Consider the following 272976-nt stretch of genomic DNA (forward strand, 5'->3'; position numbering starts at 1 on the left):
CAATTTTTTTCTAATAATTCTTAGTGTTGTGAAAAGGAAAAAAAACCCGAACCCTATAACAACTAAAACCAGTACATGATGTTTTCAAGCAGAGCAACTTTTAGAGAGTCTTTATCAACAGCAGCTGTCACAGATGGGTTATGTTAGTTAAGAAGATTCCAAAACAGGGAGGAAAAAAAACGCTTATATAAATGAGAAGAATATAATTTTGATTATAATACTCTTTCACTAAGAGACTATATAGTGTTGGGCTCGTCTGTGTTTGCTTGGACATAAGTAAGGAAGTGTAGACCATAAAAATATTGTTCAGAGCACTTTTCCCCATCTAAAAAACTTGCACCTATTCACATGCTTGGTGATTAAACCGAACACAATGTATTATTTTGTGCATTTTGAGGACTTCGTAGGAGCCTGGATGAGACATGTGCTAAGAAGATCATGAAGCCAAAGACTGAATTCTTTGGTCAAAGGACAATACTTTATTGCCAGATTAATTTCTGAACACTATAGTTACATTTCTCTTAATGCATTACAAATTGATGTAGCTATTTATTTTTATTCAATTCTTTACAGAACTTTAATTAAACAAAACTGTTCTCCACAGAATTGGCATAGACAGTGACGACCCAAAAGGTATTAATAATCTGAAAATGAATAGAACTTAGTCTGACATGATCTCGCAATTTTTGTTTTCAGTAATGTCAATAGAATTAGCTGGAGTGTAATCAGTCAGTGATGTCTGTAATTTGCATTATAACACAGCTCTTCATGAAGTGAAAATTATGATGGTTATATTTGTCAAGTTCACTGCATAGTCAGATGGAAGAACTAATTAGCATCAGAACACTGATTTAACCAATTTTTTTAGACAAATCTATCAGTATAACCTAATAATAAACTATCAGTTTCTGTCTTTGCTATCAAGATTATGTTCTTTTTTCTGTTTATGTACTATGAAGCATACAGATGGAAAAATGCAAGCATTTACAGAGCGCTCTCAGAATCACAGAAGAGTTTGGAAGGGACCTTTAGAGATCATCTAGTCCTGCCCCCTGCTGTGGGCGGGGATACCTTTCACTAGATCAGGTTACTCAAAGCCCCATCCAACCTGATCTTGAACACTTCTGATGATGTGGCATCCACAACTTTGCTCTTTCCTCTTCCAGTGTCTCTCCACCCTTGTTGTAAGAACTAGAACTCCTTTGGTTCCACAAGTTGTGTTCTTGACAGACCAGTGGTGCATCTTCAGCAGGACAGTCAATAAAAGGTTTAATGGAAGAAGATCAGGATGCAAATCACCTGAGGTTAAGGTGGGCGGCAGAATACTATGTGAATGGTGGTCATAAGACGGACGTCACTCCTTATCTGAAGAACAATCCAACCATTTGTATGCTTTAGGTGCTGACAGTAGTTTCAGCATCTGAATTCATCTTACAGAACAGGTGAAGTATGTGACAGCCAGAGCTCTGAACTCTCTCCTTTGGCTGTGTCCCTCATACTCATGTAGGCTGATGTTATTCACACCCTCCTAAGGCAGCTCTACTGCTTTCAAACTAACTTTTTTTCTTACACATGATATTTTGATATCCTGAATACATTAGAAAGGTTTCTTTAATTATGTGCCTGACATAACCATTGACTTGCTTTGGGCAAGGAGGTGTTGGAGGAATCTTAGGAGAGTAGTTGATGACTGTAATATGTAGAATAGAATGTTTAAATTCAAGGAATCCCAGTTTTGATAACTATCTCGTAAATTGGTGTTTCCAGTGTAAGCATAAGAGCTGAAAAATGTGAAAAAAAAAAAAAAAGAATGGGTTTAGATGTGTCTCTGAATTACAAACTTTTGGAGAATATGCTTCCCTAAAATGTGTTTCTTGGCTCTTTAGGGACTAAGAACTTAATCAGTTTTCTTATTGCTGACATCCTCCTTTGTTCAAATGGTCTGAGCAATAGAATTAATTCAGAAGAGTTATAATCAGCTGCACTCAGCCTGAAGTTTGCTGCCTGCATTTCAGATCAGCCAAGTCCTGTGTTCCTAAAAACATGTTATTTCTACCACCACCTAATAATCTAATAAATACATACAGTCCCCCTAAAATCCTTGCCCTGTGTTACTGAAAAACACAGCCTGAAGGAATCTGTTGGAGATCTGTTCTTCTAAGCATGTCTGTAAGTTCTTTTTTTGGTATCTGCTATGTACAGAGAGTTTTCCAAGCTCTTTTTAAGATAAGGCATGGACAATCCTATGTGGGAACTGTCATATAACACATTGTAAAACTTTTTAAAGTTTAAAATGTTTCACTTTATCTAGAGTTTAGAAAGATAGGAGATTTGGGGAAAGGAATGTGTTAGTTTGCTTTTAATAAAGACAAAAGGAAAGACTGGCAAGTAATGCATACCAAAGCTACTAAAGGATTAAAAGGTGCAAAATGACAAATAAAATTATAATAATATATATAATTATATTCTTTGTGTGCACAATAGCAATATATTCATCACTAAAAGTAATGACATTTTGATAAAAACTATTTAACAAAATTATAATTTAAGAATCATCCAGCATTTAGAGATAATAAAAAAGATAAGTAGCAATAGAATCTGTCTTAAATTGCTCATAAAACCATCATCTAAACAAAACAACAAACTTCAGTTCAAACTGATGGTAAAATTGAATTTGTTTGAATGTGAAGTCTTCAAGTAGCCCAATGAACCAGTAAAACTGATACCAGCTATTGAATGTATGTCAAGCCATCATCAAAAGCATTTAGTAAAACTAAGAGTGGAAGAGACCATCAATGACTTCTGCTGGGGATTGAATGAAGTACATAGCGAGAATCCAAACAGAAATGTTAACTGTTTTTCTTATTCATTGTTATACAAACACAGATAAGAATTTAAGACTGCTATTTCTCAAGATATAGTCACAATGAAATATTAAGTCAACCCATCCTTCTACCCAACAACTTCTTTCCTTTTCTTTTTCTTTCCTGTTTGTACTGCAGGAGAATCTTAGCCTCGCTCTTACTAAGTACTGGGCCAGACCACAACACTCTTTTTTTTCCTTTTTTTTTTTTTTTCTTTTTTTTCTTTTATCTTAAGCTGTGATTTAAAAAGGTCTAACACTACATTTCCAATCAGGTAGCTGCAGTGGACAAGCTAACAAGAGCACATGCAAAAGGGGGCAAAGAGAGCAGCCTTCTTGTTCTCCAAGCAAATGCCATCGTTTGGTAGACCAGAGGAGGAAATTCAGATTGTGTGTAACATTTTCACCCAATCTTCTCTTCAAAAGCATTAATTTAGTTAGCATTGAGTTGAGTTGAAGTCATTCTGTGTATCTCGGGCATTCCCAGATAATCAGACACAGAATGTATTCCTATAGGCATAATTGAATTCTGAAATAAGTACTTACTGTAGTGTAAAATGCACTTGGGCAGCATTTTCATTACAGCACTTAATCCAGCTGAAATCTGTATGAGTGGCTCAGAATTCCCTCAAAGAGTATCATGTTTGCAAAAATAGATTTGACAGATGTACAATAGGTCATGAAGTATTTAACAGAGATAACACCTCCAAAACATAATTACTTCCACAATGAAATGAATAAAATAAAGGTGTAGAGGCTTCAATAAAATAAATCTGAAATGATACACATTTTGTTGAAGTATATGAGAGAGACACTGATCTTTTCCAAGAAAAGAGCTGAACCTGATTACAACGTGGAGGTAGAATATCTGCACTTAGGACATGGCTTCCAAAATACCAATTATTTTAATGTAACTGTAGGACTTTTAAGATGTAGATTGGTAGAAGAAGTATTTTAGTTGGGTTTTAAAGTGAATTCCTAAAGTCTATAAAAGTGACTCCAGTGATTTATTTCCAAAACTACCACATCTCATCACAAGACATAACAGAAAAAATCTGAATGGGTTTTCAATTGCCAGATTGGTTTAAGAACTAAGATAAATCTGGAATTTTGGAACTTGCTAGTGTCTTTCTGAAATTTCAAGATTTTGGAAAGTCATACTTAGAGACACTTATTTCCATTTGATCACTTCAGATGGTGTTTCTGTCTTCTTTGTCAAAGAGATTGTAAACTATGGAAAGCTTAATCAGGTACAAAAAATATGCTAAAAAGGCACCTGATAAGATGTCTCACTAAGTATCTATATAAATTCCCTTATGTTCAAAAAGAAATAATAATATACAAACCAGACATTTTCAGCTTGGAAAAGTGTAAAGATTTTATAAAATTACAAAAATTAAATGGTACAGTGTCCTTTTTCTGTTTACACAATATCAAAATGCTTCAGTGCTAGGTGTCTGATCTGCATAACCACTTATAGCTGTCTCTTAACTATGCAGTTTGTAAATCTGTTGGCTCTTATTGCCTAATAATAGCTGCCAGGTGATCAGAATAGATTAATTTGCATGATTATTACATATTTCTTCTTTGATGGACATCATCTGAGTAGGTAGATCTCTACTCAGTGTGATGCCTTCTGTCCTCAAGCTTTTTCAGACAAGTCAAGACTCTTGCCAGCAGTAAAGCTGCAGTTTGTCTCCTTCTCTGCTCTCATCAACACGGGCAACCACCCCTAACCCAAACCAAACTCATGGTATAATTTACATAAAAGAGAAAGAAAACCCCTTTTTCCTTCTAGGCCCAGCTCTGCAACAAGTAGAGTCAATGGAAGTTTTGCCAATGACCTCAGTAGGAGCAACACTCTCTAAACTTCCTTTCTTCTAGCAGACCAATAAACTTCTTATCTGCACAATGACTGCCACATATTTGTACCACATATTTTTGCCTACAGTTAGACTAACTTAACACTGGGAAAAGTTACATAGCTATAAATTCTGAAAGCATTTAATAGGGCTTTTAGGCATATAACCCCCTGCAAATCAGCAGAAGTTATGCAGCTGAAACCTGATGTTCGCTCTGGAAGTGCTATTGAGGTAGCATTTTCTTGTACATGGTATGACTGTTAGTAGACATATGGGTTTTTATATCAGAATAATGAATGAAATCTAGACATTGTTTATTTGTAATATATGCAACTGAGCAACTGAATTAATGACATGGAATTTGTGGATAGATGGCATGTTCAGGCAAGTAGAAAAACACTACTGCTTGTAATTCAGCCTTTGACATTTATATTTAGGGCTGAGGTGGAAGTTTTATGTTGCTGGTTTTGTTGTCTCTTACAGGTTTCAGTAATAATTCCAGGTTTGGAGGAGGGACAGCAAATATCCGTGTTATATGTATAATTACAATGTAGGCAAATTTTGGCAAAATGGCTTTCCAACCAGCAGCCTTCCTCAGTGCAGATGGGAAAAGGCATCGTAGGCTGAGATTCCAGCTGGATGCAGTATTTTCTGACCAGAGGAAGGAAAAAGAAAAAAAAAAAAAAAGGCAACCATGATGGAGAACTGGAATGATCACATCTGCCCATTAGGGGCTGGACATCTATCTCTCTTTACACAGAGCTACTGGGCAGCCATCACTTACATTAAAACTCTCAGTCCATTACTAACAGTTGACCTTGTGACCTTGGTTTAAATGCTTCACATCCCATTACTTTCCTCCTGAGTCATCTACTTTCCTAATATTTTACAAAAATTCACTTCAGCTTTGTCACACGTTTCTGGCCCCAATTCTGGAAAATGTTTCCATTCAAGAAAACACTCCACTGTGTGCTTTATTTTACTTATCTCCTGAAATTAAAATGAAGCATGCCGTTACCATTTGCTCTCCATAGAGATAGACTGAAAACACACTTATGTGCTTCTCTGTCCTGAGCCCTGAATGATGAAAGTTATTTTTTCCAGTCTGTTTCAAACAGAAGAACTAATGTAATCATAAATGCATTGAAATTAAATCCCAATAAAGGGTCTTCAGAAGAATGCATATATTCATGTTCCCACTTTAAAAAAAAAGGTTTATTATACTTGAAAAAGATATTTTAAGCATTCCAGCTTTCTAAAGCATTGCAGTATACTTTTGCAATAGCTTGTTACCCATTACTGAATAGATTTAATTATACTTCCTCTGTAGTAGAATTACAGTTACAGATGTTTTTTTGCTACTGATTGGAAAGTCAGTAATAATTTAATTAGATATTATGACAGTTTCCATGGTTTATACGTTAACACAGTTAAATTCTCTCTGTAAACTAATTTTGAGAACAAATGTTTCTGTTCAAAATCTTTTACAGTGGAAATGTTTCAAAGGTAGAAAAAGTTAATTATAAGGTTTTTTTCCTCTTCTAAATCCTCTGAAGGAGCAAGAACATTTTCCATGGAAATATGGTCAGTCACTGAAATGTCAAAGAGGCTCTAACTGTAGAACACTGAACGGTATATGGAAAGTATATGAAATTTAAACTACCTTCCAATCTGAGTTAAATGGCAGTATTTATTTATAAAACTATAGTGACCCTCAGAGTGCAGGAGATATGCTTTTTACTGTGTGATTTTCTTGTATGCAAGAACATTGAATGGCTGTATTATATTTAATTAAAAGCAATAGTGGACCTACCCAGACGTTAAAAGGGCTTGATCTGAACAGTGTGTTGACATCAGATGAATAGGAGAGGCCACCTGCTAGCTCCACTTCTGGCTTTGTTGGTGATTTGCATTCCTGTGGCCTGTTGCTCTGCATGATTGCTCTCAGCACTTCACAGCCCCATGAACTGTTTAATATCATGGATACCTTCCAGCCATGCAGGCTATCTCCTTTTGTAACATCAGTGCAAAAGAAAGAATGACCACTTGCATGATACTGATGAGTAGAGTATGATGTTTTCACTTAGCATATACCACATCAAAGAAGAGGAAATGCTTTTCTATAAACTGGATTAAGATAAAAATTAATCCATTCTTGCCTAAGAGTGCTAACAGACCTTTTTTTCTCTTTCTGAAAGATAATGCTCATCATTTGAATCTGTTCAGAGTGTAAGTGGTATCCTTGTCTTTCCACTTGAGCACAAGAAGTTTCTAGTATAAATAGATAAAATTTAAATAATTTACCAAATATATGTACTGATTGAACACTGGGAATCCCTTCAGTAGCATAAATGTATTCATGAACACAAATGTAACTATTAGACTGCATGTGCTTTATAACTGTTAGATTGCCAGTGCAGTCCTGATTTCTGTCATCTTTCTTAAAAACGATAAATATTTTGAAATGAGGCAAGAAAAATGGAATCAAAAGCAAAAACCAAATCATTATAGGATTTGCCATTAGGTAATATCAAAAGACAAAAGAAAAAATTCAGATCCCTGTTTCCATATATTGTCTACTCTTGCTACATAAGATTCAGTGAAATTTTCTTCTATGCTTCCAACTTGAAGGTTATTGTATCATGACTCAAGGAGAGGAAGGGCGACATTGTCTAAAAATAGTCATAGTTATTTTCCAAATTCATTTGTATTTGTGATCTATATTTATTTTTGCAGTGATGAGTTGACTTCATCCCAGCAAGCTCTCACTGACATTTTCTTGTAGTTTTATACTTCAGTATTAAATAATGTATTTAGCAGACACAAATATGTATCCTGTTACGGTGTGATAAAAGATACACTCATTTATTTAAGTTCTAGAAGCAAAAGCTAACAGTTACTTTAAGTTTTAGTAGACTGCTGAAAAACATGCTTGGTTTTGTGTTTGATGTATCTTTTTCATTATGCAGTACAAGACAGAAAAATAAAATATTAATGCACAGCAGATTTATGCACAATGTGTGTGATATTTCACTTCTAACTTGATGTTAAAAGATCTTTAAAATGTGGAACATTTTAAATCAACTTTTTGCTATAACCAGATAATAACATTTTTGCTAAATTATTTAGTTACTTAAGAGCTGGCATAACTGAGATTAAAGCAGAATTTATGTATCTAAATATCTCTTTAGAAGCCTAACTCTAAAGCACATATTTTCTAACTCCTTACTCAGCTTACTGCAATATATAAAATTCCTATGTATTTAATATTGTGATTTCAAAGTTGTTCATGTATCACAAATTTTATTTCTCAGCATATTCACAGACAACTCAGTCTTGATGCTTAAAAAGTGAAGAGATTTCATTTTGAATTCCAGAAGATAGAGTGCCCCCAACACCGATGAGAAATGTAGTTTCAGTTCCATCCTTTGGCTCAAATGGTCTGAATCTAACAATGTTTCTAAACTGCCAGATTTCAGAGGCTTCGGGGAATAGGAGCTGTCAGTTTCTTCTCATTAATTAAACTTTTTCATTGACTGATTAAATATTTTGTAGTTAGTGGCTGTGATCAAGTCAATAACTCCATGGCTTGCTGACTGCTACTACCCCTAGAAAAAACTATGGTGCTGGCTAGGGAACTGCAGTTAAATACAGGGCTCAGCTCTGCTCAGGCAGGATATAGGACAGTCGTGAGCAGTGGACCATTGGTACTCAGTTGGTTTGGTTTTCTTGCAAGAAAAAGTTGTCCCCCGTTTCCAGATTGTGAAACACCATCAGAGAGAAGTATCTCTTCGGTTTGTAGTTAAGCATGCTAAACCTTAAAAAGAATGAACCTGAGGATAATCCCCCACTTAGAGTGTTTTAATTTGAGGTGCTTTGTGGTATCCATGACATCTGCAACAGTTCTGATAGATATCACAGGGCCTGCAGGAGACCTTCACTCTAGACTGGCAGCCAGGGGATGATGGCATCTCAAATGGCACTGTTTTTTTGCAAGCAGGCAGTTGAATCCCAATAAGGGTGTTTAAGCTTCTGTGATAGTCATTATCTAATCAGCACAGTCTAGAGAGTGACTGAATTCACTTTGGGCTTGGAGCATGGAATGGCTTTTCCAGCTTCCTGGATTGCATTGGCTAGGTCTTCACTGGCTGCCACTGGAGCTCCTGTGTCTAGCATACACGGAGACAATTGCATGTAGACACATAAACTCAAGCGTCTTAATCACGCACCTAATCTTACAATTAACTGTGATACTTTCCTATACTTCAACTGTAATCAGTAAAACTATAAGGATTTTGAGAACATCTTGCAACAAATGCAAATGTTGTAATCCAACTCTTTGTAAGGTGACCATGGAAGCGGGTATTGTACACTTGGACTTCCAAAAAACCCGCAATTATTTATGCACATCTTCTCCATATCATTAGGGAAATGCAGAGAGAAAAGAGCAGAGATACTGATCTTATTTCCACAGTGAGCTGGTTTGCAGCACTGGTTTGACTAAGAGCTAATACAGCTTATGTCCACCACACTTCTTCTGGAGGGGCCCTGCAGTCCTGAAGAAGCTGAAGGACTTGAGACTGGCAGCAAATTAAAGTTTAATATGTACTGCAATTTGTATCTTTTAGAATCCTACAGCACTTCCCCATCATAACTGTGTGTTAACTGCCATTACATCCAAGTATATGAAGTAATAAATAGGTCCCAAGTGCCAACTAAATGTTAAAAAAAAATCTGAGACTTTTCTTCTCCATGTGGGAACCATCTCTAGTGAACTATACTTCTGTAAAAGGAAATTTATTACTGTTGTCCTACAAGTGTTTTTCTTCACTAGAAAGCTGTTATGGAAAATGGCAAAGAGTTTACTCTTTTGTTGAGTGCTCTGTAAATGCTGTATGCTTTCTCCAGATACAGCTTTGCAGATGGAAATGTTTGAGATGAGGCTGAATGCTTTACTGAATTGTGACCTGCTATAACATGAGTTTTCTTTTCAGCCCAGTTGTCTCTGCTGTGCACTACTCAGGTGCTGCAAAACAGCTGCTGGACTAGCAGATCTATGCGGATTTAAATTCTCCTGAGTGCATGAATCCCCATTTCATGGTGATGGAAAAGGACTGAAAAGCTGTGTACCAGCTGACTTTTAGCCATGAAAAAGAAGTGGGCTTTCCCTGAAGAGGTGATAGTCCAGAGCACTCCTGCACTCCACTGATCCCTGTATCTTTGGGTCTATGCACAGATTTGTGTAATTTTGAAGCAGAACTAACTTCTACCTCAGTCAAAATAGTTTCTAGTGAAGCGCAAAAACACTAAAAGTGACATAAACTCATCTTTGCCACCCGTACCTGGCAGGGGCTTATGTTTAATCAGAACTAAGGAATTTAAGTAAAAGAGTAAAATTTCACTTTTAAAATAAACTAGATTATCATCCCTTTGACCGCACCTCGGGAGACAGCTTTAGGATAATATCTCTAAATATATCCAATACACGATAAGGAATTGATAGTGGATGTTTTTGTTGTTATAGCCAATGGAGTGGTAAGGCATGATGATAACTGCTGCTATGCATTGCTATTGTATATAGAATGATGGGGTTGTGGGGCACCACACTCTTTAGGGCTTATCTTTGTCTATTTTTAAGCAAAGTGTTAATTGAGTGCAAATGTGTCTGATTCTGTGATGTAAAGAACTGTTCTTTGTTGACAGTCCTTAGTCTCTTGATTGCTTGTTTGGTATTGGCCAGCTGTTGCCTTGAGTGATGAAATACCTTAAAATGTGAACTGTGCTTTCTTCAAAGTATGCATTTTGCCTTCAGTATGGTGAAACGATCAAACAGCTTACAGGAAGAGACCAACTTTGCTATAATAAGTACTGGGGGGCCTCAGTTCAAGGACAGAGAGGATGCTGAGGAATGTTAAAAGCAGACACTGTTATCATTCCCTTGGAGTACTGGGTTTACCTTCACCTATTGTTTCTTTGGATCCTCCCTCTCTAACCTTGAAGAAAGCCTTTCATGAGTATAGTGATATAATTTAAGGAAGGTGTAGCACTGGGGAAGGAGAGAAAAAGGAATATCCTCATGTTTGCAGTATTTTTACAGAAAATAATAGGCAACCCTCTGGATTCCATGAACATTTTAAAACATCTGCCCTCTTGGTAATAATTTAAAACAAAACAAAACAAAACAATACCCACACTACCCGTCCCCTTCTAGTTACCCCTCTCCACCCCTAGGAAAATTCAGGATAGTTTCATGTATGTTCCTGTGTTTGGAAAATCAGAAAATATATTTGTAATTCTTGACTGATGTGTGTTGAATTCTCCTCCCGCTAACTTATTAGGGGATGAAACCAAGTCTCACTAATGTTCTGACATGAGATATATGCCATGGATGTATTCTTTTTGAGAAAGAGTCACATTGTATCTTTCCACAACTTAAAATCTTAAAATCTCAGGACCTGCCTGCTTACAAAACAAATAACTGTCTCCAACCTTGACAACACCTCCTCCCCCCACCCTGACCCACACTCCAGTGGTAACTGAAAGCCTACTGAAGTCTGTGGCTTCCCTGGATCTGGAATGAGGCCACTGGGACACTAAGTTCAACACAGCTACTCAAAAGGGATATGAATTCACAGGACCAAGCGCTACTGAGGTGCTTGTCTCATGCAGAAAAAAAAATCTCTCCCAGTAACAACTTCTTATTCGTATTTTCTCTGCAGTGTGTTCCCTGAAGGATCTCATAACATTTCTTCAGTGCCCTTGAAAAATAAATGTAACAATATTTGTGGCTTACGTTCACTTCAGTGGGATTTTTGCTTCCTAGCTCTTCTGAAACACTGGTGACCTGTTCCCAGCTCTCTGACCTGCTCTCTTACCTTCATTTCACACCACTGGGAGAGACTGAAGCCTTCTGTGACTCCCTCTTTCTGAGAAGGATTCAGTTCCCTTATTCTCTGACTTGTATTTCTTACCCGCTGAAGGAAAGAAATTTCTTCTCTCCTGATTTAATCATTTTACCAGCTACCCTCACTGCTGTTTTCCTTCAACAGAAGAGTTGGCCTCCTGCTCACCTGTGCTTTGCAGAAATTCACTGGTGTGGGCACAGTGCAAATCTAAACAGCTGGAAACTGATTGTTGTGGGAAGAAGTTAGGTCCAGCTCTTAACTCCCTGAGCAGTGAAAGGCGTTTAAAAATTATTAGCAGTAAGTCGGATACATTCAAGTTGGAGTCTTTCTCTTTCGCATACACAACACAGACTTATATGCATGTATGAGGCTACATTTTGCACCTGCTAAGATGGTATCAACAGTAAATCTAGAAAAAAGTAGGATTTGATATTTTTTTCTTTCCTGAAAATCTTCATTTATGACAGAAGACAGGTCAAGACATTGCTTAGGTAGCTCATTTGCGATAACTGGAACAGGTTTGTTTCTACTGTTGCTGGTGAGAGTACGAAATACAAGAATTCAACAGTAGCTTGGGTAGGCCATACCCAAGCTTCTTGCAGATGGTGACTGGAAAAGAGCAAAGAAGGCAGGAAAAGGAGAAGGTTTTAGAAATGGAGCATGCCATTCCTTTTCTTTCAAAAAGAGCTATGGAAAAACAAGACTCTGCTCTCAAGACTGCGTTCTCAACCTACAGTAAAGAGCCTGGACTGCCAAAATGATTATAATTTTCCATCTTAAAGCCTCCTGTAACTTTTTAGTGAAACAAACACAGGAGAATAAATAAAGCAACTAAATAAAGCAACTAGTACCAACTTTGGAAAAAAAAAATAAATTCTGTTATCAGAAATGAATGTTATTCCTAAACCACTTTATTGTGGTTAATTAGCCAGTTGTAATACGTTACCTTTGAACATTTGGTTTCTCCCCACCCCCTACTACTTATATGTATGTTAGCAGGTATCCTGAATCTGGAATATCTCTTCTTGAAGCATGATTATGGTTATCTACAGTCCTGAAGCACTGCACTCTTCAGAGTTAAGAAGGCAGAGCAAAGGTCAATGGAAGCTTAGCTCATGAGTTTTTACAATCCAGCACAGTCTGAGGAAGTCCAAGCTGTGGTGTTTCAGTCTCATGAATGTCTTTTGGCTTTCACTTCAGCTTGTATTTAAAGCTGGATAACTGTTTTAAAGGGCACTTGAATTCAGTGTCCTTTGTAGCATACTGTTCTGTGTCTGTTTAAGAGGTGTTCCATGTGCTTTTGGCAGATTATATTTCCAGCGATTCTGAAATGTTTAAAAAGGCCAGTTTTCTGAACTGCCTGCTGCTGTATATACTGTAGTTCAAATTAGGGCTTTTGAAGTTATGAATAAATTAGTATTTTAGATGTACTTTGTTGTGAAAATAATATTAAAAATAAAATAACCCTCAAAAATATAAATAGTGGGGTAAAAAATATAGGTTTAATATTTCTATGCCTTATCTTTTTAAATTTGGAAGACTTGATTTTGTTTCTTTTTGACACTGCTGGAAGCCAACTAAATCAGTTCCCCCTGTAGCAATATGGGAGTCTTCAGGCCCAGAGTAATTGCAAAAATAATTGCAAAAGAACATAACTAATTTTTAGCAAACAAAAACACTGGGGATGATTGTCAAAATGAGAAGATCAAATCATTATGAGCTTATAGATTTTGACTGTACCCACTGCCACATGGAAGACATGAGGTCAAGACAGAAAAGCTGTTTTGCTTTGCTGCATTATGCAAAATATATAGCTGAGTAAGTAAGAAGGGGTAGTATATATGGATGTACTTTATTTCCTTTCTGTTTTGCTCATTAGAAAATAAACACAGAAGCTGTTGTGATGGAGCATGGGACAGAGCTTAAAATTTTGAGAGCCTGGAGCTGCTTATCTTTATGTTAACCTTAAACCACTTGTTAGATTTATAGCAGATGCACAGCCATTCCAGAAAAGCACAGGTCAGAGTCCCATATGTCTGCCAATCCCATACAAAACATGTATAATCTCTTTTTTCATATCTGTTAGCCTCATACAAATGTCTCATTAACAACACTGCTTAGACATATCAGGTATCCATGTTTATGAACCTGAATCACTGCCCAGATGAACTGATTGTGAAGAAACCATAAGGGAAAGTGTTCATTCAAATATTTATAAAGGATGGTTCATTGGTTATTGCTGGTCCTGCTTTCATGAGTAAACAAGTAGTCTGCAAGTAATTTAGATGTAATAGATATAGATACATCAATATTTTAATTCTGTTAGAAATACATGTGAATTCTGTGCAAGATCATGTCTCAGTATTAATAACAAAAGGTACATCTCACCATCTGTACCTCTGTGTGAGTGCATGTGCATGTGCAGATTTTCTCACTAGAAAAGATATTCTTGGAAATCCTAATTTAGCACATTTTCACACATACCAAAAAGGAATTTTTTCTTCCAACTTAACATACAATATTAATGTGCACTAAACATCACCCTTCAAGTCATATGCTTGTAAAATCCAATTGGGATCAATAGGTATCCTTTCTACGTACAAACTGCTACATTTATTTAGGTTTCTAAATTTACATTTAACAATGTAGCTAACATTTTTTTAGTGTAACATAGCATTGTTCTATAGAGCAAAATGATAGTAACACGGAATCTGCTCAGACACTATAGGGGTTGAGGGTTCTATGGACTTGGGGCTTTTAAGTTTCAATAGTTCTCACATAAAGTTGGCACACTGGATATTGGAGTGTTCACTCGAGCACTCATTTTGGATAATCAGACCTGATGACATAATTAAATGCCTTTGGTTTTCCTTGTACAGCTCTTCATTTTAAAATATTATGTGTCCTAAGAGTGCCCAGCACTTCACAAAACAGAGTCCTTAAGCAGTGCAGTCATAGTTGCACTTCACAGAATTACAGAACCACAGAATGGTTGGGGTTGGAAGGGACCTCTGGAGATCGATCATCTACTGCAACTCACCTCTTAAACAGGTTCACCGAGAGTAGATCACACAGGATTGTGTCCAGATGGGTCTTGAATGTCTCCAGAGAAGGAGACTCCACAACCTCTCTGGGCAGCCTGTTCCAGTGCTCTGGCACCCTCCAAGAAGTTTCTCCTCATATTCAGGTGGAACCTCCTTGCTTCAGTCTGTGCCTGTTGTCCCTCATCCACTTCATTATGCTAAAACATTAAACATACACTTTTCAGACTTGGTATCTATTTTATACTGTTCACATATTACAATGGTTTGCTTTTTTCAGGTTTGTCATTTTTTCTTCACAGTAAGAAGCCAGTTTACAATATTGCACAACTGCTGGACTTTGGTAAAAATAAATATATTGCAGCCATGTGCTAAGCAACCACCCCGGTATTGCTTTCGCATTGCACTTTGATTCTGATCTGCCATACCAGGGTTATTACGGGCCTGAGCCTCTCTGGAGCGAAGCCTGACAAATGTGCTGAGCTCTGTCAAACTTGTGCGGCGAGTCTCTGAAGTACTCATCCGATGCGAGGGAGGGAGGTTTCATCCATACGGAGGCTTTTGCCTAAACAAAATGGATCAAATTGAAAGCAGTTGTAATTTGGAGCATAAATCATACATCAAATAACAGAACTGCAGTTTGCCTGTCATTTTTCACAAGGAAAATATGCATAACTGGTACTTTGCTGAGGAATACCTAAGAGGAGTTTAAATGTAAAAGACAATGCTTGCTTTAAAGGAAGGCTGGTGCTTCATTTAAGAAAATACGCTTTATCATTAAGATTAATATACGTATCCAAAACAGTATATGTCTGCAAGGTTCCAGAATGATTTAAAATAGATTCCATTTGGAGAGCAAGGCCCACCTCAACTGGTTTCCACACTCTGTGACTTTCAGATCAGGGTCTAAAAAGTTCACATCTCGGTGGGAAATGTCCTTTATCTCGTTCACAGCAGGTGAGTCTGTCAAAGGTGAGGAATGATACCAAGATGATTCCTTGCAGCCCACTTTGTCTTTCAGTCTTGTTTTGCTTTATTAAATTTTTTAAACACTTCATCAGATTAGTCACCAAGTTTTATTCTTTACTATTGCACTAATTTTAAAATGATACTATTTTGTCTGCAGGAATAATGAGAAAAAGTCATTGGGGATCAGCTGTGGATATATGGCCCCTCCTTTACTCACGGTCTCATGGGGTGGATTAGTCATGTGTTGGTTTAACACATCCCTACAGGCAACGTCTTATTGCTTAAGGTTCAGAAATATGAATAATAAAACTAGACCATAAGCTATTTAGCTTGCTAGAAATTAAATTTAACAGCTTCAGCTCATGAATCCAGCTGTAAAAGTACATACAAGGCATTAAATTAACAGGAACACATGGAAATCTACAGGATCATATTCCAGAGGATCCAAGTTTTGTGTTTGTTTTACCAGATAATATTGTAAGACTAGACAAAACAGATTTATTTTTTTTCTAACATTAAACTTCTCATTCCACTAACAAAATCATTCTTTGAAGAAACTTTACTGCTGCAGAACAATATGCATAACCTTGACTTGTCCTTCTCTCATAAAAACACCAAATCCCTCAACTAGTCATCTTCCTTGTTTCTGTAGCAAAATATTGATGCACTTAGGAAGGATTAATGTGCCCAAGGAATTTTATATATATATATATATATATGTACATATATATATTCAATATAGTGATCAATCCCACTAAAGATGTTGGATCTTCATATAAACTTCTTGTGCATATCCTTAGACCATCAGTCACAGTAGTACTTCTAGTGTTAGTATTTGAGAATATATTCCTATAAATAAAAATCAATTACTAAAATCTTGCATCTCAAGAACAGACTCCCACCCAGTTTATTTTTTTTCAAAGTTGAGACATTGCTGTTTTTACTGGTTTTACATACAAAGCATTGAAACACTTCAGCAATATGCAGCAGTGTAAAATCCCAGCGTAGATTGTGTGTGTAGGGGGGGTGTCACTGATATCATTGTAAGATATGTTTGAGCCTTCTGTGGCAGAAGTTTCATGTAGGAACTTCCTGTGTTAAATGCTATGACTGCTCTTAAGACAGTGATAAGTGAGGAAGTATGGCTGACAGGGTAGTAGGCTTCATAGAAAGGTGAGCTTTGCATCTATTACGAATATATCAGTGAGGACATATTGAATGGGTCAGGTTAAGTGCAAAAGTGAACATCTGGCAACTTGCCATTCTCCAGACCCTACATGCAACACCTGTACAAAGGCCAAGTACTTTGTCATTACACAGGATTTCAGGATTTCTTATTTTATGAGAAAAATAAAGTGCTTTTTCTCCCTTGGGGCAAATCCTAATTCTGCTTCTGAGGCCAAGATGACTCCTTCTGCACTGCAATTGTGTTTTGGCAGCACAATTCAAGGCAATAGACTTCGATGGCACATCTCTGTACAGACCAGTGCACCAGTAATGGCTAAGAATGAGAGCCAGGTCAATGACCAGCTGCTAGCCAGCTCTTTTCCTTCTGCAGAATACTGAGTGACACCAGGAATAGCATGTTCTGCTTGCTTATCCCACTGCCCCCCACAAAAGCCGAACTACCGTCAAAGTCTTGGGTCATATCTTGTATGAAGTCAACTGTCCCTTGTTGCCCAGATATTCTTTATGTAATTATTACTAGGCAGCCTTTTTGGGAGAAAGTTGCTATCATCACAGCCACATATCCATCAAATTTATTGTCTTCTGACATAACCCCTGTGACCCTGTGTTGCTTTTGCTAGGTGACATGCTACCTATTGTGAAACCACAACTAAGTGTTCATCAGGTTATCATGGTTACTGTCTTTACAGCTTTTGTATATGGCTTTATCTTTTGCAGTGGTAGAGATGGAAGGGCTTAGTTATGGCACTATGTAAGGGAGCCAGTAAGTCTTCCTTTAAAACTATGACCTGATCAATATTCATTTAGAAACATAACATCACATATTGGTTCACACAATCTGTTTTGTTCACATCAGAGGTATGCATTAAGGTACCTATTTAAGTACATATCAAGATACAAATACATTAGGTGTTGGGTCTAACTAGTAAGTAGCCTGTCTCAGGATCTGCAATCCATTGGTTATTATAAGAAATCAAGAAAACAGTGATGAACAATTGAATCTACTTCTAAGTAAAACTCTACTTCCACCTCATGTCACCTGGGTAAATAGTTGTTACATTTTTTAACCTTTCTTTTAAAGCTATCTTTTTATGCATATGGACACTAGTCCTTCTTGGAATTCTGCTAAGTTCTTAGCTTCCATGGTATCTTGTGCAAAGATAATAATCCCTACTAGTTAAGGATTGCCTAAATATATACTATAATAAGAATATTTTTATCAGTTTGAAATGTTCTGCCTATCATGAAATTAATCATTAGTCTTACGTTATAAGGCAAAATGTGACATACTCAATTTTAACTTTGGTTGAAAAGTCATACTTTTCTGATTTGTCATGATGACATGTGTTAAGAATCAAAGGAATCATTTGCTTTCTTAATGGTATGGGAATATAATTTGCAGTTTGTTTTTAAAAGCTGAATGACTTTTTTCAGATATAATTCCCCAGGAAATATGTTTTCAATTATAGCCCCCTCCCCTTTTTCTCTCAGACTAGCTGCACAATCTATGTCAGCAAGATATATTGATTTCTCTTCATAAAGATATCTATCAAACATCTTCTTTTCTAAGTCTCCATTTTTGTTGGAATTACTTACTTAATATGTAGAATAGTAGGCCACTTATTTTAATGATGCCTACTTAATCCTGAATGTGCATCTCACAGCTTGTTGACTTCATTCACTGTGACTTGTGCTTTGAAAAGTCCAGATCATTGGTGTTATTCATACAGACTGTTAAGATCCATTGGCAGTAAAAATTTTATATTACTTTCATGCTTTAATTAATTCTTGTATTCCATGTCTGTATATAGTACCAGCTGCACAATAATTCAGGACAACACATTCCAGATAAACCACATTTTATATATAATACAATAATAACCACTTGTAATGGAGCATTTATGTTTCTACAGAAGGATTCCAATTCTGCCTGGGCAGACTGGAGGATTAATAAGGATATGAATTATTCATCATGCAGTGAATCTGCCCCTTAATTTAGCTGATTGCTTCACATTTTCTAGCAGAAAATACACTATTTTTGTCTTTTCCATACAACTCTTCTCTGGGTTGGAGCCTTCATTAGTGTTAAAATTTTGTTCTTTCTGGTTAGAATTTTACCTCTTGCTTTGGAGACCCCACCTATTCCTCTGCTCCTAGAGCCTGACTTTGATCTCCCTTCCATTTAAGAAGAGAACATCTTATTCCCTTTGCACCATATCGCTGTTCAAATGCCCCAGTACTGCTTTGCTCAGATATCTAACTAGACCAAGGTCATTCTTGGTTTTCTTGAAAGGTTTTCAGCAATGTATCTGCTTCTTCATAGCTAACATGCTAATTCATAAAAATCTAGTTACAACACAGATAAACAGAGAACACCAAGAGATTCTATAGTCTGCCTACCACATTTTCCTAACTGTTTCTGTCTAAAATAAACAGGGTTGGCTATTTTGTATAATTTTTGTCAATAAATGGCTTTTAGAAGCTGATTATTTTCTGATTACCTTTCCTTCCCCATATTTCTGTTATATTTTGTAATTTTGATAAATTGGGATAAGAACTATGTTTTATTTTATGTCTAGATACAGTCAAGCTCGAGGCAAACATGCAAGTATTGTTAGATTTTCATATGTTCATAATTAGCATCTTATATGAGTTAGCAGAATGATGTCTTGTCAGAAATCTTGTTTTAGTGGAAACAAAATAGGTACAACTAAACGGGTACAACTGAATTCCTTTAGAACTATTATTCTGTGAATTAGCATTCTGTGAAATTTCTATCCATACTGTAAAAAACATATGAATCAGATGTGTAATCTGTGAAGTGCAGCATCCTGTCTGTGGTGGTAGCCAGCACCAGATGTTCTTCACAAAGGTGCAAAAACCCCTTACACTAGGCAGATGTTGGATCATTTCTTCATTAAGAAGGTCTCATCCTAAACCCTAATACTTAGAGATTGTCTGAAGCTCTAAAGGATGAAGGTTTACTTTCATTCCAGAACTCATCTTTAGTGTCTCACTAAGTTTTGTTCTTTGACGATGTTTGTCATAGAGCAGGGGCAGGAACTGAGTTATGTGCGCTCCAGATGTAGGTTCAATATTGTTTCCCATACTAGAGCAACACATGACAGCAAAATCTGTTTAGAGCAACTGGAATATTAAACCCCTTAGCTGTTATCCCCTGGCAAACATAAAGGAGGAAAACACAGCTAGAAAATTATGTTTCTCAACATTTTAGCAATTAAATCAATATTCACCGGGACAACAGAGGGCATGTTCCTGACTACAGGCTGACCTGCTGCTAAACCCCGAATTCTTGCTACAAGACATGGAGATGTTTGTGCTTTTAGAAACAGTTGGACATACTTTTGTAATGGAAAAGCTCTGGCAACCTAAATATAGTGGTCACTACTTCAGACACAGACTTACCATGGGTAAACACCACCATGTTTACAATGGGAACACAAGTTCATTGTCTCATGAACATATGTGGTGACAACTCTACAGCAAGGAGCAGGAAATGGATGTTAATGAGGCTGGAAGAGCTGAAGTCTCCTGGGACCAATTGCAAAAGCAAGTTAAAGCTTCCCTTCCTGGTTGTCATGCACTGGAGCAGTCATTCTGCCTCTGTGGCTACAATGCTGCCCCTCCTGTTCCTGTTGGGTCTTCTGGTGCCCCATGGTGACCTGTCATCCTTCTCTCCTGCCACTCAAAAGGCTCACTGAAAGAGGAGGATAAGAATTCAAACTACCTCCATCAACACTACTGTACCTCATATCTTTGGTAGCTCTCTCCTTGAGCTCTGAATTACAAATCTAATTTATAATAACTGAGGTATTGGGTCAAATTATGTTCCTTAACATAGTATTAAACACCTCAAAATTTTTAATGGAAGTTCTCTATGTGTGGGAGAGGAAAAAAACTTTTTGCAAAAATAAAACAGAATAGCTTTAAGTCCAAAAGTCTATTTATCTGTTGTTCTCAAGAGAAACTATAGATCTTTAAGCATCCTTTTGCACGAGGGCCAGCAATACTTAAAGGTCAAAGAAAAGCTGTAACTGTAACACTTATGTATTACTATAGAACTTAAAGAAGTACTCTATGCATTGTTTTTAAATCCTTATTACTCAAATTCCTGGCTGTACAGTGATCCAGTGTCAACATTTGGTTTGGCATTTAGGATTCTCTCCTAGGAAATGAGAAATGTGGGTTCAATACTCAGAAGTCTTCTCAAACTCTGAGACAGAAATTTCATGGCTGATCTGCTGTGCTTGATGTTTCCTGCTGACCAAACTTTGGGGGCTACCTGTTCAGCATGTACCCATACTGCGCTGCCTAGAAGAGACACCGAACCTTCATTCATTGCAGTGGAGATGCAAGCCTGTAGCTAAGCTGCTCCAAATAACTCCTTGAGGCTGAAGCAGACACCAAGCTCTCTCCTCTGACTCTACAGAAAAATGCAGTTTGGGCAGCCTAAATCTCTCTAAAGGCTCATAAATGCTGCAATGTCTAACTTAAATGCCTGAAGTAGGAAGTTTGACTAACGCTGCCCATACTTGTTTTAATTCTCTGCTGTCTCATCCAGATAGACTGTTGCATCTGTTCGTTGTGTGTTAACCCCAGTAGGCAGCTCAGCTCCACAGTCACTCACTTGCTCCATCCCAGTGGGATGCAACTGAGAATCACAAGGGTAAAAGTGTGAAAACTCATGTGGAGATAAAGACAGTTAACTAGGTAAAGCAAAACTGGGTGCACAAGCAAGGCCAAACAAGGAATTCCTCATGTCTTCCCATCGGCAGTCAGGAGTTCAGCCATTTCCAGGACAGCAGGGCTCCATCATGTGTAACAGTTACTTGGGAAGACAAACACCATAACCCTGAATGTCATTCCCCTTCCTCCTTCTTTCCCCCAGCTTTTATTGCTCAGCATGTCATATGGTGTAGAAGAGCCCTTTAGTCAGTTGGAGTCAGCTGCCCTGGCTGTGTCCCCTCTCGACTTCTTGCCCACCCCAAGTCTCCTTGCTGGGAGGACATGCTGAGAAACTGAGAAGGCTTTGGCACTGGTCAAATATAGCTAATACATGGGTGTGTTATCAACACTGTTTTCATCACAAATCCAAACCAGCACTATAAAAGCTGCAATGGGAAAAAAAAAATTAATCTAATCTCAGCCCAAACCAGTACCTTCTTGTACTAGGACCACACCATCACATTTCAAGGCCATGCTTTGCAACCAGAAAGATAAGAAAACTGATAATTTTCTTAATAAAATTGCTATTCCTTGTGTTGTCACATAATTCTATGAGCTGACAAATACATATTAAAACTTCCAGATCTACTACATAAACAAACTCCTTCTTGTCCTGGTCTTGTCCTTGTCTTGTCCATCTGCTTTGGAGGTGAATTGTGATTTAAATTTGGGAAAGAAATCATTCAAGGTAGCACAGAATGCTTGATACTGCAAATTATGTTCTTGTTATGAAAAAGAAAATTATTGTTCTCCATCATTGAATATGGCTTAATCAACAATGTGGGTCCCTAAATGGAACAAAAATATATGTTCTGCTTCACAATATGGCATCAGTATTTTAATTTAAAGGTATTATCAGTTTCATCCTTCTGTCCCCCTAGATGAAGCTTACAGATATATTTTTGTTTGAGATGCTGTGGACTCAATAAAAAAAGTGCTTATTTTTGTAACTGTAACATAAAGTAGTGCACATTAGTTTTTACATTATTACATCTTGTATTAGTGATGAAGACAGGAAGTAAGATGTAAAAAACCTAGAGTTTTTCCAAGTGTTTTACTTTATTGTGGTGTTGCTACCATTAATTACGTGGAAAAGGGAATCTTGGAATGTCAATACCATTCCAGTATTTCCTATGTCAGCCTTTCCTCTAGAGTTACAGTATTCATTTGCTAGGTTCAGTCTTTGCTATTGAAGCCAAAAACCACAATCCTTTGTCCTAACTTATGCATGCTACCAAGGAGGATTTTAGATCACAGGACACAGCTGAAAACTGCACTCCGAAGTTAAATACGAACAGAAATGGAGAAATAAATGATGCACACATTTATTTGATGATCTCAGATTACTTAGCATTATGGTGCATGTGATATTTGTTTTTATTCCACATTACACACTATTTCAATTTATTTTTCATTATTTAGTAGCACATTGTCCAAAAGGTTGGGTTTTTTTGTGTGTGTGTTGATAATTTAACAACTGCATTCAGTTACTGTGGATATGCATTTTAGTCATATGTTGTTTAGGCAAAATGATATGAAATAAATTGAAAAACATCAAACTGACATACTAAACATGAGCAGAGTACCTTGGCAAGCACATTCTTTATGTGCAAACATAAACTTTACTTTGTCTGTTCAGTAACATCTCTGCCTTTTTTACTCTTTGTTTGCCAAATTAGACAAGTTTATACTGCACCGGGAGACTTCTTCTCCATTTATTTTTGGTACTAGGTTAAGTAATGTTGGTGACAAAAGAAATAAAACAATTCTAGTGACAGTCAGGTCACTATACTAGAATTTAAACCATTACTATTGCTCTGCAACAATTGAATGCCAGAGGCACGGCAGCTGAGTACCCCAAGTAATTTTTAAAGGACAGTTATATGGCACAGGCCTAAAAAAAAAAACCCAACAAACAGTTATTCCTGGTATGACTTTGAAATCTTTTTTGTACATTAATTTAGTAATTAGAAGAATAAACCCATAAATAACAGAGAAATCTAACTTTTGGATTAAAAAAACATATTTGCATTTTATTAGATAATGACTGATTAATTTTCACTTTCTGGAAAAGTTTGAAAGAGAAAAATTGCATATTAGACATTAGTATATTAGACATTAGTGTACTAGAACCTATGGTTTGTAATAAAATCACCAACAAGCAAGGTAGCAACTAATCAATCTCTATTTCGCTTATGATTTCATTGCCTAAACACACAGTTCCTTGGGCCATCTGGGCTTCTCAGAAACACTCCAGTTCCACTCCATCTTCTTCCCTCCCCTTAATGCTGAAACTGTATCCTCCTCTGCCAGAGGGATGCACTCTCTAGTTATCTCTTTATCTACTTGCCTCAAAGCTGTTGCCAGGTAACCTTTAACAGATAAACATTTTCTACAGTATACAATGAGATTATATATTCTATTTGTAGATTGCATTTAATCTGGACCTTTCCTTTCAGTCCACTTCTGGCTTCTTTGGTGACTTTTTCTCTGAAGCCAGCAAGAAGTTTGCTAAGTATACCAGTTCGAGACCTTCGTTGTCAGCACATGTAGAAAACAGGTATAAAGTCGAATGCAGTGACAATGTAATGGACCTACTAATGTTAACTGGCATGGAACTCATTCGAGTAAATGTAGCTAATGCATCTATCTACATCTGAGTAGTTACCCTAGGCTCTCTATAGTCAGCAGGGAGACAGATGCATACATTAGAATATGGTCCATTTGATACTAAAATACATGTTTACAATAAATCAGAAGAATTTCTCCCTAAGAGAACACAAAAAGGTGCAGGTCTTTAACTCTTTTTTTCTGTCTGGAAAGCACTATCCCCAGAATACAGCGCAGGTACACTTGCCAGGCAGTTATTTTGTGCAGTTTTGCCGAAACTCTGATAAATGCTCTCTACTTGAGAAGAAATGGATACAGCAGAAAAGCTGTCCCAGCATGTCCCTATTCAGGAAATATTTCCTAAGGATGATTTATTGTTTCTCTTTGTACTACATGATGTAAAGGGGTCACTTGTTGGAAGAGCAAGAAAACTGTCCCCACAGACAATCAATACTGTATTGTTGGCTCTTAGTAGCACAAAGAGAGGAAGGAAATCAGAGGTTACTGCACATTATACCTTATAATCCATATAAGAGATCACATCAGTATTTATTGGCAGAAAAGACCAGGTGGAGAGGAGGGAGAGATGCTAACTGCATTTATGTGGAAAACAGGGATGGAAACCTAGTCTGTGTGACAGTAGGCAAAATACTTGCTCTGAAAAGGAAATATTTTCTTAAATATTATAATAGCACCTTGAAAATCCATTTAGAAATCGGCTCATCTTTTCTATTGATAATGCTGAACGGTAGGTCATGTCACTGAGATGAAGAAATTGCAGTCTAAAAGATGGAGTCAGACAAGGGATACATTTGGTTCATCGGCATTTTTGTCAGTTATGGAAATATCAACACTGGAAAACGTTATTCATAAATAAGCACTTTCTGCTACAATTCTCTGCTGTCTTTGATACATCTTATAACAATTATATGTAGCCATGTAGTGCTGGCACTTTGGAGGTCACTCAGGGGGCTGCTGAGTACCATTCTTACCAGTGTGAAAGGCAGTGCCCTTTAGAAATATAAAAATCATAGCTTATGATACATCCCTTTCTTTTACGACTCCGTGTGTAGGTGTATAACAGTTGTGATTATGAAACTATGTCTAAGCTCACAGAATTTCCTTCTTTTCCTATTTAATGCTGTCTAGTAGTATGAGAATAGAAGTGTTTCAGGTTTTTTGTTTGTGTGTTTTACTTTGTGAGCTAGCTGGAATAAACCTGCCATCTGACTGAATTAGTAAAAGAACAGAAAAGAACAGGACCTAACATCTGGCAAGACGTAACTTGGACTTTCTTCTTGATTGTGTCTGTTTCAAATGCCAGGTGTCTATCACCTGGGGTGTACTCTTACTTTGGCAAAGTAAATCTATTACTAACTCTCTGAAGAATGCCGTCTCTGAATGATGCTGCTGCTAATGGAACACTGATTTACTGCCACAACTGTAAAGAATCTTTTTTAACATTGTGTTACACTTCCCATCAATTTAGATCAACCAGACCTACCATATGTGAGAAGTTATCTGCATTTTTCTCCAATAAAACTGAAATGATGAAAGCTTTGCTTTCCCTGAGGTATGATTCACTGTTGGTAGCCCCATTGTTTCTTCTTTAGCCCTCATCTTCTTTGTCAGGCCTGGAGCACATTATTCCTGCAACGCTTGCCAGAATTCTATGGCTTATTTGTTGTTTGAGACTCACCATATGTGTCTTTGATCCCTGCCTGGTAGGCATCTTGGCCGCTTGCCAGTTTGGCACTCACGATTATCAGCAATATGAATAGCTCCCTTGCTTCTGATTCTGTCCTTCTCGCTGTCATCAAATCACTCTTGAAACAACTTTCTTATTTTCTTTTAGATGCTTGTAAACAATCAACCTATTTTTTACCATGCCCTTCTTGGCCAAGATTCTGTGTCACACTGCAGGAAACCCAGCAGCTTGATGTTTCCAGTCCTGATGATCTGACTGCCAACTACCTGTGTAACTGCATGGGAACAATAAGGAGAACAGAAACATCTCCCATGGTAATATTTGAAGTTTCTCTGCATATTGCATAAATCTGCCAGTTCTCCTCATCTGGTAGGCTTGGTGGCATGACTTTTATGAGAGATTATTTATTTTAGCAAAAAGCATTCCTTTTAATAAACATTTTAAAACCTTTGACCAGAATGCAGCGTGAGCCAATGACAATGATAAATTCAGAGGGGTATGAGAACGATAAGTAGTTTTAAGAGACAGATGGAAAGCCAAAAGCCAGTCATGTGCAATATCTTTTCACTATCCTGATACAGCACTAAACACATCTGAGTCCTTCCATGTGTTCTAGTAAACTGAAGTTGTTCCAAAATGCCATTGTTGAAAAAAAAAATATGCAGAATCAAAATAAGGAACAGCACAGGGCATATAAAGGTCCAGACCACAAGAGGCCCATGTGCTGTTACAGAAAGATCTGCCAGAAGTCTCCATTATTCTTTACATGATTTTGCAAACGTTTCTATCAGCAAATATACTGGTACTACCACAGAAAGCAGACAAGGTTAAACCGCATATTGTACCATATCTACCTTCACATTAACTCACAAAGGGGGGTGAAGTTTTGTAGCCCCTGCAAGCGAGGAGCAGTATCAGCATGGTTGCACCTGCCTGAGACACGCTCTTCTCGGAGCAGCTGTCACACTGTGCCCACATGAACTCTTGTTTAGGAATAACAGTTTGGTTTAGTTCTAAGACTTTTGACACATCGTGCTTTTTTGGGAGATATATTATCACATCTTTCTCCCAAGAAACATGAGAGTTTCAGCTTACTGTGTTTTATTTATATGTCTCTTGATTTTGAAACAACTGCACATATTGGAATTACTAATACAAGCACTGCTTGATAAATTCAGTGCTAAACTGGCAAGGGTGTAAAACAAATTCTGATTTCAGGGAGAATGAGAGGTACAAAAGAAAACACAATGAGAAACTGTTACAAAAGAATCCAGTTTATTTGGGATTACTTTATAATGATGTATTTTCTTTCTCTGCCCAACAACACTGGAGTTTCTCATAAAGATGCACCTTTTCAGCATATTCAGTGGCACTCTGAGACTTAAAGCAGGTTTGTGTCAGAAAATGGTCACAGTCGACTAAGGCTGGATGAACATGCTGAAGCTTCAAACCCTACAAAAATGGCATTCAATTCTGGCAGAATCCTTCGTAGTTATAACAACAGTGACAGACAAAGAAGCAATGCTGTTAGGAGGGATTGAATGTGGAGAAAGTAGCAGTTTGATGTCTAAGGTACCTAAAGAGTGTTACAATGAACCTATTTTTGGAGGTGTTTGTGAGAAAGATGACTAAAGGGAATATGAAGTTTGGTATTGGAGCAACTTGAGAACAGGTCAGGTAGTTAGGAGAAGTATACTTTATACACAGGAATACTCTAACTTCCACACTGTTGCATTTTTCAGCCTATTTCAAACTCACTATGATAAGTGCCAAACAAAATTATTTACCTCAATAAAGTGCTTTTCTCTTCACATGTACCACATCATAGATTAACTGTCTCTCACTGGAAGGCAAAAGAAAAAGGCTAAATTCTATGGCCAGCCTTTGTACTTTTCACCTCTAGCTACACAGGTTACAAGACCAAAGCAAGTACTCAAAGTCAAAATTTAATGGAAACTTAGCAGAACTTTTAGCTGTGAAAATCTAAGACTTTTGAATTCACAAACATTTTACTGGAAGAAGGAAGAAAACACACTAGCTGCCTCAGATCGCAGTCAGCAGAGAAACCCCCTTGCACCTTTCTGCGGCCAGACTGAAATTCCAGAGATGCCCACTAGCAATATTTAAAAATACATTTTAAAATTAATTGTATTTTAAATACTTTATTTCTGAAAAACTGTCATCCTTGAAAAACAAAAATTTCCCAGCCATTCAATCAGCATCCAGTTTTGGTTTACAGTGGCACTCAGAAACATGGAGGGGTTTGGATGCATGGAACAGCAAGCTTGAAATGCAAAACAGCAAAAGAAAAAGATGGTGTTTCAAGAGAATCATGTCTATCAGTGAACGACTGAAACAGAGACTTGGCTGTAAACCTGATAAATCTTTTGCAGAAAATGACCAAGGGCAAGGTTAGTGAATTTAACAAAAAAAATCACTGATACCCCGGAAAAGGAATGAGCCAGAAACAATTTCCAATGCATACTTGAGAGCAATTTGGAAAAGTAGTTTGGAAAGTTGGCTGACACACTGTATGCTGAAGGAGATGACAAAATATAACCTGTTGCTTCTGAGAGAGCTGTTAAAACCTGAAAAGTATTCCATTTGGTGTGTTCTAAGTTTCTGCTACTCAAATGAAAAGCATAAATGCAAGTGTGCACTTAAAGCCTCCTGTCAAAGATCTGCTGCCACCTGAACGGCCGAGTCAGCAGGATGGGTTTTGTTCCACACCGTTTGCACAGGCCCCGGATCCAAACAGGGCAAGCGGGCTTGGTCTCCAAGCAGCCCCGTCCCTTCTCCTCGCTCCTCTCCCTTCAAGCCTCCTGCCAAAAGCATTGAAAGCCCATGCTGGGCCCCATTTCCTCCGGGTGCGCGAGTGTCAGGAGGGCTGCAGAGCTGGTCGCCCCATGCTTGTGCCCCCACCCCGAGCCGCGGGCCCGCCGGATCCCCGAGGCTCCTCAGGGTCTCTCCCGCCGCCCGCGGTGACGGGCTGCGGTGGCGCTGGCCAAGCCCGCACCACAGTGGGCAGACACTGCCGGGGCTCCTCTGCGGGAGCCCTCAGCGCCCAGGAAAGTGAGGAGCGGGACGTGAGGAGCGGCGGCGGTTGGAGGCGGTTGGAGGCGGTTGGAGGCGCTTGTCGGCCCGGCGGGCTGTGTCGGCGGTTGCCGCAGCAGCCGCGGGCGGGGATGTGGGATGCCGGCACGCCGGGCTACGCAGCTCCGCCAATCGCAGGCGCTGTTCGGGGCCGGGCTGCAGCCAGTGGCTGCGGCGGGCGCGGGGCCCCGCGGGCCGGGAGGCTGCGGCGACCTTGCGGCTGGCTGCCGGGAGAGCGCCCCGCCGCCGCACCATGGGCACGGTGCCGTCGGCGCTGAAGCACTGCCTCAGCTACCAGCACCTCCTCAAGGAGCAGCTGTGGATCGGGGACCCAGCCGTGCCGCCGCCTGCGCCTCCGCACCCCGGGCAGGTATCGCCGGGCGGGGGTGAAGGGTTGGGATGGCCCCCGGCCTCCGAGGCGCGGCCGCCGCCAGGGGGAGGCCTGGGCCCGTCAGGCCTGGGGGACCCCGCCGCCGCCCCCCGCCCCTGACGCACTTCCCCCGCCTCCCTGCTGCCCCCTGCCTGCGCCCGGCTCGCCGCCGAGGGTAACGGGCTCTCTCATCCACACACACCGCTTGGCCTTTCGTGGGCAGTATCTGAGAAGGCGGCTAGTTTTGTTAATAAACTCTCTGACTGGTAGTGCACACAGGTGTGCATCTCCAGTGCCGCTGGAGCAGGGACGAGGCAGTGTTAAAGAAATCCACTCATCTATGTCACCCTCACCTTTTATAATCCACTATGTGAAAAGTCATAACATTGTAGGGTGACACATATTTTGGCGAGGCCAAAGTATTGCACTTGCACCCCAGAGTTTGTGTTTCTCAGGCTGCAGTGTGGTAAGCCCATCCGCTGTCGGGTGGAAGGTCATTAGAGCCCTGAGGGTGCGGAAGGAGAGCCCTCAGCTCCTCGAGAGCAGCTGCGCCCGCGTCAGGCCTGGGGTGCTCCGACGGCCAGTGAGATCCTCATGGAGGGAGGAGGGAGGGTGGTTGCTCACCCTCCCGTCTGTCAGCTACCAACAGGTCTGGAGAGTGGCTGGAGATAGTGGGGAGTTGGAGAGGACCTTAGATGAGGAGGTAGGTGGGCAGGTGGCCAGATGAAGACCGTAGGCCATGACTGGGCTAATCCTGGCTTTGGAAGGAAATAATTGAAGGAAAGTGAAGTCTACCTTTTAGGGAGAGGCTGCATACATCTGGAAGGACATTGGAGGAAGATGTCAATATGAAATACTCAAAAAAGGAAATAATTCTGAGCATGACATTACCTTTACTATAAGCACACGCTTATTGTTAGGCCATATTGTGTCTCAACTGACATTCATTCCAAGTCAAACTCCAGGAATCAATTAGTGCTTCAACAATTAAAAAACATGAGCCAAGCCTAGAACGAAACTGATTTAAAAATCATGTCTTAAAAAAATGTACTTTTTGTTCATTGCACCTTTCTTCTGTTTTCTACATCTTTCAGATATACCAGGGGTACATCGTCCATTTTTTTTCACCATCTGAAAGTGAAATTTAATTATTAGGTAGCACTGTAGCTTCAGGGCTGGGCAGATTGTGAAAAATACAATGTTCTGAGTGCCATGAGAGCTGGCAGCATTTTAATTTCGCTTCAGATGATCTGAGCTTGATATTTCAAAACCTACATATATGGAATACTCAAATACTGTTGAGAGCACAGAGCTTTGTATAGGTGAGCTCTATACAACTTCCAGCTATCACAATTCCCTGAGAATAGGGTCTATCCAATACCGAATTATGGGAAAGAAAATAGTTGTTTGCTTAAAAGTGAAAAAATGTTTTCTTACTGTAAAAATAAATGAATTAGAATAAAAGGACTTTTATGTATTAGCCATGAAGCGAAGCACTATAATCCTCTCCATGTGCTCTTGCTACATTTTGATGTGTCATTTTCTTTCAAAAGATGTGAATATTTTTCAAAAATTCCTTTGAAGTACCTTGATATTCCACTTGATTGTGTCAGTCCCTGCCCCCTGTCAGACAAGGCATCTGCAAGGTTCAAGGGCTTTTGCAACAGTAATGGTGTGAAGTCAAATACTATAATATATTGCCAGGAAATCATAGATCAAAAAATAAGGGTTTCCGTATTGTAATGAATGCCTGTAACTTTTGCTTCATTTTTGCAGTACTCTTCATTCATTTTCATCAGCACTTTTCTTCCTCCAAGAATACAGAAAGATGTCTTCCTCAGTAAACAGCAAACATGAGAATTTGCTGCTTATCCTCCCTGTGCACACTGATGTGATTGTAAGCTGCACAGTCTACTGAGCCCATTGACACGAATAAGTCCAGAATTAGTCACTGTTAATGTTTTAACATTTGTTTCTGCACTGGCTCACTGTGGTTTTTATGAGATTTTTTTAATAATTTCCTTTACTTACATGAATCTCTTCAGATTTCCATTACTCTGATGTGGATACTTAAACAACCCATAAAGGTTTTCCTTATGCTTGAGTGCATTCTGTGGGAATCCTGTTCAAGGAAAAACATGTTCCTCTTCCTGGGATCTAGAAACATACTAGCTTGAGTGGTGATTATTAAAAGTGGTTTTTGTTTGTTTGTTTTGACTAAGGTATGCAAGTCAGTTATGGGAGCACCACAGTAATCACGTTTATTTGGGTACACCGAGAAATAAAGTAGGGGGAAGGGGTTTAAGGTGAAGGAACAGTTTTCCAGAAATAATTTAGTGCTTTCATGGCTGAGGAAAATAAGGTGTTGATTTTCTTGCTGAAATCTTTTCAGGAGTTTTTCAGTATTCTTCTTTAAACACACAGTAAGAGGTAGGTGTTATTAGAGTGTTGCTACTGAGGCTCTTGTAAAACTAAAATAACTCAATTTTGTGTACAAAAGTCCCAAATATATAAAAATTTGATTATATGCTGTGCTGATTTATTTGTATAGGTCCAGGTTTAACCACTTGAAGCTGTATTAGAGGCAAAAGAATAGGTCCTTAAGTGAGTAGTGAGATGTGGTAGTCTTTATTTCCCCTTAATTTTCCTCTTTCATTTAGCCAACAATTTTGTAGCATGTTTACAGCTGCATTTGAGTTTATAACATAAGGTTGCTTGAGGAGCAAATTTATTGAAAAGGAGAGGTAAAAAGCAAAAGTAATTGTGCTAATGGCTAGACAGAAAGTAAATATAATTTTCTGCTATCTCATAGTAGAATTTACTAATATCTGCTTCACTCTTACTTAGACTAGTCTATATTATGTAAAAAAACTATTGAACACCTGAGTAGTCGATGGGACTCTGCATTACTGTTGCAGTATCTTCATTTTATTCCATTTTCTTAATTTCTTAATTTTGTTTGCTTCAGAAGTACTGTCTTATATGTTTCATACAAGGGGATGTTCCTGCTCTGTCAGGGGGATTGGACTAGGTGATCTTTCGAGGTCCCTTCCAATTCCTAACATTCTGTGATTTTGTGGATCCTCATTCTGATTAATTCTCTTAGCATTACCTCAGTGTATACTGTTTTTATTAACAGGTCTGATGAGTTTAATATTAAAGGTCTGATGAATTTTATTAAATAGGAGCTATAGCTACATGAGAAATTGCTAAGGACATGTAGTTATATCAGAAACATAATAGGATCTACCTGGAAAGGAGATGGCAGTAGATGTTGCAGTGTTAGGGAGATTTCTGCAGTGATCAGGTTTGCAGCTGATGGTGACTCATAGCACTTGTCTGGAGTTTGTAATGTACTTTATGTTCTGTTTTGTAAAAAGCTCAGGCTGAGCAACAGCAAGGGAGGCTGGTTGTTCATCCACTGCTGATGATTGTCCTCTAGCTTAGCAGGAACCTTCTGGCTGGAGGGTGAAATGGTCTGAGAGCAACTGATGTTGGTCTCATCCTACAGACTTAATGCTCTGTTTTCATCTAAGTTAAAAGGGAGTGTTAATGCATCAGTAATATGCTAAGGACAGAGCAGGGAAGAGCTGAATGGCTAAAGAAGTGGTGTAGTAGACTGGGATGAAATTCAAGGATATGGAATGATTAGGTACCTTGAGACTAATAACCCAAACTAGAAACTGTGACATTATCAGTTAGAAGCAATAGAAAAAGAGAAGAACCTTGGAATACTCACAAATCATAGGAGGACTATGAGCTGCCAATACAGTACAGCTGTTAAAAGAATCAAGTCCTCAAATATATCAGATCAAGTATTTCCAGTCAAACAGGGAAATGTAGTGCCGTTGCAAAAGACTGTATCTGAAGCTTGTTCAATTTTGGCTAGTCATGTTCAAGAAATTGAATTCCAGCTGGACAAGCTAGGTCTTGCACCACTGGAATGATCACAAAAATGGAGATGAAATGTAAAATGACTTGGATTTGTTTGATATCTGGTATTAAGATCTGGGGTATGGACAGACAGGGAGAGAAGAAAAGGAAAGAACTGCTTAAAATAAAGGAATATGTTACCACACATAAACAAGTACTTAAAATACGTCTATGTATTAAATACAGAGTAGAAATTTAAAAGCTACGTATCAAGTGGTGACATTCCTGAACACCTTTCTAATCAAAATAATGAGGATGAATAACCTATATGATTTAGGTATAGAAAAAGGATTCTCTGATGTGGTTTCCATAGTAGTGAAAAAGATTGGATTCTTAAGAGATTTTAAAGTTTATGTAACAAGAAATAGAGGACTAGCTATTTAAGTGATGTAAAATAGAGAAAATTTAAAATACATATTTAATTACATTGTCTGGCTTACAATACTTTTGAAAAATAGAATTAATTAAGGTCAGAGCCTCAGCTTCAGTGTGAATATTCATCTTCTGCCACTTCAAATCAGTGCATCCTACTCTACAAGACAACAATGGCTAAACATAGCTAAATAATAAGCATCTTTGTTTTAGACTGTTGTGTTTTAATGTACCACTAGTTAGGTGCACTAAGAGGTATAGTATCTTAGGAGTATATTAAGAGTTACATGGTTTGGTGAGGGCTGCCTACATCTACCACAAACAAAGCAAAAATAAAACTCTAAACTCTTGCGCTGCTGACTCTGGCTGTGATCCTAGGAGGCATAAATCTATCTAAATGATGCTAATGTGTGCTATGTTATCTTGTAGGATTTCTGTCACAGATTTACGCTGTCACGTGGGATGCAATATCCAGAATTATTAACAGTTGTTGAGTATATTATCATTGGAAAGCACAGCGTGCATTATTGTCAGTTTTATAACTGGAGAGGAACACAAATTCTACATGCTAAATATGTATAATAATGAAAAAAATCTTGACTTCTCTGATTTAGACAGCTAACTTCTGTTTCAGTGCCTAGGCTGCAATGTTTTATACGCTACATGCCTAAATATCCAGACCTAAAACACATAGCGTAAGATCCTCTCATCTCCTCACTGTCTCACACCCTGGGATCAAGAGATCTACACAAGTGTCTTACTTTTGCAGTTTTAATTTGCTAGTTTAGACTTTGCAATATAATATAATGATTTAAACATATGCTAGGAGAATCTCAAATGTATTTTTAACGTAACTCCAGAATAACAATGAAAACTACAGTCGATATGACAATTATGTGTATTCGTCTTAACCACTTCTTATATTCGATGGTTGATTCTTGTTTCAAATTACAGCATAAAAAATGAGGTATATAGTATTATGCTACCTGGGAGGAGAAGGCATGTCTGTTTTATATTAATTTTTTAGCTACACCTCGGAGCAACTGATTTGAAAACTCCTATATTTCATGTTCTTTTCGTCTCCATGTAATTATATATTCCAGGAACAAATTCATGTTTGCAGGCTCTCCTTAAATAATGATTTAGGTTATTTTCATTTTTTAATTTTATTTATTTATTTTAAGAAGTACTATAAAAATTTGCTATCAAGAGTATAGCAAATGTGTTTATTATGACAGCTACAATATTCAAGAAATACATAGAATCATAGAATAGTTTGGGTCTGAAGGGACCTTCAAAGCTCATCTAGTCCAATCCCCCTGCCATGAGCAGGGACATCTTCAACTAGATCAGGTTGCTTAGAGCCCTGTCCAGCCTGGCCTTGAATGTTTCCAGGGATGGGGCATCTACCACCTCTCTGGGCAACCTGTGTCAGTGTTTTACCATCCTCATTGTAAAAAATTTTTTCTTAATGTCTGGCCTGAATCTCCCCTCCTTTAGTTTAAAACCATTACCCCATGTCATATCGCAACAGGCCCTGCTTAAGAGTTTGCCCTCATCTTTCATATAGGCCCTTTTTAAGTACCGCAATAAGGTCTCCCTAGACCCTTCTCTTCTCCAGGCTGAACAACCCCAGCTCTCTCAGCCTGTCCTCACAGGAGAGGTGTCCTAGCCCTCTGATCATCTTGGTGGCCTCCTCTGACCCCTCTCCAACAAGTCCATGGCTTTCCTGTACTGAGGGTTCCAGAGCTGGATGCAGAACTGCAGGTGGGGTCTCACCAAAGCAGATCAGAGGGGCAGAATCATCTCCCTCAACCTGTTGGACACGCTTCTTTTGATGTAGCCCAGGATATGATTTGCCTTCTGGGCTGCAAGTGCACCTTGTAGGCTCATGTCCAATCTTTAATCTACCAGTACCCTCAAGTCCTTCTCCACGGGGCTGCTCTCAGTCCCTTCATCCTCCAGCCTGTATTGATACTGGAGATTACCCTGACCATGTGCAGGACATTTGGCCTTGTTGAACCTCATGAGGTTTGCATGGGTCCATTTGTCAAGCTTGTCCAGGTCCCTCTGGATGACATCTTGTCCCTCAGGTGTGTCAGCATCATACTGTACATTCAGGGTTTTTTTTTAATCTGCTGAAAATTGCTTATAAAGTATGGTTTTAATAGAGAAAAAAGAAGATAGAGGTCCCCGAGTTTATATTGCAGAGTTCTTGTTTCTTGACTTTTTAAAAGGATTACATTATTTAAAGATAATTATTAAAATCAATATAGAGAAAGTTTATTAATTGCATAGGGCCAAGGTCTGATATCTTTTTTTTATGTCTCCCTCCTTTACCTGCTGTTCTTACCTCATTCTGTGTTTTCATTCTGAGCTTCCAAGGTATTTAGATTTTACGTTGTCTTCATGTAATTTAAGACTAAGTAATTTATCACTAAGAGACTTTGAAGTTCCTGATTTCCAGCCCTTCATATTATTCTACACATAGAGGCCTTGTCAATACAGAACACAGTAGATCTTTTTCTTGGTGAATACACTGCTGGAATGGGACTTTTTTTGTTCTGTTGCATATTCACAAGCAGCGTTTATTTTCTTAATGTTCATAAGATGTAAAGCTACAAAGTTATTACAAAGATAAAATAAATAGAAGAATGAAGTAGAAAGTATTCCTTTAACTGTAATTCAGAATTAAATTATAAACTATTAAGTTCATATCAGCATGCTGTATCTTTTCTTGATGACTTTGGAAATGATAAATGACATTTTATACATACTGACACTGAATGTTAGTAAATAAAACACAAAAGTACACTCCCACCAAATTTAACCGAAGTGAGAGAGTTCAATGCTGAGCTCTTTCAAAAATCTTCTTTGAAGTCAAGAGGAGTTTCCCCTTTAGAAGATCCAGTCAGTAGACTCATGCTTTTTTTTTCAACCAAGTAGTCTTTATGCTGGCAGAATAAGAGCTCAAGAACACTGGTGGATAAAATGTTGAAGAAGTCTGAATAGGCTAAGTACTTGTTTGGGTAATGGTGCTAAACAGGGTTTTAGAAGTTAATAAAGTGTAAGTTTGACCTAAATGGAGTCACTGACTTTAGGTTCTTTTGTGCTGTTGGATTGTGAATAGTGGAAAGATAACAAGAGTTTTTTAGTTGATGCAGATTTATGTTATATTGGGATTATTATGTGGGTCTAGAACTTTATAATACAGATGGAAATACTGTAAAGGATTTTACAGATCTCACTCTGCAAATTTGGGAATTAAACGCACAGGAAATTTCTACTCAGACCCAACATCTGTTTTTTGATGAGATCCGATTTTTGACTTGTCCCACCTCCACCTCTTTCAAAGACTACATATGGGCACAGTGATGTTCATTTCCTGTCTTGCCAGCTCAAGGAAAAAGATTAATTTCAGACACCCCATGTGTCAAATCATCATTTTAAAATTCATACATCTTGCAGTCATTCTTCTTAATTAATTTGCTCATTGCCTTGGCTGAGAGCGAAGATAAGTGACTTGTCTAAGATTAACTAGATCCAAATTTAATTCCTACTGAAATAAATGGCAATATTCTTTGTCTCAGGTTTTAATAAGTATTTTATTTACAATTTATGGATATTCTAGTTTCTAGTTTGGGTAAGGAAATCTCACAAGTGCCTTATAAGACAACTGTAAGACTTGCGAGTTAGTCAGGCATGGAAGTTTTCATAGAGCAAACATTTACTGCTCCTAATTAATCAAATTTTGTATCTTTGAACTGTCTGATGAAGTGACTAATAACTAGTAGTAACAGTCATATGTAAAGTGGCTTGGTTAGCAAGTTTTGGTTTTTTTTTTCACTTAGACTTGGCTTAAAGGTGAAATGCTGGGTACCTAGGATGAAGTTACACCTATTTTCTCTCAGTTTTACTGACAGGACCTCCTGATGTTTCAGAGCAAAAAGGTATCTCCAGTTCTTGCAGCACCTGAGTTGGAAGATTCACGTGTTTGTGAAAGTGTGTGCTTGAATTTCAGTTTCTATGTGAATATCACACAATGGGAAACTGGTTCAGCACCAGTACAGTTCAGAGATAAAGCTGAAATGAGCCCTTGCCACGCTGTGCTTTTTCACAACATAAATATTTGAGGCGTTTAACCAAGGTAATGATTCTCTGAAATGTTAGGAATTGAAGGTTATTGAGATCCTTTGATGTGTCAAATGTGGAAGGAGTTATGTTTAAAGAAACTGTGGGGGACTTTAGAAAAGTAGTTATTTAGTACTTCAGGCTGTGTTGAACTCTTTTCTATTGTTTAGCTCTTTCATTCATTTAACACAGGTGAAATATTTTCTTCAGCATTCTTCTTTTCCCCCAAACATATATTTTAAAAAATAGATGAAGTATGAAAGAGATATGTGTATTAAATATGGTGTGTGGTATTGTGAATTTGCTGAGGAATGTGTACCACCTTACAATGTGTGCCAATGCACATCATAATGCATATGCAGACCTTGACATATAGTGTAATGGAGTACTATGCGGTCAGTAAGGCTCATCAATTAACTGAACCTCAGAAAAACTGAACAGATAAATGTTAATTTTAAGAATGGGAATAAAAAGCCATCAAACACAAATTTATAAGAAAAGGATCTCTTGGCTATCTAATCCATTCGTCTTCTGTCACATAGAAAAACTCATCAGGATATTGAAACTGAGAAAAGTTGCTTTATTGGCTGGTCTGGAATTTCTGAGATAAAAGAATGTAATATGAGACCTGTAACTCCATGATCAAAATCAGGCTTTCATACTGTGCTAAATACCAGTAAAATTAATTCAGCTTTTTTGCTTTTCAGCAAAAGAGAAATATTTAATTACTGCTGTATTAATGTGCACTTGTACAGACCTTTTGGAGCAGAAGTGTCAAAATGGTGCACACATGGTAAAACTAAGTAGTGCAGTGGAAGTAAAAGTGTTTTTATTTTGTGATATGTTGATAGTGACATCAATTGTAATGAATAATAGTTTATTAGATATGAGATTATGAATCAGATAGAGACTTTATTTTTTTGACTCTCTGGTCTTTTAAACAATCTCTTACTCCAAAGTAATCAGAAGACATGATTTACATTTCAGGAAGATGCTTTTGGGGATAGTTTTAAGGGTTGCTTTTCAATCTTAAAATATTAGAGTTGGAAGCAATCAGCTCATGACACTTCAGACTTTTACTGGGTTAGACATAATAGTTGATGACACAGATTTTGATAATAGTTTGGGACAAAATTTTAATGTTGAAAAAGATGAAAAAGGTGCTTCAGGTTATAAGAAGGAAATTACACTAACTCTCAGAATATTGTAGCTGATTATTTTTAGATAATTCCTTTGTTAAATGGAGATTTAATTTATAGCTTGGTGTAAAGGAATGCAAGTTACTCCAGCTGTATTAAATTTGAATTTGTTATTTGGATTAAATGTATTTGTGAGAGTGATTCTCAACAGCTCTTACGGTAAAAAACAACAACAGCAAAAAACACAACCAAACCCAGATTTATTGCATGCAAAAACTGCTAAAAGGTACATTGGTTAGAAAACTGTGCTGGGTAGACATTTCTTCTTTGTTTGGCTGTTTTTTTGTCCACAGATGTTAGCTGTTTTGTATGGGAATAGAAGTGTTAGTTTATGAGTTTCTTGGAAAAAAAAGTTTAAAGGCTTTGACTGCAAAAGATGTGTGGACTGAAGCGCCAGAGGACGTTGGTGGAATGTTAGGTGAAACCCATAGGGAAATAATTCAACAGCAGCATCTGGAAAGGAACTGTATGTGGCTTTAGGGTTTACTTTTAATGCGAGTACTTAAGATGAGATTAAATATAGGTGTTAGTATGTGAGAAATGGGAGAGCAAGGTAAGTGATGAAGGTATATCATGTGGAACACTGGGATTAGGAGAAAGATTTAACAGAATCTACAGCTGATCACAGCTGAATTTTTAAAAGCATGGAAACATAATTTGAATCAAACTATATGTTGGCTTCATATAAAGCGAAACGGCTTACATGAAGAATTTATTGGGGAAAGAGGAGAGGATAGACAAGTTCCTTGGCCCTGCCTTGTCTCACTTTTGCCTGAATAGTATGAAGAAGACAGAAAGTTAAGCTCCTAAGCCAGCTGGCTGTTGGCTATACAGAGAGGAATCAACTAGAGATGGAGAATTGTCTCTTGTCTCCTTGCTCTTTTTTTTATAATTAGAATTTGAATCAATTACCTAAGCACAATTATCTTGTGCCATGTAAGGCACCCTAAAGTAGTTGAGATGGCTTACAGGGTTGGTAGACATCAAAAAGGATTTATGGGAGACCTGTGCCCTCTGGCATGTTATCTGGAAGTCAAGTGGGATGCATCTCAAAGGCACTAGGTGTCTGTAATTAGCTGTCAGACTTGTGCTCTCAGTACTCAGCTTCTTTTGGACATTGCTGACCATGCTGTGAAATGGCTTGATTCAGCTGACCATCTTTCATTGCTGAAGCTCTTTAAGATGCCCTATAATATCCTACCTTGCCTCCAGCTGCCAAAAAAGGCACGGGTGTTTAGGGAATCTTAAGACATTGTGTGTGAATATATAAATTGAATGTACTGGGATACCTAGCACACCTGTAGACATAAATGTGTAGACACCTAAGTTCAGGTGTTTTAAAGTCCAATTCAATCCTGCCATTAAGAATATACCAGGACATTTTGAGCTTAGTGAGTGGTATGGCTAGATTGCCATTTAGTCCGCAAGTATAATTGCCTGTCATCAGAGTTTAGAACAATCCTTCATGGTGAAGAATTTCTTCCTTATATCTAATTTAAATCTACCCTCTTTCAGTTTCAAGCCATTACAAGACATTGTAAAAAGTCCCTCTCCAGCTTTCCTGTAGGCCGCTTTTGGGTACTGGAAGGCTGCTATAAGGTCTCCTCAGAGCTGTCTCTTCTCCAGGCTGAACAACCTCAGCTCTCTCAGCCTGTCTCCATAGGAAAGATTCTCCAGCCCGCTGATCATCTTTGTGGCCCTCCATTGAACTTGCTCCAACAGGTCCATGTCCTTCTTATGTTGGGGGCCCCAGAGCTGGATGCTGGTGGCACCTCTGCAGAGTGAGAGGAGAATCACCTTCCTTGACCTGCTGGTCATGGTTCTTTTGATGCAGCCCAGGACACAGTTGACTTTCTGGGTTGTTAATGCACGTTGCTGGGTCATGTTGAGCTTCTTGTCAACCAACACCCCCAAGTCCTTCTATTCAGGGCTGTTCTCAATCCATTCTACACCCATCCTTTGTTTGTGCTTGGGATCGCTTCAACCGATGTGCACAAGGCCCATGCACTTGGCCTTGTTGATTTTCATAAGGTTTGCACAGGCCCACCTCTCCAGCCTGTCAAGGTCCCTCTGGATGGCAACCCTTCCCTCCAGCATATCAACTCCACCACACAGCTTGGTGATATCAGCAAACTTGCTGAAGGTGCACTTCATCCTACTGACCATGTCACTGACACAGATGTTAAACAGTACCGGTCCCAGTAGTGATCCCTAAGGAATGCCATTCGTCACTGGTCTCCACTTGGACATGAAGCTGTTGACCGCAATTCTGTGAGTGCGACCATCCGGCCAATTCCTTATCCACTGAGTGGTAGATCCGTCAAATCCGTGTCTCTCCAATTTAGAGACCAGGATGTCGTGTGGGACACTATAAAATGCTTTGCACAAGTCCAGGTAGATGATGTCATTTGCTCTTCCCTTATCCACCAGTGCTGTTACCCCATTATAGAAGGCCACCAAATTTGTCAGGCATGATTTGCCCTTAGTGAAGCCATGTTGGCTGTCTCCAGTCATCTCCTTGTTTTCCATGTGCCTTCTCGAATTGTCTGAAGTGATATGATCCCATTTAAGTTTTGCTTTTTCCATAATTTCTCCAGTAACAGTCCATTTTCTTCTGCTTTTCCCACTCCACTGTTTTCTGGTTTGCATGATTAGAACATGTTAAAATCTTATTACATTAGCATTTAATGTAATAAATTGGAAATTCAACCATTTGAGAAGCCGTGACATATCATTATATGTTTGTATTTTTTAATAGGCTCATGAAAGCTGATAATGTTGTTAAAATGTTTATTTTAAAAATAAGGCATTGTGTTTGTCTTTTTTCTGAATTTTGTAGAAGGAAAATTTTCATTAGCCTTAATTATTATCATTTAAATGTGCAGAAAATTATATTCTTTAAATGCGCTTACATTTGACTGATTGCATTGTGAAAATGGAACATTTTTATAACATCAAGAATAGTGTAGCATTCAAGATACCATAATTTCTTTCCTACTATTGGGAAATTATTATGGTAACACTTTGCAGATGTTATTTTTCTAAAGAGCTTTATAAATTTTAAATTCTCCTGAAGGATGAGTTGCCAACAGTGGCTAAATAAATAACCATTAAACTACTGTCATTTTTATAAGTGTCTTTTGGGAAGAGCGCTATGGAAAACATAGTGCTGGGCCAGCTGTACTTGAATTAAAGATTTCCTTGATCTTTTAGGCCCTGCCTTTGGACACAGAAGGTGATTTTGATGACAATAATAATTGAGAATAGTTGATTTACTTCCAACTTAAGAACTTGCATTCTTCAAGATCTATGCATAACTCACTTTCACTGACAATGAGGTATTTAGAGACTTATCTGATAGGGTAGATGGGCTGGCTTGTCAATGTATTCGTTTTTCCCCCCATTGATATCCCAAAGCATTATAAAGCACAAATTACTTTCACATGTTGGTCTTGTAAGGATGATCATGTCTCTGCTTTTTCAATGTGTGTGGAAAAACACCACTCTCTCTGCCTTCTGGAATTTTGTCTTCAGTCTTGCCTGTAAAACACCATACACACCATAATACTATTACCATAAATAATAGCAAAGGAAAGTGTGGGAGGTTTTGGCTCCAGTGTCATCAGTATGCTGTTGATCTCAGTTCTCTGTATCCTTTTCATCCAGCCCAGATGGCAGAGTATAATTGCTTTTCCAGGCTTTGACCAAGATAAGGATATGGATGAAAGTAAGTTGGCTGCAAATCAACTTGGTTAATGGAGAAATGCTGCTTGTTAGCCAAGGGAAGCATTTAGGGAAATAGCAAAAAGTAATGCATACACCATGTCCTGAAAATACATTTTTAATTTTTGCTGAAGTGACTGGCTGTGTTGGCCTCTTACAAACAACAGAGGCCTCTAGTACCATTTATTATTAATGATTCCATTGTAACACAAATATAACTGTGGTTGTCTATGCCTCTGCTACCACCTGACTCTAGTCAAACATTCTCTTCATCATTATTTTGCAAGTCACCCAAAATTATCTGTGACTACAGCACATCTGTCTGCTTTTAGGTTGCATGAACTGTTAGCTGTAATTGACACTTGTACTCAAACCTCTGCAATTCCACATGCTTTACATTTGTTGAAAACAGCAACAAGTGTTTTTTAGAAAATGGCAAGTCATCAGTGACAATTCAGAAAGTTTGAACTCATCCAGGAGACTTATCTGACAGATTCGGTCCATTCTGTCAGGTTGTGAATGATTTTATGTAAAATACAGTAATGAATATTAAATAAGGGATTTCTTTGTTTTCAAAGATTGTGAACAGTCATCAGGCTTGATTTTATTCTTGAGTTCTCAGTATTTGTCCTGTAACACTACTATGTTTTTTCAGAGCATCCAACATAGTGGCAGAGAATTGGATATGATTTGCAGTTGCTCTTAGAACTACCTGCTCCTTCTCTCAGACATTCAGTCACCAGTTCTTGAGACTTCCTTTCTACAGGTCTGTCAGAACAGAAGTATCAGTAGCCTGCGTCTGCCTGTGGATTTTTTTGATCCACTGGAGCTTGCATTTGGCAAATTTTAAGTCATGACCACCAGAAATGTTTGTGTGACTCTCTACTGACGTAAGTTGTTATCCTTGGCAGTATCCTTAGAAAGTAGCATGAACTGTCATGATATTGATGATCACAATTTAAAATGAGTAACTTTATGCAGTCCAAGTGTTTATATTTGTTACCTGTGCTTACTAAAGGGAAAGTCTTCTGGGAGTCTGTAGCTGTCTTCACGTCATAATCATTTTTATATGTATTTTCCAGTATACTTTCACTAGCTTTGTTTAAATTGAGATATCAAAATATTTGAAGAACAATAAGATTCAAAACCAATAAAATATGTAAATTAATAATCTAGAATATTGATATTTTATGCCTATATTTCCCCTAAATATTTATTTCTAATGCTTGAAATAATACAGGTAATTGTATTTTAGGTAATAATGATATTATGTGTCTTCATGAATGTTTACATTTTGAATACATGGTCTTAATAGATTTCACTCTTTATCATTGTGTGAAGTGAGAAATATAGCTTCTATTCTTTTTCTGTCCAGCATAGCCTTTACTGTGTACATGAGATAAAACCACCAGTTAAGTTGTGTTCTGTCATTTCACTGTACTTGCACTTTGCACAGTTTTGGAAGTTGAAAGCAGTATACGAACAGTTACAAAGCAAGGACTTAATCAGAACTGAAGCTAAAGAATATAGGCTGGCAATTAATGAGTTTATGTGCTGCTGGTGGGAAAAATGTGCTCAGTGTAGTAGTTCTGTGTAGCTCTTCAGTCTTGGAAGAAATACTGTTACATTCTGTGTTCTCTTCAAATAGTGGAGAGATCAAGAAGAAAATCTAGTTTATGAATAACTGAGAAGGTCATAAAGAAATACAGGGTAGTATTGCTGCAAGATCAATATGGTAACCCATGTAATTTGTTTGACTAAGAGTGGTAGTTTCAGAATGCATTCCAAATGCACAGTATGAAAAAATAACAATGAGGAATCTTTAAGCCTGTTTCTTTCTTCTGAGCTCAGTGCTTCCTCACGAAAGGGGAAAGTGAGTAGTCCAAGAGTGAATGTCGATTTAGTCTTTGATGTGATATGAAAGGTACAACAGAAAACAACTTTAATCCTTCCATGTACTTAAAAATGTATTAATAAATTATTAGAGCTTACTCTTGTGCTTTTAAGATAGAAATGAAAGTAGGAACCTCCAAACAGTATTCAAATATATAACTACCCTCTCAATTAAACAAAATGGGAAAAGCCAGGCTTTCAGTGTATGTGTATTCATAGTTCAAGCTGAATTCACTTGAATTGGTTATACAAGGCAAATTGTATGTTGGAGGGAGCTGCAGGTTTTGTTTGCATCTCTGAGTGGCTAAGCACATCCACTGTAAGTGAAAGGGTAAACTCCACATCATAGAAAACAATATTCAGCAGGTGTTTCACACAAAGTATGTGAGCATTGACCTCTTCTGACCTAGTACAAAGGAAAATAGTCTGAGAAGTGATGAATTTCTTCTCTTATTCCCTCTGTTAACTCCTGCAGACAGAGATTATATTGATTTATTAACTCTCTAGCTCTTTTGGAAAATGTGCTGGTTTATGTTTGGCCTGAAAGAAAAGTGCTTTCATATCGAAAGGAGTTGCTTATTTCATTTGCTTATTTCACATCTTGTTACATTTTTCCAAGACCTGGGAGATCCACTACTGTGAAATTGGTTTGCACACTTAGTGCCCTCCCGTGATTCTCTGTGCAGTAAATGATTTGGCACAATTACATATCATGCCTTAGTTTTCTCTCTTATGAATGTAGTTGTATTTGCATATCAGAAAGAGCTCTTTTACTGTTAGTTGGATTTTGGTGTATTTTTTTTTTGTCAAACCCTTGCTTGTTGCTTGAGAAAGATGTTATTCTTTGGGATGACTCTCACAGCATCTGATAGCTGTAGCCTCCACTGGGTACGGAGATAGTGTAGCAGGATCAGAAAGGGTTAATGTACAAACCAGTAACTTTCAGACATAGCTTATGACTGCTGCTGCTCTAATCTGGAGCATGTGATATTGCTGGCCTCCATCAATAAAGCTTCTACTTACAGTGTTAGCCGTTAAGAACTACTACACTTTCTTTTTAGGTACAACGGGTAGACAGTGGCAAAGAGAGGGAGAAATAGGCTGCATTTTACTCCCATCATGTATGACTTGGGGTAAAGAAATGCTCAAAGGAGTTTGTAGCTGAACTGGATGTCAGGGAGAAAGGATCAGATATTGCAGTGAACCCTGTAATAAGAAATTTCTGTCTGATCAGGTGTCAGGGAGCAGTGAGGACCAGCAGCTCCCTACGGAAGGGGTACTGATGGTGGTAAGTGGGCTGGCAGGGCACAGCCAGGGCCCAGTCCCTCAGTAGCTAAGTGAGGCAAGCAGCGGAGGCCTAGAGATGGTAGCTGGCTTCAAGCAAGAGTCCAGATCATCGGGCAAGTTGGTGGTGATAAGGGACGTTCAAGGTTAGAGCGGGAGTACAGGTCAGTGAGTCAGGGTCAGGATTTGGTCCAGCGATGGTAATCAGGGTTGGCCACACAGCCCAGTGACCATCAGGCAGGTCCATGGTAATAAAAGAGATCTGAGATCAAACTGTAAAGTCAGTCAAGGTATGGATCAATGTGAATGCTCTGTTTAGAGAGGAGTTAAGGGAAAACAGGATGCAAGAATTCAGTTTATCTGAATTGCTTCTAGTGTGTAGCTTGGGCAGAGCAATAGAAATCATGCCAGTTGCTCCGAAGAGATACTCTGAAACAGGAATTAGAATCCTCTTCATTGGACTGATGCTGACTAAATACCCATGTGTTACATGTTGCCTTTGATATACCTGGAAAATTATTGATATGCAAGGTATCAGTTGCTGAGGGTATATTCTGGATTGAAATGATCTGCTACAACCGGTAACATTACTTCCTCTTTCCTATGTATTTATCTGTATTTGAGTTTTTCAGTGAGGAAGAGTTTAGAGTCAAAGATGAAACATGGCAGCCAGATCGATTGGGAATCATGTTATCAAGGAAGGGTGAAAACTTAATTTAGAATGATGAAAATAGTATATCACCTTTAGAACTCTTGGAGGAACTCAAAAGAAGTTCCTCTGATTTCTCTTGATATGTCATTAGATAACATATAGCTCATTTGAGGCAGGCCTCTGCTTGGGATTAAGACATCTGAATTAAGACGTAAGTAGGTATCTACAGCAGCTGAAGTTCCTATGATGGCCAGTGTAGACCTAGGACAGGACTCAGTTGCCTAATGCCTAGTGCCATTTGAAACAACTAGGATATATAACACATCTGTATGGGGGTAAACGTATCCTGTACATTGTAAAACGTACAAGAAACCTATTTCCTTCTGTAGTGGCATTCAGTCCCAAAGCAGTTATACAAACCTGGTGACTGAGATCAGCCACTAGGTGTGAACCTTAGGATGACCTGAATTATTCTTTATCTCCATCAACCATATTAAATACAGCTCTTTGAGCTACAACAGGTATTTAGACATCCAGTGTGTCTTTAGACACTTGCATGGGGGGCAACCATTTAGAAGCTCAGTTCAGTTGCCTAACAGATGTGGCTAGCACTGTTTAAGATGCCATGCAGTGGATCGAGATCTTGACTGTTTTGAAATGAGACATGCAATAACTGAGTGAAGTGGGACCCATGCTATTTTTGAGCAGAATTTGGAGGCCAGAACTCTTGTCATCCTGAATAACTCCAGGTCCATATGGTTAGACAGCAGGAATGAGCTGAGGTTTCTTAACCTTGAGCTGAATACCCTGCTTAAACCTCATCCTCTGTAGCTATTTTTAAAGCTATTCTAAAGAATTTCCAAAAGGAATAGTAATATATATGTGGTGGTTTACTTTTAAAAATCTCTATCTGTATGTCCACGGATAGTGTAGTTAAGAGTGTGACTTGAACTTTCTGGTTTTGTTAAGAATATTATTCTTAACACAGCAACACTATTTACAATTTCTGGAGCTTTCCCTGTTAATGTCATTTGTTACCTTTTGAACTGTCAATTCATCAGAATGTTGCTTACGAGATAAAATTATTTTTACTAAATAATTATTTCTAATTTATAAATTAAAGTTATAGTTTTTATTTGTTAGTTAATATTATTTGTACTTTATGACCTTTGTCTTTAGCATTAAAATCCTCTTTGTAAGGATTAGATCAAACAACTGACCATTCCAGCAGCATAATCATTTCTAGTTTCATTGAATTCCTCTGTTTTTAAAATCGTATATCTTCTGTTTTCATATGAATGACTTGTATTTTATTGTAAACAGCCCTGCAACAATGTAATAAGTGCACCAGCAGATTATATTAGAATTTAATAATTAGTGGAAATGACAGTAGAAATATTAGATCTATTACTTTACAATAGAAATCCCTACAGTGAATTCTCAGTCACTTCAGATAATCTCCTGACATATGTAAATCACCACTCTCTCATGAGCTCACACAAACCCTCTAATAAAAGTTGTAAGCACATTCAAATTCAATATGAAGAGGTGGACTAAAGTAATACCTGTAAGTTTAATCCCCAGAATAAAGAAACGTAGATTGGATTGGATCCAGCAAGATGCTTAGTGAATTGGAGCATCTGTCATATGAGGAGAAACTGAGAGAGCTGATAGTGTTTAACCTGGAGAAAAGAAGGCTCAGGGAGATCTTATCAGTATGTACAAATACCTAGTGGGGTGAATAAAGAAGACAAAGTCACTGACAGGACAAGAGCCAATGGACACAAATTGAAGTACAATAGATTCCATTTAAAGATGAGAAAAGTCTTTTTTTACTGTGAGGGTGGTCAACACTGGAACAGATTGCCCAGGAGTCTCCATCCTTGAAGATACTCAAAACCCAACTGAACACGGCTCTTGGCAACCTGCTTTAGTTGAGCCTGCTCTGAGCAGGGATGGTTGAACTAGATGATTTCCAGAGGTCCCTTCTGACCTCAATGATTATTTGGTTTATTCCAGATAAGTTAATTCTGCATTTGAGTGGTTTAATTCTGTAATTATTTACTTGCATTTTATATTTTGCCCTCCTATGGATGATCTCCAGTTGATTGAAATCTTTTTTGAAGTAGGAAGTCCAAAACTAGACACAGTATTTCTACTCATTAAGTGGCAAGCTACTGTTTTAGCTATGACATCCCTGTTTATAGCCTATGATTAGATTTACCTATTTTTTTCTTGAGAGCATGATGTTATTGACTCATATTCAGTTTGTTATTCATTTCATTATCCCAGTCCTTTTCTATAGAACTGTTTAATCAGATACTCTCTATCTTCTATTTTACAAAAATATTTTTTTGTGATCCAAATTATTGAAATGGAGAAATAAGCATGATTTCAGTTAGTCAGTCAGCATCAGATACAATAAGGATAGTCCTAAGTGTTGTGTTATGCATTGCTTTTATTGAAATGCATCATATTTATTTCTTTAGTATGTCAACGGAATTCTGAATTCCCGTCCTGTTGTCTAAAGCACTTGCAACTGCTTTGTTTGTGGTCTTTCTATGTTATCATTCATGTCATGAATATGCAATGATATAATAAGAACAATTTACTGAATGTAAGCTTCTCAAGGAATCGTGTTTTTTTCGCTAGTCATGGCCTGTTCCTGGCTACTGTTCTCCTTGTGGTCATGTCAGCAGCATATGGCAGAAGTTCTAGGATGAATGCTCAGTTTATCTTTACTGGGGGATATTCACCAGGTGTATCCCACTATTTTCTGAATATCTGTGTATATTATTTATATCTCACAGTTGAATCTTCTCCATTTTCCCCCTAGTTAACTTGGGAATTAATATGTTTTATATCTGCCTTCCAGTTGTGTGAACTATATAAACAGCTCTCCGCAATACCACTTCAATCATTATTTGATTATGTTCTAAGATTTTAATTTCTTTGTGTTTATTTCCTCTGTGTCTTGTAAAGTTTAGAGACATCTATGTACTCAGAAGGTTGACCACTGTTTTCTTTGTTCTCCTTCCAGCAATCATATTATTTAGCTCAGAGCCTTCTCCCAGTTTTTGGACAGTTGTCCATGTCACTGCAGATATATGTATGGAGTTATGATGCCACCTCCCTGCTGATCCTTGTTTAAAACTGCTCTCCTGAATAATTCTCCCTTGTAACAGATGCACCTACCTTTGTTCAGTTGTCCTCTGTGCCAGAACACCACCTTGTGGAAGAGGAAAGCAGAGCTTCATCTTTGCTTGGTTAAAAGGTTGAAAAGACTTGAACCTCCAGATTCTTCTTCCTTACTTTTGTGTTCTTTCAGTTGTTTTTGAGCAGCTCTGTGTAATATTTGCCAGTTCTATTAGTGCCCGTATGAAGAGGCTGCATGAACTGAAAATCAGAAGGGTGAATGAACCTCAGCACCTTTACTGAAATGAACCTCAGTAGCTTTACTGAAGTCCTGAAACAGTGACAGAGCTTTAAAAAGTGTGTTTATTTAATTTGATTACATTTATGGTTATAGTAACAAGATTATACTGCTCTAATTAAGGGTTATGAGGATTTTCTATAATAAACTTGAATTTTCAGCTATCTATAACTCAAGGAAAATGTTTCCATACAGAAATTTGGCATTGTCTCAAGCTGAATGGTATGGTTTTCCTTTCTCTATCAAAAAAAAGAAAAAAGATTTTTTGGCTGCATTCTGTTTTCAGGGAGGCATTTTTTGGTGGTTTTATGTGGTTTTTGTTCTCCCTTGGAAGGGCTTGATACATGGAAAAAACCAAATTTTCCAGGCTTTTAGTCTTTTATGTCAACTATTTCTGTTCTGATATTTCAAACATTGTACATTAGTAGTCATTACTTTTTAACAGAACCACTATATAATTTAACATGCAGTCAGTTCTAAATACATGCCATAACTATTACCTATACTTCATTACATGAAAATACCTCATACAATAAAAGTTAGTAAATATTTTTTCTGAAACAAAATGGTTTACCTGACATTTTTAGTGTTTAATATAAACACTTATGTAATGTTCATTTTTTAATTATCTTAAGATAAAAAAACCTATTTTTCGTTTTTTAATTTATTTCTATTTATCTTTCTATTTAATATTTATTGTCTGCAGGCCATTTAGTGTCATAACTGAAGGTGTCAGAATTTTCTAAATTTGTCTCATTGTTGGTCCTTCCTTTTACTGAAGGGGATGGTGCACATTTGGAACCCTCCAGTTAGAGTTTGGGGAATTGATCTCTCGGTTCAGGAAGCCCAAGTCCTGCCATCCAGGTAGTAAACAGAGAAGTGTTTCAACTCTGCATTAAGTTCTTGAAGACTTTAGTCTGTTCTGTGGGTTTAAAGCTTGCCTAATGAATGCAGATTGCATTGAGCCTGGCACAGAATGTGACTGGTAGCACAAGTGACTTGCTCAGCTCTGTTTCAAGTGATGTCCAAATATTCTGCAGGTGTGACACTGGGGTCAGAAGACTTCCCAAGAAAGCAAGGCATCTCTTTTTGCTTCCCAGGAACACTGTCAAGTACATATCTTCAATTTCCAGGAAGAATGTCCTAACAGTTAGTTACTAAGTATTCATTCGTAGGACAGGTGACCTGAAGGTGAAGAGGTACCTTTGTCCTCCTCTGCTTCAACTTGGAAGAATGCTGGAGTCTTAGCAGAAAATGGTACATGTACTCGTATAGTTTCTGATTTGTTTCTGAGTTTTACCCAGTAATTATGCTCTGTAAAATGCATAAATAGTACACAGGGACCTGAACATAAGTATTCTGCCTCCCTTTTACTGGCTTGTTATCTGAGCTTCAAGAATGCAGCACGAGAGAAATTATTAGTTAAGTTGGAGAGAAGGATGAACAGAACAGGATTTGTGAGATGAATAAGAAGCTGGCTGAGAGAAAAATAAGAGGTAATGTTGAAAGCGGATTTATTAGACCAAAGACATTACTGGGGGGAGTTCCTCAGGTCTTTTTTAGAGATATGTTTCTTCTATAGCACTAACATATTTTTTTAATCTATTGCTATTTAATAATCAATTAATATATTAATAACTAATTAATATATTAATATATTATTGTTTATTAATTAATAATTAGTATTATATTTTTGTGGTAAAATAAGGTAATCATGTTAGTCCAGATGTTTTCACCAGGAAGTATCAAGGTGGTAAGATCTGCTGATGACAGAAAGACAGGAGATGTTATCACATACCACACTGGATACCACACAGAAGGAACTGAGTGACCTTGAAGACAGGAGCAATCAGTGTACTATAGTTGAAACCAGATGAAATTCAATGCAAAGCAAGACTCTTCTGAACTAAGAACTAAGAACTAAGATGTTTACTCAAAGCTGTTAGTTCATCAGCTCGAAGAATGTAAGGATTTGTCTGCAGTACTGCCTTGAATGTCCACTGCATGGCCCTTGTGAGAATCACCCTGTACACTGTTCCCAGTGCTGTCTTCAAGAGTACTGAATTGGAGTTGGGACTGACTAGTGGACAGGAAGGCTCTAGAGAAAATCAGCGCATGAGAGACCTGGACTGTGGCTTAGAGAGATTATAGAACTCTAATAACACAGACGGAGAATGAAAATCAATACCTGAATACCTTTTGCAATGTCCATTCCAAACTTCTGTCCCCTACGAAATCCAAGGGCTGCAGACAACACCTGGATGGCTCTGTGAATGGCCACTGCATGTGCTCAAGCTGTGTGAGCTGCTCTGTAAAGACAGGTACAGCTCTTCGGTTTCAGCACAAGTTTGACCACAGTAGGAACTGAATAGGATTTACAGGCTTTGGCCTAGAAATGGAACATTTTTGCCACCAAGGTTTTATGGACATTTTTCATGCTCTAAATTAAACTTTGGTTCACATAGTCTATTTCAGCCTCTTTTTTTTTTTTTTCTTTTCCCCAGTCACAGCTTTACTCCTAGCACAGCTGTGGCATTTGTCTTGTAACAAGAAGGATCTGATAATCATGAAATAACTCAGATTTATGCCTGTAGTGCTGAAGCGATGCCATATTTGTGAAATAACTTAAAAAATAGGAAAAATATGCAGCAGATGTGAAGGTTTTACCTTCACATTTAAGTAGGTTTATACTGTCAGCGAGTGTGGGCTTAGCACAGCCTGACAGAGTTTTAACTTACCAGATGTTCCACATGATCAAATAGATACTGTACAGCTGTCTCCCATTCTTTTTACTGGGCTCAGATAAATACACAGTAAATGCTCTGAAATATTTTTTATTGTATTTTGGCTAGTATTGTGGCTGTTGCTGCAGAGAATTTACTTTAATCCACAAGCACCAAGAATGCAGGAAGAAACCAAAGGTGCTGTAGGAGTGCTCATTTTCTGTTACCGTGAGGAGAAATTAGTGGCCATTCAGTTGAAACAACCCTGATGCTGCTGGCCAGGGAGGGATGAAAAACAGGTTTTTCATCTGGTTATGGATGATGTGAAATTAGTGGCCATAGTTACACAGAGCAGAAGTGACTTCTGGCTGCCCCCCTGGGCAGAGGGTGCCATCCGTTCCTTCCCAGGGTGTTTAATTCTCCTGGGAGGTGGTGGCTGCAACTGTCCTATAGGTGACTCCCACTAATCCCAGCAAAGGCTTTCAACACTGGAACAGAGACACAGGGTTGGGTTTTCTGTTCAGTGAAATGCAGAAAATAGGGTGTCTCCAGAGCTCATGGCAAGGCTGCCTGTATCCCTCCTGTCTGCTCCTCTGGGCGTGGGCAGCATGCCCCGGGTTGGCCATTTGTTGTGCTTCTAAAGACAGATTTTGGGGGTCAGTCTCAGCAACTCCTCTGAAGTGTTTCAGGCCTTAAAGGCCCAGGCTACGTTAACTGACACACCTGTCAACTTGATTCAATAATAGAGCAGCTAAACAATAAAAAAGGAAGTTTCATTTCCCTTCACCTGCTTTTCTGCTCATATTTCTCCTTTCTCCCTCTCCAAGTCCCCATGCTCTCCTTAGCCCTTTGACCTTAGTGCTGCCTTCCTTCCCTCTTGTCACCATCAGCCTCCTGCCTTTCCAGAGCTGCTCTTAGACCTGGAAAAATCTTCTTGTCTACCAAGGGCTTTCCTTGTTCTCCTTTAAATCCTTCTTTAAAACCTTCATCTTCAGTCAGAGGAATTACTTTCATCTTTCATTAATAATGTCTTCAACATTTCTTGACTGCTCTGTTCTTTTCAGATTTACAGCCTAGTCTTGCAAACTTTTACAAAGAAGTAACTGTTCAGTTAAATTGAGAACAGTCAGAAGTTTGGAGGACTGGATTGTTCGCTGGGAAGCTTTTTGAAATGTGAATATTTCTCACTCTGTAAAACACAATGTTCATTTATGGTTTTATGTACATTTTTATAATAAACATTTGTGGCCTCAAAGGAGCAGTGGAACTTGCATCCAGATAACTTCTGCTTTTAGCTTTTATTCCCTAACTCAAGGTGTTGAACATGTTCTCACAGATTTCTGAAGGCTGTGAGCAAACTTAATGTCAACAATATGACTTTATACCCAGTACCATGATCACCTGTGATCTTGGTGACCTTCATTGTTTTGTGTTTCAGTATTGATTTTTATTTCAGGAGTCTCAAGCATCTGGACTGCCTGAGTACGTAAAGATTGTAGAAGTTGGACCAAGGGATGGATTACAAAATGAAAAGGTAATTTTTCGCTTTTTTTTTCTAATGTGTTTTGACATGGATATCTGTGTTATTTTCATTGTGTAAGACATGTACATCCTTCTAATCTTGTTTCCTCTGTTTTGTACTACAAATAGATTTATTTCTTTTGATATTAATAACTGTTGTGTATATTAGAATAAAAGTATATTACTATTTAGCCAGATGTTAAATCATACAATTTCTTTCTATGCTTGGTTGACTAGCCTTTCTGTTATTCAACTATCATTGCTTTTTCTGGAGTTTGCCTTGTCAGTCAAGAACATCCTGTCATGACATAATTGTTAAATGCCATGAAACACTGGCTATCTTCACAATATGTGTTTGTGCTACAAGCACTACTTTGATAGCAATACTACAATAGGTTTTGTCATACATCCCACTGAACAGGAATGGAAAAAAATATTACTCTTTTGATAACACTATTTGCCTGAAGGGTTTAAGAAGCGTGGAAGAAGATCGAAAGAGACTACATAAAATTGTGTACGTGTATCAAAACAGTCACCTCTTTCTGCAAACAGGACAATAAGCTTGCATATATTGTTGTTACTGACTTCAAAGGTGTTAGTAGTATTACCAGAATGGAATTATTCTGCCTCAGCTGGGGAGCTTTTTTTTCCCCCGTTTTTCTCTAGTCGGAGTGTTCTGTGTTATAATTTCCTTTTTTGCTGCTTTGCTAGGTTGGTGTTTGGTTACCAACAATTAGTGAGACCAGATCTTTAACCAGTTACATGGAAGTACTTCCTCATTCTTTTGTGGTAGACAAAAAGGAGTAGGATCATGTATACTGCTTAGTGCTTTCCTTATGCAGTAGCTTCATACTGTCAGTAAGCAGTATAGTTATGGTGTAATGTATAAGTATAGTTCATTATTAAAATAAAAAGTATTGATTATGTACTGAGCAAATATTTCTAACTGCATGAAATACTTTACTGTAGTATGTCTCCGTGTCCGTAGGTGATAGTCCCAACTGACATCAAAATTGAGTTAATCAACCGGCTTTCCAAAACAGGCCTGCCTGCAATAGAAGTGACCAGTTTTGTTTCATCCAAATGGGTGCCTCAGGTATGTAAAATCATCACAATTCAGAACTCTTTCAATTTAAATGCCATTCCATGCAGTGGAGTTTTCCAGTAATATAGCCTGTATAATTATACAAGAAAAGGAAACAGAAATAATGTTTGTTTGTAAAATCAGATGCTGTTGTCAGACACCATTTATTCAGTTTTCAAGTTTAATGCTTTTATTCAGGTCAGCTGAAGTTGGGATAATTATTAAAAAGTGGTCAAAACTGAAGAAAAGCTGGCAAGCTGTGCAGAAAGCTGGTTTAATTCCTAAGTCATCAGCAGCAAGAGCAGGTTGCTCCTGAAGGGAAGGTGAACTGGAAGCTGAGCTTGATAACAAGGGGAGCAGAGTTTGTAGCCTTGTTGACCAAAGGGCAGTCCAATAGCCCATGAGAGCAGAGGGTAACCAGGGCAGACAAGAGCACTCATACTCAGGAGAGTCTGCAGTGATGTGGCAGGTCCCAGGTTAAGCCAGGAATTCAAGTCTGGGAGATATAGTCAGGATCCAGTCAGTAAGGTCCATGGCCAAGCACCAGCTTGACTTCTGTCCAGCTGCACCATTTCTCAGTCAGGGAGGAAGCATGAGAGTATCTCAGCTTCAAAGTTGCTGTGAATCAACTTCTGCTGTGAGGTTGAGTGCAAAGGGAGAGTAGGTGACGTTAGGACTTCTTTACAGAGCTGATTTGGGGTGACTGTGCTGATCCACTTTCCAGCTTTTATTAGTGAGCTCCAAGGCTGATTGGGGCTTCTCAGGTTTCTGTCTTCTTATTAATGAACTGGCTGTGAGTGCAAGCAGCTGAACACTTTGGAGAGGAGCACTCCAGGCCCTGATCAACAGGGATGCTAGGAGTACAGTTTGCCATGATTACTACTTAGGGTGTGAGAAATCTAAAATGTTGTCATTGCTCTCCAAACATAAATAATTTAGCAGATGATTCCAAATTTGCCCCTTGCAGCACAAGAGTAGGAATTTGTGTGTGTGTGTATGTGCAAGGGACAGCAGTAAATAGGAAGTAAGAGAACTAGTCATGGGATGCTGAATAGGGATAAGAGGTGTGGGGATGATGGATCAACACCATGAGTAAAGGGCAACTGGGATACAGGATGCTGAGTGTAGAACTAATGATGAAGATTTGAGAATGGAGCTGGTGAAATGTCTAAAGAGGAGCATTTGAGGGAACTGGGGTTGTTTAGCCTGGAGAAAAAGAGGCTGAGGGGAGACCTTATCGCTGTCTACAACTACCTGAATGGAGGTTGTAGCCAAGTGGGTGTTGGTCTCTTCTGTAAAGTAGCAAGTGATAGGAAAAGAGTAAATGGCCTCAAGTTGCACCAGAAGAGGTTTAGATTGGATATTAGCAAAAATTTCTTCATGGAAAGGGTTGTCAGACATTGGAACAGGCTGCCCAGGGAAGTGGTGGAGTCACCATACCTGGAGGGATTTGGAAGATGTGTAGTTGAGGTTCTTAGGGCCATGGTTTAGTGGTGTTAGGTTAATGATTCGACTCAATGATCTTAAAGGTCTTTTCTAACCAAAATGGTTCTATGATTCTATATGAAGTAGTCGGGATGCAAAGTACTGAGTTTGAGTATCCAGATGAACAGCAGTGGAGCTGATTTCTGGGGAATGAAGGAGACTTATTGTGGAAGTCTTCCAGTTCAGAGACCTATAATCAGGGCAGAAAAACCTACATGCACAGGGCTAGTGCAAACTGGGTAAACATCTCAGGAGTGCTCCCTAGCACCAAACAGGGGGAGCAGACTCCCCCAGATCTGGGGGTTGTGTGTAAGGAAATACTCTTCTATATAATTTAAACTAATTTTCAAGAAATTACGCACTTGTTTGCACAGAAGCATTTTAGTACTTACATGTTTAATAAGGACCACACAAGTTATTTACAAAGTAAAACACGGAATTAGTTCATTTGAGAAAATACTTCCATTTTTTAACATTGTTTGTTTCACATCTTCTGTCAAAATATATATAAAATTTGTCTATCTTAAACTGAGAATACATCCTGGGCCTGGACTGTATTCCAGGCTTTCCTGTGAGAATAATGTAGTATGATCACACTTTTTCTTATTCATGAGTTAGCAGAACAAATTTAACAGCACTCTGAGGGACTCCTTTGATTTATTTCAGTGTTTTGGGGATCACCAGGGAAGGTCTAAAGGAAGGATAACGAGAAAGGGGAAGAGAACAGCGAGAATGCAGAATTTCTTTGGTGTCAATGCAGGGGCAATGATATTGTGTCCATTAAAAGTGACTAGGCTAAGTTTTTCCAAATGCCATTAAACTTTGACAGTAACAGCAACAGAGAATAATGTAGGTTTTTAAACATTAGAAGGAAAAGTCTACAGCAAAGGTGGATTTCTTCCTTTCTTGCTTAGTTATTTCCTTTTCCTGTAATCCATTAGGGATACCAAATTTAGCACAGGTTTCTCAGTTTTGAAGAAAATGAACAATCCTTTCTTATCTTAAATTCATGTCTGAATACTTTATTTTAATGGCTTAAGTTGTTTATTTTATTTTTTTTTTTTTACTTGTAAGATAAGATTGTGTTGTTTTGATAAGGAGTGCAGTCTTGACTTTGTCTTTTCTTTAGTCCTTTCTCTTTTCATAGGTCATGGGAATAGAATTCACAGTTATGTTTAGATCACTCATTCACTTATTTCTTTTTTTAGTATTTTAAAGCTCTTTTATGGTTTCCCATCCACTGTTTTTTTTGGCAGATATTTTTTTACTGTAAAAGCTGAAAGAGAAAGTTCCACAGTAGTGAGGTGCCATATAAAACAGGATCCCACACCTATAACCTAAACAGCCAAAAATTATAAATACCTACCATTAGAAAGCTTACTTTTAAAGAAATTTGGAAAAGAAATATTTTATTACAATTTAAAATCTCACAGCATGCAGTATGTGTTAAAATGGGATTTTACTTACAGGAAAAATAGTAATGGGACAAATGTAATACATATAATATTGTTTGGATCTTGCAGCTTTATACTGGTTTAAAAGGTGTCATTTTGATTTTCTGGTATATTTTAAGTCAGGATATAATTTCAATGAATGGAATTAGTTCCGCATTTGCTGTTTATTTAATCATATGATTTCAAATATTCTTCCTTGCCCTGAGAAGTGTAGATACTATTTATATTAAGTTAGGGAATTAAAAATTGTTCTTAAGAAACCAAGGCATTACCAAATGGGTTTTTGTGAGGTTATCAGATATGTTAGGTGGTCACATTGATTTAATTTATGTAGAAGCAATTTGAAAAATTTGCTTTGTGCCATCACGTGTTTTCTGGTAAGAAATGAGTTTGGTCTGGCTATAAGACACTTTTCACACCATGTATCCACTTCCTTACAGATACATATTCAGTTTACATTTGAGGAGGCATACATGCATTTTTCTGATATTTTTAATCCATTCATTTTTGTAGTAGGAAACCAGTAACAGGAAGATTCCAAGTTGCCAGTAGTATTGTCACTTAATTATCTGGTATAATTTAATATCACGTATTTAGAATTATGGTACTGCAAACTATCAATAAAGTATCTGTTGAAAATAAGGAGTAGTGAAAGCTTTGTAGTTCATATATCTTTTCATACGCTGCTCCTCAGATGACCTATTATCCGTGTAGAAAGGATCAGAAATCCAATTGAATATTGTTTGCTTGGAAGATTTGCTTTTGTGAGACCTGATTTAAAAACCATTTAAAATACAATACTCATTTTTTAAAACTCAAAGTCTGTAAGACATGAAATATGAGGAGTATGTTTTAGTAACTGTATTGTTTTCAGGCATGCATACCACTAAAAAACAAATTCATTTTTCCTCCACTTCTTTCAAGAAAATATGCTTGTCTCAATAATCTACAGGTTATTACGTGAATAAGTCTTTGATTCATCTTCTTGATTAGTACATGGGGTATATTTAATCTTGAGTGAGAGAAGTGTAAAAATATCCTGGAAAGGCAGAGTTTCTTTTGTGAGGGGAGACTACAGAAAACAAATGCTTGAATAAAGTTATGGTCTTTGACCTTTGCTGTACTAAAATACTATTTTCTTCTTTTGGAAGAAAATTCTAAGTACATTAAAATGTTACATTATGCAGAGAACTGGATTTTGCTGTTTGTTTAAGGATAGACTTGTGATTAGTCTTTTCAAATATGCTGATTACAGTGTTGAGTAATGCAGATTCATTTATGCTTAAGATTGTGAAGTCACATTTATCAGAATGCTGAAATTTTCGAGATTTGGATGGTTTTAAAATGTCAGTTATTCTGTTAATTCTACTTATTGAGACCACTGAATTAAGTTTAAAGTTGCAATAACAGTTGATGATCAGTATGATCACAATTTTATCAATTTGTGATACAAATTATGTTTTTACAGATACACACAAAACTAAACACCATACAAATCTTAGTTGCAATTCTATATTCATATAGGACTGGAAAGCTTGCTACTCAAATACTCAAAAGTGAAGAAATAAAAGAAAAGAGTGTTTGTACAACATCAGTTCAACCCCTTTGTTGTTCTGCTTTTTATATGAACTGTGTACCTAATGAAGGGAAAACCATAGTCTAAGCTAGTTCCTGCTTAGCTATATAAAATCAGAAAATAACTGCTGATCAATACAAATTATTCATATATTTTAGATGGCAGATCACAAAGAAGTAATGAGGGGCATTGAGCGGCATCCTGGAGTCCAATATCCTGTTCTCACGCCTAATCTTCGAGGTTTTCATTCTGCTGTAAGTTCCTTCAGAGAAGATGTCCACAATTACCTCTTTCATGTTTCAGACTCTTTCAGTACAGTACCATAAACTATTTAACATCATATAACCTACTCTGTTAGAACTAAGATAGTTTTTTAAATTAAAAACTTTCAGTTGTCATTGTGAAAAATGGGCAAATTCACAGTGATGTTAAGCTCTATATAGTCATAGTTTAATGGAAGTATTAATCAAACAGTCTTTGCAAGTTCCTGTAAATGATGCTTGTGTATAAAGACAGTTCCTTCACGTTTGACTTGTGAGCCCTAGAAAAGTTTCTGAAGAGTGTCTTCTTATTGGAAAGTAGTGAAGAAGAATGGGGAAAGAGTCATTTAAATGAAAATGCTTTATAAGAACATACTAGATTTATTAAATTCTGCATTTCATGTTGGTAGAGTTTGAAAGTTTAAATTGTTTCTGTTCATACAAAATAAATATTCAAAATTATAGACCTGAAATGTCTGGAAGTGTAAAAGTGGAGCAGTTCAGTCTTCTTAAAACATACACACTGAAAGTCAAATCTTTACATTTTTTTTGTTTTCTGAAAGATTTTCATACTTCTGTTCTTTTGCCTTGATATAGGACAAGCCTTATATGGACATTTGTGGTGTAGTCTATCATTCAGTTTCTATATTGCATATGAAATCTGTTAAAACAGAATCCTGTACATAGGCGAGTTAACTATCAATAGTCAGATGTATACTGCCACAAGTTTCTCTGCAATGGTAGCTTGTTGAGTTGAATTAAATCTGCTGTATCTCTATACTGTATTTAGTGATATAATGAAAGGAAAACAATGCAAAAATAATTGTAGGTGATTGCTGAGTTCTTGCTTGCTGCTATTTTTTTTCTTCCCTCTATTTGAAAGGTTATTTGTTCCTGTAAGGGTTGCCGAAGCATAGACATCATCCTGGAGAAGCACAGAGTAAAGGGAAAAGCTCCATTCTTTTTCATAGAACATGGATATTATTCTCACTGGAGAGTGAGAATTAATTAATTACCTATTCTCCTAAGCTTAAATGTTTTCTTCTCCTATCATTTGGCTTTCAGCATTCTAGTCTGCCTCATGTTGTTTGATTCACTGAATACTGAGGTACTGAGGACAAGCTCAGACTAATTGCCCCTTCAGTGAAGCCACCACATTAATACATTTTCTAGACTGGTATTTGCTCTGAGACTTTTTCTCAGCGGACTCTCACATACACGTTTTCCATATTATCTGTACTGACTGTGACACCAGGACCAATGGAGCCCTTGATCCTAGAGCTGTTGGTTATTTTTGCTGCTCTAGGCATATGCAGGCACAGAGCTTTCCTAAAGCAGGAGAATGACTCCCTGGCATTCATGAGGAACAGGCTTTGTACAGAGGATGGATATTTCAGAGCTGTTATATGATCTTTTCCTTTTCTGGAAAATGAATATAAGTATCAATCATTGTTATTTTCATAATTGCTTCGTATGATTTCCTACATCTTAATGCCTTTATCATATATTACTTTAAAAATCTGAAGAAAAGAAAGGAAATACACAATAATGAATGAAGTTTGACTCAGTGTGTTTTTATGCAATAGATTAAAAAAAGAGGAATTAAACTTCTATTTTAGATGTGGATTATAGTCTTACAATGTACTTTAATATTCTAAAATGTCATACAGAATTAAATGTTCACTCTAAACTTTTAATGTAGTGTTATGATTCTGTTTTATTGAAATGTGTTTTTCAGATTGCAGCAGGGGCTACGGAAGTCTCAGTATTTGGTGCAGCTTCTGAATCTTTTAGCAAAATGAATATTAATTGTTCAATTGAAGAAAGCATAGAAAAATTTGAAGAAGTCGCTAAATCTGCAAGGAATATGAATATTCCAGTGCGTGGGTAAATATAAAATTTCTTAAGTAATACAGAATAATTGGAGTTACTATTACAGGAATTATTTTGTACCAGTAGAAAACTATAGTTCAAATTTTTTACATTTTAGATGAAATATTATTGTGGTGTGTGGGGTTTGTTTGTTTGTTTGTTTGTTTTAAGATTGAATATATTTAGTAATTTTGCTCTATGTTTTCTAACTGCTAATGGTAACTAGTTTTCTCTGGAAGTGGAAAAAGAAATGAGCTGTGTGTATAAACGTATCAATTTTATTATACAAATACAGAATAAAATTTATTTTGTGCTACTGAGAACTCATAACACTGTTGCCTGCACCTTAAAAATACTGCATACTTTTATTTTATTGTAGTATTCATAATATATAACTTCATACCTGGTAGAATCATGGTATAGAAGTGATAGAACAAATATACTTCTAAGAAAAACAATATTCTCGATTTAAGTTACTCTGAAAATTCCAGGCATTTAAATGTTTAGAGTCTCCAGTGCATGAAACTGGCATTGTCCAGTATTTATCTTTCTCTAGAATACCTTCTTTTAAACTTGAAATAATCTTAAATGGTAGGCTTTCAACAGCTTTGTTTTTCATATCCATTTTCTTTTCCATTACACCGGAGCTACTTATCTAAGCTTATTTGTGAAGGTCCTTGTGAATGCAAAGATACAAAGAGAAGGGTATCAAGAACCACATAATGAAGCAAACAGAAAAAGCAGCAATACAGAGATGAAGAGAAATGAGATAAACAGAAATGTGTAGGAAGCACTGAGACAGAATGATTGCTCAAAAATAATTTTTAAAAAAGGATTGTTTAGTGTACATCTACCTCAGTACTTTCTTTTAAGCTCCAGTGTACTGTCTTCTGTTGAGTAGAGTTCTGAGGACCAGAAAAACAGTAGGAGGAGCATGAACACAGAGATGCAGAATTCAGAAGGACTTTTTTAAAGTGGTAGGTCTCAGCAGCTGAACAAAGCTCTTGAAGGTGGACTTTAAACTTTAAATCAGTTAACAAGTGGAAAAATGCCCATAAAGAAGAAACATCAGTTTTGAATGGCAAATCCAGGAAGTAAATAAATCTGTTTACAACATTTCTGCTGCTTATGAGGGGGAAGATTATGGAAGCAGACCATCATTTCCAACTTAATTCTAGAAGACTAAACCATAATTTCCTCTGGTACTAACACCCAACAAAAGCCTGCACTATTACAGGGAATTCATTAGGACTTCAGTGGAAGTAGTTCATTAGTTCCCAAACACTGCAGTACATTTAGAAGAATTGAGGAGTTTTACATTGAATTGAATCACAGAATCCGAGAATGTCAGGGATTGGAAGGGACCTCAAAAGATCATCTAGTCCAATCCCCCTGCCAGAGCAGGAACGCCTAGATGAGGTCACACAGGAACATGTCCAGTTGGGTTTTGAATGTCTCCAGGGAAGGAGACTCCACAACCCCCTGGGCAGCCTGTTCCAGTGCTCCGTCACCCTCACTGAGAAGAAGTTTCTTCTCAAATTTAAGCGGAACCCCTTGTGTTCCAGCTTGATCCCATTACCCCTTGTCCTATCATTGTTTGCCACCGAGAAGAGCCTGGCTACATCCTCATGGCACTCACCTTTTATATACTTATAGACATTAATAAGGTCCCCCCTTAGCCTCCTCCTCTCCAAACTAAAGAGACCCAGCTCCCTCAGCCTTTCTTCATAAGGGAGATGCTCCACTCCCTTAATCATCTTTGTGGCTCTGCGCTGGACTCTCTCCAGCAGTTCCTTGTCGTTCTTGAACTGAGGGGCCCAGAACTGGACACAATATTCCAGGTGTGGTCTCACCAGGGCAGAGTAGAGGGGAAGGAGAACCTCTCTCGACCTACTAACCACTCCCCTTCTAATACACCCCAGGATGCCATTGGCCTTCCTGGCCACAAGGGCACAGTGCTGGCTCATGGTCATCCTGTTGTCCACCAGGACCCCCAGGTCCCTTTCCCCTACACTGCTCTCTAATAGGTCATTCTCCAACCTATACTGGAACCTGGGGTTGTTCCTACCCAGATGCAATACTCTACACTTGCCCTTGTTATATTTCATTAAATTTTTCCCTGCCCAACTCACCAGCCTCTCCAGGTCTCGCTGGATGGCAGCACAGCCTTCTGGCGTGTCAGCTATGCCTCCCATCTTGGTGTCATCAGCAAATTTGCTGATAATACACTCTATTCCCTCATCCAAGTCATTGATGAATATATTGAATACCAGCCCCAATACTAACCCTTGAGGCACTCCACTAGATACAGGCCTCCAACTGGACTCCGCCCCATTGACCCTGACTCTCTGGCTTCTTCAGCCAGTTTGCAGTCCACCTCACTACCTGATCATCCAAACCACACTTCTTCAGTTTAGCTGTGAGGATGCTGTGGGAGACTGTGTCGAATGCTTTATTGAAGTCAAGGTAGACCACATCTACAGCTCTGCCATCTTCTATCCACCTTGTTATTGTAGTTGTCTCCATAAAAGACGATGAGTTTGGTCAAGCACAACTTCTTCTTGGTGAAGCCATGTTGACTGCCCCTAATGACCCTCTTATCCTTGATATGCCTTGAGGCAGCACCAAGGATACGTTGTTCCATCACTTTCCCAGGGATGGAGGTGAGGCTGACCGGTCTGTAGATACCCAGGTCCTCCTCCTTGCCCTTTTTGAAAACTGGAGTGACATTTGCTTTCCTCCAGTCCTCAGGCACTTCTCCCATTTCCCAAGACTTGGCAAAGATGATGGAGAGTGGTCCAGCAATGACCTCAGCCAGCTCCCTCAACACCCGCGGGTGCATCCCATCTGGACCCATGGATTTATGGATGTCCAGATTGCCTAATTGCTTCCTAACCCAGTCCTCATCAACTAAGGCAGACTCCTCCATTGTCCTGACTTCCCTCTGGGGCCTCAGGGGTAAGAGGCTCCTCAGGACAGCTTCCAGAAGACTAGACAGAGACAAAAGCGGCATTCAGTACCTCTGCCTTCTGTGTATCTTCTGTCACCAAGGCACCCACCTCGTTCATCAGTGGGCCTACATGGCCTCTGGTGTTAGTTTTATCTGCCATGTATTTGAAAATTTCTTTCTGTTGTCCTTGACCCCTCTCACCAGGTTTAATTCTAAGGAGGCCTTAGCTTTCCTAGTTGCCTCTCTACATCCTCTGACAACAGCCTTATATTCTTCCCAAGTGGCCAGCCCCTCCTTCCATGATCTATAAACTCTCCTCTTCCACTTGAGCTTACCCAGCAGTTCCCTGTTTAACTACGCAGGTCTCCTGGCTCCCTTCCCTGACTTTCTATGTGTCAGAATGTTCTGATCTTGAGCTTGGTAGAAGCAGTCCCTGAACACTAACCAACTATCTTGGGCCCCTTTACCTTCAAGCAGCCTTGCCCATGGGATTTCCCCTAGCAATTGTTTGAAAAGGCCGAAGTTTGCCCTGCTGAAGTCCAGGGTTGCAATTCTGCTTGCTGTTCTGTTCCTGCCACACGAGATGCTGAGCTCCACCATTTCATGGTTGCTGCAACTCTCAACCTTTACTGCTTCAGCCAGACCCTTCTTGTTAGTGAGAATGAGATCCAGCAGTGCACCTCTTCTAGTTGGCTCCTCCACCATTTGCATCAGAAAGTTATTGTCACGGCACTGGAGGAACCTCCTGGACTGTGGCTGACTGCCCGAGTAGTCCTTCCTGCAAACATCAGGGAAGTTAAAATCCCCCACAACAACCAGGGCCTGTGACTGTGAGGCTGCTCTCAGCTGTCTGTGGAGGCCTCATCAACTTCCTCACCCTGATCTGGTGGCCTGTAATAGACACCCACAACAGTATCACCCCTGCCAGCCTGCCTCTTAATTCTCACCCTTAGACTCTCAGCTCGCTCCTCATCTGTGCCTGGACAGTACTCAACACATTGTAGTTGCTCTCTCACGTAAAGAGCAACTCCACCACCACACCTGGCTGGCCTGTCTTTTCTGAAAAGGACATAGCCATCCATGACCACATTCCAGTCATGTGAGCTGTCCCACCATGTCTCTGTAATTGCCACCAGATCATAATCTCCTGCCCAAACGCAGGTTTCTAACTCCTCCTGCTTATTCCCCATGCTGCATGCATTGGTGTACAGGCATTTCTGAGAGCGAGCTGAGCACACTGATTTCCCCCTAGGGGTATAGGGAGCCTCCTGGTCTTCATCAATTCTAGAGTGCTCGCCCACTGATGCAAGCCCAGCTACAACCGCATCCCCCTTCATATCTAGTTTAAAGCTCTCCAAATGAGCCCTGCTAATTCCTGTCCCAGCATCCTTTTGCACCAGCTAGATAAACCTTTCCCACGTATCACTGTCCGCACAGGTGTCTTATAAAACCAGCTGTTATCAAAGAATCCAATTATATAAATGAATGATAAAAACACAGTGCTTTTCTTCCTTAGTCAAAACTGGTGTGGAAAAGGTGATCAGAAAGTAAAACTTAAACAGAGATTTCATAGAAACATTGAGTACAGTCAGGGTGACTTTTTCCTGGAAATAAAACAATAAAAAAGGAAGTAGCTATCAAAGCCTGAGATTTATGATCTTGTATTTTCATGATACTAAAGAAGAGGCTTTTAGTGACAGATAAAATAAATGCCATTTTTGTATCCCAGTTCCGTGCAAAATTCTCTAAATGCTGAGGCAGTCAAGGCTTTGTGGCAAGTTGTTCTTTATGCTTTATATCCAGATCTGTCAGTATCACATAGACAGTCAAGCAGGGGCAGAAACTGATGGTTTCTGAAATTGAAATTTGGGAGTTTCTGTTAAATGACCTGAAACACAGCATTTGGAAACAAAAAGATGGGATTTTACATGATTCATCAGTTGATATTCAGTATTTAGAATTGATGCTCTTGGTTTGACTGGTTGCTGTTCAATTTCAATGAGAACATTAGTTTCAGGTTTTATTTTGTTGTGTGGCTTCTATTTACTGAAAGTAGTTATATCTTGTTTACAGCAATTGTAATCTGAGGCAAAGCCAAGCATGACCACACAACAAGTCTGAGCTTATAATCCTAAATGTGCCTGTAGTTATCAGAGAGAAGTAGGGAGCCTTCAGGTTATGATTTATCATATTGCTTTTTAAAGCAACCTGCCTTAGGATAAGATGAATGACTCTCCAGATGATCCATCCTTTTGGCTGCAAAGGAGCTTTGGTCCTATCCTATGTTAGTCATCCTATAGATGGCCTATCTAGGGCATAGGCTGCAGATGATTATCTTTGATTTCAGAAGTTAGAACAGATGAGTTACATCCTACCTGTGTGCAGGCTAAGGATTAGCACCTTGTAATTTGTGTAAGTTACCATATATATAAGAAATATTAATAGGTTTTGTGCTGCAAGGTAACACGCAATAAAGCTGTGCACTATATGGAGAAAGATTTGTGCACTGAGAATCACCGTTTTAGAGATTATCTGCTTCTAAAGAACCATGTCCAAAACCTATCACCTTTGCTTAGACAAGCTCCCAGGACTACACATTTTGGCTTCTGATAGAAATTTCATAGGCTAAATATTTTACTGAAATTATTTAGGTAATGAAAGTATTAATACGCATAAATTGTATTTACATTAATTTCAATACAGAAATTGTTTCCTTTCTAAAGCACTGTTATTGTTTAAAGTGTTATTTATTTGCAAGAGATGGATAATTTAGTGCCTTGCCCTAACTCCGTATTTGTGCAGTGGAAAAATACTTCCAAAAATAATTTTAAGAGGTTCAAATTTTATTTCCTATTTTTCCTGGCAATTTAGAATTTATGTAGTGAGCATAAATCATTGGCAATCCTTGAATCTTATGAAAAATGCACTCGAACAGTTGAAAGTAAACTTTAAGCTTTTGCATGTCTTACTGTTGCTACAGCTGCACTAACATTGACTCGATCATCATCCAGAAAATTTATGTTGTCAGCTGTCATGCTTAAAATCTGTAGCACAGTACACAGTTTTCTAAATGTTTACAAAATCAGTTCAAATATTTATGAAGAATTGAAATCTTGCATATGGCCTTAGAAGTTAGACTATGTATTAGCGTCACAAAGGGGGTTTTATTTTTGTTTTTTTGTACATGCATAAAAACCTTACAATAACATCTGGGACACATTCTGTGAAGATGCTGAGCCAAATCAGTTATAAACTGTATGGTCAGCTAATTACTACTCCGTGTATTTTGCATGTGCAATTACACAAAATACTGCTGTTTTTAGAACTGCATCTTTTAATGCATAATCCAGGTACTGTTAAAAATATCACATCTTTTCAGTGAATAAATGTGAAGCCTAACAGCCAGGATTGATGAAAAGCTGTAGCAAATGCTAATTGCAAGTAGTGACTTGGATTGTGGTTTAATTGAAATGTATTTTTAATGTACATATGACAAAAATGTTAAGTAAATTCTGATTAAGCTAGATTCTTCCAAGTTAATGTGTTCCAAAATTTAAAAAAACACAAATAAATTGCAATTAGTACAACAGAACAGTGAGGAAGTAAGGAATTGTGTATGTTCCTTTTCCACAAATGGTACTTTACTACCTACTCTGTGTCCCATGACAGTGAAATAAAGTCAAACTATCTCCCTCTGCAACATTCAGCTCTATATAGGACTGTGTTAGTCCTAACAAAAATAAACTGGGAATATAAGATCTGAAAGGCTGTATTTTTTTTTCTCTACTAAAACACACTTCTGCATGACGAGCAATTAAAAGCTGTATTTATGTCACAGTCCTGAGAAATTTTCATGCCACAACGGCCCTTTTGAGGCCATTTGGACTATTTGCATGTGCAAATGTGAATGTGTATGCAAATGTTCAGAGGCTCAGTGTTAGAAAAATAGATGCAAATATTTGCTGTGAAATAACTCTAGAAGCATTTCCTTACAAAGCTGCTGCTTCATAAATTAAAGTATATGTAATCACACATTAATTCTAAACTGGTGTATGTAATTCCTTTGTTTATGGTCCTATGTCTTTTAAGAATGAGCAATATGATGAGGCTCACAATACATAAAAGCATATCGAAATGCATGAATATTTGGCTTACATCTGTGTTTGTATAGAATTCAAATACTGGTTGATATACTTGAAATATAGCAATATTTTTGCTATGACAAATAGAAATCAAACAAATGATTGTACGTGATATTATTATTACCTTTTATGTTATGTTTTATATTTGGTTACAGATAGCAACATACATAATTCCTTGTTGATTATAGGAAATAATTATTGGTTTACTTTGATGCTAATACACAAGATAGGACAAAAATAGTGGAAATGTAAAGAGAAAGAATTGGGTCTTATCACTTTATAAAGACCAAAGAATTGGTCTTTATCTCTTGCTAGTCATATTTTGATTTATTTTGAAAAAGAAATATATGTGGAAGAGCACATCAGTTTTATTTTAATATACTTTATAACAAGTAACTCCAGAAACTAGTAATGAAGTCCATTTTGTTATAAAGGAACATCCTGATTGCCTGAAACTTCTTATTATCAAGGCAATCTGATCTTTATAATTCAATTCAATAATCCTCTTTTTTTATTTTATTACAGTTCATCATAAATACCTTAATTCAAGATATTTGGATAGCCTTACAATATAGTATTTTATATACCTAATTAGAAGTGCCATGAAATAAACTCCAACAATTCAGTTTTGCACAAATCAATACAGTTTAAAGCTACATATGTTTTACGAATACAGACCGAAACTTCGAACTCATATTTTCTGGTATTAGGGGATCCTTAGGGCTGGAGTACACATGTTTTTTCACATTGCTTTAATCCCCGACTTTTAGACTACACTGTCTAGTTTAGCATAGTCACAATTATATTGATAACTTCTTTAGATGGTAAAACAAATTTAACACCTTCATGTCACTATAAATGAGCCTATATTTGAGTTTATGGGAATAGGAAAATGTAGATGAACATTTAATAGTGTTGGAAGTAACACATTTTAGTATGTGAACAGTGAACAAATCTACAGGGTTCCACAGTATTAAACCAGCTGGTCCCAGTCCCCTGGAGAAGTCTGAGAAGCCGGAGATTGCTGGGATGTGGGGACTTGGTGCATTTCTCTGTACTGGGGACGGGTTAAGAAAAGGAGGTAGGACCCGTTGTACTAAACTCTGTCATACTGGATGATTACACTATGTAAGAGGAGAGATTTTCTTTAGGAATAACTTTATACCAACTTTTACCTATTTTTGCAGATAGAAAATATTATTAGGCCAGAAGAGTGGCGGCTTTTTTTTTTTTTTAATTAAAAAAAGAGGAATACATGTAGGAAGTAAAAATAATCCCTATTTCTTAAAGAGTAGCATAAAATAAGGCTTGAAATGTTAGTATGAAATTATGAGGTAACAATACAAAGTTTTTGCTAGTGTGTTACTGATTGCTCCGTGGATAATTTGGTATAGTTATTAAAAGTGAAGTGGTTAAGCAACCCTTCATTATATCAAGAGTTTTGTTCTGGTTTTAGAGGGATTGTTTTCTAGAACATAGTTCACAATGTAACTGTTTTATGGGCATTCTAAAAATAATTACAAATATTATTACTATAGAATTCACTTTGAATGGCATAAATATTGCTTGCAACTGGGCACTAAATACATGGAGAGTTGTGTTTTTTTTTCATCAAATGTGGAAAAAAAAATCCTGGCATTATTTACACATTTTGGCCTTGGCTTGGAGACTGTGTTTCTGGAATAATCTCCATTCCCTCTTTTCTTCTTTGTATTTCCCCTCTCCTTACAGTAAAGATTGCCTGTTTTTAACAAATGGCTTCCTTTGCGAAGAGACAGAACATATCAACGTTAATATTATGAATTCACCAAATGATAGGCATATACATTTTAGCACAAACATCCAATAAAAATAAATACATCTGCAATGAACATGGTAAATTATATGCGAACTTACACTATAATAATAAACAGGAAACAGCAGCATCTGAGTCTGCAACTGGCTTCTCAGGAGGCTCCGTGCTTCCAGCTGTGGTAGCAGCTGTGGATCTGGCTCTGGAAATCTTGCTGAAACAAGCTGACAAAGGGCTGATTACAACATGGAGTTCAGTTTCTGCTTGGATTCATTTTCATTTTAACACACTTTGGTTATGAAACGTTCGCTCATTTGCCCTGTTTGTGGTTTTATACTCTGCACTTCACAGTCTTTGGGCTGGTGTGGTGGTTATCACCATTCCCAGTGACCTTGATCGTGGGGACCTTATATTGTCTATACCATTTGTGGAACATTGCAGTTCGGTTTTGACTTACTGGAAGAAACTGAAACCTCTCTTCCTCTTCCTTCTCCCCATCCCCAGAGGCTGTTCAGAATTTTTGTTCAAAATATTAAACAGTAAACCTGTTGGGGTTTATTTTTTTTGATTGTTTTTATCTGCATAGAAAACAATTTAGGAGAAAACCAAATGATACTCACCTGCAGTGCAATCTATAGAACAGGGAAGAGCCTGGGTAAACTGCCAGGCGAAACAAGTAGAGAACTTATTTTTATCAGTTTGGTTTTTTTTTAAAGGAGGAATTCTGATTTCACAGAACGTGACTGAGCAAAAACAGCATTAAATGCTGTTAAATACCCCTGTGTTCCTAAAGCAGTTGCATAGGTATGTTCACTTATTGCAGGTCCTTCTGTCCACCTCTGGTTGCATGGGCTTTTTTCTTGATTGCATGCTAAAGATGCAGTTAAGCTACTCAAATATCTGGCCTTCATTCAACAAAGATTTAAGCACATACTTAGAATTACACACTTCCACTGCAGAGTCTGCTTTGTGAACTTCCAGATACTTGCTTCTGCTCTCATACTGTTGCGTGTCTCTGGTGAATATCCTGAGACCAAGACAGTCTTTTGCATTACAAAGTCTTTTTTTCTTTCCGTCCTGCCATCATTTTAGAAAACAGCTGTATTCTCCAACTTAATTGAATCCCCAAAACAAATCCCAGTTGCCTCTGTAACTCATTGCTCAAACTCTTCCCTCTTTCTTTCTGCTGCTTTTCTTCACATAGGATCTTGCTTTTTCTCCTAAGGAAAAATAGATACAGTATGTGCTTCCTTCCGTCACTCTTCTCCCTTCCCTCCCCTAATCCTTTCTCTTTCTTCTCCACTGTCAGAGCAGCAGGAGTTTCTTGTCTACTTTCCATCTGTACCCCTTCCACTTGCCCCAGTGACCCCATGTTCTGTTCTTCCTCTTATTTCTTCCCTCCCTTATTCTCTTTCTTAACCTCTCGCTGTCCTCTGGCTCTTTTCCACTGCAATATAGTCAAGCATTTGCCTCTTAAAAATTGTACCTCTGACCCTACTTGGTTCTTCGTATCATATCTCATCGCCTATCTCTTCTTCATTCCTAAGCTCATTGAAGGCGCTGTTTATAATTACTGTCTGGAGACCCTCCTCTGTGATTCCCTCCTATAACTCCTACACTTTGGCTTCTGTTCCATGCTTGCAACTGCAACAGCTCTCACCAAACTCCCTGATGACAAGATATCAGAAACAGTAGTCTATCCTTATTCTTCTTGACTTGTCAGTAGCGTTTGCTGTAGTTGACCAGACTCTTCTTTAAACTTATGTCTTTTGGTGCTTTCTGTGGCTCCGTCTTGTTAACTTCCTTTTTTCTAAGCAGTTCTCCAGCACGTTCTGTGAAGTTGTCTCCCATTTTGGAGGGGTGTGGGTGGAGGTCTTGCAGCTCTGCTTTGGCTGAATTCTCTTGTGATTTTAATGCCTTATGGGTTATTTCACAGACAGAAAAGAAAATCTAACAGCCAAACATATCTGTAGATAACAGATCTACCCTCCTATTGAAACCTGTTTCCTCTCTACCTAAGTTTATTAATTTGGAACCACAGAAATGCAATTACAAAGCGTCCCACCCACCGCTGCCTTAATGTCTTGGCAAATGCTCAGACTGGACGCACGATTATTTTCCCTCTTTCACACAGACATGCCTATTTTCTCTTTTCATATGCTGGGCTCTCTCTGCCCCTGCTAGCTGTACTCAGCCCTTGCCTGCGTCTGTTCCAGCTTGCATTGTCTTTTCTACAAACGAGTCAAATTGTAGCTCTTATTTCCAATAAGAACATAGCAAGACCTTGTCAAATGGAGTTCATGTTTTATGTCCTCTATCAAAATGCTTATCCTGGTAGATGTTTGGAGTGTGTTTTACTCTTTTACAGCCTCATTTTAAGCTTTTCACTTTTTTTTTGTCATTGCCATCAGCTCAGTCCCATTTTTATTGTTCTGTCTTTGCTCTAAGGAATACCAGTGCGCTTTTCTTTTTTTTTGTATTGACGGTACTGAGAAATTCAATACTGTTACCACATCTCTACTTTTTATGCCAATTCATTAAATAAAAATATTAGATAAAATTCCGCCAAGCTCATCCTTGATAAGCTCTACTGAAAAACAGTTTTTTAATTCTTCACAGGACTTTGTTCTCTCTCTGGTAGGGAGTTCTTTACCTGTCAAATTCTTTCAATAATCCCTACTTTCTCTAGTTTAATACTGAATATCAGATGTCTGGATATATTATATCTATCATATTTTCCTTGTTTAAAATGTCAGTCTAGTCGTAATAGTGTAAGCATGCAGAGAGTTCATAATCTCAAACAGATTTGTACATTGTAGTAGGCAGATTCCTCAGGTCACCACATACTTTCATACCCCAGCAGGCTCAGCTGAGTTATGTGAGCTCAGGCGAGTTTCTGCTTGCTGGTGTGAACCACAGGGAGTATTCCCTTGTTCTCTAGATACCTTTTGTTTGTCCTACTCCATTCCAGATGTCATTCATGCCACATTATCACTACCAAATGCACGTCTGCTTGATCAAAGATAGGCAGACATTAGGAACATATAAAGAGATATGTAATTAAAGTGAACATGTGCACATATGTACTGTATGTTTTGCATTTACTTTGTATTTAGTACTGTTCTTGCTCACATCATAATAAGTGCTGTGGCTGATGTTGCAAAATAATTTCAGTAAAAGTCTATGTATTCACTAGCTCTAGGCACTGTAGTATTATGTAAAAAGCAATCTTTTTGGTCTGAAATGTTTTATGCTTGGTTTCATTTGAAAAACTATGTATGCATAAAAAAATTAAGGTAATTATCCTGAATTGTTTTTGAGTTATGTGTCACTGAAAAGCAGGGCAGTGTTTACTGTTAACAGTAGCTAGTTTTTTATCATTAATGTAGATAAGAAAATTTAGAACTCTGAAACTTAAACATTGACATCTAAATTAGGGTGATATTTAATGAAGTCAATGGTGACGTTTCAAACCTGTTTTTCATAACGACATAGAGATAATTGAAATCATGCCTAGTAGGCATCTGGACTAGAATTATGGGCAGGATGTAATGGACCCAACCACTTTTGTGGAAAAAAAATTCATTTCCATTTCTTTGTCAGGACTAATCAAGTTCTTTTTAGGTTCAAGGTTTGCTTCGTTCTTACTGCTACTTGCCGTGCACCAACACTGTACCTTCATATGAGGGATGCAGTATGTTCTATACTTTAAAATGTTGACATTTTGTCAAGATTTGTTTTTGCCTGTTACTCATCCTACTTTCACATTCTATCCATCAGTTCTCCTTCAACTGCAAAGAAATAATACATCCTTTACCCTGCGGACCTTGACTACATACAAACTGGCATCTGTTCAATCCCATTTGCATTATACAGTGTATAATTTTACATTATATCCTTCAGCATTGAGGGAAAGGGAATGATGGGGGATCAGTGAAGGCTCTTGTTCCTCTATTAAGCAGTTGAGCAGCCTCCCACAGGGACTGGGGCTCTACCTGCCTCTGAATCTGTTGTAAATCCCTCTACAGCCACACTTATTTTGATTTTGAATGGCTGTTTCTGGTTAGTTTAATCCTATTCCTAATCAATTTAAGATAAACAATTAGAAGGATGATTGGAATTTCATGGCTCTTAATTGTCATTAAAAAAAAAAAAAGAAATTTAAGCCAAATTCTATGCTAACACAGCATTAAGACTGAACAATGGAGGCATGGTTGTGGCTTTTGATTCTTATGCTTTGTGAAGCTGATAGCTGCTGTGAGACACAGGATGGCTTCTCAGTTTCTTCTTGTCCTAAGGTACACCTAAACTACAGCTTGCAAGGGAGCTGTCATTCTTCTGGGGCACTGGGACAGAAATGCCAGTACAGAGGGTGAAAGCTATCCCATTCACCACAAATCTAATGATTTATGAGATGGTGGGGTTGTTGTAAGTTTCTTGTGTCCATGTGTTGCTCTCTATGGTTGGGGTAGCTGGCGCAAAGAAGAAAATGATACTTTCTTCTGAATACGTTGTGTGGGCCAAGCAAGGCAAAATTTGAGCTGGCTCTTACAACTTCAGAAGGAAATACCAAGAAAAGTTGAAGTCTCTTTCAGCAGTGTTAGCTTGGCTGCATCGCCGGTCCTTTACAACTTGTGACATACATTGAGCAGAACTAAAGCTATACATTTCTGTTCTGTGATTTAAAAAAATAAAAAAGATAACCTACTGTTTTCATCTGATGTAAATGCATCTTTTCATTCAAATATATATTCTACTTTGACTGGCTTAAATATTCAAAATTTTGTTTAACATGGATGGATACAGATTCACATATATAAAACAGAAATATCTTTGTGTGTTCTTTTTATTGTAGATATGTGTCATGTGCATTGGGCTGCCCATATGAAGGAAACATCATACCAGCTAAAGTGGCAGAAGTAAGAGTGAACTTCTATAAGTCTATAAGTAATGTTCTCTACTTAATACTGAAAAGATCTTTAATGGATAAAATTTAAGGAAAAGAAACTTAAAACGTAGCTAATACTAAAACTGGGTACCTAAACTCACTCAAACATATGCAGTCAAATCTGAGGAAAATGGTATGTTTTGATTGTTATCAGTCATGAGGAAAAATATTATGTGCTATTTCCTCCTGAGGAAAAATATTATGTGCTATTTCCTCCAACAAGAAGGTAAGGAAATGCTTAAGGAAATAGACTCAAGCACGTATGTCAGTGGACCATGTTGTATGACATGATTTCCAGCTACAACCTCTTGCAAAGGGTATCTACTTTTAAATCAGTTTTATGCTGGCATAAGCATACTGCACTGTCAGCCGCTAGAGCCACTGCTACAACATTGTCCTCCTGGCCAGTGTCATGTCATTGACACGTGGAACAAAACTCATCCCCAACATGATTTCCTGCCACTTAACTTGCTCTGCTGCTATGGTGGAAGGAGCTGCACCTTCTCTCCCTACCTCATTTTCCCATTTATGATAAAGGAGAAGAAAGATGATGTCTTAGTCCAGCCTTTTTTTTCCAGCAGGGAAAGAGATGAGTGAAACACAAGTGTTAAATTTTGTAGGAAGGCTGAAATAGACAGTAGAGAAGTGGAGAGAATTCAAGAGACATGAGGCAGATCACACTGGCCTTCCTCCTGAAGAAAGACTTGTCTTCTCTGTTGCACTTAATCAACTGCTTTTGGTGATCTAGCAGAATCTCCAAATCACTTTTTTTTTTTTCCTTTGAAGCACTAGCAGCTAGTTGACATTTGTTTGATATATTGTGTTCTGCGTGTGTGGCTTTCAGGTCCTGTTCTCCTGCATCTTCTTCTAGTATGCATTCCAGATGGAAGTTGTGATAATGCTTCTCCCACAGCAGCCACATATATTCACGCTCTTTGAAAAAAAAATGGCTAAATTGGAAGGTACTCAGTATTTCTAAATTAATTTGGTTTAAAATGAAGTGAAAGTTAGAAGTGACACAGCTTTAGTTAGAGAAGCGATGACAGATTCAGCTGTGCTGTTGGTAAATTGCTCACTGCTTACTCCCCAACAGGCTTCTTTCCGTGTGTTCCTTGTTTTTTAACTACTCTCCTTGCACAAAAGACCTCCTTTCAGTTTGCCAGTGGGAGTGCTACTTAGTGTTGCAAACCTGCAAAGTTTTACTCACACAGATATTTTATCTTCTGTCTTCATCCTAATATGTGTCTTCTTGTGTATCTGTATACCATTGTGTATGTGCTTAAGAATAAAAGCTGCCTCATTAAAGTTATTGAGGCCTTGATTCAGCAAGCACTGATGTTTATATAGAAGCATCTGATTAGTTGTTAATGGATTTTGCATAAACACGTGCGCTAATGCTTTGCTAAATCAGAGTTATCAAAATAACTGGCCGTGTTGCTAAACTCTTTCAGAGAGCTGCCTCTCTGGTCATCACCTTCCTCGGCATGGGAGTGTGTGACTCTTAGGACTGTGCGTTATAGTCAGAAGCTATGATTGAAAGGTTTAGAGTGTTCCTTTGCAGTCAATGACAATGACTTTCCTTTTAAGCAAAAAAAATTTAACTGGAGCAAAACTGAGTAGGAGAGGTGGCTCATTAACCAGACTACATGCATTTTTGGCTTACTAGGTACGTAAGTCTTTTACTAATAGTTATCTAGTAAGTGCAAACTTCGGATGCCTTCAGACTTCTAGAATCCATCTGGTACATCCCCATATGGTTCTTTATTAAAAATAAAATCATATATTAAAATAAACTGCATAGTCCTTTTTATGCCTCTGCTTTTTCTTGCAATGGAGTCACTGTTTAACCATTTATCGTCCCATGGTTTGTGAATTTCCGTCTTAGGCAAATAAGTTGTTGAAAGCACCATATAACATCCTTGAAGCCAGTTGTGTTATCCATTGTCTTCCAGTCATATAGTTGGCTGTTTTTATCTTTATGCCTGATACTTTCTCCACTTAGCTTCCCTTTAACTTTAACTTTAGCTTCCTTTAACTTTAGCTTCCTGTTATACAGCATACAGGCTGATCAGGCTGCAGAAAATGTACGTATTCTTATTTGAATGCTGTTGGATTATTACAGTTTCCCTTACAGCACAATTACTGCAGTGTGTTTTATGTTATTATTTGCTTAAAATAATCTGTAACTGTTATGACCTTTTGTATTCAGTTTAGGAGTCTAGTGTTAGATATTATTTCCAGCAGTAGGATTGTTCACATGCCTAAAGGGTTGCAGTGTTGGGTCCCCAGCTCCCATTTTGATCAATGCTTGGTGTCAGGACAATGCTCCCAAGGGGAGTAGCACAAGCCTATGCACAATAAACTGCTGAGTGGTGCAGAACACAACCCTGTTCAGTCAACAAAGCTGCAAGCTTGTATCACATTCTGATTACACTGCCAAAACAGTGTATTGTCTTCTCCTCCACCCTCCTCCCAAAAATCCACAATGAAATCTTACCAAATTGCAACTAATGGGCTGCCTCCTACTATGGTAGGATAGAAAATCCAATATGAAAAATGCCCAGCCAGCTTCTGAGCATGCACATTCTTCTTGAAATTAAATTTACATCTCTTTTTAAGGGTCAGTTTAAGGTTAAATCATGACAAGTCAATGGTGCCGCTCAGCTTGTTAGCAGAGTTTCCCCCTCCCTTCTTTCATCTTTCAGAACTTTGTTTTCAGAAGCTGAAAGACCTAAGGACTGAGCATGGGAAAGTGAACACAACGTGATTTCTAGCAGTTGATATTGTCTCTTTGTCATCACTAAAATGCTCATCTAGAAAAGCTTTGAATCATGAATGAAAAAAACAAAACAAAACAAAACCAAGCAGAAAATGTAGTCTGCTTCTTTATCCCTGATCTTAAACAAAGCTGAAGTTTGGGGATTAACTAGAGGTAACTGCAGATGATTTTTTTTTTCTTGCAACAGTAGTCCAGTTAAAACACCTGGCATGTGTTGATGATATAAAAACATGCTGCAAGATGGAATATTTTTTGTAATCTGGTGAATGTCCCTTCATAGAGAGTATATTCAATTTATGTTGATGCGAACCAGGGGCTCTTTGACTTTAAAGCACAAAGAGTTTTACTACCTTTGCAATAGTCATAGCCCTTCCACGATTTAAGCAGAACAATTCAGACTACTTGAAGTTCTTTTTCAGCTGTTCTTTGAATTAAGTGAACAGCATTATTAATCCAGCACTTCCGAGACTGCTGGAGCAGCACTTTGTCAGCTTCCTCAGACATGTTCACAGCAATCCCATTGATGGAGTCCTGGAATTGCTTTAACAGCAGACTGCAGTGCAACTGAAGATGTCTTGGAAAAAGACTGTATTTTTTTCATATCTAAACAGTTAATTTCCAGACTGGGATTCTGTTCCAGTGTAGTGGCCTTTGGGGATCATTGATACACAGTGGAGAATGATAAAGGGGACATACATACTCAGCAACTGAAAATAAGATGAAGCCTTTTCCAGATAAATTCAACACGTCTAAGATAGAAAATTCCTACATTCAATTTCTGAAGCAGTATTTTTGGTGCAAACGTATTTTTGTGCTTCCTAGTGTATGTCTCTTTCCATACAAACATTATGGGGCCAGACCTCAAATCTCTTACACATACGAAGAACTCAAATACATAATTCCAGAAACACTTAGTTCTTACTTACAGAAGTAGGAACTAATTTGTAGGGTTTTGTTTGATATCAAGAAAAGTTTTAAAACTTGAAGACTAGAATGTTAATTTTTTTGCGTTGTTAGTCTTTTAATGTTAAATTTCCTGAAAAGCAAGCAAAATTAATATTAACTGCAACATGTTAAAACTTCATTTTTATTGATGTTTTCAGTGCCAAGAGAAACCAAAATCAGGCTTCTTGTTAATTATTTATTGTCTTGGTTCAACCATGTGCTTTGCTCTGTGTAATAACTAGACAAAGGGGCAGATATTTACCCTGCACAACTCATAAGCTGAGGAGTACACAGAGAAAACCAAACAGCTGGGAAATCCCCAGAGGGAGCAAAATGTTGGGAAAGGGCTCGACAGAAACGTAATTCTTAGTATGAAATCTTGCTTATTTGGATTCTGTGGAAAAGTCAAAAAGCAAGTTTTGATAGATTTGGCTTGGTTGGTTATTCCTTGTACAGAAGGAGAACTATAAATTTAAAGTAAGAGGATCTATGAGATATTATCCTTGCCTGACAATTTCAAAGAGTAAATAGAGGGTTTCTGATACATGGTGCCACCTTGGTGGGTCAAAACCTGAAACCTGTACAGAAGTATGTCTTTTTTATGTATGTTCTTGACCCTATTTTTTGTTCTTTCATCTTGACCTCTGTGTGTCTCTGTTTTTAATCAGGTATCTAAGCGGCTGTACAGTATGGGCTGTTATGAAATCTCTCTGGGGGACACAATTGGTGTGGGGACTCCTGGAAGTATGAAAAGAATGCTGGAAGCTGTTATGAAAGAAATTCCTCTGAGTGCTCTTGCTGTTCACTGCCATGACACATATGGCCAGGCATTAGCCAATATCCTCACAGCCATACAGGTAACTCAGGTTCTCATTTCATAGATATGATAGTAGTAGTCTTAGTTTAATTCAAATGCACAATTTCAAAAAAATTCCAGCCTTAAAGAAATTACTAGAAAAGGAAAGAAGCACTCACTAAACTTTCTAAAAGGATTGCTCAGATGGTGGATTGTTCATGGGTATTACTGCTGTTGCTTTTGCAAGAAAATTTCAATCCTTATGTACCTTCAATTCCATACAAAATCACTAAGAAATAGTGGTTCTTATTATATTCCATTGATTTGGGATGAATGAGGGAGATAAAATATAATTTTTTTCTGATGTCTCAGATTCCACTTTTCGTAGGAACACCTGTATGTTCATTGTTCACTAAACTAAAATTTATATTCTACAGAGGTGTCTAAGTATAAAATAGAATAATGCATAATTACATCTTGACTTCGGATGGATAAATCTAAATTATTGGTAATTATGTGCACGGATAGTGGTCTAGATACTTTTATCACTGTTAACATGCCTTCAGTATGCTTTTCTGTTTATCAGTTTTACCTTCCAAATAAGACTGGCAACAACTTTATATTCTATTCAATCTTGATTCAAATCTGTGGCTAAATAATCAGAAACAGTTAATTTCCATAATTCCATTTGTGTTTATATATTTTTAAGGATAGGACACAATACAAGAAACAGACTACAAGTTCTAATGTAGTTTTTGTAAAGATATCATTTTGAAAATATCTTAATGTGTACATGCATTCCTAAGGAGACCTATTTTTACTAAATATTACAGAATCAAAAGCTGTTTACAAATTTTAGGCCTTTATTCTATTTTATACTTAATGGTATTTTCTGTTTCCTTGCAATTCAGGCAGCAATATTTAAAGGTCTACTTTCCTTTGTCGTGTCTTGTTCATTTGGCAGAGCTCATGTTATGTTGTTTAGAAATAACAGCAGTGTGTTAACAGTATATATAAGCAACAGTAGATATAAGCAAGAAGGAACAGGGAAATGTTTCAATATGTGAATCTCTGCAGGTATTTGATTAAATACTGAATTACAAAATCTGGTAAAAAGGGTTCTCACTTTTACTCACATTGTTCACTGTTGACCCTTACTCACTTCTACTGTTGCAAATGTGTGTGTGGGTACCATGGGATAAATAAACTGCTAATTTCACAGTTAGCTTCAGCTGCAGATGTAATAGCTAAAAGCAAGAAAACCCCTGAGCATGGGAGGAGTTCACCATGAAAATACTTGAAGCTTTGTTTTTTAAATCCTTCCTTAAAATAATTGCTGTCGTGGTGCCTACTAAACATTGAATGATGGCTATGCTTTGTTAACTTCATTGTGATTCTTGTTTCAGGTTTACCTCCTGCTTCTATCTTTTTATTTACTTCTTAAGTCAACTGTGTAAGACTTAAAGGGGGAAAAAAGCTCTTACATACCTAATGTGCAGTTTAGGCTAATTAACATGTAAATTCAAGAGACCAGTAGACCTAAAAAATAACCCAAGTGCAGCCTTCTCAGATTTCTGAGAAGCTTGGGGTTCCTGAGATCCACCAGAAAACTTCCCTGTGTGCTCAAGTTCTGCTACAGAGAATGTCTAAAAGTGCAGAGCTTTTGGCTGAACTGAACTTGTCACAGATTTTGCCAGAAGTCCTTGATGAAGCAGGCATTACACAGTCTTTCTGACTGGCTTTCTGCAAGCAGCTCCTTGGCTCACTCTAAGGTAGGTCCCAGGCTTTTGGATCCTCAAATGGGGCCGGTACATCACAACATCCTTTCCTGTCTCTGGTCAAAGAAATGAGGCAGCTAGCAGTCAGTTATAGCTAAGCAATACTATTTCTAAAACAGGGCGACTTTAGAGGTCAGCTGGATGGTGAAGTGCCCAAGCCAGTGGATCAGAGTGCCCAGGTCAGTTCTCAGCCCTGGTGTTAGGCTTGCCTGTGCTCTCCTATCTGCCAAAGAAACATAAATGGGCAAAGTACTGGAGTAAAACCCCTTGTCTTCAGCTCAGCAGTTCTTTTCATAGATGACTCTCCACAGATGCAATTCCTTACCCTTCCTCCTTTATGGGTCTGTGCAACCGACATAGTATTTCATGAGGAGTGAACTTTGTTTGAGGGGTTATAGAAATAATGGCCTATGGTTATTGTTTGAAAACAATTTTAAAGAAAAAGGAAAAAAGTCTCCCAGATATGCGAGACCTGGTTACCCAGGATATGGAGAAGGCTGTGGTACTCAATGACATTTTGCCTCAGTCTTCACCAGCAGTTGCTCTAGACACACCGTCCAAGTCACAGAAGACAAAGGCAGGGACTGGGAGAATGAAGAACTGCCCACTGTAGGAGATCAAATTTGAGAACATCTAAGGAACCCGAAGGTGCACAAGTCCATGAGACCTGATGAGATACATCCGCAGGTCCTAAGGGAACTGGCAGATGAAGTTGCTAAGCCACTATCCATCATATTTGAGAAGTCATGACAGTCCGGTAGAGTTCCCACTGACTGGAAAACGTGAAACATGACCTTCATTTTTAAAAAAGAAAAAAGAAAAGATCTGGGGAATTGCAGGCCAATCAGTCTCACCTCTGTGCCTGGCAAGATCGTGGAGGAGATCCTCCTGGAAACTACGCTAAGGCACATGGAAAATAAGGAGGTCATTAGTGACAGCCAACATGGCTTCACTAAGGGCAAATTGTGCCTGACAGATTTGGTGGATTTATACAACAGGGTTACAGTGTTGGTAGATAAGAGAAGAGCAACTGATGTCATCTACCTGTCCTTCTGCAAAGCCTTTGAAACTGTCCTGTATGACATTCTTGTCTCTAAATTGGAGAGACATGGATTTGATGGATGGATCATTTGGTGGATAAGGAATTGGCTGTATGTCTGCACTCAAAAAGTTGCAGTCAAGAGCGTGATGTCCAAGTGGAGACAAGTGATGAGTGGCATTACTCGGAGGCTGGTATTGGGATCTGCATTAATGTCTTTGTCAGCAACATGGACAGTAGGACTGAGTGCACCCTCAGCAAATTTGCCAAAGACACCAAGCCGTGTGGTGCAGTCAACATGCTGGAGGGAAGGGATGCCATCGAGAGGGACAGGCTGGAGAGCTGTGCCCATGCAAACCTCATGAAGTTCAACAAGGTCAAATGCAAGGTCCTGCACATGGGTTGGAGCAATCCCAAGCACAAATACAGGCTGAGTGCAGAATGGATTGAGGGCAGCCATGAAGAGAAGGACTTGGGGGTGTTGGTTGACAAGAAGCTCAACCTGACCCAGCAATGTGCGCTAACAACCCAGAAAGCCAACTGTGTCGTGGGCTGCATCAAAAGAAGCGTGACCAGCAGGTCAAGGGAGGTGATTCTCCCCTTCTGCTCCACTCTGGTGAGACCCCACCTGGAGTGCTGTGTCCAGCTCTGGGCCCCCAACGTAAGAAGGACATGGACCTGTTGGAGCAAATCCAGAGGAGGGCAATGAAGATGATCAGGGGGATGGATCACCTCTCCTTTGAAGACAGGCTGAGAGAGTTGGGGTTGTTCAGCCTGGAGAAGAGAAGGCACTGGGGACGCCTTACAGCAGCCTTCCAGTTATCTGAAGGGGATCTACAAGAAAGCTGGAGAGGGACTTTTTACAAGGGTATGTAGGCATAGGACAAGGGGTAATGGCTTTTATCTGAAAGAGAGGAGATTTAGATTAGATATAAGGAAGAAATTATTCACTATGAGGCTGGTGAGGCACTGAAACAAGTTGCCCAGAGAAGTTGTGGTTGCCCCATCCCTGGAAGTGTTCAAGGCCAGGTTGGATGGGGCTTCGAGCAACCTGGTCTGGTGAAAGGTGTCCCTGCCCATGGCAGAGGGGTTTGGAACTAGATGATCTTTAAGGTCCCTTCCAATCTGTTCTATAATTCTGTGAACATTCAGCAGGCAAATTACACTCTTCCTAAGACACTGCAGACCGCAACCTCAGGCTGAGTACTCTTGTATTGTATGTTGTATTTCCTAAGAATTAATGAATGACAGCTGGAAAGCCACAAATCACTCTACACAAATTCAGGCATTGCTTCGTTGTGAGAAGTCCTAGGAGAGAATAGAGGTGCTTGTGATTCAGTAAGTGATTTTTTATACAGATCACGTTGTTCCATACAGGATTATACTACCCAGAATATTTTCTTTTGTTTGGGGCTGATCCAAAGTCATCTAGGACTGACAGGCTGTATCTGTATAAGAAATTAGCAGGGAAGTAGTCTTGTAATTTTAGTATTTGGTTTTATGTATGTTGTTTTAGCAAAAGGATAGGTAGTGAAAGATGGGAGAGAGATTAGCCAACTTTGAAAGGATAAGTAATTTTTAAGTTGTTGAAGTGAATAATATCGATAGAAAGTGCTGCCTAGAGAAAGGAAATTCACTTTCTTTTATGAAAATAATCTATGTAAAAATGTGAGGAACATGAAGTGATGCTTCAGAACCAAATATTAAACTTTCTGGCTCTTGGTTAACTGTTTTAATATTAAAATATCAGAGTATACAGTTTACCAAAGAGACAAATTCAGAATATGGGAAGTGATGTGGCGATCTAGTTAGTGCAGGTGGTATTTTGAGTAAAATTGCATATGTGGGTTAGCTAATGTGACAAACACAGAATGTAGCTAAAAGAAGTACTAAAACATTTATAGGAAATTGTTACAGACCTCCAAGGAAGGGTAAAAAGATGAGTCAGGAAACTTCTGTGCTGGAGAGGCCCGAGTAAGGTAGACCATTGATCTAGTAAGACTTGAGTTACCTTGACAATTGACTCCCATGTTGTGTACAGAAATGGGTAAGAAAGGGGAAGATTTTTAATGCAAGTGATCCCCAACTCTTTTCTTGAATAGGTGGCGCAGTTGCCAAAAATAGCTTTGTCTGTTTTCATAGCAAATATATGAACATGAGAATGAATATGCAAAGAGACACAGAGAAGTTCTGGCCAGCAGTGATTCCTCAATGAATGAAACAATCGCATGGTAATCCCATAGAACTTTATAAAATTCAAATTGCTATCATCATTCATTAATATCAAGTGATCCCTACACTGCTGGGATCAAATCCTAACTTAGAGAAAACAAGCATAAAACTCCAGTGACTTACAGGAAGCAGAGATTTTTACCACCTTGTGTAATCATTTCCACCTTATTGGACACAATGAGATGAATTAGTTTGATGATTTGCTGAATGAAATTACTTTTTATTAGTGCTTTCTTTGTCCAGAAAATAGGGATTTTGAAATACAAACCACACTTTAGTACCATAAGCAGAATTTAGCAAGCCTCTAAACTTTCAAGGTTCAAAATGCAAAATCCCAGTTTGTGAACACAGGTTTTCCTTACAAGAATTATTGTGTTTTCCCTTACAGATAGTTTAAAATATTTAGTAATATTTCATTAATGTCTTTAAGATCCTTGAATTTTAAAGATTTTTTTTTTTAAGTCCAAATAGAAATAACTGGCTGCTGACCTCTTCCCTTTATCACTTAACTATTAATAAATAGATTCTTGCCCCTTGGTGAATGCTGGAGAGCCTAACCAACTTGCATATTTTTGTGTCTCTGGTTTACTTATGTAGTGAGGACTAGATTTACACAAAGGTGCTCAGTGTTGAAATGGCTAAGTTTGAAGTGCCAGAACCAGGAGGGGAACTGTCTCCCTGTAAAACAGAGAACAAACTGCATGCACAAGACTTGATTAAAGATTTAAAATCTTCTGTCTTTTCTCCCAGCTTTATCTACCATTGACTCCTGTGCATTATGTTTATCATTGGTAGTTCAGCTTCTTCCTAGTGACCATTTGCTACAGTTGTGGTAGGATTATAAATTTGTTTATACATCTACATCTCTTAACTCCTGTCTAACTCATTAGCAACCTAAAATCAGGTGTTCAAGACGGTATCAAGAAAGAAAGAAGGAAAAAAAAAGACACCTAACCTTAGAATCATAGATTGGTTTGGATTGGAAAGGACCTCAATAATTCTTTATTTGCAAGAAATGCTTTCTTTTTAATTCCCTGCAAAGCACAATAATTCTGAGTTGTAGTGTAGTAGAACAGGTTGACACTTCTGTTATAGGGTAGGAAGACAGATAAGCAACCATGAAAAAGTGTGAAGCCTTGCATGTACTTGTGCTAGACTTGAGCTAGGAATTTCTCATATAACAGTCAATATGAACTTTCCAGCCGAGAAAGGCAGTCCAGCCATATTTGTCTGTTGCTACACAAATAAAAAAAATACTGAGTTTGTGGAGTTACGTAGCAATTGAGGAAATGAACCCGTATGTAGTGGGCTGCGAAAGTTCTTGCCTGAATATGTTAAATACCACTAGGATTTTGTTTTATTATCAGCAGTGTGCTTGGATACCCACTGCCTGGTAGTGAAATTATTTACATGTAAACTATTTTTTAACAGAGAAAAATAGTTGTGATGGTTTAGTTAAAATTTCAACACCATACTGAAGACAGGTCTTTTTAAGCCAATAGGGAGGTATTGTATGAAATTAATAAAGTACAGGAGGCAGGAACCATAACATCTTGGCTGGTCTTTTCCTGATTTGACGTATCACTGTGCACATCACTTTTCTTCAATTTTTTGATTGTAAAACAGGAGCAAAGCTCATCTCTTAGTTTGTGAAATGCCAAAAAAATCTAAGAAGGAAAAGAATCTGACAACTAGAAATTATATTTTTATAGCTATAGCTATAGCTATATATATAAATTATTTTTTGAAATTGAAGTTTAGAATCTGAATAGATTCTAAGTTTGGCATAGAATGTAATTTTGAGATTAAAAATGGTAAGGTATATGAATGGGCAAGTGGCTCAAATCCATACATGCCTATTCAAATTATCTGCGTTCTGTAACACTCCATGTCCTTTTCCCTGCACTGGCGGGCACTCTGAAGAATTGATGTAGCATAATGTGAGAATCAGAAAGACTTGTTGTATGAAGCACGCACATCTTGAAAAAATGTTAATATTTTTTCATTCCTATTTTGAGAAATGCTTAGAAATTGAGAAGTTTCAGCAGACCTCCCAAGTGTACTTTCCTCTGCTGTTTACAAAGATGCGCTAGGAAACTGCAGAAGACTTGACAGAGATCTCTAGAAAGTAATTTCCAGGTTCAGATAGGGAAACATTAGAATAAACACAGCTTGAGTGAGAATAGCTGTCCGGGATTCAGGAAGGGCTGGTCATGCTTCAGTATTTCGCTGGAATTCTTTGAGGCAGTCACTGCCAAAGGAGACAAAGAATATACAGTGGATATCATATGCTTTGATTTTTCAGAAAACAATTTATGGTGTTCTGTACTGGAAGTTAATATTAAGCCATGGAGGCATGTAATAAGTGGAAAGTTGGCTAAATGGCAGGAAACAAATGGAGTTATAAAACGGAATTTCGTCAAACTGGAAAGCACCCATTAGCAGGGTTGTGGAAGTATTAGCCTGTGGGTCTCAGGTTTTCCTGCTTAAATATATACCTTCAGCTACCGTAATGCTCATGTTAAAGGCAATTATTCTAACTTGCAGAAATTACACTTTTGAAATTTTAGACTTCCATTGTGAGAAACAGGATAGCTAGCACAATTTGTAAGTGTAAATCTGTCTAATACTTTAAAACACACAATAGAAAACATTTGGGAGCCAAAGCGAGAGCATAGCAAGACACATAATTTTAGGTAAAGCAAGATATTATTTATTACAGCATGCATGTCCTTTTACAAAAGGGTCTTCCTAGAGCTTCCTACTTTTGAATTTCTCCAGGAACTAATTTATCCTAGACACCAGCTATTTTCTGGATTTGAAAGTGTAAACAATACTTTGGCTAAAAAAGCCATTAACAATAACACAAAGTCCTTTGGAAACCAAAATTTTGCTGTTTGTTTGTGGGTTTTTGTTTGCCTCCCATTATTCTCTTTTCCTCAAAGAAATGACATTACACTTTGGTAAAGCTAGCAATTAAAAAAATCAGTTGTTAGAGCTGAAGGAATAGTTGATACTAGGAAAGAAAAGACTGAATAGAATTGTTAGAGATTGAAAGCTGCCAAAACAGAGATGAATAAGACTGTATTTGAAAGCACATAGGTTAGGGGAAAATGGCAGGTGAATTGTGAAAAGGTCCCAGGCTGCAAGGTTTCTTGTGAAGAAGACTGAAAAAGAGTGTGTGCACTTTAGCAAAGTAGAAAAACACTTGTGTTTTATCAAATAATATTTCTGCTATGAGCAGTCAGCTAGTTACTTTTGTAAGTGAAAAAACATGCTGCACAAATGAATAAATCAGACCTGCATATGGAAAGAAAATGAAAACACAGGCATTCATACCAAAAAATGAGAGATGTTTTCCAGGTTGGGGGTTTGTTTGTGGTTTTGGTTTGGTTTGGTTTGGTTTTTTGTTTTTGTTTGGCATTCTTTGGTTTGGTTGGGTTTTTTTTGTTTGGTTTGGTTTGGTTTTTTGTTTGTTTTTTTCTTTGTTGTTGTTGTTGTTGTTGTTGTTTTGTTAATAACATGTACTAGTTTTGCATTGTTGTCTGTAACTTCAGCAAAATAAAAAAGAAAGCAAGCAAATAAACAGACATTACAACCCCTCTTTTCTTGGATCAGTACAAAAGAAGCAGCTATTCTATTTTTATTGCTTTCTGCTGCTTTTTGCAGTATGTCCATAGTATGCAGTTTCTGAGGAGCTGAAAGTTTTGACCTTTCTCCCTGTGCTTCAGAAAAACTTCATAGCTTGATAGTTCACAAATAAATTCCTCATTGCTATTACTACAACTGTTACACTATTACTAGAAAAATAAAAAGTTTAAACAGTAGACATTTTGTTTCAAGATTTTTATTTTTGAACTTTTTAGGACAGGAAAGGTAAAATATTTGTCATTGTATATTGAAATAGCAGCCAGAGTTTCCGAGGCAAAGATGTATTTACATGCATATGCCAATAGGTAGCCTGTATGTTTTATTTTCTTTATTTATTTTAAATGAAGTATATTGTAAATGATTAACAAATAATAGAAATCGGCATTGTTCTAGCTGCCTCTGATGTGATGATTGGATTTCAGAAGCTTTCAACACTGGGTACTGAACCAACAAACCTCAAGTTTAAGTCTTTTTCAAGATACTAATCAGACCAAGAGATCCTTCATCAGTTATGGATTATTCTCATCTCCAAATTCCCTCACTACAGCTGACCTGGAATGGTAGACACAACTTCCCTTTGGCTTAAAATCAAACCTCAACTGTCTTTTAAAACATTTTAAAACATTTAATTTCTCATGCAAATCTATGAATTTCTCTTTATAACTCTGCAAGTTCATACAGATTTATCACCCTAGGTCTAAATGAATTATGGATGGCGAAATCACTGCAGCAACTAAAGAAATAAAATCTGAAGTGGTTTTTGCTATCTATCGTAAAGCCAAAGATATTTTCTGTACTAATAACATTGAAGCTGTGGATTTATACAAAGAATTCATTTGGCCCAAATATTCTACACTCTTTTTTCTGTGCTTGCACCCTCCTTGCCTACTTCTTTTTTTCTTGGAATGATGCTTTATTTTAGCTTCTTAATCACATCTTAAATGCTTTAATTTCTGAGTTTTCCATCCTCTAGATGATGTTCATGTGCACATTTCATTCTTCAGTGTCAGTGGTATTTTCCAATTTCAGCTTCAGTCATCATTTCCTGATTCATCAAACCTAGAAGCATTAAGGCCATACTGATTTAGTTGGCCAGTACCTAAAAGGCATTCTGGTGTTGCTTCCATTACAGTGTGTCTTTCTCTTCTTGTGAATGAACTTCTGATGCAAAAATAAATAGATTCAGAGAATTCACTTGAAAATATTATTAAGTCTTCATTAGATTCTGTTCTGCTACATCATTCTTTAGTTGTTGTATCTGGAATTATAATTTGTAAAAGGGAAAGTATTAGTATTAATACAACACAAGAACACAATTTTGTCTCGTTTCACTTTTTGCCAGCTAATAAGATGCTTGCAACGTTGTGCTTGCAAACAAGGCTCACACAAAATAGCGTAGAATATAGTTTATATGCATACCCAGCAGATTATAGGCCCATTTGGGGATAATAGTCTGTACCTACTGTTAGTGTGGACCTCCCCACTCCTTTGTTCTCCTTTGTAATGCCTTTTTTTGCCGTTCTTTGCCTCCATCAATGCTTTAACAGAGTAAATACGCTGCTGGCAGCTTGCTGGCAAGAAGGGAGAATGACATGAATAGATATTCACCTAATCCTAATATTTTTCCTGGCACTTATGTTAATTTTTTCCTCTCTTTCAATGTTTTCCTAGTCATTGTTTGATAGTTGTAAGTCTACATGGGCAGAGCAACAAGTCTTTTTACAGACCTCCTTTTATCATCCCAACTATGTCTTGTTTAACTTGACTATTTAAATGGCTAAGAGTCAGCATCATCCAGTTCTGAAGTGGACTGGGCAGTAATCCAGCTCTTTCTGTTAGAGACAGACATTCATTTTTTCGAACTACAAACAAATTACTTCCAAATGCTGGAAATGTAAGAAGGCTTTTTAAAAAAAGGTTTTCAGGTGTTTATAGAACAAATTAGTATAAAATAGTTTTCAAGATGCTAAGCCCAATTTAAAATAAATATTTAGTACTTTTAGGAGTTGTGAAAATATAGGACTAGAAAACTGGAGTCACTGATCTGTAGCATGCATAAAAAATATGGTAAGGGAACACTGGTGTTAAATTCCCCGTGCATTTTTCTATTGTGCCTCAGCTGGATTGCATGTGTAAAAAAGGTAGTATTTGGCATTTGGTTTTTGGTTGTTTTTGTTTTGTTTTGTTTTGTTTTGTTTTTTGGTTGGTTTTTGTGGTTTGTTTGTTGTGGTTTTGGGTTTTTTTTTACAGGAAGCTACATGTCTGGCTGTATCTTTGATGAGATAACTGCCTGTAATAGTCAGAAATTGAACTGATAACTCTTATTTTACAACAGTTTTTTATTCAGTCCCTGAAAATCGGAGCCTAGATTATCAAGGTTACTGGAAAATGAAGTTTTCCTTGGTCTGAAGGTTGGTTTTTGTGCTTCATTCAGTATCACATAGGCACTGTCTCATTCACAGAAAGACAAGCTAGTTCTCTGCAGCTGTCACCTGACCCTTTTGGTTTTATGGTGTCTTGCTTGTCTCTAACGTACCTTACAACTTGCACAACAAACAAAATGGAATTTCCACAGGCAAGTGTCCTGCACAACTGACTCATCTCAGAACTGCTCCATCCTTGCAAGTCTGTCCCATTCTCCATTCTCAGCATCCCTCCCACCACTTTATTTCTTCACCAATTTCTGTCTCATCAGCTGTCACATTAATTTTAGATATGAGACTGCATGTTTGAACAGACTTTGCACTCCTACAGTTGCTATATCACTCCTTTAAGGTGTTCCTAGTGTTAGTACCCTCTGCGCCTCTCTGGCACTAAGGCAAATTGATATGAAAAGCTTGCACCCGTAAAATGAAATTTGTACCTTCCAGAACAAGGTCAGCACTTCCAGACTGCCAACTATGAATGGTGCTGGTTCCCAGCCTGTGCCAGGAGTTGTTCAGGGGAGCCAAAGCTGTTCCAGGGACTGTGGCAGGAGTTACACACAGTGGACAACTCAGTTCCAGTCCTCATGCCATTTAGTTTACTGGTCATGCACTCTGTGGCTAAGATGGGACTCCCCACCTTGCACGTCCTTGATTCAAGGCACGGGAGCATGTGAACTTGAGGAATCTATCACTATTTACTAGTATGGCCTGTTTAAAAGTGTATTTAAGTTTGTTCTGAGACGCTGAACTATTTTAGCTACTTTTCTGTAGAGCACTGTAGTTCAGGGCAGGTGTCTGCCCCACAGGATAACAGCGTGATTAGCGCAAGATTGGCAGAGCTCTAAGCAGAGTGCCACAGGATCTGAATATGAAAGATGTTGACCAGTCTTTGTAACTGACATGACTAACATGCCAATGTAAATTAAATTTCTAATTCAGTACACCACAAAAATAAATGTCTATATTTAAAAAATAGGAATCTAAAATATGTTCTAGATTAATACTAATGTTCATTAGACCACCTGTTTGCTCCTGTGTTTAAGATGTACTTATGATGATGATTCTAGGATATACAGTTTTAGATACTTTTTAAACTAGAATGTATGAGTATGCCAGAAGTTGTGTATGTAGCTTTATGTTTTCAGCTACTCTCTCTAGATTGACTGTGGTTAGGTCATATTCCTTTTTCTTTATTTTGAGCTTACCTACTGCACACTAAAACATATATGGTTCAGTGACAGAAATAACATACAGTATTTCAACATAATTTAAAAAATTATTTTGAAAGAAAAAATTCAAATGTTTGGTGAGAGTACAATTATTTAAGTACTTTTAAAGAGAGGATTTTATTCAGGATTTAATACCTCATTCAATTTTCATGGTATTTTGAAAATAAATGATTTCTATAAGAATTGCTTGACTTGTTTTTAGAAATATTCCCAGTGATTGTATTGCACTTTAATCAGACTGTGAGTCAGTATGCATCAGCTAGAAGAAGATAAATGGATTTTAGACACGTGTATTTTTCTACTTGGTGGAAATGACTCCCCATCCTTTTTTACCCTGGAGTAGTTTTTCTTGAAGTTTAACAGCAAGTGTAAAATAAGGACAGAATCACAACAGTGCTTCCTACTTGAAAATGGTTGTTTCTTTACCTTTTGTTATCTTCAAGTGTGTCTGCTCTAGTTTCTGCATGAAAAGGAAGGTATTGCATGGAACCTGACTTTCAGACCCAAGCAAGCGTCAGAGAAGCTTGCCATGGCAGGAACAATCAAGGGAAATCACAAATCCCAGTGTCTCCAGTAGGGAAGCGCAGTGTTTACAGGATGACGCTCCCTTCCTTTTTGGGCAGCTCTACAGACAGCTGTGCTGAGGGGGTGGAACTAAACCTCTGGCCATTCTTGCATATTTATGGCTGCTCAGAAGCAGTTTTGTTAAAATCCAGCAAACAATGAAGGAGGGAGAGTTACTTTCTATTGTTGAGGTACATCAGATGGCTTTCAACAAGCTCTCAGGGTGTTTCCTAAGGTAAATTAAACTGCAGAAAATCCAGAGAAAACAACGATGAGACAGACTGGAGTTCCTGCACTCACTCCAAATGAGTGAATTGGGTGGATCCTTGTAGCTGTATGAGAACAGTGACCATGTGCATAAGTGTAATAAGTCGAAGATGACTCTTCAGTTAAGGCAGAAACCAAAGGTGATGTAGTTCTTAAAGTATGACAATCATCTTTTCTTTCTGTGCTGTGCAGAAGCAACACTGAGCCAGTCTCCTGAGTCAATTCATTTGTCATTTATCTTTTTTTTTTTCTTTTGAAATATTGCAGTATAAATTGAACAGCCGGACTTTCAAAATAAAACCCCTTTTTGATCATTTTAAAAGATAAATGAATGATAGTTTTATAAACTCAGTAATTTTTGCAAGCTTGCATATTTTCCTGTTTACTTAATTTTTTCCTCCTTTGTTGCTTAGTGCAAGTACTATATGGTGACAGATTGTCAAAGGCAAATTATGTGATTTGCTTAACACAGAGTCTTTTCAAATACATAAAGCAACCAATTATAGAAAGAAATATTCTTCTCTGATCTATGTTCATAACAGATTTTGCTTACACTAAGAGCTGCAACAATAGGTAAGAATTTTTAATTTGATGCAGTATTTTTCCTCCATAGAATAAACTGATAGAACAAAATAAAATAGGCTTAGCAAGACAATATAATGTGCGCCTATAGCACATTATATAGCAAAATATACTAAGTTGAATGCCCTTTTAAACAAAACAAATATTCTGTCTTTCCTGTTGGCAGATATATTGGATGAGTAATTAGCAACTGGCTTTTTTAAAAGTGGAATTTTAATCAGAATAAGGGAAAAATTTTTGTAAGACAGATTACATTTTGTGGTTCCTCACCTTAATGCTACCACTTAATTAGTCAGTGCTTTGGAAGGGAAGATTCTTTTAAAGGTATGTAATATGATAAGGTATTGTAATTAGATGAATATTACAAAATTGGTCCATTTATAATGGAGAAACTGTCACACTTATTTTTAAAGTTTCCTGCATTATGATTAAAATTCTGGTGAAAACTCCAATAAAGATTCACTCTGCCTATAGTGTTTAAAAAATGCCCTATTTGATTGCATCGTCTTTGGTCACATTACTGTAATTATTAACTGTTTAAGCCCATCCTGGAATTCTACTCAAGACATTATACTTTAGCACAAAATGTAAAACTCTACTTCGTTGAAATTATTCAGTTGAATGACTAAAACATATATTCCAGAGCTCTTAAAGGAAGGTTGCTCTTTCGTTCTGAATCGTTGCAGTAGACGCTATATATTCCAACAAGACCTTAGTGGTCCCATTTGTTAAATACATTTGTCTGAGTCTTGAATCAAATTAAGCATGTGCATAGCTGTTTGCAAGTTCAGGGGCTATTTAGCGAGAATGAATTGTAAGAAAAAACGTACTGATAGAAATAATATACTTTGTTGTTGCTGTTTTTGTTGTTGGTACAAAAGATGAAAAGGGAATAATCAAATTGAAATAAGCCAGAAATATCTAATACTTTATTATATTGTAATGTCTACTGCAACACTGCCATAACTTTTCCTTAGCTAATTGGGAACCAAGTCTTTAGTTCCTCTAGAGAATGAGGTGTGCAAGAATGAATACTTTTGGTTTTGTTGTTCAGTTTTCTTCTACAGTTTTTGACTTTTGTTTTCTTTGCAATAATTTTCAGAACACAGACACCAGTGAAGAAAAAAAGAAACAGTGTAACTACTGTAAATATTTTATAAAATGTCCATCTGAAGCCCTTCAACCTCTGGTAATTAGAGGCCACACTGTGGAGATTGACAGGGTAAATTACCAGTGAATGTTTACACAACAAAACATATGCCCAGTACAATATCCTACACTGATGTTACTGAAACCAGAGTCCGGAAATGTACAGTGGAAACAAGACGTGGTACTTTTCGTGTGCCAACACAAACAGCAATTACAGCACAGTGTGAGAGAAGTCATAAGAAATACTACTGCATATCAGTAGTTCAACAAAGTCAGCACTTTTGTGTAATTGCAGGGTAAAAGGGCTGAAAAACATTACAGATCTCAGCAAGAAATGGCCCTTTATACTTTTAAACTGATCCTTGATAAAACAATGCCGGGGTCATGAGAAGGCTACTCTGCCAATTTTGCTTCACTGTGGGATCCATTGACATCTGGCTGAGCTGCGGAAGCTGGAAAACTTCTTTAATATTCTCTTGACAGTAAAATAGACATGTGGAAAACATTCTAATCTGTTAATCTTTAGTGCTCCTGAAGAAAAAGGACATTTGGCTTTATACTTTGTGATGATAAATATTAAGTCTCCAGTTCTTGCTGTAAATAAGTTAAAAGCATGTGAATGGAGAATGCAGTTCTTATTTTCCAAATACGGGAGAAGATGGATATGCACCTGTGTAATCAAGATGATATAATAAATGCCAGGAGGTTTTTTTTCTAAGGGCAGTTTACCATACATCTTGGCAATCCATTTTCTTTATGCTGAATATGTTTTGTCAATGAATATTAGGGAGTGGAATCTCTAAAATCCTTACATCCTGTGTACTAAAATAGAATATAGTGTTGTTTCACTCAGGGGATTATGAAAATAGAATTAAGACATATTCAAAATAATAGTTATGTCTGAACAAAAAGTGCAGCTTTTTATTTAATAGCATTAACTGTGCAAATTATATTTGGCCTGGAGTTTAAATCTAATATGGAGTAATAAGGAATGATGGAGATATACATCTGTTCATCTCGAGATAGGATGCACAATTCTTCATTTCTTTTGTGAGATATATCTCCAGAAATGACAAGAGGAATCCCTCACAATAGAAAATAACTACTATGAGCATATACTATGTATTGTAAGTAAGAAGAACATATTGTGTATATTAATATAAAATGCAAAAGATACCATGGATTATGGAAAAACTAAACTATAATTCAAAATTCTGCACATACTTGCAGTACATATTGGATTAATCTGAACAACTAAACCAATATATAAAGATAACACTTTTATGCACTTGATGAAAGTTAAAGTGATTTCTCAGTTCTAAATAGCAAATTATATCATTATAAAACACATGCCCTGTTGGAAATGCGTGACTTCCTTTAAAAAATTACAAGTGTCATCATTTGCAAAGTAAACCTCAGGAATTAACAGAGCTGTTGCACATTTTTTTTCTTCCCCTCAAACAGCTGTTAAAAAGGTAAAAACATAATTTTGTGATACAATCAGGTCTTTTTCCTTCTGCCCGCTTGTTAGTAAATTCTGATATTTCATTGTTATTAACACCTACAAGAGGAGTCAAATCTATGAACTCCAGCTGCAGGTTAGAACTGCTACTGCTACTACTATTGATGCAGTCTTGAAATCCATGCCTTTGTTCAAGCAAGCTCCCAATGAATAATGATTTCTGTAATGTAAGAATTAGTCCAATCCACTTTTATACAGCAGAGGAGTTTAAAGAGATCTGGGCCTGTATAAAATACTCTACTTTTCTAAAAAGTTAAACTGTGCTGCTAGGGCTTTAAATCTGGCTGTTGCCTAAGGTGATAGAATGTGCAGCAAACTCTGATTGAAAAGTGGAGGGGCAAAGATGTAGTTAGTTAGGGGGCAGGTTTCTCAGGGGCGTGCACAGAACCCACCACCATCCTGGTGTTTCTGAAGTAGCTGAAAACTTAAGCTTCAGCAAGATCTTCCATTTAGATGTTGCCATGTGTTTGTGAATCACAGTGCAGTTTGGGTCTCAAATGAGAAAAAGCCATAGGCAGTTTAGTGGTTCACTGCCTGAGTGTCCCGCATCACCCAGTAGTTAGGACATTTATTTAGAAGGAAGGTAAAGAAAACCAAGCTCCAGTTACGGTAGCATTACTGCTAGTCTATTGGGTATGTTTGTGTTTGGATGCATGTGGGTTTTTTCTTTTGCTCTGCTGCTGAATCTGCTCAATTTTGAAGTCAGCTAAATCATCCTGGGATGGTTATTGAGAGGAAGAAAAAAACAAACAATGACTCTAGCCTAGCTTGATTCCTGTTAAATTGGTGAAATGGGAAAGAAAATGTTATAGTAGTTACAACAGTAACCCGAGCAACTTTCTGGAAAACATAGGTGCTGACATCAGAGGAAAAGCCTTGGAAGTATGAGATAAGAATAGTCATCTACTTTAAACTGTATTTTGCAATTTTGCTGGCAGATCATTTAATACATCGTTACTGCCATCAGGTTTGGGAGAATAGCCAAAACCTTCAGCAAATGATCTTGTATGTGGCAGACAAGGGAGACTTGGATTGAAGGATATTTGCCAACTGCTGCCTCACTCTGTGTATCACCACATCCAGGAGAAGCAAGTGTAGGTGTAGTTTTCGAGTGCGAGTGGGAACAATACTAAAAGTCACTAATATCTGAAAAGGTCTTTTCACTCTAAATGTGGAAGCTTGTTATTCAGTTGAGATGGGAATCACTGAGTGAAGCTGAATTAGTTATGGTAGAAAATGTCCTTATTCTAGAACTATCAGACATCAATCTTAGCTACACGGAGGAAGACAGAGAGAAGGCATTCATTTCAGTCCCCTGCAGAACCTGTTAGAATTCCTGATATCATGGTGGGGTCTCCTCCACCCATGTTGGTCCATTGAACTTCCCCAGCTTCCACCGCAAGGAGCCAGTGGTGATTTTCAGGCTTTGAAGACCACATGTGTTGTATGGGTGATCAGCCCCAGACAAGGAGCTGATATAATACTTCTGTAGGACTCCACAGCACATCTGGAGATGAGCCCTGGGGACACACAGGAGGTCCCCATTTTTGCTGTCTGGGTGGCAGGTGGGTGTGATTTCGGAGATAATACAGGGGATGAGAATCAAAACAAAGTGGGTTTTTGGGTGGGTGCTGTTCCTGGCTCTAGGGGAGTCAGGTCCTGCTGTGGGAGGGCTCTGGCAAAATTCAACTCAGATCAGATTTTCAATGCTGTTACCGTTTCGTTCCTTCAGATACCCTGATGCTGACATACCATAATTCTACCATGGAATGAAATAGTTCTGCTCTACTTTCCCAGCTTTCTTATAAATGCCATAATTGCTACAAATTTATTTTATAAAAACAGATGTCTTCTACCACCCACCTATTTTGTTTGCTCATATTGGTACAAGCTAGTGTCCTCTGCCACTTGGTGCATCATGCTGAAAGTGTTCTGTTTACACAAAGTGAGGAAAATTAAGACTTCCAGGAGTAGTTTTGGCCACCCAGCTTAAGCTGCAGAGTGATTCAACAGAAATTGGTCTTATAGTAACTAGAAAGGTTGGGAGTTGGCAGAAGCTAACCAGGACCGAACAACAAGATCAAAAGAATTTGTAGTTTCTTTATAAGGTATAGATACCAATAAAAGGGATACCTAAGAGAAATGAATTAGGTTATGTGTTCCATGAATGTCAGAAAAAGTAGTCTTTTCAGATATTGTGATGCTTGGTTCAGATTTGCCTTTTTCATTGATGGATTCACATGATCCGCATTTGCCACGGGCACTTCAAATACTAGATCAGTGCCTTTCCCTGATTCTCCATAATAGCACTCTGTCCTTTTTCAATATTATAATTCACAGTGAAGTGCACTGCCTGCAGTCTGCATCTCAAGCATTGATTTTTACCCATGGTTCCATTCTTCATTCAACTCATTCTCAGCTGACATCCCATAATTCAGCCTTTATGATAATTCAGCGATTTTATTTTAGTGGGTACACCTCTACCCTGCTTATCCTCTGTGAGCCATCCCTTGCAAAGTGAGAGGATTTTGTTTCTTCATGGAACCTCCAGTGCTAGCAGTTCCAAACATGCTTTCTCCAGTCCCAGCAAAATTTTCCTCTCCCAGAGCAACCCTCACTAACACGCATTTTTAGATAAGATTATTTCACAAGGCGTAGCAAGCAGACAAACCATTAAACCACCAGAGGTTTACTTGAGAGCAGCAACTTCTGCTGAAGAGCATCTGGGGCAATAAGTACTTACTTCAAATCAGCAGCAGCTGAACTGGGAAATCTGGCAATGCCCTGGGTTGCCTGGGGAGAGAAGGAAGGGCGACTGGAAAGTCATTCAGTACTGTGATGATCATCGCGTCTTCATGGGCTTCAAAAAGACCTTGAAATGTGTCTCCTGCTCCCCCTGCTGGTTTTATGATCCTTAGCAAGGGAGCAACTCAAATTGTGTACAACACCAAACTGGCAAACGCCTATTGTCTTGCAAATAAAAATGAGTGCACATATTCAAAAAGGGAGCAAAACATGCCAGCATAGGCAATACTAATGGTGATTTGTGACCATCTGCTTCCCAGTATTAATTTTGTCATGGCATAGGATTTTGATTAGGACTTTCTAAGCTTTTCAAAATCTCAAAACCAGGCTCTCACTTTTAATGGCTTCAGTTCCCCTTAAGCATCTATGAACATTCTCTGAAAAGCTGGTTCCTCAGCACAGATCTCAGCTGCTGGAGCCCACCAGTGAGAGGCTTTCTGTGCAGGTGATGCATTCTCAGCCAGAGACACAGATTTTCCAACTCAGTTTCAGAGAAATTGCTTCAAAGCTCTTTGTCAAGGTTAAGGGAAGGAACATGGTCAGCTGCTGCTCTCTTGACCCTCAGCTGTTTTAGCCACAAGGCTGACCAGTTCCTGACAAGGAGGTGGAACTTTCCTAAGCTTGTAACTAAGTCCAGACCATGTCATCTCTTAAAATTGGTATTTCTTCGGTGCCAAATCTGAGACTGCAAAGATACAAGAATATCTTCAGGAAGCTCATGTTAGAATTATTGAATATTAGCATAAAAAACCCCTCATTTTTCTTCCCCAAAACTTGTTTTTGGAAGTGGCCAACCAATTTTTCACAAAGCTTTCCAAAACAATCCAGCCTGAGGCAGAGACAAGGCATGGAAAATGTAAGATCCAGCAGTTAAAGGCTGACAAAGTAATAAACAACTGGAAGTAGGGCCTTATGATGGAAAGTGTTAGGGAACTTTACATGTCATTGCCAGCTTTGCTTATAATAAATGTGTCAGTAGTAATATGAAAAGATGTGTGCAATACGTTAAAGGAATGCTGTATTAACCTATTTTATGCAGCATGTCTGCCCACAAATTGCTCGCATCTCAGTATGTTTTGGGAGAAAAGGACTTTTTTGGGGGGGGAGGGGGCTGAATGTATTACATTTCTAACTAAATGAACTGGGAAATTACAGATTTTAATGTAACAGTGACACCCTGCGGTCAGTAGTGATGGAGTTTACTCTGAAAAATAATGTTTTCTTTTGTGATGCCTTAATCTGTAGCAAGACCACAGATAAAAATAAAGAAAGAAATGTAGTTAACTTTCAGTGTTTTCCACAGATGGATGTTGTCCCATTTTATTGCCTTATATGTAGAAATATATGCTTCTGATTGCTCAAATACTAAAATAATATTTATGTACGCTTGTCTTATTGAAATAAAGGGGAGTGGCAAGCCTTGATTTTAGACAGCTTGATAATATAACTCACAGAAGGGTCTCTGTGGGTGTAGCCACTTTACCAAGTGTTGCTGACATAGTTATTTATGTTTCTATGATTATTTATATCTCTGTAGGAGGAGTTTTCGCTGGGCGTACCAGGCGGTGGTGGGTGGCAGCCTGATGCCCAAGGCCAGGACCACCCCCCAGCAGAGCCAGCCCACACTGGCAGGGCTGCAGGACCGAGCAGTTGGCAGTGTTAGTCCCGTGCTGCTGTTTGCGTGCACAGCCTGACCTAATGCGCATAGCTCCTCCTTTTGCTTCTTCCTACTTCCCACCTCCCTTCCTTGAATAAATGCTGAGCTAATATACTGATACCTTTTCATATATATGCGCACCTATCTTAGAGGCACCGTGGTACTGAACTTTAAAGTGCTGTGGCCTCTAAACTTTCTGGCACAACAGATTTTTTTCCTATTGGATACCTGTTTTATGCATACCTGGGATCCTTGGTATTATAGTTTCAAAATCTCATATTTAAAAGAAAATTCCAGTTTATGAGAGACCTGGTTTATAGTTTCTGGTGTATACCTCATACATCCCTGGAGTTACTGCTTATGATCTTGCCATTTTTTAAAAAGGGACAAAGTTAATTTTCTGTCAGACAAAGCCAGGTTTAAAGATCAGTAAGGAAGGAGACCGACTGTCCCAACAAGAAGTTATGGGGAAGTAGTAAAGCAAACTGAGAAACACAAAGCATTTATTATTCAGTGGCAATAATGGTTTCCTGTTAAAACTGGCTATTTGACAAAAGTGATGAATTTAATTCCTTGCTCTCTCATTGGGGAATTAGGAAGTTAGCACAGGACAGGAGCAAAAAAATCTTCTGCCCCTCCAGAGAGTAAGCTAAAGCTAGCCAAAGCTAAAGTTTGGAAGGTGTTCGGGAACCAGTGTCAGTGATTATCAAAATTCTGCAAGTGTCAAAAAAGATTGGAGCACTGAAGTTGTCCCGGAATCCAAGCTGTTGTTCACCCCCACGCACGTCCAGACCTGAGCAGCTCAGTGAGTGCTCGTCTAGGACATACTCTACAAAATAGCTGCAGTGCAACTTCCCATGAATCTCAGCACAATTTAGTGCCTGTCAGGAAGTGACAACGAGACTGGGGGCTTTTTAAAGATCTCATATTGACAGTGAATGTTTTGCAGGCTCAGATTGTTGAAAGGCTTGAACCTTATTATCTCTTTAAAAAGCCTGAAAAATATTAGACATGTGATGAAGGAAGAGGCCTTGTTTTACACATTATTTCAATTTTTAGCTTTTCTTTTAGAGCCCCTTATACTTTTAATGGCTGCAAAAGCAAAACAGCTTCATAGCTGCTCAAACTTGCAGAGAAGTTATTTATTAGGTGCTATTTCAGACTCTGTGCTTGGACAGGCTGTGCTGTAATATTAACCTCCAAATTAGTTAGTAGTGCTGCGAAGGATGTTTTCCAACATCTGTTTTTAGCACTGTTAGAATGGAGCTTGGAATATGGATTATTTAAGGACTTTTTCAATGGGGCCACACTGGAGATGAACTTCAGATTCTGCACATGAATCAGAAAGCACATTATGTTTGCCTGTACCATATGCAAGACCAGACAGAAGCAGCAGAGCCTGCTGCTGAACGAGCAGTATGTTGCAGCTGACATCTTATCTGAAGTGTTGTGAAGAGAACTTTAAAGGACAATATCTTAAAGGCAAAGACACCCACTCATTGCATATTAAGAGCACTGATTTGAAAACATGTCAGATTTGGAGGTCAGTCAGAGCTGCTGTACTGTATACACCATGTCAAGACCTTGTCAACAACTGACTGAACGTTAAGATGGCAAATCCATCCTGATGCAGATACCATTATAGAGACGTAAACATGTTTATATACTGTTTCTGGGAATTAATGGTTTAAGTGTCCTGTACTAGGATGAAATCTGCCACACTGAGGACGTTACTAATGTAAAGCTGTAGCTAGACTTTCTCCTTTTTCTGTTTAGCCAGCATAGTTGATGGTTTAAAAGACAGAGCAGTTATCCCTGTCTGTCATCTGGAGGTTTCTAGTCTCATGGCTTATCCAGTAGAAGACATCATTTTTTATGCTCTTGCATGTACGATAGACTAAAATGACTGAGCTCACTCCAGTTTCCAGTAGAGAAAGTTTGAATTAACTCAGATGAGGCTGCCTAAGAATACTAGGATGTACTTAGACAAAGATATGTATTTTATCTTACCTTTATGTTGCTGTGGTATCCCATACCCCTCCGCATATTCAGAAACACTTTGAACAAGCAATATTAAGCAACATGTACCCCAGTGTTATGAGACTTGCACTGTGAATGCACAGTTATGGTGGCATCACAAGTATTTGTTCAAGTGTATCAAGAAATTTATATCCAATGCCTTTAGAAGACACACTCTTTTAAAGCTGGCAGTATATTGTTTCTTTTTTTATTTTATTTTTTTTTTCTCACAGTGAGAACCCTGTGAAGCATTGGAGCAGGCTACTGAGCAATAGAGGTGACAACCCACAGGGGCAGGGTCTCCCAGCTTTGAACTGGAAAACTTTTCTGGCAGTTTTCAGGTGCCACTTTAATTGTGACTAAATGCAGTCTAGTTACTGTTTTTCCCATTTTTGCATAAGGGTGAGCATTTCATGAGATAATTCACTGGGGTTAGAAACTGACTGCTTATATGTCAATAAAGCTATTTCTGATTCTGTTGCTCTTCCTTGTGAGTGTAGCAGCTGTGAAATACCTCAGCACATTATTTGCCTATAGCTTTTATCCCCATGTAAAAGTTACAGATAGTAAGTACATCTAGAAGAATGCTCTAGCAGTTATGACATAACCTGACAGCTGGCAGGAGACTCCATGAAGGACGCTTTATTCTTCCTTTTCATCCCTGGAACAATCCTTTCTGATGGAAATCTTAAAGTCAGCCTGAAAGAGCAGGCATGATAGTGGGATGCACACTTGTATCGTACCAGCACTTCTATATGTTAGTCTCCCTTTTCTCTTCCCTAGACCTTCACTGTACCAGTCGTCTTTTCACTAAGGGGTGTGTTTCTGCAGGGTCACTTGCAAGCCCAACAGCTGCCACTGTGGAGCTTGAAGGAACGACTTCCAGAGTAAATGTATGAACCTTAGCAGCTAGTGCAAAAAGAGACAGAATTTCTAGCTGAAAACTATCATAAACGCATATCCTCTATGTATTGGGCACAGATGTGTTGTATAACACATTTTCTGACCGGTGGGTTACACAAACAAAGTGTGTGACAAGTGGCTGAAATGTGAAACATGTACTTTGGTGATTCACTCCATAATTCACAGATTAGCATACTTTAAAGTACAATATCCCTTCTTAGAGAGTCTCATTGTGTGTACAACATTAAACAGTACTGTCTTGCCTGTCAAGGTTGTGCAGCTCAGCTTCACTGAGGTCTTTATTACAGGCTTTGAGCAGCTACCTAACTCAAGATGATGTTCTCTGCCTGAGAATAGGACCTGAGACAATGCTTTATTTGATTACTCTTTTATTATTGCCCTCCAGAAATATTGGTACTTCAAAGAGTCTGTAAGGCCAATGATAAAACTGGGGAAAGCACTGTTAAAACTAGAAGCAAATACAAAGAACATTAGGGAAGTTTATTTCAGAACTAAAAAAACCCACTGATGGGTATATGTGGAAAGGGGACCTGGCAACTGCAAAATGTAGAACATCATCTTTTGCCTCCCTTGCCAGCCAGTTGTATTTGTGGCTGTGAAGGAGAAGCTCAGGCTCCCAGTCTGACCTACGAGGACAGGAAGATCCCTCAGGAGACCAACAGAAATCAGATTGTTGTGCAGTCTGGCCTCCAAGCTGATCTTACTGACTTGCAAATGTGAGTAACAGGCTTGGTTTAAACTCTGAATGTCTCCGGACTCAAAGCCAGAGTGTTGAAAAACCACAGGAACTTCTGTCCTGATTTTGAGCTGTGATTGCACCCTGATTCTGTCTGCCTGAGTTCTAAAGTTCCGGTGTTATGTCTCCCTAAATTAGCCCTAGGGGGAGGAGAACCCTCTAGCGTGCTTAAGGTAGAGAGAAACTGGTGCCTTTGAAGATCTGATGACCTGTCTGCCTAATGTCATTGCCTGCTTCTTATTATCTCTAGAGCCTGGCTGCCTCTAAAGACATCTAATCTTCTTCAAGGGGAAGTCTGAAGAGTTTTCTCTAATGAAGGAGACCCAGTGTCCTGGATCACATACCTAACATGTTAAAACAGGAAAAAATGCTTCCCAATTTCAGCTTTATTTTAAAATGTAGTCACATGAAGGAGAGGGTGCAAGAGCTCACTAAACAAGTCAGTGGAATTCACAGGCTTTTTTACATTCCCTCCCTGACCAATCTCCCAGGGAGGGCTTTATCCCATAGGAAATATAGTATTATCTGTGGGGCAGAGCTGGTAACTGATTTACTATCAGGAGAGAGAAGGAGCTTGGATGTAGTAGGAAGAAAATAAAAATGAGAGAATCATGAATTTATGACAGCTGGCTGTGTTTTTAAGTCTTAATTTAAGTGAGAAAGCTTAACACTGTGCATGAAGTTCTCCCCTAAAAATAGTCAAAGTTTGGAACCTATATATATGGAGAACATCCATGATATCCAAGTTATTCAGTTATTCTAAGCATCTTAAAAACCAGGCTTCTGAATGCTGCTGCAGGACTGTGCTAGGGTGTGAAATTTGCTATTTTTGGGGGTCGTGTTTTCTTCTAGACTGGTGAATATGATAAACAATGGATCACCAGGATATAGTTCTTCAAGCTTTTATTTCCAGTTGATTTAAACTCATGAACTCTTTAACAGATCTGGCAAAATTTAATTCTTCCTTACATTGTTGTGTTCAATTTGGGTGAAAGTACATGGTAGTCTTCCTTTCAGACAAGAATTAAAAAATTATTTGCATAGTGGTTTCATGATCTCTAATAAAGAGGAAAAAGAATGAGAGAAAATGCTAGAAGGGAACATCTTTGTGGAAGAATAGCCATTAATAGAAAACACATTTTAGAGAGTAGATGTCCCAAAATCTTTTGGATCATAAATCAGATGCTAATATTAAGACTTCCAACTTGCAAAGACTTCGACATATGCTTAACATTACACATTTGAATAAACTTATTGATTGTCTTTGGTTGCATGTAAGCCTTAGCAGGAGTAGATGCAGGCTACTTGAAACCATGTAGAGAGATAAAGAGAGAAAAGGCATAAAACTCTGGCTCTAGAAGAGCAATCATGTTATCTGCCAAAATCATATGTAATGGACCATTAGTTCTCTCTTCCATATCCTGTGTTTAAAAATTCTTCCTTTATAAAGCCGTTATAAGGAATTTTCTCTGAGAAAAACATCCATTTGTGCAGAAAAATGAATTTTTTCCATGGTAACTAATATATATAACCTGCTATTTCTGAATAATTATGAATAATGCTCTCTGCTGATGTTGCATTTTTGTGTTGTTATCTTCCAGATGGGAGTCGCTGTAGTAGATTCATCAGTTGCAGGACTGGGTGGTTGTCCCTATGCAAAAGGTGCTACTGGAAATGTAGCCACAGAGGATGTGATATACATGCTTAATGGTCTGGGGATCAATACAGTAAGATATTTTTACTTTCTAATTAAGATTTTAAGGAAAACAGAGATATTTTTCTAGAAAACATACAATACATACCCGACAGTTACTTGTGCTGTACATTAAAACATTGGGAGCAAATAGTAGTTTTTGCGAACTCAGTGCTTTAACATGAATTATGTTGTCTTTACTAGCAATTTAGAGTAGAACTGGTTTGCATATTTGACAGGAATTTGAATGACCCCCCTTTCCCTACCTAAAACTATGAGTAGCTCAGTAGCAAGTGCTTTGAGTCACAGCTCGGCCTCAGTAACCACAAAAATTTCAGTGCTGTGTACATTGCCCCAGAAGGCTGATCAGTGGAAGGCTCTACAGTGGAAAGACTGAGTATACGTCAGCTTTTTTCACAGAGCTTTGGATTTGGTTCATAGTTCTTAATAAGTTTTTCTCATTTTTTTCTGGCTCTGAAGTAGAAAAAAATTGTGGTGTTTGGAGCCCAAGGACAGGCCATCGCTATTTCTCAGGTACCCACTTAATATATTTCAAAATTGTGCAAAATCTGTTACTGGCTAGCAGGCTTCACAGTCATTTTTATTTCCAGCCCTGTTCTTGGAGGAGAGGAGAAAGCATCTTATCTACGCTGAGCTGCACTTTAAAGTGCCTTGCCAGTGAGCATCCACCCTTCACAAGCACACATGTAGTATCCCTGGCTTGGCTGGCATGTTAATTATTCTGTGTTCCTGGGAACCAACTAATGCTGCCTTCTCTGAAGAATGTGCTCTTTGCTCTTCCTGTTGGTCATCATTGTTCTGGAAATGTGGCTTAATCAGTTTGTACTAACTCAAGCAATATGACTTTACCTTTAACTTAGACATAGACTTTGAGAGTCAAGCTCAAAGAAGAACATATAAGGAGCTGCCAAAACTGTAACATGTATTTAAACTACTGCAGAAAGAAATTGAAAAGCCTGATGTCTGGAATACAACTACTTCAGTTACTGGGGAACTTATTACTTGTCTGTGGGTTGCAGTTCAGCGTAGCACACACGCTGAAAGAGCTCCTTGATGTGAAAGGGTCATGGAACTTGTTTCTGAATGGTACAAATAAAAATAGCCTGATTAAATGAAATATACCTTGTTCCAGGCTTCTTAATAAGATTTATTAATCTGTTAATGATCTGGTGTCCAAACAGGAATCTCGCTTTCCTAAAGTTTCATACCAAATCCTGCAGAGATTAAAAACTCACTGTCAAACAATTAGTTTTCCTTTAAAAAAAAATAGATTATGCAACAGAAAAACACAAAGCTTTGCTTCTTGACCCTTTTCTGACCAATTAAGAAGGGTGAGAGACACCTGTTGAGAGCCTCAACATTATTACCTTAAGAGATGAGCTTTTGTCTTTGCAGTGTTGGTTAGTTTTGGTACCATGGCCAATTCTGTGAAATCATTATGGCAAAAATCTATCAATATGGCCCTTTTTGTGTAATGGCACAAAATGAAATTATAATTACTAATGCTGGCCATTTGCAAGGACCACTTTCTCATGTTTCTCTCAGCTATGTACTAAAGCTTTCATTTTGTTGACTGAAGTCATTTAAAGTGTCAGCCAAAGGATGGACAGTATTAAGGACACGTTACTGAGTTCAGATTGACGAGGTACATCAAAATAATAATTAATGCTTGTTCTATACTATTCTTAAGAACATGTAACCAAGAAATGATGCGTGAAGTGAATCTCTAGTAGGCTAAATGTGAAATAATGTTCTAGCAGAGCCCATCTATGAAGAGATTTATTTGCTATGCCATGGTAATGGATAGATAATTACGTCATAGATCATTAATGCTTATGAAAGTTTGTAGGGAGGCACGTACTTTCTATAAAAACAGTGTCTCTATAGTTCTTATGTAATGACAGTATTAGTATTTGTGCTTATGGTGCCTTCAAAGTGCTTGGCAAACAATAAGCCTTTCTGAGAAGCAACTAAGTACTGTTAGCCTCACATTACTGACACCGAAACTGAAGTTCAGAGAGATAATAGACTTCGTATTTATAAATGCTGAATGAGAACTGATTAATTGGAGTCAATGGGAGGTAAAGGACTTTGCCTTCTGGCAGAACATTTTCTGACTTAAGGCACTTATCCACATTCATATAGACTGTTGGAGGTAATTGTGTTTCATGGTGTCGTTCCCTGGTGTTAAGGAATAATTCTGGATATATGGAGTGGTTACCAAGTACACTTAAGTACATTTCTGAGTACCTGTCTGAAGACATATTATTTTGACTCAACAGCCTTACAAACACTTGTCACTGCTCTTTCCCATCCCCATCTGCGAGTCATGCTTGTGAATGCTCTGTATTTTGTATAATCTGTGGGGTTATTTTGCCATCTTCCATAATCTAGCTACCAAGTATGTCTATAGTGGTATGTTTCACATTTCTTCCTAGTAAAAAAGCACAGATGCTCTAAGAATTTTTTAGATTTCGCTATGTGCAATAGCACTCTACGAACTATGCATAAGTAATAACCAATAAAGGAAAAAGAGAATGAGCTGAAATCACCCTTGTTATAACTCTATTAAAATGAGACAGTTATAAAAGGAGGGATTTGAACAATATGTTTAGATTGTTCTATATGCTAGAGCTAATTGAAAATTTGAAGCATTTTTTAATTTGAATTTAAAATGGTTTTGATTACATTTTCCTGAAGTAATTTCTATTCTCATTAACATTTTTCACCAATTCCAAGAATTAAAAAGGCAAAGTTTACTGGAGAACATAGATATAAGTGCTAGATCCAACTAAAGGATTAAGCATCTAAATCAGGTCTTGATCTGAACTTTAGTGCATAAAACCATAAGTATTATAAAAGCGTATTTTTGGTGCAACACATCCTGTACTCTTTAGTGTTGAGTGACACACTTCTTCCAGTTTTATGTGACTGCTCAGTTTACTGGTAGTTCAAAGTGCCCTTTCACATCCCTTCTACAGGAACTTTACTGGCTTCTAAATTCTAATTTTTGGAGCACGTACTGATGTCACTTATACGATCTAACTCTAAAACGTTTACTAAGTATGAGTAATCCCAGAGATTAATAATGAGTATCTTTTTCCTCCTTAATAAGTGATCTGATTTCATTTTAGCAATCCAGCAGTACTGATATGCATCTTATGTTAGTTAAGAAACGGTTGCTCAAGGAACATATTTTTAGCATGGACAGAACAAGCAGATGCAGTTTTTTTTGCTCAGTCATGCTAGCAATGTAAATTGTAATTTTGCATTGAAAGGATCTTCTTCAAGAAGGAGATTATATTTATTCAAGAGAATACAGGATCCCATCTTTCACCGATATCAGTTGCCAATACAAAGGTGTTTCCTCCATTTTCCTGAGCTGCAAATGGGATACTTCTAAGGATGAAGTTCCTTATTGTTGGGTGATAAATAAGTCCAGCACATGTGTAGACACTGTATTTTTCTTCTAACTTCTTGCAGTTTTTTATTCCGGGTTCTTGAGTTTGAAATATATTAATGGAGTATTTGGTCCACTATTGTTAGCATAAGAAGTCACTGTGAAGTGGTAGAGCCTTCCAAACAACTGGAAGCTGTGACTATTGTGTACATCACTGTAACTCTACTGATCTGCATTACTGACCTATCACATGAATCAGGACCTTTGTTTGCAAAAATTAGACCTGAGAGTGAAAAAGCGTGCGGTTTAAGCATTTTCAACATATGCATATATTATTATTAACATTTTTTATCTCTTTTTTTAGGGAGTAAATCTTTATACAGTGATGGAAGCTGGAAACTTCATCTGTACAGCTTTGAACAAGAAAACAAACTCAAAGGTTGCACAAGCTTCCTTCAGTGCTGCAACTATCAATTAAATTGATTTTTTTGCAGCTTAATTACATTTGTCATCTACCTTGACGGAGGACATTCATATCAAGAAAACAAATATAGGAAAACCATTTCAGCAAAGAACCAAAATAAACCCCATACATAACATTTTATTATGGGAAGAGTTATTGTACTGTACTGTCTTGTCAAGAATTGTATGACTTGTGAGCAAGAAATAAATTACTGTAGTACAGAACCCTGATCTTGGTACTTCTATAGATGGGGAAAACATATAAACACCAAGACATTTTCCCCTGGTTTAGAATGAATTTTAGCGAATACATAGTTAATTTCTAATCAAGGTGACTTTTAGAGCAGTCCAAGTGTTTGCAGTAGTTTATGATATCTCACACTGTGTGTGGCCATTCTATTATGTGTTTTATTTATCTGAATCTTTACTTTTCATTTGTGAAGTCAGTTGTGCTATGAACATGGAATCAAATCTGAATTCACCATAAGATTTTTTTTAGCAATAGCACTTATTATTTTTTGTTCTGTTTAACATCTGTTACATATATGGATGACTTTCAATTGTTCCAAGACTTTGTGGTGACTGCCAGTCTGCCAGATCCTCCAAATCTAATGCAAATTATCTTATTTGTTACATATGTTAAATTTGTTGTAGTTGCTTTTTTTGTCTACTGTATTAAAACCTGATTATATGAAGCAATTAAAACTTTACAAGGTTTTCAGCCATCGTTCAGGGTAGTAGTAGTATAGAAAAGGCTAAATTTTTGTCCAAGGTCTCATCTAAAAATTTGATTTTTTATTCCATAGTCTATGAATTGACATTCTCACCTATGTCATGAATTTTTGAGAATAATAATATTCTGCTTGACTACATTACATGAAGGGTTCCACTTACAGTTTTTCTTTGTGCTCTACCGATAGTGATACTGTACTTTTTAATGTCTTAGTTCATCAAGATGGCAGTGAACTGCATTGCAATTTTTAGGTCAGCAATGGACAAATTCAAAGAAGAGCCTTATCCTATCTATAAAGTGTTCAGATGTGCCATGAAAATATTTTCATTTTTTCAGTCTAAAACATCAGTACTTTTATTGGTTGTTTGTGTAAGATCCTTCAGTAATTCTCTGTGTCCTTATCCCTGATTTTTTTTTCTGAAAATAGCCTGTCATAATGGAAGTCCAAAACCCTGGACTATGATCTTTTTTCATATTCTCCATTTTCCTCCAGAATGTGAAAAACTGGGCAAAGGTAAGATAAGAGAAAGTAAAAGATAATATGTAAAGAATTAAAAGGCTGAATCATTTTTGTCTGGAATTCAACTTTGCCAAGTTACAGCTAAGTCTCAGCTTGCCTTTGAAACTGAACTTTTTCTGAGATCTGTTAGCCAATCTTGTAGTTTAGAGTTGGCACAGCTTAAGAAAGTCAAACTTTGCATGCCAGGTAAATCAAAGCTATAAATTTGATATAAAACCTCTATCCTTTGTATACCGTAATGATAGTCAGAACTACTATAAACTACATTGTTTCTCTCTTACCATAAGAGTCAAAGAATAAGCAAAGAAATGTGTTCAAGTGATACAGGAAATATCTTGCTTATACTAAATTACACCCCTTCTTGTGGTATCTCATGAGAAGACTTTAATGTACCCTTAAAGACATGAACACCCTAATTTGCTTGCCCTGCTCTGGATGCATAGTTGGATCGCCACAGAAAATGCTCCAGCCTCATTTTCCCATGTTTCATCTGGGGCTTCATTATTTAGTAGCCACTATGGCTCATATATCAAAACTCGAAGTTTAATAAAACCAGCTCTTGAACCATTCACAGATTTAAAAGTTTTGTGAAGAAGTGAGGAATCTACAGCAGTACTTAGGCTGTACCTAGTCTAGTAACCAGTAGTTAAGTCTAAACAAGGTGCCGGAATTAGCACCCTGAAGATTCCCAAGTTGAGGTGCCATTTACCCCTGAAGGTGACTAACCACACTGTAATTCTTTCTTGTTTAGCAATAAATTTTCCTCTTTAGTTTGTTTCTGTGCAGGCAAAGAAGTAGCTCATTTTGCACTGAAAAGTGCTGTTCTCATGTAGGACCTGATGAGTGTTCTTCCAGCCAAGAACATGGGAGCATGTTTAACCAACATGAGAAAGACAGAGCTTCTCACAGATTGAAAGTGGGCATTGGTCTCTTCTCCCAGGCAGTTAGCAATAGGACAAGGGGGCATGGGCTTAAACTCTGCCAGGGGAAATTTAGGCTGGATATTAGAAAGAAATTCTTTACAGAGAGAGTGGTCAGGCATTGGAATGGCTGCCCAGGGAGGTGGTGGACTCGCCGTCCCTGGAGGTTTTTAAACTGAGACTGGACATGGCACTTAGTGCCATGATCTAGTAAACGGACTAGAGTTGGACCAAGGGTTGGACTCGATGATCTCTGAGGTCTTTTCCAACCCAGTCGATTCTGTGATTCTGTGAAAGTGAAGTCATCCCATCAAAAAACATACTTGTGATGCAAACCACCTTTTAAATACTAGCCTGAATGCTGGGCTAAACAACTGATCTGAGATTAGATTGATACTCGGCCTGAGGAGATTCAAATGCATAGTTTTTGACAACTTAATCAATGGAGCTATTCACAGGCTATATACAGAATCGAAAAATAACTCATTTTCTAATAAATCTAGGTGAGGTAGTCCCACTGGGTAGGATGGAATTCAAAATTCCTGAGACCAGAAAGATCACAAGAAAAAAAAAGTCTCTGCAGCAGATAAGGTGTTTGGTTTTTTTTCCTTGAAGATGGTGGTGAGAGCATCAAATATAGGCCAAGTGAGGAAATGAACTGCTACTGTCCATTGTTTTGGTATGTATGGTAACTACAACATAGATAAAAGTGAGTGGTTTCACTACTACCACCGCAACTTTTGCATTAAATAAAATACCTATGTAGAACTGTCGAATAAGAGAGCTAGCTCTGCTTCAGGTCTTTGAGAGTTCTAGGCATTTAAGTTCCTAACTACCATGAAGGATTGCAAACTTTAGCACTGGGAGACTCTTAGACTCTAGAGGAGTTTTCAGATATGCCTGTGTGTGTAGTGCATCCCAGGCTTCTCAGCATCTGGGCTGCCTTGTTTGTGATTCTGAGGGTCTTAACAGTCCCTGTGCACTGAAACAGGGCACCTATTAAATCACGGGGATGAAGAGCCTAAAATGCCTCGGTTCTTTTTTGGGTCTGTTTTAGAAACTACTTGGGAGCTTGTGGAGAGCCTTAAATGCAGGTCTGTTATTCTATAGCGATGTGAGCATTGGAAAAGATGAGCAGTCACATCTGGAGCCTGTGCTTTACCCTCACGTTCAGCTTCAACCACGTAGTGAATTATAGTAATCCAGGGTGGAGGTCACAGACAAATAGATTGTTTGTCAGGATTGTTACAAGGGAGGAAGAAATGTAGAGCCAGATTCAAAAAAACCTGAATGTTTATGTGCCAAAAGTGCCACCTGGGATTAATTTAAGCCTGTGGGTCCAGGTGAGCAATCCCCACAAAATCCTTCTTTACTTGTAGTGTGACTGAGAATCCTGAGACATCTCATGTTCTCGCTACTAAAATCTGTTAGGCACGTAAAGTGCTGCTGCTCTGCTTTCCTGGGCTGGCATAGTTTTGACTGTGTGGAGCATTTTAACACTTAATCTTTGACTTCACAGAATAGGCATGTATTGCCCTTAAGATCCAGGGCTAGTTCAGTAGCTCTGCCATGAGCATGCGTCGCTTGCACAGGCAACTTTGAGTTCAGCATAAAATAAAGCAGTCGAGACTACATCTCTTCAAAAATACAGCAAGATCTGTAAGTGGTGTGATGGTGCTGCTGCTCTCCAGTGCTTCCAAACTTCTAAATCTTTATGCTTGTAGTCAGAGTGACCCACCACTAGGCATGCTCACTCTTTTAGTCCCTCTCAGTGTTCCTCACTGAGGACACTGCTGCCACTTCACCCTGAAGTAACCCTGCAACTCTGGAAGTCTTGCATCCAGGTGCTTGGCTTCCATGAGCAGCTGTTCCTATTACTGTGTTGTTATAAAGATTATATATACGTATGTTTGTTGAATGGTATCAAGAAAAAGCATCAGAGTGCTGAATCTTGTGATCACACTGTTGGAATATGGGGACGTAATGTCTCCCTGTCTCTTTTGCTGATAGTCCTCTGTAAATACCAAAAGAGGATGGGATAAGCTCTGAGAGCCTGCAGAAGGAGAGAAGGAATATGTATTGACTGACCGCTCTGAGTCTTATTGGAAACAAATTAGATATTTACTTCTATACCTTGGAGACTTTCCTCTGTTGCTCGATGTATCAAAGTCACCTGTGCCAGGGCAATGGAGAATGTACACTGGATTTCCCAGGCAGCCTTTGGTCTGTGCCCTGGTCTGAACCTGGGAAGGTTCAACAGCTGACCAATGTCATGTCACTGGAATTTTCTTTCATATTCCCACAGTAGTTTTTCCCATGTTGTTGTCAATAGCTAGAAAGTTGAATACTGTCCTCTTTGGCCTGTCAAGATGCTATGTTCTTCTAACAGCACAGCTGGTGTGCTCTTCGGAGAAGCTGATCAGTTCTGTTAGTAATGAGCATAATTGTTCTTCAGTGCCTTTCATAAGATGGCAATGACATGGATGCCATACATGGATAGTGCTACAGTCTTCCAGTAGCAGCTTGCTTTGTCGTTCAAACTTTTATGCATTAGGGCAACTTGGCTCTGAACCAGCACTTTAATGTTTCATTTTCATGTGTAATCAGAGTTTATGGAAAGACGAAATGAATATTCTGGTTTTGTGAATAAGTCCAAAGAGGCTCTGCCTAATTTTCCTTTCTTAATAGCATCATTTGAGTTCATAAAACTTTTATTGTTGTAATAAGGAGTCACAAAATAAAGACTGCAAGTCTGCAAGGTAAAATTCCTGTGTTTGGGATCAGTGCTGTTGAAATAAAATACTTGTCTGAAGAGCTACTGTGAATGTATAAGATCTGCCTATTTTTTCACTGAGTTATTTTTAAGGGTTAGAAATATTGTTTAGTCACTGTGATACCTGAAGATGAGTATTCTCTGCCACTGAATTTGTCTATGATTTTTCAGACAGCCTTAAGTTCTCTTTATTGATTGTGAAATAATCTGGAGAACTGACTAAACAGAAGAATCAGTCTGGAGAAGTGAATGAAAGACACTTGCTTTCCAGTTCTTGATTTGCTGGTCAGTGCTTTTCTTTTGTTATGCTATATTTTTGAAGATCATTTTTCTCTACAGTCCTGCTCTTAGGCAGTGTTGATGTTCATTGCTGCAATAACACAGCAGGCAGAAGGACTACAGCCAAAGTCAACTTAGTCCTTTGAAACTGATGTCAAAGAGATGATCTGTTTGTTAAGGTATTGTCATGTACCCTCTTGATTTAATGCATTTGTGATTTTGCAATATGTGTGTTAAAGCTGAAATAAAACCTGTCTCAGTGTTTGTTGAAACTGATATGCTCATGTATTACGCCGGATTCAGCAGCTCTCACTAACCAGCTCACACATACGGCATTAGCAAATACAAGCTGTCACTCTGACATGTACGCCTGTGTTGACTTTGTTACCTCATAATCCATTTGGAGTGCATTTTCTTAGGATTACCTTTTTATCAGTTGCTCCTGTGTGCTTTTATAGCTGACAAATCTCTTCTAAGTTACTAGGGAAACACTTCTTTCCTCCATTAACTAAACATTAAAAGCTACAGCCAGGAGTGGAGGTAGGAGTTGAAAAATTCAATGAGGCATTATCTAACTTCAGATGTTTCACTGCAGTGTAGAAATCTGTGCCCCTTAAATGATGTCTAAGACCCCCTACACACTTCATGGGAGACTGAATGACTTCAGCGTGTGGTCTGAAACAGCAGCGTGTTAATCAGGGAACTTTCTTGGAAAAGTCAACAGTAAATTTCCCTACCCCATGCTACTGTTGAAGTGCCTCAACCTGAGCTCAGTTACCTTCACCAGCCTGAATCCAACAGTTAGTATTTTCCCTGGTGGAAAGGCACCCACAATATTTTTTTTTTTTAAATAACAGAATGGTGTTCACTCTTTTAAAGTGCCATCTTGGGGATGGTGTTGGTGCTGCTTCCATCCCTCTTCTGTGTTACTACCTTGACCTGACATCTAGCTCAGAGGACCTGGTTGCGATTCCCACAACAGCTTCATGAGGTTGAGCCCACACCTGTCTCTCCAAGCAGCCCATTCTCTCACCTCACAAAGAGGTGAGACGGCTGAGGAAAATCTTCCTTTTGAAGAATTCAGGACTCATTGTGGCAAGACAGGAGAGGTGGAGACTTGGACTTTGCAGCCTTGTAGCTTCAATACTGCATGAGGAATACCTAGTCCTGCACACTTGTCTCAAAAACTCTTTATACAGTTAATTTGAATCAATCCTTACATAAACTGCATAAACAATCTTGAAAGAAAAACTTGAACCCAGTATGTCCCCTTTCAGATGAGAGTGCTGGAAGGCCAACATTTATGCTTTCTCCCTCTGGCCCAATCAGTCTTCATTTCTTCACTCTGCAATGTCCTAGCTCCTTACCCAAAATTATCCATGTCCTGGGAATCCCAAATTGTCAATGAGACTTAATTTTCCTCAGCTGGAAATTCGGTGCAGATGTCTTACTTCAGGGGAAAAGATTTTAATGATCAGGCTGTTACAAAGATGCTACTTCTTTCCTCACAAAACTGTTCATGATGCAATTAGAAGAGTCTAATCAGAAACACTTGAATACAGATCAACCCAGCAGAAATTCCTTTATTTAATAATTAATGCCTAGATACAATTGACAAAATACAGTGTCACTAGGAAATCAAAAGAATACATTTTACATGTATAATGGAGGAAATGTATTTTTCCATTAAGCTTTAAAGTCAGCCCTAGTGAAGAGAGCCTGTAAAATTACAGAAGCAACACAATAGCTACTAAATATCTTGTTGTCTTACTTACCCTCCAGTTCAAATACTTTTTACATACTTGTGTATGTGTGAGCATATGTTTGTGTCTAGGCACATATATGAGGAGAATTCCTAACCACTGTATATAAGATTAAAAGAAAACAAAAAGTTTATAAGACAGAAAGTTACAAGAGATGCCTTTATGACTGAGGTTTAGTTTAACCTGAATAGAAATGGAGCTCTTCAGATTTTTTGACACAGAGGGTTCAGCATTGCATCATTGTTTTTTAAAGTCAGACTGAAAACCAACATGGCGTTCACTTCATATGTATATTTCCTATATAAAGGAATGCTCTTATTCAACACAGGTGAGAACAGCTCAACAGTATTCTCAGTTTGAACTTTTTCCTCTTCAGAGTTTTGAGATGAAGAATACTAATATATTACTTTCAAAAAACCTACATGGTGGGAGGTAAACTGCAAATGGCTGGACTGATAAAAGAGATTGTTTTGATTAACAAACTAATCAGCTTTCCAATTTTTTGTTGTATTTTTGTCCATAGGCTGATTTAGTAAAGAGATAGCATTTGATTGCGAAACAAGGAGTTTCTGGTTTTATGCAGATCCTAAAGAAAAAAAATGCATGTTGTAATAATTGTTAAAAATTTCTAAAACTCTTCAATAGAATCGCACACCTAAATCATTTCACAAGCTACCAAAGCCAGAAGCAAAAGTCACTTTGAAGAATAGAGATTCCTGCTCTTCTGATCACATCATAGATTTCTAGCCCTAGATCTACATCAGTCATGGTCAAAACTGGAGCTGAATTCAGTGGAACCAGTATTTCATTCCTGATAATACCATTTGTTGTGTGACTTAAATTTAGTGGGAATTCAGAAAAGATTCAAATTGAACATCAGATGCTAGCACAACGAGACAATACATTTGCTACTTATGGTAACACTTGTCTAAGAAATGCCAGCCCGTTGTCTTGTGCTGACCAGAACCAGATCGTTACAAAGACATAACAAAGACAAACAATTGCTAGTAAATAGAAGCTTAAATCTAGTGAAACAACTCAGCTATGGGGAGAAATCCAGAACTCATAGCCAGAAAGTGGGATCCAGGGTGGTATGTTAGGGACCATGACTCCCAGTACAGTGCATGGGGAGAATTAGGCGTTTTGGATATTGCCTAGAGACAATGAATGGGAAAAACAGATGATGAGACGGGTTGTAACTTCTCTCTCAAGAACTAGGCACTTCAGCCCCAAGCAACTTTCTCCACCGGGCATTCAGACCACAAAATGCTTTCTAAAATTACTGTATTTGATTTGGCAAGGCTCACTTATTTCTTCTTGAAGGAGAAGAAAGAATAACCAGTTTCAGCAACAGCATACTGGAGTCAAAGCATTAGCTCATTCAGAGTTTACCTCTGTTTCATACTGAAAATGGTTGTAATCCTGATCTCCTCATACCCCACCAGGTGTTCCACCATCAAACTATGGACAGCCTACTTGTGAGTGCGGCTTTATAAATATGGCATTAGGTACTTGGGAACCTAGTGTACAAAACTATCACGTATGTACTTTTTAACAGCTCTCTACAATGTTTCTGAGTGGATTTTTTTCCTTTTCTGGCAGAGTTCAGATCAGAAGGGTGGGTTGCAAAGACTGCCAATGCTGAGCAGATTCATGCTCATACAGCATTTTGTCCTGTGCATCTGAAAATGTAGGAAACATGCGGCTCAGGACAGAACTGTGAATCTATGCAAATGAAAGAGAGTAAAGTTCTATTTATTTTTACCTTGTGAAAGGTTTAATATGCATTAATAAATATAAAAATCTTTTGTATACTCAGCTACAAAAATCCATAATTTATAGTAGGTTTTCTAATATATATTTTATTATAGCATATGTACAACAGACTGGCTTTCAAGACTAGCCTTAAAAGGCCTAAGCAACAGCATAGTTCATCTGTTACTTTTATAATGGACCATAAATGTTTCAGAAGAATGGTCTGGCGAGGGACTTCTTGACTCATGTTTTGCTCTGCAGGCTCTGAAAACAAAGAATGTGCATGTATTTAGCAATAAACTATACAGCTTTTGGTTTGAACTTTGGCTTAATTGAAATCAGTGGCAAAATTCCCCTCTTTTTATGATGAACACTGTGGTATAAAATAATTCCTTTCACTGTTATTAATGTACTGTTCTTTCTTCCATCCCCTGTATTCTTTAAATCTGAGTTTTATTTATATGCTGATATTCCTGTAAATGCAAATGTAAAGAGAAAGCCTCTGTTCCCATATATCCTTGAGTTGACTTTTGCATTTTTCTGCATGATTCCTCTTTGATCTGCCTCTGAATTTAATAATGAAAATTGACTCAATATCCCTCTCACTATATATAGCTCCTGCTACATCATATTCTGTTACTTATCATCTGACAGTGTAAGTCTTGAAATCTGGCCATTTAATTTGGTCCAAGAAAATGTATCATTTAAGAAAAGGCCATGTTCATCTGCCTAAGTGAATGCACATTTCTGTTTTCTTACCAAGCACTGGTGTATGGGCAGTTTCTCATACTGTGTGTGTGGGAATGTTTACAGAATCCTATCAACAGAAATGGCATTTGGCAAGAATATTAACTACAATAGCAGCATTCACAGTTCAGTTTCTAAATATGTTATAATGCTGAATATTCTCATTTCCTTTCTGCATTACCTCTGCCTGCTGCAGAGCTAGGAAGGTAGCCTCGCAGAATTTTTGAATTCAGATTTCACCTTCCCCTGCCATGGGACAGGAAATGAAACCTCCTGAAGCCTGGGATCTCTGTATGAATGGGAGGCATTGTAGATACGCATCGTATTTCACTCCTTCCTGCTGACACCCGCAATGTCAGTTCTTTCCATCACCGAGGCAGGCTGGACTGTTTTTAAAGACAATCATAGTGCCAGCCTCTTAACTAAGTCAAAACATTTTATTTTATGCTTTTCCAATTTCCTAGAACCAATGATTAATATCCATATCAAATTACCTGATCTTTAGGAGAGTCAACAGGACTATTCCTAGGATGAGAACTATGCAGGAGGAATAGGCAATAACATAGACTGTTTCACCTATAGGTAAAAAAACAGAAAGCAGACATGAAACATTTCCTTCTTCAGTAATAAGAATCAGATCTGAATTGGAATGCATACATATGTAAGCTAAATTAGCTATCAATTCTGACATTAATAATTAAAAGGAGGAAAAAAGACCTTGATTGTATGCCAATGGTAGGAATTACTCTTCCTTTAGCAGTTGATGCAAAATCATTTTCAGACTCCTTTTTGTAAATACCAGCTCCAATAGCACTTCATATGTGTAGAGCTACCTTTTACTCTTCTCCAGGGGAATAACTTGTTACTCTGATTTGTGTTTTGGAGTATTATCCCCATTGATTTTAAGGTATTAATTTTATTCTGTGTATCAGAGGAGACCTGGCTCTTACTTACCTGCTAGACCTCTTTTCTTTTTTCACATATTACCATAATTGCAGTGTGCAATAATACTCGATCTAGAATCAAATTAATGTAAAATGGGATCTAACACCGTGTTTCTGGGCTCTGTGCCCATGGAGTTTCCTCTTCGGCTTCTCACCAAAAAGTCACTTAGGTAGCTTATATGCTAAAAATTCCAACTTTTGAAAAACTGGGCGTTGTTTCAGCTTTGGTTTTCCAAATGAGAAGAAACTTATTTTTCCTGGAGAAATGAATCTATCAGTTTTGATCAAATATTCTAAAGGAAAAGTTTCAGTTGAGAATGTAATGTAAGCCCTGAACCTGGGATGGAGAGGTTAGACGACTTGATGAGAGGACTCAAATCAAGAGCCACAAGCATAAAACATGAGAGATTTCTGTTACTTTCCTGTTGCCTTGATTCTCTCACATTTATACAATTATGTAAGTTTTGTTTATCTAGAAACTAAAATGCAGAGGGCCTTTTAGCTGTTCCCAAGCTGCTCCACTTTATGTAGTCAGTGAAACATTCACTGAGAGATGGAGTCCTGGCCCCATCACTGGGCCACTTACCTGGGCTGTGAGAAAGCCAAACTCTGTTCCCTGAGTCAGTTACCAGATTTTATATGTTGTGTGTGTTTGTGCCTATGCACACACAGACTCTAAATGACATATTTCTGTATGCACTATATATAAGCAACAGATGTAGCGTATAGTGTAATATAAACACAGGCAGTATGGATACTGGAGCAGCTCCAGTAAGAGACTGTGGATATATACTCCACTATACAACAAGGCAAGCAATGGGCAAGAACTGAGTAGGCCATTGGACTTGCCTGGTGTTTATTGCAGGATGATACTCATTTTTTTTCTCAAAAAGCTATCTGAAAGTGAAGCTTTCCAGTAAAAGAAAAAGGAAAGCAATGTTTGAACCATCACAAGTTGCATGGAATGAACATGATTACACTTAATGCAGCAAGCTACTGAAAAACATTTAATGGGGTGAATTTTTGAAGAGGGGTGATGTCTCTCTTGTTATCAGTGCAGGACTGCTAACATTGTATGTTAAAAAATAGATGATCAGTTGGACCTCCTCTCAAGTTACAACATTTCTTTAAGATGATGAGTTTTAGGAAAATAATAATTTTTAGGATTTTTTTTTTTTTCCAGTTTTGAATCTTTATTGTACACTCAGTTTCTAAAACTTTCTAGAACTGCAGGGGCAGTTGTAAGGATAAAAGTTTCCTACTTTTTTAAGTGGAAAGTGAGGTTCACACATTTAAGGCAAATGGAAGTTTTTAAAGTACATCTCTTACCACAAAACTAGGAAAATTATTAGGAGCAACAGTTATGGATGATTAAAATGGGCTAATATAATTTTACCAAAATATTGCAATATTCTCATTTAAGAAGTTGAAAAAATGTTTCATTTTGATAAAACAAAACACTCTGAAATCATAGAATCTTAGAATACTAGGTTGGAAGGGACCACAGGGGTCATCTAGTCCAACCTGTCTCAGCAAAAGCACAGTCTAAACAAGATGACCCAGCATCCCTGTCCAGCTGAATCTTAAGTGTTCAATGTTGGGAAATCCACCACTTCCTTGGGAAGATTATTCCAATAGCTGATTGTTCTCATAAATTAAAAATTTCCCTCTTGTGTCCAATCAGAATCTCTCCAGGAACAACTTGTAACCATTACCCTTCATCTTTTCCACGTAAAAAGGGAGTCTCCATCTTCTTTGCAGCCACCCTTTAAATACTGAACATGGTGATGAGGTCTCCCCTAAGCTCTCTTTTCTCAAGGTTGAACAAGCCCAGTTGTCTCAGCCCTTCCTCATATGACGGCTTCCCAGTCCTTTGATCCTCTTTGTTGCCCTTCTTCAGACCCTCTCCTGCCCATTCACATCTTTTTTGTACAGCAGGGACCAAACTGAACGCAGTGTTCCAGCTGTGGCCTGATGAGCACTGAGTACAGTGGGATAATGACTTTGTCTCTGCTGGTGATGCCCTTGTTAATGCAGCCCAGCATCTGTTGGCTTTCTTTGCCGCAGCAGCACACTCCTCACTCATATTGAGCCCGTTGTCCACCAGGACTCCCAGGTCCCTTTCCACAGAGCTGCTACCCAGCTGGGTAGATCCCAACCTGTGCTGCAATCGTGGATTATGTTTTCCCAAATGCAAGACCTTACACTTGTCCTTATTGAACTTGATGAAGTACTTGTTAGCCCACTCTTCCAGGCTATTCAGGTTATCCTGCAGGGTGGCTCTCCCTCCAGAAGTGTCCACTTACTCAGTTTGGTGTCAACAGTAAACTTCATCAGGACACACTAGATCCCATCCTCCAGATCACTTATGAAGATGTTAAACATCATTGGGACCAATATCAATCCCTGGAGAACCCCACTCATGACAGGTTGCCAGTTTGAAAAGGAGCCATTTACCCCCACCCTCTGGGTATGGCTTGTCAGCCCACCCACCATAGAGACCACTTGTGTAGACCATAAAGTGTCAGTTACCCTAGGGGAAGGCTGTGGGAAACCATATCAAAATGATCAAATGAAATCAATATATTCTACTTATTGTCTAAACTTTATAAAGTGCTATGTTTTTAGTGAAGTAACTGCTGATAGAAGATGTTGATTATAGCATTTTCAGTTCTATGGGGAATACAAGAATGATATTAATGATGAGATCATGCTAGAAGCCATATATTTTATCCTGCCTTCTGAGGAGCAAGGGAATTGGTAAGGCTAGGAGAGGGCACAATCTTGTGGCTGAAGAGCTAATTTTTCACTTCATATATTCTTTGTGGTTTGACTACTTGAATCTTCTTGTTCATCTTCCCTTAAAAATGTTATTGGGGTGTGTGTTTCTTGATAGACGCTCTGTTCTTTAAAAATCTGAAGGAATATTTTATATAAATTTTCTCTATTAATCTATATCCAACCAGTTCTTGAAAGGTGAAAAAGCACTAGGGGGGTTAAGAAGTATAGATATGATATTTTGTCTCTGTTTATCCCAAATCCTGTCTCCCAGAATCGACATTTAAATTCCTGTATGACATACCAGGCTGTATTATCTTGTTTTGGTCTCTGTATACATGGTATTGATCATCTGAACAAGATCTAAATAACAACGAGTTAAGGCTTAAAAAAACAGTGCTCTAAGCAAATAATAAATACATTGACTGAAATTGGGCACATTTGTAGTTATGAATCTGTAAACAACCTTAGTGCTCACGCTGTATGCCCATTGACAGTTCACTGAAGAGCAGACAAATCTGTCACAAGAATTAAAACCATGATTAAAAGTTAGGGTACTTTCCTATTCTTGGCAGAAATGGTAAAACATGTCGTGTACGTAACACACCTATGCCATTACTCTTCTAAGAAACAGCTGTTCCTGTTTCAGTACCTCAACTGGCTGAGGTGCAGAAGAGCAAATGTAGTTTGGGTTCTCTGACTAGACAGAGAAAACTATACAAACTTCTACATGTACCATGGAGAAATAAAGGCACATGCAGTGTCTGAAGACTTATAATAGGAGGTGGCCAAAATAAGAGATGTTTTCAGCTTGGTCCTGCAGAGACTGAATCAACACAAGTGGACAGCAGTCATTTCCACTGCAAGGGGAGGGGTTGTGAGACACTAGGTGGGCTGCTCTGTCCCATGGACATGGCCTATTGTGGTGAGAAGCTCATGAACCTCTTTGCCTCAGGACAGGTCTACAGAAGGGCCATCTCGGCTGCATGATGCATGTCTTGTCCTTCCTAGGGTAGGCTGCAAATCTCAAGGACACAATGGCTGTGTCTGCAGGGATCACTGAAGCTGGAGCTGTCTGTGTAGATACACGGACATTTCCAGTGAAGAAGTTTGGTAGAGGATAGCTCAGCAGCTGGAACAATTAGTAGGATTAAACTCTTGTGTAAGTCTACCTGCTTATGTATACCTAGTGAAATGCCTGTGAATGGTCATTGCACAGGCTAGTTCCGGCTGGTGCTCAGAGGTTTCTTGGCTATCCTCATCTTGTCACAAGGTTTTTTCTACATTTATAAATCAATCAGATTGACAATGTTTCATATCTTACAAATTAAAGTTGCTGGAGCTGAACTAATCTCAGTTCCCACAGCAGCTGGTATAATTATAGATAAACCCTGCCAATTACTTGTTTATCTATATTCTTAACACAGCAAAACACCTCAGTAGGAAATACGTGGTAACTCTACAATTTAAGATGAAATAAGATTAATTTCAACAGTTTTGGGTCAAGCCCCATATTTTATATCTCACAAGACCAGGATAAGAGTTCCATATTTCTAGCTTTGTCTTCCAGCCAAAAAATACTTTAGCTCCAAAGCTCTATGCTTATGAAAGTAAATGCTTATCTTCACACATGAATCATTTTTCAAATTAAAGTGTGGGAAGCAATCTTTTAAATTATGTGGATCTGTAAAATCATTGAGAGAATTTGCATAAGATAAAGTCAAAACCAGGCTGAAAATGCATAACTAGGTAGGCAATAACATTTTTGAAGTTTGGAGAATTTTTGTTTGATTTAGCAGTTTTTGATGCTTTTTCCAAAATGACATAAAATTCTGGCCCCATCTAAGCTCACAGCAAAACTCTCATTAACTTTTATTTGGTTAAGACTTTGCCCACATCACATCTTGTTACCAGGGATATATCAGACCGCAGATGACTGGATTGTCCTGTAGCCTCTGGGATATGTGGATGACTGAAAATCCAGTCAAGATTTTTAAACAATCCTGTTGTCACACCAAACCTGTCATAGTATTCTTCCAACCGAACAGGGTTATATTTATTTTCAAGTATATAGGAATATGTTTATATATGTTTAGATTTATTATTTATTATGAAAGACACCTTTTACTAAAACTAATCTTATCCAATGATTTGCAATGCCACTGAATAGGAAGGAGAAATATTACTGTTTTTTGCATGGTAAGTGTTTTTTTAATTATTAAATTAAGAAATGCTGAAGAAATACAGAGTTTCTTCAGAGCGTGTTCATCTGTAGATAATCATTAGTGAACAGTGGTGAAAGACATCCTTGTATCTTTCAATGACATGCTAACTAAAGGATTCTCCTGGGATTCTGATGCAGGGATAAGATATCGACAAATTGTATCTTCTGATTTCTAAGCAGAAAACAGCTAGGAAGGAAATATCTTAAAACATCTCCACACACACACACAAGGCCATATTTGACAACTTAACTGTTTTGCCTCTGCACCCTGGAATTCTTCTTGGGATTTGATTTCAGTAAAGATAAATATTTTGTAAAGATGATAACTCCCTTTGCAACCTCAGTAATGCACATTTACTAGCGTATGAATCTAGGATACTGAGTTAGATTTTTGGCAGTGGGATTTATGAAAAAATTTTGCAGTATGGTTTTTATCATCAGGTAGATATTCTGAATCAGATTCTTCTCCTTAATCTGGCTTCGTATGAGACATTTATATCTTAGGGAGTTCCCAGCTAGTGTACAAGACAGCTCGAATAGAAGGAATATTTTATTGTATGGTTTAGGCTGGTCAGCATTATTTTTATTTTTCTAAGGCCATCCAAAATTCTGTTAAGAGTTCAAGGACAGGTTTTTGGAAAGTATTCAGGCTTCAATGGGAACAGAATTAACAGGGTGCAGGCTGCTTTTTGCAAACATTTATCTGAATCTCTGAGAGAAATGTATAATACATTTTACCCACTGAAAGGGTCTGCAGTTAGAACTAGTCACAAGGGTGAAATATCTCATATTTTACATTTTCCCACTTAGAGCAGGACTTCTTGCATTGTAACTTGCATTATTTAACCACGAGAGGCTGGTTCCCACTAGAGGTTCATTCTCTCCCTGTTCTTAGCAAACGGAAGCCAACACTTCCAGCAAAGGCAGCCTGACAAAATGGGATTAATACTACTAAGAGGGTCCCTGACTTTCTTCTTTGGCTACAGAGAGCACTTGGATGACATGCATGATTCTTAAGTAATTTTAATGCTAAAATTACACCCGAATGCTTAATTATCCACATACAGATCTCAGGAATCCCATTCCCATGAATCTAATTTTATGCTTTTCAGGTTGCCTACTTCAACAACAGTGGAAGGATGGAGATCACAGAAGTCCCTTCACTTTGTACTGCATCTATAGTTTGAATTATTTTTTCCCTGTTAAAGGTGTTCACCATGCACAGTTCTGGGAACTAATTTGTAGTAATGTCTGGAGTATTGTAATCTGTACCTCTCAAGGTAAAACAGGTCATTCTCATTAGAGTCGATATTTGTGCATTAAGCTCTTTAGTGTTCTCACTCTGTAATTGGGTCTTTCAAAAGGAAAAAGAAAATTAATATTATTTAAACCATGAGAAAATGTGTATATTAATTCAATATCCTTTAGCTTTATGTCACTTCATTGCTTACTGTAAATGCATAGTAATAAAACCAGACGTAGCTCTTCAGCCCCTGGAATACGATGATCTGAAATTGCATCTCCTTCTGTTGCATGAGAAGGTGGAGTCTGTTGCAGTGTAACACAAACCCCTTCTCAGACCACTTACTGTGGCTTCATTGTTGTAACTACTATGGCACAAAAAGTCGAGATAGGAGAGAAGTAGGTGTGACATCAAAGCTAATAATTTGTATTACACATTATGACTACTACTCTCTAGTGATTGTATGGAGAATCAGGCTCTGGTGGGTTTAATAGCTTCATTTTCCCAAATTATAATAAAGTGATTGTGAGACATCTGTCTCAAAACCACTTATCAGAGAAGTTGGTTCAGTGTCATTATGTTTATTTTGTGGTTATATAAACTAAGCCAAAAAGGTAGAGAGATTATTCCACATTCTGTTGAATAAGAGACCAACAGGTAGTGCTTGCTTGCCTGAACCCACTCAAGGGACCCAAACTTTAGTCTTCCCTATCATACACAAGGGAAATTTCGAGAGTACTTCTATTAAAATTATGCAGTGGCTTGCCCAGACTCACCATTAATTGAAGAAGAATGGAGCTGTGCTCTAGAAAGCTTTCCTTCTGGTACTTCTGTATTTACCCAATGAAAATCTTTCTTCGTAATGGAAATTTGACCTGAATATTGGAAAGAAAATATCTATTCAAAATATTACTTCAAAATAATAATTTCAGTGAATAGTGCTGTTTGGTGTTTTGATAAGAGTCACAGAATTTATAAAGGCAGCTATTTAAAAATACTGTTTACCGATAGTTGATGAACAAAGTGAATGAGTGAATAAGAAACATAACTTTTTGCTTTCTGTCCCTGGCATTTTTGCTTATTCCGTTGTGACACTTATCTGACATTGGCACTGATCCACACTGTGCTTCTGTCTCATATAGCAGCCAATTACTCACAGTTCTTGCCTTTTACTGAGTCAGTCTGCAGCAATCTTTAATCCTGTAAGCACAGCCCCAAAAGCAAACACTTGTAGCAAGGCAGTGCCATACAAGAGTAGGAAGATGTGATGGTGTAAACACCATTGTGGGTCTGTTCACACCAGTTCTAATGGTATTTAACACTGTGCCTTACAATCAAGCTCATAATCATCTCTCTTTTCAGTTTAGCTGCGTCACAGCTAGGTAGGAAAAACCAAAAGTTAAGATTCACAAGATTCTGCAAATGTTCTGTAGAGGAGATGCCAATCCTTTGCTCAGTCAGAAGCTTTGGATCCCCAAATAGTTTTTGTTTAGTTAGCAGGAATTCACTGCACTACAGGAGTGAGCATGCTTCTGTTCTTCAATCCCACCTAGGTTAGGGAATTTTCCATCAGAAAAAAACAAACCCAAACCAAAAATACAACAAAACAACAACAACAACAACAACACAACACCACCACCAAAAACCAACCAACCAAAGCAAAACAAAAAAATCCCAAACCAAACTAAACCAACCAACCAAAAGCCACAAAACAAACAAACAAGCAAACAAACTCAATTAAAAACCAAAACAAAACAAAACAAAAACAACCAACCAAAAAACAACAACTGCAACCAACCAAAAATAAACCACAACAATATTTTATCCTGCGACTGCTTCAGGGAATGGCAAAAGCTCATGAACAATTATTTAATTATTTTGATATGAGGGTCATCTTTTTCTTTGTAGCTCTAAGCATAACTAACGCAATGATGTGATCGCTCATTTGGATCATTAAATGCAGCCATAAAACAAGCAAACAAATAAATAACATTCAGCAGCAAAATCGCTGCCAGTATTCTCAAATCTATATATATATTTAGCTGTCCCAAGCTAGGCTGAGAACATATTTAATTACATATAGAAGATGGCTGGTGTAGGATATGAGGCACTAGAAAGTAGTTTATCCTAAGAGGACTTATATAGCAAGATAGCTGGTGTGATAGATCAAAGATGTGAGGTGAAGTGGGTACTTTGCTCTTTGATCTGGTCTGTGGACCAGATGCCTGGATGTAGCTGAAGTGTTGCAGAGGCAGCAGATGAACCTTCAGGTTTAGTTTTTGGCTGCAGGAGTCCAGGAGCCACCCTATGATGTGGAACTACCATTTTGATGTGACCCACAGGACAATAAGCGGGGACAAACATAGGATTTGCTTTGAAGGCACACTCCTGATTTAAACTAAAACATTAATATTTGCTCCCATATTGCCATTCATTGCACTAACAAATCTCTCTTAAACAAAGACTTGGCAAGGACATTTATATTTAACAAAAATAAGTAGTCATTTACACATGAAAGGCTTTACTGGTTTGGGAAAGTTCCTACATTTAATCTGAGTTAACCTCAGTGTTTTTACTGAAGGGCAAAACTTGAAGCCTCCATTTACAGCAGCTTTTTCTTTGATAGGTCCTATCGAAATCACTGAAGTTATTTTCTGTGGAATGAAGTCTGTTGTTAAATGTGTATAAGCTATACTAATATTTAGACTCCAAGAAGAAAAGAAAGAAAAAGCAGTATGTCATATTATTTGTAAAAATAGTGTATTAAAATATAACATTAAGCCAATGAAAGGAAGGCTTTGGACTTTTTTAACCTGCATAATGGTATGGATCCTAGAAATTATTATTTTATTGTTATTCCAACATATTCATATAATGAGACATGTAGGCAACTGTATTGATTCACTACTCATATAAAATATTTCCCAAAACCAAGGGAAAAAGTGTGCATGTGATTTGTATTTTTATTTGGATCTTGCTTAAATCAGTCATAGCAAAGTAAAGATTTAGTGTAAATCAGCATTTTAATACTCTGTAAAACTAATTATTCTTTAAAGTTTTATGTGTTACTCACGTAATTCACTGAAGCAAGATTTGCTGTGAAGCATGTGATGGAAGAGCTTGCACAAAGCCTGCTCCATGGGAGGTAAATTCTGGCAGGTGCACTCCACACGCAGCATCGTGCCCCAGTTGCTAATGTAGGCGGCTTTGCAATCAGCGTTTGCAGAACAGGGCATGTCATCCTTGATTAAAGTTTCAAGACAAGCTTCATCATCGTAGCATTTTTTTGTCACATGTCTCCAACACTTTGACTGAAAAGTTGTGTATTTTTTCCTGGTGGGAGGCGGGGGGCGGGGGGGGGAAGTATACAATGATAGGTTCTCTTCCAACCAGAATGATTCTATGATTCTATGACAGTTTAAAAACTCTGCGATTTCACAGAAAGTCATTTAAGGATCACAATGAAAAGACAGTGTATTCCCAAGGCACCATTTAAGCTTTAAAAATCACAATATTCCATGATAGCTGGCCTAAATGCCACTCTAATTTGCACCCAGTTGGTTTTAGTGAAATCTGGAAAATCATAATTTGCGGAAAAACCTGTTTTTACTGAGCAAGTTTTTGAGAAAAAGCAACTGTACTTGTGTTTGACATCTTCACAGATGCAGGTGCTCTTCTAATCAGTACCCGTGGAGATTTTCCTAGGGTCCAGCAAAAATCAGCATGAATACCAACTGTCTCAGATCCTCACAGAAGAAATGCAGATAGAGAAATTAGTCTAGTCATCACAATGAAACCAAAATACATGCCATTCTAGTGGATCAGTTTGTTGGGCAGTGTGAATGAAGAAGGAGTATTGAATTTATTTTACATAAAGTAATCTATATCCAATCTATATCCAATGCCAACGCCTCCTTCCCCCAAATGCTAACAAAATACAAAATGTCCACAGCTCAGGGAAAACTTGAAGTAATTCATTTGACCTTAAAGATTAATTGATAGCAGAGATAAGAGAATAATTAACTTGTTTCCTAGCTCAATAATCTCAAATTATTTCCATTTATTTGCTCTTAGGATAGAAAAACATGTCCTTTAATGCACTATGTATGACAATAGTAAACATCTATTAAAAGTTAACCAAGATACTGTAGATATTAATTAGAAACCAATTTAGCATTATATTAAATGTTAGGGGATGATAAAGCTAAAGTGTTGTATATTGTACGTTACTTATTAAGACATTTTTTCCTTCATCATAAAATTAGGCTATTAATTTACTATTGATATTGCGTGGCTGTAACAAGCAAGTCACATGTAAAAACATGGACTGTTACAACATCAGCCAGGACATTATTGTAAATATTTTCATTACACAAGCAAAGGTTTTGAAGCAGATGCCACCTCTGTGCTAATGGAATTATTTTTATCCACCTCCTGATTTATAGATATGGTTAGCCACAATTCACAAACTAATTTTGCTAATTACATCCACTTATTGTCAGTACTAGGAAACATTAATGGTCCCAAAATAATGGGTAATTCAGAAAGTCTCCATTATGATATTACATGTGTACACATGCACATGCACAGACATACGTTTGTAGCCCAATTCTTCTTGACACAAAAAGGGGCAATTCTCACTGACGTCAATCTGAAGAGCCTGCACAGACCTGAAAGCATCTGTTGACCTCCTGGTTTGTTGACTGATGGTTAATTTGAGCACAGCTTTATGGTAAAATTCAGGTCTAATCCACAAGGGAACTGGCAACTACACTGAAAACCAAAGTGAACCCATTGACCATTACAAATGGTGGCAATTAGGTAGAACTACGAACATGGGTTGATCTTGTTGTGTGTTTTCTAAAATAAAATAAAATCTGAAAACTCTGTTATTCTTCATGTGTCTGGTGGTCTGCGCATGTTTCAGGGCAGCTTTTTTCAAGTATCAGTATGCTTCAGATGAAAAGAATGAGATGACAATTTTCTGAATGGGCCAAGTTGGTTGTACTGCCATTGGGTACAAAGGGTCAGACTACAGTGGAAAAGGTAATTACTTAAACCAAACAAACTTTGTCCAGTCTGCTGCACAATTTGTGCAAACTGCTAGAGGGCAAAGGTGCAGACTGGCAGGTGTTATCTGAAGAAATTGGTAATGAAAAAAGGCAACAGCATAGTTTGTTCAGAGGAAATTGTGTCAAGTGTCATGAAACAGGCAGAAGAAAAGCCCACACTAGATTCCAGACTTTTTTGAAAATTAACCTTTTCAGTATATTTGTGGAATTACTTGTGGAGTTAGCACAGTTGATGCAGACATCTGTGAAGATGTCAAACAAAAGTGATGATATACAGTGGATACAGTGAGAAAAGAAATTGTAGATGAGTTATATGGCATATATTTTATATAAATTGTTTGATCAAATCATTATTCAAAAGCGCATTACTGGACAAAATCTTTCTTCTACTTACCTGCACAATTCATTCTCTTTACACACATGGATTACATTCAGACATGATGGGGGTGGAACTGCAATAACTGCACAGGGCTTGCCATGAAGAAGTTCCTTGGCTCTGTAGCAGGATTCATCAGGCTGGATACAATCACAAAATGTCATCATTTGGGCAACTTCAAAGGGCATGTTTTGATAGAAGAACCTTATGGCTGCTTGACATTCTTCCATGTTGCACTTCTTATTTACTGAACAAACCTTAAGGTACAGGGACAACTGTTTGTTACATACTTCATCTTCAACACACTCCTTGTTCACATCCAAACAGGTTCTGTTTGCTGTGTATGCTAAAAAGAACAAGAGTTTTTAAAATGAAATCACAAGAAAACCTTTTTCAAGCGATGACTAGTAGTCATCCTGCCTGCAACATTCCCATTAAAAACAAGTTTGACTTCCAAAACTTCTGATTCATCTCTGCCAGCATTGCTCTTTTAAGCCCATTGTATGATCATCGTACTTCTCCCTTAAACAGCTTGGCCCTCATAAACAACCCTCCTGCAAGTTTCTGCCTCTGACAAATCAGTAAGTGAAAACTGGCAAGATGGAAGTTTCTTCAGTGTGATAGTTTCTGGGAGCTAGTGGCTACCTGAAGCTGTTGAAATCTCCAGCATGCATTCTTATGCTAGGCTACATAATAAGTAATAGAGAAGATAATAAAATGTGATTTCTGTGCTTTTAAAGCTAGTTTAGGTATTTCTAACCTATGCTAGAAGCCTTCCAAAAAGATTTAGATAGTTCTGACCCTAAAATGTTTACGGGATGGGATTTGCCTCTGTAAATTTAACAGGATCAGTATTGTTACCTGACATTTTGGATTCTTATCTGCCCAATAGCTTAACTGAAAATATGTTGAATCCATTGACTCCCTGCTCTTCAGTAAATTGAATAAAATGTATTCATTTTAATCTCCTGATACATTGTTCACTATCTGAAAACAGATAAAACCAGAGCTAAAACCAGTTACTAGGAGTCAAAAGTAAATTTAGACTTACCTTGTTTGGAGAGAGAAGATAAACGCCATTGTAATCTTGCTTCTTTACTAATGTTGTCTAGAACAAAAATATATGTATGGACATGTTATAAATCATGTCTTAGCTTTGTTTTTAACTTTAAAGTATTGGCTGTGTTGCTGGCATAGTGCCATTAGTGAAAACAAACCAACCAACCAAACAAACAACAAACAAACAAACCATCGACAACAACAAAAAATAGCTTGACCAAATAGGACCTGTCAGCTTGTTAACAAACTCTAAAATCACTGTTACATATATTCATAAGTTTCAGAGTGAAAGCACAGTTTATCAGTGGCTGCTGATAGCATTATCTACATAATTACAAATCCTCTGAGCTCAAAAAGAATTTTTAGAGCTGCTTAACAGAGTATGTAGTCAGATTTCTTGTGAATAAATAAAGGCCAGATGCCCCAATGTGTTCATCAGTGCACCCAGTTTTCAAGCTCAAGTAACTGCTTGTTATGCTCTAAAGTCAAGAAAAACAGACAATTCTTGCTATTAGGAAATAATTGTTATTGGTCTTACATTGTTTCTAGTTATAGTGTCATACTGAAAAGGACTGATTTGGATCAGATTGTATCAAATAAATACAGTAAAGGACAACAGTATTTGCACTCAGGCTATCATTTTACTGTCAGATTATTCATTTGCATCTAAATAAACCTCTTTAAACTATCCTGTTGCCAATGTTTAACTGCAAATGATTAAGAAAACCTTTTTCATAGACCTGGACCTGTGCACATTACTGTCACATACAAAAGCATTCAGACTGCTGGAATACCACTAACCTGTGTCAGTGTCCTGATTTGTCTCATCATCAACATCATCATCATTGTCACCATCATCATAATTTTCAGTAGCTGCTGAAGCTACATTCTCTTGCGAGTATTGTAAACAAGGATTGTTAAATATTCCCTTCCATATTTTAATGCATCTCATTTGAAGTGGCTCTGGGCACTTGCACTCTCCCAGCACTGTTTTCCTCAGTTCTTTCCACGCTGATGAACACTCCTGGTTGACCATCGGGAACCTGCATTTTGCAGTGTCTGCCTGGCACGCTTGCTGGAAGCTCTTATACATGAGAAAACAGTAAGGGTCTTCCTGACAGCGTTGCTGTGCAATACTGCAGTCATTTCCTAATTCTTCTGGGTGTCTTTGGTCTTCGGGGTTTCTGTGTTGCCTAAAACTCAGTCCAGTATCTGATCTTGAGGAAGTTTCCAAATACTCTGTACAATTAGTTATAAACAGAGACATAAATCAAATGGCACAGGTAACATCACTGGTCAGCTCAAAAGAAACTCAGTAAAAGCATAATTGTCTTAATGCAATAAAATGAATGAAAGTCCTAGTTTCATTCTGAGATGTATGTAAATGCATAATAATTTCAGATTCTTGCAAACTAATGAATCTTCATCATGCTTACTGTGTCCTGGTAGCTACATAATACAGTCTACTTTAACAATTCAGCTGCTGACAGTAATATGAGAAACCCTCACTAAAATTACTGTATAAGGGGATTAATCTCACATAATTTTAACTACCTACATATTGGACATATCATGGATTATTATCTTAATTCACTGTATAATTTGTAAAGAGAGAATGGCAATTCCTGAATGGTTCATTCATTACCTAAAATAATCATTTAAGGTAGACAGGGAGAATTACTCCTGAATGTATCTAGGAACACCATAAGATATCATCACCTATACTAGTATAACTCCATGCAGAAGTTTTGCTACACTGGTGAGAAATGTAATGTCAATCGACAAAAAATATACAATTACTTCATTTTGTTAGAAGCAAAAGCAACTATTCCAATGACATCAACATCAGGTTTTAGATAACCCACTCTTCTTGTTTGAGGCAAGGAGTAATGAATCAGGATGCTATTATTTCCTCTGCAATAAAGCTTTATATTCCCCTACCATAAATGTACACTGACTGATGTCATCAGGTAGTGATGGATCAGAGCTGGGAATCAACCTTGGGGCTCACTTTCCAGACTCTCATCCACTGGCTGATTTCACCTTTCTTATGTCAGCTTTGCTAGTCATTACTCCAGAAGACAGAAACTGCAAGCCTTTCATGCATGGAGTAATTCTCAATTATAGAAATAGGTTTTCTGAAGGGAAAAGGATTCTCAGGATGATAAAAAATAAATTTAAAGGAGCTGGGCCCATTGATTACAACAGAATTATAAAAAGGATGCACTTTATATATAAAGTACAGCTTTACAAAGGCAGGAACTGTGTTTCCCCACAACCTCTCCTAGATGTAGTAAAGATGCTCCTGTAACACAGTGTGACACAACTGCATAACTGCGCATCCCCATTCACAAAGTGGCTGGATGTGGCTCTCGATACACAACATAGATCCAGTGGTGCTCAAGCTTCCTTGGGCAATAAGTAGCCACCAACATGCATCATATTTTCACTCTTGCTTGCCGCTGCATTGAGCAAGCATTTTAGAAACATTTGAATTTCTCACACACATTTTATTGGTTTTGTTTATTTTGAAGCAGATATGACATTGCTTTTGTATGTGTGTTGCTGTGTGAATATAATAGAAGAGACAAAACTAATTATCAGATTTGAGAAATATGCAAAGAAATTTCAATCCAGTTAAAATGAGTGTTACAAAGTTACATATTTCCTTTTGCTCTTCATAATTGGAACTTCTTGTTTAGTTACCTTTATTAATGCTGCACTGTTTCCCAAGCAAAGTCGTGATGCTACAGAAATCATCTGCAGTGCAGAGACAGTTTTTAAATTCTGGGTATTCATCAGCCAGGACCTGGATGATTCTATTACATCCAATAGCGTCTTCTGCCTTGCATCTATTACCTAGAACTCATCATTAAAATTATAATGTTGTTAATGTTTATGAATGCTTAAGGGATATGGTTACATAAAACAATTGAAGCAAAAAATAATGTTTTGCCAAGAATAGATGTTTCGAACCTTGTTTTGCTTGAAAACCTGCCACAATTTACAATCTTTAAATCATATTCAGAATGATATAATAAAATTGTAGGTACAATATTGCCTTCTTTTTTTATTCAATCTGACCTATTGCCCAAATGTCAGTTTCTGTTCTCATTTCCAAAGTACATAAAATCATAAATTTATACATTTTATACTAGGTAGAGAAGGTACAGAGGCCAAACCAAAAAGGTGCACAGGAGTCCAGGGGCAGATCCTGAACTGAGACAATGAGACATTTGTCTTCACCCTGTGTAGAAATGAGGTGCCAGGTACAGAGATGGGAATTCCCAGTGCAGGCTCAGGTACTGCCACGTAACGGAGTAAGAGAGGGGATGTAGGAGTGTGGGCACAGTCCTGTGGTGATGATGATGCTCACCCAACGCTGAGAGATGTCTGCTCTGGTTCAGATCCCTCACTCACATGAGGATGACATGAGCCTATGGCCTCTAGCCATTTGGATATGCCATCGGACTGCTACCCTAGAGAACAACTTCACTCCCTAAGTTTGGCAATGACAACAAACATAAAGTAGTCCAAGAATATTCAGATCTTTAATTTCTTTGTGATAAAAATAAGGGAGAATCTAACATAAAAAAGAACATGCAGGAGCCTTAGTTTGCTGGCCCAATTTCAAGCTAGTTGCTTGCAAGTGCACTTGTACTCAATGACAAAGACTCACACACAGGCTGTCAGATCGTATTTTCTTTGTATGTGCAGCAAAAATAAAGAGCATGTACTTTGTGGTCCAAAGATAAATCAATCAACCATCTACTTTATAGACTAAATAGTTTTAAAAGTACTTCCTTACTTAATATTGCCTATGAAACTTACAAGATACTTAAGACAGACACATCAGAAGTAGTTTAATACCATGTTAATAGAGTTTGATTTTGTGAAAGCCATGGTCTACCTTATCAAAACAGGCATGCAGGTCCTCAAAACAGCACATTTTCTCTCTTTGCTTCATGGATATTAAGTATCTCACAATATGTAGGTTAAGGAGTGTGTGGTTCACAAGATCCAGGCTGGTCACAGTGCAGTACAAGGATCAGTTTTAGTCTACTGAGGACATAGGCTATTGTCTCTTCCCTGTCAACGGTGATGTCTGGCTTCCTGCCTTGCTACTTCCCCGGTGACAAGCATGGAGCAGCAGATATTGTGTACTCTAGTAAAACTGAAAAGCTATCAGCCATGTGTCACCACTGCCAAAGGCAAGCTCTAATGTGATCAGAGCATTAATGTCATTTATATATGGTTGACACAAATAGCAGTGGAAGGCAATCTAGGTGAAGGCCAACAAGAAGAGAGTACATTTTGCCTGTGCCTGAAGGAATGAGTATTAGCTGTTTCAGAGTGCTCATCCCCATCCTGTCACCTCAAAATCCTTTTTCATGCAGCATCTGTGTTGCCCTTACTCCAGTTGCTGATGAAGGAGGGTTTGGGGATGTATCAAAATGTACACTGCTACAGGAACAAGTCGCAGTCCAGCTAGAGCTACAGCTCCCATACTCTGCTCCTACTTCATATTTTGTATCAGCAAAGGGGGAGTTCATGGTGCCCAGGCTTGCCTGTATCTTTCCACCCCGTCTCCAGCTTGTCTTCTGTGTTATTAGAAGTAGAGCATGACCCTGACTCTTAGCTCTCACATTTCTTTCTTTTCCCAGTAGCCAAGGATCTCAGGATATCTAAATAGGAGCTACCAAAGGTTATGGACATAGGACACTCCCTGACCATAAATATAGAGTGGAAAGTACGTGATGACATGGAAACTGTGGGGTCCATGGAGGCGGGTGAAAAAGGGATAATAAAGGTATTTCAGGCAAAAATTTCAGGAGGACAAATTCCAGGGGTAGAAAGAGAACAACAAAGATCAGCTGGGGCTTGTGTGGAAATTAAGTAATTTACAAGATTTATGACTGTCTGCTTCAGGTTCCTCTGGACACTTGAAGGGTGGAGGGGAATAGAGATAGGAGAATAAGAAACACAAATGCCGATATATTTTATGAACCACTCCAGCCTCACTTATCTTGTCTATCTTCATGGCAATAACAAGCTGCAAGTTAGGAGTCAAGTACAGGGGGTGTGTTCAGAGGGGCCCTACACACTGTGAACACTGTGTTGAATCACAGCAGCTGAGAACCAAGGATGAGAGGTAAGTTGTGGGGTTATGAACATTCAACGGGCATGGACAGAGTCAGGAAGCACATCAGATTTATGGGGTTCCCTTGCCTGGACTCCTGAAAGCTGGGTAGAAATACCTTATTATCAGTGTTGGTTTGTTTGTACACTGTGTTGATTCAGCTGTGATGAGCAGCAGAAAATATTTTATTGCTGGTTTTCAATTATTGTTGCTTTATCAATAATTAGTCCTATGTAATATATTTTAGCTTAATACATATGCTTCCAAGGCATTCACAAAAATTGCTCTCTGACCTAATGCTTGGAAGCCATTGTTCATTATTTGATTTATTTGTATGCACATAATGAAATGAAAACAGATTTAATAGAATAATAAGAAAGAGTGAATAACAATGTGAATATCATAAAATATATAAAGCTATATAGAGCAATATTTAGCTGCTGGAATGCTTGATCTCAGCAATGGATGGCAGGGGGTGGACACTGTGAATACAGTGAGTCCAGTAAAACATGAATATCGCAAACAGGTGTAGGGAAGTCATGGATCAGGCAATGGGAGCAGGAGTGGGAAGAAGGATGGGAGTCGGACCCCTCATGAATGGCAGCCATCGAAGAAATAGGGTGGTCCTTGGCAACATCCCACTTTTATATGGAGCATGTCATTTGTGGTATGTGTAGATGAGGTTCTTGGGGACATGGTTTAGAAGTGGACTTGCCAGTGTTAGGTTAATGGTTGGACTCAAAGATCTTAAAGGTATTTTCAACCAAAATGATTCTATGAATCTATGAATACTTCATTGACCACACTTGATGTCAATCTAAGTGCTGTCCTGATTCCACTCCTCACACACCTGCTTCCTTGCAAAACACGGAAAACTGAGGAATGTCCTTCCTTCCCCTGGCAGCAGCCAAGATATCAGTGAGTTTGTACGTTCTTTCATACTAAATCCCAAATATTTGAAAGCTACTGGAAGAAAACATTAACTCTGCCCCAGGGTGCTATATTTTTATTCTTGAACTATGAAAACTTCTGCTTCCATCAAGATATTTCAATCTTTTCCATCCTGATCTGGAAACTGACTCATGGACATTTTCCCTCCCCGCCTTTTTTTTTTTTTTTCCCCACCATGTCTTGGCACAGGAGAAGGAGGCTTGGACTCAGAGGGCTATGAAGGTAGACTCTGAAAATGTTGTTGTAGTAGTAGTGAAGCAGTGATGGACAGTTCAACAGAGAAAGAAGTGACTTAGGTGAAGTCTGGAGAGTGCCCCCAGATGTGCTCTGAAGAACAGAAGATGAAGGTCCTGATAACGCACACATTTAACTTGAAGGTTACAGCCTGAGGGACTGAGTTATTAGACTCTTACACAGAGTCTGAGTTTAATTCTCATTTGTAGTTAGGTTTTTCATAAAGAAACTAGCAAAAAAAGTATTTGCCTCATTGCTTATGGCCTCCAACTAGCATGCTCATGTTCAGCACCTTTTCCACTTATACATCTCATCCATCAAGTGTTTAGTCCTGCACATGCAGTCTTGACATACAGTATAATGTTAATCTTACTAATAATCTCTTTATTAATTATCTGGATGAAGGGATTGAGTGTACCCTTAGTAAGCTTGCAGATGACACCAAATTGGGTAAGAGTGTTGATCTGCTGGAGGGTAGGACGGCCATAGAGAGGGATCTGGACCAGCTGGATCATTGGGCTGAGGTCAATTGTATGAGGTTCAACAATGCCAAGTGTTGACTGACAGCCAGCAGAACATGAGGAAACAGTGTGCCCAGGTGGCCAAAAAGGCCAACAGCATTCTGGCTCTATCAGGAATAGTGTGGCCAGCAGGACTAGAAAAGTCCTGGTAAGTCCTGGAAAGTCCTGGCAAGTCATTGTGCCATTGTACTCAGCACTGGTGAGGCCCCACCTTGAATACTGTGTTCAGTTTTGGGACCCTCATCATGAAAAGGACATTGAAGTACTAGAGAGAGTGCAGAGGAGGGCAACGAAGCTGGTGAGGAGTCGGGAGCACAAGTCTGATGAGGAGCGGTTGAGGGAACTGGGGCTATTTAGCTTGGGGAAGACCTTATCACTGTCTACAACTACCTTTGGAGGTTGTAGCATGGAGGGTATTGGTCTCTTCTCCCAAGTAGCAAGTGATAGGACAAGAGAAAATGGCCTCAAGTTGTACCAGGGGAGGTTTAGACTAGATATTAGGAAAAAACTATTCATGGAAAAGGTTGTCAGGCATTGGAACAGGCTGCCCAGGGAAGTGGAAGAGTCACCATCCCAGCAGATTTTTAAAAGGCATTTAGACAAAGTTCTTAGGGACATGGTTTAGTGATAGAGTTAGGTTATGGTTGGACTTGATGATCCTGAGGGTCTTTTCCAACTGAAATGATTCTATGATTCTATAATACTGTTGGTAGATTTTCTGTTGCTATTTCTGTGGGCTCTCAGATAACATCAGCTGTCTGACTGCAGGTTTACACCATCTGGGGTCATGGCACCTAAAAACCACATTTAGAACAATTTGTCCTAGACCTAACACAACATATGAGTGCCCTGCAATGCTGAAGAATCCTTGCCAAAGTCTATTATCCTAAGTAAATATACAGATGCAAACCCAAACAAGCAATCACAAGAAGAATCTATTTGCAGAAGGTCTCTGTGACCCAGTAACAAATACTATTACTATCAGTGAATAAGCACATAGGACAAAAAGTGAGAGAAATTGCATATTATGGGACAATGCAACAAATTCAAAGGGGAGATTGCAGAGGTCATCATGCTGGTCCACTTCATCTGGTTGCAGGGTACGATAAAGAATAGGCTAGAGTACAAGTCCTGATATTTATGTCAAGTAATGTTGGTGTGAATACCTTTGTGAATGATGTCAGAGAAGCAGATTCAACAACTTCTGATTTAGGGAAGAGGTTTGGTTCTGGAGAGATCATCTTTAGGTCACTGTCTTGAGCCTGAAAGTACTGCATATTCTGATACTTTTTTTAAAAAAATCAGTCTTCTCTTTTGAAACTGTTCCACTTCACATAAAATATTTAAAAGCTCAATAGAACATGAGCTGAAACCCAGGTCCTTTGGGGACTGTTGCAACCATTAGGTTATCATGTATTTTTCATTTACTGTGTCCGTTCTTGAAAGTATTCAGCCACTCTATACAAAGCAGATACATCTCTGGAACAGGATACACTAAGAAGGACCCCTCTGAGAATTTTCTGTTCTAAGTATTTTAAATACTGCCTTGTGACTTGGAACACCTTGATTCAAATCTCTACAACAAATCAGACAGACAAAGGTATTGAGGTAGCTCATGCTGCAGGGGAATATTCTACCAATGGCCTACTGAGGATGAAGTCAGGCAGCATTACAGACCAAACGTGAGGCTGGGTCCTGATACCAAGACAGAGGGACATTCAGTTTATCAACTCTTTGGTAGATGAGGCTCAGAACAGATTATGACATCAGGACATGGCTTGTTTTGTTCAGATAATGGCAATATAAGGAGAAGGGAGGTTGCCATGAAGATATAGATACCTCTGGTTCCCAGTGACAGAGAACCTGCCTTATGTATTATTAAGTTGCTAGAAATGGCAGTCATGTACCTAAATACCCTTGGCTGCATTTCTGAACAGGACCAAGGCATGAGCTAGGCAAATGGCAAGGGACTGTGTCTATATTGCTCCACTTTTGCACAGTACATGACCCAGCTAGACTGTGAAGCTGAAATCACTCCAAAAAGGCAGTTTTCTGCAGCCAGCATGGGGGTAAGGCAGTTTAGTTGCACGGATACATGCTGCCCCATGACAGTTGAACTCAGGGCCAGAAAACAGTCACTGGCCCATTTTATTTGCTAGTACTGATGTATCCTTGACAGATCAAGGGCTTTGACATTTATCAGTCAACAAAGGCATCATTACTAGCTTGTTCTAATGACACTACCACATTGTACTGCCACTCTTCTTCTTCCTTCCATATTCACAGCATATGGCAAGTGAATACTCAACATTTAACAGCAAAGTCTTGGAGGGATTTAAAGAAAGAGATGATGCCTGACACCCAAGATTTGTTCAAGAAAATAATAGGCCTTCAGAGAAAGGAATATTTTCATCTGAACACCAACAGAGATTAGGATGAGCTTCAGGTCAAACCTGTAATACCTGGTCTTCCTCCACTTAAAACACTTTACTTGGAAATGATGCACCATGTGTTGGAAGTACAAGAGGCAGAGACTGATTTTCTGCTTTTATTTATGTGAGAATCTGTTTAACAGGTCAAGGAGGCTTAGTCACAATGTAACCTGCACTTTTTGTACCATCGCTCCCTGCAAGTGAATCACTCTGACACGTATGCATTATTCACTGAATAAATATGATGTGTCTCCCTACAGCAAAACTTACATTGAGGCATGCTTGATTTGATTTGTTTCTTATTCTAATACAATACTTGAAAATTACTCTAAGCAACTACTACATTGTTTTGCATATCCTGTGTGACCATACAATCACAGAACACTTTGGGTTGGAAGGGGCTTTAAAGATCATCTAGTACCAAGTGCCCTACCATGGACAGGGACACCTTCCACTAGATCAGGTTGCCCAAAGCACCATCCAGCCTGGTCTTGAAAACTTCCAAGGAGGTGGCAGATAAACTCTTCCGAATTATGGAAAGCAAGGTTGTAACTTTTTTCCAGCTGCATGCTGGCTTTGTTTAGCAGGATCCCACAAAAGCTAATTTCTGCTGAATTCAGAATTCTTGAGTTGGTTTAGACTGACTTTGTTCATAGTCCAGAAATTTCATTATCACCTTATTGAAGAGACAGTATGACTGTTACAGAAAACAATATTGGCCACTGTCAAGGATTTCAGAAGTTGACTGTCCTCTGTTGTCATTTTCTCTTTGAAATCTCACTGAGTTAATTCAGTTACCACAGCAATATTATGATAACCTATGAATATGCAACCATTCAGCAATTCAAAATAAACCTGTGTACACCATAAAGAATTACCTGAAATATTGCAGACGTCTTCAACAATGTTCCAGACACTTTCACATCCATTTGCAGCATTTACACATTGCTCCCTCAAGTGCAGACAGTCAGTCTGGGCAGTAGAGATACTTGTGAAGTACATGAACAACACTGTAAAAACAGAATATAATGACTATCTAATACAACAGATATTGTACTGACCTTTTTAATTTATATTTAGATTATAACAATATAATTCAGAGGACTGCAATTTTGTCAAGCTAGAGATCACACAGGAATTCCTATGAACAGACCATATGAAAGACTTTTGATAGATACACAACTGTTAGATAATAAATGAGTTTATATTTCATAATACAAGACTCTTCACCCTCTTTGTTTTTACTTCAGAGGCATCATTTCTTGAAAGCAACCCCACAATATATGTCTTAATCTGTTTCCCTGAGTGCATTGTACTTAAGGGTCATTTTAACTGCATGAAAAAGTCCTGAAACTGAAGACTGATATGGAGGTTTCAGGGTAAGGAATTTTAAATCAGCACCACCTCTGGCTTATCAGTAGAAAATTAAATTGCATTGCTAAGAAAAGACAAATCAGTTGGGGTTTAGCTCTTTGATCAACATTCCCATGGTAACACAACCTCTAATTTGTAACCGTGTGTCTTAATTTTCTATTAGATTATGTTTCAGACACTGATTTCAGGCCTTAGCAAACTAGCTGGTGAACACCTGATGGGCATGTTTTCCTTAGGTATTGAAGAACACAGCATGTCCCAGACCAAGTCTTTTTTTCAGGCAAGTTCGTGTGGAATCTGAGGAATTTCCATCACTGTTTAATTCCTTAAACACAATCTGCAAGAGGCATGAAATACTCCCTCAGGACTTCTCAAGATCCCATCCACAGAAATTAAATGTTTCCGATGATATATTTAAGAAATAAGAAATCATAAAATAGTTTGGGTTGGAAGGGACCTTCAAAGGTCATCTAGTCCCACCCCTCTGCAATGAGCAGGGACAATATAAAATATCAAATATTGCTTTCAATAATCCTAAAGAGCCACTATTGTTTAGAGGTGATGCCATCCCTTCTGGAAATTATGCTTATCCGTGATATAATAGTGCTGCCATGGGGAGTACTTTCTGAAGACATGTCATTAAAGAAGAATCAACATTCAGTACTTTATAACTGGCAGGTGCAATAGCATCTAGTGTGCCTCAGAGACACATAAGAGGTCACATGGGTTTACCATAGCTGGTGCTAATCCTTCCCCAACTGTGCTTATTCCTGCCAGTTCTCTGATCTGTGCAGGGCGGGTTGCAAGATCAGTGTTTTCCAGCCTGAAGCACCTTTTTAGGCTGCTTCTGTCCGTCAGCCTGGGAGACTGATCGATAGAAATGGCTTGTGCCACTTGACATTGAGGAATGTGCAGCTGGCCCATCCAAAGTGACAATTTTGTCTCATTATATAAAGATATTATTCCTTGTACTGTCTCCAAAAGTTCTTTCTAATTGTGAAATTACTGTCTATTTATTCAGATGACAGAGAAAAAAATAAGTTGCCAAATGCTTTACAGGTGAATCTGACTGTATATAGAAAACAATACAAAATTATAAACTCAGGAAGTTTTGTAAGAAAGGGTATTTTGCTGAATGATCATTTACCTAGTTTGTAAGTACATCACACATCTGATTAGGAACTGCAGCACAAAAACACTGTGTTGTGCCCCTACTGTTAAGACAGCTTTTCAGAACCAGTGGCTGAAAATGAATAGTCAAAGTAGGACTGAGCAGCCAATTAGCAGTTCCTGCTCATTTGTTAGGATTATTTCACCATGTGTTTATTTCAAACCCACCTGGAAACTGTGCCAACAAAAAGGAGGAGTTTTATTTTATTTTATTTTAAAAAAAAAAGAGCACAGTGGCATAATCTATGATTGAAGCTAATTCAGTCTAAGAAAGGTTAATGACATATTATGGATGGATCTTTTGTTTCCTCAGCAGGACACAGAGGTCATACTGTCACAAGCCTACATGAAAAAACTGTCCTATATGAATTTAGAATCCAGTGCACTGTAGCTTTTACAATTGCTTAAATGAACAATTTTTACTTTAGTTGTTCATTTTAGTTATTTACTCTAATGTCTGGAATACTCAGAGACTTTTTTCTACTTAGAAGAGTTCAGGGCACCTAAGAGCTAGCTTGTAGTTAAAACCTTTAGAGGCAACCATTTTGATATGAAGACAAATAAATTTATATTTCTACAGGTGTCTGGATTTTTGTGTAGGTGTCTGTTGATTCACTGGGTAGGTGTAAAATTCACTGTTCTGAAGAATTTGGTGTCTAAAGTGAAAAAACGGGGGGAAAGGACATTTTAGCACCTTCACTTTGCAGATTGGGAACTGAGGAATGAAAGGATCACAATGTATTTCCAATATCATACAATTATTATCTGGCAGATAATAATGAATTGTGAGAAACCAAGCTGCAGTTTCTATCCAACTGCAAGAGCACCAAGACAGCTGTCTCCGAAGGAGAAAGACAAACCATAGTTTGAATATAGTTGAAAAATGATTAAGGACAACTTTTTTTTTTTTTTTTTAACAAACCCAGGGGCAGAACTACCTACAAAATGTATTTAGCAGTGGAATATGAGTTTAGAGTAGTGGGTTGTTAAAGAGAGCAGCATACAATATATATGTCAGTATACATTATGTAGCGTGGGCAAAAGGAGAGTAAAAGGAATTAAACATACTTGTCTCAACATAATATTTTCTACCCTCTGGACCAGCTTTGTCTGTTTTCCCTTTTTCTCCATTCAAACCCAATTGGAAACGTCAATAGCCCTCTGTGTAGCACTGCCAGCACTAAATACTTGCCACTTACCAAACAAGTGGGTCTTCATTTAGACAAGACATCCCACCTGTGGGTCTCAACTTCTTATCAGGGCTGAACCTGCTACCCTGACTTACCTCCCTTTTCAGACACACTACCCACAGCCGGGCTGAAGAAGTCTGGGCCAAGCCACAGGGCTCGGACATTTCACACTGGTGTGAACCCCCAGCAGGTAGCTGCTGGCCCCCTACTTGTGGTTCCCCAGGAGAAGGAGCTAGGGATGGAGCTGTAAAAGGACCCCGTGGAGAGGCCAGGAGGCCCGGGGCGAGGCGAGGGTCCTGGCAAGGCTGGGGGTTCCTCCCTCCCCGCACCCGCGGCACTTACCGAGGCAGAGGAGCGCGACCATGGCCGCTGGCGGCTGCAGCTCCGCGCCGAGCGGAGGGCGCCGGGCGGCAGGTGCCGGTGCGGTACCGCCCCTTCAGCACCCGCCGCGGGGACAGCGCCCCGCCCGCCCCGCCCCGGCAGCGCGGCCGCTCGGCGCGGACCGGGAGGTGTCTGGGAAGGGCGGGCGGGGGCAGGTCTGTCCCCTCCCGGTGTAAATATTGTGTCCCTCTCTGCCCACCTCCTTCCGTCAGAGCAGCGGATGAAGTTTCCCCTCGCACCACCGCGACCTTCCTCTGCTGTCTTTGCTCTACCCTTTACCGGCATTACTCAATTTGCCGTAATGGCTCAGGCGGACCGTGTGGAGGTGAGACGCTGTTCTTACCGACGACCTGGCACCCTGTCTGCATTCAGTTCCTACTCAATTTCCGGAGAAACTAACAGTGCAAGTGCTGCCTGTAACATCTCCAGAAAACGCCTGTTGCTATGTCTGATCACCTTCTGTTAGCACTTCCCATGCATTCTAGAAATTAATTTCTTTTGTTCTCAGATGTTTAAGATCACAATCTATTAAGGAGGGAGAGGTGCATGTTGGATATCAGACCAGAAGAACAAATAGCTAGTCTATAATCTAGACCAATACTGAACTGTGGGTCCAACTTCAGGAGTTTCACTAAAATATATCAAAAAACAATTTGGCATACAAAAGTTAGCAGCTGACATGGGTATTTAATTAAAAAAAAATCATCCTTAAATCCTACAATCGCACAACTCCTGGCTTCACTGGATGCTCTTTGCTTTTGCATTGGGAGCAGGAGGAAAGAACAGATCCTTATTGATTTCTCCACACTACTCGTGAGACTTGTTTTCACAAATTGCGTATCCCATACTGAACATTTTAATTGGATTTTGTTCTTGAATACTTTAAACAAAAAGAGAACATGAAACTTCCAGTATAGCTAGCAGAGATAGAGATATAGCGGTTGAAATCTTGTCCCTATTGGCAAAGCAAAACTTGAGGCAAATCCAGACTTTGCATATATTTTGTTTAGCTCAGGAAAATTCAGTCTTAGAATCATAGAATCATTTTTCTTGGAAGAGACCCTCAGGATCATTCCATCCAATCATACTGTAAATCTAGCACTAAACTATGTCCCTAAGAACATCATCTATACGTCTTTTAAACAGCTCCAGGGATGGTGACTCCACCACTTCCCTGGGCAGCCTGTTCCAATGCCAGACAATCATGAAGAACTTCTTCCTAATATCCAATATGAACTTTCCCTGGTGCAACTTGAGGCCATTTCCTCTTGTCCTATCACTTGTTACTTGGGAGAAGAGACCAACACCCTCCATGCTACAACCTCCAAAGGTAGTTATAGACAGTGATAAAGTCTCCCCTCAGCCTCCTTTTCCCCAGGCTAAACAGCCCCCTCCCCTCAGCTGCTCCTCATCAGACTTGTGCTCCAGGCCCCTCAGCAGCCTTGTTGCCCGCCTCTAAACTATTTTTTTTTTTTTTTTTGTAACTTGGATTTTAACTTAGTTAATTTATTACATAGTTTATTCAGAACATTTATGCCAACATTACTGACTAGTTGTGGTGGGTTTTTTTTTGAAAGTGTATTAAATAAAATAAAATAAAATAAAATAAAATAAAATAAAATAAAATAAAATAAAATAAAATAAAATAAAATAAAATAAAATAAAATAAAATAAAATAAAATATAATACTCTTTCATCCAATATATCCAACAGCCAGAGAAAAACCTTATTGTCAGGGAAAAGGAATAGCATGGGAGATTAATATAATTTTCTCTGTGAGACAAATTTCAGGTTGGAAGGCTAAATTTGCCTTGTCCTTCATCCATTAGAACATGTGGCAGCAGGTTGTGATGCATCTTACAGCAAGAGCTAAGTTAAGCTAATATTTAGTGTATTCTCCTTCCCATAAAGCACTGTCCAGGTTAATGACATCCATCAGTCTTGCTAATATCAGAGAATGAGATAGTGCCTTCTATGCAGTCTGGAAGAAAAGCAAAAACTTGCCTTTCTCGAGGTGGAGAGGGGGAGAAATTATCTTGCAGTCATTGTGACTGCAGAGCACAACCTTATCACTACAGCAACAAGAAAGGAGAAAGAGGTCAGATATCAGACCTTCAAGGCTGTGAAATGTGTTCAGAGATAAAGTACCGCAATGATGGTGTCACAATAACTTGTATCTGCAGGAACAAATCTGTTGTGATTTAAACTCTATGTCTAATGACACTGTGACCAAGCAGAAATGATGGCATGAGAACTCCATGTCTATGCTCCTGTGTTGCTAGTGTAAATATTAGAATACCAAAGCAGCTAGAGGTAACAAAACCCAATTAAAGCTCAGCTTTCAGATAAATTTCAAGATTTATAGACTGGATAAAAAACGCTCATTCCTCACCTGACCTTTTGTGATAGATAAGAAGCCCAGAAGTTTCTTTAAGATTCTTTATTTTCTGTCATATGCAAAAGGTGTTAAATTTGATATTGCCCTTAAAATCTTGCCCTGTCTTTTCACAGCCATTTCTATATCCATTAATAGACACTGCTCATTATTGGATTTATATTTACTGAAAACTCCCATTGATTTTTTCATGCAGAAATAAATCCAGCTGGATAAAATTTTGAATGTATCCAAATATTTGGATCTTTCTGGAGTAAAAGACCCTAGAACTGGCAAAAGCCTCGCCACTACTTTACACAGGTAGCCAACAGATTTCTAAAGGCCTATGAAGTTTTTCTGATAAAATTGTGCCTGAAAATATACCTGAGCTAAAGAAGAAAATGTCTATGTATTTCTCAAATTTTGTAAACCTAAAGAAATACATATTAATATTTGCATAAAAACATTTATTTAAAAAAACACAGACATTTTTGAATGAAAAATCTTTTCATCGAAATGATGAAGTCTTTAGCTTGATAACTATATTTAACCAGTCTTTAGCTTGATAACCATATTCTCTGGAAAGAATTGGTTAACACTTTCTATCAAATCTTAGATAAGCTCTGATCATATCACTTGTTTCTGAAATATACGCTATTTACTCAACAAAAATCTGGTCAGAGAAAAACCCAGAATTATTTGTCAATGAATGTCTCATCTTTTATTTATATTCTCCACACAAAAAGTACTGTTAAAATTATGGCTAAAAGAAATTCCTAGGAACGCTGGAATATTTTAATTATGGAGATCTAAGTAAAAATAAGAAAAGAGAACAAAAGAGACATTTTCTCTTACAAAAGAGAAAATTAAGGCCAGAAACTCCATTTCTAACATATCACAAGAGGCTTGCAGGAGCCAAAAACTGCCAATGATCCTTAGTGATGTTCCCACCTCAGATTAACTAACACAATTTATCCCACTGTCATTAAGGTAGCAGCAAAGAGAAGTCAAATCGTGTTTGCACACGGTATGCAACCCCCCCTTTAGAAAAATGCTACTTACAGTTTCTCCATGAGCATCGCTAACAATGTGATTTTAGTTCTTTGTTAGCTGGCCTGTGTTAGAAATACTGCACTCTTTCCCTCCCCATTCGTCTCACAGGGATCTGGGCAACACACCTGAATTTTGCGGCTCTCCCACAGACACCCTGAAACCTTTTATATTTGAAAAGTATAAATACTCCCCTTTCATACTGACAAAGTGTTCTTAGATAACCATTTACTTTCTATATTCTTGCTCTGTTTCTTCAAGAAAAAGTTAAAAATACATTTTCTGGAAGTATAGGTTTGCAAAATGCTGTCATAATTGACATTTTTTTAGCAGTGGGTTGAGGCAACATTTTATGGCACAACGAAATTACTACTGATAATTATTTTGCAGCTAGATTACTATACTAGTTTTTAACTTTCTGACTTTTTGTTTACTAATATCAAAACATTAGAAATATTTTCAAATTACATCTTGTTCCATACAGTTTAAGAATACTACATTTTCTGTGGCTGAAGAACAAAAATAGCATTCTAATGGCAAAGGAATTGCAACATCTATGAAGTCAAATCCTGCCATGCTTTCCACAACTATTCAGGTTTTATTTTCTTAGAAGACACAAAGTAAAACAATTTATTGAAAGAACAATGAAATAATAGCTATAATCAAAAGTTAAGCTTATGCATAGGAATATAGGAATTCCTATGATTTTATTTGATGTTTAAACATCCTCTTCATTTAGGTATTTATCTTTGTTTTTTAATAGCAAAAAGAATATTCTTCTTTTTCTCTTTTAATAGAAAACTTTAATATACAAACAAATGCATTTTTTTTCTCTCACTTTACATTAGTGTAAACTAGGAGTAATTGCAACAATGTCAAGTAAAACAATTGTTGGGGAAGGCTAAAGCATAAAGTGATGAAACAATTGATAAAACCATAGCTGTCCTGGTAGACAGTACATCTCACAACAGTAGGTAAAACCTAGAAAAAAATATTTACATAAGTTAACCAAATACTACCTTGTCTATGAATAATTGGCTTTTCAGAAATATTTGAATGTATGAGAATATCTTCTTTATACGTCAAATGCTTTTTACTGAAAACTAAATATTCCCTCCCATGTCACCCTTTCTTTTGAAAAATCTAAATTGAGATGCAAGAATAATGTCACAGGGGGATTGTAGCTCAGGTTCTAATAGATCAGCCTCTTTCTAACCAAGAGGCCACATTCCCCTAGTAGCCTAAGTCTCTAGTGATGCATCATGTTTGTTCTTTAAGAAGAAAAATTGCAACACATGGTATGAAGCCCCAGGCCAGGGAGCTTATCCCATAAAAGGAAAAAGATGAGTACTTGTTCTACTGGTCCAATGAGATAATATCACCTCTATAATTTCCAGAGAGAAACATTTTATTTTAGTTGTTGAAAAGTCAACATTTTCTTGGCATATAAATCTGTTGTTTGTATCATTAGTATTAAATGGCAGCTGAGAGAGAAATCATAAAAGTAAGCAAGATAACAAATTTTTTCTATTTTAAAGATCCTCAGAGATCTTCCAGAGCAACACTTGCAGACATTATGTACTAAAATGAGCCAAAGTAGTTAATACGTCTGGTCCTTCAGGGGTGCTGACACTTGTTATTCCTATTGGCCTGAGTAGGAATTTTGAACTTATAGCACCTTTGAGCATCATGTAGTTTGTTTTTAATTACTTACTTTTTAGGCACTCGAGTCTGAAAAAAAAAAAATTGGCTATTTAGTGTAATCTTATGAAAACATGTGACTTGCAGCACTTTGGGTTCACATCTTAGAAGCAAGTCTGTGCTTAGAAAAAATCCAGCACGTCTGTGCTGGATTCTCCCCAGATCAGTCTGAACTGAAAGTTCCGTAATGAACAGAGAATTACTACAAGTGAACTAGCAAAAAGAGAGGTGCAAAGTAAGTGCATAAGTAAGCATTCCTTGTAAATAATTCACTCATTTATAGAAACAGGATATAAATAAATGATGTTTAAGACTTCTTTCAAATACTTAGAGCTCTTTATATGTTACATTTTAGAACATTCCACAGCATCTAAAATATATAAAAATAAATATCTACAGTATTTACAAAGTATGATACAATCCTATCTTTAAAAAGACTTGTAAAGACATGTTCTTTAGCTCATTCTGAGGTAAGTAGGTTTCTGTAAGACTGAGAAGAAACAGGAGAGGCAGTCATTTTGAAGGAATCCCTTTGTCCAGTTGTAGTCTGTAATGGATAGAAGCATGTGCCATATTCTGATGGTCTTACATGTATTGAGCCAAAGTCATCCTTGCTGTAACTCCATCGAGGTAAGTTTAGTTATGCTAGGGACGAATTTGTCCCACTCTGCATTCTCTGTGTTGCCAGTGTCTTCTGCAGAAACACTCACAGCTTCATCTAAATTTGAAGTCATATTCATCCCTGGTATGTGGAGATGCAGTTCTACTGATTTCAACGGGCTGAGTGTAGCTGGGATACCTGTAAGATAAATTAGAGATTTTAGGATTATTTTACTGTTTGTAGCAGGTAGTTGACTGTTCACCCTGTGATTGTCATTCTCTGAACACTATGTAGGTGATGGTCTATGTTCTGCCAGAAAATGTTCCAAATTACACTTGCAAATTTTAAGTGAAGAATTCCTGACTGAAGTCTAAGGGGTTTTCTGCTGCATAAACCTTGATCTTCTTACTTTTAAATATTTTCACTGTTTTCTACTGCTTATTCAATATGCACTATTTGGAAAATTGCCCTGTGGTTCCTTACACAGATGGCACTGTGACCAGCGGAGCACTACAGCTTCCTGTGCACAGGTCAGTCACAGAATCATGGAATGGTTTGGGTTGGAAGAGAGACTTACAAAGATCATCTAGTCCACCCCAATGCCACAAGGCAGGGAGAAGAGAATGGTGACAAATAATAGATATAGAGTAAGACATCATCTACAGCCACACTGTCATCTGGATTTCACATCTGTATCTTGCTTGAGCTATACAGGGCAACACTGCTGGAGAAGAGCAAGATTAATTCATACCTTCTGTAGTAAGTGAAAAGAACAGGCTTCTTCAGAGATAATTTATTTAATTCTTTGGGGGTATATATTTTAGAAACAGATTAGCTGTCTTTGGAGATACCAGTTTCTCTATTACGAATAAGCAGCTTATATAGTCCTAGTGTCTGAGATAACTTCCAGACAACCAGTTTTCATATCCCAAGGAGAGGATGGATGAATTCTGTACTTGAAGTCCCTTGCAAAATCTCACTGGGATATAGCATATTAATATAACGTAATGATAAATATAAAATAATAAACTATATGCCATTTTTCACAAAGCAAGGGAATTGCACAATCATTTCAGCATTCACCCAGAACTGGGAAAGCTTGAACAACTTCTGTCTTTCATGTCAGTTTGTGTTCGGTTTTTTATCAACCTATCTATATTGGAGAAAAATCAAGAGTGGCTTCCCAGCTGTTCCTGAATACACACAATAACCCACCCAACAGAAAAAAGAACTGAAATTGTGAGAAAAGAAACTAATGTGAAGTTCTTATTTGATCAGCCCAACTCACACCAGAATGCATGGTAAGCAGATAATTTGAAATAGTCAAGGACATTCAGGTAGTACAATCTGTACACCCCATTTTTGTTATAGTATTTGGTATAAAATAGACCACAACTTCAGAGAATTAGCTCTGAGTAGAATATAGGTATTTATAAACACATTGTAACTTCAGGGTGAATTTTCATGCTTTCATGTACATGTAGACTTAGGAGTCTAAAGGAAGTAGGAATACAAAGAAAATATTTATATAAAATATTATTACCTTACTCCCTCCCCAACAGCCACTCAACTTTTAAAATAAATGAGATGAAATTTTGCTTCATCAATATATAACCAAATATGTAGCTTATTCGAGAAAATATTTATTCTAAGTTCTTTTTCTTACAGTCAGTTCCTAATTGTGAACACTTTTCTCTTATTGCATTGTGCTCAGATTCAAATATTGTTGTATGCACAATTAAATTTTACTTCCACAGCATCAAAAGACATAGGGGCAAGTATACTACCAATGGGTAACAGGTGCGGTACCATTTGCTGGCAGTGTGTTGATGTTGTTCAGTACAACGTGTTCTGAAAGTTTTGAAATGTTATCAAAATTGCTGATCTGGGTGGTCAAGGATTTCCGACTCTCTGTACTGGCACGACCTCTGGTGAGCCGTTCATCATGGTGACTGCGAATGCCAAAGATGCAACAAGAAAATGCTGCTTTAAATTCTTCTCTAAATTTCCCTGTCAACCACAAAAATAGACTCATGAAAAAATTGTACTATAAACCATGTTTCAAACTTTATAGATTAGAAAAAAAGCAGCTACCTAAACCAAAATTAACCCAAAACACCCAGATGTTCTTCTAATGCAGAGGCAGGAAATCACAATTTCAATGTCTTGGAGAAAGATGGAAAAAATAAAACCTTTGTAAGATGATATGTGAAGTATGGTATGAAACCTAAATTATTCTTGGCTAGACAGAATGGACAAACTAGAATGATTTATGAAATCAGGTTGTGGATAGTCTGTTGATTAATAACATATCTAACAAAAACAAGTGAATAAGTAGTCTTAAATGAACTAATGGCTAATTTGAATTTCATCTTGAATGCACTTTAAGAGAAGATTCGAAGTGTTCAACAGCCCATTAGTCCACTATTGGGGCTCAGAGCAAATTGTTCGGATCATCTTCACACTAAATGCTACCAAAAAATGTACAGTGGGAAAATGTGTAGTGAGGATGAATAGACTTTTGTCTCCCTGTATTTATCAGTAATACCTCCAGTTTAGGTCCTGATTCTGCTGTCCATAGCCAAATGAGACAAATATAAACCAAGAAAAATCTGTACTAGTAATTAAACAGCATCCTGATCGAGTCCTCGGCCTTGAATCTAGTTGGCACAGCCTGGTCATACAAGTATTATTAAAGACACAGCCTCCAAAACCCAGTACTCGCATATAAAATGCCAAGTGGGGGCAGCCCGTGGCCTCTGCTACCTGCCAGACATTACCCAGGCAGTGTCAGGGGAGTGGTAATTGTTTCAGACCAAAGTCAGGGACTTCTCTACCAAATTAATGGCATGGACAGTCAAATTCAAGCACTTGGACTCAGGCCCTGGCACTGTTTGGTTTAGTTATAGGTAGATAGCCTGAAGGCAATGGGATACATCGGGTGACTTGTTCCAAGAAGAGGATCTAGTTCCCACTGGAGGAGCTGGGCTGATGTTACACAGTCATTAATCTTATTTGCTATGGCTCATTACATTCAAACTATGCATTACACTTGAATTCTGGGTAACTGTAACTTACCACTGAGGAAGTTATAAATAATAGGATTGGCTGCACTGTTTGCATATACAAGCCAGTGTGAGAACGTGAACCAGGCGTATACAGTTTCTCTGTCATCAGCATGATTAAACATCCCAAAAACCCTACAGAAAAAGAAAAGCAAACCTGAAAGATGGCAAAATTAGAAATCATATAAAAAGATTTGCCAACTTCTAGTCTCATTTTATCCCTGATGATCTATTTTCACCATCATGGAAAAGCTGATTTAACACTTATCAATTTCTTGAGCTAATGAAGTCCTCTCGCCATCCCTCAGGCTCCTTTCTTGGTGGTTTATTATCACATCAGTACTTTACTTTGCAATGGTGCACATGCGTGACTTTACTGCTAAGTACCAAAGTTAACAGGTGTTAGATCTGCTTCTACACATTGTGTTCCAAGGGGCCTGAGGATGAAAAGTACTTAAGTTAAGCCTCAAGAAAGTGTCAGAATTGAGTAGGATGTATTTAAGCTTTCATATCCATCTTGAAAACGTTCCTTAAAACCTGAAATGTTCCTCAAGCACCAACAAAAGGCTGGCCATTTTTTAGGATATTCAAATATTCTGCTACATGCCATTATTTATTGGTATTTCAGAGGTCTCAAGAGATACTGACTATATCAAAGCCTTACTTGTAAGGCACTGTATGAAAAAACAGAGTCTAAACAATTATGAATCAAATGAACAGGACAGAAAAAGGCAAAAAAAGTAAAACAGAGCTTCATAGGCAAATGGAAGGGTTAGCCTAAGGTCTCAAAAGGGTATCTGATGGAGCTTGGGTTTGAATCCAGCATTTCAGAGTCCTGGGGGCCAAGCCACAACACAACACTCTCCTGTTAATCTTCAGTTGCTGCTTTAGGTACCTGCACTTCCACAGGTGCATTTACAGCAAACAAGCTGTAATCCCACATAAATTGCAAGTTTTAATGAGAAGATAGGCTAGATCACTTTCATGAGGAAGAGCTTGCTGATAAGGGCTCTAGAATCTGGCCTTTAGTTTTGATATTACACATAGGTTAGACACATTTTTTTCTTGAAACTGTATGTTTATTTTCCATTTCTTTATCATGAAATAAGTAAGCTTAACCTTCAAAAGTATCTGCCAGAATAAGAGGAATCTCTCAGCAGAGAATTGTTTTTAGACAGAAAACTTTACCAAGTGTTTATATTTTGGGATAAACTTTACCTTTTCAAGACATTGAGGATGCTAATTGGTAGATAGCAAAGTGCAAAAACCAGGAGGACGACCATTAGCATACGTGCTGTTTTCCTTCTTGCACGAATCTGTTTTATTTCAGCTGCCACAGCGCTAATCTTTGACTTTGTTGATTGTCCCAGCCCTCGGGGCTGTGCTGAGGACTGCAGAGGCTTCCATTTTTTCTGAACAACAGAAGAAGTTCCTGGGATCTAAAAAAGACAAAATAAGGGGCACTTTGAAAACCTAGCACTGTGGGTTGCTATAGTAAGAAAAATAGACATGTTAACATACAAAAAGTAAGCTTGCAGGGAGAAGTTTTCTATTAAATTAATTGATGTAGCTGCAAGAAACAAACCTGATTTCAGACACACTTGAAGCACTGAATAAAAATTTGTGTTTTATCCAAATGTATCAACTGATGTATTAAAAATATCTTTATTTCCCACATACCGTACCTTGCTTGTGTCTTCAGACTATCACACTTAGCAACCCTACTGCTGCAATTACGTTGCTGTAAAGTTCTGCCTTAAACGTTTTCTTGTATGGCAGAGTAGTTTATCCCATTAATCTGCTGCTAATTTAAGATACTAAACAGCTTTTCTGCATTGGAAAACTAGGATTTAAAGCCTACATAGCTGTAAGTGCCCTAAAATTGCCAAATTTGCAATCTAGATGACAATAAAGCATGTAGAGAAATCACAGCTGAAATTTAGATCTCCCTGCAAAGCTCTTCAAAGTGAGTGTATATACAGTGATGAATACAGAGGGATCATGGAAGATTGCCAAGAATTAGGTTAGCCAAAGACACTTTGCAATGGGTAGATATAGCACCTTCGTATTAAAAAAAAAATCTCAGTGTTTGTTTTCTGTGCTCGCACATAAGCAAAGTCAAATAAAGCAAATTTGCTTCAGTGCTTCAAAATTATTTCCTGCTTGCTGCCAAATGTGAAAGACTACAGGTGGCAAGGACTTTCTCAGAGCACTCTATAACAACGACACTTATAATGTTTAAAGTGCTATACATTGTGAAAACCTTCTGGGTAGAAATATAGTTTTACTCATGCATAAAGGAATTGTGTGCAGGGTCACTAGTCTCATGAGTGTAAAATGATGTGTTTTTAAAAGTACCTGCAAAATTCATATTGTTTATTTTAACAATTTAAAAATCAGGGCTTATCTAAACAAGTTGACCAGAAGGGAACTGAAGTTTTGAATATTTATTTCCATAAATAGTAAGCTAAAATAGAAATACTTGTTCTAAGATAAAAGCATGCATATGCAGACTTGTTCTAGAATAGCTACTATGCTGTGTTTTTTATGGTTTGGTTTTTTGTGTTTCGTTTGTTTTGGTGGTTTTTGTTTGGTTGTGTGTTGTGGTTTTTTTTTTCCTTTTTTTCTTTTGTGAATAACTTCCTTGCACAGACAAGCCCTTAACTCAGCATTTCTGTGCACCATCAAACCTGATTTACAGCTATTGAAACATTTTGGCAAAGTCCTGTTGTAATGAACAGGAAATCAATGAAGCAGAACAAGGGATACATTATAACATTTATTTTTTACTAATGTTTCTACAGACAGGAAGCAAAAAAACCCCAGACCCTTGCACTTACTTCTGCTGAGGATTCCCACTCATTCAGCTGAAATTTGCAGTATCAGTTTTATACCTGGACACATCTGTCTTGTTGCAAGGAATTTAACCCTTCTTAGTTGAGGGGTGTAGTACTGCCTTTGCCACACACTACTGAGATACTTCACTATCAAAGATTCTGATTTTGGTCTATCAGGGGTACTTTGATATTCTGTTCCTCTAACTTGGAAGAAGAAGGTTTTCCTTTCTTTTCAGTCATCCTGAATTACCATATTTGTAGCAAGAACTGATCAGAAAGTGGAGATGGAAGCAGAGAAACTCAAACCTCTCCCTCCTGATCAGGCCACAGGTTCACTTGAAGAATTCTTTGACCAGGTTTCTTGGTAGCTAGATGCAATTTAGAGGAAGAGAAACAGTACCTGAGACCACAATTGTGAACAGCTATTTCTACAGGAAAGTTAGACACAACTGGTTTTGTACATGGCTTACCTATCTGTGCAGGTAGAAGGGTTTTTCTGGTATTTAAGCAGTCTTCAATAGCAAGAGGTGATAAAAGGTAGGGACTGTATACAATGTACAGCCTCACTGTACTATATATTAAATGGATAAATCTTCAGGAATTTGTATTGAGAACCTTTCTACAGAGCCCTATTTTAACAGTCTTTACCCCAGTTTTTACCTGCCATACCCCTGGGCTTTGTTACTGTAACACCAATAAGCAATAATACAGCAAGAATTTTATCAGAAAACAAAACCAAAACAAACAACAACAAAACCACACAAAACAAAACAACAAAAACAACAAATGAAGAAGAGCTGTATACTTGCAGAGCTGAACTAGTACCGTCTAAGGAGCATAACACCACAGAAGTGTGTGGATATACAGAAACATTTGCAAATATACATTTATGTAAGCACACACATATATATGTACAAGTACACACATGCCAGCATGATGCATATATTTGCTTTTCAGTAATGAGTCAGTTATAGAGATAATTGTGGAAAATCTGTATGTAATTCACTAAAAGCCCACTAGCTGTGTCCATATGGGTACTGAAAACTGCATAGCTATTTTCTTATGTATTTTTTTTTCTATCCCCTCAAATTATTATCAAGGGGTTTACAACCAGAGAAAATATTTCCAAATATAATAATAATTTGCAAAGATTGGAAGGGTATACTCCAGCTGCCAAAATAAAAATGGATAGTGTTCCTAGTTATTAATATGAGTAGGTTTTACTGTCAATGCATTTGGATATCAGAAAATCAAAGCATACAGTATGGAACTTGATAATACAAATGATGTACCAACACTTTTATCCTAAGTCCATTCAGTCCTATTTAGTTGTTCAGAAGTTATTTTTAATCAACTTAAACTCTGCAAGAGAATATAGCCTTCTTAGTCACTACTTTCTTGCTAATAATTAAAATAAATTGCTCAAAATCCCTGGTATTTGTGGCAGGATTGTTCTTGTCTTTACAAAGATGAATCACTAATTCAAAGAGTGTAAAGCTCACACTCAAAGATCTGCTTGAAAGGCACACTCAGTAACTTTGAGAGCTGTTGCACAAAGTACAGTAAGGATAGCTTGTAAATCTGTCTTAGTAATCTGAAAATTTGCACTCCATTTTAAAAAAGAACCTTTAGAAAAAGTGTAAGGCATAGAGAGCTTCTACTGTTTGCTGGATTTTTTTTTCTGTCATGTATATCTGGAAGGCTCATTGTACCCTGCAATAAGATCACTATATTTAACCAAAGTTCTGATAAGCAGCATGATTTCTTAATTGAAGCTATTATCAACTAATACATTTAGAACACTACATTCATTCACTCTACATGACTGACTATGGCACACCTGCTGCACATAGAAAAATGCCTGATGTCTGCAGCCAAATCACAGTTGATAATAGATGTGCAGTGGTCCACTTGGTGCAGTCTCTTATACATAGCGCTATCATCTATGCTAGGAAAAGAGACATCTGTAATTTCACATCAGTGATAGCACTAAGCCTGTGGCAGTATTTCTCTTTTTGCCACTGAAAAAAAAAAAAGGATCATTTTAACCGTGACAGCATTCAAGATGTACAGGGAGAAGAAGCATCGTGAAGAAGAAATGGGCTAGCTAATGCAATAGGGGAAAAATTCCACACCTCCCTCCCCCCCACAAACCAGGCTGGTTTCCAGTCATTCAACTTGTGCTCTGAATCCGAACCAGCATTTTCAAGCCACATGCAGGTTAAAAGAAATTGCTTAATTAATGGACAGTTTGACACACTAGGTAGATTGTAAAGAAAGTAGAGAAGAGAAGGTTAAGGTGGAATATGGTGATAAGGTCATTGGGTGCTAGAGGACAGATTCAGCAATGCAGAGCATCTTAGAGCTATATTAGGCTAAACTTAATTTCAAAACTAACTGAGCAAAGCCTTTGTGCTGGTGAAAAGTCCCCTCATATTATAAAGATTACATTTTACTTTCAAACTGTCTTGTTATTTAATCTAATGAATATAAGAAATTAAAAGCAAAAATGATAATTTAAAGATGGTGAGACCAACAGCAACTCTGGTTCAACCTTAATATGATTAGATGTGAGAACAAGTGCTATTATGATGAATGAGTGACAACAAAATGCCTTAAAGCAGATTTGGTTTTCCCTATATTTTAGCTATTTGCAAGAGAGAAGTTTTGTCAGTCTAAGATTTGATTTTTGCTTTTAACATATGTATGTTCAGAAATCTAAATTCAGAAATCTACTTGTGATTTCTCCGATGATCAATTTGAACTGCATGGAAAATGCTCATGATGTGGCAGATAGGACAGCCTCAACTTTGGATGGTATCAGACAATGGTGAGAGAGAAATTATTCATGCCCATATCTTGATGGAAATGTCAGCCATTCTTGGAGCCATTTTAAAGGACAGGAGAGAGAATATCTTCCATCATGCTTTCATCAGGATGAGTTTATTGTCCTTTACAGAATGACAGGGTAGGGGATGGCAGGGGACTAAACCCATAGCAGATAAATTCCAGACAAAGCAGAAGACAGCAGAGGGAACCATAGACTGATGCACGACAGATGACAGCTCGCACCCAGAAAATTATTCACCAGCTGACACCACTTCAAATTACTGGAGGGGCGAAAATGTTTCTGAAAGAATTCACATAATTTTTGCCACTTTAGCTCAAATGTTCTTTGTGTGCTTGGCTGCTTGTGGTTTTTATTTAGCATTTTTGTTTTCTTTCCTGTATTTTTAATTTGAAACTTGAAAAAAAGCAGATATTCACTTAGAAATCCTGCCAATTACTTGTCAATAATTCACATGAAATGTTACTGATAACAGGCAGCTTCAATTCCAGAATCACAGTTTTGACAATTGGACTTTCTATAATAGTCTGACTTTTGTTCAGATCAGACTGGCTATGAACCTGATTTTGCAGAATGAAACATCAAAATAAAAAATTATACAGACTAACAACAAAATGTGAAGGTCAGTCCTCAATTTTGACTGCTATAGGAGATTTTAGCAGTATAAATAAGTTCACCTAAGGTATTTCAGTAAGCATTTCAGATACGGTGAGAGAGATCTTTCTTATCCCTATAATAAACCTTCCTGTTGCCTTTTTTCTCTTTCTCTCCCTCTAAGCATTTCATAGCCCTGAGCAAGAAGGGATTTACATTGAACCTGACTGCATTCATTTTCTAATGCATCACAGCTCCCATCCAAGGTGGCTCTAAACCAGAAGTATCACTGAACCTGGTGACAGTGCTGGATATAAAATTCCAAGTCCTAAGTGGCAACATGGAGCATTGAGAGAAGAAAGTTGTACATAGGAATCTGCACACGGTCACAATGGCAAACAAACAGAGCTAGTTTTAAGTGACTTACCTGGCGACACCACAGCTTTCGAAATATTTGCAAATAGGCCAAGACCATAAGACACAGTGGTGCCATGTATGTCACAAGAAAAAAGCATGTGTGATACATTTTGGGGTAAACCTCAGCTGGAAAGAGAATTCAATTAGGAAAAGTGCATTTAAATATACATATATTTCATAATCACTTTAAACCAAATCATTAATATATTCATGTACATGTTTTTCAAATGTAATAGGTTATAATGGAAGACGTATCTAATAATTTTATGGCCAGGATGGATTTTTAAACACTTCTATATATATTCTGTTTCTATTATAACATGCTTTTATCTCAAGCATCTCTTATATCACACTATTGCTTTCATATTACATTACTACTTGAGGTACGAAGTCTTAAGAATCTTGTTTTGCTTTTATTAAATCAGTGAAAGAACATTTCACTATCTAACAAAAGCTAATTAATTATTCAACCTACCTTTAACATATTTAATAGGTTGTGTAACTGTTTTAATTCTGCAATTAATTCCCTCAGTAAATTGCACAGTCTCTCACCTCTAAATAGAAAATGGGACTATAGCACACAGGATACTAATGGGAGGAAAGACAGACATTTCTTAAATTACTTTTTGGTGGCAAAATAAATGTGTCTTCAAGGTATACCTAGTGATTTATTATTACAACTACAGTAAAAAAAAAAAAAAAAGTAGAATTAATTCAGCAAAATGCTCTAAACTTAAGAAATTTGCATTATTTTTTACTTTAACAAGAATGACCGCTACTGTTGTGTTCTAGTTTTCTGTGTATCTTTTTTCAAAAGACAATTTATGAATGTTACTTGCTTAGAGATAAACATCTTACAAGTGTTGTGAGTGTATTGTGTTTCTAAGAATGTTGTATCATAAGCTTCGTCATTAGATTACAACAGAATGTGCAGCGGGTGCCTGGAAAACATGCTTTCACATTTGTAACATTAAACATAGTTTGGTGATACCAAATGTTGGTATCAATTACAGCTTAAGCAGCCCACAGTCATCCCCAGCAAAGGAAATACAGACATTGCCATTAACATTTGACAGCTTCGATGGATCAGGGTTCAAAAAATTCAGATAAGCAGCGTTTGGCTCCTTACTTGCTCTAAGATGCTGTAGCAAACCAGTTTACCAACACTTAACTGAGCAGCTGCAGCTACTAGTTCTTGCCAGTGTCCCATCTGGAGCAGGTTTTGTATTAATAGTGATAAATTGGCTTGTATGTTGATTGACAATCTCAGAATTTTTTTTACATTGCACAAAAATGCAACCTCACAGCAGTCCTGTCAGCCAGGGAAATACTGACATGCATGCCTCACAGGTGGAGATATTAAGGAGAAACTGGAGTAATGTGACTTACTGGGATCACGGGAGGTCAGAGCTGAAAGTACATTCTTTCTGCTCAGAAGGAGGTGCCACCTGCCTCATCAATGCTCCACAGGCAGCCAGGCCCCTTTCAGGTAGAAGGACAGTACATATTTAAAAGGCCATCTGGAGTTTATGGCTTCCAATTTAGCATTCCAAGTAAAGTGAAACGTTAAATGAGCCTAGCTATCTACAAAGAACTGACGGACCAGGTTGGAGGAAGATCCTAACACTTGCCTTTGAAGTTTAGCCACCTGGAAAGTGCCAGCTGCTAAACATCAAAGGAAACCTGTCCCTCCTCCACCCAGGGCAAAGCCCTTTGTAAAACTTTTCCCTAAGAAGCATGACTCTGTTTAGCTTCTCAAGCCAAAGAAAAGCTTTAAAGCTGTTCGACAATCACAGCAGCAAGAAGGAGGAAGGGCTGGTTTGGGATACTGTTAATTTATCAAGTGGGTGAGTTCCAGGCTCCTTGAATGAAAGCATCAATCTGTCTGTGGTCCTAGTGATAAATCAGCTGCCTGACTGCAACTGCTGAACCTCTTACTGTCAAGCAGAAGAGGAGTAAAGTGTCTTTGCCTTCTATGGTCACTTAACGGGCTGGAGTAACCGTCTCTTTAAGAATAAATTAATGATTTTCACATCACTGGACACCATTTTACTGAAAAGAGGGAAATGGATAAAAAACAAACAGGTGGTCATGGGGATTGGACTGGGATGAGATCAGCATTCCTACTCAGCACCAGTCATACAGTACAATTACTCCACCTGGTAAAGGATCAGTGTGCTGCAACAAGCATTCTTCTGTCTGCTGCAGGGTTTATTGAACAACTGTTAAACTTTCCTAAACCTTCCTTCTTGGCACTGTGTTCCAGTCCCAGACTGTTGTTCAATGAGGCAAGGAGGTAAAAAACTGAAACTACAGTTTCTGGGGTTTTGCCAGATTTTTCCTATATTTGTGTAAAAATATATATACATAGATGTATATATATACATATGTATACAAACTGAAAAGAACCCAGACTCAAAAGGTTTTGACATGTCTCACAAAGAAAATATCCCCTTAAGCCATTGGTGCGTAAAGAATTTGGTACTCTCAACAGCTTCCCTAAGAGTAGTGAAAAACAAGACTATAAAATTTGTTGAGCATCAGTATAGAGTTCCCAGGCTCCCCAGTCTCAAGAAGATACCTATGAGGTTTTGGAGTTACAAATATAAAGAAGCAATGCAGCTAAAAGAGTATAATTTTAGAAAAAAAAGCTTAATAAATAAGGATGTTAGGAAGCGGGTGCTCATAGCAGACAAATTTGACCACACAACGTGGTCCTTTCCAAACTATGGTCATATGTCAGAGGACTTACGGTTAGCTAATACTAACATTTTCAAATCTGATATATTATGGTGGTGTTATCAATTCATAGCAACACCAAGCAAAATTTTAGTATTAACAATATTTTGACTTCTTTCTGTGTTAAAATGTCGAACAAGTTTTTCCTTAAATTCTGAATACTTTGATAAATATGATGTACAAACCTTCATGTAATAATGCAATTTCCAGGTATTTGTTTTCCAGAATTAAGACAGTATGTTTTTATACTATTTTAGGAGTAGTCTAAGAGGAAATAGAACACAAAGTCTTCCCTTTGTTTCCATTCAGCCATGCAGTTTTGGGAAAGGATTATCTCCATATTCTTTTTGTCATTTGCAAAGGGGTTGGCTAACACACTTTGGCTAACATTCTTTTTGTGAACAGCTCTAAGAAAATATATTTAGCTGACTTGGACACATGGTGAATTCATTTTAATATACGTTTCTTTTATTTTGGCACTTTATCATCAAATTCAGCACATAGCAATTACAGACTATTATAGAACTGTGGCCAACACTGGCTCCTTAAGTGAGTCTGCATAGGTCACATGCTGGATCTTTCTGCTTTCCCAAATAAAATATTGTTATTAGACAGTACTTGAAATGAAAACCCCTCAGCCTAGAATTGGCAATGAATTTTATATTCAGGAATGCCAGAAGCAATTAAAAAGAAATTGAGCCCTGCTTTAGGCTGAACTATTGCTCCATTTGCAGTCACTGGCGGCTCTCCAACAGCATGCTTGAAATCTTATTAGTCAGGGTGGCCACTATTTGTTCACCATTAAGAAGCCCGAGTGTCACGGTGTTGATCAGACCTTCCCTCCAGACACTCATCAGACTTGTATGGATTTCAGCAGCTGGACCCAAGTCTGAGTAGGGTACAGTCCTGTCTCCTGCTTTGGCATCTCTGACACTTTCGTGCACATGGCTCCCTGTTAGTCCTTCATGGCACCTCATGTTTCAGTGGGCCTGAGTTCCCAGAATTAGAACAGACTTCCAAAACACTTTGGAAAGTGTCATTAAGCACCCCCTATTTTGCAGTCCCAACCTTGACAATGCACCATTTAACATCCTTGGGACATATGGTGTACATGATGCTCTGCAAATATTTCATCAGATGTACCCTAATTTTAGATGGCATAAATTAAATGCAGTTCTACACAAAGCAGTAAGCATCCAAATATAATCCCTTTCCTCTAAATTGGCTATCCTATAGGATTTGCTTGGGTGTCTTGAGTGTGTGCAGTATCTACATCTCCACTTTCTCTTTGAAAATATAGATTATTTGTAGGAACATGAATATCTTTTTCCTTCAACATCCTCCTAATTAGCTTTATTTGACCCTTGATATTCCCATAGTCAAAAAAAGCAAAACAAAATCCAATAAAAATGCAATTATTTTCTTCAAAAATTTTTGTTTCTTCTTCTGGCCTCAAGGCTCACCAGTCTATTCAAACTGCTGCTGTGTTATCCATATTCTTTTGTTCTTCTGTTTGGGGGCCCTTGTGATTTCATAGAATCATAAAATCATGGAATACCAGGTTGGAAGAGACCACAAGTAGCATCTGGTCCAATCTTTCTTGGCAAAAGCATCAAGACAGGATGGCCCAGCACCCTGTCCAGCTGAATCTTAAAATTGTCCAATGTTAGTTTTCAGTAGAAAAATTGCATCTTCTATGCTTTGGCCCAGTTCAGTGTCCTCAGACATTTTCAATTGAACAAGAATTATTGGTAGCTAATGACACTCTATTCTCCATAGTCTGAAAGGGATGTTATAGTATATATATTTATATTTATATATATTTATATTTTATCCTCATTTATATGTGATTAACTCTACATTTGCTAAGTCATTCCATTATTTGAGCAGCCTACTTGTAACAATGCATAGAGAGGTCCTTCTGTCAAGTTACTATGATAAGCTATTATTAGAAAGTGGAGAGGATTATTTTTTATGGATAAGCTGAAATGCACCAGCAGAATAACTTTCAATGATGGGGCATTATCATTAGAAGAATAATTCATTAAAAAGGCAGTAGGATAAAAATAGGATTGTTATCTTTCAGTGGAATTTAAAGCTTCCTGTTTCAGAAAATTTTAACTCTTTTTAATGTAAAATTATTTTCATTTCATGATGAATATGAATTTTTAAAAAATCATGTTGTAGTGTTTGCACTTCATTTCTAAAGTCACACACAAAAAGAACTGAATTCTATGCACAAGTACTTGCCTTTGTTATACCCCTTTCTACTGCTCTAAACATGCAAGTGAAGGCTCACAGCATAACCTGAAGATCAATAGATTTCATTCTGGAAAAATACACTCCATAGGAGTATAGCCTTGCAAACATGGGGGAGCTTTTTTTTTTTCTTTTGTGTAATGGGTGCTTCGGCTCAGGCATATCTGTGGGCTGCAACTAATTCATTGCAGCACTGAATGAAAGGTACTCTTTAAAATAGTCCCAAGGCTACTTCAGACTCTGAAGCTCAAAAGCAACATTTTCCTGAAATTTTAAGATTTTTTCCCTGACAAAATGCTCTCCTGACTCCTTAATTAATTAACTACATGATTTTCATTTCCTGGATTGGCTAAAAGTCTTTGCTGCAGATCTAACCTTGAAGTGATGAAGGAATGGATAATTAGTTCTGCAGCCAACATGAGTGGACACAAATTGTACTAGGAGTGAACGCTGTGAAAGAAAGTAGTTACATAAACACTGCAGCATCCAGCAGGAGGCTGGGGTACAAAATTGTTCACAGATGAAGAAAGAACTCTGTAAGTAACGAGCAGATGTGTCCTCTCCAGTGAAACAGCTAGCACAGCACTCATAGCTTAAGAGAGGCTTCCTCTAATCTTCTGCACATCTCTGTCTCCAATGAGTGCCAGCCAGCTGACGGCCATCTTTGCCCCTGGCCTTATCCCAGAGGACTAACTGGAATGGAGGCGATAAAGAACAGGGAATGCGGCAGCCAGTGTCTTCTCATTAATCCCCTGGTGTCCCTGCGGAGGCCATCCACAGGGGAAGAACTTCCAAAACAGACCACAGAAGAGCCCTCAGAAGCTCAAGCTGCTGAAGCTAATTTATCATGATAATTTAGTACAGGTGATCCAGTTGTATTTTATCTTAATTGTTCACAGGACTGGAATCTTCATCTAGAGAGATAGCTAAGGGAGAGAATGTGATTGTGTTTTAGTGTGATTTGAGGCTATTAAACAGGCACCTTTTAGTTATACGTTTTGGCAAACTTGGCTTTATTTTCCTGTGTGTGTGAATAATGGTATTACTGATGGTCATTATATCTAGTGTGAGAGTCACAGCATGTAACTCATACACTCTATTAGTGTTGGAGTTATGCCAGGGCCCACCAGAGTTGAGTCTCAACCACTGGGGTGGGTGGCTAACGCCACTTGCTGTGAGCAGAGACAAAAAAAGTAGTTACTCCCTGACAACCCTTTTGGCTTCTTACAGCTGCACTCAAATAGAGAACAAGTTAGATTCAAATTTAATCTGGAAATGCAGAATTACCGATCATTTGCAACTGACTACATTTACAAAGTTATTTAAATGATCTTGTCCATGACAAATTTCAAATCATAGACTAACTCGCTACCCCATATCAACGATATCTCTGTAGGTTCTTTAATGGCATCCAATTTGCACTGAAGTCCCAGGAGATATCTATAGAGACTAGTCAAATATCAGCAATTAGCAAAAGCAATATAACAGGTGAACAGAATTTCTCCCGTAGTTATTTCTTAAGGCTAAATACTGAAGTCTTTGTAAGCCTGCAATGTCCATCGATCACAAAATTATATAAGCATAAGCATTTAAAGGTGGGAACATTTCTACCCTGTAGGAAACATTAACACGGTCAAGGCACAAGCCAGCCTCATTCGTTTAAACTTGGTTTCAAATGGACTTTAAGTCTTAGCAATAGAAACGAAAATAGGATTTCACAGTATTTGAAAAATGGTAGTTCTAGGAAAGCTTATGTAATTAAGAACATTTTGTGATATGTTTATTCAACTTGACTGCATATTAATATGACCTGATATTTTTATTACTTCACAGCAGTACAAATTCAGTCTTTATGGTCAATGACACACTCACCTCCCCAGCGCTCATCACACACTGTGAACAAGGTGGTTTTATTGGCTAATCCTGGGAACACACTGCTGCACTCCATAACAATAGCCTGAGGAATCATTATGATGCAGGACACAATCCAGATAATTATAATGCTGTTCCTTGCTCGCTTGGCTGTGCTTTTAAACATCAAAGGGTGACAAATTGCATACCATCGATCCAAAGCTATGCAGCTGAGTGTTAGTACAGACACAGAGACTGAAACTGTCTAAAGAAAAGGAAATATTATGTAAATGTGATTTTTTCAGAGATTTAAAATTTATTTATTGTATTTTTTCCAGAGTTTTAAAAGTTATTTCGATTTCTAACCACCCTTTATCTGCAATTGCTAAATAAAAATTATTCCCAGAAAAAGACTCCTTTTAAAATCAATTATTACAGAATTACAACAGATATTCTCATCTGCTATAGTCTCACTAGAATCAACAGGACAGTTCACAGATTAGGGTGTTACCCGAGCTGAGTAGGTGTAGAATGTTCAGATTCTGAAGGAGCAAATTTATGTAATTTAGAATTCGCAAAACTTTATCTGAAAAACTACTTTAAAAATATTAGACAACTCATTAGATATTTTCTTCTTTGTAGAAAAATTCTGTTTGTTTGTTTTCTGTGTTATATTTGGGGACCAGTACCGTCATTTTGCCTTTTCAGTTTTCTCAGGAACAATGGAAATTAAGGTCTCATGAAAAAAAAGACGACAACAATCAGCTTAAGGCAAACTAAGTCATCATTTTACCTGCTATAGAAAATAACCTCTCACTTTGGTTTTATCCTTCCACTCTGTATACTAGGTGATAATTTCACTTTCTCTTCAGTTTTTCTTCCATTAAGTGGAGGCTTGGAAAAAAAAAAGTGCTTTTGATTGCATAAAGTAGGAGGACATACCTACTGGAGAAAGATTGCCCTTGACAATGCGGCTTTTCAGCCATACAGGCATCTGCTGAAAATAGAAATTGTGCTGGAGGCACAGAGCTGATCACCTGCATAGATTCAGAATTCTGCTTAATTCCTTTGATTTATAATGACTGAAAGGCCAAGCACTTGTCATTCTGGTATGTCCAGTCAGTTCATCTAACCAGCTGCTATTAGAAAAGGTATTTGTCAATAATTTTGATGCAAACAACTTCTTAGCTAATTAACTTGACTGGTAAATGAGTGGCGGCAATTATTGCTTAAGGCAGAAAATCTGATCAACCCCCAGTGAACCGGGATATTTTGACTATTTCTAAAATATGCAAAGTAAATCACTAAACACATCTGAAAGCTCAAGCTCCCTTCAGAAGTTCAGATTGTCTGTCCTGAACACTTGTGTAGCTCTTTAGGTCCACACACGAAGAGTATAAGTGACTGTAATTCTATTTGTGGATATTTTAATTGCTTTATATCCCTTCTGAATTACTAAAAAATTAAAGTGAAGAGCATCAGAAAAAAGTTCCAGAAAGTGTATTGCCCAAGTCTAACAATCAGGTGGACCAAGATAAATATTTGTGTAAGTGTAAACATATTCACAAGTGGAACAGTCCTTTAATTCTTAGAATGTACTCTGTGATATCTATTCCAGCAGCAGGGACAGACTTCCATCAGATTATCACTATTAGGAAGACACTATTGTTCTTTCTCTTTTTCATAAAATGGGTAATGTGTACACAAACACAGTAAAATAATACCTGTAGGTAGGGAATCACTTTGCAGAGGGGCTGCCCAAAGAACCACGTTTCTGTGATGTCCACTACTAAAGTTGCTGGAAGACAAGTAATTGTGACCAGAATGTCAGCCAGAGAAAGATTCACTATGAAATAGTTGGTAACTGTCCGCATGTGATGATTCTTCCACACTGCAACGCAAACTGAATTTGGAAAGACAAGTTAGAGAGATGGACATGACTTAGGGAACACTTAAACAGAAAAACATTTGGCTTTGCAGAATTAAGGAAATGTTTGTATCCTTTGTTGAACACAGAATATTAGAGTTTTTAGTTCAGCATACGAACCATATGCTTTCTTTCAGAGTGGTAACAAGAGAGTACATGTAGAGAGAACCTTAGTACACAAATAATAGTTTTCCACAGACCACAGCACAAGAAATAACCTGATATAAAAAGCAGCTTATTTTTCTGCTAATTTATCTTCACCAACCATTCACACAACTTTCCTCATGTCTTTTTTAATCCATTGGCTCTAGTCTATGGCAATCCGCACGTACATTTGTAAAAGTTTGTCTTTTACTTATGATAGCATGATGCCTAATTCCAATTGCTACCACGTGGAATCTTGCAAACTATACCAAGACAACAATCACTTTATAAAATAATTTGCCGGACATAATATAACTATTGCATCTGCAGAGAATCTGTAACAGTTGTCTGGGTAACTGATGTGAAGTAAGTAAATAAAGGCAATTTTTGTAGTATTAAGCGCTACTCATTTTAAATGTGATATATTTCTGATGATGGTTATTGTGATCAAAAGCTGCATGTGGCAGACACCTTATAAGATGTGTCATGTGCCTTTAAAGTTTGTTTTATATCTTTTCCTTTTTTTTTTCCAATTTGAAAGGCTTTTAGAAATGAGGCAATTCAGTTCTTTAACACGGTTGCACTAAATTAATACACTAATGCATTAAAAATGCCAAAACTGAGTCTGAGAAACTATCCTAAAAGTAAGTTTTTCAATAACTTTGGAAGTAAACCCCTGAGATATAGTAGCAGTCAATAGCTTTTGATTCAGATTCAGTCATCAAAAGCTCTTTAAAAACTGGTACACAAAATTTTCCAGAAACACCACAATACTTCTTTTAAGAAAACAGCACAACCCACTCCACATGAAAGGTTCTTCTGCAAACAACAATTAATCTATCATGCAAATCCAGATGAAGATTCAGAGTCTTCCGTATCTGTCAGGATATAGCACTATGCTTAATTTAGATATATTAAACAGATCACAGAATGCTAACAAGGGGTCCTCAAGAGCTTGTCTAAGTCTAAAATGGAATCAATAAGAGTTAAGCCATTCTCTTACTAAACTAGCTAAAACAGTTGGAAAAAATACTCAGATGTTTCTTTAGATCCCAAGAAGGAGCGTGTGCCTGAAAGCTTGCATCCATCTTCCAGCTGCATTGGTGGATCTAATAAAATATATAACTTTATTTCACAAATCTTTTATTTTTTAAGTCTTTAGACTAACACAATGACAGCAAGACTACCACTACACCATTGTTGGCAAATTTGCATTTTAAAATGTTACATTTGAAGATAACACTCCTCTTTAAAATGTGTTGCAATGTCTAATTATCTTGCAAAGTCTCATCTACTTTTCTTTTGCTGTTATTTATATAACTTTTTGTTTTTTTTCCTGCACGCAGGCAGAAATGAAGAAGAATTTTTCCCTGCAGCAATGCTCCATGTATGTAAAGACAGTTGTTAGATCTATCCTTAGTTTTCTTTTCAGACTGTACAAATTCAGAACTCTTTAACTTTTACTCCCAGTCATTTTTAGAATCTCTGCAACCATCCTCATTGCTGTTCTCTGGACACTCTTTAGACCAGATAGCGTCTTTGTGATCAGAATGCAATGATCAAAATCTATGGAAAACTCATTCAAGACCCCTACTAGAGCTACCAGGAGCTCCCTACCAGAAGCTGAGACTGAAGCACTTCTTTGTGAGGGTTATGTTTAGACGTTTAGGGGTAATTTATGACAAAGAGAGAGGCAAGAGGGTAGGTGGCCTCCAGTTTCTCCAAAAGAAGGTGATTTTATCAACTACCATTTTTGGATATAGGCTCCCAAGTTTCACTAAAACTGCTGTTGTGACACAAAAGATGTTCTTCGTATCTATTAGCGTGTTACAGATATGGTTCCAGATTCTATAGCTTGTAGGAATATAATCTTTGCTATATATCTATCATGGTCTTGTAAACACAAGTGGACAACCCTCTGCAAAGCTCTTCATTGATCTTGTGATGTTTTTGGAGAAAATATCCCACAGTATCCATTTCTTCTAGTGTTTTCTTCCTGAATGCAGAATTTCAGGCTCTCTTAGCTGTGGCCTCAGACACCTGAAAGGCAAGGCTTACAAATCAAAAGTTTAAAGGAAACATCATATTAATTGTATTTGCTTCCCATTTGGGTTCTTTAAATTACCTACTAAAGTAACTTTTTCTATAGCATTGCATAATTACAACATAATTATCCAGATCTTTATTAATGTCACTTGGTGCATGGGATTACTACAGTTATAGTCTGACAAAGCAGAGGCAGCACCTAACAGGGAAGATAATACATTGCTGCCCCTCTGGAATGTTGTTCACAGTTGGAAATGCAATGCTGGGGAAAAAAATTTCAAACACCATTTCACTTTCAATAATTTTAACACTAAAAATTTGAAGATTTGAGCTTTTACTTCTGGCTTGTTCTTTGTCTTGAGTACAATTTGTATTGAAAGTATGGTCCTCTCTTGTACTTAAGCAAAAGTTTTTAAAGTGGCAATATTTTTCTGTACTTCTTATTTGTTTCATCAACAGGCAAAGGTTAAATAAAATGTTGTTTTAAAAGCTCAGAGTTTGACTACTTTGTTCTCATGTTATAGTTTCATTAGTCCTGCATTCTACCTGATTCAGACAAGTGCATCATTTTCAGCCATCTTCATTTCTGATGCAAGGAAAGTGAAGTGCAGAATAGAAGTTGCTAAAGGCCATCCAGTAAATCAGACACAAAATAAGAAACATGGACTCCTGATTCTCAGCTCTGTACTAAGCCTTCCAGATCACACTGGCTTAACATGGATGGAGTTCAGGTGAACTCCAATATCTGCTGTTCCTCAGAGAAATACAAAAGACTATGCCCCGTGCTACTCAGAGAGTAGCAGTATGCAGGAAAGACAAGGTACAGAAAGTAGCTCTGAATTTCTTTGTATTCTAATATACAGGGGCAAGAGGCACCTGAAAGGTGGAAAAAATAATAATTTACAAGCACAGAAGTGCAAGATGTTACTTTAAACTTCTCTTTATGCTTGTGTGTTTCCTCTTTGGACCTCATCCCTTCTTTGCAGCACAGACCATTTTCCATTCTTTATACAGTACGTAGCACAAGATCATCTTAATTAGTGTTTTTACATGCTAACATAATAATTAATTATACCAGGAAATTTTTCCATTAATGTATACAAAAAAAACAGTTTGTGTAAAAAAGCCGCTGAGGATAAAGTATTCCAAAACCAGCTTCCCCCTCCTCCCCGCCTCCTCCCCCCCCCTCTTCTCCCGCATTGCCCTCTGCTGGCTGCAGTATTATTTTCAGCCTGCACTAGCCCGGGTAATGTTTTCATTCAGTGCAAGGCTAAACTGAGCTGTGAGTATTTGCTACGACTTATTTGAATAAGGCAGAAAGGTATAAATGACAGAAAGTTAGTTCCAGACTCCATGTCTTTCTGAGTCTGCTACAGCATGGGGTTATTCGGTAGTCTTGGACAACAGCTTAATTGATATTCCAGTGATCTTGCAGATCATCAGAAGGATGCTCTAGCCTGTGTTCAAAAACTATTGTTTTATAGCTGTGCAAAGTAGTTTGACTATGCCACTGAATATATACAACTAGTTAAGTATCACGAGAAAATAACTTTGTGTACTCTCCACTTTCCTTTAAATATGCAGTTGAATCTCAGGCAGTTCTATAGAGAAGCAGAGGCACTCAGGTCCTGTATAAACCCTGAAGAAACCTGCTAGAGCAAGGAAGCTCAGGACAGTGGAAAATGCCACCTGCCTATCCAGAGTGAAATAGCAGAGCGTTGTGGCTCTCTGCTCAGCTTGGAAAAGAGAAGCAAGGATGAAAAAGGCAGTAAAGATTCTCAACTGGGAATGTATTTTACCAAAAAGTACTCAAAAATCATAAAAACAGGAGACGAGGCCAGCACCAGCCTTCTAAAAACCTTGGGAGACATCAGAGAGTTAACAGAATGCCTGTTCAGTTAGGACACAATGTAGCAGCCCAAACTGCACTCTTCAGACAGACCTCCTCTGAAAATCTATTAACAGTAAAACCAGATCTGAATAAAACCTTGATGTGACATTATATGCAAATCTTGAATGCAACCTTTGATGTTCCCAGATATAAATGGGAGTGAGGAAGAAAGTGAGAAAAACAGTATTAACACGGTGTTGAAGAAAAGAGGATCAGAATTTTTGGGGGAAAAAAAAAAAAAAAAAAAAGAAAGAAAAAAAAAGAAAAAAAAAGAAAAAAAAAGAAAAAAGGTAAGAGGAAAAAGTGAGAGAAATTAAACTGTGAAACCTGTTCCTACTATGCATGGTTTTCCTGACTGCTAGGACTCTACTGCAACCTAATTACCTGCCCAGTGTATTTTATAATTTCCTGTCTTTTATTTTTTATTTTATAAAAAGTCTCGAAGTTACAGTTAAGAATTTGCTGCAAATGAAAGCATGCAGGCCAGCTTTCACACAGAGCAGTTATTTTTTTCTAATGGTTATTGAGTAATTGGACTCCCACAACTCCGTGTCACCCCTGGTGCTTTTATTTTCCTCTCCCAGAACCAAGAGCTTTCAGCAACCCGGTTGCTATTCCTATTTCTGCCACACGGTGTCAGTGAAGGCTTGGAAACCAGCTTCAGCTCCCAGGCTGAGTGTTGACAAAAACTTGTGCAGGCTTTCCCCAAGCGAGGACAGTTCCGCGATAAATGAAGCTGGTTTCTGTACCCATCTTCCAAACATTCGTGATCTCCCACTCCCGAAGAAGTCCGAGGAAGGACTAACCATAACATATTCAAACCAAAGTTAAAAAATTAAGACTAATGCTATTAGAAGTACATCAAAAAAGCTTCACATAGAATCACAGAATGTTAGGGATAGGAAGGGACCTCAAAAGATCATCTAGTCCAATCCCCCTGCTGGAGCACGAACACCTAGATGAAGTTACAGAGGAAGGTGTCCAGGTGGGTTTTGAATGTCTCCAGAGAAGGAGACTCCACAACCCCCCTGGGCAGCCTGTTCCAGTGCTCTGTTACCCTCACTGAGAAGTTTCTTCTCAGATTTAAGTGGAACCTCTTGTGTTCCAGTTTGAACCCATTAACCCTGTGTCTTACCATTGGTTGTCACTGAGAAGAGCCTGGCTCCATCCTCATGACACTCACCCTTTATATATTCGTAAATATTAATGAGGTCACCCCTCAGTTTCCTCCAAACTAAAGAGACTCAGCTCCCTCAGCCTTTCCTCATAAGGGAGATGCTCCACTCCCTTAATCATCTTTGTTGCCCCGCGCTGGACTCTCTCCAGCAGTTCCCTGTCCTTCTGGAACTGAGGGGCCCAGAACTGGACACAATATTCCAGATGTGATCTCACCAGGGCAGAGTAGAGGGGAAGGAGTACCTAACTCGACCTCATATTCCTGAAGAAAAAACCCATCTCAAATACAATGGTATGGTGAGATTGGTATTTTTCATGTATAAATTTAATCTCTGTTAGTTTAGTGTACTGGGGAATTTTAATTAGAGGCTGTAACACCATCTATTCAATTAGCATAGCTCATTGTATCTCAAGCTGAACAACAAAACAATACAAAGGCTCCAGCTGGTATAAAATGCAGCTGCTTGCCTCCTGGAAGATGTACACTGTCTTGAGCATATTAAACCTTGTACTTCAGTCCCACCATTGATGGACTGCTGGTTCAGCTGTCAAATTGTTTTTTACATGTCAACCCGAAATAATTTCCCTAACACTCCGGAAGTCTTGTCAACCTCTTATTCAATGGGTCAATTTCTGGTGTGACTTCTTGGCTAAAATAAAAACAGAATTTCCATAACCAGCAATAGCTGACATTTCCTTATACAAATGAGGGACACTAACTCTTATCTCATTTTGGTGAATAATAAATCCCAGATGGATGTAAACAAAGAACTATAATTTTACTTCCCATTATACTAAACTTCAATGATTTTACTTTGCTTTGGTAATTCAGTATCACAGCTGCTGGACTAAAATATCATAATATGGCCATCCAGCAGTCATTTGGAAGTAATGCTGTGATTATAAGCACTGGTCATCAACATCTTCAAATGGATGAGGCAGAAAGCTTCTGAAGAGCTTTACCCCATCACAATATTTTTCAACCAGTGATACAAAAAATGTTAAATGGATTTGAGTTACCCATTATTTATTTTCTACCTCCTATCCTCATAAAAAAAATCATTTCCACCTAGCAACAAATTGGTTCTTCTTATGGCATTTTCCCCCCTAATCTTTTTGGGTGATGACATTGCCTACTGTGAATCAAGATCTGGGTAGTGAGGTATCAAGAAACACAATCATGTTGAGAAGAAGACTGAGTAGATAGGCTATCAAATTGGATTCTGGAAAGCTCCTGTGGAAACACCGAATCAATGCATAATGTTGGAAGGAGAAATGCTGTCATTGAAACTAATTTCATTATGAACAATTCCTGATTAAGGATTCTTCTGCTTTAACTTAAGAGTCTAAAAATTAGGTGCCTAAGACTAAGTTTATGTTATTAATTTTAGGAAGACTTCCCATGAGTTTTTGAACAACTTTTGATGATCTTGATTAAGGGGTGAGAAGCACTTCAACTAAACTGCAGAGGATATTTAATGACAAGTTTTTGAAACCAGCAGTAAGAACAAAAGACTTAAAGTGATCTCTTCTGTGAACAGGGAGATGATATCTACTTCCCAGGCTGTCTGTCTTACCCACTATTAAGCTTTACACCCACACATTACTTCATTTTTAATGAAGTAACTAATAACTAATCTTAGCTGAAAAAAATAGGTCTAACTTAAGACCAGGTTTATGTTGAAGAATTAACAGAGTGTGTCCAGTGATAGAGTCAACTTTCTTCCTAATAGCTGGGATAGTGCTGGGTTTTGGATTTAGTATGAGATGAATGTTGATAATACACTGATGTTTTGGTTGTTGCCAAGCAATGTTTATACCAAGTAAAGGACTTTTCTGGAGGCTGTAGGTGTACAAGAAGCTAGGAGAGAGCACAGCCAGGACAGCTGACCCAAACTGGCCAAAGGGATATTCCACACCATATTGCATCATGATTGGTATGTATTTTGGGTGAAGAAGGAAGGGAAGGACATTCGGAGTGATGGTGTTTGTCTTCCCAAGTAACCATTACACATGATGGAGACCTGTGTCCTGGAGATGGCTGAACACCTGCCTGCTGATGGGAAGCAGTCAATTAATTCCTTGTTTTGCTTTTCTCGTGTGCAAGGCTTTTTCTTTACCTATTAAACTGCCCTTATCTCAACCCACATTTTTTCTTACTTTTCTAATTCTCTCCATCTCTCCGGGGGAAGTGAGCAAGAGGCTGTGTAGTGCTTAGTTGCTGGCTGGGGTTAAACCACAACAGAGTGACACAAAGGCACCTTTTATACAATGTTTATTGTAATGGAAATACTGAAAAAAAAATCTTACAGCTGGTAATAATGCCCAGCAGATAAGAACTGTCCTTGAATATGTGATGTGACTGTTGAAAAGATGGATAATATTCTGGGCTACACACACAAAGACCTGCCAGTGAAGTGATAGCTCATAAATAGGACACATTAGATGTGTCAACAAGTTTGAACAAAATCATGGAAGTCTGACAAAAGGAGTAGGTGATTAGGTCATGCTCCCTATGTATCACACATAAACAAGTATATACACGTAGGTTCCATCACTTCTTTCTTGTAAAACTCAAGGAAAAATAATGAAACTGTAAGAAATATAGCTGAATAACACTGACATTATGAAATCTTGAAGTATTTTGTCAAATATCAGCTTTACTGAAATGCAGACCTGTCTCACACAAAAGACAATGGAAGTATACATACATAAAACAGATACACAGCAACTAGTTTGCTTGAAGCAATGTATTTTCTGAGATGTTTTCTAGCTATCAAGTGCTCTATTGTATCCAGACTTTTAAAAGGACTTATGAATTGGGGGTTGTGTGATACTCCTGTTCTCCAGCCCACTTCTATATTTTATCTTCTGCCTCATTATCATGGTGCTAGAGAGGAATACAAGAACTAAATTCTGCTGGTTGGAAGCTTATCTCTACAGACTACAACTGGGAGCAATAGCACAGACATCTAATTGGCACAGGATTAATTTTCAAAGTCACATTACATAATCTTAGACAGTTAACAATCTTATGGAAATGTGAGCTATTACCAGAAGATCAGCTATGCTATAAAACAGACTGCCAAAAATGACAGGTTTGTTCAGCTCTGGAGGAAATGAAAGGTATCATCACAGAGTTTCCTGAGCTAACTGTACTGATTAACAGAGACAGATTGGTTTTAAATTATTCCACGACACACATACACACACAAATAATTACGAGTATTAATTGGTAACCCTGGTCATATCTGCAGAGCTGGCTATATTGAATGACCGGTTATTTCATAATCACATTTGATATATTATTTTTCTATCCATAGTAACAATAAAAAGCCTACAAAATCTTTATACACACTTCATGTTAGAGATGACCATAAATATAGCTGTTGTACCACACATGACAATACAATAAAAAGGTTTCACACTTCACTATGATTTGATTTAAACCTGCATGACTCATTAAAACCATGGTATGTTTCACAGCTGAAATGCTGTGCAACTTTGAAACCATAGCCTTCAAAATGCATCTGTCAGTCACTGTAAAATGGAGTTTCATCAGGAAAAACCCTTCCATGTCCATGTCTGTTTCTGACACAGACATAAGAATGCCTTTTCTTTAGACCTCACAAAGAAAATACAATTCACTAGGCTAGCAAAATGTTACAGCAAACATCTTGCATAGTATGTAACACCTGAATCTATATCATGAATCCACATTGCTAATATAATATTCCCCAAACTCAGTTGAAATCCTTGCAGTTTTACTGCACTGAGAACCAGGAGACAGACTGAGTGCAGTTCTGCCAGGGCTGAGCGCACCCCAGGCTCTGCAACCCCTGCCACCCATGCAGAGGCTTGGCTGCCTGTGCTGGAGATAACCTGTGGTATGGGGCAACATGTAAGCCGGGAAAAGGCTGCTACAAACTGAGCTTTGGGAGAAAGATGTGAGACACCTCTTTTAGGGGCCACCTCTTTGCCTGGGAGCTGTATATAAGCTCAAGTTCTCACACTTAGCTCAGGTAAAGACCATGTTCCATCATATGCATGTGCCTTGCTGATTTTGATCTTAATCCTCACCCACTGACTTTACTTTCTGGCTTTACTTCAGACCTGCTTCATGGCTGTGGATTTGTCTGGCGACTGCTGGGAGGTGACTGAACCCTGGTAAACATCACCAGATCTACCATGCTCTCAGGCACTGTGGGATTCTACCAGTGAGTACACTGCCCTGTCAATCTTGCTGCTGCTCTCAGCTCCTGGCCCTCCTTTCCCTGGGGAACAGTGCATTCCAGCTCTTCTCTGGCAAATCCACTTGTGAGATGTACAGTAAACAAACAGCTATTGTCAAAAAGTTTCACTCAACATGCAACTCAGAAAGTAAACAACACTTTAAAAATGAAGCAGGATTCCAAAACATTCCAATTTTTTGAAAGATAGTGAGTTAAAGCAGGAAGTGATAACAGCTTTCATTTTATTTGGTAATGCCCCAAAGATGCTGCTGTCTGAAGAGTGCTTCACTGACCTAGGGGAAAGATGAGTTAGTCTCTGTTCAGTTCCTGGCAGACAGGGCTTTACTGTTTTCAGTGGCCTTGGAGTTGTGCTATTGCTGAATATCCCCACTGAGTTACTTTCCTTCTTCCATAAACAGATGTTTCCTTCCAAACATCACTCACAATATAAAATTAATACCTGGTAGAAAATCCTGCCATCATCAAGGCTGCATCTGTTTTGGATCTAAATAGCAGATCTGGTCTTCAGAACTACCACTCCCGCAGCTTTGAAAATGTATAAAAATGAATGGAATAAATTCTTTAAAAGTTTCACACAGTTATCAAGAGTACATCTTCAAAGTAAAAGGAAATTAAAACAAAACCAGCAACAACTAAGTTTGTCATTCACTTCTTAGGAAATCTGACAAATACATGGTGGTATCCTTTTACTTGCCTTCATCCCATAAAGTTCTGGCATTGCAGGGGAATTCTGACTAACTGATGACAAGTCTTCTGTAGGAGCTGCTGTATAGTCAGCCTTTAAGCCAAGGTTTATGATACATCAGGTAAGAAGTATTTTATCAGTAGTGCTACAGACAGAAGTATAGGAAGAAAACTGGACAGCAGAACAGTCCTAAATTTTTATTTTTCAAAAATGTACATGTAGCCTCAGAAGCAAGAACAATAACACTATCAAAAATAGTTATAAATTTAACAGAATATGAGACTCCGTATGTGAAGGAATATATTTTTTTCTTTCGATAGCTTTTAGTAGGTTGGGACTGTTAAGACCAAGCACTTTTCCACTGATTCAGATTTCAGTCCTCCTCCTTTATCATCCAGTGAATACACAGCAGAACTACTACCCTTTGGAATGATGTTAGAATACAGGTAGCCAAACTGCTTATTATTATTTCACTCTGAAAAAAAAAAACCCACAAACCAGTATCCAAGGACATTCTTTTTTATTCAACTATAAGGGTAGCCTCCAGCCAGATGCAACTGCCCTTTCTTTTGGAAGAACTCAAATGAAAGTCAACATAATTTGTATTAACATTCAGAATACTGAGCATCTCTGGCATCTCACCTTCCTTCATTCTTCAGCATTGCCCTTTTCCAGATTTGGGTTTGTAGGATTTCACTATTTGCAGTAGGCAGAATTGCCTTTCAACATAAAGAATGGTAAAGGAAAGTAGAGCTGTTCCCCCTCTGGACTATCTGGTCAGAAAGCATATAGAGTGGAACTAGTTACACATCTGCATATAAGAATCTAGAAAGAAAAGGTCATAATTTCATATCAGCTTCATCTTTTAATGCTTTTCTACTTTTTGTGTATCTCACAAGGATGTGCATGACTCTTTGCCAGTAATCCCCACATAATGCAAACACCCAAGTACTTCAGCTAATAACTCGAACTCTTACATAAATTGAGTTCATACATTCTAGATCTTAGGTAGATGAAATTATTGTATCATTTCCTATGTGGTATCTTTTTAAAAATGAGAAAGCCACTCTAGTTATTATTCATCCAACAGATAAAGGTGAGGCTCATACTGATACTATAAAAGTAAAGCCCTTTCAGTGCCAGATTCCCCAAGTAATCTGTACAAAACTAAATAATTTAAAACATGATTGAATGTAATATGCCTCATCTATGGCAATCAAATAGGGTTCATGAAAATCATGGCACCATTTAAAAGAATACATGGTTCATCCAATTCTACCAACACATGCATGTATGCCTAGACCTCAGTATTCACCAGATACCTTTAAAATGATACAGAGCAGCATTTGAAACAGTTGACTATTGATAGGTGTTGACTGGGACTGTGATGTTAGAACTATACACAAACCTTTTATTTTCCAGTCTTAAAAAAATCAAACAACAATAAGAAAATATCAATTAATGCTGTTGAGCTCTGTGAGTCAGACTATGACCTCTTTGAGGAAAGGACCAGATTTGGATTCTGTACAGATTTCAGTACAACTAGCAGGTACTATAAAATCTAGATAATACATAATAGAGCTATCCAGAGACAAGTAATTATCTGACAATTAAATCTGGTTTCATTCTGAACTGGAAAGAAAAGCAAGTATCATCAAATTGTGTGAGTAAAGGAAGTTTCTGAAGTCTCTCACTAGTGTCTGGCATGGTCTCTCAGCCTTGGAAGGCAGCAGTGCTGAGGACTTTCAAGCTGGGTGCTGGCAGGTTGTGTGTGCTCAGGATCTCAGCTCCTGTCAGCTCTGGAGTGGGCAGCCAAGAGGCCCTGCAGCCCAGCTGGTGGGACACCAGAAGGCTGCTTGTTCTGCATTGTCTTTGATCAAACGATGTAATCTATGCTGTATATTTTCATTTTGATGGATGCAGGTTCCCTGAGAGAAACCATTTCATTAGAAAAGTTCTGACCCAAATGAGTAACTTAAACAAGGACCATTCCCATTCTTTACCTGTATAAATTGAGTTCAATACATGGAATTGTACATAACTTAATCCCCTGTGGTCTTATTCCAGTTATTAACTGCTGCAACCGGTTACTGTGGAATGACCGTGTCAGTAACCAGAGACCTTCATGCATCCTAAAAGTATCTTGAATTTTTTATTAATCTAGTTTTCTATTTTTAAATCATGTTTTCAAATAAAGAAGAAATAGGTATTATATTTACTCTGCAGTCAACTTACACTCTTCTTTAAGCCCTATGCTTTGCAGTAGCTGTGCAAAGAAGTTGCAAGAGTTTAATTGCTGTGCAGTGGTAAAGAAATCTTGTGGTCTTATCTGCAAAATGGAAAGACCTTACCCTTGACACTTACTCTGCTTCTAGCGATAAACAGTAGCTGAGTGAACACAAAAATAGGACAAAGCATACTGATGCTCTCATCTGGATTTCATATTCTGTGAATGTTCATGTAAATACATCCTAAAAATGTCTTAAAACCTGTTCTTCTCAGTGGCTTTCACTGAAATCTCTGGTGAGCAGACAATGTGGGCACACATGAGAATCATCAACATGAAGTACTTGAATGCAATAATGAAACTTGCATTCAAATTCACAGACTTGTTAATGGCTTTCATTTTAGCTGGTCTGTGCAGCAGCTCGGACAGTGTATGTCAACTCTCCTAATTAAATTGAAAGCTAAATAGCAATGCAGTCCTTGTTGTATACTGTTGAAAGCAGAATTCCTGCAGTGCAGCTCACTCAAAAGCCCAGTAGATGTCAATCAAAGTTCAAGCTTCTGATTCAACCCTCAGCTGTTAATTAACTGTCAGAATGATTTAATCTAGTTTATTACTAACATCTGAGGGATGTGTTGTGCCTTCCACTTGCATAGATGTTATTGCTGTGAATGCAATAATCAGAATAAGAGACTGCAATATATTTTTCAGTACCATATAGTCATTCCTGGCTACCTCAGTGTTATCTGAATAAGACACAGACAAAATATAACCAAAGCACTGACTCCACATGCCACACTAGTCCAGCAGCACTGGTCAAACCTAAGCAGAGAAACAGACTGCATTGTTAAGGATGATACCATAGAGCAGTATTAGGCAGTAAAACTCTGTGGAACCACTTCTGCTCTTCTGTGAGAAGGTCCATGACTAAATCCCAGATTAACCTTGACTATGGATTTTTCAAACGGGTAAAATTATTTTCTCAGACACTTCAGCATATGCACTGCTCTATATCACATTTTCACTGGCAGTCCAAGTTTCACAAATATGACTTTGGAAAGAGCTTTAAACCACTTTCATTTCTCTCCTCAAAATCACGTGAGCCTGCAATCAGTGCAGTATGAGCTTCTTACATAAAGATGAGATGGTGTGCAGCTACCAAGGACCTGCACCTGCAGATCCCACAAACAACTTGCCCATAAACACAAGCAGCAGTTGGGGTAGGTGAGGTCCGTGTAATGCACAAAGGCAGTTTAAACAACACACGGCTTGGGGAGAAGCAGTCCAGTAAAAGGTGGGTGGACAGCCAAATGCCAGCTTCCATACTTAGCAAAACAATAACGTACACAAATGTCAGGGAGGAACGGCTCCACATCAGCACCAGTACAATCTTCATTTGCAAGTGCACAGAGGGGAAAGCTTTCCTTCTCATGGGTTCAGGGGGAAAATAAAGGTGTAACTAGGGCGAGAGCTCCTAGGGCTGAAAATTTGACCTTGACTCTTTAAAGGTGAGAAGGGACTGTCTGTTTATAGAATGGGTTATGGCAAGCACAGGTAGTTCTCCTAAAACCACCTTTGCTCAAGATGAGAACGAAGGAAGGACGCTTTTCTTCCTAGCTTAAAGTACAGCTGCTTTGGGAGGAGTATTATCTTTACACTGCCTGTCAAGCTGGCTGCCGAGCAAAGGACCGAGCAAACATGCTCAGTCTTCTGAATAGCTTTGGCTGAAAACTCACTGTTTTCGCCAACGTGCGTTTACAGGCAGTTAGCACACCATTCCAGAAAAACAAAATAGTATCATCAGTCCGTTGAAAAGAGAAAAAAAAATAAATAGAGTCTTGCAAAATCTCGCCTTCGGCTGCAGTCTCATTTGCATCTTGCCTCGGAAAGCCTAGGGCGCTTGCAGATAACAGTCCTGACATGCACAAATCCTTCTGAAAAACATGAATGAAAGACCCGTATGGCAGGGCTGGGTGCGCTAGTGCGCCGCTCCGTTCATGAAAATGTCACTAATGTAAATAAGAAATGCAAATGGCCGTGACTACAGCTAAGTGGGTTCTCACGGCGCAACCATCTCCCCGGCGGCGCCAGCGCATTCATGCTCATTCAGAACGCGGAACTGATGAAGGCCAACGTGTTCTCCGCTCACCCGGCTACCAGCAAACTGAAAGGGCCGGGCTGCGAGAGGGAGCAGCGCCCGGCGAGGACACGGCGGCCCCGGGGGTGTGCATGTGCAGAGCGTGTCTGCCCCCCCGCAGCCGGCACAAGCGCCTGTTCCGACAGCCCGGCGACAACCCCCGGCGAGGGGCCGCCCCGCCCGCAGTCACGCTCCGCTGGCTGCAGCGGCCACGTCGGGGGAGCGGAGGAGCAAGTCTGATCGGAGGGGGAGAGAGGGGGAAACGGATAGAGAGAGGGGGGAAGCGGCGAGCGGGCTCCCGACGGCCAGAACCCGCTCGACGCTCCCCACGCCGCCCCCGCCTGTTCCCGTAAAAGCTCCTGCTTCCCGCCGCCCCAGCCCACCCGTGCCCTCCCCCGCTTGCCCTCGCTACCCGCCACACTCCCCCAACCTGGTGAGAGCTGCCCACCACCCCCACCCGCCCCCCGTTCTCCCTCCCTCTCCCGACGGAGGCCGCCGTCCGGCAGCCCCCCTGCCGCCGGCTCCTTCACGGATGAATGGAGCGGGAGGAGGCGGGCTCCAGGCGCCGCCTCGCCTCGCTTCTCTCAATGAGAGCCCGGGCGGGCGCCGCCCCGCTCCCGCCTCCCCCCCCCGCCATCCCCTCTGCGCGCGGCTCGCGAGCGTGTCGGTTGAGCCGCCGAGGCGGGTGCGCAGCGCAGGGGCAGCAACCGCCGGTCCGCGCGCGGGGCCAGCGCCGTCCCGGGTCCGTTATCCTCGCCCAGTCCGCACCCGCCATCTCTGTCCTTCAGAAAACACCGCGCGGTTGTTCCCAGCGCGGCGCCGGCTCCGCCGAGCGGGTCGGGGCTGTGAGAGAAGGAGCAGCAGCCGCCCGGGCAGGCTGAGAGGCGGAGCCGCCGGCCGGGGCGGGCAGGGCCAGGAGGGGTTTCAGCACCTCGGCCCGGCGGACAGGGACGGGACCCGGCCGGCAGCGCCCGGCTCTCACGCACCGCGTCCTCCGCTGCGCTCCGCCGGCCCCTCTCCTCCTGCCCAGCCCCGGCAGCGCCTCGCAAGCGCAGGGGGAGCCGGTTTCACGCCGTCCCGCAGCAAATGCCCCTTCCGCGCAGCCTTAACTTTCCCCCGCGGCTGGGGACACCCACATTTCCAGTGGGGGAAGCGAAACCCACCCCCGGTTTCCAGCCACCATCCGTGCAAAGCCCACCTCGCCAAGGGGGAACGGGAAGTTTTTGGGGGAGCGCGACTCACCCAGGACGTTCCCGACGAGAGCCACGATGAAGACGACAATGTAGCCGGCGATCAGCGCCCATTCATACTCTTTGGGATGCAAATACTCCTTCCAGAGGTATCGCAGAAACTCCTCATCGTCGTAGTCGGAGGAAGGGGTTAAAAGAACATCCCTCGTTTCGTTTAGCTCCGAGCCGGCCGTCCAATTCCTGCACGGAGGGGAACCATCCTCGGGTTGAATCCCGGACATCCCTGGTGGTTGGTCCGTGGGGCTGTGGATTCAAAAAAAAAAAAAAAGAGGAAAACCAAGAAAGATCCTCTCAGAGTATCCGAGCTTTCTCCCCACCGTCCATCGAGGCTTGTGGTTGCCACTGCGAAAAGCGGGGTGTGGGGAGAAAAATGACGCGGGAACTTACGGGAGCCAATGCGGGAACAGACTGGGGATCCGCGTCGGTCCCCAACCCGCTCTGACCAGCCTTTTCCCCGGCCGGGGAAAAGGCTGGTCAGGATGGGTTGCGTGTCTCGGGTGCTGAGCTTCACCTGCCCCCGCTGGAAAAGTCACGTCCGTTTCGGACTACGCCGATTTTCGTTCTTCAAACCGTGCACATGCAACGCGCGCCCTCCTCCCCCCACCCCCGCAACTCTGCAGGCCCCCCTCCCCATCCCTATATCTCTGCCCCGGACCCTGCTCCCGGCTCGTCCACCCCTCTTCCGGCTCCGATTTCCCTCGGTTTCCCACCTTTTCTCTCTCTCTCTCTCTGTCTCTCTCTCTCTCTCCCCCTCTCCCTCTCTCTCTTTAGACTTTTCTACATTAAATGCCACATATACTCAAGGTATTAGTGGATTAAAGGCAAGGGAGGGCTGCTGTGGAAGGAAGCACAGGGTAAAAGAAGCCATTAAAAACGAGTGGCTAATCAGGCTGCCTCCCTTCAGTGCCCCTTTTAAGGCTGTGCTCGGTATGGGGCTAAAACAGAGGAATTAGTGTCGGCGGGAAAGCCCCTAAGACTGCTGAATAGACAAGTGCGGGGTTTCCTCGGGTTTGAAGACTGTGAGAGTTCACTGTAGGTTCGAGTCTAGCATGCAGACTCCCCGCACTGGGGTTGTTTCGAACATTCAGCTCGGGGATTTCAAGACAGCAACTGCCCTTTAGCTATTGTGAATTGAGATGAGCTGGCAGAGGACAATTCAAGAGAGCCCATAAGCGCTTGTTAAACAGTGTGATAGGATTCTTGGCTTCTGGTCATTGCTTCTTGAATTATTTTAATACTTTGTCCAGCGTACAGTTCCCAAAAGAGAAGGGGTAGGTCTGGACTTGTTCCTCCCTGACTGAAAAACAAAACAGAACAGAACACAACCAACCAAGCAAAAAAACACAAACAACCAACCCCCACCACCTTAACGTAATCCATTCAATTCCTAGCTGAGTAATGACTCTGATATAAGCACCACTTCCACTGTGAAATGACACAACTCTCTCATTTAAGCATTTTGATGCAGAATCTGCACATCTGTAGGAATGGAGGAACTATTCTGATGGGACTCTACTTCCAACACATAAGCATAATAGAGAGGCAGATATTCATAAACAACGTAGTGCTTAGCTCTAGACAGTACTTTATGTTCCTGAATTGTTCTTTATAGGTATGCAGCCTCTCTGTTGCCTTTGAAGTCCAGAAGAGCATATCTACACCTGGTGTTGCTTTTGGGCACCTATCCCTTTCCCATTCCACAGGGAAGTTGAGTGGACTTTTTAGGCTGAATACATTAAAGAGTGAGATATACTTGGATATGCAGGTAGGATCAGCATCTATCTTACATAAATTAGAAAGGTAGACTTTGCAAGCATCATAAATAAAGATTAGATACTGCAACTAATGAAAACATCTAACGTTATATTAGTTGGGGTATGAGTTTTGAGAAGTGATTTAAACTCTCCTGAGAATGTGGGAATACAGGTCTACTTGGTACACAAAAATAGACGTATTTAGGGAGTTTGTCATGGTCTTTGCTAGTGATGAAAAGAGGGCATGAACATTTAGTGATCAGTAACAGACATCCATGATCTGGCTTGTTTCATGTGTTAACATGTTGGTCCATAATTCCAATATTTGCTTCCAAGTTGTCATAAAGTCTGAAACAGGTAATGCCTTTCTTTTTTTTTTTTTTTTTTCTTTTTTTTTTTTTTTTTTCTTTTTTGACATAGAGTGCTTTTCTTCTTCCTCCCTCACCAGTAGTAAGGACTTGAATTAAAAAGGCATACATATTAAGAAACAACATGGTTTTAGGAAAAATACATCTTAGGGCTCATTTTTTCAACAAGATTACAAGTTTGATTGATATAAAACATAAATAATTGATTATGCAGATTTATAAACTGCACAAATTTGCTATTCCTAGAGTATTGTAAGACATTTTCTTTGATTAATACAACACATTCTAATTAGGAAGACAGGACAGTAAAAAATCAATGTGACACTTTATAAAGATTAAAAATGGAATAGCTAACGGACCTCAGCATGAAATGGCAGACAAAGAATTATCATTGAGTCTGTGCATTTTTACTGTCAGTTCTCAGTTCTCACTCAATGATGTTGAAGAAGGCAGATGATCCAAAGATCAGAGGTAATCAGCTAAACACACACTCTCATCATGAATCCATAGTCAGAAAGCTTCATGTGATCCTCAACAGCATAAATAAGTATACCTGTGGAAAGAGATGGTGTACACAAGTATGAGTGAAACTTGACTAACCAAAAATATTCACCATGTACAAAACTCAGCTACTGAGGAAAAAAAAGAAGTGTGTGTATATATATATATATATTTAAAATCAAGATTCAATGCTAGCTTCAATGGGAATTAATTCAGAAAAAGTCACATGGCCTGTAGTATGCAAGAGGTCAGACTAGATGACTACAGTATTCCCCTCTGGCTTTCTAATTTGTGAAAGTGTGTTAGCAAAATAGATTTGATTGATGAATTTTAGTGCTGATTTATCTTTTCATTACATCAAGACTAGTGCAAAAGTATAAAACTGTTCCTTTTATATGCAAGTGAAGAGCAAATGCTCAGAAGTATGTAATTCTCAATTTATTAATTGTTTTTCAAATTCAAAACCTGTTTAGTGTGTGGATTCACAAACTTCTACAATCAAAGAATATACCAGCTACCCAGCACTCAAAAGAAGCATAAATCCAAGGTTATGTCTATTAACCTTATCTCAGGAGAGTACTGTGTGGTACTTTATTTAGCTAAAAGGTTTGCATACATTGATAACTCTTCTAATCCATAACTTTCCATCACTGATCCAAAAATACTGAAATGAAATTATCAGTCCTAGAAGATATGTTCTGTGGTTTTCAATGTCACTTATTATATGATATTAGACCATGTGAATATAAATCAAACTCAATTTTATGCTTTATTGCATCTGATAGCTCATAGGAACTGACATTCATAGAGAACAAAAGAACCCTTCTTCAGCATCCAAGTTTATTGCTTTGTCAAACACATTTTCCCTGCCATAATAATAATTCTATTGCAGACTTCCGTTTTTATTAATCACACAAATAGGCAGCATTTTTTCATATCTTAGAGACTAGCCCTTCCATTTAAAATCTATTTGATTCAGAGGATTAGTTCCATACTAGTTTAATAGCATATTAAATTAAGAGTCTTTTATCAAAGCAGAATGATTTTTAAAGTTTTTGCAAACTTGGGTTAGAGGCAGCTGAGTCAGAAGGTTTCTTTTCAGCCTTTGCCGAACATTTCAACAGGCACTTTCATTCTTAGGAAGCAAACCACATAAGCACAGCTCCTGAAGAGAAATAGGCTGCTGTGCAGTATTGGCAGCAGAGACGGACTGTGTGAATATGTCCTTCCTTCCCATCTTCCCTTCACTGCTGTCATTTAACAGCTTTTCTCTGACCCCTTTCTCTCTCTTAAGGAATATGCCACATGACAGTTCAATAGAAAGACACCATCTTTACCATTTATTTACCTGAACAAACCTGCTCAGTCATGACCCAGACTTTGTCTGTGAAGCCCCTCTGGTATCTTTCCTCCTATAATGGTGTTTCAAGGTGAAGTGATGCTTCTCCGGCAGCAGCTCAAAGTAGTTCCTGAGAAGCAGATGGGCTATTATTAACTAAATAGTGAAGAAGGGAAGACAGTGAATGAACAGGCAGAGAGAGGCTAAGAGCAAGAGAAATGACTGATAGAAAAAAACAAGTTTGAGAATCTACACAGCCATAAAATTCAGTGGGATAATACAGGTGACAAATACCAGGCAGCAAGGTGTAAAAAGCCACAAAAGAAAAATGAATACTGTATTTTTTGTAAAAAAGAAAGAATTAATCAGCAAATCTTATAGATGTAGATAACGATGCTCCATTGCATACTGCATTTTGCAACACCACATTTCCTTTAGGGCCCTTCTTGTCTTAGCATTAATTTGGCAGTGAATTGTAGGTTAAACAGGCAAAACTAAATTAAACATGAGAGATGTTATTCAAACCTACCATTGAATTTTTTGAACCAATGGTGATATAAGAAACATCCAGCAATTAATCTTGTTTAGCCAACCTCAGACACTTTTCTATTTGTGTGTAGAAAGCAGGATCCTGTTTTAAACAATACAAGAGCTTGCTAAGATACCGTTACCTGAATATAGCAATAATATCAGCCATGCTCTATTGATTCATTAGCTCACTAGCACCATTAAAATGAGGCAGAGCTAAGAGAACTTAACTCTGTTTCTAGCAGTGATCAGATAAAGATCAGCACTTGGTTAGATCATTCCATCTTCATTATTAATATCCATCAATGCAGAACATATTTGAAGAGAAAAAGTCTGATTCTGGTCTCATTCACACTATTGTAAATGTGAAGTAACGTCGTGTCAGTAGAGTTATGCTGCTGTAATACAAATTAAAATAGTTGTGCACTGCATGGTTGTGCAGATTCAGATGAACTAAAAGCACCATGAGAATTCGAGTCTTTGTAAAAATTCTGTTGTGCAACCTGCAACAGAATTGCTTGGCATCATTCCTGTATGTCACAGGCATAATTACCAGGGTGGTACAATTCATTTATATATATTTAAAAAAGATACATCCCTCCTCCATTCTTATATTTGGCCATTTGCTTATTAACAGCCAAGTACTAAAAGAAGTTCAGAAAAAAATTGGTTTTGACATATGAAAATGAGTGTGTTCCATCTGCACTATTCACTCCTCCACTAAGTCTACGAATATTTTAAAGCAGACACATTTAATTATGAGGGCACAGATCCAACCTTGATAGAACAAATTACACCTCTCCTGAAGAGGTCTCTGAACTGTATATGGAAGCTGAAAGAAGGATGCCTGTTTACTCTTTATTTAAAAAACAAAACAAACAAACAAACAAAAACAAAAAAACCAAAACAAATAAACAACAAGACAAGGCACTCCCAATTATTATTTCCATCAGCAAATCTAAATAAGTAAAATAGAAAAAGGTCTTCTTATCTTCATGTTTATCAGAATACCAGAACTCATTGTTGTAGAAGCCAAAGCAAATTAATTACAAGTCCATCAAAGCTGTTAAATGAAGCAGTTTGGATGCAGTATTGTGCTCAAGAGCTCTGAAGACAGAGAAAATATATCTCCAAATGTAAACTGTTTCTTAAAATTAATTTCCCTAGCATCTGCTTCTGACCCATCTAGAAACAAGACAGGATCTTTGGTGTGACATGAGACAAAATGGATATTCTCAAATTAAGTATTTTGAATAATAAGAAAGAAGACACACTTTTTTTTTTTTAATATATTAAAAAAAATAGTTATGTTAAAGCCTTTCAAATGAACTTAACACGAACATCCCATGCTCTAGAAAATATTCCATTGTAAGAAGGACAGGGTCTGTTGGAACAAGACCAGAGAAGGGCCATGAAAATAATCAGAGGGCTGAATAACATCTCCTACAAAGACAGGCTGAGAGGTTGTTCAGCCTGGAGAAGGCTCCGGGAACACCTTATAGCAGCCTTCTGGTAGCTAAAAGGGGATCTACAAGAAAGTTGGAGAGGGACTTTTTACAAGGGCATGTAGTGATAGGGCAAGGAGTAATGGCTTTAAACTGAAAGAGGGTAGATTTAGATTAGGTATAAGAAAGAAATTATTCCCCATGAGGGTGGTGAGGCACTGGAACAGGCTGCCCAGAGAAGTTGTGGGTGCCCCATCCCTGGAAGTGTTCAAGGCCAGGTTGGATGGGGCTTTGAGCAACCTGATCTAGTGGAAGGTGTCCCTGCCTATGGCAGAGGGGTTAGAACTAGAAGATCTCTAAGGTCCACTCCAACCCAAACCATTCTCTGGTAATATTATTTATAATGAATGTTTTCATGGCAATTAGAGGCCTGGGTCTACCCTTTACAACATGCAGCAAAGAACAATCTCTTCTGCAGAATGTAAATTTTAAGTAGAGAAGTTAGATTAAGAGTGGGAAGCAAAAGAAGATAGTTTTAAGTGATGTATCACTTCAAGTATATGAGAACTAAATGACACCAACCTGTATCACAGGCTATGACCTGTATTTTCTGTGTTCAGGTTCACTGACCCACTGACATAAGATCAGACCAGAATTACTATATTGTCTTATTGCTTTCATCAGATTCTTTCTTACTTTGTTGTCTAATCCCTCAGATAAGCAGATCATATTGCATGAGGTCAAAGATCCCTCTGACAGTGGCCAGGAATAAACGTATAGAGAACATAAGGGTAAGGCAAGTCTGCAATGATACTTTCTGTCACTACAACTTCCCCTCTCTAAGCAATCTGCAAGGCAGCAACTTCCTGAAGCAAATCATTATGTCTGGTTCATAAATATATCTTTATGTATTTTCCCCTAACAATTTTGCTTAATTGTTTTCTAAACTCAACTGAAGCTCTGGCTTCCACTGTAACTGGAGGCAATGATTTCTGCAGTTTGTTACATTGTTCCTCCTTTTCTACCTTTGAAACTGTTGCTGGATAATTTTATTTGGTTTGTTGTTCATATATTGTGAAAAATAGAATATTTCCCTTTCCACTCTTTCCATACCACTTGTGATGCTTTTTTTCCTCGGTCAAGTCTTCTTGAATGGATGTCCATTTCAACAATAATTTTATTTTTGTTACTCAGAATGATCAGAAAACTTTGTTACCTTTTATGTTCACACCCTTTCCTAAATTATCCATGAATATCTTGAGTAACACAAGTGCAGTGTAGGCCCCTGGATCTACTAATAGAATTCTTCTGGCAAGTTTTCCCTTTTAATAAATAATTTTTATTTCTACTGTTTTTCTTCTCATCTTGAACCTGTTATTAACCACAAGAGGGCCTATAAGATGATAGTTTAGCTTCATAAAGAGAGTTTGAAAGACCCTGAAAGTAGAAAATGTTCTGAAAACACAAGTACACTTCATAAAATCTAGGGGAAATGTAATGCATGCGATGTGTACCTTCCCTCTTCAAAAAACATGATGATTCTTTTCTACTGTGTGTATTCATGTCTACTACCTCTATTACACCAAATTGCAAAGTATACACAATGGACTTACCAGTCCAGTTTTGCAAAACCATCTGTAGATACTGTAAAAGTCTGGCTACATATTTGACACCTTTCATGTCTCCTGTATTGTTTTCATCTGGAGGTTACCTATTTTAGTTATTAGGATAACAATTTAGTATTTTAATGCCTTTAGTACATGTTTTGAGTATCACCAGGTCTTGGAAAACTTTTTATGTAAAGGGCAACTACTGGTATATTCATTCCTATATAATGCTTAGGAACTACTTGATACAAGACAAACCAGGTATGACCTGCTTTATGTCCCCAGTTTTAACCCTGATTTCCTGACTCTTAAAATGCTTAAGCCTCCTCAAATGTTCAGCACTGTTTCTTCAGTGGCTTTTTCTTCAGGATTTCAAAATGTTGATGACCCTCTTTTCCTTAGTGAGGGTGACAGAACACTGGAACAGGCTGCCCAGGGACGTTGTGAAGTCTCCTTCTCTGGAGACATTCAAAACCCACCTGGACGCCTTCCAGTGTAACCTCATCTAGGTGTTCCTGCTCTGGCAGGGGGGTTGGACTGGATGGTCTTTTGAGGTCCCTTCCAATCCCTTACATTCTATGATTCTGTGAAAACTCTAGGTGGAAAAGCCATTTATTGTGAAGCACAGCTGAGCTCTTAGCATTTTCACTGCAAGCAGGATTAATGGACTTCATGAGGATTCACTATGCTTATAGACATCGTAGTAAGTTGCTTGCAATGACTTATAGAAAACTCTGTCATCCCTTAATCCCAGCTTCTAGTTACTCATCTGCAAATTGAATTTACAGAGCTTCCTTACTATGAATGTCTGTAAAAACACAAATTTAAGGTGTTATAAGTGAAGGAGGTGAAGGATGACAAGTTGAGCACTTAAATTTATATGACTTGCATAAATCCTGGCACTGTTGCACTGGCTGAAGTCCAGACTAAGTTCACCAAGTCCAAACTAAATGTCAGAACTTGAAAAATCTGTCCCTTCCTTTACCTGTTTTGTCACCTTTCTGTAAATTTGCTTAATAATTTTGTATAAAAATAACCTCAGATTACCCTGGCTTGAGAATATCTACTCACATCTACAAATGTCTGAATAGAGTTTGTTTATAACCTAGGCAAAGATATATGCATTTAATTATAGGACTTTTAAATTGCTTCTTCATTTTCTATTCTCCTTGCCAGAGAATAAGAGTAAGATGGACCCTGAAATGGAGAATCTACACTGAATAAAGAACTGTTATAAGTGCAATCAAAATTATTACTTACATTGTTGTTAAAGTTCATTGAAGGACTCTAATTAATACATATGTGCAAGGAGAAAGGGTAGTTTGGAGATTTATACAAGAATATATCATCATTAAATAGATCAGTGGTGCTGTCTCATCAATAATACTGTTGGATGTGCTAGTCATTCTGTTGTTACAAATAGCACACAGCAGGTTTTGAAGATCTTTGAAAAGGGTAGTGAGAATGATACAGATAATGAGAACATCTTTGAAAAGATGTTGAAAAAAGGGGATGTTTTACCGCAAGAAACAAATCAGAAAGGATATCAGTAGAAATGTGCCAAAAAAATTAACAGGAAGAGGAAAGCAAACTACACATTGCTGTTCTAACTCAAGGAATAAGAAGGTATCACCAAATGAAATTAGTAGTGGGAAATACAGAATGGATCCAACAGCTTTTCTTCCAACAAGGTAAAAATAGGCTGTAGAACTCATTAAGGTAAAAATGTATAGTTACCTGTTTGAAGGTCTCATCATTCATATCGATAACAAGAATATCCGTGCTTGTCACTATTAATTATAACAAAAGATTTGACGTAGCTTTCCTGTGTTAGAAATTAGGTGAGATTTCTGAAGTTTCCAATGGAAAATTAAACTACGTGGTATCCTGTTTCTCACAGGTTAATGCACTATGAAATCTGCTCAATGAATGTGATAAGCTGCACCTTAAAATCAACTAAATTTCTTATCTCTTCAAATCTAGCTTACTGTAAGGAAACAAATTGTCCCCAGATAAACTATACACCTACTGTTGTCACAAAATAAAAGCAAAGATGGATGATTACAGGTTAACTGAATGTTTTCCAAGTTACATTATCAGTTACAAATAAAAAAAAGTTTAGAAGAAAACAATTTTAAAAATATATTCCTTCTTGAATGTAACACTGTAACCTTCTCTGTGCTTAATTAACAGGTCTCGCTTTCTGTTGAAGCATCCGTGCAAAAGCTGCATAAATGTACACCTCAGAATAGTATCACAGTACCACAGTATCACAGTACGTCTGGGATTGGAAGGGACCTCAAAACATCATCTAGTCCAATCCCCCTGCTGGAGCAGGAACGCCTAGGTGAGGTCGCACAGGAACATGTCCAGGCGGGTTTTGAATGTCTCCAGTGAAGGAGACTCCACAACCTCCCTGGGCAGCCTGTTCCAGTGCTCCGTCACCCTCACAGAGAAGAAGTTTTTTCTCAAATTTAAGTGGAACATTTTGTGTTCCAGCTTGATCCCATTACCCCTTGTCCTATCATTGTTTGCCACTGAGAAGAGCCTGGCTCCATCCTCGTGGCACTCACCCTTTATATATTTATAAACATTAATAAGGTCACCCCTCAGTCTCCTCTTCTCCAAACTAAAGAGACCCAGCTCCCTCAGCCTTTCTTCATAAGGGAGATGCTCCACTCCCTTAATCATCTTTGTTGCCCTACGCTGGACCCTCTCCAGCAGTTCCCTGTCCTTCTTGAACTGAGGGGCCCAGAACTGGACACAATATTCCAGATGTGGTCTCACCAGGGCAGAGCAGAGGGGAAGGAGGACCTCTCTCGATCTACTAACCACCCCCCTTCTAATACACCCCAGGTTGCCATTGGCCTTCCTGGCCACAAGGGCACAGTGCTGGCTCATGGTCATCCTGTTGTCCACCAGGACCCCCAGGTCCCTTTCCTCTACACTGCTCTCTAATATGTAATTTCCCAACCTATACTGGAACCTGGGGTTGTTCCCGCCCAGATGCAGGACTCCACACTTTCTCTTGTTAAATTTCATTAGGTTATTCCCCGCCCAACTCTCCAGCTTGTCCAGGTCTCGCTGGATGGCAGCACAGCCTTCTGGCGTGTCAGCCACTCCTCCCAGCTTAGTGTCATCAGCAAACTTGCTGATAGTACACTCTATTCCCTCTTCTAAATCGTTAATGAATATATTGAATAATACTGGCCCCAGTACTGACCCCTGAGGCACTCTGCTAGATAGTGGCCTCCAACTAGACTCTGCACCGTTGACTACCACTCTCTGGCTTCTCTCCTTCAGCCAGTTTGCAACCCACCTCACTACTCTATTGTCTAGACCACACCTCCTCAACTTAGCTGTGAGGATGCTGTGGGAGACTGTGTCAAAGGCTTTACTGAAGTCAAGGTAGACCACATCCACCGCTCTGCCATCATCCATCCACCTCGTTACATTCTCATAAAAGGCTATGAGGTTGGTCAAGCATGACCTACCCTTGGTAAAGCCATGCTGACTGCCCATAATAACCCTCTTATCCTTGATATGCCATGAGATGGCACCAAGGACAAGCTGTTCCATTACTTTCCCAGGGACAGAGGTGAGGCTGACCGGTCTATAATTACCCGGGTCCTCCTTCTTGCCCTTTTTGAAGACTGGAGTGACATTTGCTTTCCTCCAATCCTCGGGCACCTCTCCCGTTTCCCAAGACTTGGCAAAGATGATGGAGAGCGGTCCAGCAATGACTTCAGCCAGCTACCTCAGCACCCGCAGATGCATCCCATCTGGACCCATGGATTTATGGATGTCCAGACTATTTAATTGCTCCCTAACCCAGTCCTCATCAACTAAAGCAAACTCCTCCATTGACCTGGCTTCATCCGGGGCCTCAGGGGTACAGGGCTCCCCAGGACAGCCTCCGGCAGAGTAGACAGAGACAAAGAAGGCATTCAGTAATTCTGCCTTCTCTGTATCTTCTGCCACCAGGGCACACACCCCATTCATCAGTGGGCCTACATTGCCTCTGGTATTAGTTTTATCTGCTATGTATTTGAAAAAGTTCTTTTTGCTGTCCTTGACCCCTCTTGCCAGCTGTAATTCTAAGGAGGCCTTGGCTATCCTAGCTGCCTTCCTACATCCTCTAACAGTAGCCTTATATTCTTCCCAAGTGGCCAGCCCCTGCTTCCATGACCTGTAAACTCTCCTTTTCTGCTTGAGCATACCCAACAGATCCCTATTCAACCACGCAGGCCTCCTGGCTCCCTTCCTTGACTTCCTACGTGTGGGGATGCTCTGATCCTGAGCGTGGAAGAAGCAATCTCTGAATGCAATCCAGCTATCTTGGGCCCCTTTACCTTCAAGCAGTCTTGCCCATGGGATTTCCCCCAGCAATTGCTTGAAAAGGCCAAAGTTAGCCCTGCTAAAGTCCAGGGTTGCAATTCTACTTGCTATTCTGTTCCTGCCACACAAGATGCTGAACTCCACCATCTTGTGGTCACTGCAACCCAGGCAGCCCTCAACCTTTACTGCTTCGACCAGACCCTCCTTGTTAGTGAGGATGAGATCCAGCAGTGCACCTCTCCTGGTCAGCTCCTCCACCATCTGCATGAGGAAGTTATCATCAATGCACTGGAGGAACCTCCTGGACTGTGGCTGGCTGGCTGAATGGTCCTTCCAGCAAACATCAGGGAAGTTAAAATCACCCACAACAACCAGGGCCTGTGACTGTGAGGCCACTCTCAGCTGCCCATAGAAGGCCTCATCAACTTCCTCAGCCTGATCTGGTGGCCTGTAACAGAATACAGATATTCCAACTCAAATATGCAGATTAAGCCCTCCCAAATTGTGCCTGCATGGTGTATGCAAGCAAGATAACCTCACAGACTTCTAGTAGCACATACATTCTTAAAGTCTGTACTTGGTTCTTACACAACTCTCATTTTACAGAGAATATGAGAGGCTAGCATAAGTAACCTGGGCACTATCCTAAATTACTCTCCAGTAATTCAAGACATTTACACACATCTAGTACAAATACATTCATAATTTTTGGAAGATTTTTTAAGCTAGGTCAGGAATCATCAATTCTTCACAGCTAGCATAAAACTTTAATAAATAACAAAGTATATGTTCTCTTTGAGTAATCAGAACTACATTTATGTCATTTTTCATCTGGGTGCAGCTGGTAGTGCTAGTTGATCCAGTAGCACCCAGATATTGTGTTGACGATGTGTCCTACATCTTGCTGATGGAGCCGAAAATGAAGCAGGGAGCTGTCAGTTCCCTCTCCTGTGGATTCCAGCTGCAGGTCCTGCAGCCCATTCCATAGTGTTCAATATTTATTTTTGGTTGGAACACACTTTGTTTACTTAGTTAGGATGGATTTTCCTAGGAAGACAAGTGTCTTTGATGTTTTCTGTGACAAGTGCTCTATGCATTATGTTTGGACTGAATATTTAGTTAAATGAAATCAGGCAGTACAGGTAATAAATCATAGCAGTTATAAATCAATAAAAGCTCATGAAAGTTAGAACAAACTGCCTTGTTCTTATTCCAAAATGTGGAATTTGAAAGACCATGGTAACCTAGAAGACACAAGAAAGCTGGTTGTCTTTGAAGAGCTTATTGTGGGAATACACAAGAAAGAAAAATGTGCAAGGGCAAACAGGAAAATGGAGATATGCAAATCTTTCTAATGACCCAATGAAAATCAATCATGCTGCTGGAAATCAAACTCAGACCTTTTGATTCTAAACCTTGTATCTTGCACAGCAAACCTTTGCACCTCAGAGCAATGTGACCAATGTGGCCATGCGACCCATTAAAAAAAGAGGCATCCACAAACCCTTGAAGCAGTGGATCACAGCAGAGCTATGACTGTGTGCCCTGTTATTTCAGGCATTTATCAAAGCCTTTGTTCCCCATACTGCATATCTATTGAGAGTTACAGACAAGGGAGGCTGTTGGAAAGGCTTGAACAGATGCTGCTCTTAGCTAGCACCTATTAAGGCTTTTCCCAGGCTCAGTTTGGCTCCCTGGAACACAGGGGAGTCACTTTGCTATGTCTAGGTCAGGTGCTTGCACGGGTGATGTTTAAATGTAACATGTCACAAGTGCTGGTACAGAAACCCATTGTGCTTCAAGGCAGACAGCCAGCTACCATTGCCAACAGCTCACAGCCCCTCGTGGGAGCTTCCATCTGAGTAAATGAGTGGTATTTATCATGAAAGTGAGGCTATGTCTATACTAATAAATTAGTATTCCAGACACAATTCTCTAGCAATTGCATTGATGATACTTGACTCTTTTACTCTTCAAATCGGGGCACTCATGTCAAAGCTGTATTTCGATTCACTAGTATAAACCTAGGCATAGTCTGAATGTGTACAACTGCTGTCTGTCAGTGGTCAATGGAAGTTTGATGCCATTGTCAATGAAACCTAAGGAATTATTTGTGTTTGAAGAAGGTCATGTGGCACAACATCACATGAATATTTCCTTGGAGACATGAGCATGAGTAGACAGATCTACTACTGTAACTCAAGGATTTCTGCTATGGAGTAGTCTAGTGATGTTCTTAGAGCAAGAGATAGCTTAGAGCCATTCAAAATTATTCCACTTGCTCAAAGCCTCAAGGCTTATTCAAAGCCAGAAACTATACTTGCAGAAATGTGCCAGTGGGTCTAGTTAAGTACAAGGAATTGCCTTTTCTCCCAGCAGTGCCCATAAAATGCTTCTTAAAAAATTAGGAAACCTTCTAAATATCTTGACTTAAAGTCACTTGGTTTGGGATCCTACCCAAGCACTCCAGAAATTTTTCTTAGGTGACAAGAGATGTCATGAAGTTCCTAGGGAGCCACTTGAAAAAATTAGTTTGGCAGTAGTTTCAACTATAAGGAATGAATACTTTAATCTGTGCTATAACCCATATATTTCTTGCATTTAAATTGCTCCCAGGAAATGAAAGAGTGTTATTGAATTAGTTGCAGGATTCTAGTTTACCTCTTTCAAAGACGTGAGCTAAATAAACCAGCCAAAAGGGGTCTCACCCTATCAAGCACTGGCACAGATGGAGATGGTGCTGATTCCAGTCATGTACTTACTTCTGGGCTCTAAAACTTTAGGTGATAAAATTGCCAGGGCATATGTTAAGGGGGGGAAAAAAAAATGCATAATCAGAGAAAAAAATAACTGAATTTTAGACTTATTTAAACCATTAAAAAAGCCTTCTCCCTCACAATTCTTCATTACCAGAAAGACAAGAGAGTACTGCTAGCAGCCACACCTTCAACATAAAACAGATGGCTCCAGGCACTAGAAGGATATACATATTACATTTAGCACATTGAGATTTACTCCTCCTCACTTCACCTTCCCTAAAACAACAGCCTACAGAGCCTGAAAAATGAGCATGTTTGCATGGGTGCAAGTGACAATCTTAGATTATGTGGAATGAATAAGGAAATAAACTCTCTATTTTCCTTTTTTATTTTATGAATGTTTATTTCTAAAAGAGACAACTGAGGTTAAAAAACAAAAAACAAAACCAAAAAAACTAAAACCAAAACCAACCAACCAACCAACAAAAAAAAAAACAAAACAAAACAAAGCAACACAACAACAACAAAAAACCCCTACAACAAACCAACAAAAACCAAAACCCAAACCCAAGACCAAACCCAAACCCAAACAAACCAGGAAAGGAACCCAAAGTGATTATAACTTAGGCTGACAGCAAAAATTCACAACTCACAGTGTTGCTGTGTTGGGCAATAACATCTCCCCCCAGATTATAGATGCTTAGATAGAGTACAGACCAAGATTTAAGAAAATATAATCAACTCATGGGAGGTTTACAAAGTGTTTCTACTTGAGAGTAATTTGGAAGGTTTCCAACATGCTGATGGCAGTCAGATTTCAGACATAACACTACTCCATTTAATTTGAAAATAAAAACTATTCTATACATTAGGATACAGGCTAAAACCATCAAACTTTTGGTTAAAAATCAAAGAAAGATCTTTCCTAAAGTCTCCATGACAAAAAATATTCAATCTGTCATCCGTGTCAAAGCATGAATCCAGGTGCTGGAACTTGAGTATTCACAATACAAAGTTGTGAAAATTGTTCTTGACTTGGTTTTCAACCATACTAAATAATTCTTCTGCCAAACAACTCCTGGGAATACTTCAGGAGGAAGCATAGACAAGGGAATATTCCCAACAGAGTCTATGAATGATGAAACCTCCTGTCTTGGAGACATTTTAGTAATACAGACGTAGCCAAACCGTGCCAGTTCTCCTCAGACTGGAAAATGAACCTGGACATTGTTACTTTGCTAACACAGAAGTAATGTGACAATATTTTGAGCATATTGGCAATATAGATTTATTTTTAAGTATTCTGTCTAGGAACTGGCCTTATCTTCCATTTGTATTGACATACAGAAAAATTAGTTTTCAGATTCCCTGTGAATATATGAGTAGCATCTGAGAACAGTAGTTAAAGTAGCTGATAGTTAAGATGCTAGTGTTGGAGGAAAAAAGATCTCCTGATGTCAGGGGATCTAACTTCATCATTAAGCTAATGTCATTTAAATAGGATAAAAATCAACTCTTGTAATTCTCTCACCTGTAGCAGAACTGTATTTCAAAGAGAGGAATCAAACAGTAGCACATCTAGTATGCACTAAATCATTTACTTTCTCCATTGACTGACAATCACAATTTTTACAGAGCTGATTTCCTAGACAGCCTAGTGAGAGGTTCTGTGATTTCCATTATTCATTACTTTTGTGAGTTGTTAGTCAGTAGACAGGAACTCCCATGTCCATTGTGAGAAGAAATGGATGATAAAAATTAAATTCTTCATCCTACACACAAAGCCTGTTTTCCCTGAGCATGAGGAACAGGACCTCGCTTTTAGTTTCCTCTGGTCATCCTCTCAGCCAGTTTTGCACCCACAGAGCTCCCTTCTTAGAACCAGGTGCATGACTGTTTTTCATCCTGTTTCTCTTCATGGGTGTACATTCTTCTGAATAGTCTGAATGCCTCTTCAGTTGCAACCAGTCAAAGGGAAACCTCTCATAAAGCATAGTTCATCTCTGCCCTGGCTCTGATATTTGGCTAAATTCTTTAGGAGTTGTCCTCTTAATTTTTATAGATGTTAATCTGTAAAAGAGTTTTACTTGTTGCATGCATTTAAGATAGCAGGTAGCTGAAGTAGACGTTGTTTTGTTCTAGCTGCTTTTGTTTTCGTCTGTTGATCAAAGACCCATTCACATCAACCAATGAAACCTCCAAGTACAAGAAATATCTATATTCTTCTCATTATTTCCTATGATTAGTCATGATGCAAAAAAGCCATTGCAAGCTTGATGATAGTTAAATTCAATAAATTTTTCACTGTCTGATCATTAGATGTTCTTCTCAAGAGTGATATTGTTCTGATGGTTTAGCAGTTAGCATTTTAAAATGACTTGATGGTAACTCAACTCTACACTACTTGAATGGTACCCTCAGTGACTTAACAAGCCACAAATCACACCAACTAAAATATCTCTGCTAAATCAGACTTCTTATTGTGAGCCTAAACCATGAGAAGTATGTCTACTTTTGTTGTTTGCATGATAGCCACATTAGCTACAGATCAGCTTCAGAAGCTGTCAGCCAACAAACCCTGGGGAAACTATCTGACCCTGAAGGCTGTGCAGGCATCTGCTAGTGGAAGAGTAAGAATAAAAAACAATGTCTGGAGCATAGAGATTAGAAAGAGTTCACTGTCATGGAACTCTCCTGATTTATGTCTGTCTTAAAAGTTAATAATACTAACATTCACAGTGATCAGAAATTGTATGCAGCACAAAAAATGGCTCATTACTTATATGGTCCCAACTTTGTAAGGATTAGCTTTGGCTCCACACTGAATGCAGAACACCTGCAGAATAGCTTTGCATGTGTGGCAGAATTATTTATCCTATGTGCCTCTAAAGGTAGAGCACAGATGCTAGATCTTGTTTAATAGATGGTCTTCTCTTGGTGTATGTTTTATTACCTATGGCATAATGGTCACATTTATAGAAAATAATTTAGGTGCTGAACTAAGACATCTGAGTCAGGATCATCATCCTTCTAGAGTCAGAATGAGGGGAGTGTTAGAGTCAGTCTGAAGATGGAGCAGTATTTGCCTGAAACATCGTCATTGAGACCTGAGAGAACTGAGGCCCTGATAGAAATAACAGATGGACTCCAATGAGTTGGAGAGAGGCCTGAGGACAACTGTGTTGCACAGGTCTCTCCGACTCGGAGAACTACTGGTAACAATGGCTGCTGTATGGACTCCGCCTGCTGCCTCAGCCAAACTAGTCCCCGCCTCCTAAAAGTAATTGTGTTATACGGGTCTCTCCGACCTGGGAACAAAAATGGACCGTGACAGAGAGCAAGGCAGAAAATCTCCAGAGAACCAAAATCTTAGACAGGCTTGTCTGGGAGCCTTCCCTGACCACACAAGGAACTTGAAGAACCTGTGTTTTGAACTACGTGTCTTTGTTAATTCCTTAAAAATAGTCAGAAAGAAGATTTTACCTTAGCATGAGGCTTGAATGAGTACTAAGTAAACATGAAGTGTTGTTGTGTGCCTGATGTATTGAACTTGGTGAACTGTAATCGCTAGATTCCAGCCAGGACTTGACACATGTAACTCAGATCCTTCTCAAAAATGAAGGTGGAATTTTCTAGTATTACCAAATGAATTCTTTGTTAGGGGAAGTTTACTAACATATTAGATTTCCTATTAAGGTACAGAAGAGAATGTACATCTGAATCCCCTTTAGAAATTTCTTTTTCTTTTCTGTGCATGAGACCTGTATTCTCTTCAGTTTAATCCACAGATGCCAACGTAGGATTTTCCCTTTTCTTTGCAGAATCACCAAATGGCTGGGGTTGGAAGGGACCTCTGGTGATCATCTAGTCCCACCCATCTGCTAAAGCAGGTTCACCCAAAGCAGATCGCACAGGAATGTGTCCATGTGGGTCTTGAATGTCTCCAGAGAAGAAGACTCCACAACCTCTCTGGGCAGCCTGTTCCAGTGCTCTGGGACCCTCAAAGTAAAGAAGTTTCTCCTCATATTCAGATAGAACCTTCTATGCTTCAGCCTGTGCCCATTGCACCATTAGACATACTTGTTTATTGCAAGCATATTTTGTATTTTAAATGCAAGTTAACTCTGCTACTTCAAATAATTTTAATTAGCATACAAGACAAAATACCATACAAGATAAATGTATATTTTCTCATTACAAACCAACTTAATAGACTGTAATTATTTAATATGTATTAATTCTTTAAAATGTAAAATAACATATACAGCATACTCCTAGCTGGTAACTTGTTCCTTGACTTTATGTTGCTGATATATGGAGGCTAAAAATAGTATTCTTAGGTTGTAAGATGTTGCATGCTCTTACTTTCTGATTAGTCTACTGCTATTTTTATTACTGAGATAATAATTTGCCATCTGTTCTCAATATTTTGTCTAGGTTTTGTTTAGCAAATATTTCCGATTACAAATCTGTTGGAAAAGAAATGTCAGCTGAGCAAAAATAGGTGCAGAATTACTCAGAACAAATACATAAGAGAACACAAGTGGGTATCCACATATCTGAGAGGTTTTCATCATTCTTTTTGTTGGCTATAGTCAACCTGTACTGCTCTTGAATCATGAAATAATTTTTACCATAAGAAGGTGGAGAAAATGGTTAATAATTGGAATGCTTTATACAAATTTAAACATATCCATGGCTGGTAATGCATTTGAAAGGAGCTGTGATCTAGTTCCCTGAAGGTAAAGTAATACCTATAGTGAAAAAAATCTTTCTTAAAAGAAGAGGAAAGGGAAGGGAAGGGAAGGGAAGGGAAGGGAAGGGAAGGGAAGGGAAGGGAAGGGAAGGGAAGGGAAGGGAAGGGAAGGGAAGGGAAGGGAAGGGAAGGAAAGGAAAGGAAAGGAAAGGAAAGGAAAGGAAAGGAAAGGAAAGGAAAGGAAAGGAAAGGAAAGGAAAGGAAAGGAAAGGAAAGGAAAGGAAAGGAAAGGAGAAAAAAGAAAAGAAAAGAAGAAAAGAAAAAAGGAAAGGAAAGGAAAGAAGGAAAGGAAAGGAGAGGAGAAGAGAAGAGACGAGAAGAGAAAAGAAAGAAAAGAAAAGAAAAGAAAAGAAAAGAAAAGAAAAGAAAAGAAAAGAAAAGAAAAGAAAAGAAAAGAAAAGAAAAGAAAAGAAAAGAAAAGAAAAGAAAAGAAAAGAAAAGAAAAGAAAAGAAAAGAAAAGAAAAGAAAAGAAGAACTCCAGGGAATTAAGTACAAAATAGGTGCAAAATGAACAGCTGGGAAAATACTAATAATATATCCAATATGCCTGCATATCCATGTTTATTTTTATTTTTTTCAATTTCTGCTTACCTTATCAGTACAGGCAATGCTTTGTGCTTAGCCATGCAAATTTTCATATCAAGAAACAGCTGCTGTTCAGATGAAATACTGGAGGAAAAATAATCTCTTCTGTGCCAACTGCAATGTTTGTTTCAGAGTGTACTTCCCAAAAGTGTGTCATTAGCACAGTGAGTTAAAGGTGACATCAAGAGGTAGCTGGCAGGGAATTACGCCCATAATATAAAACAAACAAACAAGCAAACAAACACACACACACACACAAACACACAAACTGCAACAAAAACAACCAACCAACCAGAATTTTTTTAAAAAGCAATATCAACACTATATATATATATATTTGCCTCCTTTGATGTTTTCAGAAGCATGATATGTAATATAAAGTTAGTAAATACCTGACCTTTATTGAGAACTTACCAATGTTTTCTGACATGTATTATGCTATTTGAATATTTTAAATTGAGGAAGTGGCTATGTGTAGATTTAAGGGCACCACAAGAGAAAGGTTAGAATTCTCTTTCAATTTTCCTTGCCTTTTTTCATACTTAAAATGTATTTTTATGCAAAAGTTTCTATTTTATTAATCTGTAGCTTGGCAAGTCTTGTCCATACTAATAATACATCAGCCCTCCTTAGGGTAAAATCTATTTCTGTGGTTCGAAACAGCTCTCTGGTGTATGGAACTTAGACCTTGTGCTTGTCTTTTATGCTATAATATCTTAAAGACCACAGATGTGGAACCTGACTCACAAAATGAAAGCAAGAATCAAATTCTGCTTTCTTTTACATCCAGACATGCTGGGAAAGCCAACAGAATGAATTACATGAGTTAAAGCAAATTTTATCAGTATCAAATTGTTTCAGGATGGCATTCTGACCTTGCTGGATGACAGCTGGTCCCTTCTCAGATACAGCTAATAGTGATGGGTCCTCTAACTAGGTTGACAGAGGCTCATTTATTTTGTGAAGTTCTGGAGCTGATCCCTACAGCTAACATACCACTGGGTTGCCTGTAATAAAGTGGGAAGACAATAATGGCAATACATTACACTATACAAGTTACAGTGCGTTAGCACAGCAAGATGCACACACCCCAGTCTCCAGGAAGGAGGTTCTGCTCTGGCTGTGCATGACTAGACATATGTGCAATATACTACAGGCTTTCTTGTACAACTTGAACATAGCTACTAACAAGCTTCGTTATGTGTCCACTCTCACATGACCACAGCTGTGTGTGTGGCTACTATTAGTAAGTGTTCTTGCTTTGGAAAGTGATTTGAACAGTCAGTTGCATACATACACATGCCTAAATGCCAAACCTAGGGTCTACACAGTACAGTGGAAGGAAAACAACGATTCTGAGGCAAGCTAAAGGTCCATCAGGTGTGGTATTCTTCCTCAGTTGCTGGCACCAGATGCCCAGGAAGAACATAAGAATGCAACAAGCATGTAATGATCATTCCCACTAATAATCTCCTGGCTTCTAGTGATTATTGAGCTAAAGAATTTGTATTCAATAGCATATTGTTTTTTGTCCCATAATTTTGTCATTTAATCCTATGTATATTTTCAACATGTACAGCTTGCTCTGAGAAGGATTTCCAAAATTTGACTACTTATTTTGTGAAATTATACTGTCTTGTGATTGTTTTGACTTTGTCATGAGGACAGTTAATGAACAAAACACTGTTTTTAATTCAGTAGTTGCCATTTGACCACAATAATAACCTGAAAGACAAAACTTATGCTTTTTGGCTCACTGGGTAATGCATCTGGATGAGTGCACTTAGTGCACCCTTAGTAAGTTTGTAGATGACACCAAATTGGGTGGGAGTGTTGATCTGCTGGACTGTAGGAAGGCCATACAGAGGGATCTGGACCGGCTGGATTGCTGGGCTGAAGCCAATTATCTGAGGTTTAACAAGGCCAAACGCCAGGTCCTGCACTTGGGTCACAACAAGCCCAGGCAGCACTACAGGTTCAGGGAAGAGTGGCTGGAAAGCTGCCTGGCAGAGAGGAATCTGGGGGTGTTGATTGACAGCCAGCTGAATATGAGCCAGCACTGTGCCTAGGTGGCCAAAAAGGCCAACAGCATCCTGGCTTGTATCAGGAATAGCGTGGCCAGCAGGACCAGAGAACTGATTTTGCCACTGTACTCATCACTGGTGAGGCCCCACCTTCAATATTGTGTTTAGTTTTGGGCCCCTCATCATAAGAAGGTCATTGAGGTACTAGAGAGTGCAGAGAAGGGTGATGAAGCTGGTGAGAGGCCTGGGGCACAAGTCTGATGAGGAGCGGTTAAGGGAACTGGGGCTGTTTAGCCTGGAGAAAAGAAGGCTGAGGGGAGACCTTGTCGTTGTCTACAACTACCTGAAAGGCAGTTGTAGCATGGAGGGTGTTGGTCTCCTCTTCCAAGTAGCAAGTGATAGGACAAGAGGAAATGGCCTCAAGTTGTGCCAGGGGAGGTTTAGATTGGATATTAGGAAAAAATTGGGTAGAACCCCTTTTCTTCATGGAAAGGGTTGTCAGGGATTGGAACAAGCTGCCCAGGGAAGTGCTTAAGTCACCATCCCTGGAGGTGTTTAAAAGGCATATAGACAAGGTTCTTAGGGACATGGTTTAGTGCTAGAGTTAGGTTATGGTTGGGCTTAATGATCCTGATGGTCTCTTCCAACCAAAGTGATTCTATGATTCTATCATAGCATAACTATATTTGTGACTTATTAATACTTATAAAAATAAGTTGATTTCAGCAGTTATATTTAGCATAGAAAAGGTGATACTTTTCTAAACAGAAGAATTCTTTCAGACCAGCAAATTGGATTACATTTATTGGCATCCCTTAGTCACCAAAAGGTTCAAATGAACGTGAATTACAAAACTAGGAAGAATGAGTATTCTAGTTAAGATTGTCTTGATTTAATGAGACATACATCCAAACTGTATAAACTTAGTGTAAAAAGAGAGCAATCACTTTGACTGGGAGATCTTGCTCTATCTCTGAGGGGAGTGGTAGAATGATATCCTTCCATAAAACTACAAAAATTTTGAAGCTGCTCTGAGAACTATTGTATGTAAATGCCCTATTTGTATCTTGTTTATGTCTATCAGTTGCCCACATGTGTGCACAGAGCTGTAGGTGGGAATCCTGTCAGTATTTCCTTATAGAAAGGCTGTCAGTACATACTTAGACAATAAATACAATATGGCTGCCAAAGGTATTACAATCTCTCTGTGTATTAATACCTATTACTATAAGGATGACATTGGATAAACCATGAGAATATGTGGAAAAGTATTATCTGGATATTTTCAACTAATTTATTTAATCCTTGTCTCATATCTCCTTAATGGAATAAATTACTGGAGTTAACATGAAATCAAGAATAAGAATCAGCAAAGAAATAGTCTACCCATTAAACTGTTATCTGCAATATATGAAAAAAGGATGCTTGTAAATCACTCTTTTTTTTCCTAAAGAGATGGAAAAGCTGCCATTTCTGGTATTGAGTATACTAACATTTAGTTACAAAAAGACTTATTTTAGAAAATAAAATAATGGAAGATCAGCATAGCTGACATATGCAGGTGATAAAAATGCAAATTTGACTAGCAGATAATTTCATAGGACAACTCTTAACTTTCTTTAAACTAGACTACTTTGTTGCTCAGAATTTTCCCTGCATTAACAAGAAAGCAGGAAGAGCAGTTAGGGGTCCATTGAACCATGACTATTCAATGATAGCACAATGTTAGATTCAAATCATTATAGTTTAGCACATTCTTAATTACCATTATTGCCAGAGACCTGCTTTGAAATATGCTGGAAAACCTGTAATATAGTCAGCTATCATTAGATAAAAAGAAGTTGATTTAGTGACTGCTTCAAAGTCCCTTTCAGACATCTATGGTTTGCCAAACTACTCTGAAATGCATAGTTTGAGGGATTACAGGAGTTCCTGGGGAGTTTAAATTTTGAACAAAGAGGCAGAAATATATTCAACATCTGAAAACATTGATATTACTCATTATTTTTCTTATAGCAATATATTTACTAGTTCTGAGTTTTTCACTACATCAGCTCACAGCGAGCATTAGATGCTTGCTGTTTTAAAACCAAACTCTATGTTTAGCACTACAAATGGCATTTTCTTTCCTTGCTGTGTAACTTTAATATAGAATGTAGACATTTATATCCAAAACCGTAAACTAGAAATCTCGCGGTTCAGAGCTTCCCAGCTTCTCCAGGTATGTTCCCAGTCACAGTATCACAGTATCACAGTATGTTTGGGATTGGAAGGGACCTCAAAAGATCATCTAGTCCAATCCCCCTGCTGGAGCAGGAACACCTAGGTGAGGTCGCACAGGAACATGTCCAGGCGGGTTTTGAATGTCTCCAGGGAAGGAGACTCCACAACTTCCCTGGGCAGCCTGTTCCAGTGCTCTGTCACCCCACTGAGAAGAAGTTTCTTCTCAGTCAGTCAGAGAGTTTCCTACGGGATCCAAATCAGGCACCATACATGCTCAGAAGTACAGTGGAGAGCTAGTTACTCATCCCATCTTTAACCTCTTCTGTGACCTAGTTGAAGAGCATTCAGAAAATGGTTTAATAGTTCTGGGAACCTGACATAAATTCTAAAATATTGAAAAAGTAACCAGCAGGCATAAACAAAAAAACTCAGCACATTTTAGGAAGTGTTTTATCACTTCAAATAAATACAAGATAATGGGCTCTAAACCATTGTCAGGGAGGACACTAATCACAGCTGACATCTTTTTAAGCTTCAAAATTTTGTTTAGACGTACCCATTTGAAAGATTTTTTTTTTCTTCTCCGTTCCTAAGATTGCTTTTATCTTCACTGTGGTTACACTGCCTCCTTTCAAACAGTTTTTGGTTTTTGAGCATTTTGTGCTTATTGATTTATTGCATCACACTCCTTAATTAGCCACACTGGTCTTTCTTGCCCCCTTCCTTCTTAAACCCTTGTGGAGATCCATTTCAGTTAAAGATGGGTTCGTGACATAGAATTCTGATCAGTATCTTGATTAGGCAAAGATTAGACTGTGTTCAGGTTTCTGGCTTAGGGACTTGCTTAACTCGAACCATATCCACCGAATCCTGTCTTTCCTTTAAACCTTGTTCTAAAAACTTGACATTAGACAAATGAGCCTTACACTATGTTCATGCAGCATAAATCTCAGTATGAGTGATTTACTAAAAATCATAACTATCAGAGTACTAATTTCACTTGCTACTTCTTTCAGGGTTGAGAGATTACAGAATGCATTGCTCTTGTGTTTGTTCCTCAAATTCAGTGTTTCTCTTTCTATAGCTTTATTCCCAGAAATAGTCCAATACTTTGAAAAAACAGTGTTGCTGAAAACCAAGTCATCATATTATTTTGTTTGAGCATCATACACAGATTATTTTCCTCATTCCTGGTGTAGGACCAGCTCTAATTCTTTCCTGTTTCATTTATTTTTTTATGGCTTTTGAATTAACATTTTGTGGTTTATTTCAGTTTGCAAGATGCAGCTTAGCTTTCTTCATTACATTGCACTTCCTTCTTTGTTCTTTTAGGCTCTTTTTTATTTCTAATATTCTGCATGAAATGGTTTTTCATTTGTGGAGACTTGGAGCCTCAATGTGTTTTCCTCTTGATGTGAGCTGCAAGCATTACAAAGTTTTGTGTTCAGCTTAAAATAAAGTCCATATGCCATATTACAGTTAAGCTTCTGAGCAACCTGACCCCAGCTGACTTCAGTGAGCCCTCTAACAACAAGAAAATGACTTTTTTTTCCAATTGTGACAGCTTAAAAGGCACAAGTGACAGTATCTCCAACTTCTATGAGGAGGTGATGAGACAGGGGATATGGATCTGTGACTGATGTGGGCAAAAGGATGTAACTTAAAGCACTGTGTGTCAGTTTTTAAAGCTTTATAACATGGACTCAAACCTTAGCTACAGATTCTTTCTTGTAAACAAAGCTTTAGTTTTAACTTTAGCATTCTGTTTATTTATTTTCCATTCAATTGGATCAGCCTGTGATTACTCAATTGAAGTTTAGTGTCTATAATAAAATCTTTACTGAAGCTCTCACTACTTTCTGAAAGAGGATCAGTCCTCATGAGTGCATTGTCATATCATGAATAACTGATGTTCCCCATATTCTTCAAAGTAGAAAGTTACTTCACCAGTTTAAAGTTTTTAAACTAGATTTCCTTTGAAAGCGGATGATTGATAGCTGAATTTTGTTTGATGTTGATGTACAATGAATTTATGTATGGGCAGATACACAAGGCACATAACCAGCTTTGTTCTTTCTTAATGCCTGAGGTGGTACCCCCAGGACAAGTTCACAGACCTACAGCTCCTGTACATTGTGTGGAAAGTGCCATGGAGCTTTATGTGTCGAAGAATCAGAGCACACACACTGAGCCGAGTTAACGCATAAGCTACACAATAAAAAATGCTCAGAAGTTGTCATGGTTTAACCCCAGCTGGCAACTAAGCACCACACAGCCTCTCGCTGACTCTCCCCTGGTGGGATGGGGGGAGAATGAGGAGACTAAAAGTGAGAAAACTTGTAAGATGAGATAAAGGCAGTTTAATAGGTAAAGCAAAAGATGTGCATGCAAGCAAAGTGGAGCGAAACAAGGGATTAAGTCACTGCTTTCCATCAGCAGGCAGGACAGCAGGGTTCCATCACACGTAACAGCTACTTGGTAAGACAAGCACCATAACACCAGGTGTCTGTTCCTTCCTTCTTCTTCCCCCAGCTTTATATACTGGGCATGATGCCATATGGTGTGGAATATCCCTTTGGTCAGTTGGGGTCAGCTGTCCGGTTGTGTCCTCTCCCAACTTGTTGCATACCTCCAGCCCACTCGCTGGTGGGGTAGTCTGAGGAGCAGAAAAAGCCTTGACTCTGTGTAAGCACTGCTTGCTTGTACCTAAAACATCCACATGTTATCAATGCAGTTTCCAACACAAATCAAAAACATAGCCCCATGCTAGCTACTGTGAAGAAAACTAACTGTAACCCAGCCAAAACCAGCACAAATGTGCTTCTGAAATTTGTCTCCTCTTGTAGCTATTTTTCTCCCTGAAGGTCTGAGATACATGTTTATGTGAAATACAATTTACTGATTGAGTGTTCTCCTGATTCCAGGTGTCTTTAAGCAAAGAAAACTCATTCTTTGAAAAGGACGTGAGAGTACAGCCAGCCTTATTAAATAATAGTTTCAATCATTTAACGGTAAACTTACATTGTAGACCTCCTGTATGAAGGGGTTTCCACTGGTATTTCTCAACTCCCAGGAGAGAGACATGGTCACTAGTCTAATAAGATTGACAGATTGGGAGATCAACACTGTTGATTCTGCTGTACTGTGGGGCTAAAGAGAGAAAGCAAGATTCTTAAGATAGAGGAAGCAAAGGAGCCTCTAATTCCAGTCCTTGCTGCCGGGACTGATTCTGCATTTTATGTTGAAGAACAACTAGAAAAATTACAGTAACAGAACCAGACCTCAGATTTTTCCATACCTCCCATCAAACTGCTGGATTGCATGGTCAAGTTCCTTCTTTCGGTACCCATTCTGGTGCTAATGCTCTTGGATACTTGTTATCCTACAATCTATTTCAATAGATTGTAGACAGCAGGTTATTTAGGATCTCCCTGGAGGTGGATTTGTGTTCAAATACACAAATTTGAACTTCCTTGGGACACACAGAAACTGGAAGCAAGTTTCTCACTTGAGAGGTATTTCAGTCATCAAACTTAATTGGATCAGCGGCATCTACCTCTACTTTTCCACTGCCTTACAGAAGAGTGAGCCCTGCTCAGTGAGCAATCACCGTCAGCTGGAGAATTAGTGTTCTGATCCTCATTTATCCCTTTCCATTGTCTTTACGGAGATCCAAAATGCTAAATTTAAAAGCTCTGAATCATCCTGTTGGGGAATCTGGAAAAGATATTCTGAACATGGTCCTAGGTCCTTTATTTGCACTGTGTTGTTCTAAGAGCTACAACACCTTAAACGTGTTTTGCATACTTTTAAATGGATGTAAAATGACAAAGCATCAAATATTGTATGAAAAACACTGGGAAAATAGTTTTGCATCACCCTTGGCAAAAAAGTAGTCTTTTAAAAAGACTTCTTTATTGATTCAGTTGATCATCCTTGATTTTTTTAAATAATAGTTAATTGATAATATAAAGAATGCGAAGTTGTATTCCTCAAAAAAATAAACTAACAGACAAACAAACAAAACCCACCAACACCCTAAAACAACAAAAAACTGTAAAAGAATAATTAGGAAAACTTAGTTTAAGAGTTACCGATTATCGTTTATGGCAAACAGATATATACAACTGACACATTTGCCTCCAGTACAGAACTTGTTTAAGCACTTTGCACACCTTGAACAACAACTGTACTGTCCCAAATGTTCGCATTTCACATCCAGGTGCAATCTGTTTTTTAAACTGCGCACTACATAATTACTTACTAAACTAATTCCAGCTCTAAAAACTCTGGAGGAGTATTGGGGATGGGTGGAAAATAATTAAAATCAAATCTCATGGAAACATTCCTATTTATTCTCACATGAGTATTCCTCAGACAGCTTATGTGCCTGTTTGATCAAGTGTTTGTTGTAGCAGCATGTTCTTTTGTACAACGTTTAGCCATGTGTCTGTCAGGCTACCAGCTCGCCTTCAAGCCCGCTTTCAGATTTTAGCAGCACAGGAAATTAATTACTTATCCCACAATCTGTTTTACATCTGGTGGAATCCTCATTGCCATGATTGTCGGCTGTCATCAGAGCTGGATAAATACTCCAAAATTATGTGTTCTAAAAAAACCCTCAAACTTTTCCAACATAAATAGCCCAAATATATAAAACGACTATAAAGGAACCTCTAACATATATATGTGCGATATGATTTTTAAAATTACCAGAATGTATTATATTCTCCAAAACTTTGGCATATATAGTTACAGATTGCCCTTAGAAAACAACTTGTGGCTGGTTCATTTTCACAGCAGAACTCATGATCACGTAGGTGAATCGTAAAATCTTCCATTTGAACACAGCTGAAAAATCTACAAATATTCATCCCCTTGTGATTGCATAGTCATTCTTAACATTATAGCTATTCTCTAGAATAGCTAGCAATACTGATTTTTTAACCTATTAAATTTATAGGCTTACCATAAGTTCTTGTAACAGTAAAGTTTTATGAATATAGAGTTTGATAAACAAAGTCTGTTTGTTGATTTCAATGCTTACTAGTTAAATACTACATGAGGCTGATTCACGTGATGTAACTATAAGCCATGTTCATTACAACAATTTCAATCAGCTGGTGAACTTCCAAAATTTTTCCTGGGAGCTGGAGATTGTCCTGCATGAACAATTTTAGCCTGTAATTGTTGCTCCTGCAGACTATTTGGAAATAAACTGTGAGTCCCTAAAAACCCATGGAAGTCAATGTTGTAGGTCATGTGAAGCTGGAATAGATTCAGGAGCTTTGGCGATGATGATTAAAATTCAAAATAATCTCAGAAACATAAAGAAATAATCTAAAATAAACACAATGCAATTCATTGAAACCAAATGACTTAGAAGAGGAACAATAAACAGCAAACTGACTAGGCCTCAGTTCTTTAAAAAAGGGTCTAGAATTTATGAATATCCCACACTTACTGTGAGAAAAGGCATAATTTTAGCCTAATTTTACAAACACAAGCAACATGCAAAATAATCCACCTGTTCCATTCATTATTGGCAAGATGCCAGCTGGAAAAGTGCACCCAGTCCTTCAGTTTAAGAAACCATGGATGAATTTGGGAAGAGTCAAAGAAGAACCATAAAATAATTAAAAGGTCTAGAAAATGTGGCCTCTGAAAGAAGATTGAATAAGCTGTTCTGGCTGAAGTAAAGCAGATTAGAGGAGACCTTATAACAGCATTCAAGTACACAAAAAGCTACTGTAAAGAAAATAAGAGAAGCATCTATTATCCTACTCTTTCTTACTCAGAATAGAACAATAAAAATTGGCTTTAAGCTATAGCAAGGAAGATTTAGATAGTAGGCAAAATTTTCTTACCCTAAGGCTAGAGAAGCATTTGGATAGATATTTTTATAGAGTATGAATTCTCCATCTCTGAATGTTTATAAAACCAGATTAGATTAATAATCTTATCTGAGCAGGTGATGGATAACTGATCATGGGCACTATTGGACTGGACAACCTCTGAAGATCCCTTATGGCCTTACTTTATCTTCTTCTCTGTACACATATTTTTATCAATTAGAAGTGCATAATTAAACCTGAACAATAAGGCATTCCATCTGATAACAGCACTTATTCAGTGGAGGGACACTCTTACAGCATTTGCTTGTGCTCCCACATACAAACTGCTATTCTAAATCCACAGCAATTCAGGTCACGCTTGGGATCACAGTCCATGTAAATGCCATTCTGGGAGACCTTGCTTAATTTGGCTGACCAGAAATGAATTCCCTCTCATCCAGTGAAATAACCAAAAATAGGAGGGAATGAAAATAAGTGCAGTGTGGTATTTTCACTAATTTGTGGCTGACCAACCATAAGATGTGCATTTCCATTGCACAAAGTTAAGTTCAAAAATCCAGTGTAAAATAAACAGCAGAGAAAATATATAACATTATTCTATGCACCTTTCTCTTTCCTTCATCTTGTAAGAAGGTTATCTTATTTTTAAGAATGGATTTAGGTCTCGTATTTCAACAGTGGTATGTTTATATTTACATTTTCTAGGCACTGTACTTATTCAAGACTTGCCCAGAATAATAAAGACCTATATTACTCCTTGATATACTAACCATATTCTGTCTTGGTAGGTAAAGCAGACTTATAGACTGATGATAGACTAATGTGAAGATACACCAAAGAAAGTATATACTGTGGAGGAGTAAACATGCATTCTTGTGATACTTATAATAGACATCCTAAAAATCAGCAACATTGGCTAATACTCTGCAGTAAAGGCAGGGTGATGTGGATACTGTATTTGGGAAGCCTTTTGGTTCCTTTTTAGCTTTCAGAATGTCTTCTGCCTCTCACTCACCACTCCTGTACATCGAACTCAATGGTACAACAGTGGGCAAGAATGTATGAGCTGTGTGAAGCTACCTTCTGTATACAGATCTCAAAATCAATTTCATGCTGAAGCAAATGCATATTCTACTTTAATTAAAACCTTAAATTTAGTATATGTACGCATTACATATGCACTTAGCATATTTAATCTGCATCATTTTTCCCTGATGTTTTCCCAAGTAAGGGTGGGCAAGAGACCTCTCCTCTGAAAGAAGTATCAAAAGAAGGAAGATCCTAGATTTTCTCCCAAGAGCAGGAACTGAGTCTGGAAAAGCCTCATATTTCTTATTTGGGCTTGAATCTGCAGGTGGAGCACACAAAGCTTAAGCCAGAAACTGAGTGACGTGTCAGTGAAACGCTCTTTATTTCCCTTAGTCTGATACAGGAAATGAAAGAAATATGGTAGAGGTGGTGGTAGTTGGAAAAGAGTGTAAAAATGTCAAATGCTCTTGGAAAGGAGTAACCTCATGGACCAGTACAGGCTTGAAGCTGACCAGATGGAAAGCAGTTTATCAGAAAAATGGGTTGTTGTTCCTGGCAGACAGCAAAGTGACCATGAGGTCACTGACCATAAAGCTTTCTTGTGACAAGGAAAGCCGATAACAACTGAAACTGCATTAGGAAGACTGTTGCCATTAGGTCTAGAGAAATGATTGTTCAGCTGTGGTGAGACAGATCCAGATTGCTGTGTCCAGTCCTAGGCTTCCCAGTACAGGAGAGACACATGTATACTGCTGTGGGTCCAGTGAGAACCACAGAGACGACTAAGGGACTGGAGCATCTGTCATCCAAGGAAAGGCTGAGAGAGCTGGGATTTTTAAGACTGCAGAAGCTTTATACACATGTATCAATGCGTAGGTCAGGACTAATAAAGATGATGGATCCAGTTCTTGGTGGTATGAAGGGAAAGAAGAAGAGGCAAAGGGTGTAAATTCAAACATATGAATTTTCACTTAAACATAGGAAAAAAACATTTTTTATTGTGAGAATCATCGAGCCCTGGAACAGGTTGCCCAGAGAGATTTTGGAGTCTCCATCCTTGGAGACATTCAAACCCAGATTGAACACAGTCCCTTGTGACCTGCTCTAGGTCACCCTGCTTTGAGCAGAGGGTGGGACTAGATGAACTCCAGAGGTTCCTTCCAACCTCAACAATAGCATAACTCTGCTTCTGTGAATTGCACTCCTTGCCCCAGGGTAATGTCTGAATCTTATGTCTTCATTGTGCAGATTTGTCCTTGTAGTTATGCCAATGTGGCAGGCTGCCAGTACATATTTTCTTCTGTTTCTTTGGCGACACAACTCAAACTGTGATGATTCTTCAGTGAAAGAACAGAGAATCAAAGGTTGTTTTCACATGAAGCTTAAAATTTTGTGAAAGATTTGCTTCAGTTCTCATTACCACAAGGCATCAGTGGCTGATCTTGCCTGATATTCACACACAACTTCTCTCCAACACACTCTGAATTTTAAGTGTTTTGTCTGAGTATGGACTGCTATTAAACTGGGAGGATGAGACCCCTCACATCTTCCTTTGTGCAGTATTTTCTTTTATTTTATCTGATCTCTCATCCTTGAGCAGGAGGTAAAATAAACAAGAAGTAGCTCAGCTGACATAATTTAGTTCTGGCCCAGTGGAATCACTTTTGCAGTCTGTCCTTGCCAAAAGTGAACTACAGCAGGCACTATTATTGGTATATTTGTTCTAAATCCTTCAGGCAGAGTGCTTGGTTCATTGTCTTAGGTGACTTAGTGATTTGCTAAGTCTCTATGTGGTTCCTAAATTTCAGTAAATTCACTGGGAATAGGTTTCTTGGCAGACCTGAAAATGGTACTTAATTGTGGAAACATACAGGCAACGCCAGATTGTATAGCTTAGATTTCACTTGTGTCTTTCGACTAGTGTTATCAGACAGATTTTATCAGACCTTTAAAATGTTTCCCATCTCAAAATTTAGTTTAACTGCAAGACATTTCTCTCCCTTCTTTAAAAATGATAGTTTCATACACTACTTCCAACATCTTAATAGTTTGATATTTTCAAAATTTATATTCTTTGGAACTTTTATCATTATGGTGTTTGAGTAGTTTTCTTCCTTGCTGTGGACTAAAACTCTAGGTATTTTTATTTCATCATATAAATCATACCTATTTTAAAGTTACCATTATGGGATAATAGTTTAGAGAGCAGCTGTTGCATAATAATGAACAGGTGATACATAGTTTTTCTAGAAAAAAAAGAATTCTGCTTTTGTACAAGTTGTAGGAGAGTTGTGTTAATTTGTGGAAAATCCATCAGCAACATATAGTGCTTTTCCTGTTTTGTGTCTACATTGGAGAATTGTGTCTGTTCAGATTTTAATGCTGAGTAATCAGAGAACACATTTGTCATTTAAAATAGTGAATTATTCAGCTTGTTTAGATTACTAGGTAGATTACAAGGTAGATTAATGAATTCAGAGTCTGAAACTCAGACCTTAGTTTAATACATGTGGATGTACATAGATACAAATGACAGCATCATTTAGTATGGCAGAAAGCAACTACTACATGTTCACAAACTTAGCAACTGCGTAACTCTGAACACTGCTCTTATTTAATATAAAGAGCAGCAAAAACCACATAGTACTATTGAAGTTATTGTATGAGATGTAGCACTGCAACATATTTAAGGCAAAAGAAAAAATCAATATTAAAAATTGCAAATCTTAGGAAAACGTTTAAAAAGTGGTTATATTTTTTAAAGTTTAAATAATCTGTAAGTCAAAAAAAAGCTGAGTAATACAGATCTGAGGTATTTTTAGCCAAAGAAACCTTGAAAGAGAGGTTTTCTAAGGGTTGGGGATCCTACCAGCAACAATGACAGTTGCTTAAAGGAGACTGCAAAACTCAGAAATGTCCACAGCTAAATCCTGCAAGTCTTCCAGCCCAAGTCTGGCTCCTGTTTGAACAGGAGAAGTGCGTTCCATTATAACTACCAAGCCTTGGAAACTGTTGGTTAAATGTGAATTTTTAGATATTAATTTTACAAAAGAATGTATCCAGTGTAATTCCAAAGGTCTATGTGAGACAAGAAGATTACACTATACACAAGACTGGACTTTTTGTCTGTTGTGATAAAACTACGTTAAGTTTTAGATGCTTGGTGATTAAATAAACTACTGTGCAGCATGTATAGGTGACACAGCATAAACAAATTTGGTTTATGTATATTTACATACACACATATAGATATAGGCATATGTATAGATAGCTATAGCTATGGTGAGATTTCCTGGTATTAGAAATTTAGAAAATTAAAATAGAGGAGGAACACATACAAAGAAAGACAGAATTTACTTCCTTGAAAGAGCATTTTTTTTAAGGGACAATTTCTATTTTACGAAGGTTTATTAATTCCTATTTTATGAAGGCTTATTAATCCAATGTACTAGCAGATAGGAGAGGAAAGTGGTCATTTTGTTTGAGAGTTTGTGGACCATATTTACATAACAGAAAGAGAATATAATCCCATAGTTTTAAAGGTAACTTATACATTTTTATTGACCAATTACTAATGAATGGAAATAGACGTAGAAAATTTGTGTGATTTTGCTGTAAATATCTAATCACTATAAACACAAATCTATGCTAAATTATGAATATTTAGGAATTAGTTTTACTGAAGTTATCCTGTGTTAACAGAATGGGACTGAAAAAATTACAGAAATTGGCATTTTAGTCATTATTTTTGGATTAATATCAAGATAAATACAAGGGACAAGCCACACCTCTGACAGCATATCTGAACAAGAAAGCAATGAACCAGAAGATGTATGAATCATTGCACAGGCTCTGATATAAATACACTGACCTCACTCTGACATTCAATCAAGAACTCAATATTTTATTGTTTGTATGAACTTCTCTTCAAAATGTGGTAATTATAAAAATTCTAAATGAACAGATTTAACTTTATGTGAAGTTGTTAATATCTCTGGTCAACTGATTTATTGTCTTACCTATTAGCATGTTAACTCAGGCTAAAATTTGTAAAAAAAGTTTTGTATGTATGCATCGTATTTAGAAGTCAGTTAGAACAGCATTTAAGTGCATCCTCCAGTGTTACTGAGTTCAACCAGAAAAACAGAACTCAAATCCCAATCTATTTAGAAAATGGAGAAATACATTCTAAGGAGTTATGAATTGAGATCTTGGACCTGTAATTTGTTCAAGACTCCCTTGTCAACTCAAGCTCTTACAAATTAAGCCCATCACATGGAACTTAAAATTCAACACTGCATCTCTTGTACACTGATACAGGTGCTTCAGGATAGCTGATAAAAACCTGCAGTTGAGAAGTGGCTAAAGTTACCCAAAAGAAATTTATGGAAATGAAAGGGTCTTAAAATATACCCCTTTTGGAATTTTGACAATCAAGCCAGAAATTTTTCTGAATCTGTCTATATTAGCAAGTAAGAAAGTCTGCTGAGACCCAAAGTCATCAAGAAAAATAGTTGGTGCTGAGGACCTGATACTTTACATGTGGTCTTTCCCTAGGAGTAGGGTGGCTTGGTCCCTGTGACTGAATGCTCACTAGTGCCTGAAGCATATCAGAAGTGCACCTTCTGGTTCAGTTCCACCCAAAATAAATTCTGTTTGTGTGAGCATGATGCGAATCAAAGCCCAATCAATGAGGAAGCTTCAGAGATTCTCTTGTGAAGTGCATTCTCAGTACGAATGAAAGCACCGATATAGTTTCATCCTTTTTCTACTGAGGAGCCACAGAGTCTAGACTCTTCTTTTCAGACAAGTTGTCGATATTAATTATTAAAAAGGCCTGCATGGATGGTGGTGATGGTGCCTGCTATCAGAGTGAAGGGCACAATTTCCATTTCTTAGATGACCTGAGGCAGTAGGCTACACCATCATGCTTTTCTGCTCATCACATCTCATCTGCTCATCTGCTCTCTGATACACTCAGATACAAATTAGTTTGCCGCAATGGCCCAATTTTACTGAGGGAGAGCAAAATCCTCCTTAAGACAATATCCTGGTAAAGAGAAACTCAGAGTTGAAAACTTTCATGCTAAAGAGGGCAAGATCTCCCCATTCTTTGGTGAGTAAAAACAATTCTTCAGTCCCAACTTAAGAGAAAATGTCAGGAAATGTATTATTGGAGGAGCTGGATCCTGCAGATGTACGTTAAGGAGTGTTCTTTAATTTCTTGCCCTGTGGGATCCCTCACTGGATATAAGTTTTCATTCACCATTTTTCTGGTATTAAGTGTCTAAAATTGTAAAAACTTACAGCATTCCCCAAAACAGCCAAATTAGACACTGAAAATTTCATAGCCAGGTTGACAGAGGCTCCAGTAAGTTCAGGCAATGTTTTGGACTCCGGTTTTGACTGTAGACAGATGTATTTAAAGGTTGTTTCTGAAAAAGGTCTGTAGTTTAAATGTATAACAGTTATCCTATACGAGAACAAATGACTAGTATGAAAAATGATGCATTAATTTATAACAAGTAATTTTCTTTGCTTGATATTAGAACTTTTATTGCCAAATTAAGCAGGGAGGTACAATTGATTTTTTCACTGAAATTTCTTAACAGCAACAGATGTAGTCAAGTATAACTTCTGCAGTTCAACCAGTGTTTCACCTCAACCTGTGGTTTAATCCAAGAAATATCATCAGAAGTGTGAATTATTTCAAGACCCCAGGACTGACTGAGAGCAAATACTGCAGAATCATCAGTATGTTAAATTGGAACACATAATCACAACACATCATCTGCTTCAAGACATGTTAAATAGAAAATGTATTTTTAATTAGGCAATGAAGGGCAACTTTCATGTTATCTGACTTTAGTTTGTGAAACTACTTTAGGAGAGTAGTCACATTAATTTCCCACCTAGTGAAGAGGGAGGTTCCTTCTGAAATCAAGTCAGGGTGTGTGTAAATGGAGAAGCCTGAGATTACTTTCCAGCTGTTACTCTACAGATCAGAACTGAAGCATGCACCAGTGTGCTCTAATCCTGCCTCCCTCAGCAGAGAAACCAGGTCATGGAGACTGACAGACATGGAAGTATCTCCTGATAAAGGCTTTATCTAGGCCTATGTGGTGATGCACATTCTGAGTCTACACAGGTCCTTCCCATCCAGAGTAGTTCCCTGGTACTGTTTAGTTCTGGGTTGTTTTTTTTTTATAATTTTGGTGCTTCCCTTTAATTTCCTTTCTCCTCTCACAAGGTTCCTCTTTCCCACCTTTGTGGTGCATTGTTTGCCTCCTCATATCCAGACCTGGAGCCCTCCACTCAGGCTATGGCAAATGTGGGAAGGCATACAAATGGAGAACATGAAAGAAGAATAAACAGAGCATGTTTTTGCCAAAATTTACTGATACTGCCTTGGTAGTGTTGGCAGTGGTTTAATCTTTCAAGACTCTTTCTCCAAAAAGAGAGAGGATTTCCTCTAGGGCAGTTAAGAGTAAGTCTGAATAGCCTTCTGGAGACACTTCTTCATTCGCTGAGGATAGCATGTCCCTAGAAAGATTAACCTCACTTTGATGAAGTGGGCCTTTTTTTCTAATTACTTTCTGTTTAAAAATGGTGAGCTCTTCAAGTCAGGGGCTTCTTTTCATGTCTGTAAGCACCAAAAACACTTGGCAGTAGTAAATTAAATACACATATAGCTTTTATAATTAATACCATACCTCGTGGCAGAGTTAAACTCTGACTCAATGTTCTGAACTCTTTCCTTTAGAAGCCTGCAAGGAGCAGACATGTGATCTGGCCAACACATGGAATAAAGTCCAAGGGTGTGTGGAAGGAGAGAGCATCTGCGCCTTTACGGGTGTATGGTCAAGGAGCTTTAAAAAGCAAAAAGGGGATCATAAGAAAAGAAGGAAGCTATAAACAAGAACATACAGACACACAAACTTGACAAATAAATGTAATAGAGACAAAGATAAGAAACAAACCTGATCAGTCACAGTAGTTAGTGGGCTCTCAAGAAACTGCAAGCAAACCCAGACTTTCTAAACCTGAGGGTGAAGGATGTTGGAGGGTGGTCAGTGAAGCTATGCACATTATTGATGGAACGTGTAGGGGAAGGGGGAGCAAGGAGGGGCAAAGTGGGGAACTGAGAGAAAGGGGTTTAAAAGGGGTTGGTTGCATGTAAAATGAGGCTGATCATCATGCTTGTTTGATGGAGCCCTGCACCTGTCCCGTGTTCTTACATCCTTTTTAAACTGGTTCTCTGCATGATCTCACTCTCTGTCTCATGTGGGTGAGTGCTGCAAGGACTGAGTGCCAGCTACTGGGGGGCTGGTGTGAGTGAGGACAGTGAGGGGCTCAGTACTGGCAGATGGGACAGGACCCCAGTTCACAGCCTGTGTGCCTGGTGCCTCTTGAGGCAAGGGATAAGTGTCTGTATCACACCCAAACCAGGTGAGCATCTGTCATTCAACAGCAAACTCCAAGCTGGACTCACCAGCACATAGGATGCCCTGGGTTAGAGCGTTAATATCATGTGAGTGGAGGATCTGTGGGGATGGGTGGGTGTGGGGTGCCTGTACAACAAGCGTATGAGTGCATATGACTTTTTGCAGCCAGCACTGAGACAGACCAGCTGGTACATTGGGGACTCACAGGGTAAGCAGGTATGGGGTCCCATCAGGGGTGTCAAATGGACCGAGGGGGACTTGCTGGTGAGCCCAGAAAGTGACATATGTGTACCCACACAGGTGACCTTCAGTCTCTGCCAGCCCAATGGGAGGAGGGGACAGGGCTCTGTGTTTGTCTCTGAAGTCAGTCCTATATAAAGGTGCTGTTGAAAGCAGACACCTCTCTGCATAGCTGGCCATGTCCATGTCCATGTCCATGTCCTGTGTGTGTCCTGTGCATCTGGGACACATGTTCACCTCCCCTGCAAAAGGGAAAGAGGCATCCACATCCCTCAACCTGGGCAGGAACTGCAGATCTCAGGAGCACTGGGTTGGGCTCCAGCAATTGGGCAGGAAAAAGCCCTTGGCCAGCACCACTGGAGGTGGTGGACACTGCTAACAACCCTTAACAATAACCACAGTAAATTTTGTAAGACAAATTTTTGATCATTGAATCTTCTGTTACTATATGAGAAATAATTACCCTCCCTTTTGCAACTAGGTTGAGAAATAAGTACCAATATTAAGCTAGTCTATAAATTACCTGTGTTCAAAATTACTTTTGGAATAAAGTCCTTAACCTTTCTGAGAAACATTAGTCCACATAATTTTTATATTTAGAAATAATTATACAGTTTCACATACGTAAGTAAAAAGAAAAAGTAATTATTTCTACAATAGATCTAATTACAAAAAGGTTTTATGGAAAATGGAAATGTCAACTTTTAATTAAGATCGTGTTGGACTCAAATTCCAAAATGCCTGTTTAATCAAAAATAAATACTCCCTCAATGCAGTCTATGCTGAGGAGTTATAGTAAGAAATTATCACCAAAATAGGATAGGAAACAGAAAGTTCCTACATTTTATAAGATTCATTCACTGTTGCTTCTGGGTTTATTAATATTTTACTGCAAGAAATTATCACACAGAAATATATTTTTTTTCTCTTGATTGTTTGATTCTATTATAATTTAAGAAAACTATTATCCAGCTGAATCTGAGCAGTGTTACTGAATGTATCAATCTCCATTGGTAGGACTGGCCTTCAAGAATCCCAGGAAATCCCAGGCCCCCAAGACCAGTGGGGAAATCTGGAACAAGGAAGACTTACCCTTCGAGGAGGAGAACTGGGCTGGGGAATATTGAAAGAAACTGAACATACATAAGTCTGTGGGGCCTGATGTGATGCACCTATGTGCACTTGGAAGCTGGCCAATGTTATTATAAGATCACTCTTAATTGCCTTTGAAATGTCAATCATGAGAAGATTCTGAGGACTGGAAGGGAGCAAATGTCACTCCTATCTTCAAGAAGGACAAAAAGGAAGATTTGGGGAACTACAGGCTGGACAGGCTTACCTCAGTTATTTGTGAAGGTGACAAAGCAGGCACTTTCAAACATGTGAAGGACAAGAATCTGCCTAAGTCTAGTCAGCATGGATTTACAAAGGAGACGTCACACCTGGCACACCTGGTAGCCTTCTACAATGAAATGACTAGCTCAGTAGCTGAGGGGAGAGCTGTGGATGTAGTTTATCTTGTTTTTAAGATATTTGACACTGCCTCCCATGACATCCTCCTCAAGAAACCAGTGAAGTTCGGGCTACATAAGTGAGGTGAACTGTTGAGCTCAAAGGATTGTGATTAGCAGTATGATGTCCAGCTGGAGGCCAGTCACTGGTGGTGTAGCCTAGAGGTGAGTACCAGGGCCAGTATTGTTCAGTGTTGTCATTAATGACACGGATGATGGGACAGAGTGCTACCTCATCAAGTTTGCAAATGATACAGAACATAGAGTAGCATCTGATACACTGGAGAGTCATGCTGCCATTCAGAAGGATCTGGTCAGGCTAGATAAATAGGCTGACAGGAACCTCATGAAGTTCAACAAGGGGAAATGCTGGGTCCTGCTGTTGGGGAGTGTACTGAACATAATTGGCAGGGGTTTGCTATAGGAAGAGGGCTTTCAGGGGTGACCTGTGTAGGAGGAGGTCAAGGACTGTCCTGTGCTGGTCAGCTGGTTCCAGACAGCTCAGCAACAGAAAAAATAGACCCATCATGTGCCAAAACTAGAACCTATCAGATTAGTTTATACTGCCTTTCCAAAAACAGATTTAAGAAAGGCCAGTGACCACTAGGATATACAGGAGAAATTCCAGGGCCCGAAGGATACCGAAGCAGGAGAGATGCCAAAGGAAAAGAGAAGACATGGGAGCAGAGGCAGGAGAGACCCGTGAGCAGGAGAAAAACCAGGGCTGGAGTTCAACTGTCTGGAAAGCAGTTTTGTAGAGAAGGCCCTGGGGATCCTGGAGGACAACAAATTGACCATGAGCTGACAATGTGTCTAATGTGGCGAAGAAGGTCAACGGCATCCTGGCCTGCATTGGGAAATGCATTGCCAGCAGGTGGGGGAGGCCATCCTTCCTCTCTACTCAGCTCTGTGAGGCCATGTCTGAAGTACTGTGTCCAGTTCTGGGCTCTCCAGTACAAGAGAGACATAGACGTACTGGAACAGGTCCAGTTCAGGATCATGAAGATTGTTAAGGGACAGGAACATCCGAGGGGGGCTGAGAGAGCTGAGATTGTTTAGCCTGAAGAAGAGAAGGTTGTGTGAAGAAGAGAAGTCTCACCATCATCGTGGGGTATATAAAAACTTGATGTGAGGGTGTGAACAAGAGGGAGCCAGGCTGTTTTCAGTATTATTCAGTGAAGGTATTCAGGACAAGAAGCAATAAGCACAAATTGACATATAGGAAATTCCACTTAAACATAGAAAAAACCTTTAATACTGCGGGGGTGGTGAAACACTGGAACAGGTTGCCCAGAGAGGAAACTCAAAACCTGACTGGACATAGTCCTGACGACTTGCTCTGAGCTGCACTTGATGATCTCCAGAGGTTTCTTGTCACCTCAGTGATTCTGTAATTCTGTGGTTCTACAGTTAAAGTTATTAAAAAGGCTGTTTCTAACATTCTGAAAGTATTTACAAATCTGGATTGAATGTGATCTATGTGGTTCCTGTCATCAGAGGATGAGGTAGTAAGGTCATCCTTAATGCAGTTAGATCAGTGTTTAGAACACTCTTCCAAGAAGCAGAAGTTTCATCCACTGTTTAAGTCTGTTTGAAATTAGCATAACCTATCTCCCAAGGAATTACTGTGGAAGTGTCCTTAAGATTGATTCTGAGATGCAGCACTGTCACTCTCTTTTACTGGAAGTCTTTCATTTTCAGGTTGGGCTGAAACACTTAGCATTATTGAAATGACTTTGTCAGGCAGTCATTAAGGTAGTAATAAGAAAAGAGTTCTACAAGTGAGTTTCATTTCCCCTTCTGAAAAGGCTTTTTTCCACAAATAAGTGTCCATAAAGGATCACAGTATCACAGTATGTTTGGGATTGGAAAGGACCTCAAAAGATCATCTAGTCCAATCCCCTTGCTGGAGCAGGAACGCCTAGGTGAGGTCGCACAGGAACATGTCCAGGTGGGTGATTTGGCATAACCCACTCAATACTTGTCCTGATAGATTATTCTATTAGGACCTAAGAATGCCAGTTTAGTTCACTCTCACTGAGAAGGAGTAAAAACCAGATGCCACACTTATTGGATATGTTCTCTGATCAGTAGGTGGTTGTTCAAAGGGAGATTGTTTATATTATCACCATCATTATGGATTTAACTGTTTGTTTTTTTTTTTTTAATTTTTAAAATACCTTCAGGGGACTGGGCCACTGAAAGTTGGTAAGGGTCTAGACCACTTTTATTGTCCTTGGCAAGGAGGGAAGTATTGTTTTGGAAAGCAAGGATGGAAATAAGTTTGATAACCTTACTTTTCACTTATGTTTGTATACTTGAGTGTTGAGTCAAAGAGTCAGATGTGAAGGTAACTGTAACCTGAGGCTCTTGGTCTATAAGTTGAGTTGAATTCACAGAGAATGGAAAAATTTAAAAACAAAACAAAACCAAAACAAACAGCAACAAAACACAGGCCTGTCATTTTCACTCAAGGTCTGTTGAGTGCTGTGGTCAACTGAAATGCTATTTTCCTTTTGTGAACAATGTTACAACATATGACTGTCATAGCACTTATCATTATGTTAACCTTCTGTGGAAGCACTGATAGCAATTCACTTCCATTGACTAGAAATTAATCAGCACAGAAATTGCTGTTGTTTTTTCCTTCACCAAACCAATTTGGAGAGATACTGACAGCAGAACATTATGTACTTTTTGCCACTCCTTTTCTCTTCCCATCTGATGGCATTTGCTCACAAACACAGAGAAACTGATTTTCTGCTAGCTCCTGCTAAATACATCAGCTACAAAATACACTAAGATAGCCATAAAAATCTTAAATTGTATACAAAGACAGAAAATGTATGACAACAGAATATATTTTTAATTGTATATGGGCCTTCAGTGATAAAGAAAAGAAACATCATGGCTGGAGTTGCTGATATTTGGCAAGTAGGTCACAGAGGTGGAATGACAAAAGCACTGGTTATAACCATAAAGAAAATTAGACTGCTTGGTGAAGGATATTGCATCTCATATCACAAACATCACTGCTAAACTCAGAAGGATATCGGAAAACTAGTGTTAATTTTTCTATCACATTTCCCATGCTAAAAAATGCATCAGCATTTAATCACATTTCTATCATATTACTGAACCTTTCCCTGGATGCCCAGCCTCTTGATAGCTTTCTTTGGAGAAGGGGCATGTAATCTCCTGCACTGATTGCTCCTGCACCAATTCCAGAAGGGAATGAATAAATTGGTTTTCACAAATCCAGTCTTGATGGAAAGGGGCACTTTTATACTCACCCACAGCCATTTAAGGCACAAAAATATTAATAATTTGGAGGTTATTTGAGATATTGGCATCTAGTCTGTCACACAGCTCCCAACATCCTTCATTAAGACCAAACACATATTCATCTTTCACTCTGCATTAGTAAGAGTATACACTGGACATAGCCCCAGAGAGCATACAAGAAGTGAAAACAAGGATGGGCATGAAGGGTGGGTCACAGAAGCATAACTCAGATGTTTAGGGACAAAAAGAAGGTCAAAGGAAGGTCAAACATCATCTGCAGAGAAAGCTAGCTGGGTACATAAAAGGTACGAAGAAAAGACTCCACAGATGTGCTAGAGGAGATTGAGGGAAACTGTGGCACCGATTTGGTTGGGGAAGAAGAACTAGTAATGTGTGATACAAAAAAGGCTAAAGTGCTCAATACTTGTTTTTTGTCTCAGTCTTCACATCCAAAACTGGCTTGCAGCCCTTCTCAAGTACAGTCTGAGATCATAGAATCATAGAAGAGTTGGAAGGGGCCTTTAAAGGCAATGAGCAGGGACACCTTCAACTAGACCAGGTTCCTTAGAGCCTCGTCCAGCCTGGCCTTGAGTGTCTCCAGGGATGGGGCATCTACCACCTCTCTGGGCAACTTGAGTTCCAGTATTTCACCACCCTCATTGTAAAAGATTTCTTCTTCATGTCTAGCCTGAATCTCCCCTCTTCTAGTTTAAAACCATTACCCCTTGTCCTATCACAACAGGGCCTTCCAAAAAGTCTGTCCCCATCTTCTTTATAGGCCCCTTTTAAGTACTGAAAGGCCTCAAAAGGTATCCTTGGAGACTTATCCAGGCTGAAGAACCCCAACTCTTTCAGCCTGTCCTCACAGCAGAGGTGTTTCATCCCTCCAATCATCTTGGTGATCTCCTCCGGACCTACTCCAACAGACCCATGTTTTTTGTGTGATGAAGTCTCCAGAGCTTGATGCAGAGCTGCAGGTGGGGTCTCAAAAGAGTGGAGTAGAGGGGTGGAATCACCTCCTTCAACCTGCTGGACATGCTTCTTTTGATGCAGCCCAAGACAGGGTCTGCTTTCTGGGCTGCAAGGGCACATTGCCAGCTCATGTCCAGATTTTCATCCACCAGTACCCCTAAGTCCTTATCTGCAGAGCTGCTCTCAACCCCTTCATCCCCCAGCCTGTATTGATACTGGAGGTTGCCCTGACATGGGTGCAGGACCTTGCACATGGTCTTGTTGAACTTTTTGAGGTGCACTTGGGCCCACTTCTGGAGCTTGTCCAGGCCCCTCTGGATGGCATCCCATCCCTCAGGTGTGTCAACCACACCACTCAGCTTGGTGTCATCTGCAAATTTTCTGAGATAGAGAGGGGCAACTAGCAGTGAGGGAGTTACAGATTAAGAACTACTCAGAGAAGGTGGTAGTAGTGAGATCCATGGAACTGTATGAGATTCATTCCAGGCGGTTGAAATAGCACACTGCTGTGAGGAGACTGAATATCATCTGCAGGAATTAAATGACAACTGGATGAATTCCCTGTCAGCTGGAAAAAGTTTAATGTTATCCTTATCTTCATGAGAAGTAGGAAGCACCTTGGAAACAAAAGGCTGATCAGCCTCACCTCGGTCCCTGGAAAGGTGTTGGAGCACATCTTCTTGAAATCTATTTCCAGATACTTGAAAGACAATAATATAATAAGGAAGAGGCAGCCTGAATTTACCATCTGCAAATCCTGCTTGATCAACATGCTTGTGAGTAGATCAGCAGGTGATGATAAATTAAGACACTTGGGCAGAGGGCTGAGCTCTCGGTCTTTAATCCAGAGGGAAGCTGAGAAGCTTGAGGACTAGGCCAAGAGAAACCTCACAAAATTCAGCAAAAATTTTGTTCCTGGGACAGAATAACCCCATAATACTAAAAATGGGTTGGGAAGTAGCTGGAAGTGTAGCAGCCTGCTGTAAAGGACCTGGAGGTAACAGTGGATGTGGGCTTCTGGGTGTTATAGTCATACTACATATATACTAGGATTAAAATGAGTCTTTCACCTCTCTCTGTGAAGTATAGAAGAGAACTGATAATGATCTTGGGGATCTCAACATGAAAGACACTTAAATTTGATATCTTGCATTAAAAAATGCAAAAAAAAAGAAAAATAATTTCCTGTGAGGTTTTCTTGTCATTGGACCAGCCAGTAATATTTGTATTAATTTTTAAAAGTTAAGCTCTTATCAAAATAGTCATCACTTTTAACTTTGCATTAAATATGCACATTAAAAAATGGGAAATTATTTTAATTTTTTAATTTTCATATTGAAACATACCTCTAAACTAGCAAACAAAACAGTTTTGACATTCAAAGGCCAGCATATGCATACTATTTATTAAAAGTTTCATATCTCTGAAGGGGAGGTCTGGGCTGGACTAAATCCCAAACTGTGCTCAGGAAGTGCTTGGGGCTATATTGGCTGGTTGAGGCTGCCAGGTACCATTATAACAATTAAATAGGCAAGACAGTTGAGTTGCCATGCCTGTTCCTTTTGTATGCTACTTAATTTACTAATATAGAAGTAGCAAAATGCCTGAAAAGGCCTAGTAAAGAAAACAAATCCCAGTAGGAAACATGGCAACAGGAAGCTTTGGAAAAAATATGCAAAAGAAAGTCTGTAGCCCAGCGCTACCTCACTTTTGAAGTATAAAAGACTTTATATTTTCATGTAGAAAATAAATTTTTATTTATTTATATTTTTTAAACAGCAAAAGTGATCTGTCAAGATGAAACAGTTTCAGGTCACGACATCATGTCAGCCAGACAAACTACATCTAAAGGTCTTACAGAAAGTGGCCAGATATCTCTGTGAACATCATGTAGTTTAATGAATGATAGATTAGGAATTAATCTTTGAAAATGAAAAAAAAAATATGGAAGATGACTGGCTCACATATTTCTAATATTTAGATGCAGTAAAAAGGGTGAAACAGATCATCACTTCTAAATAACATAACAGGTAATTCAGGGCCAGCAACAAAGACTTAGCACATATGTGACCAGCACAGCGTGACTCACTGGATACTCACACTTCAACCCTTGCAAGAGGTTCAAAGGACTGTTTTAAAAGAGGGCAGATTCAGGAAAAAAAAAGGAGCCTTGTGATGTAAAACTTGAAAAGGACACTCCAGCTAGTCTGAGAGAAGCTATGGGGGTCATTTGTCCATAACAAGTAATGGGTACTTACCCAGTGTGGGAAATTGAGAAGTTTTTCAGTCCTACAGACAAGAGCATGAGATAGCACAGCCAGAAGTTGAAGCCAGGCCACTTCCCTGGGGATGAAAATTAAACATTGGAACAGTTCATCAAAAGAGGTGAGCGAACATTAAGCTCTCACAGAGATATTGAATTTCATTTTAAAAGCCAGCCATTGATCCATCTCCTGAGAGCAATCCTGTAGTCAGTGTACAGAGCAAGCCTGTGCAGATCACCATGTAGTCCCACAGCAACCTTTGAGTTTCTCTGTGCTGAGCTGCCCCAGTATAATGACATGACATATCAGACTGGGTCAGCGTCCTCAGTGTGTGTCCTGTCATGCCCTATGCCCAGATCTTGGCCAGAAGCCTAATAGGAGCCAGTCTCTCTGGAGCTACCAGAGGAAGACAATTCCCATCTTGAAGCTACACACACTGCTAGAGAACCTTCAGAGGGCTGATTCTAACCTGTTTCAAACACTCTGGGTTCTGGGGCATTACAGGCTTGGTTTGAATTTCCTCCTGTTACTGTCATTTGCATCAGTCTTTGGACAAAAGGACTTCTCAGCTTGAGAAGCTCTCGCTTATCTCCTGACACATATATGTCCAAAAGATAACTGCTCCAGTCATATGTTAAAAAGCCAGCAACTCGTCCTCCCAAACACCAACCAAACATTTTTGAAGAGTTTTTCATGACTGTTGGCAGGCAAGTGAAAATACCCCTACTGTGGCTGTGAAAAGGAGAGTTAGAATTAACATTTTAATGATTGCTAAGAAGACCTTTGAAGAGCAGATTGTTGTTACAAAATGTAATTCCCAAACCCAGTTCTCTCTCATCTCTTCCTGAATTAATACATGTTTCTGGTTATCCAGGCTGAAGCCTCCCACCAGCCCCCAACACATTGTTCTGTACTAGAACATAATTAACACCATTAGCAATCTGTTAGTCAAGGTTCCTAGTAAAGGGTTTTGGCAAACTCAGAGGTTTTGCCTGTAATAATAAATAACATGGATTGACTGACATCACATAAACTGAAGCCCAGCTGACACACAAAGTTCAGTTCTTGTCTCCACAAAACCAGGAGGTGGGCAGATTTGAACTACAATAGGAATGATTTACAGCATGTGCTAACTCCTCAGCTGGGCCTGGGACACTGCCATGATGTCCAGCCATGCCAGAGCCAATGCTAAGAAATTAATAGTGAGGAAAAGAGTACCTGGGTGCTTGAGTCTGTGCTCTAGCCTGTGTAAAGAACTAAATGCACATATAGAGGTAGGCAGTGTATCTCAGCAGCTAAACACTAACAGCATCAACACAGCTCTACTAAATTACAGTGCTATAAAAGAATCCAGTGTGGCTTTTGACTTAACTTCTTGGTTTGAAAGCAGGGGACCCAAACTTAAAATGTTATTCTGGACAGCAAGCTTACTGGGAGGGAAATACAAGGTGTGAACATAATTTTAAGGCTACCCAGCTGTCCTTTTTGCCTTAGACTTCCATTCTGTGAGTGCTTGTGTACTAATATAACATCATAAAATATAAGAAAAATCGCTTAAGACCCTAGTTGTTAAAAGAGTATGACAACACATCAATTTTTTATAGTAGATGAAGCTCAGGAACAAGAAAAAGAAGCAGAAGGTTGAGCAGGGGCTTCATAAAAATAGAGTCCATGCTGCCATATTAAAACAAGAAATTGAAATATTATTTGAGTTTGGTTGCTTTATAAATAAAATAATTGCTGAGACACTGGAGATTTGGAATCTTCAAGTAATTGAATGCCTAAATGAGCAAAGAAGGGATAAAGGATTCAGCTAAAATAAGAGTCTTGCCACCAGCTGGTCAGTTCTGAAGGAGAAGTTATGCCTTTCACAGACCGTGCATGTGAGTAGCTGTCTGGAAGATGTGAGCAAATCATACCTACCCAGAAATACAAGCATCAGCATCCCTTGGGGAGTTTGCATGCATGGCTAGTAATGAGGTTAGAAAAGCATCTTACTCAGTCTCCCCCATAGGTTACCAAAAGAAGAGACAGTTGCCTCATTTCCACTTATTATTTGACAATTTGCCATGATAAAATGAAAGAAATTACTGAAGATGTCAAATTCAAATGTATATTGCTTCAAGGATGTTTTTCATTTTTTCAAACCTCTCCTTCCAAACAAAGAGTTTACTCAAATGCAGAGGAGATGCAATAGAATGGATTTGACAGCTGTAACTATCTTAAACTCTCACTAGAGAAAGAGAGGATCTCAGTGTTTGACTCTAGATTACTGCTGAAATGCAGAAATTTCCTGTTAAGTTTGTAAGGAAAAAAAAAAGGAATTAAAACATAAGTCAATGTAAATACGTTTTCTCAGAATTCCCTGACTTCCCAGCTTTTAAATTCCCTTTTAATCCTTTTAAACCCATTACAGGAAACAAATTTCCTGTGGATCAGAAATCACAAAATAAAACTGAAATATATTAACATGTCTCTGTAGTTACTACTGCCTACCTTCCCCAAAGACTCATCAACTTATGAATACTACATATGTTCATCCCAAACAAAGATTTACTTCATCAACTATGATAAAGATGAAATTCAGTTTGAGATGAAGTTGTCTATGCAGGGATTCAGTCTGTGATGAAGATATCTAAATTAATAAATGTCTATAGGCACATCAAGTGTCTCATTTCTCATTACAGTCAATGGAGGTATTGTCATGGGTGCAGGGAAAGCAATTCAGCTCACGCAGAGACCTGCAAAGGAGTTCAACTGTAGACACTGATGTCAAGTACCACTTCAGGTGATGTACATACATTCTGCGTCCCTCAGTAGGTGTCTTGCACATCCCAGTGTGTCTGAACTGGTACTAGGGGACTGTGTAGAGGCAGCTGAATCCTACCCATAATGCTTGGTCAACTAATTCACTCCATTGGTTGCAATGGAAACTTCAACACATACAGCACACCTAGATACCTAAATGGGAGTTTTGAACTGAAACCTGCCTTCAAAAGCTGTTATGTAGGTGATAAAAAGCACATGCTGTACACCAGATTATTTGCTACATAGTTACATAATTTCAGCAGAAAAATTAAGACTGAGATGCAATTCTACAAATACATATGTCTTACTTGGGACATATCCCATGTTTTATTTTAGGTGTTAGAAGGCTTCAGAAGCTTATAAAATTAATGGAGTTGATGGAGTAGAACTAAGCAGATTAACTCAAGTTGGAGAGATCTCAGGAGTCTATGGTATCATCTCCTGCAGGGTTGGCGATGAGGTCTGACCATGTTGCTCAAGGCCTTATTCCAGTCAGGTCTGGAAAACCTCCAGGGATGGAGACTGCATGGCAATCTGTTCCAAATTGAATAGAACTCCAAGTAGAACTCACATACTTTGTGCGCACAGTTGAGCATGTTATTTAAAACTTAATTTTCAGAAACATGTAGGCATTGCATGCAGTCCTAAAGATGCTAAATAGGAGGAAGGAAAGGATTTAATCATATCCACAGACAACAGCAAATGTAAGGAGTTTTGTGAAAAGTGTCATTAATAAGGTCAATCTGCATACTTTGTTTCTGTTTCAGGACAAGAGATGACAACAACCGCACAAGAGATCAAGTTACGTATGGCGAGCAGTACATGAGGCCTGACTCCATTTTTACCCCACAGTTAAAACTGCATGGTGTCCCATTCAGCTGCTCTCAAGAAATTAGATGGCAGGTACAGAGAAGTAATGTGGGGTTAGAAGAGTGAAAGAGGAAACTAGAAAAAGCAAAAGCTGTTAGCAACGACATTTAAAACACACTGAGTCTTGGACTCTCTCTAGAACCAGCTAAAGCAATTCATGTAGTGAAGAAGGAATCATACCACAACTGGGGAACAGAAGTGGGCTTAAAATTATGTCCTCTGTAATGGGAATGTTTATTCTGCCTTTACTACATAATATAGCTGCTTCTATTCTTATTCAAGGAAAATAATCTGCAATTTTAGAAAGAAAAACTACTGAGAAGATCAGAACTCCAGACTGACATCTTCTATTTGTCTATCAGTATTTCATGAAGAATATTTAGTTATCTGCAGGTGTATTAGATATTTTATATTCCCAGTATGTTTTATTAAAAATATTTGAGATGTGTTTTCAACAAGGACAGTGACAGTTAACCACTACCAAAGGCTTTCTGATAGAGGAACAGGTAATTCCTATCTCATTGTATACATATCATGTTTAAATTTGCTCATTTATAAGTTCAGAGAAGTATATGGAAAAAAAAACCAACACCCTAGTACAAAGAAATTATAGTAAGATACATCAGAGAAAACAGTATATCCAGATAATGAATTGTGGAGACTGGTTCATGACCAAATAACCAGAAACTTTAGAAGCAATTCAGTCTGTTCTAAAAAGAAATTGGTTTTAGCAATTTACACGATTGCATAATGGAAAATTTAATTAACAATTAAGAAACTTGTCCAACCTATATATTTCCTGGCCCCAATTTAGCTAGATCTGTTGTAAAACCTTTCTTTCATGAGGGCAAGTTACATTCTGTCTGTGAACAATGGAAACTTCTCATTCCCACTTCATCTGTGGTCACCATCACCTCTGCTTCGCCAACAGCTGTGTGCCAAAGAAATGAGGAAAACGTAAAAAGCTCTAGGCCATGTTATTTTCTCCTCTGTTACAACACCCTAAGGAATAAAGGAATTATTTTTTTGAAAGATGGGGAAACTTGTGCATGGATTGTGGAAAATGTCAACATTCATAGAAATACATTTTTTAGACCCTTAAAACAATTTGCAATATTTTCACAGTATCACAGTATTACAGTATGTTTGGGATTGGAAGGGACCTCAAAAGATCATCTAGTCCAATCCCCCTGCTGGAGCAGGAACGCCTATGTGAGGTCACACAGGAACATGTCCAGGCAGGTTTTGAATGTCTCCAGAGAAGGAGACTCCACAACCTCCCTGGGCAGCCTGTTCCAGTGCTCTGTCACCCTCACTGAGAAGAAGTTTTTTCTCAAATTTAAGTAGAACCACTTGTGTTCCAGCTTGATCCCATTAGCCCTTGTCTTATCATTGTTTGCCACCGAGAAGAGCCTGGCTCCATCCTCGTGGCACTCACCCTTTATATATTTATAAACATTAATAAGGTCACCCCTTCTCCAAACTAAAGAGACCCAGCTCCCTCAGCCTTTCTTCATAAGGGAGATGCTCCACTCCCTTAATCATCTTTGTTGCCCTACGCTGGACCCTCTCCAGCCGTTCCCTGTCCTTCTTGAACTGAGGGGCCCAGAACTGGACACAATATTCCAGATGGGGTCTCACCAGGGCAGACAAGAGGGGAAGGAGAACCTGTCTCGATCTACTAACCACCCCCCTTGTAATACACCCCAGGATGCCATTGGCCTTCCCGGCCACAAGGGCACAGTGCTGGCTCATGGTCATCCTGTTGTCCACCAGGACCCCCAGGTCCCTTTCCCATTAAAACTGTTGTTACCACTTGCAAAGTCATATGTTCAGATCATATGTTCAGATCAGTGTGGAATCAGCAGTTATTATTTCTTGGAGTAGTACTTAACATTCAAACTAAAATTCTCACTGGAAGAATATTGTTGCTGTTCATCATTTGGGATTAGTGGATTTTAAGTTAATTTTAAATGAAGTGATACGGTACTTTACTGCAGGCAATATTGATTCAATATGTTGGAGTTTCTTTAAAACTGTCAATTTTCAGAGCATAGAAAACATATAACTAATTAAGATACAAGCAAGCACTGATTTTGGAGATTAGTTATTGACTTCATAGCTTGTAAGCTGAAGTAAATGAGGAGATAAAAGTGGTGTAAGAGCTAGGGATATTAATAATATAATAAATAGCATCTTTTAAAGTTAAGTTGAGCATTATTATGTAAAACCAGCAGCTGGCAAACATGATCAGCCTGGAACGCAGAACAAGTGTGGAATGGGAAACTCCAAAAGGCGCAGTATCTGTTTTCTTATCATGTCTCCTCAACTGCCAGCTGGAGCAGAGATGTGCTGCAGTTTACTTCCTATCCCTCTAACTCTTCAGCATTATAAAGGTTTGTGTATTCCTACAGCTCCAGCAATGAGGACCTCCTTATCCCTCCTTTTGTCTCCTTCAGACTGTTTTTTAGCTCACTCAGACCAGGTCTTAGGAGCCAACAGAGATGACTGGGAGGCTGAGGGATTAGGTGAAAGGACCCGATTCAGAGATTAAAAAAATAATAACAATTATTTACCATGCCTTCCAACAAAGAATACAGGCTATCAAATAAAACTAGAGGCTGGCTTGCTCAAAAAGAAGAAGAAGAAGAAGAAGAAGAAGAAGAAGAAGAAGAAGAAGAAGAAGAAGAAGAAGAAGAAGAAGAAGAAGAAGAAGAAGAAGAAGAAGAAGAAGAAGATAATAATAATAATAATAATAATAATAATAATAATATTATCATCATCATCATTATAATTATTATTATTATTATTTTAAAAGGTAGTTATTATCAGCACAGATGTAAGCTGTGAAAGTGCCTGAGCGAAAGTCATGAAAAGATGCATATGCTAAATTTCATATAGCTCAAAAGAAGTTATTAGATATGTCCAAGGAAGGAATATTCAGTGCAGGTTTATTAAATACAAATCCACCTCTTGATAAAGAAATCTTGAGCTGCAGTCATGAAAGTTCAAAGAGCATCCTGATGCACTTGTATGCTGGGCATCTCCTGCTGGCCGTTGGGGATGAGGTGGTGCAGAGTCAGAGGGGCTGGTACAGTCACCATTTCTGTGCTCCCTGTCTGTATTTCCCTCATGTTAAAATTGCTAACAGGCTTCAGACTCCCTCTTTAATGTTCAGAGAGCTGATCCCTAGTAAGTAGTAGAAGATGAAGAGCAAATACACCTCCTGATTCTAATTTTCCCCTGTAGCTGCTGTAGAGGAGATAGAATATGGCTCAGTATTTCTCTAGTAAGAAAAAGAATAAAAAGGAAATGAACACTTTGACCAGATATGTTCTCTTGAATGCAGTCCATTTCAATGCTTGCATGAATACTGATGAACACAGAAACGAGATTCAGCTGCCTTTTCCCATGGAAAATATCCTGGGATCTTGCATAGGAATGAAAACAAAGAGATCATGGAAACCCTGACTGCATGCAACTAAATGAAACTTACTGAATTTTGGGAAAAAATAGCTATTTAAACATCTGCATAGCATCCTCAAAATGTCTTTGAATGAAACCTGTTTCTTAATATTTTACTGAATATATTTAGTAAAGATTTAAGAGCCATACGATGGAGACAGCTAAACCTTAGCACATACTGTATCTAACAGTGATTGAAATGTATCTTGTGAGGCCATTCAAGTCTAACAAATGCAAAATAATCCTAGATGGAAAAATATATTTTTATGCAAATGTTCCCAAATAGGATGATTTTGCATAAATATAGCAGATGTAACTAAGGTTTTAAAACTACCGTAGCCCACTGAAGGAATCTTTATACTTTGTAATTCTTTTCCAGTAAACTGGATCATTTTGAGCCTGTAGATAGTTAGACGTGAGGTGCCAATGCACGAATTTAAAGGTCATGTCATCATTGGAAAAGTGATTTCCCAGCAATGTGTCCTGTGCCCTTGACTTTATTATGATTCGTCCACTCTTAATGTCTATGTTTATCAGTTTGGTATCCTTGCTGACTGTATCATGCGTTTTTAGAGTAAATGTTACAAATCGAAGGATTATTCTTTGGAAATGGAAATCTGAAAGTTTGAAAGATTTCCTGCCTAAGAAAAAGCAAACAAAAAATATCTGTAAATATCAACTAAAAGTTATTTGGCTTTTAACATTTAAATGTGTCTGCACATACTTAACTGCAGGATAAATCTGCCTAAAATATGTCATTTGGCCTCAACTATAATAATCTTCCGTAACTTCTTCATAGAAAATTATAAGAGCTGTATTGAAACAGATAGTTCTAATCCCTTGAAAAAACAAGTAAAGTGGCAATTTTGAGGAGGAAAAAAGTGGGTATTTACTCAAAATATGAGAGCATCTTAGTCTCTTGTGTACCTGTATTTTTAAGGATACTGATATTAAAAGTGCATAATGTAACCTGTAAAAATGTCAACCTCTGTAGCATTTAAGTAAAAAACCAACAAAAACTTATGATATTTGTACTAGTCTTGGGGAAAAAGTAAATGGAGGAAGACAACAAAGTTATACAGTCACATTTTAATAACAAGCCATTTTTATTCTCCAGATACTGGTGGGCTAAAATTTTAAAGTGAGGACCCTACCTACTGTTTTTTTGTATAGAAATCAAATCTTTGTCATGTGAACCAAGAGAGCTAGTTAAATCCCTCCTCCTCCTTTTCTAATTACATATTTTGTAATAAACAGTGTACCAGAGCAGTACTTCCAACTTAATTGCTATGAAGAGGTCTTATTCTGCAAACACTGATACAAACTTTAGCACGGTGAGAAGACAGTTAATTATGTGTTTATATGGTGTCTGCACCCTTGTGACAGAAAACAAAGCTTAACCGTGGATTTTAGCCTGGTGTTTTCATTCTGCAAAGATGTTAGGTTCTTGTTAAAAAATAGTGTTAAAAGTGCTTTTGTATATGTTTTATAATGAAGAGTTTAACCTGCAGACAGCAACTAGATTGAATAAGTTGCATGAAGAGAGCTTGGAACAGAGGTTTTGTTTAAACCCTACAAGATTTTTAAACTTGCATACACTTTGGCTGCTGCAAGGAATGATGCTGAGGCTGGAGGAATCCATGTGCATTTTATTTAGGCAGTGTACAGGCACTATCAGCCATGTCCTACATATATTGCATTCAAAACAACCACAGTCTCTAGAGCATAAACTTCTATGTTTACAATAATTGTTCCCAAGATGCACACTGTTTAATCTTATTTTATCTTCTGAAGTCTGAGTAGAAGAATTATATTAAGGGTCCATTATCCAATGTACTGTTGCTTCCCCCATGGTATTTATGCTTGTACTGTTATCTCAGCTGTGTCACTGTAAAATTTGGAAGAGCTTCAAGGAAATCAGTGCAATTACTCCAGACTAATGTTATCATTTATATCCAAATGTTGCTTTTAGTCATGTAAGACCTTTAAGTTTCTTGCATGTTCTCATTTCTATGTAGTGATGAAAAGAAACCATTACTGAAATAAAATAATGCTGTGGAGCCTTGGAATGGTCATGAGACAGAGAAGGAATAAGAAATCAAAAGTTTATTCTGGCAATGCTGACATCTTTGCTAATCATAAGTAGCTCCATCAAATTCAGTGAAGTAATTGGTAGCAGAGCAAAGCTACCGAGTCAGAGGAGTCAGGTGTAGTGGCAGTCATATGGTTTAACAAACCGAAGTTCACCGAAGTTTCTTCAGAGCTTTCAAAAAGCAAGGAGACCATTATACAGGTCCTTAAATCCTGTTTTAATTTGGGAATTACATTTTAACTGCATGTGTGTATGCAGAAGGAATGAAATTAAGAATGCTAATAAATTATGTAGGCTTAACTGAACTGCTATACAAAATGTATTAGGCAGCAGGTGGCAACATTCTTATTTCTGCCTCTGAGTTTAATGTCAGAAGTCATGTATTAAATTTTATTAAGACATTGCAAAACTGCAGACACACTCCCATGTTTGCAGAAAAGCATTCTGTCATTTGGATTAGCTCACTGAAATACAAAAGAATTTGAAGATATTCTGTGGTCTTTTTTAAAGCTCAGAAAAGAAGATGCAAAATAAAGGCTTTTCTATGCAGAAAAAAAAAAATGTTGAACAATCAGTTAATTGCATAAAGAGCAGACGGTATTTGTAGGCAGAAAATGTGTATGAAGTGAGCAGATGACTACATCAGAAGTAGGAGATCAACAACCATGACTTCATGATACACTGACAAACTGTCTTGCAAAGTATGAAAACAGGATGTTGATGGCCAGAAGATATTTATGTTCCAACATAACTGCTACGACAGGCAGGTAAAAACCTACCATTCCTTTCTACAATAACAATTTAGCATTGGTCTGGTACAACTGTCAGAACAGAAATGTGTTGAGCTCTGCATGTGCTGGGATCCTGACACTACAGAGATAGAGCAAACTTAAAACCAATGGAAAATATAATCTCTTTGTAGGACAGAATTTGCTCTAGGTTTCTCTTCATCCCAGCCTTCAGCATGTTGGACTCCTATTAATGGGGAAGGAGTGGATTGCTTGCTGGGTAAAGTGGGAGAATGTGCTTCAGGGGCTGACTCTACCTCTACATCTGACTTTCTGTGTGACCTTGAACGAGCCATTCAGGGCCAAATTTACTTCTTATACTTTACCCAAAGCTTCTACTAAAATGGGTTTTTCCCCTTCAGCAATGTAGTTAGAATTGTTTACCCCCTTTTCAGGGATGAATTCATTTGGTCTAAATAATGTTTTATTTTCCGTTAGCTCCATTCATCTTAACTGAGCTATTTACCATGTAAACGTAGCTGTTGCTATGCTGGGCAAAATCAAGCTCTCAGCATTGCGGAATTTCAGCCACAAAAATGATGGTAGAAATGGCAATCTGACTCAGGGAGATATAGCAAAAGTAATTCATTACAGCCATTAAAATGCAGTTCAAATATGAAAAAAAAAATCCTCTGAGGAATCTTGTTTTAGGTAGATGCAGTAATAGTCCTTTCGCCTCCTAGATGGAGCTAAAGCACTTGTCTGCTGCACCTTGGCTTGTGGGATGGAGGAAAGAAAGCAACGTAATGAACATCATTGTCTTCTCTTGCATTTCATGATTAGTATTACCTACAATTTTACACACACCTCAGAACACGTTTTACAGCATAATAATAATAACAAGTTTGGTCTCTGTTCTGCAAGGAGAATCTTCTGTGAGCGTAAATCCGTCTAAAATTTACAGAGCCTTTTTTTAGCTTCTCTGCAGCCAGGCAGTGCTGCTCACCAGATGTGTGCTTCAGCAAGCACTGCCAGGTATCCAGTTCAGCTTCCTGGGAGATTAATGTTCAGTCTTCCTCCCCCTAGTCCTCATAAAGGTTAGATAAAGGACTTCTGGCCCCATGATAGAGACTGAACATAGGGTGTAGATAAGACCTCTTCAGTGTTAATAAAGGAAGGGATGGCACAATGTTGAAATCAAGGAATTTGAAAATGAAACCAACAAAACAAGAGATCATCCTGAGATGAGTGTAGGCACAAAAGCAAAGCAAACCTTGCAACTTTATTTACTTGCAAACAAACACAGCCTAAAAAAAACTAGCAAAAACCCAAATGCAATGCAAATGCATCAGTGCCATTCACACATATATTCTGTTTCTGGGAAGGTCATACAATATTAGGAAAAAGGTATTCTTCTTTCAGAGCTCTGGTGAAATTTCAGTTAAGCCATAAGCACACATATGAATCTGTATCTGTCTATGCAATTCACTAACAATCAGTATACTAATTAGTTTGATTTTCACAGCCTTGTTTGTGGTGTACATCAGTATTCAGTGCACTCCATAAGCTCACAGTTTGAGAGGAATAAACCGAACGAAGAAATGAAGGAAGTATATCAAAAAGAAACATGGAGTGAAAGTGGAAAGGGAAGAGCCAAAAGGTCTTCATGCTGTACAGAAAGACAAAAGACTTAAAACAATTTGACCAGAGTCAAAGAACATTAAAAAAATGACACCATGCCTAAATAGCTTTTCTCAGTCCAAGAATAGGAAGAGGATTGAGAGGTGGCTGGTGGCCAGTGTACCAGCTGTGGTTTAGTGTTGACTATCATCCGGGGAAAAGTTCCTGGCTATCTGGAAGATAATGTGCCAAGTGAAACAGCTATAGTAAGTTGGGATAGCAAAGTCACTACATTAAAGAAGGTTGGATCCTTTCCTCCGGGTTACTGGGTTTCTGTCCCTGTGCTTTTGCACTAATGGAACAAACAGATCTGAACTGCAGCCAAAGAGGTGCTGCTGGATCTTTATGTCTGGCATCTGGCCTGTCTGGATTGCTTGTGATTTTAATGACAATAATTTATTGCAATATCTTAATGATGGTTTTTAATTATTTAATTTGCTGTTTAAGATGATTTTTTAATTATTTAATTCATGTTTGCTCCCTTATTTTGCTGCATATAATAATCTATGACACTGATTCTACAATGACTTCCTTATTGGTGTGCCTCTTTTCCACTGTGGATCAGCATATGATGTGGACTTTCCTCACTTCTTTGAATTTAACAATAATTATCTATACAAAATATGCACTGGAATGTATTTTAGTCTAAGTAAGTCTATAGGGATTTTTATCTCTCTGATAAGAATAACCTGTAATACACTTGAACTAATATACAGAGATCAGTTTAATGCAGCAGAACAGAATGGAAATTTATTAATGTGAATGTGCAAATGTAGTACATTCACTTGGTAATGAGTAGGCCATGTAGGACAAGTCATCTATTAAAAAAATATGTAGACAAATCTGTGTAGCCAGAAGTTCTAACTCCTTGTGGGATTGCAAAAGCAATCTTTTTTTTTAAATTATTTTTAAAGCCAAGGGTCTTTGTTTACCCCACCCTACTCCCCCTCCTGTGGTTTTTCCTTCTTATCTATAACAGAATCCATATGCCTTAGAGGAACTAAGGGTTTTAAATTAGTACTTGATTAAAAAAATCAGGTATTTATGTTGTAATGCCAGTCATGGGGACGTTATGGGAAGTGAAATATTTGGAAATCAAGCTCCAGCTTTAAAAACAGACATACATGGTGACATTGTTACTACATACAAGCTCACAGCAAGTTCTCACAAGACAAAGTCTTCTGAACAGGTTTGAAATTCTAAAATTCTGGACTGCCATCTCTTTTTATTCTATATGATACTCTGAACCTGGAAACCAATGAATAAAAACAGTTTATTTTAATGTTTTTTGAATGTTGTCCTCATAATCTGGTCCATACCCTCATACAGGTATTAAAATGAGATTTTTAGCTCAGGGTATTATCCCTCCTTGATTTTCCTTGTGTGAAGTTGGAGCAACTGCATAACATTTTGTTTTGATATGGTACAGCATTTTCTATAGGCATATGTGTCCTGACCCTGCACATTTGGGGCAGGATGCTCTACACAATGTGTTTCATAAGTTAATATGTATGTTTTAAATCCAGACCAGGTGGCTATCTGGAACCTGAGGCCACAAACCATAGAATTTCCCTGTGAAAGTCATACCTCAACTCCAGACCTTCTAGTTAAGCAATATTACACCACAGAACAGGATCACGTGAAATTCAGGCTCCCTCTCACTATTTCAATGTATTACCTTTTCCAGGCATGTCTGAGTATCGCAAATACACAGTCCCGATTAACAGCCAAATGCCATAACAACTCTCTAGTTTACCTCTTCAAAGATAGAAATATCCCATGCTCTATAAAACATGTTAGTGTTTTGGAACTGTGTAATCTATGTTTTGGCATGTGACACAGTACAAAGCAGACTAAAATAGACAGCATTACATAAGCCTTTAAACAGTATCTACATAGGCCATATATTGTCATCCTCCTCTGGCAAAATCGCCACTGAAGTCTTGGCCATACTCTCTAATGAGTTCATAAAGATCAGAAAATTAATATTTTAAAAAGTAAATAATAGCTTTTCAGTCTTAAGAATGATGCTCAGAATGCTGTAACAGTGCTAGTTATGAGAGAGATCGCAGAGAGATAATTGGGTGGTGCTTTTGTCTTTTAAAACTAGAACCAGCAACGAGGAGAGACAGTAGATGTGCTACAAAGTTGGGCACTCTGGTATCCACATTAAATTTAAAGGATAAAAACTTGATAATAAGGACCTTGGTCATTAGTGAGGTATATTAGTCCAGCTTCTAGGAAAGGCCATGTAAAGAAAGTGAGCCTTGTCTCCGAACATCAAAGGGAATTGGCAGGGAAAGATCAAAAATAATGGTCAAAACTATGATGCTGATAAATTCATAAGGTCAAAAGTGAAGAAAAATCCAGGACTAAGAGACCACAAAACTATGCTGTATCTAATGAAAATTTTTAAAAAGTTTTAAGTCAACCTGAATATATTTTCTGAGTTTTTTTGTCTCACCCTTTTTTTTTTTTTTTTTTAATTAAAGAGGGATTTTCTAACTGTGACAGGCACAGAGTAGAGTTATTCTCTGACAGAGTCCTTATAATTATGCTTTTTGTGTTGACATGGTTTTGCCGGCTCACAAGGAAGACATGCAACTTCATCACAAACTGCTAAAGGAGAAACAAAGAAATAATGTTTTCTGAATACAAGAAGTGAATATAAGGGCTACCTCTGTACACTATGAGACGCTGAGAAAGACATTATTAATACACTGCATTATATTTTCATCTCTGGTAAGCAGTTCCAGGCAATGCAACAAAGATGGAGTACTCCAAACAGCAGTAGTTCAAACTCTTTTGATGGTCAGACCCAGAGATATAGTATCATATAAAACTACTGTCTGCTACCAGCAAAGGGGTGCACTCTGGGTAGAAGAGTTCATATTTAAGAGGATCCAACCAGTGATACTAGAAGATGTAGAAGATGAGAAGATGTAATGGATGCATATTTAATGCCTAGAGACAACATTATGCTTGAAACGAAACAGATAGCCATCCTATATTTTGACATGAGCACCCATATAGATAAAAGTGCAAGGTGTGTGAAGAATACTTCGGTCATCCATAGAAGGAAACTTTTCAGACTTGAGAATTCACAACCTATTTTTTAGAAAAGGTTGGGACAGACCTCTACAGTTGAAAGATCAAGAACTACATGGTCACAATTTCCAACCTCTGAAAGCTAAATCTCACCATCAACAACTGTGATAAGATATTGACAACAAATTTTGCAAGGTGTAGCATGCTGAAGTTTAGCATATGAACTAATGGGTCATAGTATATATTAGTACATCCAAATGAATTTAGTACCAAACAGGAATTACAAAACAAGTTATGGTTCCCATGGACTCCCTACGAGCACCAGTACACCAAATGATGCAATAGATCAGCATACTGAAAAGTATATGAAGCTCATCAGCTGCCTTCAGGTTCTCAGAGTGCAACTAATTCTAGTTAGGTTTGACCCCAGGAAATCAGAAAACAAAATGGACTGTAATCAAATAAAGGAAGGGAAGGATGTAGAAAGACTGGATCCTGAAGGGAGGTACACAGATTGCAGGAAGGAAGAAGCTGGAAGTGCTGCTGTGACACCAATTTGTGTACATGGTGCTGATGGAAACCTACTTGCAGCTGCACCACCTTACTTAATTTGCTTTTACAAGCTCTGATTCCTCTGATGCTATTATTCCCTGTGCAGCATACAGAGCAGGAACCATACTGCCCACATACAGACAGAGGAAAACCATAAGGAAGTCCAAATAGGATACAAAGATTGAAGATCTGACTCTCATATGGAAAAAGAACTGTATGTGGACAAAAGCTCATCTTTGTGGTGGAAGACAATGGTTTCAGAAGTACAGATATGAGCTAAGACAATGGCTACACAAGAAATAATATGGGGATACAGCTCAAATGCTACTGTTCTCATAAGTGCCTAAGTGAATATAATATATAAAAAATCCCAGGTTTGCCCTGTTTGCTATATCAATACTATGCATGTAGGGCAGCAGGGATGTACCAGTTATGTCTCAGAACTACTATAGCTGCATTTGCTCCAGGCTGTAACCCAGCTAGTAAATATTGTTTCAGTAAGGCTGATGCATCTTGTCTTCATGCAATTCCAGTCCTGGAGCTGGTTCAGTCTTTGCTAACTAGAACACCCTAGTGGACTGCACAAGCAGACATCTAGCTTGCTATCAGGACAAAATTTGCATTTTTGAAATGGTTGCATTTTTTTTTTTCAGAATTACTGGGGCAGACTTTCTCATACCTGTGCCACATACAAAACTGAAAAAAATTGTGTTTTAGTGAACTAGTAAATGTATCTATTTTTTTTTCCATAATAGAGTGGTACTCTGTTATTGCAAAAGATTACACACCATTCTTCCATGTTGATCCATTATTAAGAAGGAATCTTATTCCTACAGATTGCCCAATGTAGCCATTAGATTTTGGAACATGTTTAATGAAAAATGTAATAGACCACAGTGATCACAATGCTTACAATCTTAGAAAAGGATTTGCAAGTCATCTCTAATATCTATACCACAAAACACCAACCTAATGTGAGACTAATTGAGTAAAACCTTCAGGAGTCAACAACAGCATCAAAAGCCCATCATTTCTAGGCAATTCGTAGGACCTGGCAGTGTTACGCCATAGAAATAGTACACTATATGCACATTCCAACAATAAACCCAAATGGCTTATGTCGTAACCAGACAATGATTGTCGAGTAAGATACCATAAGACAGATAACATGAAGTAGTCACATGCTAGATGGATTGAACACCTTGATATTTTAAAAGATATTATTTTTATTCTGTCCTACAGAATTCTACAGAATTTTTATTCTGTCCTACAGAACTCTGTCCTGGTATGGCAGAGAAATTAAAATAATTTTTGATGAATTTCACTGATGTGAGTTGACTAAAGGGCCTTTCTCATAACTGACTTGGTGGTGGGAGAAAATAGGTTAGTAATTTAAGCAGGAGACATTTGCTACATTGGGACATGCGTCTTTTCCACATCAGTGAGAATTTGACTTTGCAAAAGGCAGATGTTCGGACTCTTCAGTCTCTGTGGAAACAGCCACATGAATCCAAATTACTAGTTCGTAGAGAATTCACATGTCATTTCTTTCATGGCAATGAAGTCGGTGTAAGGAATGCATGAAATGTCCTTCAAACCCTTCAGGTGACTGTTAGATACTTCTGCATTGCTCAGATTCTGAAAACTGATTTCCAGCTAAAAGAGGACTTGTTATTTTTATGCATCTACTTTTTAGCTTAGGTTTCCATTAAGGTACCACAAGGTACCACAATTAATTTACTGACTTGATTTTTTTTTACCAATTAATTTAATTATCTGAGAAAGCCATATATTATAATCTACAGCACTGTCTAAAATCATCACATGGCATGAGGCAGGCCATAATTAGGAAAATTATGGCAACAGTCAAATGGAAATAATTAAAATGAAGTAATTGATACTTCATATCTGGAAAAGCTTTAATTGATTTTTTTTCTCCTTTTCTGTCTGATTAATTGTGACTTTTATTGACCGTTTTTAGAATAAGAGAATAGTTTGGGAACTGTTAATGTTGTTGCTTTGAGCAAAAATTTGGCTCCTGAGGATATTGATTTGGGACTCTAAACACTGACTTGAGATCCAGGATAATGAACTTTACAGTATGGATAAATGCTACAATCTCTAGATGCTTGTTAGGTTGTACTTTTTTATTTTTCCTAAAGTCTTCTTCAGGAGGAGGAAGGGGAAATTATTTCTGATGTGACTGAAAGTACTGCTTGTGCCAACACGTGGTCTTAAGGGTACTGAAGGACGGAAATCCAGATAAAGGCAAGTGTTTGTACATGTTACCTGCTCAGGGCTTTGAGCAACCTGATATAGTAAAAGATGTCCCTGACTGTGGCAAGGAGGTTGAGCTAGATGATCTTTAGAAGGTCCCTTCCAACCAAAACCATTATGTAGTTCTATGATTCAACGACTTGTGAGAAAAGACCTTTCCAATGCTGCAGGAGTTCGTTTCTCAAATTTACATTGGCCTCTGAATCCACGTTAAGCTTGAATTTGCACTCAGTTCCTGTAGTTGTATTTTAGGATGACAAGGACATTCTTTTTCACAGTGGTCTTCACAGTTTATAATTTTGCTTTTGATATGCTATGCAAAAAAAGGTGCACTCACTCTTCATTAAGTACCATAAGCTAAGAGTTAGCTTCTGTCTTAAAGTGTACCTCCTAAGACTAGCAACTCCTTTATTCTATCTGCAAAAATCTAAACAATCTAATACAAACAGCTATTAAAAGCATCTCTTGCTTTTATCTAGAACTTTCCTAAGGTTGATGGCATGCTACTTGAAAGCATCTGTTAGCATATTATATTATAGAAAGGACCCTATTCGAGGTGGTAATCAAATTAACCTCTAGCTGTTTTCTGTTGAAAGGGCATTTTGATTCATCTTCTGGCTATCTTTCTGGAAGAAAGGAAGTATTCAAGAATGGGCAAAGAAGGAGCTTATCTGAGACAAGTATAGTATAACAAAACAAGGAAAGGAGTTTAGGACTTTAGTCTGCTGTAAAAGACTTCAGTTATCTCTTTTAACTGTGGTAGTATCTGGGGAGTCAGAGTTTGACCATAGACAAAAAATAGACACGCAGAGATAAAGGACATGACTAATCACCCAGATAAGCCAGGACTCAACCATTTTCCATTAACATCTCTGACCTCCTACAGTTTTTTGCAAACAAATTCATAGGTAGATATAGAGATTGTCTCAAATACAGAGATGTCTGGAAAGTGAGAAGCTGAGAATGCTTGGCACCACATCATATATCTAACATTCTGCTTTGTAAATAAATGGATTGAGCACAGGCAAGGCCAGCAGCTTTTCTGCCAGCAGCTGCTCAAAATCAGCTCTTTACAGGAATAATGCTGGTTCTCTAGTACAAGAACAGCGGAGTCAGTGTTTGCATTCAAAGATTTAAGATGGATAAAGAGAGAGAAGATATATGAAGCTGAAAACACACACTCACATATGAGTGACAGAGCTATTATTACATGGTGCACATCTCTTCCCACCCCTCCTCATTGACCTCCACAACATCTATATCTGGACAAAGTTAATTTTCTTAGGGGAAAATAACATATTAACATTTTTTTCATGATAGCTTGCTCATTGTTTAAATTATCTGATAAATGGCTTAAGAAACAACTTGTATTATGATAAGTAGCCTTCATTATCCTACAATATTCACCATTTCAGAGATTTTACTTTAAGAGTCACATTTGATTCCATTATCAATAAGATAAAAAATATTATGGCTGCTTTCTTTGTGTTATCCTCATAACACACCCTGGCTTGAGTTTTATGGCCTTATGGAAATAAGTAAAAATGAATAAGTGTTCAGTCTCTGTGTTGTTTCAGAAGTCTTGCTGTTGCATGCTCTCTTTCTTTCCTTTCTCTTGACAGAGTTTGAATGAGCTATCACACCAGATAGGGCAAACCTGTCTCAAATCTTGTTTACTACTTAGAGTACAACTTGCATGAATAATATAGTTTGGGAACTATTTAATTCTAATCAAGGATATTTATACTTTCCTTTCTGAGGTAGAACTCAGGACGAACCCACTCAAGAAAACAGCGTCTGCTAAGTTCAGGAAGACCTTTTTAGTAGGAACTAAAACTTTCAATATTCATGAAAGAATACGTGTTTTCCTGCAATGTCAGAAAATAAACTCCTTTCTTTGTCAGAGTAGGCCTGCAGGTAGGAGGAGACACACATATGCCAATGAATTACACTTCCTTCATCTGCAGCAGTAAACATGCCTGAGCAGTATTGCGCAGAGGTAACTTAGGTCAGATTTCGTACCTCATGACTTAATTGAAGGCCTGTTCTTCATTCTACCCTAATCTTAGATCTGTTTCCACAGAGTGGCAGGTTTTGAATGCATTCATCCCTAAATGACTTCTACTCCTTTGTTATTAGGCAGGTGTGCAGCATGCAAGAAAACCACTCCAGAGAAATTCTGCATGTTCACATTGGTCAAATGAATATGAGCCTTCCTTGATATTTTGTAAGCTGCACTTTCAGCTGAGTCAGCATCCTTAAATGGACAGCCATGCCCATAAATGAGAGCCTTGACTTACAGAGTTCATAGTCCATATGGGGTGTGCCACCTCTGAGAACAGTGTAGGAAAGTTCAGATCAGATGAATAAAAATATAATTCTAGTGAAAACAGTTTTTTATCATTATTTTTGTTTTGTAGGCAAACTTTCCCTGGAACTGTGTCAGTGTCTTTACTATGGACTTATTATTGACTTTTCCCCTCTTACAGCTAAATATTTTTCATTAAGGAGATCTCCAGATCCCACTTTCTGACATAAATATAGAAATCTCCTAGGTAATTTCAGAGTAGATTCAGAGAAGAAATTTTAAAGGAGAGTTGATCAATTCTACTTTGATAGAGTTTGCTTTCCCTTAACAGTTTATCTTGTAGATTAGTTATTTATTAGACTTTACTGACATTTGTAGTTGAGACCAGAACCAGACATTTTTAAGACCAATACTGTGATTTAATACAAATCAGTGCAGCACTTTATAAAGAAGAACAAAGCTGAATATTTAACAGCATGTACTGAATCTGCATTCAGAAACATGAAGATGCTATTACAGAGCATGCAAAGTTTCCCAAACAGAAGTGATAATATGAAAACTCCCGGCACACAATGAATCATATTTTCTCTAGGGCTGAGATATTCACAACTGAGAAGAAAGCAAGAGGGTAACCAGGTGAGCTGTAGCTCAAAGAGAAACAACTGAACTAAAAGCTGAATCAGTGGAGCTCTGGCCTCTGCTCCCTCCCCAGACATCCATACTGGAAAGTGGTCAAGCAGGTACATCTGTGAGTGGAAGTAACACTGAGGGAATCCTCGTTTGGCCATTCGTAGCCAATTATCTGTGACAAAACACATTTCTAAGGCCTAAAATCTGCTCATGGACCCCACAGAGTCCTTCAAGGTATTGGTCAGACTGACCAGTTAATAGCTCTAAGTCTTCTCAGCTTTACTCCTATAAAGCTATCTCAATACTACACATTTGACAGTTAAACCTAGAAAATACTGAGTAGGATTTTAATGGTGGATATCAAATTATTAAATGACCATCTTCACAAAAAATAATATTAACAGTTATAAAAGAATATTTATGTATTATGGCTGTGAGTAATGACTGCAGTGCAGGTGATCCTGACTTACACAATGGTATGGCAAATCTTCTATGAAGGACAAACACATGAGACTTCTGTCCAATCTCATATCACTGAAATGCAAGTATATCACTGTGAAGACCAGTGGATTTGTTCAGTTCTACAACTAGTGAGAGAAGCAGATTTCTTCATATGTGGTGATCATCATTAATTTGCAATGTTCCTAAACACTTTATGCCTAGGAAACCTTGTGCAATAGCTGCACATTTAAGTATAATAAACCACTTTGTGTTCACTATTTCTTCTTTCTTACATGCTGTTTGTAAGGAGTTATGAAGGGTTAACTACACAGTTAGGAGGCAAGGAGAGGCAGGGAAATGTAGCCAGCTGTTGAATGAAGCATCAAGACCTGAGCAGGACCATTACTTGAGGCAGTTTCCCTGCCTAAAACAATAGGAAGCATCATCTACCGGATATTAATTTTTAACAGCAGACCTTTGAAGTGACTTCAAAGACATCAGGTGATTAAAACAGATAGCGGAAGCAATGGGTGAGGCTGACCTCGTGCCATGGGAAGGGCTGGGACACAGCAAGAGATGGGCTGGGGACGGCAGGCAGGAACCTGGCGCTCTCCAGCTCCCACCATGGGCTGACACAACAGCCTCCCTCAAGGACTGCAAGCCACTGCTTTCAGGTAATCACTAGCTGCTGGTTTGTTTCATAGAGAAAAATGTTCCTAACTGCTGATGGTCTAAACATCGTGAGAGTGGCACCCCCTGCTTCACCCTGCTCTGAGGCCACAGGGTGAAGGAAGAATCCCTCAGGAGTAGTAGCAGAGAGAACCAGGCTCAGGAGAGGTTGCTCATCTACAGGAACTGCACCTGGGGCTAACTGTGAATTTTCTGTGTGCTGAGAGCAAAAATATTCTTTGGGATAAGTCCAAAACATACCCTTCACATCCGCTAAAACTTATTCTAAGACATCAAGCAGCCATTTATTTCTATTTCAGGAAGCAAAATTTAATGCAGCTGCAGCATCACAGTTGGCAATTACAGAAACATTAGAGATACAATTAAAGGAATTTTCTGAAGGTTTTATCCATTATCTCACAACCTCATGAAAAATCTCATTATTAGCAAGCTGCACTTTTGAAAAAGGCAATGCTCAGAAATTTAACTGCCCAAATTGGTACTCTGTTGTGGCTGGAATATCAATATTGTGGAAAAAGCCTTTCAGCGCATCTAAAACTAAATCTAAATTAATTTCATTTAACTGATATGTCAACTAAATTACTGGATTAAAGGCCCATCTACTGTTTGGAGAGAAAAAGAAAGGACTATCTCATGCAGTTCGAGCACAATGCTGTTCATTTCCAACCCAGAACAACAGTGTAAACTTTAGGCACTCAATTATTATTTGCTTTCCCTCATTTTGCTTCATTTTGTGCTTGACTGCATAAGAGGTTTGCTCTTTTTGCGGGGGGGCGGGAGGGTGGACAGGGGTGTGTCTGCAATCATTTTGTGGAACATCTTTGATGTTCTGTGGAGCAACAGTAATTCACAGATCACCAGCTGAATAATGCTAAACTAAATCAGGAAACATTAAATCTGTCAAAACAAGGCCCCAGAGCAAACTTTGTACCCAGAGAGACAGCCTACATAGACATATTCTGCAGAAGATAAAACAAAGTTATAAAATTCGCAGTGCAGCTTGCACATTAAACCCAAAGGTTACCATAAATAAATATGGTGCATCCCTCGAGGATACTCTCAAGGAAGACAGACTGCCATGTGAGAAGAATAGTGACAGCTCCATGTGCAGCAGCAGAAGCTTCAGGAGAACTGAGATTTCCCTCTCCCCATCCTGCATAACATCTTTCTGCTGCCTGTGACACATGCTGGGGACATGCCCAAAGCTGGGGCTTGCAGGCAGAAGCAGGAATGGAACACTCTGCACTGGGCCACTGCACAAAAGTGCAACTCCTTGAGCTTCAGCAGAGCCACAAGGACGCTGGAGGGTCATGCGGCAGCCAGCTGTTTGCAAGTGCCCAAAATCACAGTGCAACAGTGTGAAGGTTTGGCTGAAAATGAGTTAATTTCCTTCATGCAATTAGAAACCTTTTTTTTTTTTTTTTCATAGCTAACATGGTAATTATTTGGATTTAGTTTGAGAACAAAAGATAACACCCCAGCACAAAGTTAATGTTTTGGATTGCTCTGGTCTGGGAGCCAAGGACATTCTGCCCACAGGTGTGAGGCATTGAGGAAGGGGAGCATAAGTGGAGCAGACCCAGCCAGGGAAGTTCGGTTTGGGATGTTTAGATTGGCCTTTTGCCATTTTGCAGAGGCCAAGTGCTGCTTCCTGGGACTGGGTGCTTGGTGTGTATGGACTTCATGAGGAATTCCACTGGGTATCTTTTATTTAAATTCTATTTCTATTTTATATATATATTTACTAGTAGTGTATTAGATTTTCATTATTTTATTAAACTGTGTTTATCTCAATCCAAATTTCTCCCTTCCTTTTTGATTCTCTCCCCTATTTAGGGAGGTAAAGTGTGGGGTGAGTGAGTGGCTATCATGGTTGTATTACTAGCTCAGGTTAAACCAGGAGAAATAGAAAAGAGATGCAATCACAGGAGACAAGCTTAAATCCTGGTAAGCAGGTGGAAAGGCAGCTCCTTTAGCCTTCCTAATAAACTAGGCTTGCAGGATAATTCAGGCTGGAAGGGACTTCAGGAGGTCCCCAGTCCAACCTCTTGCCCAAAGCTGGACCAGATGTGGCATCAGGTCAGGTTGCTCGGGGCTTTATGCAGTTGGGTCTTGAAAACCCTCAAGGATGTAAACCGCACAACCTCTCTGGGCAACCTACTTGGCAGCTGGGCTGTCCTCCCGAAGAAAAAGTTTCCCCTAAGGCGTAGTCCAAACACCTCTTGTTGCAGCTTATATCCTTTGTCACTTGTCCTCCTTAGTTCACACATGTGGTTGTGTATCTATGAACGAGTTGCTTTGGAAAGCAACACGAGGAAGGTCTTATAGTAACACACTAATCTTCCCTCATTAATCTGCATGGTTAATAACTAAAATACTTTGTGTCTTCAAACCGTTCCACAGAGCAGCGGTATCAGAACTGCAAAGGAAACCTGTTTTCTATGAATGGTCTTTTAGATTTAGAGAGTAGATTCCAGTTCAAATTCAAAGACAAAAAGTGAAATCTTTCTAGCAAAATAAGTTTCAAAACACTGTTTACAAAATCATTCCAGTCAATCATGTTTGGCTATTGCTTTCGTTTACACTTTTGTAGGTGCAATCATTTCAATGTCAGTGTCCATTTTGAGCTGGATGGGGTGGAATTTCCACTTCCAGAATGACTGAACGCAGTGGTCAGGCTGCTTTAGAAAATTTTTCTAAATGTTTTCAAGCTGAAAAATTCACATTAATAGCTCACCCTGGAGGGGCAAATAAAAAAGAGAAATGTTATGAAAAAGCTTTCATTTCAGAGCATTGGTGTCTCCTTCCAAAAAAGTTTCAGCTAAAAATCCCTGACTAGCTATAGTCAAGGCAATTCCTATTCAGTCCAGTTATGATCTTTTTTATCCTTAAGGAGTGATTAGTTCATTCTTTTTTTAAATTACCAAGATGCAAGTTCAGAATATTCACTTACGTATGGGAATAGTTTAATGGCATGATAAAGAATGAAAACAGACAAATAGTAAAATCAAAATAGCCAAAACCAGTTTGAATTTGGATATTTCTGATCCTGTATAGCTTACTCAGTTCAAAGTGCTTTAAAGAGTGTTATAATCAGAGAGGAGCTTAGCACTTTATAAAAATCTCTCTCTTTTGAAGGGTTTCTTACTGGTTGTCTTAAAATGTACCCTAGACTTTTGCTGCTTCAGTGAACCCTGGGTACAATATACAGATCTACAACCAAAAGAAACTTTTCACAAAGAAGAAAAAAGAAAGCAAAGTGTCTGGTTTTGAAATAAGCTCCAGAGTGATGATCACGTTTATTGAGATCTTCTCAAGGGTATACAGCACATCCTTGTGCAGCTGAGCTTAGCCTCTGGCTTACAGCAGGTATTTCAATTTCTTGTCCAACTAGTGCAGCCACTCCCCCAGCATGGCTCAACAAAAACCTTCTTAAAACATTGGGAGCTACTGGCAGAGGCTTGGTGATTAACGTTACATCTTCTGTGCAAATGTCAGTGAGGACATGAGCTATGGCTTCCAGGGGCTGAAGGTGTTGGGGTGCACGTGGAGGGTAGCCAGCCCCAGCCCCCATGATGTGTCTCTCACTGAGGTACCTGCATCCAGGTGCAGCTCAGCCCTCCTCACTGCTCAGGTCTCCATCTCTTCAGCAGTTTATTAATAACAAGGATGCTTTGAATTTGGCCCACCTGGGAGCCATTCCACAGAGGAATCTGCTGCTATCTGTGGCCAGTGAGAGAACACATGGCTGATGGAGTATGGTGAAACCCTCCCTGACTCTGCAGAAGGTGTGTATCTTCCACCATCCTTTCTGGGTGGTTTGTCCAGGAGCCTCCATCATCCTGCTCACCTCCATGGGAGGCAGCAGCAGCTGCCTCCTCCCTGCAGTGCGGTGTTTGCTTTGCTCTCAGTGCCACAGGAGAAGCAGCCACGTTGGACCCCTGGCATTTGCCAGCTCATTTTCCCATCTTGGCAGAAAATTGTGAGGAAAAAAGAAATCAAATAGCAGGGCGGAATGATTTCTATAAATGTTAAGCAACATTGCTTAAAAAAGAAACAAGCAAAGAATTACCCTTTTATTGCCATGGCAGATTTCTTAAAGCAAAATCAAACACGCTAATTTAGGAGCACAAGTGAAACTAATGCAATGATTGTGGAACGAGTCACATACAAACTTTCCTAGTTAAAATTTCAAAAAGCCAAAAATATTTATTCAGAGCTGTACTGTTGCAAGTGCTGTAAAATACAATGACTAATGTTAAAAGAGATTTACACAGCACAGTTGCTCTCCTCTTTTTTCCCAGAGAAACCCAGCCTATTCAAATAAATCTAGTTCTAAGTTATAGAAGTGTTTCAGCCAAATGATGAAGCAGGACAAACTTATTCAGTGCTCTGTCCTCAAGGTTATAATGCCTATAACTGAGAAAATTAAAAAAGGGATATCTTGAGGATCTCTTGCTGGCTAGACAGAAAGGCCATGAGACTGCAACAGCCAACTGCACAACAGGCACAGGGGAAGTGTTGTGCCTTGTCCCTGGCAGTTGAAGAGAGGTAAATGGAAGATTTTTTAACTTTTCTTTTTTGCAAGGGGTTTACTATGTACTGGGAAGAGCAAAAATGGACCAGAAACCAGATCTGCAAAACTGCCACCCACATTTCTTCTATTTTCCTTCCTGTCTTCCTCACCTATGTACAAGTTAAACTTACCCTGCCAGCAACAATGTCTGCAACATTACAGCATCACTTTAATTTTCATAGAATAACAGAATAATTTGGGTTGGAAAGGGCCTTTAAAGGTCATCTAGTCCAATCCCCATGCAATGAGCATGGAAATTTTGTGACATACCAATTAAATTGAGTAGGAAGCTAAGCCTATAGCCAAATGAAGACAAGACTGATGGCTGTATGAGTCGGGTATTTCTGACAGGAAAGTACTTGCAAGCCATTCAGTATTGAAAGTTAAAATGTGCCAATTTTTAACAGAACATTATTGAAAACTAGAATAATTAGAGTGAATTATGGCAGACTTGCTTGAATCTCAAATTATTCCTCATAGAGTTAGAGCTGTTGTCCACTTTCAGTGGATGGGGAGCCCAGTCCTACACTGCTCTCGCACGCTGGAGCAGCTGTGGGCACAGACGTGTATCCTTGTGTTACCTGCATCCAGTTCCACTGCCTTGAATTTAAAAATAATATGAGTGACTTGGAGAGTTTATGTCAAGGTGTGTAAACTGCATCTTATTTAGTACAAGAACATACTAACTGAAAATCTTGCTTCTATTAAGTGCCTGTAAAATTGCCACTTTTGATACTGTGCTTCTGTGTATATAATCAACAGTTTTTCCCTATGTATCTCAAAAATGACCAATTTTCACACTATAGTTGAGACACTCAGCTATTTTTTATCTTGAAGTGGTGACTAGTGGTACTTGGGGCAATATATAGTCATAAATGTCAGTACATAGTCAACACTTAAGAGAAAAGATTAACCATTACTCTTCGTGTGTGATGGGCAGTTTCAAACCCATCAACCATGATCTTCTCAATTTTTCTATTTGACTTGCTCCTCAAAATAAAAATATCTCAGTGCTTTTCAAGGTGGGAAAGACAGTCAAGTCTTAGAGTTTGGTACAGCTTTGTTGAAGTTTGTGGACACCTGCATCCAAGTGAAGCTGAGGACTCGGTCTTTAAGCAAACAAGTCAATGAGACTGCCAGGGCTGGGGTTTGGAAACTCCTCATGATGTTTTCTCTAATTACAAGCATTGCAGAGAGCAATATAGGGAAGCACATGGTTGCCATGTACTTATTCTCACACTGATAAGCCTGTCAGCCAGAGAAGTGCTGTCAAGGTGTCATGCACACCTCAAGATACGTGTCCTCCGTTCCTCCTCTTCTGAGCAGGGCAAGGACTTTGGGAAAACACACAAGAAGCCAGAGGAAAAAAGGAGATTTGGGAAGACCAGAAACCTGTTTGCCAGCAGATTTTTTTTTCTCATACCCCACTTAACAAGACACTGTGAAGACAACATCTGTCACTGGTTACTTGACACTTAAGTAAACTGCTGGCTTTCAGCCATCTCTAGCTATGATGGTCTCTGCACTGCAGATTCTTAGTGGTGGGGGAATATTCTGGAGAAATGTCACCGCACAAAATCTCTTTTCAGCCAAGTAACCCACAGCAGAGCCTCTCTGCCATTGTCCAAAAGATCATGCCATCGTCCTTTGAGGCTTCAAATGATTGGGTAGAGACAGGATCACAAATCACAGGTCTAAAAGGGTGTCCTCACTTGCTGGGAAGACATAAGCTGCAAGAGAGGCGTGTGCCTCCCTCTGCAGATTTCAAGAGCAGATGTTCCACAAGCTAGCTTTTTTAAAATTTGATTTTTTTATGGTTTTGTCATACACAGCGTGCAGACTTAAAGCAATAAAACTGCCCAAATAATAAAGTATTGAAACTTTAGGAGATTATAAACAGAATTAAAGCTTTGCCTGGAGCATTTTTGTCCATGTTTTCCCACCCACCTTACAGATGTGTCCAGAGAGCAAAAAGCAATGAAAACGTGAGTAAACTGGAGGGCACCTTTGTGCCTCATATGTGTTCATACTTTTTCTTCTACTGGGGCTCCTGCACTACCTATTAGTTTTAGCTCTCCACTGAAAACCTGTGGGCTCAAGTTGCACCTCTTACACTGAACTTCAAGCCCACTTTTCATAGACTTTATCTCATTATTTCATTCACCCTTCTGTGGGATTTTTAAAATATAATCTATACTGAAATATATTTTTCCTATGGAGTGTTGCTTGTTACAGAGCTAATATTTTGAAGCTTTTATATACATACATATATACATACACACACGCTTATTTTTCACCTTGATCAGCTCTAAAGACATCAAATATATTCAACTGTGATCTACAATTCAAAATATATTATTTTCTCAGAAGATAAAAAATTCTAGTCTATAATCTTTAGGTTAACAGGGAACATTTTATTCAGGTCACAAGCCAATAATTTGTTTGAATCATTTTCAGATGAATTATTTATAACAATGTTAATCCCATGACCTTGAGAAATCAGTAGTGAATGAAGATGACAGTTGACAGTCTGAATCCAATCAACATTTACTTAATTTGCATTTCCTTGAGCAAGCACTATTAAACCTCACCAAAAAGAGTGAGCATTACACTTGGATTTACACTTCCGTAAAGTCTGCCACAAAACTGCTTTAACTGACCCAGTAGCAACAGAAATAAATACACATCAGTAGATGTTATAAATCTCTCATGCTCAGTTTTGAAGCAAAATTTAAAAAATCATGGCAGGGATTTGGAAATTGGGGTCTCATTTTCAAAATCACTGGAAAGACAGCCTTTCGGGATTTTTTTTTTTCCCCTTTGGGGTTGGTTTGTTTTTTTGTTTTGTTGTGTTCATGGTTTGTTTCATCTTGTTTTGTTTATTACAGGGGGTTAAGCATGGTATCTGAACTTACACCTTACATTTTGCAGACAAGTGTACCTTGAAAAGACTCATCATGCTTCACTCTTACTGGTTTTGAAGGGAGATCTTCAGATCTATAAAGCCTGCAAATAACTTGTGTGATTTTGGAAAGGACGGCTTCAGTCACATAATGAGAGTCCCAGGGTTCACATCGGAGTCTGCACTTCAGAGGGGGCAACTTTCTAGGGTATAACATACTGAATTTTGGTCACATGTGCAACTTGGAGAGCTTATTTTCAGAAGAATGTCAGGAATGTATAGGTATCTTTAGATGGCGAGTATTAGAAAGTCTGAATAATAAATTAAAAAAAAAAAAAAACAAACACAGAATTTAGAGCAGGAATAATGTCTTCATTTCTCTTTTTCTAAATTTTTATTTTTTCCTTCTGTGAGATCAAACATCTTTATTAATTAATAAATCCTCTTCATTTGAATTTTAAATAACTCTATTACCACAACTGCCTTGGGGCCAAAATTATAGGAAACACAAAAGACATGACCTTGCAAAGGTTGGGTATCTCAAGTTCCAAGGAGTATAGCATGAAGCATATTGTACTTTATTATTTCCCAAGTAATTTAACACTTTTTTCCTCTTAACTGAGAAGTAAGAACCATTATGTGCTTGAACTCTTTATAAATTGTTTTAATGTATTTGTACCATAATAGCTGAGTAGGTGCCTACAAATCTTTTAATTAAATGGGAAAAAGCATCAGGGAAGAGAAAAGAGATATTAGTCCCTGCATCTGCCCAAGGCAGCCAAAACTTACATTGGCATATTTTTATTCCCTGCCATCAGCAAGCCGAATTTGCAGCACTTTGAAGTGACAAAAGGAGGTGACGACTGAAAATATTGTGAAGCCCCAGCTAGCGTTTCATACAGGGCACCATGCTTAGCTACATCATTAGTCTTTAAACATGAATCTCAGAAAATTACAAAAGACAAAACCCTCTGTTATTGACATGAGCAAAGAGCTGAGTTTCCCCACGCCAAGCAGCAGTGAGGGGAAGCAGCGGCAGTGTCTCACGGTGCTCAGTCTCCTCAGTGACAACGGAAGGGAACCGCACCTGGCCTTTTCCTTGCTTCCCAACAACTGGATAAACTCTGTCAAAATGCTCTATCCTCTCTATAATTGTTTCAGTTCATTTATTTCAAGCGTGGAGCTCAAATCTAGAGGTAGAAGGCCTGCATCCTGCTCTGCCTCATACATTGTCAGGTTAGATAGTTAGGAAATCCAATCCCCAAATCTTTTCTCTTGATGCTGATGAGTGACCACACCAGGCCTCAACAAGATTTGTATTACTGACAGAAACCAAAATGTCTTCCTGAATATCACAGAAAGGGAAAAAGCAAAAAAGTCTCCCCCGACTGATACTTGTTATGTCCCTTTTCAGATCAGGCCAGACTGTTGTAGCCAGGAGAAGCACTGAGGAAGCCAGCAAGGGGACCAGTGGGTGTGAGTCGTCATTTGTCTATTGGAAAATACAAAGTGACATAAAACCATAAGAAATAAGAATTTGACCTCATCAGTACAGTGGGTTAATAGTTCTGTTCCTATAAGCACTTCCAAGAAGTCTCAAGCAGGTCTGATCCACTGTGTTTCTCATCTGATGAAAATTTCACACACACAATCATGATAAAAGACCCGTCAGTTTTCACCCATTTCCCAAAATAGATTTCTTCTCTCCCCACACTGCTACCCATGCATTTCTGGGTACACAATAGCAACAGCATCACTGCATAATGATACTCCAGAGAAATGTGCAAGATACAGCCAATTTTGCAGTAATGATGGATTGCTAAATTATATGAGGTGCCATAGTTCAAAGCCTGCTCAGATATCTCCATTCTCTTGCATTGGCAAAAGTATAGATTTCACCTTAGGAGAGATTACAAGGCCATCTTCAGTTTCTGAGGTTCAATATCAATGTATTGGTTTGATAGCAGTCTTCATATGATAACTGATTGTGTCCCATTGTATTTGTATATATATAATATTAATAGTATTAAATAATAAATCAGTATTTAATATTGATTTGTTTGACCTGAGAAGGTAGTAAAATGCCTCAGAATAAAGGTCATATTAATAAACAGCCCTGGTTTTGCAGATGGTTCCTTACTGACCTCCAAAATTAAGAATGGAGGGTTCTTTGAGGTTTACTTTAGCTAGTAATCAATTATATGAAATGATGCTTAGAAAATGTATAATTAATTGTCTTTCAGTATGGTGATGATGCAGACATAAAAGGACGATCATCAGAAGAAAGGGTATAGAAAAGAGGAAACGGATTACAAACTTTTTAAAATATCCTTTTTTTTTTTGTCATGTATATAATGAATATTCCCTGTATAGATGAAAAACTACAGGTAAAATATAACATAAAAGTAGTGTGAATGAATAGATTCTGCTTTCTGTAAACCACAGTTAATAATGTATTCATTGCTTCCAGCTAAATCTAGACCCTACAGCTGCTAAATCTAAATAACACTGGAGCAATTTCCATGTTGATTTACAAACAAGAGAAGGCAGTTCCAAGTCCTGATTTTCAGGGTTGGCAATATCTTTAAATGAAGGACTGGACTTGCACTTTGGAGATTGAGTTTCAGAAGTTCTTCCACAGGTTTCTTATGTAGCTGGCTAAGGCACAATTTCTAAACAAGCTGTGCAGGCACATTTTTGTATCTTCCATTTGTCCTCTAAGCTAAAATAAAGAAGCAGAGCTGGATACAATGACTAAAACACAGGTTTTGTTCTTCACTTGACTAAATTTCTCGATAAACAAGCACTTCTTTTTCATCCTTACCTGGTTCTCTACCCGACAGCTCACCTTCACCAGTGGTGCTCCTACAGGGTAATCCTGAGGAGCTACTGGTTCTCCCTCAGCTTCGTGCAAACCTTCTGCATCAAACAGGGACACACACAAATCGGGTGTAGGTGGACCAGGTACCACAAGTACAATAAATGGAGGAAAGTTCAATCAAGAAACTTTGAAGGTAGAGATGTGAGAGAGACGATGATTCTCTCTCTGCCAGCAAGATCCAGGCCTCTTAGGGATGATAAAAAGCAGAACTTAAGTGGTCAGAAAACTGTAGTACTGACAGCTGACCGGGATCCACTGACTTCCCAGCTAGGCAGAAACCAGGCTGGCTTTTGAGGGTTGGGAACTTAGATTAATGTCAATAAAATGGGTGTTGTGTGGGTGGCAGTGGGTGGCAGAAGAAATGGGAATTACGATGACTTCTTGTGTGTGGGAACTGAGCAAAGGTTTGAGCTCAATTAACCGAGATGAATTTTACTTATATTACTACACAAGTAGAAGTTCCTCTACAAGTAGGAGCTTTGATGTTATGCATACAGGTACAAGCACATGTGCCTGGAAGCACACCATCACACCTTCAACCATTGGAATTTTCATATTTAGTGACTAAGTAACCACCTTGCTGTATTACAACCTTTGTCCTTTTAACTTTTCACTTCCTCTCTTCCTCTTCATTTCCTTCCTCCATCTAAATATAGACTGTAAGCTGTTCAGAAAGGTTACTATGTTTCCTACTGTTTTTTTCAAGTGCACTGACCAAATATTCAGGATTCAAAATCAATTCCTCACTAGCCATCCAGTAGTAGCATGCACTCATGCATGGAGTGGTCTGAAGCTAATTCCCTCAAGCAATGTGATGGACATGATTTTTCCAATAGCATTTACAAGGCAAGAGGTAGGTAAACACATTTCTGAAGGATGTTTCATGGAAATAGGAAGGAGGAAATTAAGGTGGAGATGAAAGGACACAGAAATGACTATTGAACCTGACATCACTAGCAAGGCAGAACTAACAGGAAGGCAAACCAATCAAAGATGTCAGAACATGGATGCGAACACAATTGTCCTTACACTATTTAATTTTTGATCCAGTTTATTGCTACCTATATTTTATTCCAGAAATTTTGCATTAAAGTGATGTCGACCTTGGTATTTTCTCTGTTGATTGGGTGGACTCTTGGTCCTGTAGAAGGTGCAGCAGTTCTGCAAACAGTGATGTGGCCACAAAGCAGCTTTGAGACCTCAATTTACAACACTTTACTCCACATTTCTCATGTCAGCATTTTTTAAAAAGATGTTGTAAATTCTGGAATGAATAATATTAATAACAGTATCACCCAGTGAAAACAAGAACACAGGAATGAGCTGAGCTTTAAAAGAAACATTTTATTTGGTAAAAAATAGAAGTAATAAATTATTTCAAGACAATTTTTGGTTTGTATCTGTACATACACAGTATATCCATAACATAGCTGCTATGCAACCCAGAAATTCCATCTGAGAAGAAGGATTTACTTATCAAGTAACAATTTAAAATTAATCCAGCAGAGTCTTCTACATATCTCAGTATTGAAACCAACTTGATGGAGTTCTCTCTTTTTATTTTTTTCTCCTTTTCCTCCCAGAAATTACCCAGTAATATCTGTTCTGGGTCTTGTGTGTTCATAGCACTCCTCATACTTGTTTTGAATCATTTAGATCAGTCTTTCTCAGCTTTTTTAATTAAAGAACACCTGATTATTATTTTTTTCTTCCCTGCAGTGCTGGTGTATCAGATTTCATTTTCACCTTGTAATAAGTACATTATGAATGTTCACTTATGACTTTATCTTCTGATTCTACGCACTTTCTTTGCTGTATGTGGAAATACATGCAAAAGCTTTTCTGTTTTGCCTGGTTGCATTTTTTCAGTCACCTGAATTCACTTCCATGTCACATACTGAAACCTTATGAACACCAGGAATCCACAGACCCTGCACTAAAGAAAATTGGTCTAAACCTTGAAACCAGAAGAATTATATTTTAACAGTAGCATATGTGACATTTGGAAGAAACATGCCAGATATGATGTTGAAATGTGGTGTCACCATAGGTCAAAATTAGACATGGAACAAAGAAAAGAATGAAACCATATATTCAACAGTTTCCAAAAATACGTCAACTAGGACTACACTGAGATTTTTTTCACCAAAATCTAACAAACACATATGCCTGGTGTTATGCTTTATTCTGGGACTGCCTGCTTTAAAAAGCTAAGCGTGTGTTTAATGCCTTGTTGGATTCGTTCTTCGGAGTATTATTCAAGTGCTTGGGAAGCTGTACACAATCAGTCTGAATTTCACACATGTTGATTGCTAACTGAGGCAAGAACAAACAATGTACAACAGATATGTAAGAGTCCTGTGTCTGAATGCTAATAAATGAGTTGCACTCATTTCTCAAACACAATAAAATATTGCCACTCGTGCATAGTCTTTAAGATACTTCTAGTTCAACCGTACTAAATTTTGTCTGCTTTGGAGAGAAAACAAGCCATTTTTTCTCCCAGCTGTATTTACACATGGAAGTAACAATATCAAAATAAACATGTTTCATGGGCCTCTTATCTGAAGTGATTATTTTTCTCCCCAATGATCTTTTGCACCTATCTGTGGAATTTTTAGTTTGCCTAACACACATGGCAGGATACAGATGCATAGTCTTCACAGCAGCTTCTCCTGAAGATATTTCCAGCCAATTTTAGTAAACCAGATTCTCTTCTTCAGAAACGCACAAAGATATTTTCAAGATATACAAAGACTGATTTGGGAACCTAGCACACTGTATCCCCCTGCCTTTTCAGAAATAGGACTTGGCCCCTTCTTAAAGTGTTCTATATATGAAAATTGGTTTTAAATACTGACCTGGGGGGGGGATCATTCTAAGGAAGAAGCAGATTAAGTGGATTAAAACTTATCTAGTCAACATCACTAAAGTAAAAATCTGCACTACTAGGTCTGCTAAACAGTAGAGCAGCAGAGCAGCTCTGAGCTGTTCAAGACCAAATATTTTATTCCATCTTGTTTCTCAATACAGAAAACAGTTCTCAGAACATGCAATGTCTTTGGCATCACATCAAGATGTAAAAAATGGAGACCTAAATGTAGCTCTTAGTTCTGAGTTGAAAATGAAAAATTGCAGACCCTATATAAAGGAACCAGGACATCTGTAAGCACCTGTATGAAATAAAGAATGAAATGGCAAGATAGGCTTTTGAGCATTGCAGTCTGCTCTCTTGTCACCACAGTGCTAATGGAATATATACTCATGCAAGTGAAGACAAAATTGGAGGAACAGGTCTCAACTACCTGTGAACTACTGCAGCTTTATGTTGCCCTAGCTCTCCTGACTTTAATGGAAACAAACTAAAAACCCAAATAGTGTACTGTGCAGTACAACATTGATAAGGGGAATAAATCACAATAAGTACCACAGTAACGTTACTGATCTCTCTGCATTACAGAGTTGCAAAGCTGCTTGTTGGTTTTAAAGCTTATCCCACATAATGCTACAAATGAAAAAAATATACATTTATTGTAGAGCTTAGTGAAGCCATTTTAAATTTTATTTTTTACATTGCTTTGCAACAGATTTTGGAATTATTTTTCTTATGACTTCTTTTATAAACCACAATGTTTCCTAATACATTTCAGAAAGCTGAAAAATTATCAAAGTTTTTTCTCTGAATAGTAATATTTCACCTATCAATGCACAACTATTGCATGGTAAGCTTTTTATTTCTCTCAAGGTTTGTAACAAATATTACTACCCTCATGTATTAGACAGCTGGAAATTTAATTTTCCTTAATTTTTAATCATCCTTTATGTCTAGTTCATGTTTGTTAGCATGAATAAAGGGTGCAATGTCAGCCCATTAATAAGAGAACAATCAACATTTTGCAATCTGAGAGGCCATAAAAACTGTTTATTACAAGGCTGAAGAAATGAAGCAATTTATTCACTACGTATTATGACCTTATGCAGGGGTGGTTTATTTATGACATGGATTGAATGGGCACCATATGAGGAGCCTGTATCTCCCAGCAGTACTGTCCTCCACTGCCAATGGTCCTCCCAAAGGCCAAGCACAGAATAACCCTGACCAGCTTTTGCACAGCCACCCGCCTACATCCATTATGGTGCTAATGAAGTTTTATTTAATGTGGAAATGGTATGTCACTTCTTATGGGTTTCACGACTTCCAAGCCATTTGGCCAGATGACAATCATGCGCAGCAACCGCTGTTACTTCACAGCCTTACAAAACTGGGAGTGCATTGGGTGTGCGCAGGGTGTAACACACTTGCAACGTGCAGAGCACATTTAGGACACATTGAAAGAAATGCATCTCCTTGGAAAAGCAGAAATAACAAGGCAAGCTTTGGGAAAAAAAGGAACTTCAAAATATTATATAAACTCTATTTTTCCCTCCAAAAATGTGCATAATAGTTTCCTGTGTTAATGCAAAGTACCTATTTTTTTTCCTCCGTATTTTTCCTTTCTCTTTTGTGAAACAGCTGAGGTCTCATGCAGACACGAGGCAAATCAGACAGTATTGGTGAGCTGTATTTCCCCACCTTTAACTCCCAATTCTGGAAGGCACAAAATGCCAGCTGCTCCTTGCACCACCTGGGAGGTCCCTGCTGTGCTCCCCCCACCCCTCCCAGTCCTGGCCACAGGCAGGACACAGGACACAGGGCTGCGTGTCCTCTGGAGCTAGAGCCTCCTGCCCCCCCGAGGAGCACCCGCTCCTGTAACGTTTCTAAAACAGTGGTGCCAGCGCATTAAATGTCTGATCCTACTGCTGAGGTCCATGGTGGTCTTTTGTATTAGTTTCAATTAATCTCAGATCAGGGCTTAAAGTAGCACCATCTCTATGCAGAGTCTCTCAGGAGAGATCTGAAAATGAAAAAAATGCTAGTTCTACCGTGATTTTTTTTTTTTTTGTCATTATCAAGTCTATGAGCAGGCTCTCCACTGAAGGTTCTTAATCTTCTGTGTGAGTACAAAATAGTAGTATATATTTATAAATATAGATGGCTTGGTAAATTAAAATATCTGTCTTCTCAGGACTCTCTAATTAGCAATCTACTTTGAAAAATACAGTAAATTTTTTTCCAAACTGTATCATAATAGATTTCCCAAAGTCTACTACAAAATGGAAAGCACTGTCACTTCAAAACATGCCCCAAGACCCTTGTTCTCCCCCTCTCATTTCCTTCCCAAATGTAATACTGCCTACAAGTTTATGTCAGAGCTCATAAGAGTACAAGGGAAAACTAAAGATCCTCCTAAAAACTACCCATACCCTTTTTAGCACCACCTGCATCTTGCTTAAGTTCCCTTGCTGTACTGTTAATTCAGGCATCATCCTGAATAGTTGTCTACCCTGATAAAAATATTAAGAGTTATAAAACATACAGTATTGCATTGCTTTTAGCTGTGTAGCTGTGGAAGTATGTTGTGACTATACTGAAAATATACCTGGAGCACTAAGCACTGTGCACCTGGAGCAATCCTTGCCGTGGGTCTGAAACTGCTGCCCCTGTCAGCACAGAACATTTCAGTATAAATGTTCACTTGGGAAAAATACCAACTATGGCAAGGAGTGAACACAGTGACCAGTGGTCATCAAGAAATTCATAAAATCTCTTCTGTGGTCACAGGTGAAGGAGAAACTGAAACTTTCAGCAGAGGATAGAGATGCAAGACTTTGCCACTCATAAATAAATAACCATCCCCACAATGAAACAGTTATTACTATTGCAACCTGATAAGGTTGCCTGGAAAACAGTTTGAACAAAAAGGTGACATTGCTTCACTGAAATCACTAACTATGGTGAGTTCACAGAAGCTGGAGGAGATTCTTGGTGAGAAGTAGATTTCTGTATAAACTATCTTCCCAGGGCCACAGGTAGAAAAGACAAATGAACTTGATCTAGCTGGTGCATGAAATGCCTTTTGGCGTTTCTTTCTAAAGAATAAAGCCAAGATCTTCCTAGTGGGACTCCCCCCATAGAATGCTGTAGGACCTTTCAGATCTTAAAGTGAAGTGGTCTCCTAAAAAGTGCTCCTGAAACACGAAGACCTTGTATAAGGATCATAAGCTTCCAGCAATGACTTTTCCCAGATTTCTGAATTTGGAGCAAAATCATTGCAGACCATCTTGCAGCTAAATGGTTATGGCATTCTCCTAAGAGACAACCTCCACATCTAGGAGGGTGTGAGCCAGATGAATGTTCCGTCTGCACGTTGCAGATGAAAAATGGATGCCATGCTGCTGCCCAAACACCCCGCCTGTGTTTTTTGGAAGCACTAACCTGGCATAGGCACTTCACATCATGAAATTTTTTTATGACTGAGAGGCTCAGATGAACAAAAACGTGTTCCACAGACTGCAGTTAGGTGCCTAAATACCTTCATTAAGGTTAAACACTTGCTACTATCACCCTTCACTGATACTTTCTTTGGCTTAGGAGAGGTGCCTTACTGTTTGACTTGGTAACTTTTACACATCTCATTTTTAGATGCCTAATTGCTCCTGGCCTTGTAATATTCATCTGAGCATATGGCAGCATTGCAGGGTTGAGCTTGCAATCCTCCTCATAATGCCTAGGCTAAGCACTTGCAACCTTATTTAAAAAAACTAGGTTATTAAAGCCAGAGTTGCAAATGTATCTGACAACATTTAAAACAGGCTTTCGCATGTGAAACTCAAAAACTTACCTGAGAAATGGAAGTCCACAGACTTTTTTTTTTTTAAAACACCAAATAGAAAAATGTAACAAAAAATTGTTTTTAGAATACATTACAGAATACTGGCATGTTATACAAATATAATTAACCCATTCAAAATTTAAACTAGTTGTAAGCTATGTTCAAGGCATCTGTTTTTATAGTTTTTTTTTTGTTTTAAACATTCATCTTACATTTCCACTAGTTTAACCATGTAAACAAGTCTGTGAAAGCTCAGATTTAGGTCACTTTAAGGTCTGTGTGCCAAATACTTTAGAAAAATATCATATTACATGGAAAATTCAACAAAGTAAGACAGATCCATCTGCTGCCCAAATAGTTCAATAGGTGCTATGGGG

General features: G+C 38.5%; 3 protein-coding genes across 3 annotated transcripts; 1 reads left to right on the forward strand and 2 right to left on the reverse strand.

Annotated features, from left to right (window-relative positions):
* Positions 1-29219: 29219 nt before the first annotated feature.
* On the forward strand, positions 29220-110610 carry HMGCLL1 (3-hydroxy-3-methylglutaryl-CoA lyase like 1). Its single transcript, XM_082047883.1, has 9 exons — positions 29220-29355; positions 54155-54232; positions 55208-55315; positions 59977-60072; positions 61817-61965; positions 75690-75753; positions 80175-80363; positions 106484-106609; positions 110361-110610. Exons 1-9 carry the CDS (start codon positions 29239-29241, stop codon positions 110472-110474), a joined length of 1041 nt encoding a protein of 346 aa, XP_081904009.1. The 5' UTR covers positions 29220-29238; the 3' UTR covers positions 110475-110610.
* An 8767-nt stretch (positions 110611-119377) lies between these two features.
* Positions 119378-147020, reverse strand: GFRAL (GDNF family receptor alpha like; the record flags this gene model as incomplete). Its single annotated transcript, XM_082048903.1, has 10 exons — positions 119378-119465; positions 120443-120524; positions 127914-128012; positions 130211-130470; positions 132604-132931; positions 133637-133693; positions 134446-134883; positions 136351-136509; positions 143801-143932; positions 146999-147020. 10 exons carry the CDS (start codon positions 147018-147020, stop codon positions 119378-119380), a joined length of 1665 nt encoding a protein of 554 aa, XP_081905029.1.
* Positions 147021-152767: 5747 nt separating this feature from the next.
* HCRTR2 (hypocretin receptor 2) lies at positions 152768-187330 on the reverse strand (the record flags this gene model as incomplete). Its single annotated transcript, XM_082047316.1, has 8 exons — positions 152768-152961; positions 154573-154773; positions 155842-155963; positions 157047-157267; positions 162535-162650; positions 169395-169638; positions 171098-171276; positions 187102-187330. The coding sequence occupies 8 exons, from the start codon at positions 187328-187330 to the stop codon at positions 152768-152770; spliced, it is 1506 nt and encodes a 501-aa protein (XP_081903442.1).
* Between the last annotated feature and the right edge of the window lie 85646 nt (positions 187331-272976).

The sequence above is a fragment of the Streptopelia decaocto genome, assembly GCF_964273445.1.
Source record: "Streptopelia decaocto genome assembly, chromosome: 3".
NCBI lineage: Eukaryota > Metazoa > Chordata > Aves > Columbiformes > Columbidae > Streptopelia > Streptopelia decaocto.

What these genes read in the sequence shown, in the direction of transcription:
- HMGCLL1 (XM_082047883.1), top strand. Translation starts at nt 29,239, where the DNA reads ATGGGCACGGTGCCGTCGGCGCTGAAGCACTGCCTCAGCTACCAGCAC. An exon ending in TTCGAGGTTTTCATTCTGCT is followed by an intron (nt 60,073 to 61,816) that starts GTAAGTTCCTTC and finishes TGTGTTTTTCAG; the next exon opens with ATTGCAGCAGGGGCTACGGA. An exon ending in ATATCCTCACAGCCATACAG is followed by an intron (nt 80,364 to 106,483) that starts GTAACTCAGGTT and finishes GTTATCTTCCAG; the next exon opens with ATGGGAGTCGCTGTAGTAGA.